This window comes from Hetaerina americana, unplaced genomic scaffold (genome assembly GCF_022747635.1).
Source record: "Hetaerina americana unplaced genomic scaffold, ioHetAmer1.1.p SCAF_7, whole genome shotgun sequence".
NCBI classification, from domain to species: Eukaryota; Metazoa; Arthropoda; class Insecta; order Odonata; family Calopterygidae; genus Hetaerina; species Hetaerina americana.
Genome location: NW_027287316.1, coordinates 71765409 through 72050997, shown reverse-complemented (window position 1 = coordinate 72050997; position 285589 = coordinate 71765409). Strand labels below are relative to the sequence as shown.

The 285589-nt window shown below is 39.8% G+C and overlaps 2 protein-coding genes and 1 long non-coding RNA gene across 3 annotated transcripts; all 3 read right to left on the bottom strand.

Annotated features, from left to right (window-relative positions):
- Positions 1-2798: 2798 nt before the first annotated feature.
- RhoGEF64C (Rho guanine nucleotide exchange factor at 64C) lies at positions 2799-27513 on the bottom strand. The gene is made up of 11 exons (XM_071595755.1): positions 26037-27513; positions 20576-22404; positions 18815-19296; positions 17186-17552; positions 15443-15565; positions 14503-14640; positions 12824-12937; positions 12034-12186; positions 7905-8027; positions 5847-5948; positions 2799-3755 (listed from the first exon to the last, which is right to left on the bottom strand). Exons 1-11 carry the CDS (start codon positions 27400-27402, stop codon positions 3627-3629), a joined length of 4926 nt encoding a protein of 1641 aa, XP_071451856.1. The 5' UTR covers positions 27403-27513; the 3' UTR covers positions 2799-3626.
- Positions 27514-27574: 61 nt separating this feature from the next.
- On the bottom strand, positions 27575-52301 carry LOC139696874 (uncharacterized). The gene is made up of 4 exons (XM_071595754.1): positions 52211-52301; positions 35787-35950; positions 27658-28024; positions 27575-27601 (listed from the first exon to the last, which is right to left on the bottom strand). The coding sequence occupies exons 1-4, from the start codon at positions 52274-52276 to the stop codon at positions 27575-27577; spliced, it is 624 nt and encodes a 207-aa protein (XP_071451855.1). The 5' UTR covers positions 52277-52301.
- Positions 52302-127812: 75511 nt separating this feature from the next.
- On the bottom strand, positions 127813-285295 carry LOC139696754 (uncharacterized). Its single transcript, XR_011702652.1, has 3 exons — positions 284683-285295; positions 182497-182528; positions 127813-127885 (listed from the first exon to the last, which is right to left on the bottom strand). It is a non-coding gene; the product is annotated as an uncharacterized lncRNA (long non-coding RNA).
- Between the last annotated feature and the right edge of the window lie 294 nt (positions 285296-285589).

The window sequence follows — 285589 nt, the reverse complement described above, 5'->3', positions numbered from 1 at the left end:
GCGAAAGGTAATTAATTGCTCATTCAAACAGCTCATAAGGAGGTGAAAGATGGTTCACCAAGACCTGACTTTTGATTTTACCATGCTGTTTAATGACACAAACGAATTAGCCATTAGTACTTGGTTTTATGAGATCTCTTAGGATGCCATTTCTTAAATTTCAGCATTCATTTTTGATCATGTAGAACCTTTGATTTAAATTTAAATAGTGTCATGAATTATATTAAATGATGGATGAAATACATCATTAAAACCGTAAAAGTGTGCAATGATACTGATGAAGGTGCATTAAATTTTGTTGTTGATAGTTTTGGATTTGTATAATGGTGTTATTCCTGTGCACTGAAAAATACCTGGGGCAGTTTTATCGACTACAGAAATCTAGGAAGACAAATGTGGAAGTAGAAGGGAATTTCCTTCCTCAGTACTGCCTTACTAAATTCTCATGTCCTCATGCTATGTTGATTTTCAAATTTAATTAAATGGCTTATGATGTCTTGGGTTTACTTGAACACCATAAATTTGTAGTGGTACTATCTACTGAACTTCACACTTGTAATTGTGTTTTTAAACCATTCCATTGATAGTGGTGCACTTGAAAATTCACAATCAAAAGGGCAATCTATGCTAATAACCAAAAATATGATAGATTCAGCTTTAGTGATAATTGAGTAGCAGGTGTTGGGAGAAGAAAAAATATAATAGAAGATAATATAGGCGTGTACTTTTGAGTATCAGTTTGTAGGAAAATTGTTTTTTACCATTATTAAATAATGAAATGTAAGTATTGGATTAATGAAAAAAATCAATTTGCACAGCTGAGTAATAAGTTTCTTGCTCCTGCTATTTAACTGGCTGGCTGACATAGGTGAGTTACACATCTGCTAATTCAAAGGTCGTGGGTTAGAGTCCTGCCTTATGTATGGGTGTTGCATCAAATCAGGTGGTTAGTATCCTGGGACACCTGATGAACCAAAAGTGTGTGGGATTCCAAGGGGCTTGTGGTTCGTCACAGGTGAGGAAATGTCCTAAATATTTATACCTCCACACTTATTATCTGTGTCATTTTACGGTGTATTCTTTACCTTAATAGATTTTTATGTTTCAATTAATAACTTATATCATTTTCCCAGTCGGAACTGCTTTACTCAAGTCATATCTTTTTCCAACCATAGAATTTTTGACTGTATCAAAACATAGGTTAGAGTCAATTGAAATTTTGGCTTACCAAAATGAGAAGCTATTTAGACTTGACTTCATATGTTGTTACAAGGATTATTATGTTAAGTATAAGTAAATAAACTGGCTTTGTTAATCGATTGTGCATTACACTTTTACCTCTGTAGCCATAGTATATGTACTAGAGTTTGAAACAGCACAAAATAGACTTTATTGTTACTATCACTTAAAAATCCATGAAAGAGGTCAAATAACATGGGCTTTTACAGCAGTTCATAGGTGCCATTGTGACCTCTGAAAGTGGCTAATTGAATGGAGTAATTTCTGTGCCGTTGTTTCTCTTATGTTACTCCAAGAATCTTCTGGAGCAAAGCAGACTTCACTCCTGAAGATGTTCACAGTATATGAGAGAAACAAACATTAATCCAAAAAAATGCTCCCCCAGCATCAAACCTCAAAAGCCACTGCAACATGGAGATTGTTTAATATGAAAATTTGGATAGCTTGCTGTATGCATTTAAAGAATGTTCATGGATCTTCATTGCTACTCACCTTGTATTTTAATCTAAGAGCAATAATATTGATATTTCCTTATTGATCTCTTACGTTGTGTATCAATAGAAATTCAGAGGAATCAAATGGTTGGAAATATATAATAATAATACGTATATCTGTGCAAACATGAAATATGTTGAGGAATCACATGAGTATAATGTGGATGAGTCCTAATTTCAATGAATATATGGAAATGGATTAACTTAAAAAAGGATCAACTGCATTCTTCAGAAAAAAACATGAATTTACTCTTACCAACAGTAAACATAGTGCCAGTGATTTAGCAAAATGTCCTGTTTATGTGTGCATAGCTTTTAATTAGTTGTTAAATGAGACTTTACTGCAGTTTATGTCTCTTGGGTGGAAATATCATGGTGGTATTGAGTAGGGTGATTGTTTGATGTGACATGTGCATGTTGGTGTGGATGGGCATTGTCATGATGCAAAAACACTCCTTTGGTGAGACACCTTGTAACCGAGGACCTCCGATGCAATATTCTACACGGAGAAGTAGCCACTCACTTCATTAAGGCCTTCCTTTATCTCATGAAGGATAATTCTCTGGTTATTGCGCTCCATCTCATCAATTGGAGCCTCTGTTGATTCCGGCAAACTCGGCCGCCCTGACCACTGCTCATCGTGGACGTTTTCCTGGCCAACAAAAAAACTCCCTGCACCACTTCCGTAGGTTTTTGATGTCCACAACACTTCTTACCATACACTTCAAGTAAATGGCGATGAATTTATATCGGAGAAGCAGTCGTCAGTTGGCTTCGCGATGAGGCGGGAGGAAGGTACGCCACTGGTATTAAAAAGCTGCTTACAAGGATGCAAAAAGGGATAGGTCATCAAGGCGACTCTGTAGAAAAATAGCTAAATACTCAACCTTTCCAACAATGTACGCAAACTTGAGAATAAATTTGATTTTTCATGAAAAAAAATAGGGGATCTTACTTTTTGAATCACCCTTGTATGATAGTTAAATAATATCCAGAATTTTAACAAATATATTATTTTTATTTAACATAGCATGATATCAAATTTTAACATATTGTCTACAAAGAAAGATGCAAAGAGCAAACTGTATTGTTGTCATTCTCGAAATGTATACAGATTTTGAAGCTTCAAAAGTGATAGTTATATTACTTTTGTTTCCATGATGAAGACTGTAAGCAAAACACTATTTAAAAAAATTAATATGGTACAACTATACACAGTTTTATAATATGTATTAATAGGAAGATTACACTAACAAGTATCACAGAATGAAAGATTTTGGATACACAGCTTAAGAGACATAAATCCAAAATCAAAATGTTAAAACACTATAAGGCCTAATAGTTATTCCCATTTCCATTCAACACAAAGTGTATCAAATATTCAGTCTTCTAAGCAGCTGCTCCGTCATAATATACAATCTGAACAGATTTCTGCTATTTGCATCAGTTGGTTTTATCTTCATTTAACTTGTGTGGCTAAACTTAGTCTAGCACAAGAATCATTTCAAACCATCATAATGTAATATCCCAATGTTAACATTAGGCATAACAAAAAGCTAATTCATAACTCTTGTCGCCCTGAAACCTTTTTTAATATTTACCCTGTCTGGGCTGGAGAAAGCAACCTGAAAGACTAAAACAATTCTGATGCTTTCACTTGTGAATTGTTCTCTTCAAGAGTTCTTTTCAGGAAGAAAATAAATATTTATATTTTGGAGTCTTACCCTTGGGATATGGGATTATTTAAATGTATATTCTAGAAGTAGCATTCATCCATGAACACTCCCAAGCTCACATGAATCATAGGAATAAGTATGTAGGCATTTTATAAGCTGTTGGACAGCATGATCAATACTTGATGAACAACAGTACAAACTATCATCTTTAATTTCTTCAACTACGTGCCATACTATTGATCATTATATTGGCTAGAGCATTGCGTCTCTTCCTCCAAGGACCAAGACCAAGGGCATGATATTGAAGTTCCTGATACCACTGGCGTGTTACTTCCATACTTTCTCCCTGAAAGTGAAAAAAAAATCGCAATTAGGGTGTTGAGTTCCTAGCTATTTTTAGACATTTTTTCATAGCTGTTTCATCAGTCAGTAAATACCAAAAAATTACAAAGAAACTGCGGGAGATGCCGCAACAGTAACTTTTAACAGAGTCATCCGCTAATGTGCATTTCAATGCAACAATTTCAGAGCGTAAAAATCATTCACCTTGACTGGGACTCGAACCCAGATCCCTCAATATCCAGTCGAGTGCTTTAGCCACTTAAGCTACCGAGGCGTCCTCTTAAACTCGGAAATTTTGGGGCTTTTAAAGGAACTAGATGTTATGACGAAATACCGTACATACAATGTCACATGCATTCATAGTCGTGTGCGAGGCGCCACTGTCCACGAGGTTAAAGCCAACTTTAAACACGTATGGTGTTTTCCCTTTGGAATTTGTCAAAGGGAAAACACCATACGTGTTTAAAGTTGGCTTTAACCTCGTGGACAGTGGCGCCTCGCACACGACTATGAATGCATGTGACATTGTATGTACGGTATTTCGTCATAACATCTAGTTCCTTTAAAAGCCCCAAAATTTCCGAGTTTAAGAGGACGCCTCGGTAGCTTAAGTGGCTAAAGCACTCGACCGGATATTGAGGGATCTGGGTTCGAGTCCCAGTCAAGGCGAATGATTTTTACGCTCTGAAATTGTTGCACCAAAAAATTATTTTGGATCATCTTGTACTCCTGTTGTAAAACACTTTCAGTCCTTAAGTTTTACCAGTTCATATATATATTTGCGATATAAATCCTGGTATTTTTGCAATATGATCTTTGGGCAAATAAAATGAATTATTATTTGTTAGGAAAATCAAATTGTATACTATGGTGAGCATAAACAACTATGAAAATATTGAAATAGAAAATGATGTTGTCAATTTGGAACTTACCATGGAAAAACTGAAAATTTCTGAATGTTACTTAGTTGTTAACTTCCAAAAGGGTAATAAAAAAAGTTTTTCTTAATTATCATAAATTCTTATATTAAGCTTATAGGTATATACCTTGAGAGGATTATTGTAGTAATGCTACTCTTAACTTTGAACATGGATATAATCTTATGCTATTATTCTTGTTTACCCTTTAGTAGAGAAAGAGTAAAAAATGTGTATTGCCAATTCCTGAACCCAAGAGTTCCTGATTTAGAGTAATCCAAAAGTACTCAATAAAAATTGACAAGAAGATGCCTGTCTACTGTTTTGTGGCTTGCTCAGTAACCATTACGTGCACTGCAAACCTCAAATTTAAGGTTTTGAAATTACCAGCAAACAAATATGCATAGCTGAGGTTGGAGTGAAAGATACAGTATATTGCCTATTTTCATGTTTTATAAATGAGATATCTCTCTGTATTATAATTAAAAAAATAAGTCATTTACTATAGATGTAAATTAAAAAAAGCCCAACAGACATGAGAAATATGATTTCAAGACTCATGTAGCAACATTTCCAATGTTGCTGAATTAGGCTTGGTTTTTACTCATAGAAGAATTTCCAAATTCTACTTCATTGCCAATTTTTTATTTTCCTTTGACCCTGTCAAGGCAATACCAAAATAAAATAGTATGTAATGAAGATCAGTCAATAGCTGTGTTGCTACTTCAGGTGATTATAAACCTCACCCCTCCCCATCTAAAAAACAAATTCATCACATTTTAATCAGTTCAGCTTTCTTCGACACCTATTCCAATGATCATTCAAAACTTGGTGAACATACACATTAATGGCTAATTGCTTTGCAAAAACTAATTTTCATGGATCTACACTCAAAAAAGTGTACAATTCTGAAATAAACCTGAGAAAAAATATGATAAAACTGTACTTATCATCTACAAGGGACAAAAAGATTTTATGTAAACGCCACATTAAAGATATAAATTTGATGTTTTGATTGCTTAGAGTTAAGATATACTTATGTTTGTCCACGCAGTAAAGTCAGGGTACCTCAATTTGAAAGTTCACTGCTTCCATAATTATTACCTTGGTAGAAGGTTTTCACAAGGGGAGACTTGTTTATAGGAACATGCTAGTAAAAAAAAGGCATTATTCCTTACCTTAAATATATAGGTGTCTTTAGTTGAAAGCTCTTGCACTTCGAAGCAGTCATCCCAATCCATTTCTTTACAAATTATACACCTATCCAAAAACAATGGTTCCTGTAAATGGGAAGGAAAGAGAATAACTTAATAGTGAACCACAATTCAATTCTTTTGGTAATCTTATTGGGCATAATGCTAATTTCCTTTACATTAATCGGGGATTTTTTAAAAACTTAATTGTTTAACTATCTACACCATCAATCAAACAGTGGCACCCAATGCAGAAGTATGCACTACACTCCTTAATGTGCTATAGCAGCATAAGCATATCACAAGAGATTACTGCCCAGATCCCCTGACTGTTTGTTGTAGCAATGGAGAATTGCTAAAAATTACTGATATGTTAACTATTTTATTTTAAGTTTTTGAATTATTAGGCTGTAGCTGTTCCAAATAAATAAATATTGAAAGCAAGCAAGCAAGCCCTTCTCTTGGTTTTTACTCAATGATCTGATCTGATTAATTAAGTGGTACTCTTAGGCTACAAATCCTCCTCTCCTATCTTGGAAAATATTGAAAAATTAGCATTTCAGTGGTGCAGTTTTTGTGATGGTGAGTGAAAACAATTCTTACCTCTCCCCCTCTGTTAATAACATAAATTCATTTAGCAGTTCGTATCATAGTGCCTGGCCCAACTAAAATAAGTATGATAGAGTTGACAATGTGGAAAGAACTTTGATTTTATAATCTTGAGCTTTTAATCATTATTTCTTCACTTTTCCTGACTTCTCCTGCACTTCGTCATATCCTTACATTACATAATTGAGATGCTGATTTGCATGTATATAGACGTAAGCTATATGGAACCTGTGTGTGTGACAAGAAGCCCTATATGCTATATATGCATGCTCTGATGAGCAAAAAATAGGAGTGGCTAATGAATATTTTTAGTTATTTTGTAGATTAATTCAGCTGATATTCACTTCCAAAATGATTGAAGAAATTTTAGGTTATTATTCTGTATCCATTAAAATACTTTTGACTCATGTTAAGATTTTTTTACATTAGGTCTGTGCGCTCTTTTTGCAGTTTAGGTTAATCTTACAGGAAGATGAGTTTCTTTCAAAGATGATCAGTACACATGAAACAACATAATTTTGATTCTGATAGCAAATAGCTAAGCTATGCATGGAAGTCTCTGAGAACACCAGAAAAGCCAAAGTGCTGGGAAAGCTGTAGTCCTATTCTTTTTTATTTATGCATTGAAGGAGTTGTATCAGCATGTTATACCAGCATACGCATCTGCAAATTGGAGTATACTATATGGTTATGCTGAAAATTCTCTATGGCCATTTGAATCACAAAGGCCACCTTTCGAAGCAACAGGCTGAATGCAGTACCATGATAATGCATTATCATACATTGCAAATGTTGTTGCTGAATATCTCATAAAAACAATATAAAGCGTGTTCCTTATCCTCCCTCAAGTCCAATTCTAGCTCTCATGTAACTTTTTTTATGGTCCCCAAAGTGCAGAAACACCTTGGAAAACATTTTTCATCACCAGAAGGAAGTGTAGGCCAACTGAATATGTTTTAAATTGCAACACCTGCCACTGACACAAGTCTGGAGTCAAATGAAACTTTCACTTCATAAATTGCACCTTAAGCTAACAAAATATCATAAAAATAAAATTTTTTACTATAAATGATATGAGTAGAAATGTGTGATTACTCTTTATTAAACAGTCTCTGTTTATGCAAATCAATATGGCAAATGTATTAAGAAGGAAATGGCAAATGTATTAAGATTTTCATGCTGCCTCTATGAACGATTAGACTTGAATTGCTCCCTAAAATGGATGTATTGACCTCAAAATGACTAGTACAATGGAAATACTTATAAAGATAGGCTTTATGTATGATTAGGCAGAATGATGGAAATACACTGATAATATATGTTGCAATTCATAATGATATACAGTGCCTAATAAATATTTCATTTTGTTATAGAAAAAATTTACATGCATAGGGGCATGTGGACTCCAATGTACGTGGAGCATGAAGTACTTACTCTTAGTAATGAATATCTATTGCATTTTTCCTTGACAAGCAATAGGGCTGCTTCTTTGATTCCGGTATCCCTGGGAAACATCAGCGTTGGTTCCGGTATTTCTCCACTGCAGTCCACCTTAAGCTGTTAAAATACATGAAGAGTTGAAAATAGTAATAATATATGAAAGGAAGGGTCGTGGTAGTTCAGGGGTAGGGCATTGGACTACTGACTGGAGGGCTCAGGTTCAATTCCTGAGCACACCTCTCTGGACACCATCAGCTTCATACAAGCTTTGTGATTTTTTGGGTGCCAGATTTTCCTGGGAACCGGCAAAGGGAAAGGAACTGGCCCCCCTACCCAGATATGTGAATTTCACATGGCTTTGAGCTTAGTGCTGGGTGAACTCTATCATCACCTATCAAACTGACCTTCAGGTTGATTACTATGTTCGTTATTACCATTATTTGAAAGTAAGAAATTATATCTATGAATAATTGACATTTAGAAACTGAAAATGGAGCATTGTGGTATATAGTCATAGAAAACCAAATGTACATTTCCTTATTATGTAACATATATCACACCTTCTTCAAACAGCATTGGAGAAGGAGATAAACGTGGAAGATGTTGGGGGACAGGGAAAGATATTAAAGTTACTACATCCTTGTTAGAACAAGTTAAAAAATGCAAGAGCTAGCCCGACTCAGATATTAGTAGCAATCACAACTGGTCATGGACCGCCAATTGCAATGCGAGAAGATGAAAGTGACATAGGAATCCAGATGAAAACCATAGATCCTGGCAGAAAAGCCAGCATGAAAAAAGTTAACTGCAATAATCAATAGAAAAATAGAAAGGAAGAATAGAAGGATGATAGAAGGAAATAAATAATATCATAACCTAAGTAGCAGATGAACAACTCATCAGCAAGGCAGCAAGATCTAGGCAGCTGTGGATAACAGCTCAAGTAAGAGGGTTAGAAGAAAATGAAAGAATCAATGAAATGAAACTCTGGAAACCCTTCTTAAAAAGTAGTGGAACCAAGTAAAACTAAGAACCAAGGGCAAGAAAGCCAAGGAAGAAGTGGATAGAAAGACGTTTGAGGAAATCAATGGCAATACAAAGAAAGGATAACAGTGAAACAGCCTATAAACTGGTAAATAGACAATACAAATAAAGAAAAACAAAATCCCTTATCATCCAAGATGCTAATTAGAAAGATATTTATAGAAGATGATTCATGGAGATGAGATTGAAGGGACACATTGAAGGACTCTACCAATGGTCCAAAAGACTTGAAGATGGCTTAATTAAAGAAGAAATCTTGTTAAAAGACAAATTGGGCCCGGTTGACACAACCATTAGAGGAATAATTAAGGCACTTGGGGTAAAAGCAAAGGGTACCTTCTTTGGAATTATCAAAGATAGCTACAATAGTAAAAAACTACCAGAGAACTTTGAGAAGAGCATGACAATTGCAAAGCCAAATAAACCAAGAACAGAAAACTTCTAAGGATACAGAACATTGTGTCTGACGTCTCATGCATCAAAAATACTTATTCAGAAAATTAGCTGAAAAATAGGTGGAAAGATAGGAGAAAAACTAATGGGAAACGAATTCAGATTCAGAAAAAACTGAAGACCTTGGGAGGCAATACTCAACTTGAGGATACTGGCTGGAAACATTATATATGTATGCAAAAAGGCCATTTTATGTGGCACTAATGGACTCGGAGAAAGCCCTCAACAACATCAAATGAAAGAGATGTTCAAGATACTGGGAGCACTTAGAATTGACTGCATTGACAGAAGAATAATCGATCGTCCACAGGAATCAGGTAACAACCATATAAATGAAAACTCTAAGGGAAATTAAAGTCAAAACAAACAAAGAAGTTAGACAAGGATACAATATATTTCCAGGACTACTCAGTGTATATGTAGAAGAGGCAATAAAGGGAGCACAAGAATTGGGCATCAAAGGTGAAGGTGAATGGGGAAGAATTATCATACTCTGGTTCACAGATGACATTGCAGGAGTTGCAGAAATGTAATAGAATCAGCGATCAACTCTAAATTCTATGGACCAAGTACTGCAAGAGTACAATATGAGCATCAACAAGAAGACAACTAAAATCCATGTGTGTAGAAGAGAGAAGTTGAAGGCAGATACCAAAATCCAAGGAGTGAAGCTAGAGCAAGATGAATCCTCCATCTATCTGAGCAGCGATATAACTTAAGATGGATGAAGTTTGATCAGTATCAAGTGAAGAAAAGCTACAGCTCAGAAGGGAGTCATGAAGAAGGTGGAAACAGCTTTGTTGATAGAACCTAAGGTTGCAAACGAGGAAGCAGTTTGTTTGGAAGCATTCATATGGAGCTTGGTACTATATAGATAAGAAATGAGGAGAATTGGAAAAGTGTACCGGTAGAGAATTGACGATGCTTTGGAAATGAAATGCTGAAGGAAAATATTGAAGATTGAATGACCAGACATAGTAATGACTTTAGAAGTACATAGAAGTGTAGAATAGGAATGACCCTATGGAGAACTCTACAGCAAAGAATTGGATGGATGGGACTGACCGTCAGGCACAATGGATTAGTTAGAAACATGATAAAAGGGAAGTTGAAGTGAGATCCTGCATGAAAGATCAATGGACAAATAGGTAGGAAAAATGAAGAAGAATTTAAATCAGTAAATTTATCATGGGGTGAGGGAATTAAAACTGATTAGAGAAGAATGGAGGGCTGCAGTAAACCAATCTTAGGATTGATATTCTGATGATGATTATCTAGCATGCGAAAGTTGTTTTTTAGTGTATGATACAATGTGTTCCAAGGGACAAGGAATGCATCAATTTGTCTATATCAAAGGAATACATTTATCTGAGAACACATAACTGAGATGGTAGTACATTTATCTGAGAAAACATAACTGAGTTGGTAGTAGGGAGACAATCATGCTGATATGACTTGTTTTCTTTATTAACATTGAAATTGGAAAAATAATGAGCTATTCAAAAAAGCAAGAAGCACAGGAATAACTGTGTTAGTAACCAGTGAGAAGCAGCCGATATGTTTTTAATACACTGTTAGTACAGTATGGATGGACTATCTTATGAAATAAATTCATATGCATATTTAGAAAAAACTAGGAAAAATACTGAAGAATGTTATTTCAAAATCTTTTCAGGGAAAAAGCAGTGTTTAATTACATACCTTTCTTATTGGCTGTAAAATATAATCTTTTGCTTTCCTTATAACAATAGGAGAGGCAATGGAAAGCATGATGGAGCCAATGCCCTTTCTCCTCATGCTTTACCTTTATAGATTATTATTGAACTTTCAAGTATAACTAAGTATTGCCTTTGTTTCCAAGTGGTTAATGAGGCTGCTTGGGGACATTTATAATGTACAGAACTAGTTAATCATCAATCAGAAAAAAATATTTCACTGCATATATCGATGAGCGTTGATTACAATTTGATGTTAGATTTTAAACAAGTTACTATATGACTGAATTTTACTGTAGACAAATAAAATGGTGGAAAAAAGAATTAAATGTGTGACATTTGACCATCAAATTCCATTAAATATACCTAGCACGTATTCTACTTTCACTATAAATTTACAGGCTAATTATATTGTAACAAGGTACCATTTCTAGGTGAAGAAAATCAGTAGTTTTAGCAGATTGCACATGTATAAATGCTATTAATTTAAAAATCCCTTTTGTGTAGGCATTCACTCCCCTCTGAAAATTCCTGGTGATGCCCCTGAAATTCATGCTAGGATTCATATTCTAAAATGCATAAGCACTTAGAGAAATCAATCCTAAGGCTGGTTTGATTGGTGAAGGTAGAGCTCACCTATATTTTTCTTAATTTGATTTGTGAAATTCATACAGGATAAGGCCCATATAAGGGATAATGATTTCAGAATAAAAACTAAATCCTCCATATACTCTATCCACTGAACTACCAAGTCCCACATATGTGATTAGGATTTAATAAGTATATTCCTTTGAACCAAGAATTTTTCTGATTTCATTCTTATAGTGAAAATATGGTCTTTATTTAATATCCTCGAGATTCAACAAAAAAAAATTTACTCCAACATTGTCAAGCCAAAGATATTATATTACCTTTCCATGAGTAACAAGAAGGGCATTGACAGCTGCCAGTTTCACTGTCTGCCCCTTCCTCCATTTGCTGTCGGTAGGCTGTGTATAGTGTAGCTTCCCTTCTACTGGGAACCTAACTTCATCTGGATTCCATTCTAGTACATCAAGGGCCATCTGTAATCAGCAGAAACATAATCAGTCATTAGGTATTGGCAAATATATGCATAGGTGATTTGTGGACCTACATTTATGTAATATAACTATATGATTCTTTACATAGCCAAATTTTAGTCAGCAATATTGATGGTTTTAAATAGATAGTTCAATAGAGAACACACTGTTGTATCAGCAGAAGATTTTCAAGATAAATCAGTGAAAGGGGTCAGTTTTCATGATAATTTGATTGCTCATAATGTAAAACAATGAAAAAATTGCATCATCTCTAAAAATTCTCAGGAAACTATTTTGATGCGCTATCATTTATGATGACTTCCAAAATGACAGTTTCTGTTTGGCAATACTTTGGATTGATTTGAAGGCATAAATTATAAATTGAATCTTTTTTAAAATTATATAAAATTTAATGGTATTTAAATAACTACCTACTGAGACAGTTCATCTGTGCCTATGGCCACTTGTATTGTCAATGATCACTGTTTTGATAATAGTACATATGAACACAACTTTATATTTGGAACTTCTGTCTCCACTTTTATTTTCCTGTATTTTGTTTAGTGTGTCAATGTGGTATTACATATGTATGCAGCTTAACATTTCTAACTACTGGCATTAAAAAAGTGCAAAAAATAACCTTCTTCAGTCGTATATTCTGCATATCCATCTCACTGTTGGATCTGCGACCAGGTGTCCCATTTATTATCGATATACGCCTCCACAAACGAATGGCACTCATATCCTTTGTCTCCTGAAAATAAAATTGTATTTGAGTTTAAAAGAAATTAATTAAAAGGTCCTTAATAGTCAATTTATTTGGATGCAACAAAATACATGCACATCTTTCTCTTTAGATATTAAAAGTAAACCATATAAAATTTACAGAAGAAATCTTGTCGAGATTTTGAACTCTTGAGGTGCATTATATTGATGGTATTTTTAAATATTATGGAATAAACTGAAGTAATAGTAATTAAGAAAACCTATTTCTTTGTGATTATTTTTGTTAAAATCATTTTATTAATATATTTAGAAGAGTATGGCTTTATTGTATCAATGATAAGTTCTGAGAGAGCTTTAATTATGAATTTGTAGGATAAATAATGTTTGTCCTTGAAAATAGTCAGAGAAATGCAATCAATTCAATACAAAGACATAACTTTATGACAAAAAGGTACAAATAGCAAATCTCCAAGGCCCAGATTCATATATGTAGTCTTTACATTAGGTGTGGGTATTAATTACCACGGATATAATTATATTTTGTGCCTGAATGAATAGTACTAAGTAAAATCTGAAAACTCTTTGGTCACATTTTTATGCTAATTAGTACGCATCTTTGAGCTTTAATTCAATATCCTGCAGTATTTAACATACCTCAACAGTTTTTGATTGCAATTTCTGGAATTTCCTTCTTAATTATAGCCAAAACCATATATTTCCAATGAATGTAATGAATATTTTCATCCTGGGTGCTAAAATCTCTTGGGATCATCATCATCAGGAGGAGTAGGAAGAACTGGGACAGTGGCAGTGTTAGTTATGGTCTCAGTTTGTGGGATAAAATTGGAGAGAGTTGGGGAGGATCAAGCGAAGGGAAAGGATTGGGACAATGTCTGGGGTGTTGTATCCCATTATAGGCATAGACTAGTATTGTTTAGATTCACCCTCTAATTTTGACTAGAATAAAATTGGTACATAAGTGTCTCATGAAAATAACTAAATTTAAGTTAAGTGTTAATTATTAGGGAAGGTGACTAACAGATTAAGGTTATTTGTGGCATTAGGGACAGGTAAGTCATTTGGTATGAGTAGGATTTTCAGGGAATAGAGGTAGGGCAGAAAGAAATCTGAGTTGACATTAGCCTACTCTTAATGATAGGCACCAAGAGGTCAACATTTTAACATCCCATCCAGCAGATGGTACTCACTTATGGTGGTCTCCACAAAGCACCCCAAAGAGGAATTAGGATACTGCTGAAAAATCCTACCACCCCCAGGATTTGAATCCAGGCCCGTGGGATAGGAAGGCAGTACATTAGTTGCCTCACCATCCCAATCCTCAATCAAATTCAAGATCTCATATTTAACCAAAAGGGGAGTTACGTGCAAAGTGCACTCTATAAATAATATGTTGCACTCTCTGTGGTCAGTTAGTTTCACTCTTATAGAGAATATATGTGTGAAGAATGAGAGCAAAGGATAAATTATTGACCAATGAATGAATGATTGCATTAGGTACCAAGAAGCCTAATATGTATGTAGGAGCTTTAAAAGAACTTGTGATAGTTTGTTTGGCTTTTGGTTCATACGTACAGCATTCATGTGTTCCAGGTGGAGTTCAATTTTCCTTTGTGCTTGGCGAAGTAAGTCTCTCCCTTCTGCATGGTGTGGAGTGACTTTGAATAGACGGCCGAGTAGCAGTGGATACTTGGTCACTCTTTGGACAGGAACCTGTTAAAGTTATTACAAGTTTTGGTTTTTCATCACAGTTCAGAGGAGAATGCAACATCAAATGAGAACAGCTTATCACTCAGGTACAGTTTAATTCATTTAAGTTCTGAGACTTTTTTCTTCTTTTCTAGCCAAATCTTCCAATGCTATCCATTGCTTAAAATCAGTAATGGCACGATTAATAAAAAGATAATTGGATTTAATTGGTGGATTGTTCATAAACTTTTTATTGATTACAAGTATTAATAACTTTTTGAGACTTTATTTGAACTTCAATGACAGGTGAATTACTTTTTCTCCAGATGTTGTAGGGGTAAAACCAAAAAAACCTGTTTCTTCACCTCCTTAAAAATAAGTTACATCTGAATATTATGCATGATTCAATTTGGTACTCTTTTGAATGCTCAAAATTAAAACATGACCTGAGTCACGGATCTAAGAAAGACTGAAACAATAGTTATTTTACTAATTTAAGGGCAAAATACCAATATTGTGTGAAACTTAATGATCAGAGTTGAGAACTTCACATAGCATATTTAATAATCAGCATGCAAAAGTATTAATTTTTTAATGATTTTCTCTACATTCGTGTAAAAGAGAGATGACATTTATAGGAGTCATAACCAAAAAATATGACACAGATATGAGAGTGAAGGGATATTTATTATTATTGTTATTGAATGGTAAATGATCATAGTCCCTAAACCAAGCAAGGAACTCAAGACTTTCTTTTATCTTGAAGAAGTAAAGATTAAGTTGGTTTTGATTAGCATGCTGATATCCTCCATATAATTTCAATTACCATGAGGAAAGAGTTGAGGTTCATCCTCCGGAGCACTGCATTTTCCATCTGTGAAGCTCTAAGGAATACCCTGAGCAACTCTTTCTCCTTTTCGAGATTAGAGAGTAGGAGTGAGGCAGCACCCTATAAGATTCAATAGAAAAGCACATACTCATTGAACATTTTCTGATATCACATAGCAGTGGTACAACTTGATTGCATGCCCAAGTAGCCTTCAGATTAATATCAGCATTGTGGTTATTACAATTGCAGATTTTGAGTTAATTTTACAATATCTTGAGTGGAGTAACCAATTTCTCATGGTTGTGTGGGTGCCATCACTCATTTGGGTCTTAGGGTGTCTTACCACTGTTACATGTATCAACACTTCTTCATATTTGAGATTTGTACCTTTAAAATAGATAACTACCGTCATTGTATTGGTTTTATGTTTCAAATGTGTGGTAGGTGTAATAAAAGTTAACTTAAAGGCTTAGGGAATGTATGCATGGACCAATGGTATCTGGGTCACTGTACTTAAATATCATGAACCGATTTTGAGTGTGTCACCGGTATAAGGCAAAGCATTGACTGATTATGGCAAATACTATGTTAATAAATTGCCCTTAGGTAGGTTACATGACCAAAATTTGAATTTGTCTCTGAATAGGTAAAGATTTTGCATGTAATTGTTTTTTATGAATTAAACTGCTTAAAGGAGGTTAAATGTATGTATGTGCTACAATAGAAGATAAGTAGGAAGGTAGTTCCCTCAATTAATGCATTGCATGGGTACGCTTCAGAATGGCTAATTGTATGTAGCTCTTTACTATTCTGTTTATTATTTTTTTACTCTACGATCAAAATTAATAAATATTAATTACTTTGAAATATAGTTGATTGCAATTAAAATTAAAATATGGCATTGCTATTTCAATTTTCTGCTTACAATGACTTGGAAATCTTACTTTATTTTCTTTATCTATTTGACTTTAAGAGTATAATCATTCTTTACATTTCAGTAATTAAATTATGTTATTTTGAAGTCCAATGAATGTATGAATCAAATGGACAACAATAATTTCTAGGCGTATATATATATATATATATATATATATATATATATATATATATATATATATATATATATATATATATATATAATATATAATATATAATATAAATATATATATATATATATTTTTTAATTTTCTGCTCCATAATGAGCCTACTTAAAAAATGTTGAGACTTAGTTTAAAAAGAAATATTTTTCAAAAATCTGACTGTACCTAAAATGCAGAGCAGGAAATTCCAAAAACATAATATGATGAAAATACTGATTTCTGTGAAAACCTTCAGTTAATGCAATTATTACTTGGAACTTGTAATTATTATTGAATGGAATTAGTACTCGCTGTGTTTATGGATAAAATCAGTTTTAAAAAGCGCATTAAATTTCGACTTACATTTAAATTGATTTCTTTTCCAAACTAATGACTGCATTTTAAAATACAAGTAAAGTAATCGGTATCAGTAGATCCATTACTTTCCCACAGCTACCGTATTTCACTAAAAACATTAATATCATGAAAAGTTTTCGGTTGCCTGTGCAATTGGTTATCGATTAATATTTTTGATGAACTTAATGAAACATTTTATAAATACAAACAGTAATCAATTAACTGAAGGAATACTAAAAATTGAACGAGATTCGTTTAGCGATGGATAATCAACTTAGAAGTGTTTAAAATGCAAGAAACTCACCTGGCGCGTGCAATATGACTGGAATGCGTGGAGCATGGTCGGTCCAGCATCGAGAAAAACCTTCCCCACATTGACAGTAAGGAGGTCCTCGTCTCCGTTCTCCACGGCAATTTCCAGAGCATCCTTAAGTCTCGCGACCAGCACGGAACTCGCCGTCGCCAGCTCCTCCGTGTTGAGGAATATGCCGGCCAGCTGGTCGGCAGAGAGTAAGCCGGCCACCCTCATTGGTCTCTCGAACTCCTCCAAGAGGATTCGCAGGTCTCGACCGTACTTCGCCTCCGTCTCCACGATCTCGGCAATAATCTCTCGCCTCTCGGACCTCCTCTTTCCGCACTTCCGGCACACCAGTGGTGCGAACATGAGGCCCCTGGTGAAGCGAAAGGGGAGAGAGTTTTGGCTTCGCGTGAAGTGATGCGGGGAAGATTCAGAAACAGGCAAATTAAAGAAAGACCGGTTTTGGTCTCTGTCAGGTCAAGACAAATCAAAATCGACCAATCGACCGACTGGGGTAACGCGTTAAGCGTAAATCCGCTGGGTTAAATAGTTAAATTTTCGAGGAATTCTTTATCAACTCGTCAATATTTATATAAAGTCTGCTTCAGTGTCCACAGCGAGATTGACATAATATATAACCAAAGGAGAAAAAATTATTCATTTTTAACACATTTTGGTAAAAGTTTTTGTGAAATTTTTAGTCTGTAAATGGCACTACTACACTCATTCTCGCAAAAACTATAATTGGCAGAAATCCGATGATTAGCATAATAAATTAATGGAAAGATTTTCAGGAGCATTCAAGTTCCATGGGCCTACATATTTGGATTCATTTCCTCGTAGTTGTTCTCTTAATAGGTATTAACTATAAACTTTTACCACAAAGTTGGAGTGATAAAATACTGACTTGGGTTTTTGGCGGGTTCGTCTGGAAAGGATTCTAACGTCCTCTCTGACCGTAATATCGTCTCCAAAGTCCATTTTACTTTTCAAAGCGGAAGAATAGTTTCTGCCATTTAAAAGAGACCAAATCACAATCCTTGACTCGAATATATGTTTAATGGGCGAGGGTTGAATTTTTCCTGATACCGACTGGTAAGCTATGTTTTCATTCGCTCAGGGTATGGATGCTAAGTTCTGTTCCATCTCCTACCTTATTCTTACGTTTTACTTTGGGTTGTACGGATGTCACCTGCACTCCGACGAGAAGCCGGACGCACTAGGTACACGTAATCAGTTGGATAATTACTATGCCGCTCTATATCGTGTTGATCATAAATATAACACGTTGTAATGGGGGAGTGATTTTCATTCTTATGCTCTAAAAAGATTCCTAGAGTGTAATGCGACAGGGAATTGTTTCTCCAGTCTATTATGTTACGCATAATGATTGATACCGACATGACGATGAATTTATGTAATCATCAATTCTCAGTAAGATCTCCCTGATATGAGCCGGAAACCGCTAACTCCATTGGTTCAGCAATGGAGTGGGTGGTATTGGAAAACTATTTGTTAATTTACCAACCCAAATGGTATTTAAAAGCTTAAGGCCAATTTGCACGGGGACGTGGGTGCCTCTTGCGGACGACCACCTCAACACTTGCGGTCTGTCGTCGTGCTGGGATCACTCACCCGTCCGTGACTTGCGTCTCCACCGGCTGGTCGCAGTCCTCACATAAGTGCCTCTCCGCCCCGTTGGTCCCTCCGGTGACCTCCTCGTCCGCGGGAGACAGGCGGCCGCCCCTCTCCCCCGAACCCTTGCCCGCGTCCTCCTCCTCCTCCACCGCCAGGACCACGGCCCTTCCCGCGGTCCTGCCCCCTCGCCCGACCACTCCATTGCCGCCACCGCCACCAGAAGACGAGCACGAGGAATGGGTGGAAGCGGCGGAGGAGGACGAAGACGAGAGGGTGGAGGCAGAGGAGGAGGCATCCAAAGAGGTAGTCGGACCCCCAGGGGCTACCGCGACGCTGACTCCGAACGTGCCCCCCACTCCACCTGCCCCCTTCGGCTGTTGCTTGTGGTGCTGTTGCTGCTGCCACCTGCTGCGGCTCGACTTGCTCGTCTCAGAACCAACCCCGGAATCGTTTCGCTCTATTTCGGCCGAGCTCCGCCTCTGGAAAAGACAAAAGACGCGCGTTCGTTCGCGGTAGATTGATTTCGCAATAAAAGTCGTAGTTTTAGCCTCGGGTATGAACCTTGCTAACGTCTAGTTCCGCTTAAGCTTTCGATAGGACTTGTCGATTCACTTAACCCGCGAGGCAGTTTGTTTTCTAGGGCGAGTGACGATGATTAATGCTGGAAAAGATTAAACCGACGATAACAGTGAACTCAACGAGCTCTGCAAACAACGTCCCAGAAATCCTGAAGGTTATGGTAATCCCTGGAGAAAGACCTTTTCCTCTGTTGTTAAGAAATAAGGATCCTATTACGGAGGGCTCCTTGAAATGTTTATTGGAATGGGAAAAGTAAGCACAACCATGATGCAGTTTTCAGTATGTATTTATGTGGACCAAAATTGTGGGGTGAAAATAGCATCGAAACTTCTATTCGCAAGTTGTCTGAGAATTCGACTAATGGATGTGACTCAAATATTTTCGTTGCTAATCAATATTGAAATGCTGACTTTAAAATTATGCTAGGTAAATTACCTCAGAATTTTTCTTTGAAACATGGAATACGTTAATAAGAACGACAATGCTATTTTAGAGGGCTGATGAATCGCACTATTTTATTTTCACCCGAGAAATAAAAGATATTTTTCGTAAATATTCTACTTTAGAATTAAATTACTTCTTTATAATAATAATAATAATGATCATTTGAGCAAGCAAATTGAGAAGAGCCGTTTAAATATTTAGGTGTGCCATCAGATGAATTATTTACTCTTCAAAATCTAATTTGAAAATCATATTTTTACATAGTCACATATGTAAAAAAAATAATAATCCATTTCAGATGTGTCCAATAGTTCGTATCATATTTTTTTCAGGCATTTATTCATTACTTTTTTACATAACTATTTTTTACTGACATTGTTTATTATATCCATCCATTTTCATGGATTCTGTGGCTATCCTAAACGTTACCACCAATTTCTTCATTCCTATTCTGTCTATTGCCTTATACTCAATCATGTATTCTCTAAGGCATATTTAGTTTTAATTTGACGATAAATCTTCAAAAATATCTCCATTTCTTAGTGATTGCTTTCTTAGTCCAAAATATATTAATTGGCACTGAAATCTTAGGCGCTTACAGAAGTGAGAAAATATGGAATGCAAATTAGGAAGAATCTCACTCGAGGAGTTGGAAAATTAATTGCTTGCCACCAGGGCTTATTTAGCATTAATAATTAACTTTTGACCGCAGTCTCAATTGCAATTCAAACTCACCTTGTCCTGCGGCGTAGCGGAATGCAAAGACGCGAGGGGTGATGGGGTTGCCCTGCTGTCCTCGCTCGAATCGCTCAAGTGTGACGCCCTGCAGCCGACGTTCCGCAACGACAGAGGGATGACAAGATCCTCTTCGTCATCTTCCTCTTCCTCCTCGAAGTCGTCCTCGAGCAGGTCCTCTTCCAAACCTAGGGAATCGAACTCCGAATCGAGAGGGATCCCACGGGCCCTGGCCCCGACCAAATAGCTCAGGATGTCATACTTGGACGCCCCCTCGAAGATGGATTTCTCCTCGCCCTTGTCCCCGCCGATTTCTTCGTAGATGGGCTCGCTGACCGATTCGTAGTGGTCATCCTCCTCGTCGTCCTCAACGTCGTCGTCTGCCGCCTCGTCTTCGTCGCCCGTTGCAATCTCTCGCGCGTTCGCCAGCTCTTGTGGCTTTGTCGTCGCACTCTTCTGCGACGACGCGGAAGCTTCTGCCCCCTCCTCGATGCGAGCATCGTCCTTTCCGTAGGGCACAGTGGGCAGCATTCGCAATCCGTCGTCGACCAGTAAGACAGTGTCCGGGGCGATTTCCTCCTCGGGTGCGTCCTTCTCCTGGCCGCTCCCAGGCCTGCACCCGCTGTCATCGTCGTCTTTCCCGCACACGTGCGGAACCAGGTTCCTCCGCACCGCTTCGACGGGGTCCACCATGAGGCACTCCTGGTTGGAGGGTATAGGGGGAAGAGCTGGGAGGGAATTCCTCTCCTGCAAAACCTCCATCTCCCCTCCCTCAGGCTTCTGCTCCTCATCCCCACCAAAGGGAATCTCGTATATACCTTCATCCTCCCGTGCTACATAAACGTCGCAAGAGGGTACCACCCCCCCGGCAACACTAATGGTCAGTGTGTTATCGTCCCTCCGGTTTATGACCTGTGGCTGTTCCATTCCGATCATTATCGAGGTCTTTCTGGGGATCTGCTCCACGCGGACCCTCAACTTAAGATCATCATCCGGGGTTTTGGGTGAAGGAGGGGAGCTGTCTCCGGCTTCCTGGCACGCACCAAGAGTCACCACGGTGCGGCTTACCTTTCTCGTCCTAACACCTTCCTTCTCGCTCTCATGCCCACCCTCATTCTCCGTCTCCTTCTGCTCCGCGGGTGGCGTGGTCTCCCGGGAGACCACGGTAACGGCGATGGCATCCTCACGCCCGGAAGGCGGAGACCACGAGAGGGGCCTGGAAATTTTGCGGTCCGCCTCGGTCGGGGAGGGCTGCCTGTGACGGCCCTGACCCCCGGGCAGGCGACCGCTCCACCTCCGGCCCTCGCCGTTGATCCTCTTGATCTCGTCCGGCGTGAAGGGGAATATTTGCCGCGGTGGAGCGAGGGGCCGCGGGGGCCTTTGGGCCCGGGGTTCGTCGTAGTTCGGAGGCGGAGGGGACTCCTCGTCTTCCGCGGCCTCCCCCTCTGCCCGGGGGGGCGCCACCGGGGGAGACGGAGGGGAGGAGGGAATGGAAGGAGGGGATGTCGGTGGAGGAGGGGATGTTGGTGGAGGAGGGGGAGGCGGTGGCTCCCGGGGTCTCGGGGGTGGGCTCAGCATGCGCGTACGGATCTGTTGAGACGGCTGCTTTTGGGCGGCGAGGGGGTGGTTAGGAGGGAATGCCCTCCTCGCCTCCGGACGGTGTACTTTCAATCTCAGCCGCATGGTGTCGTTGAACAGCGAGGCGCCTGCTCTGGCGGTTCCTCCGCCATCCTCTCCCGCCCCTCCGCCACCGATGCCTTCCCGTGACCTTCCCGGATCGGGTCGCTCGTCCAGGCTGTGCCGGAGGGCATTGGTCCTGCAGAGGTCTACTGCTGGAACGAGGGAGATGGTTGGATGCTATGAGTGAAAAAGTCCTCCGGCCGACCGCAATAAAAATACCGTAAAAGTTCTTTATTGTGCTTATAGCGAGCGAGGTGGGATTGGCAAATGGAGGGACGGAGATGATAAAATCTAACGTAGTACCTCGATTTAGTGTAGTCATGTCTCTAAATCTTCGGTTTATCTTCCGCCAGACATTTTTCGACCTAGCGAAATGAATTTTGTTAAATGTGGCCATCTTTCTTTCCGATTGTAAAGTAAGAAGTCTGGCTTCACAAACAGTGTGCTAAATTTGTGACTTAAGCGCACTTAGAGGGTAATTCTGACTAATATGATGAATACACTAAAACATTCTATGGTAAACTTGAGTTAATTGATGTTTGAAAAAAAGATTTCATCGACCACAAGAAAAAATTGTCCATAGTTGAGTACATGAATATTACCAGTAGCACCAGTTGTAGTTTAATTTTTTTTCTCGTATTACCAGCATGGATTTCACAATTATTAAAGTCTTTTTTAGGATCCATCGTGCTGTCCAAGTGGCATCGCTGCGGGAATTATATTTAATAATTTTCTCATGTGTAGAATCCGTCGATGGTATATTTTCTTTAGAGATACTTAATATGCATATAAAAGTGCTAAATAATGTAGGGTCTGTGTAAAGAGAAAAATGCATAACGTGCGATTGTACTTTCTTGAAAGTAGTGTCGTGCTCAGCAAGGCCTATTATTTTAGTCCGTTGATTCATAAAAAAAACTACGTTGCAACTACTACAATATTAAACATACACTCAAAGAGTCATAGTTAGAGTCGTAATTATTGTTATAGGTACATGATAATATGCGTATCCTACCAAGGATGAGAGATAGATATGTCGTTGGTACCTGAATACCATATTATAATGTCGCGGTCTTTCTAATAACCCATGCCATCTTTAAAGTTCTGTAAATAAATAAAATTACGCAGCGCTAATTTATTTTACTAATTCTTATTTTTCCTCTCATTATGCCATCAAAAATACCCATTCCCCCCCCCCCCCTTACATCGCTTAACTATCATCCTCCCTCTATTATGACGGGATGTCCCAAGTATTTCCTCAATCCACTTTTTGCCGTCTTCAAATTATCTTAATTACACATGTGCAATAAAACCGCAAATTACATCAAAGATTTATATAAAATTATTTTCTCACTCAAAGTCGCGGTAGTATATTTTTAATCATTTCATATGTAAAAGTCGGTGAGAGTCCATATTTCTATCCTAACATTTCCCATTGCTTAAATACGAACAAAATAGGAGTTTCTTAAATGAAAATATCTATCAAATGATCTTCAAAAAACTTTTTGATCAATGCTTGATATGTCAAAGATTCTTCTAAATTTAAGGAATTAAAATCAAACTTTTCTAAAACTAATGCTGAATATGAAGAGGATTTTCACAATTGTATTTTTAATTTAATCAGATTCATTTTTAATCAGCTAAATTTTATTATTACAAGTAATACTTCTCGGTGAAGTCTACTGATATTTGACGGAGAAATAATTTTTGAAATCTAGAGACATGGTTATGACAACATTCCTCCAAAACGTGAGGCGAAAACAGGCTATGAGACTTTCGAAAACATTGAAAAATGAGCTACATAATCATAGATTGCGTATTTTATGTAATATATCGTTATAACTCGTTGGATCCTGCATCCTCATAAACTTGTGAAGGAGTCGAAGCTGAGGATTCTATGCCCATAGCCGTGTTAACTGGAGCGTTTTAGCAGACCCCTACATCACGTGACGACCTCAAATCTCTCACCCCGTAATTTACTCAACGAGGGCCTTCACACGCCCTCCCAAGAAACATGAGTCCCTTGCCTGAGGCGGTTTTGGTGCCCTTAACCGTGAGAATGTATCCATTTCTATAAGGGGCCTTTCCGTTGAAACGAAAAACTTATCCTATTTTATTATAGGGCCCATAATTGCAAAGGGATTTAGCCAGTCCATATTTTGTTACCTTTCTGTTCTTAAGTTTACACTAGGGTGTGCTTATCCAAGGAAAATTTTTAAAGATTTGACGAAACCGGTGCGTTTCCAAATGTATCTTCAATATCCCTATGTTATTATTTATATATCGGGAGCATACAGGTTATAAAATATGAATTTAATGAAATGTGGATAATATTTTAAATGGAAAAATTGAAAAAATAACGAAAAGTATGAAAGGTCTGTTACCTAAGGTAAAAAAGGCCTAAATACTAACTAAATTAAAGTATAAGGCTTGTAGTCCAAGAATTAGCAGTATTAGTGATGCCCAATATATTTGTTAAATTAAGGCAGTATATTGCTAAGTTTCCTTCATCTACCTGGGCAGCATCATAACTTGGGATGGAAGAAGCTCGACCGACATCAAGCGAAGAATAGCCCAAGCTAAGAACGCATTCATGAAGAAGAGACAATTACTATGTTCAAAGAACCTAAGACTGGAAACAAGGAAGCAATTCGTCAATACTTTCGTGTGGAGCATGACGCTCTATGGTTCTGAGACTTGGAACATTGGAAAAGTGGACCAGCGAAGAATAGAAGCCTTTGAAACATGGTGCTGGAGGAGAATGCTGAAGATTAAATGGTCAGAAAAAGTAACGAACGAGGAAGTATATAGAAGAGCAGAACAGAATAGGACCATATGGAGAACAACTACGACAAAGAAGAAATAGATGATTGGACACACATTCAGGCACAATCGATTGATTAGGAATATGATAGAAGGAAAAATAGAAGGGAAGATTCCACGAGGAAGACCAAGAGACATGTACATAGGACAAATTAAGAAGGGCGTAAAACAGAGAGGGCATCAAGGATTGAGGGCATTGATATTGAATAGAGTAGAATGGAGGGCTGCAGTAAACCAATCCTAGGATTGAAATACTGATGATACTGATTGCCAAGTTAAGGTGTTATTGCAAAATTTCGGTCTATTGACCATAGATCGTTTCCTTGATTTTTAGAAGAGATGTTTAAAAAAAATATTTTTTACCGTCAAGGCACTTAGCGTAAAGTTCAGCTCAGCGTAGCTCACTACATGATGCTTTATCTCCTACAAATATTAAAGGGTTATGAAAAATGAACATTTATTCATGAAATGTCTCATGCGGTTATTGAAGTTATTTATAATAGTAATTGGATTCGTTATGCACGATTTTCGAAAAAAAGAAAGGAAAAAGGACATGACGATACATTTTGGGCGTCTTTAAAATGGAAAGTGATTTACAGATAGAGTAAAGGAGCATTAAGGTGCTAGTTTACTTGGTGGAGTAAAACACTGAAAAGTATAGCATATGCTATGTTCTTGTTAATGGAATTTCATTAATTTCAGCCAGTCACCGTGAGTTATGAGCATGTTAATCGTTAAGGAAATCAATGGATCAAATGTAAAAGCTAGAAATTGTAAAGACATTCAATTAATATAGATAACATTTTCAATATCTGCAATTATAAACAAAATAGTTCTTACGTTTTGAAGATATAATTCCCAATGAAATACTTTTATTATACTGTGATGAAATGTATCTCTTATAAAGGCTCTGCATAGAATCTAATGCTCTAGGACACTGTAAACATTTAGGAAAACTTACCGTTGATATTATCTTCAGGTATTTTTATATCCAGTTTGGGAAGCGACGAAAATTTAGGAGTCGCGTACCCGTTGTCGCTACCCTCTTCATCGGTCGTTGAAATCACTTCGTTGAAGTCACGTTTGGGCGTGGGCGGTCTGTCAAAGCTGGACGTCGGCACGGCAGGCGCATCCTCCCTCGCTGCCTCTGAGTGTTTCCCCAGTGGGAGAAGGGAGACCACCTCGTAGGCCAAGTCGTTGCCCGCGTTTCCCGGCTCTTCGATGCTCTCGCATTCGCTCCCTGACTTCTCTCCGGCGTCGTTCGAGGTCGTATCTTCCTCCTCCGACTTCTCCGAGTCTTCAGCTGCAAACCGCACGCCTTCTTCTACCACACTCATGGGCAACGACTTGGGCTCAGTATCACAACCCTCCTCCGCGCCTTCCTCCTCCAACAGCAGCGTCATCACGTCGTGGGTTGCTTTGAACTGTACCTGCTTTTTGTTTGTCTCCTTTCTTACCTTTCGATATTCTTCGTAGGTCGGGAACCTTGGGGTTTGTGAAGGCTGGGACTCGATTGTTCCGGAGGACGTGGAGGAGCTCTGGTAGTCAGATCCGGAGCAACTTCCAGTCGCGTTGGTCGCGATAGTGGTCTTCTTCAGAATGGACTTAATGGCGGACGGGGGCATGAGAGCCGGAGATCTATTTGGCGGCGGAGGCGGAGGCATAGGGGGTGGGGGTGGTGGAGGCGGTGAATGCAGGGGTGGGCAGTGGGAATGCCTATCACGGGCAGGAGCCCTCGACCTTCTAGGTGGTCTAGTGGGCCTCACCTCCTCTCCCTCACTTCCGTATCCTTCTGGTCCTTTCCTCTTTTCGTTCACCCTGACACCAGAAACGTTCTGATCCCTGCTAGACTTGATTGCCTTTTCGCTCCCGGGATTGGTCGACACTTTACCAACCCTGGCCACCGAAAACTTGTTCGTATCGTCCTCCAGAGCGTTGTCGCTCAGTTCGTCACTCAGTTCGTCCATGGACAACACATCATCAGCACCCTCGGGTATGGGGGCGACCCTCTTGACCTGCTCTTTGGTCGGCTCCCCGCCCTTCTTCAGGTACTTAGTTAACAGTTCGTACGCGCTGACCTCGCACTCGAGGATGGACTTCCGGCCAGCACCCCTTTCCGAACCGCCATCTTCCTCATCGTCTTCCCACCGAGAGAGGGCGTCCTCGCCGCTCTCCTCGTCCTCCTCGCCCTCGGACGGCCACTCCCTGGTTCCGCCCCACAGTCGCCTCCTCCGGTTGTTCCTCAGGCCGCGGTTGGGGGAGCTGCTCTTGGACCGCATCCTGGATGAGGTTGGCTCCGGGGGTCTCACCAACCTCGTCCGCCTCATCACGTCGTACGGGTCAAGGTTCGCCTTCGCGACCGGGGCGGTGACGGGTCCCCTCTCGAAGGACGCTCGCGGCGTGTGCACTGTCGCGGCGCCGGCGGCTGACGCAGCGAAGAGTCCTTCGAGGGAGGGACGCTTCGGGGATTCTCCGGGGAACTGCAGGGTGCCCCCAGATTTATGGTTCGCGACCGATGGAGGGCCCCTGGAGGCCACCGTGCCGCCGCCCTCCCTGGGGACGTTCCTGGTGGGCAGGCGCACCGTGCCACCCCCTCCGCAGAGCGCGCAGCCCTTGTTCCGCTGCGCGCCCTTTTTCCCTCTCCGAGTTCCCCCGCTGCTCTTTCCACTCCCCGTCTTCTCCGGCACCCCTCCGCCGCAGGGGCAAAGGACCCGGGGGCCGAACGGTGCAACCGGAGGGCCGATAGGGGAAGAGCGGAGAACCTCCTCCTCGCCGAGGGCCCTGAAGGCGCCATGCCTGCTCGGGGGCTGGTGCACGAGGAGATGAGGGTGGGGGTGGGGCCTCATGGCCACCGAGCCGTAGTTTGACCAGTGGTTGGAGAACCTCATGGGGCCAGGTGCTCCCTCTTGTAGAATAGTGGCGGCAGTTGCCGGAGTGACGGAGCCGTACCTGGAAAGCGAAGGAATATTACAGGTCAGGATTGTTGGGCCTCTTGTCCAAATCGAAAGAGTGATTTGGTCAAAAAGCGTAGCGCTTAGAAAATCTGAAACATGGATCTCCGTAGGTAAACATAATTTTATAAGGAACTAACATTCATTAAACATGTGGGTTGGAGGCGTTTTGTTCACTCTGTATTTGAAATGGCCTCTAAATCATAATACCAAATAATTATTACCTTGTGGAAATATAATTATTATGCAATATACATATTGCTAGGGTTCATGTTCATGTGAAATCTCACTACATAGTTATTCGACCAATACTGACGATGCATAAAAAAGTATTCGGGATAAAGCGAGGAACTGGAAAAACCTGATGTGGCCAAGGCATCAATTTCTCCATATTTTAGATGAATTATTTGCAATATTTTGCTTATGTATATTTTTTTAAAAAATTTATTTATTTCTTACGGTTGTAAAATTGGCTCTATTATAAAACATTTCTGGCAATGCACCGGTACTTAAAGGGTTAAGATTGAATGAGTTATTCGATGAGTAAATTTTGTTTTTTTCCTATCATATCTGACTGATTTGCAATATAATTAATCCAAGTCGGTGTCATTGGATGAGTTCACCAAAAAAATTTTCGAAAGCTGTCATTACGGAAGAATAACTTGTTGTAAAAACTTGTTGTAAACAGTTTTAAACTCATTTAGGGCTGTTGTTATACTACGTTGCATTGAAATGGGGATCTGGATTCGGTAAGTGTGGATAACTACGTGGGAAGAGTTTTATTGAGATCTTTCTGGTCTTACTGGTATTGCCCTTCTGGATGAATGAGCTGTGACAGGCACGAATTATACCAGTCTACTGAGTCATTTTCGCTCTTGAGTATGTGAAAAAAACTCATTCTCCTTGGCAGTAAACACTGCCGATTCGAATTTGGAAAACTAATTTAAGTGGGATGAAATAACTTGCTTTTTATTATAATCGGGAGAATTAAAAACTTTCAAAGACTTAGCGCGTAGGAAGAGGAAAATTTATCAAGAGTCAAATGTATGGCGTGATGCATGGACAGATTGCAATCGACACTGAAAAGCTTATTTTCTACTGGTATTCTGTGAATCACAGACCATGGCTTTGGATCGCGATGGGTGCCTGCGAGAGCCAAAGGGCTTCGTGGCATCTAAATCCTCCATTTTGATCCAATGAATTTCATCCCTAAAATGGAGCACCATTAAGCTTAGTCTTATCTGGAAACGAGAACATGGTTTCCCATCAGCTATTAAGCAAAATAGTGATGAATTCCAGTCATTGCTCCTATTGTTTGAAGTTTTATCTGATTATTGCAATTTATAGATCTTCGATGTAGCCGATAAACCTAAGTTATAAAGTATGTGCACTATACATTTAATAAGAAATAATTTTCATGTCACGAATCACTTAACATTTCGCCATCGTTGAGTGATCTTTAATACGAGATATTTATCTCCTATTTTGATTTGATGTGTTTTATTTGCATGAATACTCCGTAATGTTTATTTTATTTTAACTCTGGCTCTGATATTTCGTTGGCATTACGATTTATTATGCTGACGATTTATCTTTATGTGAATACTTCATTCAGTATCTTTTTTTTCAGGTTTTACGCTTAATATAGTTGAAGTGTGGTTTCCAACAAATAATAAAGAATCCATTCGCTTTTAATGCACTTTCTTTGTTGATAATAGAACGAAGGGTGCGACGGAGGTAGGCTCAGTTTCTTATTTATATAATTAAATCCATGAGCATCAAGAGAAAAATTGTCTCCGGCGATTGCATAGGTTTTACATCGTATTGTAAGAAGTATAGAGGAAAGCCGTCCTGGTCTTGCAAAAATAATACCGCGGAAGTCACTAAATCTGGGATTGGAGCCACTATGCCAAATTAAACTCACAAAGGTATCCACCGTGCCATTTTACGTACGACATAGGGGAAGTAATGCAACACCCTCACTGAATCGGCGAGTCAGACAATGGTAAAAAATGAGACTGCCGAAAGGGTGAATTCAAGGTCTACTATAATATTCCCCTTGCAATATTCGCGAACACGCTGCAAGATGAAGGGAACACATTGGTATCTCCCTTGCAGACTTCTCTTTTCCCTTCTCTCTCTGGCCAGCCGTGCGACCGGTGTCATATGCCAGTGTCAGTGAATTTTGACGCAAGTTTATGAGACGCCCCTCCAAGAGATGATGCGTTTGGATTTGTGTGCGTGTGTGTAATGCGACTGAATTATGAGGACGTGTCTCCTTTCGGAAGAAAAACGGACGGACACTCTGGGGGGAGGGCAGTATGGCGGAGGGGGGCGGGGCGCGGAACTGGGGCAAAGGTGTTACACTCGAAGGGACACAATCGAGGGAAACCCATTTCGAGCCATCCGGCGACGAGGAACCGTGATGGACCAAATGGAAATAAGTGGCCGTCCCGGGTGGAATGAAAGGCCCTTTGGGCACCGCGAAGGCGCGTTCCCTTTGCATATTTAACCCCTCAGAGTAGGGTAAGAGGCACGGGGGAAGTTTTATCGGGATACGGGCTTTGGATCTAGGTTTTTACGGACATCTGGTGTCAGGAGTGGTGGCCAGGCTTTCGGGTCGGGTCAATGTCGCAAGGAAGATTGCCCCGGCAGTGCTCAAGCGACGCGATGTGGCCACATACCATCATCGCCATTACAGGCTCTAATTGAAAACAATATCAAATTCGTGTTGTATTATACCTGCACAAATTAATGCCGAATCAATTTCCGTGCATAGTAAAACTAGAAAAATAGGTTAGAGGAGGAGAATAACAAAGAAAAAGTAGGTTCGAGTCACACGTACATGTATGCTATTTTATTGGTCTAATTTCACGCTACAGATTAATATAATACAGAGCAAGATCCTCTGATATGATTGATTGCTAGCAGTAGTATACTGTGTTAGGATGAGTTTCTATGGACCTCGGAAATACTAAGCTCTGAATAACACGGTAGATATCCTTATGTATATTTGAGGAGCAAGATTTATGCTTGAAGTACTATGAAGAATTATTTATATTTTCCAGGAAATTATCAACAAATTATTCAGAAACTTCAATTCCAAATTTGATGTGAAGTTTTCTGCATTGAAAGACTATAATTTGAAGATAAATATTTAGAGGATTTGTATATTGTTTTTGTCTAATTTCCCTTGCAATATATTTTAATTGATTTTTCTCCGGAATATAAATGAGATAAATATAATAATAATAAAACATAATTAGTAAAGCTAACCTCGCATCCCGGAGCTATTTTTGAAATTACGATAATAATTTTAATATAAGAATTTGTACATTTTTTCTGGTTGATAATTATCAGTGCGAATCGTTTGACAGGCCAAAAATATCTTTTGTGAGGACCTCCTCCACAGTGAATAAATAAAATCTACGCCTCTTATTAAGAAAGGTAATCTTGTAGTCAGGGGTCGTAGCTCTTTTATTATTGTTTATTTATTGTTTTGCAAACCGATCAAACGCCTATTCTCCCACGGGTCGTGGATCGCCTGCTCAAACCAAGGCGCCAACGTAAACACTTCCAGTTCTCTCATTCTCACGATCAGTTATGCATTATGGTCATCACCGAAAATGAGGCCACGAACCATCTAAGGAAAACAAGTCCGCAACGTTTGAAATTACGTGCAAAACTATCGAGGATTCCGGCAGTTTGAAACTTGGCGAAAAATTCAAGCCAGGTGAATCTTTTTTCATCTCTCCTGAAAATCACTCGAGTGTTGTTTATTACTCCGACAACCCCTCATTGAACTTTGTAGAAATCAGCCAAATAACACTGGCGTGACCGAATCGAGGAACGTTAATTACCCTCATTTAGTATGCAATACTCAATTTTTACAACTAGGGCAGCCATAAAAATGTAGGGGGTAACATTTCTGGATACTTTCGGGTTTTCCAGACCAAAATTTGTCGTTTTTCCAGGTTGATTTTTTTTCGAAACTCATTCTATATCTTAGCTCATGGAATCTTAATAAATACGTTGGATTAAAAAAAATATATAATATTGGTTCTTCTAAGAACTACTGTCTTCATAAAATGAATTATAATACTTATTGTAAATAGGGAAATGTTACCTTACCACGTGCGAAACATTTGTGAGGTAAAAAAAGTTGAGGCAAGTGAACTGCAGGTAACTGTGAAGACTTTGAACATCGTCGAAGCCTTATTTAAACACACATAGAGTGGGAAATATGGCATAGAATGCATTCAGCATTAGAACTGCATTCACTGCTGATTTGCGGGAAAATAAACTACTGCGCGTCGTTGTCACGATCGCACAAAAATTGCAGGGCATTTCTGAAAATTTCCCGGGCGTTTCCAGGCTTTTAAACATTGAAAAACTGGAAGTTTCCAGGCTTTCAAAATCCTAGACACTTCAAGTTTTTCAATGTTTTCCAATTGCGTGACCATCATGGAAACGAAGGCTTGGGCGCCATCCCGTCAGTGTACTCGTAAGTACCTCGGTGAATCGCTTGAATTTCCTAGTGAAGGACAAAAATGGCACCTAGAAGGTCACGCTGCATAATTCCTATCGTGAAAGAGGCCGGGTCGTTTCCCCGTGACTTGAGGACCTTTTCCGACGTAAAATGTCTTTACGAAGGCGTTGCTGCGCGACGGCGAACTTTCGAAATGCCAAGCCGGCAATCACGCTTTGGGTTTGGATGAGGCGAGCCGCTCACTCCCCGTCACCCAGTGGGAATTTTCGCTCCGAAATGGCGTGGGAGCATTCCTTTGAGAGCCTAGGCCCATACTTCGTCAAAATGTCCTCCCACGCTTCTCGATAATTGAGGCTTTGAAGTGTAAATATAGGACTTCCCCATCCGTAAAATGGTCCGTCACTGCAAATATTGGGGTTAACCTAAAATACAAAAAGATTAGGATTGGTTTTATGTGATTACTGGGTCGTCTATATGATAAACCTTTTATTTTACATGCATCGTCGTGGTGGTTAGAGCGCGGATTCTGAATTATTGAAAAGGCGGTGTCTCACGAAGCTGTGTTAAGGGGATTTTATGTATTGTGAAAATAAATTATTCGGTAAGATTGGCAAGAGTCATAAATTTTATCCAGGACGACCGTTTTCAATCCAAAGATACGTAATTCGTCTGTTGGTATGATGATATGATGGATCATGTGCGGAATTGTTACCTTGTCAAGTAAATCGGTTAGAAAAAATAAAATGCTGAAACTTACCAATAAAATTCAGATTTTCGTAGATTTGATATTCCAATATTGATATTATCCCCAGTTTTTCCCTCTATAATTGTATTGAAATATTGGACAGTCTTTGCTACGATTTGCGGATGGGGGGGGGGGAGGAGTGAGTACATTAGAACTCCCTTAACTAGGAACAATCATCGGATTGATGAGGTAAAGATAGTATTGTATTTTGACGCGGAAGACTCAAATTCGAAGCGGTGATGGATTTTTCAACAGCAGTCCGATTTGGAACTGCACTCTAGGTGAAACGGGTGCAATATTCCCTCTATTGGATGGAAACTGAGCTTTATCTATGACCACTTTGGCGCCTTCCCCTGCGGGTAGTCTAATATTTATACCATGTTTCTCTTCATCTTCCTTCGCTCCCAAATATCTCTCTTGCCACCAAACAACCCGTCCTTCTGAAATGGCAAAAATTAACCCAGCCTTCCCTAAGAAATACGTATTACCTGCTTATTTCCTTAAGCCGCTTACCGTTATTGGAGTTTATAAAGCTCATTGTGAAGCAAACTTTGATGTAGGGGCCATTATATTCGTTCAATACTGTCACATTTGTTTTGCTCGGTAGTGCAATCTGGGCATATTTTTGCTACGATAACATCCGTTTCAAAACTAAGCTGTCTGTTTTCTATTTATAAAGTCCATACTTTAAGTTTGCAAGAATTTACATTTCTGGAAGTCTTACAATATCAGTGTACGATAAAGGAAATACATGTATGAAAAACGTCAGATTTATTATGCAATACTTTGAATAGTCACCTAAATTGTAATTAGAGTCACTTAAGTCATGTGCCCTCACATGTTGTGTGTTTGGAAGCGATCTTGTGCGAAAGATTTTTAACACCATCCAAAGTCAGATCAAGCTCATTTTATTTTTGCTCTGGAAAATGAGTTCGCGAAGGTTTTGGATTTTATAGCTCGTTAATGCCCGTAAAGTTTCGTAAGTGGGCCACTGAAAGGGGAGTGAGCGTTCCCTCACCTCTTGTCGCACCGACTGAGCAACACTCCTCCCTCACGTCCTTTAATTAACTCAATTTTTGATCGATTAAAAACAATTCCGTCAAATCAATACTGGGGCAATAAATATTTAAGGAGAGTCATTTAGATCACCCTACTTGGGACGGACCTCAAACATTAATGAGTGTTCCGTTAATTTTTTAAATTTTGAAATTGGGATTTTATCAACGTTGCTTGAAGGCCTGGGATGGAAATTGTAAGAGAAAGAATATTTAACAGAACGTAAATTGAAGTTATAAAAGCAGATTGGTTAACTTGATGCAAATTTCTTAGCCCAACTTACATTTATATTTTTACAGCGGAGAAAAATTACAGCATTAACTTGAAGTTTCCCATTTCTACTCCAATCTATGGAACCCCTTATCCCATTCAGACACCCTTTCCATTGGTGCTTACATTCGCTAACATTGGTTACAATATTAGCACAGCTTGAATTTTCAAGCAGAAAATAGTGATCGGTCGTAATCGTATAAGAAATACTTCTGAGATTTAGATTGTTGGAGTTTCCCGCGGAGAGTTGGACGAATGTGAAAAGTTGCAAAAATGAGATTTTATTTACGATAACCGCGGGAAACTTATGTTAAAAATAAATAGCTTGGGTTTCGAGCTGTTTAAAGACATAGCTCGAGTTAGATGTGAAAAAAACCAGTTTTAGAAGTAAAGTAGTATAATGAGAGGCGATCGAAATATTTTCATTTAATATTTAGCCTTCGGGAATGAAAAATTTCGTCTTGAACCAGGACTTGATGTGCGATGCAGCAATTGAAAATACTTGACACTATTAATGCACGGAACAGGAAACTTTCACTTATATTTCACTATATTCCATTTTGGCGATGTAATGAATCAGCTTACATGTATCCTCGTCTGTTATCGTTATATTTTTCAAATTCTAAGTACTCAATATTAATGCGGAAAGTAGTAAGGAGGTAGAGAGGACTTTCTTGCGAACGTTCCAGTACCTAATGGAGATGTTGGGCCTCTGTATGGTGTTATGGTTAATTGAATGGACTTTGATTTCGCTCGTTTGTCGTTCTGGACAAAGTTTAGTTATATGCATTCGTATCATTCCCGTAACCGTGATCGATGGTATTACAGGATGGTGATGTTAATTTATGCTGGAGAAAAGTTCGTAAGGAAAATAAACCTTGACTTTCTGAAAGAACCACGTTTAGCCAACCTTTACGAGAGAACGCCCATTTAACAGTGGTCTACTATGTACATAGATGGCGTAGAAGTTAGGATTGAATATAAATATTAAAACTAAAAGGAAGGCATTTTCAAGAGACTCCTCCCAAGAGCAACTGGGTTGATTAGCGAAGAGAGTAGAATGAAAAATCAGAGGAAACGAAGGAACCTCTTTCCTAAATTATTTGTAATGTCAATGTTTGACAACAATTTGAAAGACACTCTACTACTTATATACAGATGTATGTATAAGAACGCAGTATGTAGCCATTTCTCTCTTACCTGTCCCTGTACTCCTGAAGGTAGAACTTGCTCTGTAACAAATCCACCGCCATCTCTCGTTCCCTCAGTTTTCGCTCCTCCTTCGAAGGCGTCACACCACCACCTCCAAGACGCAGCCTCTCTCCCCAGCTTTTCTTCGCCTTCTTGGCCTCAGCGGAGTCCACCTGAAACGTGGAGAGGTAAACCGAAGGTCGATTAAATGACATTTCCTCGGAAAACCGTGGAGTCGTCTTAATTCCCGTAGCGACCTTACGAATGCTACATTCAACGGTGGTGGTCGTCTCTTCGCCAATCATGAAAGGACATGTGGAAGTGTGGATAAGTAATGTCAGGTCTTGGTTGCTTAAATTGCCATGTGAGACCAAGTCGTGCCCATAGGCTTGCGAACTGCCTGCCAGTTATGCAAATTCAATTATGGCAGCAAGGGAATAATCCAAATCTCGAACAATTACAGGAGGATGAATTGTAAATCATTGAAAATTTACTTGTCAAACTATCATATGGATTTTACATTTTTTCCACAAACTGCGAAGATGACAAGAGAAAACAATTGAATTAAAAATCAAATTCGACGAGCAGCAACAACAGGGACCTTTAAATTTTAATTATTTTTCATTTCTGTATAATATGCACCAGTTTGTTCTTATTTAATTTTCATGCCATTACCACGACTTCTTTTTGGTTGGTCCACACCACAACCTGCATGCTAAGTCGGGTGCCTGTCAGTATTTTATTGACAGTGGTTCACTCTTTTATTTTGTAAGAGATTTGAACAAATATGAATATATGGTCGGAGAACACAACAATTACATGCCCAATCTGAATGATGAGTACCAAAATTAATGCTATATCATTAAAGAGATTTGCAGTTTTTAAGTGGATTAGTTCTTCAAGGAACGGCGGTTAAGAAACATTACGCTAGGTAAATAGTAGAAATGAAACACTTGATTTGCTGGCTATTGTGTTTACTGGAAATTAAAAAAAAACCACCATCTATGAAGTCACTTCACAATCATGTGAAATAAAATAAACCTTAAGTAGGTATTTAAGATCGCGATGAGATTAGAATATAATTTTTACCGACTTTTTATAATCTGTAACCCCAGCTTCAGCAAGTCAAAAGCTCGCATAAATACATTTGAAATTTTCAGACGCGTAGATGCTGAAACTATATCGAGTTTTGCTACTTTGATACCATGCATGCATGCAGTTTGAATTGGCTTAACCGCATCCAACGTGGCCAGGAAGGTGGTTACTTCAACGTATAGTGCTCACGAAACATACGAAACATCCAAAGCCTTGCCTAGTGTATATATATATATATGTATATATATATGTATATATATATATATAGATAAATATATAAATATATATAAACATAAACACAGTAATCAACCCGAAGGTCGGTTTGGTAGGTGATGGCAGAGTTCACCCAGTACTAAGCCCGACGGCGTGTGAAATTCACACATCGGGGAAGGGGGGCCAGTTCCTTTCCCTGTATATATATATATATATAATACGCCTCAGATGAATATAACAGGGTATCCTAGGTACATTTTCTAGGTACGTTTTGAAAGAGTTGGGAGTTGGAGAAAGAGGCGAGAGATGGAGAATTCTCCCGAAAAGAAGAGACGGATTTTTAATTTGTACGCTTGGTAAGAAAAATTACGGATTAAATTAAGACCCATAAGGTTTTAGCAGATTTTAAATACCGTAAAAATGTATTTGACCTTGTCCTAAGTATTGGACAAATGATATATGTAGATGATTTAAACTTCGTGGTCGCGCGCCATACAAAATGTCAGGGTCCTTAAACATCCTCGACTCCCTCCTCGAGAGAATCTTTACCTTGATAATCTATTTGTTTTCGCGTCGACCTCTTGTTCGCGCGGGTAACTCCATCGTCTTGGAGACATTAAAGAACGATACACCATTTCATCTCCATCATGAGAGGATACGTTTATCAAATGGTTCTCAATGAGTAAGTCAAAGTTGAACCCTGCGGCATGTAACCTCTATTGAACGCATTCAACTTGCTATCCGCTAAGATCTTCCGGAGAACTCTTGTCTTTATATCCCTTAATAAGCATTTTTGTTAAAAGCCTGAGCAATCAATTTCAATCAACGTTTTCTTCTATGAAACATTTGTTTCTGAAAGGCCGATTGACTTGTCAGACTGGCGTTGACAATTGAGAACTTATTTGTCATCGAAGGAAATGTTTTAAAATTATTTAGTGCAGTATTCAGAAAACAGTGACATTTTAGTAGTTATGCTTATGTACCTTGCTTAAAGATTCACAGCTACATAGGCAATTAAATATAGAAGCTTGAAGCACTTTGAGTTACATTGATTAATTTCTCAGTTTACATAATGTTCTTCTGTTTGCCAAAAATTGTAAATGTACCATTCATGTTTGTACCTACTTCACTCGGCCACAAAATCAATGTTACACTTGGTAAAAAATTAATTTTATGCATAAACTCTGAAAGATGATGTGTACTGAATGATTGTCTTATCATTAGCATTGCCCATGTCTAAAGTCTGTATTTGAGATAATAGAAATCACTTGCATTAGCCTACTTCCATATCCCAGATCCCTTGGTACACTGAGTAGTTCATAAGGCATAATTATATCGAATTTTATTCCCTAAAAAAAGGATTTTGATACATAAGCATAAAAATAAATATTAATTAGGAACTTCATCAAAATATATGCGATGCGTCATACCAATTGAGATTGCAATCCTTACGACACCGTATGATACTTCAGGCACTGAGTTTGGCTCATGATTAGGTTTATTGATTAACTTACATATTTATAGTGTTTACGATTAATCGGTGGAATTTGCAATGAATGGATCTCACTTGAAATAGCTATGGCTGTTAGTCGACTTTATATGCACTAATGTTTTGGATTGTACTGCTCTTTTCGTTCTACATGGAACGCAACGTAGGACATGTCAAATTTAAGAAAAGTTCTTGTATATTTAGTAAAGAGAAATAAGTAAATCATGTGCTTTAAAGCGGAAGTTTCTTCCCACCATTTGGATGGGTTGCATCGTTAATTGAATTCATAACCGATTACTTTTTGTAGCCTTCGCGAGTCGCGACTTGCTATCACGAATGAGGGTCGAAGTCGAATTAATTCTTATGAATAATTAGCTACATACTTAATCGCGTTAACCTTCACAATTAATTTGATTAGATATATTGCTATCATAATTTTTATCATGGTATTATTTTCCATTTCCGTCAGATCCAATTAGAAAAAAAGAGGTTACCCTTGTGATGCCATTTGCAGATTCTTTTAGTTATAAGTAATTGTCCTCGATAGATTTTTCTATCTGAGATATTAAATGCATATGTAGCAGGTACTTGCTATTTAACAAAGTCATTCTTTTATTTATTTTGCCTTGCATGTACATGATGAATCCTTGGTGTCCGTCGTAACTCTTTATTTTTCCTTCAACCCTAAACGCGGCCAAGGTATGATTCGTTAAGTACTAGTCACACCTTTCGTCTTTGCGCAATTTTTTCAGGTCTTCAATTTAAAAGTGGTGTATAATCATGCCTATACTTCCTATTTTTGACCTCGTCGTCCTAAGCATCACTCCAGTTTGCTTTATTCTATTCTCAGTGTAATTTTCGATCGTAAAAATCCCCCAAATCGAGGTCAAAATCATAGTTACGACCAGCCGAATGAAGACTTGAATCGAATAGAACGAAATCAGGGAAAGGACGTGTCGAGGTTAGGCTCAAGTTCTCGCCACCCGCACGAATTGTATTCAGGAATTCCGGAAACGGGTTGTAATTGTTACAGCTTCGATAGCTATCTCGACCGGGTTCAATCGGTCTGGATTTTCATTTGTGATTCCGACGCAGCTAGACTAAGTGCCACGTCGTTTCGACTCATTCACGTGAAAAACATTTCGACGATCGAGGGCGATTGCTTATGTCTGTGGGAACTCAAGATTGGTCACCCTGAACTTGGCATGAATAAAAAATAACTGAACTCAAGTATGTCGACAGTCTGAATAAAAATTACTTGAGGTCTCAGCGATGAGGGAGTGAGTCGCGGTGATATAAAAGTTTTTCTTGCCCCGGAATCTGGCGAAAGGCGAATCGTAAAACCATTGAACATTTTTACAGCGGAGAGTATCATTCCTGCAAAGGTAGTTTCCATATCATTTCCCTTTCCATTTCCCATAGTGTCGGATTTCAGGAGTTATTCGGAGGCAAAGAAATGTATCGTTGTTCAGTCTTTGCCTATCCAAAATCTAGCCTACCTTAAACGGCAGAATGCCCATCTGTCAATATCGTATTTTGTTTTTGTATTATTTGAAGAACTTTTTCCCTCTTAATATCAACTCCTCCAATTTGAATATTTATTTAGGAAAACAGGTGTTTAGGGAAATATTTATTGAGGATTCAAAATGAGACGTGAACTACGAATTGCTTCTATAATGATACCAGGAAAAAATACATCAACCTTTATTCAATTTCAAGCGGAATGATTTAGAAATTGCTGGATCTCCACGATAATAAATCTCGGAATAATAATTGGTTAGGGCTATGAGTAAAAGAAACAAGATAGGCTGCAGGACCGCTTATCATCTGCCGTAATTGGATGTGTCACAGGTTGAAAACTCACACCACTTAAGTCCCTACGGATGCTCGGATCATTTAAGCCCCTTAATCTGGCACAGTATACAAACCTCTCTCGATGAGATATTTATTATGGTTTTAACGTTTCGAAACGCTAGATTTCTCTAATTTAATTTCTTGCGCGGTATATAAAAGTTTGCGAGTTTTTCATAAAATTGTTTACTAAATATCATTCCTATATTTGAAATACTTATGCTGTGGGCGTATCAAGCAACAAAACGTACTTGGTGCAGGCATGATGTTGATATCACCTTCCGGTCTTCTTTGTTCTCACAGAGTGCAATCTGTTACTTCTGCATGTTACCCACAGAACTTTTTGTGAATGTTTTTTTCAAATGACCCATCGCATGATTGAGGTCTCATTCTCCTGACCAATGCCATTTCCGGCGGCAGGAATCACGTGGTGTCGTCGGAAGTTAGACATGGTGGGCAAGTGCTGATAATGCGCGCATTGAATTGGAACGCGGTCTCACAATTACGACGCTGGAATTTCCCATTTGCATGTTGATCGACCGGAATCATTTCGACTCCCCGTGGTCGATGCATCGAGCATTGGGAGGGGGAGCTTTAGGAAGGCCAAATGGGAAATGTATGCATGGGGGTCCGAAATGATACAGCAATGGGCGGAGCGTCGATCCCAGCACAAGATAATCTCCCGTCCTCCGCTGGCTCCCAGGTTCTAGCCGCTTTCCTGATCACGCGAAGCAATGGTAATTATGCCTTGGGAACCTCGACGCTTTGGGTCGGGGGGGGGGGGGGGTTCGAAAGCATGACAAGATATGCTAATAACTCACTCTCTTGGGGATTAATTTATTGGGAGTGGACCCTAAATCATGACCGTTGAAGATTTCAGTCTCATTCGTTGCGCTGACTTCATCGTCCATGATCCTCCGCTGTTATTGTCACAATGTGAGCGCGCATAATTTATCTTTGATAACTCACGTAATTGCTCGATTATCATTTATTTTTCGTATTTCGACATGCGATAATTTTATGTGAACGTATCTGCTCATATCGGTCAAGTTCTCTGTTTTGTCTAATTCTAGGGTTTTATGAACTTAACTGTGTTTAGATTCGCCTCTATGGTGAACAGCCTATTTATTAACTTTTGAATAAAACAATATCATTTTGACATAACACTTAATCAAATATGAAGATAAAACAGGATACGTCGAAAATCAGATTTAGATATGGCTAACTATTTTCCCTTTTGGTTAATTAGTTAATCTTCCTGTCAACCTCAGTAAAAGTATAATTGACGATTATACTCAGTCGAATATTTGATCTGTTGCATCATTATTTCAATAAGTGCTCTTTAATCATTAATGTCCTTTTGATTTTCGACAAACTAAGGAGTGAAATCAGTAGGCTGAAGGAAATATTTTATTAATGAAGCCAATATATATTCAGGAAAGGTAGTGAGAATACGTAAAAGGGCTTGATGATAAAGTTATGAAGACTACCCTTATATCTGAAAAGCAGATGCAACAAATGGAAGAATGACATTTGCCCAGGAATGCTAATTAGAAAATGAATGATAGGAAACCTACGGATTGGAATGAATATTTATGTAGATTTACCGAAGTGTTCAAGAAATAATGAAATAAAGACTTCATATAGGCTTATTCATATTATTTATTAGGATTTAGATATCTCTTCATGAATTTGTGCGGTAAATATTACTCCCCATTCTGAAAACAAGAAATCAGAAGTGCATGAGGACTTTTGAACTTTCAGATAAATTTCGTCCGTGGAAGTAGTTCTCAGAATCGTCCACAGAAGTTTGGAGAAGCGGGCAAACAAATGTTTTGCTGAGGGTCATTTTGAATTTAGAAAGGGGAAGAAGGGTCCATAATGGTTCCTTTATTTTGTATCTTTCCGCATTTCCTTCCCTGTTTCTTATTAAAAAAATCACTTATGCACACGAATAAAATGTTATGTTGAAATATCCTTGTGCCCATTTATGGTTAACGTTTGTTTATAAAAAATGTATAAAATGGTTTCAATATCGTACCGTCATCATCCCGCATAATCATGCCCTCAGGGCTGGATAATCGCAGTTGATGTTGGTTACAAGACTGCTGAAATCGTTTTCATTTTTGTGATATTAAAATTTTCAATTGTGTATGATTTTTCTTGCTGATTTCGCCAATGAACTTTTGCATAGTGGTTAATTTAATATTTATTGTTTTTAATTGTGTTCTTCTTTCCCCTTTTTTGATTTTTCATTATTTTTCTACTTAATACCAAAGTTTTTCGCACATGCTAAATATATACGTATGTTCATTCGCCAAGGAATTAGTTTTTAAATAAGTATATGTTGGAGCTAGAGTGTCATATTTATTGGATTACCGACGTCTGAGTCGGAGCCAAACATTTATTTTACGAATCCATAACTGCAACGTGGGAAAAATCATCACTTTCACCTCTCCCTTACCGCATAACGCTAAGATATTATCGAACGGCAAACCGTTTCTTAAAACCGGAAGTGTAGTAATGGATATCATACTGATTTACGTAATTCGTTAATTGGGTCAGCAATTCCCAAGTACCTACACACACACTGAAAGTATTTAGGATTATTTTTATGATTATAGAGTAATAAAAATAGTTTTCGAAAATGCCATCAACTCGTTCAACTGCGCAAACCTGACATAGTATTTATCAGTAAAATTAGCAAATGTCGAATTATTTGCAGATGGAGGATTAACATCTTGAAATGGGGTTACAAATAGAAGCTAGATTGGAAAAGTGGACACTGTTTAGTTATTCTAAAAGAAAGTAGCCGGGGTATTACGAAAAATACTGTGTCCCCATTCGCGTAAAATTTACTGGTGGGTAATATTTAAATTAATTTTATTTAGCAGATATTGTTAGAAGTTATTTAAAGGCTAGGGAAGGTTTTCATTTTGCTCTTGACAGCCGTATTTATAACGTGGGGGTCCGGTAGAGTAAGTTTTCATTCGCGCGAGCGATATACTGCCACTATTTGGTGAAAAGTAATACGAATTATGCAGATCCAGATTGGGTTTCATCGGACAAAGGACGTTTAACGCTGAATTATTGAAGCTATTGAGAAATTTAGAGCGAAGATTTACCTCTGAAATCCGATAATTTTTGTACTATTTAGCTTTATGTCAGCCATGAGAGCCACAAATATGAAATTAGGTGCATAGATTTCATGTGTAATTTATTAAGGGACTCTTTTTGCATATGTTTTCGCAACAGCGTAAGGAGTGCTTTGAAATAATATATTCATATGCTAAAGACTACTAATGACTTTCAGTGATTTTAGGCTTATTAAAGTCCAGTTTATGCTATTGATTTTATCTTGTTGGTCTTATTTGGGAGTACCTGTATTATACTGAATACAATGTTAAACTTGAGTTTCTTATTTTAGTCGGGTAAAATTATTATGAATGCAGCAGTTGGCACTATTTTGACGAATTTTTTATCTATAAATATTAAGTATTTATGAGGCAGTTTGAATCATTTTGACGTGTCTTAAAATGTATCCTTATATTTGATTTGATATTAAAATTGTATTCGTATTTATTTAAAAGCAATACCTTGGTGACCCATTGCTTGAGACTCGTTTGAAAACTGGAAGTTTGCTTTCAACTCTAACACCCATGTTGTCGGTGTAACATAATGTCGGTGACCTATTCGGAAAAAAATTATATAGTGTGCCTTGACATCTAAATCGGTTAAATTAACTTTTGAACGACATTAATTGGGCTAATTTTTGGGTAAAAGATATATATGAACGGTATTCATAGCCACCCCATTGCAAAAATGCGAGTTTGGGAAGGTTGCGAAATTCCAACATTTTCAAACATAAAGAGATTTGTTAAATTCTCGGTGACAGTATTTTTCATTATTCGGTGAGATATCGCAGTCAATAATGTATGTTTGATTAAGAGGAAGCTGAATGAAATAGAAGCATATCCTTTAAAGTTTCCACTACAATTCCATAAATCTAATTTCCATTTTCAACTCCTTTCAATTAGTACTTGCCCTACTCCCTGCCATACATCTCAGTTGGTCTTCAGTATATACGTTCCGATGTGGGGAACGCTTAATGGAAAAAAATGCTAAATTTGGAAATGGGCACTAAAATATTTCCAGCGAGCATTAGGAAAGGCATAAAATCTCCTCCTGCGTTTGGTGATGATATCCCTCCCGGTCCGGGCGATTTTTACGATAGAGCGAAGCTTGGGTAGAAACTCCTTCGGCGTCTGGCATCGGAGCAGCGCTACGGTGGGTGCAATTTCGTTCCCCTCACCACGCACCCCTTGAAGAGAAGAGACACATTTCGAGGAAAAGCGTCTCGCAGAAGAAAAACGATTTTGGGGAGAGGAGTTCGTCCACAGGCCCGGGCGTTTATGCCACCGCGGCCCTGTCAAAGTCGCCTCGCCCGTTTTCGCTTGCCTTTCCTTTTCACCTCCTCTCCCTCCTTCTCATTCCTTTCATCCCTCCTTCCCTCGTGGCATTTGTTGCGACAATGTCCTCCGACACCCCCGCACCTGCCAGGTCTCCATTCTCCTCTTTCCCTCCCCCAAAGCCCCCCCCCCCTCGGCCGCCAATAGCTTTAGCTTTCACGTGTTTCTCTCTCCGCCTCGTGAGCTATGTGCACTCTCCTCTCTTACCCCTCCCCCCCTTCCAAACATCACACAGAAACTACCCCTCCCCCCCTCCGCCAGATCGCGTGTGCTCCGGGCACGCAACCATCCTCAGCTTCTCGCTATCTCCGCATCAGTGTTGCCGATTGAACGATTTCCATCCATCGATGGAATTAGCCACCACTTTCCTTTTCGTCCGGCAACACTATTCGCTGCTCAACATGATGTAAACGCCGTGCCGAATGTGGCAAACACGTCAACGGAACCGTGGTGATGGTGCGATATAACCAGTTTGCGGCTTTCTTATCCAACATCGATTGGATCCGTTTTGGGGTCTTGGGAGTGCTTAGTCGATGGGTGCAAAATGTGCTTGTAAGGAATTAGTCTTGGTCGTTGAAAAGCATATAGAAATACCCCTAAATTTCTCTTAAAAATCACTTCTGCAACCGGTGACATAAATTAGTTTTGTCATCATCAAGTTTTTGGAATGGTCGGCGGGTCCGTTGAGGAAAGATTGGCTGGAAGGGTTCCTCGATGGTTTTTCCAGGAAGGACAAGTGTCTTATGGCCGCCGCTAAATTAGCTTTTGGTTGGGTTTTATTGCTCTTCGAAAAAAAACCACTTAGAATACATATAGACACGAAAGATTCAAGCGGGCTCAAATTATGGGTATATAGCTCCTTGATTGCGGAGACGGAACCGTGACAGATTTGCCATTAGTCATTGGAATTTTAAAAAGCATCCAAAGATACAGGCGGTTTACAAAAATAAACCGTTGTGTCTTTTTTACCCTATGAAACCCTTGATATTTTTTTCACGTTCAGCGAACTACATTCTGACATGATGAATTACACGAAACTATTTGCCTTAAGCTACGTTCCAACTCTGAATCGTACGGAACTATTGAATTGTACATATGCCTTGCATCTGTTGGTAGGTACGAATTTGCCGGACTGATTTCACTCTCTAGGCACTTCTCAAAGAGAACGGCAGCCATTTCCATGCACATGTTCCCATGATTTGTGCACGAGCCCTCATCCCTATATGGCATTCTCAGTCCGAGAAGATGAGGGTCGTTTACATATTCTAATGCGATGGAAGGGAGTTTCATGAGTTAATTGCCCTCCACCTCCTTTGAGGTGGAATGGCCGCAATTAGCCATAAATAAAATGGGCAGTTGATTTGCATAACATGACCAATTTTATGGAGAAACTTTTGAATTATTCGCTTTCCTAATCCCAAGATTTTCTTGAATCAAGTTATGAAGATTGAGGTGATTCGGCAATCAACACCCAAATGGACCTAGATAAGATATATGATGGTATCACTTTCATGCGCTCCTTTTCCCTATGAGATTCTGTTTCATTTTCGAAACGATTTATTCACACACTTTATAAGAGCAGGGCAAAAAAAATAGTAAATAAAATATTTCTCTTTAACGGATGAGATGTTATCATATGATACATGCGGTGTTATAAAGCTTTGTCAGAAAACACCCGTACAGGGAAGAAGCAAAAGGAATTGGTTCTACTTTCACCATAGTCCTATTTTCGGACGAACTAATGAATAGTATAACCTGGAATTATCAATAAACTTAGGGGAGTAAGTGGTGACCTAATTCGTTCATTTAACTTTTATTGGGTGTGGCATCATGATGATTGACTATGGACGCATTTTCGCATATTGTAATAAGACCATGACTTTAAGGCAAACGGGTGGCTTTTCACAATATGTGGACTCCCTATCGACGAGATATGCCAATGTGAGCGCATTAAATTAAGCACCTCAATACTTTAAAACATGAATTTTTAATGAAAAGTCTAAAATTCAAAATTTTATCGATTTTCAGTGTCATGTTTCTTGTATAAGTGTCTCTTATAAGTACTGAAGTATTCACCCCCAAAACCCGAGTTGTTTGAATTGTTGCATAGAGTAACCACATTCTCCAGCATGAGGTTAAATGTATCGTAAGTTGAGGAGAGATAAATTACGTCTTTCATGTCATGGAACCATTTTAAACAAGAAAACTATTGCAGCAACTTCCAGTATCATACCATTTTTTTAAATAGGTAAATTCTTCCTCTCAATTCATTATCGAACTCATTGAGTTTGTCGCGAACAAACGACTTCCTAAACCATTAGTGATATTTAATATTTGTTTATTTCGAAACAAAAGCACTAAAAGCTAATTAGTTAGCGCCCAGTTTACTATAATAAAGATTATAGTAAACTGGGCAGAAAAAAGTGTGGTTTAGTATCTTGATAAAACGCAAGTTCTTTGAAAAACGACGTAACTGCGAGAAGGCCTAGTTGTACAATGTCTCCTTCAATTCAATTGAATATTACCGACAAATCCAATGTCATGAACAAATAAGATTGCTCATTAATGAATGTGAAGATTTTAACCATGGTAGCGTCGTCCGTCAGTTATTGAGATCTTTGACGGCAGGTTTTGGACTTACAAAGAGGTCATAAAACTGAATTTTGGCCTTAACCGGTGGTTAAATTAAACCTTCAGTTCAACCAGACATTAAAAAACCTGACTTAAGACTATAAATTACCAAATATTAATTTGCAACACCCAGGAATTTAGACATACATGGAAAATTCGTAGAGAAACCAAAACTATTATTTATTATTAAAATTAGTGAAGTACAAAGGAGGTAGACATTTTTTCATTCCACGATCACAATTTATTTAGACGGCCGAGGTTTTGCTGCACGGCGTAACAGTTCTACAAGTGATGCCGCACGGTAGCGAAACCTTGGAATTCTGAATATTTTGTGAATGTGAAATCGCAAAGTTCTTTTGATCTCCTGTTCTTCACGATGGGAACATTCCACCGAGAAATAATTTTCTTAATTAAAAAAAAAGTTTCAGTGGCCGTGATGAAGAAGATTTTCCAGCTCATTTGCCGGATTAGAAGGCGTGCCGACCTTCCGGTAATCTTAGGTAGTCTGGGTCCTTAGACAGTTTTGCGCTCGTTGAGGATTGAGACAAGCCGCCCAAGGATTCCGCGACGAAATACAAGCGTAATTAATCGCCGGAGAGCGTGAAAAATCGTGATTATCGTGTAGCTTCAGTCGTCGGGGTTTAATCGGAGAAGGGGACTTTGGGAAACACCTAAATAGTGTGTGTGAGACTGTTTTCATTCCTCCCATTATCGAGAGTTTGCCTTCGGCCGTTGGGGTCCGGAAACGCCCAGTCGCCTCGGGTGCGCGCCTCCGGACTATTCCCTCGTTTATTTCTCTGAAAGTCGCTCATGCAGGAAGCGGCAACAACAACAATGGTCCCACACATACACACTCGAGCGAATAAGCATCCGCACTGTCCTCCCCTGTCCTATTAATTTGGGGCATCCGCGAGCATATGCGAGAAAAACTAATGAACCTTAATGTCTTCATTTTTTTTTTTTAAGCTTCCCGAAATGTTTCCTCTTCGCCTCACTTCCCACGGCCCTCTTTTATTTTTTTCTTGGTCACTCCTCTCCAAATATATGATTCTCTCTCCTCGAGCTTTCCATTCGCGATCAGCTCGAGCGACTTGGGTGAGTGGATAGGGAACTAAACGGGTTGTTGTTTCTCGCAGATGTTGTTGTGGGTGGCGCCCGAGCGAATGGGGTCGCCTTTTCAGCAGTCAGACGAAGGTGGAGGAGTGGGATTCGGCGTGGGGAGGGGGGGGAGGAGGAGGTGGTGGAGGTGGTGGTGGAGGAGAAGTGGGTGGAGAGAAAGGGTGGAATGGAAAGGGAGGGTTCCACTCCGAGGGTGGGGAAGAAGTATTGTTGCAAAACGAGAGCGTTAAAGGGGTCTCGGAGAGGAAAAGTAGAGAGATGCTGGGGAAAGATCAAGAGGGCATGCGGGAGGAGGAGGAGGGGAGGGGGGTGTGGATGAGGTCGGTGCGAGTATGAGTTTTGACGGCTTGGAAGGAGGAGGGTCCTAAGGGAAAGGGTAGGTGGGTAAACAAGAGTTTGGGATTTGGGTTTCACAGTGCGTGCCGTCGTCTCCTATACCGAGCATACGGGGGATCTCCCCTTCAGTTCACTTGGCCCACAAAAGAAAAAGAAGGTGGAAATGACGATCTTACGGCGCAGAATTTCCGTGTCCTCCCATTCTTCATCTCTACTCTCTCATCTCCCGTCTGGAACGTTCCCTGAGGGATATATTTTCCCACCCTTTGTTTCTATTCCAATATATCTCTCCTCCGCGCTCATCTTTTCCTTGTTTTTCTCTTGGTGAAGGAACGTACTCCCCCTCTTATTATTGTTTTGACGGAGAACTTTCCCTGGACGAGTTTTATTCGGTCTACTTTTCAACACGGTCGACGAAGTCTTGCCTTTGCACTGGGGGAGGAGAACTGGAAAGAGGCATGCTCGTCGATATTTTACAATAGTTTATCAACATGCTAACGGTATATACTGGTATTTTTCGATGGTCCCCAAAAATGTCTTCATCTAAATTTCAACCTCCAAGCCTCCACAAGGGTATGGGGCTGAAGTTTAATTCCTTAATCGCCAGGTATCAGAGTAGTTGTCGATTGATTTTTTGTGGAAGGTGATATTATTACACTAGTCATGGGGTGGGTTAGAAATGTAGGAAGGAAAAATTCTTCTTGATATCGATCACTTCTGCACTCAATTTCCTTTAACTTATTCAATCTATTCATGACTACTAATATAAAGTGAATCTAGGATTATTCTTTCTATGTAGGGTTTAAAATTCAATGTTTATACTTTTATTAAAATTTATTTCGCCCCTGTAATCTTCGTCTGCCCAATGTCTCCCTAGAAAGTATATTCAATAATAATGTGACGCTCTCTGCTCGTTCGTGTATATAACGTAGGCTGATTGAGAATAATTATTCACACAGTATTTTGGAGTTGAAAAAAATCAAGTCCAATGTTTTGCACAGCGTTGGTTTTAACGGCATATTATTTTTACTTACATAATTACATTTAGTGAATTATATTGTAATTAATGTTATTAATTAATTATAATTAAATTGTTGCGAAAAACTGTTTTTAATGTTGAGTTAAGGTGAGTAGTATTTTTGCAAAAAGCCTATACTGAAATGGGGACAGCCTACTCCTAATTCCTTCAATTAATATCGGATCCACCTAGTTACCCCTAAGTATTTGCTTTTTGGGATAATTTCTGTGCTGTAGACATTATTTTAAGTGTCACAGGTAGTAGAAGTTAAATTGTACCACATGTAGGTGCACTGCCCTATGAGGTATCGATAGTTATCGGTAGAGCTATCGAAAGGTCTCCGCCACTGGTATGCATCCTTACTCCCCAATTCCACAGGAATTGGAGAAGCTTATTCAGCAATTTTCAGAATAAGTGGTCATTAATATAAAGACAGTATTTCGGCAGCCTATTTATCGTTTCTGCAGCTACAAGTCAAGTCATATGAGGACGGTTATTTCAGTCTTTAATTATTAAAACAATTTTAATTGACGCTCATACAACTAAAGATTGTGCATAACTAAAAATTGGTTAAAAACTTGATGGAAAAAATGGAAAATAATTTTTCTACGTTTTCTACGATTTGGAATTCATGATTTCCTAGCTCAGTGGAAGGTGATATTACTGCAATGTTCTTTATTTATCTTGCATTCACTTCGCTGATTTTCAGTGCTTCAATGTTAGAGGTAATTTTGAACGCCAGTTATCCATAAACCTCCATATCTATGACCATAATGCCCTTGGCGAGATACGTACCGCACACCTCTGGATTGATTGGAGATTGCGCAATGTACTATTCTAAGGCGGTCGGCTATTGTATTATCCTCTTAATTGCCAGGATAGATCTTATATTTCGATTGGCCTCCGCAAGTGAGAGCAGAGAAAGTTCAGAGAGTGGTTCGAAGAACCTTATCTGGAGATCAAAGTATTTAGGCGAAACAATGACATAGGAAAAACGGGAACTCAAAAGGAATGAAATTGGAATTATTAGTGAATTCAACCACACATTTCAAAATGAATTTTATCCTTTACTTCAAATGTAATATCTTTGTTTTATTTGGCTAAAAGTTTCAAACTAAGGAAAATTATTTAGAAAATTCAAGTTGAAAACGATATTTGTTGGGCGTATACAAAATTTGTATTTTTTCGTGATCTAATTTTCCTGTTTAGATTCTTCTGTTGATCATAACAGTGTTTGTATTCTTAAGAAGCGTTTTATATTTTGAATTTCACTGCAGCTTCTATGATCAGGACACTAGATAGGCCGGACTTCTACTTATAAAAGAGCACGCTTTGAAACAGTATATTTTTTTTACGAACAAAGAACAGCGCCAACCACAAGAGTGTGGTGTAAGATCTTATGCGCACGCTTTCATTTAGGTGGTCTCGATCATACTTTCGCTAATTCAAAGCAACCATTTCCCAAGGACTAAAGCTCATATAGAGCAAAAATTGCAGATTTACTTACGCAAATTGCACCCAAATCTATTCAAATATAATGGTTTAACTCCACAGCTATTTCTCGCGATATCGTTCAAACAATTCGAGCCTAGGGCTATGCACCCGATAGCTAAACTTTGTTTTATTTGATTGCGAAAGTGCATTTATATATACCTTGAAAAATCCTCAATGAAATTGAAGTTAAAGCTAATAATTTCCGCGAAGACACCTGCACTCTCGACCTATATCGTTCTAAGGACCTGATTATATTTTTTTTCGCGATGCACTTACCTTATCTTAATCTGACTGATCTTGAAATGCAGTTGTTCTAGATTATGTATCAAAATCTCGCGAAAATAGTTGGAGAGGTATGTAATAGACGCATTTAGATATTTTGTAGTCTTTAGATAAAAATTAGCGGATGTAATGCATAGGAGTGTTCGAATTAATATGGTGTGTGCATTTAGTTGTGTTCTGGTTGAAAATGGCTTCATTGTCCTTGTATATTTAATGAATCATGGATTATGATATGAAATATTTCTCGAAATAATGAATGCGCAGCAAATACATATTTGGAATATAGATTTAAACAAAACCAAGTAATTCCAAAAGTTAATTCTGATTAATTCCCAAGGATTTTGTCGGCATTTAGGCATCTCTTCTCCAGTTACCACACACACACACTCTCACACTGTGCAACAGGTCGGCGGCGGGGACCGACCGCATTACTCACCCAAGAGCCTTGCAAATGAGACTCCGCAGCGTAGGGGCCGGCTTCGAAGTACGGCGCTCTGTGCATGGCTGCTCGCGCCGCACCCCCTCTACCGTCGCCGCCGCCGCCACCCCCGCTTATCGCCGCTCGGAGGCCGACGGGGACGTGGTGGTGTGGCGGTGGCGCTCCAGGGTCTGTGTGGCGTGGTTATTAGGGGGGGCAGCAGGTCGGGCGTGTAGCCCGCGCGAGGGCCGGGCAAGAGGAACGGATCAGAGGCGGCGAGAGACGGCGTCGACGGGCGCGGGGGATTCCACCTGCTGCCCCAGCCGTTGACATCATGGGGCCTAGCCACCTGGCGGGCGAGGGGAGAAAGAGCACGGTTAGCAAAAAAGTCACGAAGCGAAAGCACATGCACTTTGTATTATATTTATTCGCTGGTAATTTATGCCGAATGTTGATCGACTTCAAACCTTCATTCTTACCAGGGCTCAACTAATTCCTTCATCGTAGGAGATCACCTTTCTCATTTTACACCCTATTTGGGTTTCGTTATTGCCCTTGGTGTTCCTCGTGGGATTTCTTCTTGAACTATACTCTTAACAATTCGATTAGATGTCAACGCTTATGTCTACGTACGATTATATGCGTGTCCTTAAAACTAAAGTAGTGGTATACGAAAATGAAATCATTTACTAGGAATGATGAGTAGCCAATGGAACAGGAAACGATTGTATTGGAGCATAAGGGTACTGAAGTGAGCAATTGATATTTTGAATGCACTTGTTTTGATTAAAATTTTTGGTCCCCAAGAGATTTTGTCAGACAATGCCTTTGGACTGTGATTATATGCAGGGTTCGCGGAATGAGAGCGATTTAAATTACCTTATTAGTGCCCTGTTCATCTGATTTTAAGTTTCCCTTTCAGTCCCTCGTCCCTCTCCGCGGGGGCAAATTCCTGCTACCTGCAACGTTCAACGTTGGGTCGCATTCCCTGCCTTTTAGAGACTCTTTGGGGGTAGAGTGTTTCGTGGTGCATTTTCATGTGGTGTTTCAATTTCTTGCTTGTTGTGTCCTGGCTTCCGTGTTGTAGGATGGCTTTCGTGCTGCATCATGGGGTGCAGTTTTTTAGTTGTTTTGCGGTATATGTGTTTGCATGAGTATTGGATGAAGGGATTTTTGCATGAGTGTGTGCGCTACTGTGGGTGTAATTTTCCGTGTTGTTTTTTTTTTTGGCATGTGGTATTTTTCCTTTTTACGGTTGGTGACCTAACACCCTCCGCCACACGCCCTTGCGGCGGCTTGCGGGGTATTATGTAGATGTAGATGTAAATCTATATGAGTTTCTACAAATATATTTCCACTTTTATGTCCGTGATCGGCAAAAATAAATTTGGATATGGAAGCGACTTGGAATTATAACTCATATGTTATACACATAATTTGATTCTTTATGTTTTTACTTGATGTGTTCATGTGCACAATACCGTCATGCGCTCTTAAAATCAAAAGAATACCCATTGCTTGTATTTATAAAAGTTTAATCCTAATTCCATTCTTCACACCATTTCAAGATATCACATGGCTCAATCGTTAATAAATCCTGAGAGTTTATATTTCTTTGGTTATAATTATACATTAAGGATGCATGATCAATGTTCGTGGCATGCCATAATGGAGAATGTCTGAAAACCTATGGTCACTAACCTGTATGGTTGTATGTACATATATAGGAGAGCACCAGATTGAGCCATATTTTATAGCTGTTATAATGATTTTTTATGCCGTGAACTTATATTACGATTGGGCAGTAGTACTAAAACATAAGGCAAGGCTACGTTTAAATGTTAGCAATTGAAGACTTAAAAATTACTATAAATTGACTTTCGTTTAAGAATGGAGGTCGTCCAATGTAGATTGAAATATGCTAATATTATTTATATTCATAAATTAATTACAATTTTACCCTTAAGGAATGACGCTAAGCCATATTATACCAGTTGGGAAAACGGAAAGATAATCATGAGCATTAAATGCGTTAGTTATACAGAAAAATACGATCTCAGTAAAAATAGCTATCTTTAACTCATCGCTGTGTTGTATCAGATATTTTATCATTTTTTTCCGTAGTTGTCCCCGGACGGCTACAAAACGCACGACTGAGAGGACTTGTGGATTTGATGATATCAATGCTAATTAAGTATACGCAACGGTGATGATAATCTTTCGTCCAATCGGCTTTTGTAACAATAGGTAACAGTAGATGTGCGAGTCACGAACTCCAGAGAATAAGTGTAAAGGTCGATGATTTCTTAAAAATAAATTGAAGCTTAAAAAATAATTGCCGCTCTTCTTATCCTCCCCAATATCCTTAAATGAATCACATCTTGTTTTAGTGGCCTGTAGTATACTATTCAGAAACTGTAATTTTAGGATAATCCACCTTCAAAGATGTTTGTATTTGAGTAATTGTCGTGAAGTTGAAAACCCCTGCCACCTTTACAAATAAAGCCTGGCTCTCAATGTCGCCATATTTTACGTCCTTCTATATTTGAAATCATGCGTATAATCTATGCATAAATTGCCTATTGATGTTAAAAAATAGTATTACTTTCATCAAATATAGGAGTGATTCACAGAAGAAGCGAATGGTAGCCTTCGTCTTCAGAAGTTTTTCCAACCAGTCCGCACGACTGTAAAGGTCGCACGCTGCTTGGAATGCGAACAGCTATTCTCTTTAATCTTGATGAAATGTGCACATTAGAAATATTTCAACAGTTTGCTATGGAAAAATACAGTTATTGTTACCAGGGGAAGGTGAGTTCGGGAAACACTTAATTTACTTCTGTGTCGGCGTAGAAATACCCGAGGACTCCGCATTTGGGGAGAATTAGGAGCGTTCCGAGACCTGCGGCGTCTCACGAGTTTATTCTGCGGGACTCTAAGGGGCGGGGGTCTCCGTGGAAAAGGCAGTCCGTGTCTCTCGTTCCCATTTTCGAAAGGGCGACATCACATCTATTACAAAATCTAGCCCTCGATCCTCGGAGAGATGCGTATCGACGGTGCGATGGGAGACGTAAAACGCACTCGGGGAACACGGTGCGAAAGGGAATCTCGCAAAGGAGAAACGCTTTCCAATGGCGAAACGTCGTGATACTTCGTCGAGATCGTGTTTTACCTCCGGGATGTGGTGTGGGGTCGGTTTTTGTGGGTGGTGCCCTCGAAGAGAGCGAGGGAGCGGGGTCGCAGGCTCGAAGGAGAAGGGGACTGGAAGGGCGGGGGCAATAAAGAAGGGAAGCGCAGGGGTCAGTTTCGTATAGTGTAAGTGCCGTGTGGTGGCAGGACCGGTCCGAGGTTTATCTCGACTTCCTTAGGCCATTTTCTGAATGCTACAAGTAAATTTAGTGCCCTCTTGAAAGTCGTGGATGCAAACCAAATATTTCGAAACACTTTCTGTTAAACGTTATATGTGATTGGTGTCTAAGAGAATCGCCCTCTTTAAAAGGATCTGTTAAAAAAAACTGCAAGGGTTTGTAAATTGGATTTTAGGTCCTAGAAACGTGCCCCTGGTGCTTTCGTGCTCCCATTACTCCCCCCCCCTCCTAGGAGTATTGATGGCCATTTCTGTGCCGTAATTAATAAGACTCTTTGTAGCGTCAATCTTCAGTGATAGAGTTCTAAATTTGGTGCCCAAATCACCTTCCCGAGAACAGACTATTCGGCTATCTCCTTCACACTTACGGCAAAGCCTATCTTTTTGGGACAATTCATAACTTTATTTCCTTGAAATTTTGCCTGTAACGGTACTTTATACCACTTGTAACCCTCAAGTCCAAGTAAAAGACGTGCTGAAAATATGATGGTAGTAATAATATTAATCAGCTATCATGCCAGTAAAGGGATTAGAACCTGTACCTTTTGACGGTTGAATTTACACAAAAATTGAAACATCACCAAAATGAATAAATGCGCTATGAAACGGTTTTTTCTCCGGGGGTGTATTACCTAGTGTAATAGGTGTATTACCTAGTTTGTTGTTTATTTTCAGTGACAAATTTGATACTGAAATCTTTATGACTTTTTGATGATTTCATATTCTTTCAAATGATAACGAAAGTGCAGGCCTCATTTTCAATGTACAAATTTGGGACATCAGAACGATGGCGTAATTCTTTCCCGAGACAGTCAGTGATATATTTTATATTGAGTACAAGCTATCATTATAAAACATGATGGAAAGTTTTCGATCAATCCAGAGAAAATAAAATTACGCAATGTTCCAATATGCATGTTTCTGGGAAGCTTTAAGAAAAACCTACTTTCATTACGCGCTGAATAGATACAGCAATGCGTTCTCAAACACGCAAGAATTTGATTTTCCATTATTCATCCTTCAGTAGCCCGGCTTGGGAATGAAGTCGACTTATTTAGGTCGTGTCCGCGATTTCAATTATAACAAGGCGGGCTGGAAACATTTTCACCCACGCTTTTCTCATTTCTCTGAGGCGTGCGATTTTTTTTTCGAATTCTCCTTGAAAAATTCCGAACGCTGTGACAACCACCTTCTCAGCGGGTCCAAATTCAAGCCATGCAGCTGATCAAGATTTCCCTCCGCAAGATATGTTTTTTATGTAATTGGAGAAACTTGATTTCTATGAGCTTAAGTAACAAACAAGAGAAACTGACGTCGGTTGATTTGCATAAATATTTTTTGCAGAATAAATTCGCTTTTTTTTACTTGTGCAGGCGTTATAAATCCTCAAGAGAAAAAGATTTGCAATCATAGGACCTGGACGTCATCAAGTGAAAGAGCCTCTCACATTCCATCCAGCAAAGGATCCAGTCCTTCAGAGAAAAATGCGGATTGCGAAAGATGCACTCCCCGTCTTTCATAACGAATGTTTGCAACGGTGGTTTGACAGTGAGATGCAGCGACTGCTCCTCTTACCTATCGGTCCACATTCCCATTGATCTTGAAGACCAATTCGTATTCCTACGAGCTCACGGGCATAACAGTGAATGGAGAATAAAACGACAATCGTCATTCTACGTTTTTGATTCACGGGTAATTTATTGTAGTTACACGCGTATCTTAGGGATGTTTACATACAAGTTTCTAGCTGCATAGTTCATTTAGTTAATCTTGGAAGGGAAGGGATTGCTCAAGGATAATTTACGCTCAATTTATCGCTAGCTCTCGATCAGAATCTACTGTGTGCTTTCCAAATGTATCATCATTTTTAGAATCATTTTACGATACAGTTTAGGTGAATCAGAGGTGTGCGTTTGGAATTAAGAGGTTAGTCTCAATTCCAAGAATGGCAAAAGAAAATAGCTCTCCTTAAAAATATTCCTCGCAATATGTACTCGTGAAAATAGGGTATAATAAGAACGACTCCTTAATAGGTGTGATGAATTATATCATGCTGATCACTCTTTCGGATGAAAAGTTGCCCAACAAAAAGTATTCTTTTTAGTCCATTAAGCTGGCGTAATACGAAAATTCCGATAATAAGGACTGCTCTATGAAAGCTGTCATAAAATGTCAGAATTTTCAAAATCCAGAGAAATATAAGAAAATATCGTATTTTCTTCCAAATTGGAATGTGGGCCTCGTTAAAGACATTTACTTCCTACCTTGCAAACCGCTATAGCGGCGTGTAATATTCGCTAATCCCCTGCACCATACCTCACGTTTTGTCGTATGTGGTTAGTTTAGTAGCTAGTATACTGGCATCTCATCCGAGGACCCGGTTGCGAATCCTGAAGTTGGCAGAATTTTTCTATGGTATCCCAATCTCTAATTGGGGTTGAGAACACTTCAAGTTGAGTACGCAATGCATCGGATGGGACGCTGAATTTTGGGCATTGAAGTTTCGTTAAGGAAAATTAGGGGATCGGGAAGGTGCGTTGGCTAAAATGCTGCCTTTCCACTCTGGGGGCTCGGTTTCGAATCTCGGATTTTGCAGATTTTTTTATGGGTATAGCGATCCCCACTTGGGGTTCTTTTTGGAGAGTTTGGAGAGAGCTATTAGTGAAATACGTTGTTCGTTTGATGGGACGTTGAACTGTGGAGCCCCTGGCTTCTTTTGTTGGCTAATGCCGACGCCGAGTTTCTCTCCAGCCTTCCTTCATTCCCTAAATACCCTAAAATTACCAAAATCCTCACCTATCCCAGCTGTCGTTCGCCTCCCCCATTAATTCCTACTCCTTTGATACAGGGTTCGAAGTATTCATTCAGGTCTATTTGAAAATAGTGACAGTGAATCATTCCAGGGAAGGGGGACAAGGGGGATTGAGGGGTGAGTATAGTGTGGATCGGTCTGCATGACGTCCCACGGAACCAGTCGCAACGTGATACCGTCAGGCGAGGGTTGAACGCGGGGGAGGCGTCGTATCTCTGGTCTCGGGAGTTAAGCATGGAGGACGGGAGGAGCGATGCGGACGGGGTTGAGGGCTGCAAGGGAATGCGACGACGAGGAGTATGGGGTTAGAGGGGTTTAATGGGAGTTGTGGGGGGGATGAGGGTTCCATCCAGATGAGGACCGCTCTGTGGCTGTCCTTGGAATGAAGTATCGTGTTTTTAAGCTCTCCCTAACTCCCTCCGTCTCTCTCTACTCTTTTCAGTCTACGCGCACGAGGGCGGTGAGGAATTCGTACGGTTTCAGGATATCCGGCCGATAACCTGAAAGGTCAGGTGCTGAGGTGCTGTGTCGGTGTAACAACGCGACACTTCGGTCCCGGACGTAGGATCCAAAGGGAGTTGACCCTGTGCTCGTGGCAAATTTTGAGCCGTAATGCATGTTGCACGCACGCAATGGCGGTGGATGAAGACACTCGAGCCCGTCAGGTGGGAAATTTGCGACGGCACTGTTGATGTTTTGGGAGCCCGTTAAGATTTCTCCTTGACTAAGACATACTGGCAATCCCAATGGAGCATCCAAGGGAACATTAATCGCGTGAGACATTTGGGGACAAGTATTCAATCCCTCCCCATCAAGTAGGGTCACGAAAATGTTCCGTGACATTTTCGTAACCCTCTCCTCTTATCACACGCTAAGTTTGCCTTTTCGTTATTTTTTTAGGTAACATTTGTCCGCATACATCGAAAGGCCGGCCTCTTGAGGTTTTTCCGCTTGCTTGGATTTAGAGTAAGAGGTCTTCGGCATTCCGTCACCACCGAAGACCTCTCTGCTGTGGTAATGGACTATTGTTATCAATTCGATCCTGAAATTCAAGCAAACATATCCATCTAATAATTTCATCGAATTTTATTTAAAGGAAAAGAACATACTTTATAACGAATATAAAAGTCCTGTACTTAAAGGAATAACCCTAAGCAATTCAATACAACTCCAGAACAGATACTATCCTTCTCCAAATGTAAATGTTGTAAATCGGTGTCTCATTTTGTAGAGAAGGAAAGTATGTCATCGTAGCACGTAGCCAAGGATATTCATAAGCGTTTAGCAGTAAGAAACTAGTTTATGATTCCGTCTTACTTCATCACCTACTCATAACGCAGAGATTGGAGAAATATCCAAAATGAAAATATACTCTAAAGGTACTACAGCAAGGATAACAAGGGCTCTCACCGTACGCATGCCCTTCGGAATTTCATAACTTTGACTTAATTTTACTCGTCCTCAATCAAGTTTGGTAGATTGTTAAATATGCTACTCCAAATCGTATGGAATAGTAATTACCGATATCCATCAGCAAATTTTTCGAGATATAAATCATGATTTTCAACTACAATCATCTTTCTATTTGTCTAAGTTATCCATAATTCCCGGTATGTTGTTTTTTATAAATAAATATCAGAGCCAAAATTTGACTCTAATAGGAAATATCTAATGTAAACCAAAGAAAATATGATTTTGAAATTTATTTTATGCATTCATTTATATATAAACCAAATGCTATTTTCTTTCCGACTTATATTACTCTCGCTTAAAACGTGGCCCACGGGTCCCAGAGCCCCAGGCCTCTCTGCAGCCCTGATTTTAGAACTTAATAGTTAAAAGGACGACGTGTGTAGAAAGATAGCAAATTGTCTTCTTTACCATGTGCTTTCTCCTCTCCTAATGTATTGTAATATTAGTCAATTTCATATCCTCACGGATGGAATGCATCGAAAAGATATATATTAGACTTTTCTCTTAGTACAGTGGGGGGAGGTAGGGAGAAGTTATGCCCTTGACGCGAGAAACTCGATGGCGAGGTCGCCAACTTGCTCGTAGTCGTGGGTGATTTCAACGCTCGAAGCCTGTGGCACAGAAACGCGTTGGCAAGCACTGCGGCACGTTTGCCGTTTCGATATCGGCCAGTTGACCACGGAAAATGGCTGTAGGTCTTCCACAAGCAGTTTGGGTTCCCGTGGCCTGGGATCTGTTTCGTCCGCAGTCATGTCCGAGGCAGCATTCATTCCACTCCAATTAGGACTTAACCGGAAGTAGTTCCGATCGGAAGTGGGACGAATTTAAGGCGGCCCGATATGGGATAAAGATCCTCGAAACATATCTACTCTAGATTTTCATCTTATCATTCTATGCTGCAATTTACTGTACGCAGTAAACGTACGTAAGGGAAGACATGTATTTTACTACGTCCGGGCAGTGATTTTTTTTACGAAGAGTTATCCTCCTAATGCGTTTATTAAGAAAAGATTAACGGCATGCTGGCCTTTTTGGGCGAATCGGAAAGACCCGATGTCAAAATCGCGGATTTATAAATCCCCACTCCTTTGGTTCTCCCTGTTACAGTTCTTCTTATGTGCTATTAATGGAAATACGCGATGGTATTTAGTAATTATCCGTGTGAGATTACCACCAATATTAATGCTGTAAAGAATTATTAGAGATTCAGTAGGCAGCGATTTTTATCCCTCTGTAGGTGGCAACAGTGAGGCGGATCCGGGCGTGATTTTTCTTCAGTGCACGGAGCATTCCAACGTTCAAAAGACCAGTCGCATCTCTTATCGTGACTCATGTTCGGTGACGTCATGCTTCTTGAGACCACTCGCCTGCCTGCAATACCCATGACCTTTTGGCAGAGCACGGCCTTAAGAGGAAACTCTTTTGAAAATGCTCATTTGCGGCTGTGGCTTCATATACTCAACAGTATCACTCGGGAAATGTTCCTAAGCATAAAATTTAGGCCATTCACTCATATTTATGTTAAGATTTTAATCGTGAAGTTTTTAAAGAAGAAATCATTATGAATGTCAACATTGTCGACATTAATTCATGTTTAAATGAATCGAACTTTTATTTTTAACGGAACACGTTTATGAGCAATAAGGCATTGCAATTTTTTTAATGTGGTCGTCTAGAGTGAAAGAAATTAAGTTCTAAGTTTTCATCCACTATTTTCTTTTAGTTTGAGCGAGGGTATACATAACAACCAAATGTTTTTAGGAGACTATAAAAGATATTAGATTCCTGGTTCCCCTGGCTAAAATACAAAGTTTTCAAAAGAAAGTATTTATGAAATGTCTCTATTTATTTCAGCATCATGTCCAGATTGAGTTTATCTTTAAGAATTAACGTCGCGATAAAACCTTTCAAGGAATTCTCCTTTCATGGCGCCATGGGTAAATTATGGCGAAAAATCATTAATCTGCTATTGTTGCACTTTAAAATGAAATGAGCCCATTAAATATTGGGTTTATATTATCTTTTTAGAACTATATCCTTAAGCTGCAGAACTTCTCTCGATGAAATATTTCACCTTAACTTCTGCAGCAAGTTGACCGAAAAACGTTATATTGATTTCACCATTCCGCAAGCATTCGCGGTTATTTTTCTCCCTTAGATTCTCGAACTGATTTTATTATGATCTCGAAACAGACGTCTGCATCTTGTTTCATGGTTTCGATTCATATTTCAGACTTTCCATCTTTTTCGTTTAGAAGGCGAACAGCCTTAAGCGATGAAGAGGAGTCCCATTACGCTACACCAACGCGGTGATCTGTGGTGAGTTTTCTACGAACGCGGTGGAGAGTAAGGGGTGTTATATAGGATAATTTGCTGAAAAGGAGCGATGCTGGGAAATGAATGGGCGCACGCCGATCCGCAAACGAAACGATCCCATGTAGGAGTGTAGTAGCCTGCTCGTTAGGCGTGATCATGTGCCCCGAAGTGTTCGGAGAAAGCACAGAGAGGATTAAAAACGTTAAAGTTCACGAGGAAGGCATTCAACGGTAATGTCCTTGGGAGAAAGATATTCCAAGTCGAGGGCATTATAGCAAAGGGATATACGGTGAGAGTGGAAGGAATCTGCTGGAAACGCTTTGATGTTTTATGCTAAAGGTGGTGGTAAAGCCATAATTATACTCTGGGAGTTAGTAGACCTCATTGAGTCCATTAAGGACGCGGCCAAGAGAAAGGAAAAGGTGTTATTTCACGATTTGAAATTATAATCTTTTCTTCATTTTCTTCAACGTTCTCATCTTGCCTCGTAGCTGACTCCGGTGCCCATTTGTCTAAATCACCTGCTATACTCTACTTGCAAATATCAATCAGCGTGGCAGCAAGAGAGAATGGGAGTTTTGTAAATTAATTTTTAAATAAAAAAATAATACCCCAGATTGAAATTAAATTTGCAACTTAAGATATGGAGTTTTACTGTTTTGTCGCTTTTTGAAAATTATAAATCGGTAATTTTTGAAAACATTGAAAGTGACGAAGGATATTTATTTTTTCTCCACTATTAATTGTCATTCATAATTTATAGCTGTATATTTCCACGATATTTACAATAAGGCTGCCAAGCTTCAAATTAATGTGTGAATGTGTAACTTTTGATCGATAGTTATTGGTGATGGTAATATGAGAAAAACATAGCAGTTCGTTGTACTTATGAATCAACGATATCATACATAGATATCACGGTAAACATCGATATGAATATCAGTATTAATTATAAGTCATTTTTAATACGTGTAGATAGTAATATGTGTAGATAGATCAATGAAAAAATGAGCGTAAGACGGAGGAACTATCATAAGATAGGGGAATTAGTCTTGGATAAGGAAATATGTGGTGTTGTATCAACATTCAATTTCAAGTACAAATGAAAGAATTAAAACGGTTCGATATGTTGGGTCCGTGAGAATGTTTGACACGGTCATTCTACTACTTAATTTATGTATTTTGATACGCATGGTAGATTTTAATAATTCTACCAATACAAACTTAATATTTCACTTTCTTAAATGTTTACTCAAAACCTAATAGAAAATTTATAACGACGTCATATTACTGCATCAGTACTAAATGTCAAAGTTCTTGTGTTTTTTCTGTTGAATTTGTTAATGTTATTGAACACAGGATCAGACTACCCTATTTTTCCTATGATGATGATATCATATCTACAAGGCACCAACTGGATTCAAGTGATTATAAAATCGGGCGCCAAAGGATCAGAAAGAATGAAGTCTTGCTTTGGTGCGACTTATGTAAGTGACTAATAAATTAAACAAGCAGTAACCATAAATTATACCAGCTGATTACGATTTTATGAGAAAGAAGTTCAGGTTATCAACAAGCCAGTTTGACCGAGAGACATTTTTTTTCCTTATTTTGAAAAGACCACTCTAACTCGTGCTATCTTGCGACCGCTTCTGCTCAGTTGGCATTTATTTATAGCAAAGCTGTGTATTGACTGCCTTGGAATGTCATTGAAGCTATTTATGTCAACAGTTGGCTTGATTAAAACAGCTCCTGGGATGGGGGAGTAATATTCACTAATTCAGGGATAGAACACTGCTACCAGCGGATACTTATTTTAAAAAAAATTTCTTCATTCATTCTTTGATATTTTTCAAATGAAGACAGAGAGGAAAAGTGTAATATGCCATAATTTAGAGTCTGCCCCGCAGTGATTGTAGTAATCTTCAAGCACTATATTCGCTCCAGCTCCTATAATCAAGAGTTATCGAGGTGTACAGAAATTTTCGAACTTTCTCATCTCATTCTTTGGCAATGCAGAGAGAAAGCAGGGGTATTACTGTCGAATAAGGCAAAACGTGCTAGAAAAATATATAGGAAAATATAGTTCAGACGAGTCTCAGAATGAGAAAGGACTCGTTGAGAAGATCTGGTGGAAGAATGGTTGGGAGCGTCGTGTTAGAGCCAAGCGGTTTTAGTCCCCGCTCATCAAAGAGGTTAGACTATTGGAATCTTCGACGTTGGCGATTCTCTGTGCAGGCACTGTGTCTGCTTGCGAGACTTGGTTTGCGAGAGCGGCTTCGTGTTTGATAAGGCGAGGACTGTTTTTTCCCTTCTCGAAGCATATTATCGCATTATAGTTATTTTCCATTTATAATTTCGTATATTACGTTTTAATATGTGTTTAACATTGGTTGATTCAATTCTCTCAAATAATGTTACTCCAAGGTACCGCTCCAAGGCATTAAATGTCAAAATCATATCCTTCTTGAAATATGGATAAATAAGACAATAGAATGGCAGTTGTCCAAGTTAAGCGTGCTATTTCTTAGTCCACGGGATTATTTCGAATGCCTTTTTGATTTACCACACACAGTCCGACTTTCCAGTCACATGGTGTTTTCAATGCAGCCAACTGCAGCGTCCGTTGCTACAAAGAGATGGAAGATTGACAGTGGATGAATTTTTATCACTCATTGGTAAAAAAACAGCATGCACTTTCACAAAATGCCCCGCGAATTGAATTAAGGGGCATCTCGACTTTTAAATCATTCATAGCATCACTTGTTCTTAGAAAGGGATAGTCAAGAGACAAAAGCGTGTCACACATCTTCTTTTCTTGTAACTTGTTTTCTTATATTCATGTATTCTCAAATAGAATAGGACCTGACCTGGGAGACATTAGAGAAGGTTATTTGAGACCTCAACTTATACGGCTTATATTATCAATATATTTATTTTCCTTTCGGCCGTTTGAGATAGTCCGTGATCCTCATAAAGACACTGACGGTTTGTCGTCAGTTTTCCCTTGGTCGGTACCACCAATTTCCACATATCCCAGATAGGACCATCATCTGCGAATTTTGGGTTAGTGGGATACCCGCAAAGTTCACCGACAACTGATAAGTAACGACTATCGTTTAAACATCAACATGTGATCTTGGAAATTATTATAAGGTTCATGAAGGACAAGAGACTAACTCGTAGGCCAAGTAAAGAGAGACGGAAGATCCTTTGGAGCGCAAGGGATTAAGAAAGAAAGAATTCGAGGGTTGTCAACCAATCTTCAGGTTGAAATGCTGATGGTTAAAGCGGCAATAGTGCAGTTAACTTCTACGTTTCAACTGATTATCCATAGGTTAGTTGTCACAAAATTACGATTTTTAGCTGGAGAAAGTGATACTTACGCGAATCTTAAGACGGTGCAAGGCGATTATTTTCTTCGTTTATCATATTTTTTGTAACCATAACTGTAGCTTAACGGGATGGAGGGACCATCACCCTCTGGATCTCTCGAATCTCCGTCAATGAATTAACAAATTATTTCAAAACGCTAAAAATAAGAGAATTATCTTAATTAATTTCAGAGACTGTAAACATTAATTCTTCGAGAAGGGATCCAGGCGCTTCGATATGTCTCGTGACAAAAAACTATTCTATATAGTATTATAGAATTCGGCAAACTCTTAAGGATATTTTGGGAGAAGTATTTTAGTCCCCAGGTAGTATATTTAACGTTTGACCTCTACTCGAATGACCCCTATAATCCATGCTTGCTCCAACCGTCGATTCACATAGATTTTAAAATCGTTCTCATGAGAAACTCCTGTGCTTGAAAATATGAACAGAATTCAAATGACCTGTGGGCAAAAAAAAATTTTTCCTCCCGACGGTTGCTAAAAGCCCTATCGTTTTCAGGCCAAGGTTCGCACGAAGTTACGTCGGTGATTTACGGGAGTCGTAATACTTCATTACGAAAGGCTGAACGGAGTGAGTAATCTTCTCGGATTATGCCACATTTTCCCGAACTTAATGCACTTGAGAGGCATGAATTTTTGTGTAAATACCATGCAGTTGTGTTACAATTTATTTTGTTGATTTTAAGATACCATAGCGACCGACATGACAAGTTATTTCTTACGTTGCACATTGCCCTGGATCCCACAGAGGCGGTGATTCTTGATAGATTTTGTTTATTGTATTACGATAGGTAATAGGTTAGTGTCTCAAATATCTTTTATTGATGTGTGCACAATTTTTCGCAATAACGCAAAGTACCAATTCAGAGAAAAAGCAGCTAGCATGGAGAAGTGAAAAATTCGCATTTGTTTTATTCACAGTACAATATGTCTATACGTACCTAAGTGAATTTTTACATGCGTGTATATAAGATTGGCATTGTGTATCGTTTAAAGATGGAATAATGAAAATAAATATCATAATTATTTTTTCAAATAACTATTGAAAACTTAAATACAATAATTGTAACATAAAACAAGTTCAAGTTTTAAACAAATGTGTCAAACAGAATCATAGGCAGTACACTTAAATACTGAAAATTTTCGTAGGAACAGAAATTTTAAATAAATAACCTCTACGATTTACACTTTTTCAAGCCACTATAGCTGAAAATGTACATTGCTAACTTGAGTTTTAGGAGGGTTTTCCATATTATCTGATATTTCAAACGATTAGGTTGCTGCATATGAACTTCACTGTCGATTCCATGGAAAATTAACCGCTATCTCTTCAAGTATTTTGAATGCATTCACTCATTCCTCTCACTATGTAAGCAGTGAAGCGGTGAAAGGATTACACCCGTGGAAATTTTCCAAGATGCCAATCCTGGATTCTCAAGCTCACGTATCATACCCCTTGAATATGACTAGAATATTTCAATATTACCTAACTTTTTTCGACAGTGGATGCCATAATAATGGATGGCGGGCTAAGTTAAACCCATTTAGGTGTTTTTGCACGTTAATGCTCGGAGGAAATGAGTTCAATTTCATGGAACTCTGTGAACCGGAACTACCGGATTGCTCGCACGCGGAGACTTTTTGCTGATTACTTTTGAGACCGCTACATTTATGGGAAACGCTTAAAAGTTGGGCGACTATTCTCTTTTAAGTTTGTGGAGCATTCATTTATTTTAGCCAAGACGACTTTTTGAGAGCATTAATGATAATATTAACTGACTGGATTTTTTTAGGATTTAATAGTTATTTTTAATTCCCTGGTACTCATTTTGAACATTAAAAAGACATGTAATGCGTTCATGCACTGTATTGTAAGGGATAAGTGAATTGTTTCGAAGGAAGCAGTTAAAATGACAATTCTTTGAATAACTAATTTGATTTTCATTATTTAAATATAGAAATTATTTTGCGTAAATCAACCAGTTTTGACATACGTATGGTGTGTTTTATTAATTAAAAAACAAGGTCTGGGGATGTTTGTTTTTGTTCAGGCAACGGAATACAAAATTATTATTTTTTAGACATTCCAAGCTCTTTCGGAATGGATTGTCTCATTTTTAGCTTATGTAACGTTTCATATTTCCTTTCATACAGTTTGACCAGCGTTGGATTGGACAGCAATACCAAGTTATGCGTTAGGAAATTATTTAGAGAGTCATTTCATATTCAAACTCAGCGGATGAAGATCGACGCCATGCTAAGCATGGGTTGGATAAGATTGGGCAGCGGACAGACGGCCTGGGCTATATCCGAAATTAAGGGCAACACTGACCTAGAAATCATGGAATTAATTTTGGGTCGATCTTTGACCGTGGTTTTCCAATTTCAGTGGGAAGGTGGATGGGAAAACTGGCTTTGCCACAATCCACGCAAATTAATTCATGCCTTTACGTTGGATCAGTATATTACGATTTCGTTTACTCCCAAACTGGTTTGAGCCAGTGCACTTACATGATCGCAATGCCAGTTCACGCACTGAACAGTGCTTCTTATCGTCGATTTAGGGGTGAACCACGCATAGACTAAAGTCGGTGTTATCAATGCCTTTTTATCCACCCTATTTTTATATTCACACTCCAACAAATTTATAATGCACGAGGGACGTTTAAATCTTCATTAGTGAAAAACATTTGCATCCTGAAGCGTTCACCAACATTCACCGAATGTTTTTATCGTCGCCATTGCAATATGATGATTCCACATCTTTGCATTCCCCATAACAATGTAATTTGGACATGGTAGGACCTTCAGCTGTCCGAGGAAATGCACCTAATCTCTAAGCCCATGTACGCATTAGCTTTGTTCTAATTTTTACAATATTAGGTAGCTTTTTAGGCTACCGATTGGCGCATTTGAAGGAAAAATGCATGTTCAGTTGTTCAATTACCGAACAAATGGCTTATCTGGGAAAATTAATCATGAGAAAATACGCCCATGTGATGATTATAAAACTTGAAAAATAACTCTAAGGAAATTGATATTACTCCCTGTATTGATTGACTTTTAATAATAATATTTTTATTTAGCCTGAAATATTTCGGGAATATTAGTCTAGTGGGTAAAGCGCTGGAAAAATGACCGGAGGATTCGATTCCCGGGGACGCCTCTAGGCACCCTCATCTTCATCCGAGCTGTATGATTTTTCGATTACCAGATCTCTTTGGGTGCGGCACAGGGAAAGGAATTCCCCCTGTACCCTAATGTAGACGTTTGTCATGACGTCGGGTAGAGTACTAGGTGAGATCTACTCTAATTTACGAAACCAACCTTCGGTTTGAGAACTGTGATGCGATTTCACAAAAAAGCATTTTATAAAAATATTTAGAATCTCAGTAAGCTCTACTAGAACTTTTAAAATTAACAATAAAAATATGAAAGATCAGCGTTATTATTCACTCTATGAAGTTTTAAAAAAGTTCATGAATTATAACTATTTTAATGTATTTTCATATGGTAATGGGAATAAATGAATAATAATGAATATGAAATCATTAAATTCTATTGAACGGCATTTTTTGTGTAAAGGGTGCCATTGGATTTCCAAGTTGTGTAGAAACGACTCAAGACTCAATCATAACTTCAGAGAAACGGCATGTACTCGTATGTAATCCTTCAGATTGAAAGTAACTCACGTCCAGGTAAAATACTGGCATGATAAATATTTGTGCAGGTACATGTGGTCGACCCCAAATTTCTGTGCGGTTGGATACTGATAAATGGATAAGACTGAAAATACTCACGACAAGAAATATGTGTATTAGGAAATTAAGAACTCTGTTATAACGGGAATAGTACCAGTCCGTCACTTAACAGAATTTACATCCACCGACACTTCCCTCTACAAGTCTATTAACTAGCCTTGTACAAGTAAATCAGACTCAAGTGGAAAGGGACTCCAGGAACGCCTAAGCTATCTGGTCACATAGCGTTTTCGATCTCAGCCCGTATGTTTATCTCATGGTTTATTTGAGAATAAACTAAACCCGTTTTCGCCCATGTTACCATAAATTTTGGGGCAAGAGTGTTCTTTTCTCACTTGTCCGCTCATATGCTTGCCATTACATGCGTGTAGATATACATCTAAGGGTCCGCAAGATACCAGCTTGGGATCATTAGCGTCGTCCCAAATGCATTGTCTATATAACAGTTACTTTAACACGGTTAACACCGCCCATTCTCTTAATAGAAATTCTGTGTTCTTACGTCGATGGCTTGCCGCCATAACGGATATCCGCAGGCTTCAGCGTTCTCCATTGCTAAGGGATAAAACATTTTTGTGCGTATCGCGTAATGAAGAAACCGAAAATCAGTGTCACCGGACTTCTTTTAAGATTCCGCCCGCGTAATGAACTTTTGAGAGTGGTCCACCTTATTGAGGTTTGGGTGGTCTCGGAGGAGGAAGCGACAGGGGACACAAAGCAGGCGCTCCCCCACCCATTGTTCCATCGGAAGGCGACAATGACAATGATTTCTCTCCCGGCAAGAACAAGGGACGATCGCGACGCGAATGCCGAACAAGGCTGATCGCGAAGAAAATGCGACCGAGTGCCGCTATTCATCTGTTCGCGGACGCGCTTCCCACTGACCGAAATATAACGGGTGTTGGTCGCCGCCCAATAAAGAGGCGAAGGAGGAAAGAAACATTTGAGTGGTGGCAAGCGCGCGGGTATGACTTTACAGTTACGACGTTCGTGGGGTGAGGACTGGTATAGGAGAAGGGGAAGAGGGCCATGAGGGAGTGGGAGAAAGAATCGCTTGGGATAACGACGAGGCGAGGCAAACGATCCGGATAGAACAATGCGGAGGTAAAAATCTCTTTCGATTCGATGAGCACCATGTTTTGCCGTTAATGTTCGGGAACCATTTAATTTCCTCATCGACCGGGGATGTTCATTATTAATTTGAAGTATTGAAAGTAATAACTTATATGATCCCTCTACCTCATAACCGAGTCTAACGTGGCTTATCTCCTTCTTAAATAATACTGTTTGCAAAAAAATATTTTTGCGGGTAAGGCTAAAAAATACATAATGACAGTAGTATGCTGATGCTACTTAATTATTCTCCACTTCCCTGCATAGGGTTCCAATAAGAAGCAAAATACAATCGAACGCTATGCTTTTGGATTGACTACTTTTGAAGATTAATTTACAATACTTACTTCTATAACTTGATGAAGCATCATCGTTTGTGGCTTTCAAGCTCAAAAGTTCAATTTAACTCCGTTTGTGTAATTGCTGTGTAAAGAGCCTTTGTACTCTCTCAAACACAACGCTTTCGATTGAAGTCGTGATGGAACGCAACGTGATCAGTAGTTCATGGTGATTTCAACGCTCGAGTAGTTAGAGATTTCAACGCACTTCTATCGAATTGCTCGTCAAAGTGTATCATATTTCAGCATTTTTCTGACGTTTTTTCTCATTAATAATAATAAGAGAGCATTGTCTTGCAATTCAAGAAGGTTCGGATACCATACCATCGTTTATAAAAGTAGTTCTTTGATTTCATTATCATTAAGGATGGTTCCGGTGGTTTTTTACCACTAATTCATACAATCTGACTGAGGTAGCTGCAACCGTTGGGTACATCTCTTGTCTAGAGACAGACCTTACTTTATCAGCTAATAGATGTTGAATGTTCCATGTCTTGGCTTAAAAGTTGCTCAATTGCCATTAGTGGCAATTTTTCATTACTATTCAGTGTGCGGGCGAAAATATTCTAAACTAAATGCAATCGCGGATTTTCTTGAATTTAAAACGCATATGCCCCACGTAGCTCTGCGGTCATTTGAAATCGTAGGCATAGCCATTTACAAGCTTTCAAAGGATTTGAGAATGCAATATTATATTCTGTTCCTTTATTCATCGTATTCCATGGCTGCTAGGTTAAAATATTTTTGACAGTACCTCTACGCGATTTGAAAGTAAAAATGGAGTGTGCGAATTATTTCATTTATTTTTCCTTTTAGTTTTCTCTATCATGAACATGCACAATAAAACCAAGTCGAAATGTGCATACAGTTATGTATGATACCAAAAATTGAAATGAATCGGGGATTTATTAGGGATTATTAGATATTCATTATGTGGTTGTATTTCTCTCAATTACTTCTTGATTATTTTTCTGAACATACTACGTAATGAATGGCGTAGATATACCTAAGTGATTTGAGTCCTTTATTTTAATGTAGTATGAAGTTGTGCCTTGTTCGGCAAGACTAAGAAATACAGACGTGTTTAGTCTGTGTCCATCCAAAACCTGCCTTCAACGGTGGACTTCCAAATATATTAAAAAAATATTTTAGAATTGTAAATGTGGCGATCTAACTAATATTAGTCAGCTCGTCACATATAAAGCTTGAAGCATTGCATTTATCAAGCGTTCACCTTAAAAAGTTACGCTGATTTACAGCGTATGCGTCACATGAACAAATAAGGAGGTCGAAAATGGCGCGGTTGCTAATGTGTGAGTTACACCCCTGAGGGCATGAGTTCGTATACCAGAGAGTGTAGGATATTTTTCAGTGGTATCCCGTTCCCTACTCGGGATGCTGGGTGGAGAGTACTTCAAGTGGAGTCCGTCTGGACCCCTTGGCGCCTTTCATTATTAAAGTAGGCTATTTCTAACGTCGGATTTCTCTCTATCTTTTATCTATCCCTCGAAAATCCTTCCTCTATCCAATGACCCACCTAACGGCGTAAATGACCTTAGAAAACGATGTTCAAATTTACCCATCGGGTTGCGATGTTAGCTGACTATCACGAAAATGCATCACGCGAAATCTTTGAATACATGGTCAACTCTCTGGTTTTCAGACATCCAGCCAGCGAATGTGTAAAATAGTAGTTTTGCAGCTGCATTTACAAGCAAGTGCGTAAATATAACTACAAAAATTCATAAGTTATATTTGTCAAGGTTTCGTGCAAATCTAGGAATGAATCATTCGATATTTCCCTCATAAGCCAAGAGAAAACTACCGATTGATGTTACGGATAATATTCAATTTAAAGAAAATAAATGATGTTTAAGACGATTAATATAACTACGTGGATTACACTATTTACCTGACAGGCTCGAATACATGTGATTCGCTCGATAGTCGTGGATGTGAACACAGGCAGTCGATATTCTTATCACAAATGGATGATACGGCCAAAACGTGAGCTTAAACTGCAAGGTAAGGAATACTAGGAGTTTAGAATACCATCTAGTTTTGGCCCATATTGTTATCATGAACTTCAATCTACATAGAATTGACGTTCACGTCCTGAATTTGACGCTCTCTCCGGATACATGGGAACTAAGACGTCTCACGGGCGAGTTCGGTTTTCTATTATTTAACCGTCTGGCTACACAAGAATAAATATGTATTCATAGTGGCATATATATTGTATGGAAATAGATTTTGAGCATATCTTACGTTTCAGATACGTTTTTTTATTCTTGGCCGGTCGAATAAGCGAATGGGTCTTTGTTCTTCCATTGTTTGCATCTCAGGTTCTTCGTCAGAGTCCGGAGGAGGGAAGAGCATAACAATCGGATTGCTTAAAGAGGACGCCTCCTTTAGTTTCCTAAGAGCTTGACTGTTTCAGGTCATAGAAAAAAGCCTATGCTCGTCTAAATGCATCCAAGGGGGGTTACTTGCGGCCAAAAATGGCGCTGAAAGCTCAAACAACATCGTAGTTTTCAAAGGACCAATCGACTTACAGGTGTATGAGAACCAAAAGAGATCGGGTAAAAGACTTTTCTAGTGACGGTGATTGGTATTAGTTTTTATCGCTCTTTTTGTTTCTCCTCCCATGAATATTCTAGTCCGCCACAACTAATAGCATTAACCAGAATATGTGAATTGCTAGAGAATTTTAAAATAAATAAATTGACTTTTTTGATATCTAATCTGCTATCCTCCCGGCGCAATGTTGTCGCCTGAAAAGCGTGCATATTGTACGAGGGTCATCCGGAAAGTAGTACCCGTTCGTGAAATAAAGACACAAAAGTAAATATTAACAAACATAAAAAATTTTATTTGAAAGAGGATACTTTAAACTACTTCTCAACATAATCTCCAAGCAAATTAAGGCATTTGTCATAACGTGTGACAAGTTTCTGTATTCCTGCTGCATAGTCCTTCGCCGCCAGCTCATTGAGATACGCGAGGGACCCATCTTGCACAAATTTTTGCATAATGCAGATGGTGTTTAACAATTTCATGAACAATTGTTCGAGAAACATTGGGAAAATGCTCACAGATGTCATCAATTGTGACGCGCCGATCGTTCCTCACGAATTCGTCAACTGAGCTCACCAGTTGGTCTGTAATGACAGACGGTCTCCCCGAACGCTCATCGTCGTGTGTGTTCCCCCTCCCCATGTTGAAGTTGCGACACCACCGCCGAACAGACGACTCGTCCATTACATTGTCTCCATACACCTCCTTTAATTGGCGATGAATATCACATGGGCGAACGTTTCTTGCATTGAGGAATTTAATCACTGCCCTCACTTCACAACTGGCGGCGTTCTCAATTTTTTTAAACATTGTAAACAATCACAGAAACAACACAGGCAATGCTAGCGTCACGCAACTTGGCTCAGAGAAGGCAGACAAGCCACTGAAGCTATCTGACCTCGTCCAGCGGCTACTCGCGTCGTCAGCACTTCATGCGGCACGAACGGGTACTACTTTCCGGATGACCCTCGTATGAATCATAATAATTATCATTCCATTCCAATTTGATGAAATATCAGACCAATAAATGCTTTCTTATCGGAATTTATAGAAAAAATAACACACATATATATATATATATATATATATATATATATATATATATATACATATATATATATATATATATATATATATATATATATATATATACTATATATGATGCGTTAAGACAAGTTTTTAATTTTTCGACATTCTTTAAAGAATTTAACTCTTACTAGAGGATTTGATATTAAATGGCACAATACTCCATTATAAGCATGGAAGATACAGGTCAAAATTTGCACTTTATTTTCGGAGTCAAAATATCAATAAATCTCGATTTAGGTCTGAATTATCTTTTTGTGCCTACATTCGGGTCACTCATGATAAGGGTGACGGTTATCGTTATTTCTGACTCGGGATGCAAAAATTACTGGGAGACATAGCGTGTTGGTTGGTGGCTTGTATATCGTTTCCCTTTTTAGTGTCGCTGTAGCTCTCTCGTTGAATGTATAGGCCTTTGAACAGACTTGCTTTCTCTGTTGGAATGGATAACTTAAATCAATATCACATAGTTTTGGTCGTATCAAGTAACCCTTTTCGTTTGATGCCTCTCGTCCAAAAGCAATGATTGCATCGATATAAGTACTAAAATTTATGGGCCCACGCACATACACCCGGGAAACGCTTTCGATGATTTTTCAAATTCGTAAAATCCCAAAGATGAGTTTTCGAGAGCGTAGAAGTGGCAACACCGTCTCAGCCGGTGCATCACCCGGCCAAGAATTCCCTCGTCACCGATAGTTCCAATTCCGTTGCCTTCATTAATTATTCATTCCACAGCACGCTTAAAATGTTTTTACATATTGGGAAATTCATAAGGGAGAATTCCTCACGCTGCGGGCATGACACGATTGAAAGGGACGAGTCGTCAGATTATAGCAACTGCTTGGAATTGGCGCTGGTCTTTCGACTTTAAAGTGCACGAACTCAGCGGAGTAACTAACGTGTGGCACATTTAAACGGATTCTAAGGTGCAATGGGAGGCACGCCGCGGTAAATGTGAACTAAAGGTCAGGGGAGATTTTTTATCGCGGTCCAATGTTTGTCATAGGGGTCGAAAATTCGTTAAACCTCAATACTGCTCACTCGCGAATAAAACTTGGGTATATATTCTACTGTTTCAGGCTTAACTTCGTGGAATTATTTAACATCCATACTAAAAAGATTTTGTACTTTTTCACAGATTTTGTAGATCCAAAGCGTGTGTAGGTCCTTGAAGGAAATTCCCAGGTGAATTATGTCATGTGTCCAATTGCGGAAAGAGAGCCGTTAGTGACGAAAGATGGACAAGAATAACTTCAAATTATGGCATAATTAGGTATGACCCTCGCAGTTATATACACCCGTTGGTAGTAATATCAATATCTTACACCGATTTGGATGATTTCTTGGGACCATTTCTCCCTCTAAGCAAATAACACGACACAGCAAAGCGTTATCCTCGATCGAAATCGACTCCACGGCGAATATTTTTCAGGATAGGGGTCATCAAAACTTCAGCTGCCTTACGTGGATCTATTGTTAGCTTATCACATAGCCATCACATTTAATGGAGAGCAATAAAAAACCTCTCACACAGGTGCGAGAACAAAAACCAGGTGTAGCTTCGGGACTCACCAGTTCATCTGAAGTTGAGCTGTTGCTAATTATTTCATGAGCCAACGTGACTTAACAGTGCCTGTGGGCCGTTAATTCACGATTTTTAAAATCTGGCATTCTTGAGTTTGAAGGGCAAAAAAGATTTTTAAAATAGCGGAAGTAAATCCAATCATTTATCACTTAGTGGTATTTTTTTAAATTCCAGTTCTTCCATAAATACCTCTGATAGATAAGAACTTAAGCTAGTAGTCCGATACGATAAAAAATTTATTTGCGAATCAAAAGAGTTTTTGTGATATCACACCATAAACTATTAAAGAGATCTGTTAGATCTTATTTCGGACATTGCCTGGGAAATATAAGTGTTTTTTACTCTCGGAGAAAAGTAAGCAATGTAAATATTAGTTTATTTACTTTTCCCCAATTTTGCGCAATCAAAGTGATAATATGTGTGAAATAAAAATGTAGACTGAAATAATTACAGTGTATCCATTTTAATATGGGTGCACAAACTCATAACATGTTATTTCGAACGTTTTCATGCCTCTACCTTGTATCGGAACATTAAGTTTACATATTAAAAAAATCATTTTTTATTTCAAGATTCACCAAACGTTAAAAGTGGGAGACAGAATATTGTATAACCGGTTTCACGTCAGGTTTTTTCACGGAACCATATTCTTTCTCCCTGGTGAACGAAGGGTGCGTCATGGCCTGGGCCTTGTTCTCAAGAGCGAAAGTGATCCAGATAGGAAAAACTGCTATTGGAAATAATATTTATTCATACAAAAATGATATGCAAGACTTAATGGAACTAAGACAAATCCCTATACAGTAAGCTTGAGTGCATTATGAGTCAGAATTACGTAATTATCAGCTTTGGTGATTTTAGTAAATAAAATATTAATTGGGCAAGTCATGAGTACTGTGGTTTGTACAATGTCCACTTCCGTTTAATAAAGCCTGTCCAGCATAGTTTTTAGTTATTTGATCACAGCATAAACGATTGCAAACGTGCAGTATTATTTCTTATTCATAGCTCTATTCATAATTGAAGTCGAAGTTATATTTTCATAATCTTCTATAGAATATATTCTAATTAGAGCGAGAGAAACTATCTTAAGTGTTTGCTGCGTAGCACTTGAATGAATGCACCTTATTAGCGCCATTTCCTTACATATTTGATACTCTTACCGCAGACATGCGAATTAAATCTCCTTTTATTCAGCTTCAAGGATGGGTCCGGCCGCAAGAAGATCGTAAGGTACTAATGATGTGCCTCTGTAAAGAAGTCAGTGGAGTGGGAATATAGGAATAAGACTTCCTCTATGGGGTTTAAATTTTTTCATAATTTTAGGAATTGATTTCCAATCACGGCGAACGGCATTTTCAATAAATATTTCGAACACAAAGATTTTATTAAATGCCCGAAATTAAAACAGAATTTAATTCATAAAATTTCGAAATAAATTACCCATCAAATCCATTATGATATTTTTCCCATCGTGCGAGGCTGGAAAGTGCTGCATAGACTACCGAAAATGTTTTAGGTACAGAATTTTTGGACGGTTTCGTCTTTGAAAGTTCAATACAAAACTTTCAAGAGTGCAATTTCATCGTCGTATTTATCATAAAGAGAAACTACCTAAAATATTTGCAGCTTTACCTCGTGAAAATTTGTTCTGATCGTACAACAAAAAGAATAATGGCATGCGACGGTTTTGATTTTTAAGGTCCAGGTTATTTAAATAACTCGTGTGTGCTATTTTTCGAAGCTTTAGTTATAATCAAGAACACTTTTGCAGGAAATAAAAAAAATAGCGAGATAAACTTAAAAATATATTTTTAGGCCTTCTTCCTCTTGAGGAGGCGATACGGAGGTCTCAAGAAGTTATGACATGATTAAAACAGTGATAGAACCTTAGGGGTGGGTTTTTATACCTACTGTAGTCGCGACTTCCCTCCTAGTCAAAAAGTGTCACTAAACACACGCTATGTAAGGCTCGACTATGCTCTTGTTGCGACCGTCCTAAAACCCCTATGAAAAAAATGTTCAATTTAAAATATGAGTTATTGATCCTCAGGCTTATTTTGCAAACTAATGGCATTCATGGAGTTATTTTCAGATAATCCATCCAGTCTGATTCTCTTAAATCATAGGGAGAAAATTTTCTTGTTTTAATTGGAGGTCGTCCTTCAATTGGGTAGACTGATATGTCGGGTATATCCAATATAAATCATTGGCCATCGGATGGTTTAGAAATATGATATAGATAACTTCCCTCATGTAGGAGCAATGAGATCTTTCTCCGCACATTTTTTACTATCTGGGATGAATGATTTTGAAACTAAAAGTTATATTCCTGAAGTATGATCTGGTGCTGGTGTTATATTACTACTCCCTAGTTGAAGCAAATTTTTGCTTTTGATTTTTATTTATATTGGACTTAGTTAAACTCCTTTAAACGTGGCCATGTCATACTTTTTGTTTGTTTTTTTGAAAATGTAATTGCAACATAACTGACGTTACTCTGGTTTGAGGCGCTATAGAATTCAACTAATTAATGCAGTATAGCATGGATATGCGCTTTAGGACTGACGAATTGCATTGTGCCAATATCGGTGATATATGCCATCGTTTCCAGGTATTCCAGCCATTCTCGGTTGGGAGGAATTTGCGGAATTCGCGCTGTCGCCCTCGGGTAGCTGGACTCCGCGAAGGGAATAAGCGCTGAATGTGAAGAGAAAGTGAAATAATGGAGCTATCTTGTACCATTGGGACTACTTGTTGAAAATGCTTAGACTATTTGGGACCGTTTTTGCCTTCGAGGTACCCAATAGCTACCGCTATAGAAACTTGGAATGCGAATGGCGAGTGAATTATTTACAAATCACTCCGAAAGTGAATCACTTACCCACATCACGTTGAAATATTGGTGCTGCGGATACCTACTTAGGAATTTTCTTCCCTTTGCCTTTTAAGGGAAGACTGAATTGATTTAATTTTTAAGGAATTCATTCACATTTCGATTAGATACACTGCAGTGGACACCGCTACACATCCGTGAGCTACCAGACTATCATCATAGTTATGACTAAAATAATAATGCTCATATATTGAAACAATACGGAATGGCAGTAGTGTTAAGTTTCGAGGAATGCTTTCCCAGATATCTTCACATCATTCATGAGACAAGTTTTTTCCTCTCGAATCGATTCCTATTTATAGAATATGAAGTTGAGATATGTCCTCGTGCCAGGTTGCTTTCTGACGACTATCCAAAAGAGGATTAAAGTTTTCAACTTCATTTTTTTCCGCTGCCCGAATACCATAGTGTTATACGTGCATGGGGTTTTTGGTTGCAATGGACACATTCGCTCAGTATCAACACAGATATCGGTGTACTTTGCGTGAAATTTTATCTCACTCAAGGAATCTATATTCATAAAATTAGAATAAAGCTTCATAAATTAATTTACCCCGTATCTTAGCTTTTACACGAAACATTTCATCATGTTATTTTTAGAACGTTTGTGGGTAAATTTCTTTTTCGCTATCGAATGCACACTTCCAAAGACAGCCTGTGTTGTTTTTGGCTTAGTTCTGAACGCCCTTGTCTTTAAAATTCTGGCTGGGAAATAAACCTGCGATGACAGATCGGTAGAGCGAGTGACAGCTTCAAGCCTTGAAGTGGAAACATTTTTCACCTCAAGGTTGGCGGCAGCGGTCATTTCCAAAAGATGATCTTTCACTAGCATATTCTCTTAAGATAGTATTCGGCTGCGCTTCTTACTTTAAACATCCAAGTGAAGCAATTCGGCATCATATTCACCGAACATGGGGGTGCGATAGACATTGGAAATTTACACAATGCACAGAATTGAATACCTAAAATGGATACGTATATAGAGATTGGCTCTCTCGAGCAAGAGCGATAAAAATGGCTGTAGTGATGAAGTCAGTGTGAGAAAAGACTGCGTCAGCTGTGGTTCACGGTGATACTAAGTCCGGAACTAAATGTACAAGACCAGTTTATTTGTTTTTTACGCCTTTACGGCCATAGTAAATGGGAGAGTAAGAAGATGTTTTAATTAGCCGTTATAAAGTTGACGAATGATAATTTTGATCCAACACACAGTAGTCTAGGTGCTATCAGTTTGAAACGTCGATGACTACTGTTATGGTGCTCCGATTTCAGACGCCATTTTTTAAAGTATTATGTGCCACATTCGTGATTGTGTTATGATAAGACACTCATGATCGAAACGCGGCTATTCCCGCAAATACAGGTCCAAGTGACGTCTGCCTGCGTCATCCACTGGGCTATGGTGCGTAAATAGTATGTATGGGAGCTCTCCACTGGGCCAAGTCGACAGCCAAGGTTGTTATCCTCTCGCCCACTGAATATAAATGAATCCATGTCGTCTCGAATCCATTCACCTATCCTACTCGTTCGCTAACGTTCATTTACGAGGTCGTTAAAGTTTACTTTAGTACATTTAGCTGAAAGACGAATGCGAAAGAATTTGATCTAAAAATGAGCTTATGAATGGTGATATACAGTCTCTTTTAATGGCTGGTGATTCGTTTGGAAATATGATCAGTTTTGATTTAGACTGGAATGGTCTTCTTGTGATGCATTTTTAAACGGATACGCATGTTTTTCGATCCAGAACATTTCAGTCCACTTCGCCTCTTTCACTTTTGGTCCGCGAGCTCAAAGAGGGTTCACCACGGGTACCAAAAAAGGGCATTATTTATGCCACCGATACGATGTTGTGCATTTTGACTTTGCAAAACCTAGGATGCGGAGGATTGGGAGTCCGCTCTGACGAAATCTCACCCATGCCACATATATTTCATGGGGATATGGGATTGGGTTGGGTCTTCCCATTCCGATGGAGGGAGGGGGGCGGGGAGGAAAAGGGAGGAGTTTAGACGCGCACGTTCCATCAGGAGAGGGTGTGTTTTTTGGGCTGTGCTCGCGTGGCAGTTAAGTCACGTGGAACGGTCGGGAAATGTTATTTTTCTTGGCGAGAGTTCCGATCAATCTGATCGCGTGAAAGTGTGGGCGTTTGTCGGGAGGTGACGTCGGAAGGAGAGGGCGAAAGAAAAAAAGCCTTCGGTCCGTGGATGGATTATTTTTTATTACTTTTCCCCGGCCCTCTAGGGCTGAGAGGCAGAGAGAAAGAAGAAGGATAGGGCGTGCTTTTCGCGTCCCAGAGGGAGTGAGCTGGGTTGGCCAGTTCCGCCAGTTGGGCAGTCTCCGTGCACGGAGGGCCCGTCTTTAAAACCCGCACCGCAGCCTCGACGCGACCGATTTTTCGTCGGCAGACTTAGCGAACTTTCCCCTGGAATCCGCGAGATTATTATTAATCGTTTGGATGCGATGCATGAATGGAAATTCGTGCCAAAGGCTTGGAAGAGAGGGAGGGGCGAGGTGGAGTGGGAGAGAATCGAACGGCTCGGTCGTATTTTGCAGCGCGCGTGGCAATGGTGAGCCGCGTCGATAAAAATACTCGGGGGAGAATTTACGATGGAATGACTCCGTGCTGGGACAAGATATTCCCCATTTTCCCTCCCCCCTGCCCAGAATTCAATGCGTGCTTCTCGGGGAAAACTCATTTGCGCTCTCGATAAGTAATTATCTGTTGAGGGGAGCGCGTGCATTTTAGTCATCGAGTTATACCCACACGGAGAGCGGAGTTTGCGCCCGGATATCATTATGTTGGAATATTGCTGCTCCCTCACTATCTCAATGACGTCTTCAAGAGGCCTTCCAAATGATCCACAATCTAATTTCCGTTTTGATAGTTTAATTCCGTCCAGGGTAGATCTGCTAAGGCTCTCCAGCGTGCAAGCTGGCATAGCCGAAGATTAATTCTTCAAATCCCACTTCCGACGTCGGCGTTGTGGTTGTAGTTTGGTGGCCATATTTGACTTTTAATTTGTACCGGAAGGAGATAATGGCTTTGAAGATGCGAAAATATGATTGAGAGTATCTTGAAAATCATATGCGCCGTCGGCCTCGATGGCGCCAGTGTGGGGCTTGGGGTCCGTTAATCCGGAGTTATGCCTTTCAATCCTGCCTAGGCGTGTACCACCACGTACTGCAAGGGTGTGTGTGGTACTCTTTTGTTTCTTTATGTATCCTTCTTCTTTCTTCCCCCGTTCGTTCAGCTTGCTCTTTGTTTTACTCTTTACATGCCCACTGTACACATCTTCCTCGCTATCCCCACACTCTCCTTTTCCCTATTGTAACATTATCTCTGCATACATTTACTGTTCTGTTATTGCCCATCCAATGCACATGTCAAATGCATTCCTATCGTCTGTTTAATACTCAATCTCCTGCCGTTTCGATTTTATTCCTGCCTCATTTTTACACTCATCACTCACGATAAAAGTAATGGATTAATTATATCGAATTTTAAAGGATCACCTGTGTGTAAAGTTGAAAAATATTACTATTGTCAAAACACTGGGCAGCTGCATTATTTTAATGTATGTGCACTTGCGGTGATGATGTTGACCAATTTATTATTTTGTTCTGACGAAAAATATATTTGCACAGTTTTATAGAACGCAATGTCGTGTCGCAATTTCAAAAATTCATTTAGAGGAAACTCTCAAGGCTTGTGCAAAACCCCTTGGACACTCGGTTTGCTGAACATGAAGTTTATTGGCTGGCGCAATCCCACCAAAATCTCAAAAGCAGCATGCTCTGATGGGCAAATAATAGCTATTTTAATGATGTATTAAGGCTTAAATAAATATCAGAGTGCTGGCAGTGACTGATTGGGCAACGTTTCCGTTTTTTCAATAAGAATATTATTAAATTATTTCTTATGGATGATTTCGAACCAAGCCTTCATGAGACGAATTGCCGCGATGAAGTAGTTGGTTATTTAGAGGAGCACAGTCACAGTACATGTTATAAGATGCGAGAGCCCAATGTAAGGTTTTGCCAAAGGCTCCCGCTCAGTCTTTACGAAAACGATACACGACAAAAAACAAAACGCTGCCACTCCCATCTCGTCAATACGGTTTGCATTCCAATTGCTTCTACTCATTAAATCCAAGCCAATTTCGAACGGACGATGAATCACGTTGCTCTGGTAAAGCTTAAATGGAAAGTTAAGATCTATATTTTATTCAGAGTTAGTAATACTGAGTTTACTAAAATCATTAAATACCACCGGTTCTTCGGTTCGAAGAATCCATTTTCCTTCACGAAATATAAGAGAGAGTAATTATTCGAACTGGGAATTCATCTGAGCGTATATACATATACGAGTACATGTCATCACTAAGTTTATTCACATGTAGATACTTTGCCATAATAGCCAAATTCGATTTAATGAAAAGGTTAAAATGATCAGCGTTCGGGGGTTATTATGACGACAAATTCGAATTTTTATAATGGAAACAAACACTACTACACTATCGATACCCAATTATTTATTCTTAATCATTTGTGTTTGTTTTTTATTTATAGTTATGGCATAGAAATTATTTATTCACGGCATTAAACGATGATTTTTCTTAACTAGATTAAATTTTTCAATTGAATATTCTTCTGCTAGTCTGAAACTCGAGCGATTGCAACGAAAGGAAATGAATAAAATAGATTTAAGTGTGTCGTTGTGGAAAATGCACAGAGTAAAAAATGGCCTGACTAAGTGACGTATGAAGTCCTTTGAATAGGTGAGGAGAGTAGGTAATTTATTGAAGGCATACACAAAAAGAAGAAAACCAATGCGACTTATTCCTAGCACTACAATTTGATAGATACATAGTTCGTCTTAAGGTCGACGCGATTCCAGAATACTCGAAGGAGAAGAATTCGAATCCCACTGAAAACATATATTTCAAGATATTTTCGTGAGAGGGCTATTTGGTGTGCTTTAACCTGTGAAACGTTTTGAAACTCAAAATCTCGAAACGCAATTACTGTTATGACAAATTACTAACACCCTCAATGGAAGGGGAAAACTGAATAGGAAGACTTGAGGCGAAATAATATATATTGATTGCAAATTGAGTGCAGGTAGACACAGCGATCTGGTGGCACCTTGTTAAAACATAGCATTAGATAAACCATTATTATCAACCGAAGGCTGTTTTTGATATGTGTGGGTAGAACTCATATAGTATGTAGCATTAAGACCAGTGGCTAAAGTACACGCATTAGGGCAGTAAGGGGGACCAGTTTCTTTCCCTGTGCTGCCTCTGGTTCCCCACGAAGATCTGGTACCCGAAAATTCACACAACTTGGGTGAAGCTTAGAGGTGCCCATAGATATCCCCGGGAATCAAACTCCGGTCCTTAGCCCACCCCTTTACGGTGACATAAAAATACAATAGCGTGTTAAGAACGAAGTGAATTTTAGAACTAAAAGAGACAAGTAAATGCCCACTCGCATAAAAATAGGCATGAAAGTACCATAAAACATGTAATAATTACACAGAATTGGTGTTTAACCACCGTATTATATCTATTCTTTAAAAAAAAACATTCCAGCTTGGGAAAGCGCTAAAATAGCCCAGCAGTAGCTCCGGCAGCTCGTTCCATTCCCCAATATATGTTAAGAAATGATAATTTTTTTATACCGTTTTTTTCCCAATTTTATTTGAAAGAGCGGCCATTTCCTTTGAATTTGGGTTCCTCTACTCCCTTGCGTAGCTCACACCAAAAGTTTTCATTCTTTATTACTCAGTATATCCACCAAGCTTTCTTTTCCACTTGGGCTATTTCTTTTTCTCCTACTTCTCAAGCTCTTCCAACCAAAGACACCCAAAATATCCGTCACGCTATCTGTCCCCTTATGCCTACTCAAACAGTATCTCGCCGCCTTTTTTTGGACATTTTCCATCTTCTAATATGGCCATCCTCATGTCGATCCCATACTATCGCTGCATATTTAAGTATTAAGCGTTCGAGTTCTTTTTAAGCTTTTTTCTATATGACCGCGTTAGTTCCTTTCGAATATCTCATTGCCTAGTGCAACCCTTTTAAAGTCTTCCTTGTCACGCGTTCCACCTTAATTCTCCATCGAAGATCCTCAATCAAGTACGCTCCTAGATATTTAAAATTATTACTACTTGGAATTGGGTCTTCCAAAAATATATTGGGCGTATTTTTTCAGTTTTCTTATTTGAGAAAGTAATGAGTGACCTCTTGCTTATATCAATAGCCATTTTATTATTGCTGACTTTCTCAGAGAGCTTGTCTATATAATATTCGGAGGATGATACGGTCAACACCATTTCTCAATTCACCTCTGCAAACAACCGCAAAAAGTCTTACTTCGGAATTAAATTTTTCAGGAAAGTCGTTCACGTACATTAGGAAAAGTAAAGGCCCCAGAATGCTGTCATGGGGAGCCCCCATGCGTCCTTTGCCTCCTGTGAATGCACTTCCCCTCTTTTTATTCTTTGAGTTCGACCGGTGAGAAAATTGTTCATCCATAGTTTTACCCTTCTATCGAATGGTAAAGACAGTAGTACATCATTTAGGCACTCTGAAAAAGGTATCGAAAAATCAATGATTACTTCATGGACTTCTATCCATTCGTCATGAAGGGAAGAGAGGCATAAATTCGAAAAAGCTGTTGTGCGGGGATGAATTGCAGTGACCAGAATAGGAGGAGGAGCTTCTGCGGACTTCTTTCCTGGTTGTTTACATATGATCACGATTTATTTTTAATTCGGACGTCATTCTCTTCCCGTCGATGCTCTTGAACCAATCCGTTACTCTGACTCACATCTCGGCATGTCCGATTAGAAGTGGACCTTTCTGTGTGCGCCCATCACACGTGCATCAACAAGGGGGAGGTCAAGAGAGGTCGCCACCCTGAGCATCTAGTTGCCAAATAGAAAGGGTGAAACGGGCCTCGCACGGGTTGTTTGCTCCGTGGACTGCGCTCGCTTTCATCGTCCCTTCCGCTGCGTATGATTTCACCAATCCTTGAAATCACGAGGCCCCGTTAACATTTTCATTCCTTCCCGACCTCAACCACTCGTGTGTGTAGTTCGTATATGGGCGTCGCAAAGCGATGTAAATTAAATATCGGAAAGGGGTCTACGGACATATAGACACTATAATGCTAATGGATTGAATCACCTTATTTAGCAATGTTGCGTGCAAATCGCGATGGGTTTAACGCAATGTCTACATCATTGTTGCACTCCCACGACGTCACATGGACATCGCATGAGTCATTGACACGTCGCAGATGTCTCTCCGAAAGACACTAATGTTAAAATAATGAAAACTTCGTTGCAATTTTCCACAGTTAAACTTTTAACTTTGGAAAATTGCAACGAAGTTTTCATTATGTCTCGATTCCACAATATCACGCCTGACTCTTCACTTTTCGACACTAATGTTGTTTTCATACTTGCTGAAAAGAACTAACCCCCCCCCTCCCCTTCCACTCCCCGAGTCGGAATCTTCCCACGGGGTTTGCTTGTAATGGCGATTTATCGGCGACGAAAGACATGTTCCACTTTGAGGTTAAGAAACCTCAAAGTGGAACGGAAAATTAAATCGTGGAGCTCATCTTGTAGAGAACTTTAATTAAGCGAACACTTCTGTAAAGTGAAGGCAATTGAGATTAATTATTAAAAACAAGGAAAATAGCAATTACGAGGCAAACATATATTGGCGCACATAATTACTACTATAGATAAATTTGCTAGGAAGGAACGATGAGTTCTACGCAAGACGAAACCAATTTCAAAGAACAAATAAATTTCCTCGTAATTTTATGTTTTTAACTTAATAGTTCTGTCAATTTCCAATATGCATTTTATGCCTCATAGGTTAAGATAGAATCTAACGTTGAAGAGAAATTTTCAAATTTTTTTATCAAAATCTTTTACAGTGAGGTATAGTTTCACGTACCGTATGTTATTACCTGACGAAAAGTAATACAATGTATTGACCAACATGAAATAGCGCATTACAAAAATGAAGGTCAATTAGACATTGCAATTTATAGAATAATGTATTGTATAGAATAGTATATTAAGTTGGGACTCTAGAACACATGTTCAATTTAGTCATAGGCTCTGATGACTTTTTTCCTGAACCCTTTCAAATTTTTCCTGCAAATATTACCTTGATTCGAACTTGTAGCCACCGAAGTGGGCCAAGGGATCGGTATTTTAGGCATGAAAAATAATTAATGGCCCATCTGCAACAAGACCGAAACATACGCATTTTGATGTTTGGAACCTATAATATTTTGTCTTTTGGCGAAGTGACAGGTGAAATTAGATTCCTCACGGTCCGGAAGAGGAGAGACATTGGGGATAATTGCCCGATGTGAAATGCTTCATATTCAGAGTCTGATGGCATTGATTTGCCATTTACCATTTCTTAATATACCTTTTAAGCGTATTTATTTAACCATTAAGTCAATCCATGCAACTCCTCACTGATTCCTCGGGTCGATAAGTTTCTTCCAATTAACGATAAAATGCAATTTACTCGGTGGAAACTCTCGAGGGTTGGAGTGGTTTTTTTAATCACGAATATTTCACACATGAACTTACCTGGGAAATACCTTTTAGTGACCAAGGAGACAAATTTGACTCGAGGCTAAGCGAGTTCGAAATGAAGGTTACCTTCTTCTGAGTTTCACCGCGGAGTTCCGTTTTCCGTGTTTAAAGATCCCAGTTTTGGTGTCGAATTAATTGCGTTGCCTGATATATTCCCAAAGGGAAGATGCTCGCGGACTCGTTTTGGCGACGTGATAAAGGCGATGGAAGACAAGTTTCAGCTTCCTTAGGGAGAGAAAGAGGTATCTAAAGGCTCCTTGCTAATTAGATGCAAAAGGGCGGGGGAGAGGAGCACGCGAATCGATCGCTCTCTCATCCGAAGGTGGGAAGAGTTTTCACTCTCCGCAACACATTCGTATATTGACTCAAAAGCTTTCCTCGTTTTCCAACAACTTCTCTCGCCTGAGTTTTAGAGATTTTTGGATCCCTTTGGGCGACAGATTTCCGTTTGCACTTTCCCAGATATTTAAATACCGTATATATACGCGTAGTTTTAATGGTCGCCTTGTGCGCATTGTTATTTAGTTATGTTGGCTCTAAGATAGCAAAGAATTGAATTTCTCCAAATATTATTTTGAGGCAGGAACAAAAAGAGATGGAGCATTCTTCTTCTTGCTGTAGTGGAATTTTTGTTATACCGTTCGTAAAATGTTTTTTTTTCAACTCTGTCGCTTGATATTTACAGCGAAAAAATACCAGACATTAAGAAGAATTCCCCCCTCCCCCCCGATATAGGAAAGTTTATATTCATACACTTAGTTGGCTATGTTGAATTTAACTTAAGACTAAATTTCATATCCGCTATTCATAGTGAGTTATAATGATGGTTTCAAACACGGTTAGTGAAAATTTCAAGAAAGATTGCACTTTACCACTCAAGGGTACAATTTATTGATAAGTTATCGTTTAACGGGAATAAAAACATGATGTCATGCTCTAAAAAATTTAAACGTTCCACGACATATTATGGCAAACATCATTTTGATTTCATATTTGGCTTCAATTGAATAAAATAACGACCGTCCGTGGTCTCAAACTGTTAGCGATTGTTGCCGTTCTCTGTCGAACTTATTAGGAAGCGGGAGATTTGACAGGCGAGTTTAGAACTCAAATCGTACTGACCTGAAAGTCGGGTGAAAATGTCACATGCAGAATAAAAGTCCCAGTTTCTTTCACTTGGCCAACAGTGGATTTGCGGTATCTTCTGGGTTACTTCCCAGGAGATGACAGAGTTAGGTTTCAGCTAAGAGTGGCGACAGCAATTTAGAATCAAACATTTTGGTGGCAATAACTGTGTCGGTAAAATTCAGCGTTTCCTACGCTATTTTTCATAATGCGAAATTTTGTTTGTGCAATAATACAAGTATTGTAAAGAATAAAATATAAAGCAGTTGAAGCAATTTGAAAGTTACAGTACCAGAACTACCTGGGGAACCGCATATGAAACATTGAAAAGTACCTGCCTTGCCCTAATCTGATATGCGAGTTTCACACTTATTCTGGGTTTAGGTGAGCTGTACTCTCACCTGTCAAACCACCATTTTGGTTAAATACTGTGGTTACACTCACCTATCGTACCGACCTCCGAGTTGATAACTGTTTATTTAATCGAGCATATAATTATTCACCAATTTACCCGCGCTTTTTTAATGACAAGAACTGCTCAAATAACGTGAATAATGTATCACGTAATAGAATCACCAAATTGTGTGCATAATTTGGATTAAATTAAACACATCTTTAAGAAGCCATGGAACGAAAAGGTGAGGTTATTTGTGCGGGTGACTTCATAGCGGAGGCCTTGAGGTTACTACCTGATGATGATGCAAAGAAAGGTGAGTATGAAAAATCCATAATGATAAAGTTTTGCGCAAAAGATTCCACGAAATTCAAATATTTGTGACACAGGCTTTGCGAAGGTGGGCATAGAAAAGGTGCATATCCAGAATTTATTGTAGTGAAAGTTCAGAGAGAGAAAGATGGGCAGGCCTTTCATCGCCCACATAGCTAAGTGATTTTTAAATTGCCAATTTGAGTATTATTTGCATTCCATTGCAATTTGACCTCATGCCTTAAACGTGAGTATGAATACCATTTACCAACCAGCTTGGGTGGGCTCTTTGCATTGAAACAATTGTAGCAATCATTATTAATCAACAAAATCATTTTTCGGTGAGACAGTGTTACCTATCCCGACATTATTAAACAAACAAAAAAATTGAGGAAATGAATAATTGGCACAATCGTCCAAAGCATATTACATGTGCTATTGGACGCTGAAACATGAACCAAGACACTGTGAGGTGGAAGAAGATTAGTTGCGGTAGAGGTTGACTGCATGAGAAGTAGCTGACTAAACCACAACGAAAACTTTTGTAGAAATAAGATGAATAATGTATTTTGAGAAAGACAGTATGTAATTGTCGAGCTTAGATAGCATGATTATTTCAGAAGAATGGGACTGGAACGTTGACCATTTACTTGTATGTTTGAGAATGACGATCACAATATGGGAACCGAAGAGGGTAGGCCGAAATAAGAATGGACGACGCAAGTAAGACAAGAATGATATAAAAATAGAGAACTTCAAGATCTATGACAAACTGATAATTAAATAATTATACTTATATATACATAATTATATATATACATATATATATGTATATATATGAATATAAATAAATAAATAAATAAATATATATATACACACACACACACACACACACGAGGGTCATCCGGAAAGTAGTACCCGTTCGTGCCGCATGAAGTGCTGACGACGCGAGTAGCCGCTGGACGAGGTCAGATAGCTTCAGTGGCTTGTCTGCCTTCTCTGAGCCAAGTTGCGTGACGCTAGCATTGCCTGTGTTGTTTCTGTGATTGTTTACAATGTTTAAAAAAATTGAGAACGCCGCCAGTTGTGAAGTGAGGGCAGTGATTAAATTCCTCAATGCAAGAAACGTTCGCCCATGTGATATTCATCGCCAATTAAAGGAGGTGTATGGAGACAATGTAATGGACGAGTCGTCTGTTCGGCGGTGGTGTCGCAACTTCAACATGGGGAGGGGGAACACACACGACGATGAGCGTTCGGGGAGACCGTCTGTCATTACAGACCAACTGGTGAGCTCAGTTGACGAATTCGTGAGGAACGATCGGCGCGTCACAATTGATGACATCTGTGAGCATTTTCCCAATGTTTCTCGAACAATTGTTCATGAAATTGTTAAACACCATCTGCATTATGCAAAAATTTGTGCAAGATGGGTCCCTCGCGTATCTCAATGAGCTGGCGGCGAAGGACTATGCAGCAGGAATACAGAAACTTGTCACACGTTATGACAAATGCCTTAATTTGCTTGGAGATTATGTTGAGAAGTAGTTTAAAGTATCCTCTTTCAAATAAAATTTTTTATGTTTGTTAATATTTACTTTTGTGTCTTTATTTCACGAACGGGTACTACTTTCCGGATGACCCTCGTGTGTGTGTGTGTGTGTGTATATATATATATATATATATACAGATATGTATCTATTTATATGACATTTGTCCTATATACTTGCCCCTTGGTCTTCCTCGCGGAACCTTCTTTTCAAATTTTCCTTCTTTTATGTTTTTAACTTAATAGAAGGAAATAGATCAGCCGATAGACGGATCGGCCGTCGAAACGTCAAATCTATATATATCAATGTTCTTTCTTTCTGCGTTAAGTGTTTTAATCAATGTTTTTATATATTTGTGTCGTTACCGGAGGGCGTTCTGCGTCGAAGGTATTTATACGCATGTGTTTTACATGCGCACATATTTATGCATATATATATATATATATATATATATATATATATATATATATATATATATATTAAACATACACACAATCAAATGCATAAATATATATTCACACACATGAAAATCCACCCATCATCCAAACAACGACTATTTCCTTTGCGAATTGCTCTTGCTTTCCTGTTTGTCACCTCGTAGTGATAATTATCTATTTCTGGGAAGCTGAAAGAAGTTGCTGGGGATCCTTGTTGGCAATGATCTCTGCAAGCAAAGTTCCAAGATATGATGTTTCCGCGAATAACATAAAAAAGTGTAATCACAGAGCATTTGGTTTTTAATGGGATCGAAAACTTCCCGGAGCACGCCTCGCGGTTCCCTGGCATTCACCGCGCGCAGAGGGCTTTGGTTCGGCCATTATTTTTGACGACTCGTTCCGCCCTCGTGACTCACGCGCCGACCTTCTGAAATCGACAAAAGCGACGCGCCTCTGCTAATCTAATTCCTTCTAAATGTGGATCCACTCGGGTTCAGGGCCGTCCTCGCCTACTGGGTGCTAACTTCACGGTCAGCTTGGCACGGGCCATTCCCCTTTCCTCCCGTCATGTTGGTCTCCAGAATGTGTGCGAAGAATGGCGAGATTAGAAGAAAGATTAAAGAAAAATAGACTGTCCATCTCGCTTCACGCAGCAACGTAATTGACCCTAGATTACAAAGGCACTCCTGCCATGCCACTGGTAGAGTCAATATTTTAAGAGAGGCACTAGTGGTGTTGTTGCTCTTACCACTGAGAAACGTCGTTACGTAGTGGAAGAGGAAGGACTTATAAGGGCTGAGAAATATTTGCGTTGTAGGTTGCATAGGATACTGATCCTATTGCTAAATAATAGAAGTTATGTGTATAGTAGCACATACAATTATTGTAGATTGGATTTTTAAACCGCATTCGAATTTTCCATAATCCAGTGACGTTTACCTGTCTTTAGCATTAAAACATAATTACCAAGTGGTTTGGTGCAGTCATTATGGAGACTGCGTTGTTCTTTTTACTATGGTGTCTTAGAAGCTGGTTTTCATGTCTTCATGGATCTCAGTCATTAAGTTGATTTTCTTTTGAGGTTTTCTAGAAGGTCTTCATTGGAAATGGATGGTTTTGTAAAAGAATGAAATTGTTACATGAATAAAAATAAGAATATAATATTCACTTCTTATTTCAATATACGCATTTCATAATTTATGAAAATACGTTTTATTATGTGCCGAACTTGTCTCTTCTGATGGCATTTTTAAATTTACGATGTTAATTCACGCCTGTCAATAAAATCACGTTTTATTTGTCGGCAGTGTTTCGTTCAGTATGCTAAAATCGAACATGGGAAACGCCACTTATATTCTTCATGATACGGTCGCGGTACTTGAATTAATAAGAAAAATACCCCTTTGTTCATGATCACCCACACCTGCTCAATGGGATCCGGTTCGGGGGTTGTAGTTAGCCGAACCCAAATGTAATTTTCGAAATTGTGATTTCCCGGTGTTTTCTTTCCGTGTGGTGTCTCATGCTATGCTCTTTCCTCTTGAAAGCCGAGTTTTCCTTAACCAAGTGGGCTGGATTTCCGTAAATGGAATCGAGAGATCTGCGTACTGGGATAAAACCAATTGTAATTTTCCTTTTTCACGACCGTCGCCGATGCCTTTCCTTGTCCTCGCCTAAAACGGAATTGACGGAAGAAGATTTGAAGGACTCTCCCTTTCCGAACACTTCAGGGTCTTCGACCATCCGTTGATCATAGTATGATCGAATTTCCTTCTTAGTTAATCGCTTGTCTCTAACGAGCCGTGTTTTTCCTTCCTCTCCCTTGTTTAGCGAGGAATCTCATAAAAAAACATTTTCTGGTGTTGCACTTATTCATGGTTGTTGAAATTTTATCTTCGAACACACTTCAAGAGCGTGGTCGTCCAGTGGGTAGAGCGCTGGGCTATCGACCGAAGGATCCGGGTTCGATTTAGGCTGACGCCTCTGGGCACCGTCACATCTTCACTTATGTTTTGTGATTTTTTTGGTACCAGTACTTCCTAGGAAACCGTGAGCACAGGAATGGGAATTGGCACCCTACCCTGGGTGTGGGAATTATATTCATTGTTTGGCTGATTGTTATTATTACTTCGTGTGATATGTCCTCACCAATTACCAAGAAGTGTAGTAGTATTTGCCCTAAAGATATAATTAAATGCAAATATCACCCTTTATGATGAAGAATTATTTTCAGTTGGCCTAACGAGGTATTATTTCGGACACGAATTGAAAACATCACGTGTCTTTAAGGAAATTTGTGATATTTTGGATTGAGGCCCAATAAATCAATTTCGTAACGTTCAGAATGTATCATTGGTGAAGATTTATAGTTTTAATGTTCTTGTAATTTCCAGGCAGTTTCACTAAGCTGGCAACCGACGTCCTTGGAAACGTGTGATAGTAGCTGGAAGAGATTTTGAGCTCTATGAGGTAAATCAACTGTATTCGTTTTAGGATATCTACATTCATTAAGATGATAGAAAAAAATCTCACGTATTGGCATTTTTTCCTGAACATCAAGTATTTTTTCTTCACTACTCGAGTTGAATCGAGTATATACGAGTATAGTCAATACACATAAGTCAAAAGACAAGACCTTTTAATAAAATGTCTTTCGGTTTCATAATGGAAGTGCTGCATATTATGCTTCTATAATCATTGCTCAATTTTTTGACAGTAAGATATTTCGATGCTCGTGAAAAAAATGTCTATGTATCGATGATTGCCTGATATATCAGTGAATTTAGGAAAATATTTTCCACAGCATCTTTGTTTCTGACTGAAGTGGCTGCGTAAATACATTCCTTAGTCCAAAACAGTGAAGAGATGTTAACAACATTTTGCCACCGATGCATGGGCAAGTTTAAACTTAGCGGGAGTTGAAAAAAATGTAATTTTAGACACTTCTTCCACAAGGTCTAATAGTTTTGTTACACTTATACATTTTTCCCCATTCCTTTTAATTTTCATCCCATTACCCCTTCCCTTATCCTCCCTTACCCTCCCCTATATCCCCCTTTATTTGACCTCCCCATATCCACTCCCTCTTCTAATAGGTGCTTCAGCACCGTTGAGAAGGCGTAGTATTAGTTTTCATAGGTTCGTCGTAACTAAAAGAATTTTTCTTCCATCCGTACCGCCCATTTCCTGCTGTGATTGAGCCCTGGTTTATTGACTCAGTCAAAGACCTGTATCCAGAGAACGGATTTGAGTAACGATTTAATTCTTTTTTTTATTTCAAAGAAAATTTTAAGAACTTTCTTATTATGCTTTTCCGATTTGCAAAACCTGTTTCCCGCGGTTTTATTGGGCTGTAAAAGGGTTAAAAAAAACCTTTTTAAAATGTCTCAAATTCGAGAATTTTTTCTTCGTGGGGAATTAACAATCTTCCTTCCATTTTATTTATTTCTACGCTACACGTGCTGAAGTTGTTGCTGGAAAAAATTACCAGTTACTCAAAGTCCTTCACTGTACATTTTGTCTTTTTTTGTACAAAAAATGACAACTCCTGGATATACATTTGAACAGTGAATAAGATATACTATAGCCTAGAATAATATCCACGTTAAATTTAATTGTTCCCAAGTTTACATTTTAACCTTTTCGTTGATCTCTTCTTGTCCTCCATTCTAAATATTACTAAACTAAAAGAACTTATCGGAAATTGTCTGAAATTACGGTTTTTCCCCAAATCAATGCGGCAGTTTTTCCCTGCATAAATAAAACCGTTCTCAACTGAGAAAGACAGACATTATTCACATACCAAATTTCATCATCATCAAGATGGTGATGCAATTACAATTTTTTTGAATTATCATCGGAATGATAATGATGGATTTGAAATTGTACTCTTGGATTTGCCTATTGTTTTTAATTTGATATTCTCCTTAACGAAAATACAACTGTAAGAAAGGTATTGCAGCCTCTTATAGCTTATTGTTGCATGCTGAATACTCTCTTGACCAATTAAATATTACAGGGATAGAAAGCGTGCTTAAAATAGCTCTTATGTTTATATCATAATCATCTTAGGTAAAAGATTAGGTATTCATTGTAGTTGTGTTCGCGTGCCTCACTATTAGTGCCTACCTGCGTCCTTCTTGGCACAAATAAATAATAAACCATCGATTTCTAAATTTCCGCGAATTGTTTATTGATGTTTAATTAGCTAGTCTTTCTTGCTCAATTTTTGTCATTAGCTAACTCTTAAACCCACGAGATAAATGCTTCAAGATTATTTAATTAACGTGAATTATCGCATGCAGAAGTATTGCATTCTTTAATGAAGCTAGATTGTCACTTGCGGCTTATTTTGCGGAGCTTAATCGATTTTTTCCTTTTCGGAGACATAATAGTTTATTTCACCGTGAAGCGGAGATTGTCTACCTTCTCTTCCAGCGAATAGAAATCAGTCACTACATAAATAATGGAGCTGTGTTAAGGATATGCCCGTAAACGCCATTCACCGTGATTTTGATTTATGAAACCCGTGTGCGTCGGCATATATTTCTGGGGAAGTCCGCAGTGGAGTGAAATAGGGACGGGCTCACCCCTCTCTCCTTTTGAATGGGTGCCAGATACAGGACGTCGCCACCCCGTAAATCTCAACGCGTTCCGACTCGCCAAATGTAAGTATGGGTATGTATGGCTGACGTGCGTTTCCCGAGGATTCGGCCGGGCCGTGAAACAGTGGCGTAACTTCAATCTGGAGTCTCTCCTCGAAAATGTGGTAGAGTCCAGCTCACATTCAGACGGATATTGTCCTCTTTGGAACCGACTCCGAATCCCCTCTCCCCCGAAATCACTTCCTGTGCAAACAGGCGGCCAGGTGAACCACGCCCTTTCCTTACTCGAAGCTCGGGTCAACTCTGTATTATTTTCCCTCCGTTCTTCTTTATTCTGCTCGAAATAGAACGTTAGTCATATGTTTTAAGTAGGAAAGCAAAAAAGCGGTGTTCCGAAGTCATATATTTTTATTTGAGATCGATTTCAATTCAGAGTAACATCTTTTGGTATATTTTTAATTTAAAAATTTTATCCTAATTAATGCACATGAGTGAGATAACGGCCGGGGCAAAGTTGTACAAATCTTATAGGAGATCTTATAAGATGTATCGAAATCGGTATTAAGTAAACTAAATATTTGGTGGAAAATTAAAGTTTTGTTTTCTTCCTTGGTATCATAAAGGAGTTCCGCCAAGTTCCGCCTCACCAACTGCGTCAGTTATGGTATCATGGTTTAGTCAAGCATAATACGTAAAGGTCCGAGATCCACGAGTGTTAAATTGTATAACCACTTTCAAGTTAGTATAACAATGAAAATAGATTTACTGTTATTTTCCATGTCGTTTAAGAGTGTTTCTAGATCGTTAACGAATATTATGCAACGATTCCTGATTTGTTATTCCAAATTTAAAATAACAATTCTTCTTGACGTGTACCTTGCCTCTGCCATATTTATTCTATTGTGTATTGTACCTAACTGACTAATAAATGCATCTGTACCAAAGTGAAGGGGTTTTCAACAATCGCTCGCTCTAATAGATATAGTAGGTGGGCTGATACGGAAGTGCGAGTAATATTGGGCGTTTGGGACTAGCCCTAGGTAATGTGAGATGGGTGACTTCACTCGAGGCTTCCAATCGAAGTGGTGGAAGTTGGGCATGACTTGAATCAGAGCCAACCCCTTAGCATGACTAATTAAAATTAATCGATGGAAAAGTTCAATCGCGCTGAACTACAGAATAGGATTTCGCTACTTGTTTCAACCATACATGTTTAACTGGGGATTGCATCAGTGTGAAATGCTTCAGCACATTAAGCTCCCCTCTCAACTGAACGAGTTATTACTTGAGGAAAGCAAATTATCCCATTAGAATGCGAAATCAGTAATAATGAATAAAATGATTTATTAGCATTGAACTGGCATACTATATTTTCGTATCACGGCGCAAAATACTACCTTGATCAAAAATTTCCCGGAATTTATTCAGAAAATTAAAAATACAAGTTTATTCATCTAAATCTATATTGTCCCCTTCAAAGTAATCCCCATCGACTGCAACACACTTATGCCAGCGCTTGATCCAATCCTCGAAACATTTTTTATACTACCTCGATCAAAACGTTCCCGGAATAACCACCGTGTGGCGCTCCCATCGTTCCGATTTGAGTTCTGTTTTTTTTGTTAAATTGGTACATCTGTTGTTGATATTCCCTTTAAATCTTAGTGTCATAACTTGACATTTGCAAAAGTTACGTAGCCAAGAGTACATCTATCTCTGTGTGTGTTGGCGATTTTTTACAATTTCAGAAATGGATTTAAATTTGCAACAACGAACTTGTATTAAATTTTGCGTAAAAAACGGATTTAGTGGCGCACGGACGTTGGAAATGTTGGAAAAGTGTTTCGGCAACGATTCTCTAAAAAGAACGGTCGTTTACCAGTGGCACGAGCGGTTCAGAAGTGGTCGTGAGTCAATCGAAGATGATGAACGCAGTGGCAGACCATCGACATCGAAAGTCGGTGAAAAAATTGATAAAGTAAAAGAAATGTTGGTCAATAACCGCAAATTAACCATCAGAGAAATAGCGGAGGACTTGAACATTGCCTATGGATCCGCCCAAGACATTGTGGTTAATGATTTGGGTTTCCGTCGTGTAGCAGCAAAGTTAGTGCCAAAAGACCTCAATTTCATGCAAAAAAGAGACCGTGTTGACGTCGCAAAAGACATGATTTGCGAGGCTGAATCCGATCCCACGCATGGAAAAATCACAGGAAGCACTGATGGACATACCGAAAACCGAATATAAAAAATGTTTCGAGGATTGGATCAAGCGCTGGCATAAGTGTGTTGCAGTCGATGGGGATTACTTTGAAGGGGACAATATAGATTTAGATGAATAAACTTGTATTTCTAATTTTCTGAATAAATTCCGGGAAATTTTTGATCAAGGTAGTATTCGGTTTTCGGTATGTCCATCAGTGCTTCCTGCGATTTTTCCATTACTTCCTCTCGGCTGCTAAAACGCGTTCCCCGTAATGGTTTTTTAACTCGATTGAACAGAAAGAAGTCACAGGGAGCCAAATCAGGTGAATTCGGTGGCTGTTGGATGGTATTTGTTGCATTTTTCGTCAAAAAATTACGAATAATGATAGCACTGTGCGACGGTGCGTTATCATGGTGCAAAATCCACGAGTTTTCTGCCCACATTTCTGGTCTCTTTCGGCGAATTGCTTCACGCAAACGTCTCATAACGCCCAAATAATACTCTTTGTTTACTGTCTGGCCTTCTGGCAAAAATTCATGATGCACTACACCGTTGTAATCCATGAAAACCGTCAGCATTGCCTTCTTTTTTGACTGAAAACGACGTGGTTTTTTTGGTCTCGGCTCATTTGGTGAACGCCATTCACTTGCCTGATGTCTGGATTGCGTGTCGTACTCATAAACCCACGTCTCGTCTCCAGTAATGATCCTTTTGATGAATGTGGGATCGGATTCAGCCTCGCAAATCATGTCTTTTGCGACGTCAACACGGTCTCTTTTTTGCATGAAATTGAGGTCTTTTGGCACCAACTTTGCTGCTACACGACGGAAACCCAAATCATTAACCACAATGTCTTGGGCGGATCCATAGGCAATGTTCAAGTCCTCCGCTATTTCTCTGATGGTTAATTTGCGGTTATTGACCAACATTTCTTTTACTTTATCAATTTTTTCACCGACTTTCGATGTCGATGGTCTGCCACTGCGTTCATCATCTTCGATTGACTCACGACCACTTCTGAACCGCTCGTGCCACTGGTAAACGACCGTTCTTTTTAGAGAATCGTTGCCGAAACACTTTTCCAACATTTCCAACGTCCGTGCGCCACTAAATCCGTTTTTTACGCAAAATTTAATACAAGTTCGTTGTTGCAAATTTAAATCCATTTCTGAAATTGTAAAAAATCGCCAACACACACAGAGATAGATGTACTCTTGGCTACGTAACTTTTGCAAATGTCAAGTTATGACACTAAGATTTAAAGGGAATATCAACAACAGATGTACCAATTTAACAAAAAAAACAGAACTCAAATCGGAACGATGGGAGCGCCACACGGTGGTTATTCCGGGAAATTTTTGATCAAGGTAGTAGTTCTCATCCCCTGCCTACAGCTCCTTGAAATGCTGCCTTGTATCGAAAACCGATCAAAAAAGGGTCATTCTACGTACCTTTAATTTTGGGATAAGTGCATCAAACAATTTTAAAGAAATGACTAGGCATATGATTTGTTTCTGCTTAATTCAGAATTATTACCGCAGTAGTCCAGTGGATAGAGCACTTCACTAATCATTGGAGGGTCAGAGTTTGATTCCAGGTGATGCCCAACCCACCATTCTTAAATTTCTTCCTGGTAAACTACATTTGACACTGGGAAAGGGAATGGGCTCACTTCTACCCTGATGTATAAATTTCACTCGCCGCTGGGTTAATATTAGTATTATATAAGCTCTATTCTCACTTATCAATCCAACCGGAGTTGATTGTGGTGATTTAATTTCGGATTGAGAATCAGATATAGTTTGATCAGATGAAACTATATTTCACCATTTTTGGGAACTGTGAATTCATCTAGCTGGTGGGAATCGATTCCCGTCACTTGGGAAACAATCCAACCCGTAGGAACGCCTTGTGATTTTATACATGAAATCTTATGTCCATACAAATCTTAGGAGGAGGACTTACTGCACGACTCGAAAGTGCTATTTTTCATCCCTGGCAGCTATTCAACTGAACCGACTTTGTGACAATGATAATGTTTTTAACGGGAATGATTATGTATCCCTTACTGTTCCTTTATTGCCTTCGTTTCTTCCTTGCGTACGACCGTGATCCTGGATGATAGCAAACCACCCGATGTTTCAAACGTAGCCATTCTAAAGGACCACCCCTTCCGACATGAGGGGTATCAAGAAAGAAATGATACATTATTTATTTCCAGGTACTTGGTAGCGGAATACCTAATTGAACTAAATAATAATTACAACTAATGAATCGTAGCACTCACTACCCTTAATCTGGCAATTCTGACGGCGGGCCTTGAGTTTAAATAGATTGATAACGAAAGGTTTTTGGTTTTGATTTTTGAATAAAAGAAAATTTTAATTAGGTTTACCAACCTCCTGGCGCTGTCTCCTTCTGTAATTCTGATGCTTAATATAAATAATCTAAATTCTGATGCGAAAGTATACCCTTTATTTCGAGCGGGAGCTCCCGAGAGATCAGGATGAAGGCTAAAGAAAAAAGCCAAGGCTTTAACGGGTTGCCCCCTCCCAGTAAATCATAGCGGTAGATCATAGATAAAAAAGACAGCCAAAGCGCAACGTGGAACTTCATCGGGCACGGGAGCTACCTTTCTCTTTTCATAAATGCATAAATTAACACCGTTAGTCCCTAAGCTAATAAAAAAATATTTCATGTCGTATAGTGCGGTGCTTCAAGGGTAGAGTCTAACTGGCGAGTCAAGTCAAGCCACCACCTGTTGTATATAATTCATTGGAGTTTTTCAGAGATGACCACGTTATTAAAATATTATCGACCTTTTTACTTCCAGATTCTACATAGTACTCATCCATATTTATAATGGACTAATAAATTACGACGGACACTTGTTAAATGATATGTTTTTTTCTTTGCATCTGGGAAATTGAGGGAATTTAAATTATATTTCCCCACCCGCGGCATAGACGTATCTCCGGTCACTCCTGTCTGTATGGCTTGGGGGGTAAAAGGTCCGTGCGTTTCTAGATGCGAGTGATCTTTAAGTCCAATCTCGTACCCTTGGGTGAGGTGTGAATGACAAATACCTAGGGAATCTCTGAGGAGCATATACCTTCGCGTAAGCATTCAGAGCATTGAACGCAAGGGTGATTTGCCGTTAAAAGTTCGTGCTTGATGGTTAATTCCCTCGCCGTGATAAATGAGGTTGTTGGCACGCCGTTCCGAATCTGTGATGGAAGTTTTGAGATACTCCTATGGTGGGTGAAGACGAAAACGTCACATCGTCGCCACAGTGGCAGTAGCTACGCTGTAAATTTTTAATTTCCTGTCGTGGCAAGAGGAAAGGTTAACATTCGATTTCTCTGCCTTCCAATAATTAGGTATGCCGTATGCCAATCCCACAATCGAAACCACTAGGATGATTCGGCCTACCAGCTGCTCCTCGCATTCAACAAATGGAATGTTCACAAAATTAAACTCTTGGTTAATTTTATTTTTGCTCCAAATTTAGAGACGTAATGCAGTCCAACAAAAAGGCTCGACGAAAACTTAATAATTCTTTATGGCTGAACAAGTTTATACTCTTTACTTGAGGATTCACTCAAGTTGGATTGGGGGTGGGTGCGGTGAAAATTGAAACATAATCCCATCCCATTGAGACATCATTTTTCATTGTTATTACCTTCCGCGCCTTCTCGTGTGCTGTAGGTCCAGGTGTGGTATAATGTCCGTATCTGGTGAGTTAAAATGTTGACCTCTGTCTTTAATGGACCATTTCAGATGCCGGGTCTCTCATCTCTCTAATCTCCGCCCATCAATCGCTGTCTGGCGTAAATGACTCAGAGGTCGTGCGCGACCCACAGCATCTACATCTACATGTAAATTAACTTTAGCCTGCCTTCATGCGTTTAGATGGTGTTCGAATTCAAAATTAACTCACCTTAATGTAAACTGATATGTGGAATTGGAATGAGTACATGCATTTAATGCTTATGCGGTATCAGAGTTTTAAGTAGCCTCTTTTACAACTTTATAATCCTAGAAATCACAATCCCGTGGTCATGGGCAGCCGACTGCTATACAAGAAGATGAAGAAAATGACAAAGGAACTACTATGAAACGCAAAGATACTGGAGGAAAAGCATGCAAGAGAAAGGTCCGCCGCGACCATTGACAGAAAAATGTGAAGAATAAATGAGACGGGCATAAAAAGACGATGGAAGGAAACAAAGCGTAATGACCCAAGTAGCAGATGAGCAACTGGTAAGTGAAGAGACACAATCTAAGCGGCTATGGATGATAGCTTAAAAAAGAAAATACAAGAATTCAATAAATGAAGGGGAAAAACTATTATTAAAAGTTGCATAACCATCGAAGTGAATAACACCATCTTTGGGATAATAAAAGAAAGCTACGACAGTGAAAAACGAAAAGTGGACTTCAAAAAAATGTGTGATGATTGAAATACTGAAGAAACCAAGAACGGATCAATGCGAAGAACGCAGACATTGAGCCTGTCCCATTCATAGAAAATATATGGATAATTAGCTAAAGAATAGGGGGAGAGACAGGAGGAAGCCTCACGGAAAATCACTCTGGATTCAGGAAAAACTGAGGAGCAAATGAGGCTATAGTGGGGTTGAAGGTATTGGCCGAAAAATGATACACATAGACAAGCAATTATATGTGGCGTTGGTGGACTTGGAGAAAGCCTTCGGTAACGTCAAATGGAAAAATATGTTCAATATACTAGAGGCGTTCGGACCACAAGGATAGAAGAAACTGTTCAAATCCATCCATCCAGAATTCATCACCACTATAAGAAACAGGTAACCATACAAATTAAAAACGGAAGGAAAACTGAAGTCAAAATCAGCAAAGGAGTGAGACAAAAATACAACCTCTCGACAGCCCTGCTCAACTTATATTCAGAAGAGGCAAGAAAATAAACGCAAGAATTGGGCATCAAAGGAGTAAAGGTGAAGAGGGAAGAAATTAACGTGCAACGGTTCGTAGATGGCATCGTAGTAGTGGCAAAAGTGCGAGAGGACCTGCAGGCAAATCTTACATACTAGGGACTAAGTTTCTCGGAAATATAATTGAAATATCAACGAGAAGAAAGCTAAAATCCTTGTGTGTGGAAGAGAGGAACTGATGATAGATATCACAATCCATGTAGTGAAATTAGAACAAGGTGAATCCTTCATCTACCTCGGAAGCAGATTAACTTGGTATGGAACAAATATTAAACATTGCAAAAGTGGACTAGCGAAGAATAGACACCTTTAAAATACGATGCTGCAAGAGAATACTGAAGATTAAAATGGACAAAATGAGGATCGAGGAAGTATATGTATATAGTAGAAGTGTTGATGAGGGCAGGACCATATGGGTAATCCCACGATAAAGAAGAAATAGATGCATTGGACACGCCTTGAAGCACAAAGGATTGGTTGGGAACACAATGAAAGGGAAGAGCCCATCGAGGAGGACCAAGAGACATAGGGCAAATTAAGAAGAACGTAAAACAGAAAATCCATGAGGGTAAGGGAATTAATAATGAACAAGGAGGAATAGAGGGCCGCAGTAAACCTAGTCTGAGGTTTGAAAAATTGAAGATAATGAACCCTAGAAATCGTATCGCTAGAGAGGATGACAAAATAATTTATGGCTAACAGGCCGAGCTATCTCAAGTTTTGCATCTCTCCGATAAAATCAACAGTTTGGCGGGGACACCCCGTTCTTTTTATTTATTGGTTTCCTCCCGACGGTGAAAGGTCAGGAGATCGCCCGCATGTGGGTGTGTGCGCGTTGCGGAGAGCTTCAGTTTTCGCCCGCACTGCGACCATTGGCGCCACCTCCGCACTTCCGTTTCCTTTTTCGTCGCACCCCGATGCGTTTTAAGATGCAAATGGAGTCGTCCACGTCTTCTTCCCACCGCTCGCTCTCCCGCCCGCCCGCCCTCGCGCGAGTTGCCTAGCCGCGCGCAGTGCCAGGGCGTTGAACTCGGGTGTGCGGGCGGGGCGGGGTGGTGGGAGAGGGCTCGATGGCCGTAGCAAGTCGCCGGCGTAGTGCACCACAGCCGCCGCAGCAGGCGAGGTGGGGGGGGCTGTGGTGGTCTCCCCCCCCCTTCCCCCTCCAATCGCTGGCCAAAAAGGATCGCGGACCCTTCTGTTAATTTTTTTACAACCACGTGACCCATATGTGACTCATGAAGCGCGTCCGAAAATGGATTCCTGGCAAAAACAACCGTGACAACTTCCGGGAGACGGACTTTTGCAGGTCCCCTCTGGAAATTTATTTGTGACCACGCGACAGAAAAGTGAAACCTCAGGTGGTGGTGGTGGTGGTGAAATAAGGTACTTTCGCGTACTGTAAATAGATATTGTTTTGAGGTTCAGCTTCCCTAACCGAAATGAATCGCTTACTGGGTTTTTTCCGCTAACGCATTCGCACATAGCTGGTGTATACTTGGGCCATTTTTCCGCCCCCAGTTATGCATTTACGTGTTCAATTATATCGGGACTAGTATCTTAATAGCTATACTATACGTCAGTCTGAAATATGAGTATCGTTTAGCATTCGAAAAAGTTCGTTTGGTATTCGAAAAAATATCAGCGAGTAATGTTCAGAAAACTTCCAAGCTTTAAAATAATTTCTTTGTTCAGCCATTGCTTAAATTTGTTCGCGTGTCTTTCGGAATTATAAAATGAAATACCAATCACAGTTTATATACAATTATCGTCCTCACCTTACTTTATGACTTAGTGGAATTCAAGCAATAAAATCACCATCACAAAAAATTACTATGCGATTTTAAGGGCGATTGTGATTTTATCACATAATGTGATGATTGACTTATTTCTACTTCATATATCTCCTCCTTATTTTTAGACTTTCAGCCTGTTTTTTTCTTTCGTCTTGTCATTCTTGTCTTTCCATCTCTTACTCGGCTTTCCTACTTTTATTTTCTCTCGCGGATTATAATTTGCACTTATCAAAACTTTTCTGTTATTGTTCATTCGGTCTGTGTCTATTCCATTCTCTTCTATAGTTTAATACCCACTCTCCTTCTGCTTCGATTCTACATTCATTGTCTTATCATCATTTCTTTGTTTCTCTATGTTATCTCTCCGAGTTCTCTCAAACTTCTATCTCTGCAGCCTCCATTTGTTGTTTTGCCGTTGTTCCAGATTCTGTTTCTGCTGCATACGTTCAATATATTGTTTGCCTGTGGTGCCATGGGTGGATGGAGTAGCTCGGAACACCACTGCCGGTAAGAACACCTGGCAAAGGAAGGGAAAGGGTTGGTCGTGAAGTTAGTAGTATGCTATCGTGAAAGCTAAAATTGTTCACAGTGTCTAAGATATACTTCTGCGTTTGTTGTAGGAAAACAATCGCCTATCATTTGCAGTTAAGAAATAATATATTGTAATAATGTCGGTTGGTAAAAGAAGTCCCGATGCGGTGTGGCGTTCAAAGTCGTGAGGCATCAAAAGGAAAGAAAAGTGAAAATTCATCGATGAGGCGTGTCTGAGGTAAGAGCTCGACCTTTAAAGTTAATGGCGTCGCGACGTCGATTAGGTTTCCTCCTATGCACGAATCGGTAGTTACGCCTCTAGACTGGAAATCTCACCGTTCGACTAGGAATGGTCGCTTCATTTCGTAGCCCTCGATGGCGATGGATTCGTGAACTGTGGAATAATATTTTCCGTGCCGTAACAGTGATTGTCACGGAATATTTTGAACCTTTCAGCCAGCCCAGTAGTAGAAGGCCACCAGATGTGAAGGGCCGAATGGCTAAAACGTACACGGAGCGTCGGCATTCCCTCAAAAAATCACTGGTATTGAATTTCGATTATGCTGGTAATATATATTAGCCAATTAAGTATATATTTTTTTATTTAAACAAATTATCTCCCATCGGCACAGTGGTTTACGTCATTTTTGGACAATTCTCCATTCATTGTTTAACTGCTAGTAAGGATATTTAATCCCCAAATATTAAATTCACGAGCGATATGCATTCTTAGAGAAAATATTCGCGGAATATTTATAATTAAGAGAGTTGGATGTGGAAAGATTGATGATGATGGCTCTTCAGTAAAAGTATTTCATTCCGAAATAAATAAAGAATCTGTCGATAGAATGGTAATTAAAAAGCCAATTGCATTGAGATTACTTGCAAGTGGCCGAAAAACTAGAGATATAATTTCACCTAATTAATTAGATTTGAGACATTCTGCCAATAACCGAGTTCACTTCAATCATACTTTCAGTTCCTATTTTAAACTTAATGAATTTTAAGAGATTTTTATGCATAGGCCAAAATAATGGAGACCTCTACTTCTAAGTTAAAGACTTATTGCTTAATTAGGCCAGGGTTACCGGCATTAAAATTTTGGAGTGGAAGAAAAAAACAATATGCGTCCATAGTCTTGTTGAAGACTCGCAAAGCACGTTGATGATGCCATGATATTGTGTGCAAGTATGCAGAATGTTCTACAGTAAAGTAAAAAGATGTGGGGAAGTATAGTTTTGTGCTGTTTAATGCTTATGTACCGTGGCATTGTAGAGTATTGCTATTCTAGCCCAGAAAAGTAATAAGAAGGAAAAAAGCCACCACATATAAGAGAACTGCGGGAATGCAAACCAAGAAAACCGTTTCGGTTTTGGTCAATCACATTTGATGCGTTCCATTTAACTCTTCGAGGCGTTGAGGTATTAGGCCTCCGAAACCGTTGCGGTCCACAACCGACCTTGTATATACAAACGGCCATTTTCCTTCTGTCCTCAAATTTCTGCTCAAGTAGTTCCTAGTTCAAGCCGTGAAAACAGGAAACTTCATTTTTCCTAATGGTACAACACGATTAACAACAATCATAATTAACTATCCAAAACTGCCACCAGGACCACAATCATCTTGCAGGATTTCAAATTAATCCAGATTTCCTTTTGGATCACAACGATAATTGTTGGGTCGCATTCCCTGCCTTTTAGAGACTCTTTGGGGGTAGAGTGTTTCGTGGTGCATTTTCATGTGGTAGTGATGTTTCAATTTCTTGCTTGTTGTGTCCTGGCTTCCGTGTTGTAGGATGGCTTTCGTGCTGCATCATGGGGTGCAGTTTTTTAGTTGTTTTGCGGTATATGTGTTTGCATGAGTATTGGATGAAGGGATTTTTGCATGAGTGTGTGCGCTGCTGTGGGTGTAATTTTCCGTGTTGTTTTTTTGCATGTGGTATTTTTCTTTTTTACGGTTGGTGACCTAACACCCCCCGCCACACGCCCTTGCGGCGGCTTGCGGGGTATTATGTAGATGTAGATGTAGATAATTTAATTGTCCAGCTCGCATTGCAATAAATAACGTACGGCATGGAATTTACTCTAAATTTGGTGGGTAATGGTTACTTTACCTTGTCCTAGACGTAAAATATACTGATTATGCGCTGGGAATAAATTTTTCTGCATTGAGGTTCTTACCGCATTTGAGAAATACATATTAAAGGTACACATTGAGAGTTCCCCTATACGAATTTTGAATTTTTGTGGCTTTCCGTTGACAGAAAATCTAGAATTTTAATCTCCTTTGCTCTATCTTTATCCTACATGCATTGGGAAGATCCTGGGAACTATATTTGCCTTAGGCGGACTTCCTGTCTTTTTCATCCTTATGCTATTAAGATCCCATGCTTTCTAACTCTACCATATGACTTCAAAATTTCTCTTTCATTCCTTCCTTTTCATCTCCTCACTTAAAAAACGAATGTCTAGAATTTCAGGGACATTTATTTTGAAAATAAAGTTACAAAACCCTTCTCGAAAGGGATTGTATCCAATTTCCCTAATCGGATTCTCGCGGGAGAAATATCCTCCGACTTTTCATGGAGGATGCGCAGGAGCGCGTGGGTCTTCCGGATAAGTTTACGAGATAAAAATTGTGAGTATTATTGATAAGCATAGTCCTGCGTAGCCAATTGACAATACAGTTAATCCTTAAGAACGTCGCTGTCGTCGCAAAGGTTAGACCTCAACGCTTGCCTTATGTTAAACGCTCATGTTTCAATATACGGTTGGAATCCGCTACTTTCTCCTCCTAGACCATTTCTCAAAACTGAAAGGACTTCTTATTCCTTCTATGTTGTTGAAAATGACTGAATTAAGAGATTTTTGGTGTGTATGAAATTAATCTGATGCTTTAAAGCAGCTAACTGTAAATATGAAACCCAGGACGATTACAGAGTAAACGTACCAGCATGACAGCTTCCGTTATCCTTTACCACCTCGAGCGTCCTTTCACGGAAATTCATTTTTTTCACTCAGGTAGAATAATTTTTGATCGCGTGCAATGGACTTCGTAAAAACATAAGTGAGTATTCTTTTAAGGTGTATAATCCACTGATATTATTCTGAATATACACCGCAGGAAATGTTTAATAATGGAAAACAGTAATAAAACATGTACTCGAATTTAGAGAATGTTCTCTGTATCCCTTCACGAAGCTTGATATGGTTGAACTTAACTGCAGCTTTAAGGCCAAAGATCGATAGACGTTCGTTAATGTAAAGGTGGGTATGCGGAAAAAATATTGCTTCGAAAAATTCACTTTTTACTCATGACCATATTCCACATACGTAGTAACAAGTCACATGGTGGCGCAGTAATAAATAAAAAAAATATTTGTTATAATTAAAAATGGGATTTTTTTACTCTGGTTAAAGAAAAATGCCGAATTTCACCAATTCTAGCCTGTCGTTTAATACCTGAATGTAAATAATGTGTTGACTCCCATTAGCACTAAGCTGCCAAAGAATTGAGATGTTCTAGGGAGATAGAAAGAGAGAGGATGTGAATAAAGAGAAAGTCGCGATTAATTTGTGCGCTTAAAGACTAGAATATTTTATTCACGGTACGTTTAATCCGCCGGAAAAATGCCATACCTTTCCCTTTCTTCTTGAAATGCAGAATTAGCACTTAAAATTCATATGTGCAGAAGCGTTTCATCCGGAAGAGGCTCAGTATGTGTGTCTTGAAAACTAACATCTAGCGAATATTCTGTGGTGCACAGCTCCTAATAGAGTTGCCGTTTAAAGATCACAATATTGACAGCCAGCTTAAAAATAATTAATTTGGAGGCATTGGAAACGATTTTAATTAGAAAAAAGTGTGTAATTTGTTGGTCATTTAGTGCTAGCGATCATTATTCGAAATGAGTCCTGAGATGTGTGGGATTATCTATTGAAAAATTTATATCATCAGATCAGCCTTCCAAGCAGAACTAACCCTGAAACACTATGGTCCCATTTGCAAGATGTAGCATTTTTTCAGTTTTTAATTCTGTACAATTGTAGTTCACTAACAACTCAAAAAAAAAGTATCGCAATTTTAACTTGACACATCCTTTATTCACACTTGAAATGTTGGAAGACATCATTCTGCTTACAAATAAGGTAACAGAGTTGTTACTCCAAATGAATCGGAGCAGAGCAAGCACTTGGAAATTTTAGGGTGCGGCCTTCCCTCAAAAGTTACTCGAAACAATTACGCACACCTCTCAACTTGTCAGTCCCCTCTGGGCAAGGCTGGAGTTTGGCACGCCCGGTCTTCATGGCCATGAATGGTCAGACTCCGACTCTTTCCTGACCTCTATAAGCAAATTTGCAATTGGGAGTTGCATTTAAATGAAAAATATACAAAACCATCAACGTCCACCGACTATCGTTTTGATTTTTTTCGTGTCTGATTTTGTGGTGTTTTTATTTGAGTGGTGCGATCATTAAATTCAACAATTTAATTATGAATTTTCATCCTTTAAATATTAAATTGAGGAAATTATGAAGCTTCATCCAGCAATAGATGGAGGACAACAGATGGTGCCACGGACTTCGGAGAAAAGTTTTGCAACGCGCATAATCTATTGAACTGGGCACGCGCACATCAAAATAGGCGGCGCGGCGCTCGCCTATTTTCGGGCTGGACCGCGTTTTTAAAATTAGTTACGGAACCAGCCAAGTCTATCAGCTTTATGCTATTCCTCTGGGAAACTTCCCGAGTCCCTTTACCCATTTTCCTAGTATCAGCATTTGGCAACGCTAGGTGGAGTTAATTTTATTTCCACCGCACCCGTTTTAATGAAAGGTAGGCAAAGAAAGGCGTAGCTAAGGGATGGGCGATGTTGAGCGGGGAAAAAATTACGAGATAGAACTACAAATGTCTGATCGAGCGAAGATCCGTGTAGAGATAGCTCCTTCCTCCACGCGAAACCAATAAGGGCGATGTTTATTCTTTCGTAAAACGGCAATAAATTAGATACACATACACATGGTTTAAAAAAAAAGATTTAATTTACACTTCGAGACATCAATTCGAAATAAAAGTTATTAGTTCTACTAATCATCATTTGTATGCGTGCTCCTGTACGCATTATAGCACGTGTTGGAAAGTTAGTAAAACATTTTTGCGGTATTGTGAGGTGTATTGTGTCGGAATAAAATTTGCGAAAGAAACGAATGAGTTATTAAAGTGTACTGATTTTATGCAGAGATAGATATCTCGGTCTCAGTCCGTCACTTTCCCCTATTTCTTGGGCGAGTCGACCGCCTCAGTTCATCATAGAATGCTGTAATCATCACGTTTGTTTGTGGCGACATCTTATATTATTATTCCATGACTCCCTGCCTTGCGGTGTTAACTCTCTCTTCCAAAATCTCTGTCATCCATAATATTTATTTATGACCTTTAAGAATATATTTGTGGCTGTGGTGTTGCGTGTTGGTAATAGTGGCTGGATAAAATCAATTGTCGAGGTAGATCCTGGTTGCGGGTCGGAGTTTAGCCACCAGTGATTTCTGTGTTAATCGGTTTTGATCTGTTTCAAGACCTACTATTTCTGTTATTTCAAGGGCTGCCTTTCTTATTAACCAATGGTGACACAAGGTTGAGTAAGAATAGATCTTAATGAAAACGTCAAGTTGCAGTTATCCTAACGATATCATCTGGGATGACTGATACTATTTACAGTCTCTCTGTCTTTTCAAGGAGCCAATTATTTTTTTAGCTAATGCAGATTGTTCATCGAAGTGTTACTACTATATTGAAGGTCGTCAAATACACGGTAACTGAAAAAAATCAAGAAAGTATCGAGTCACGCTGTAGCATACTCTCCGTCATATTTATTGTCAGCGTCAAATAATTCTGGGCTAAACTGTCAACACAGGAGCGCAAGAAACTCAAACGTTACTCATTATGTCATCAATTCAAGCATAAAGTTAGTTTTCGATTGTAAATTATTCTCTATGACGTGTGCATTTTTCGAGTTTTGCTCATTGAAAGCGTAGTGTGTCTTCGAGGTTAACTTTTACCTCAAAATAAATATTCTCGTAAGGTCACCGGTCTAGTGCGCTCGAGTTGAGAGATTTCGAAATAAGAGTGACCTCAGGAAAAGATGAAGTCCTTCGTGTGAAACATCTCTTTTGAAGCTTGGAAACATGCTCGTGTAGTTATTTATCCAGGAACACGGTTAAGTATAAAAGTCAACCTTTTTATCGCCGCCGGAAATATTTCATTTTTGGAAGAGATTTTGATGAAAGGACGGGATATGTAAATGACATCCATATTACGGAATAGTATTGCATTCCCCTCCGCTTTGTTCCGTTAGCTGCGGGCACGCTTTTGGACCTCGGACAAGACATTAAAACTGTATTTTCAAGTTAATGCATACACTCCGGAAGGCTACTTTCTCTAACTAGACGCGAGAATGCGGGATTTGAAATGACGTTCTTTGAATGCATTACGTCGCTAGACGTGAGAGACGGAATTTAAAAACGTGTAAATAATCGCACATAAAATTGCTGACATTCATAAAGAATGCTAAGGGCTCGATCTTGTTTTGCAGTGTCGGGGATGTTTTTTCATGGAGGTTTTGGCGAGGGCTGAAATACCCTCTGGGGATTTAAGGCCACGCAAACCACACCACTAAAAACTTGATTAGGGATATAATATTTGTCACATCTAAAACCTTAATAATATAAATATTACCCCAAAATACCTTTTTCAGGATTGTCAAGACGGGCTGCATGTAGATAACCCAAGATGTCTCGTGAAAGTTGGGTGTAACTAAGGACCCGTCGCGACTCCAGTGAACAATTTGTTCATTTTTCAGATAGGTTTTCATGCGGTGATCGCATGCCGAGAGATTTCAACCTTCATATTGCCAAGGCATTAAGACTAAGTAAGTTTTTTCTATAGCATCCGAATCGTCCTTGAAGTGGATTGGAATTCTTTTCACGCGAGGCCTTGATACTGGTTATTTGCATTACAGATATGCCATACTCTCCAGATACCAATTTGCAAGAATTTCGAAATAAATTCGCAATCACACCGCAGTAAAATTTTATAACTTTTACATTCAGGAAAACCTTGGATATTTCTTTGTCCATTTTTAGTACTATAGTTTTTATTCCACATTTTGCAGCCAGGGATATCTTTTAGGTAACAGGCAAAAGAACAGACACTAACCTTAGATGAGGAAATGTAACAGAAAAAGGAGTAGTGGAGAATGATAGGTTTTATAAATCAAAACTTTACCAAATTTTTATCGGAATTATCCGTTAAATATTTAAAGTTTAAGAGGACGCCTCGATATCTTAACTGGCTGAAGCACTCGGTCGGACATCGATGGATCCGGGTTCTAATCCCGGTCAAGGCGAATGATTTTTGCACTTTGAAATTGTTACATTGAAATATTTAGCTGATATTTTTTGAAAAATGAATACCTTAACTACATATTTGGATAAAAGACGCGTTAAATATTATGCTATAGAAAATGGGTTTGAATGAATGTGAAATAGATTGTGTTGATAAGAGTTTTCTTCCTTCCATTGCGAAAGGTGTCGAGCCACCGAAATATTCAAAAACGAAAACTGTGTGTCTCTTTATTTTGTGTTGCTAAGTTTTATATACCATCGCCACGCTTGTAAATGACTATATATATATATATATATATATATATATATATATATATATATATATATATATATATATAAATATATATATATATTCATTTACAAGCGTGAATTTTTCATCCAAAATTCCTCTTACCGTGTTCGAAATGATACGTTATTGTAGCCATGCGAGGCTCAAATAGTCCTTGACTAATAAAAAATTATAGGGATGAATATTTCGCAATCCATTCTTCCTTTAGCTAATTCTAGAAGCTATGTATAACTTCACTTAAAACCACAATGCATGAATTTTCAATGGTAAAAGACAGCAGTGCTGGAATGTAGAAAATCAAATTCAACACGAGATAGAATACTTGACAATCTGGCAAATCACATGCCAATTAAGAGCTTTTTTTTCAATTTCATAGCCACCTCAATGCACCTTCCCTATTAATCTTAGAAATTCCACAGACAATTATTTTATTATTTTCCAGTCATACATACTCATTTTCTCTTTCTTGCTATACTCTAACTTTATGTTCCCAGAGATTGCGAGCATAATTTGTCTCTTACATAAAATCTTTCAATGAGTATTTTGATTATCGCCCAGCACGAGAAAGATACCAACATTCTTTTAACCCTACGTCGTAATTTTACATCTACGCGAGTAAATCAAAGACATCATAATATGTGAATGATATATGTATGGAACTACGAAAGGACTCAGTCCGAAATCCACTTGGTATTAAACATTATAATTTATCAGCAAATAAATTAAGTTAGTGCGATAATATAGTTGAATTTATCTTTTCTCAGAATTTTAGGAAGAGATAGAAACTGTAAAAACCCAAAATTGCTCTTCTGGGATTAATGACTAAAATTATGGGTTACTTTCATTTTCTATAATGTGATTAACTCTGTTGTTACATTAAGAATGTAATGCCATTTGAAGAACAATTAATATATTTAAATCGATGAGTGTCTCTGGTATCATGATATAACAAATGTAACATCATAAATTATTCAGGAAAAATGATGCGCGTTGCAATGTCTGTTTAGCACAGCATGACGATTCTGACAGCAATAGTGCTATTTACTTCCATACAACACCGCAAGTTCAATATCTATATATATTCACTTCAGCTATATTTCAAATGTATTCCTCCTGACTGCAGAGGAAGAATCGAAATGAGTGAAACCAATTGGATTATGTTATCTAAACAACATGAATGATCAAGAAAAAAGATATTGTATTTATTGTCTCTTTGGAAGCGATGGCTGATCCAGTAAGTTTTACTACCACGCACGACTGTTTCATGTCGAAATCTGAGAAAATTTCGATCGCATGTGCCGTAGAACCCAGCTGTAAATACAGTTGATTTTCTTTAAGCATCTGCAAGAGAATAACAAAAAATTGAATATTTTTATTAGATATTCGCAAAATCGAGGTAAAAAAGTGATTACCGATATTGTTTCTTAGCAAAACAGCGTGATAAACTTTGTACTTCATTAGGAAGGTCACCGGGGTGCAATACATGTTACATCTTGTATCTTGACAGCATTTATTTAGCTGCTTCATCTCAATATACAGGTAGACCAACTGTAAAATGAGTCAAAGTAAAAGTGGTCGGTGAATATTTAAATAAAATAATTTAGGGACGTGCAGTTAGTTATTCAATAATGCCCATTCCTCATTTCCGCAAGATCCAACCAGACAACATTACGTTCCCTACTATAATTGTACTTTGTTTAAAGATATAAATCTTATGTATATTAATTGAGAAATTCCACTAGTGCTTAAGAATATATCATTAGTATTTGTCTTTATAATCCAAACATTTAAAGTTCTCGATATCCAGGAGTGTTAGCCAACCCAATGCCTTAGCAAATAAGCTGGTTAAATTGACTAATTTTTGCTTCCTCATGGAGGTTACACATCGGGATGATTGCACCTGACGGCCATTTCGACACATTAGAAAGATCCGTTTTGGTCATTCTCGAGGAATTTTCGACTTGTTATTTTCGGATTTTCGAGCATTTTTCTCGACATGGTCTTTCGCCCGTTGAAGTCACCTGCCTCGGACGCCCCTCGCTCCCGCCGGAGCGTGAGGTGTACGGGTAGTTGTTCCCCTATATTCCCTTGCCACTCATCGGAATGCACATAGATTCCAATCGCCCTTTACATAATTCATTCACCCCACCGCTCACCCTCCTCGGCACCCTCCCTCCACTACTCTTCCTCCTCCGATCCTTTTCCCTCCCCCTTCACCTTCCGGTACATAGGACTTCCCCTCCCGCGGAGCCCTTGGTCGAAAGATGAAACCGTTAAGGCGTAGTGATGGCGAGAGGGGGGAAGGGAGGTAGAGGGGGAGATGGTGAGTGAGTGGGAGGAGAGGGAGGAAGGAGGCGATCGTCGGGACGAGTGCTCGCGCGCGTGACTCACGGGTCCACGAGCACTGTTCACCCTCCCGCCGCAGGAGAATTGAGTGGGCGGGAGGGTGAGGTGGGTCGGCAGATGTCGCCCCACCGATTGCTGCAGCCACAGCAGGTAGGTCGGCGCTGCGCGGGTGAAAAAATTCGGTAATCGGAACATTTTTGAGGTTGGAATACCACGGGGGCTAATTTTAGACGGGCCAGACGGTACCAACTCACCTGAAGGCCGGTCTGAATTCTTGCGCAACTTCTCTTTTGCTTTTTTTTCCCTCCGAAGACGTTCGTCTCGAAGAAGATCCACGCTTTTTCGCGAAGTTGGGTGTGGTTCTGGCGAGGACTGGTCGATGGGTGAAGGTAAACACTGAGGTCCGAAAGTAAAGTTCAAATGTCTAGAGGAAATAAAAGTTCTTTGACTTGTTGTAAAACACAAACATTTTCGAGTTTGGCAACATAAGGTTGAAAGGAGTCTCTTCTCTTTCTCTATAGAAATTACTGGTCTTTCGGATGTTTTGTAGCTATTCAGTCTCCTGAAATTTTCATTTTATAATCGATTGAGTTTTTTGTTTGCAATTTCTTCAATTGCCATCTTTGTAACGAAAGTTAGTAATGTGATGCCGGAATACTCTCGCATATTAGCCTAACTCTGATAATTAATAGTAAAAACTGAAACCTAGGAAATGAATTTAATTTTGAAATTTTTTTTAACTTGTAGAGTTATTTTCCATATTTTGGGTGATGTTGAAATTAGGTTTTCCGATTTGGATGCGTCGTAATTTTTCGGAGCGTTTTGAATAACAGGAAGATTTAATCCGTATAAGGCCAAATGAATGGGTATTTTTGGGTGGGAGGGTGCAAATATTTGGTCAGATTATCTCCAGCAGGCCCGGTATTTTGCCCAATATTTAAAGTTCACACATATCGGATACAGAGATATTTTTTGCAAATGAAGTGTTGCAACTGCACACCTTGGCCTTGGATCATCTTGCGCTAACCTTAAGTGGGTCCTGTCACAATAACCTTCTCATATATTCTACTGTCTCAGGCTTCACTTTGTGGAAGTATTTCATATCCATACTAAAAAGACTGTACTTTTCCACAGATTTTTATTATAAGGTACAACGCGTTTCAACGCCGCAAGTCATAAAAATCTGAGGAGAAGTACAATGTCTTTTTAGTATGGATAACCTTCTCATATTAATTTTATAATTTACTACGATTCACTACCATTGCACTGAGGATTCCACAACATCCACTCATTACACGCAGTCGGCAAGTCAATACAAGGCAGTGTGATAGGAGCACAGGCCATTACGTATGCTTGCAATTTGACCTAGAAATTGAAGCCAAGTTAAGTATTGTTTCATTTTCAAGTACTTAGTTGGAATCGTATCGCCTACTATTTTTTACTATTCCGATCACGAATTGTACGTTTAAATAACATGCTGATTTCTGCCGCATTTGCTTTCTATCTACTTTTAATTGTGGCATGACCTACTCCTATATTGTAATCAGAATTATTTCCCTCCTCTTCCTTATTGTCGCTATTTTAAACATTACCCATTTGTATTTGAGTGATCACGTTAAGTCTTCTGCTAAATTTTCGTGCCTATAGCAGCTCCCATTCTAATTCTATCAATAAACTTGTGATAATTCCTGTTTTTTAATAACATTCTTAACTGAAACCGAAGTCTTTTCTTTACATTTTGCTGAATTCAGCAAAAAAGCATTTTTGCGAGTAAAATGCTCGAGGCAAATTCAAACTGAGGTCTAACGCAAAATACGCCTCTCCTTAACCTTTTCTTTAGAAAAAAAGTCGTGGGTTATTAAATAAATTGATCTTTCCCCGTTACAAGTAACCGTCAAAGACCACTTTTGGAGTGAAGGAAAGCGTTTGAGGAAGAAGTGAAGGTTTACCTTACCGTTTGCTCTTACTGCAACCGCAAAGGGTTGGGGAAGGCTACCAAAGAGTTTTGGACAACTCTTTTTTGCGAGGTTGTTGCCTATATTGTCCATAACTATCGTGCTACTTGATGAGAGAAAGGGAGGTCAGAGTGAAAGCAACAACGAACTCTCAGAGCTATAAGCACTGATGAAGAAAAGCCATTAAAATGCGTGTCCGTCGAAGCTATCGGATGGTTTTAAGTGATTTTGTGAATTACAATCTATTCAAAGGTCACTAATTTCACTTCCGGAAGTCTTCTTGCTTTGCTATTGGTGAATGTTTTGACTTCGCTTCCATTTCTCTTTTTTTCCATCGATTGTAACTGGCAGCAAAATCCATTCACCTTCAATTGAATTAGAATCTTACTACTTGTTCACAATGTACGGAAATTTAGGACGGCCGGGAATGATATCGCGTTCATGCTTTCAGTTCATCCTACGAAGTTCCAAGTTAAAATTAGAATTATGGAGAGCTTAAAAGAAAGGCATTATGATTTTCCCCATATTAACGTGCCTATCAAATTTTGAATCGAATTATATATAAATATACTAGATTAATATTTGAAGTTGCAAATTTTTTCTCAGTGCAAACAATTGCACGATAGCTTACTAAAAACCACAAATGAAGGTAACACATAGAGTAAGAATTCTAGAGGAAAGCAGATATTGAACCATCACAAGCAAATAATGGAAAATGTCGGGCTATTAGAGAATGGATAAATTGTTAGGAAACAAAATCGTGGTAAAAAGAACTTCTAATTATTTAAAATAAAAGGTTTTTGGGATAAAATAGTGTTTAACGTTTCAATTACTGATGAAAACATTCTTAATCGTTATTAATGAAATCGTATCCATTTTAACATTTCTTTGGAAACGGTTCAATCAATAATGGTATCCTGGCAGGAGAATAAAGACGCTCCAAAACTAAAGAAAAATCTCTTCCTTTCTTGATAAGTGAATGGATTCATTTATTTGAAATAGGTAATTCTGATTGATGTTGAAGAGTCCTGTCCTTGAGTAAACTTGTCTTCTTTGTACTACTCCATCACACAGTGTACCCATCATCCTATCACCGTTAAGAAAAAAATAAATGATACATCAATTGACAATCGCGTGTCCATCTAAATACGTGGCATCCCCAATGATTCGAATTATAGAGAATAATTTTTGTATAAGTTGTTGAACGTAGCAAAAACATATTTTGATACAGCTAAAGGACACGCTTTGCATCTCCAATCTGGGACAAACTTTCAAGTCGTAGTTACTACGTATTTATTTATGTCGCAATCTGGAATCCCCCTGTCCCAAACAATCAGTTCTTCATTGACAAAGGTAAAAGAAACATTTGATCTTGCACTATGAGATTTTCACTTCGACATTGAAAACTTATTTCATTCCTACTCCAGTGACCTCATCTTTTAAGTGAGATATTAGCTGTATCCACTGTGTTCTGGGAAGAAGAGTTGAGATTTACCGCTTCAAGAATCTTCGAAAAGTTGTTGGGCAAAGTTAAACGAGTAATAATTGTTTCCTAATAAATAGCGGTGACACGTCTATGTGTTTTCCTTTTTCTACATTGTGTTAATAATTGAAAAATTGCTTTCTCTTCCGCTTAAAATATCCATTTCTTTCATTCCTACAGGCTAGTCAACTACCAGCCCGTAATAATATTAACAAATGAAATAAATGATGCCGAATATATTGATAAGTTGCATGCCGAAATATACACAGGATTTAGATTGGATTGATAAACAAATGTCTGTATACCGGCTCTACATGTGCAAGAAAAAAAACTGGATCGGCAACCTACACAAAATTACACCCAGGATTCACACCCACTGAGGCAAGGGGATAAAGCTAAGTTCGAAAACAAATCTTCATCAAATTTTATTTCTTTACCGATATTTATAGTGGACCTCCCTCTCTCTTCAGCGATCTTCTCCCTCTCTCTCTCACCACTTCACCCTCCTTTAATGGCACCCCTTTCAAGTCCACCCTTTCCCTCTTGCGCAACCGCCACGGAATCCTTTTGCGGTTGAGGTTCGAATTACGCAACGACATCTGGAGTCTGCGGCTTGCTTTCGAGGTTGGGTAAGACGGCGCATGCGCAGGAAGTGGCAGAAGGATGCTCCCCCTTGCGTTCGTGCGAGCGGGGGTGAATGGGCCAGTCGTGTTGCCAGGAGGAATTAATGAAAATTCCTCGACTGCGTAGAACTATTGTCAAGAAAAAAATGCTTGAGGACATCGCGGCCAACTTCTCTGAATAGACTGTTTCGTGCCTTTTTGTCGAAAAATCTCGATGTGAGGGTGCAAAGAGGGGTGGGGAATGTGATGCGGGAGGCCATCAATGCAAATATAAATAGATCGAGCGAATGGGCTTAGAGAACGGGCCGTTATGCTGCTAACAGAAAAGTGGTAACCCTATCCTTTAGAGAAGAATACTTATGTTTGCCTATCGTATACACAAGCAATGGAAAAATGTTCACTCAAATGTAGATTCAATATTTAAATATGCTCCAGTCAGAATATTATTGATTCTTAAATCCCTTCATCACCTTTGGAATTTAATTTAGAAACACTTTTATACATTAAGGATGTTTCTAAATTAGAGAAAACTAAAGTGGACCCCTTGGAGAGACATGTAAGGGGAACAAACGGAACTAAACAATAATATTTTTGTCTGTGATGCCAAATAGGGGAATGTCTGTATGGAAAACATTCCGGCTTCTAATTTGCGATTTAGATAGAAAAAACGTAATTCCTTTTATTCATAGCAAACACAGGGGGTGAAGCATCCCACGCCATTTGGTCGAGTTACGCAAGGCAATGAAATAACTACACAATGCGGAAAATTGCCCTCCCTGAGTTGTCTTGGGGAAGAGCACAAAATACACGATTTATTGTCTATATCGTAGCTATTGTCATGATGCATGGCACCTTGTCGTATCGCCGATTAGAACTGCAGAACTCAGTCGGATTCGTGCAAAATCGAGACTATTATGGATTTCCAATTAACCCCGTTCTAAGGGGGCACCAGATAGTCAGTATATCTCTTTATTAAGGCCTTCACCTATTTCTACCTTCTCAGAAGTTTCAAGAACTGCCTGATTTTAGGTTCTTCTAGATATAGATTACTGGTTACATGCCGTGCAATATTAATTAGAAAATTAAAACATTGGGTAAAATTTACTCCTATCCTGATGTTGTTAATACTATCTGAAAGAATCGCTGAAATTGATTACTCTTCAAAAATTATGAAGAATTAGATTTTATTTACTGATTGAATCTTCAGTCTCATCTGTATTATTAACCTAAATCCAACTGACCGTCCGTTGAAGTCTTATGCCTCTTATCATCCGAACGGTGTCTCATGAAGTGAGCGATAAATAAGGCTGTTTGTATCGACTTATTTGGTTGTCTATCTCATGTTTTCCCCATGTTTAGTACGTACTTTCCCCCAATCTCGCTGGCATGACCCCGTGACTATCTGCAGTGTTTTCTCGAAGTAGGAGCAGTCGCATGTAACATTTTGGACTCGGGATTTCACTTTTTATTCCTCCAATCTTTTTCGTTTGGTTCTGTCTCTGGGAGAAAATGTACCGTGTCACAGTCATCGATTACTAGAGTTGTTTGGATTGAACAGGCTCACGCCCCCAAATGGATATTAGATTGGACGAACGTTTTAGGGTATCTCTACATAAATTTGAATGTACTCAAGCTGTGGCACACCAGTATTTATTTGTCCGGTAACTCCCGAAACAACTTGGGAGTTATATTTCAGATATAATATTGTGCGAGATATAGCAGAGAGGACACCACGCCCTGGGCAATGCGAGAGGGGGAGTAAGAACAGTCTTGGCCACGGGTAACTCACGTCATTTCATCTTGAAAAAAAGGAAAAAGAATAATATCGCTGGTTACACAAGGGTCGGATCACTATAGTTTTACTACGTATTCGCGGGCGAGATGGGGTTCAAACACGCTGCATTTGGGTTCCAAGGCGGGCACGTCACCCCAAGACGAACCCGGCCGACTCTTATTTGTCAATTGTTCGATTTCTAGGAACTGTCATGTAGGTAATTTCATTCAAACTGAGATTTTAATGAGGCATTGAAATTAGACCATGAATTACTTTTTTTGTGAGGACTAAAATAATGGGTTAGAGTTAATGCCCTTCAAAATAAGCGGCTTGCTCCAACATATGATTCCATCCTCGAACAAAGGTAAAGACTACAAAGGTAGAAACAATGGTAAAAAACTTGCATGCATAATAAATGTCGAATATTCAGCAGGATATTACTGAACAAAATAAAATAATTCTTTAATGCACGGTGTGAACCAAATTATCCTAAATCTTAAATGATATAATGCATATGAGAATCATCGAGACATAATACCTATTAGTAAAATATCCGCGTATCTTTGGAAATGTGTTTAAATCCGAAAAATCTATGTCATCGTTGTTTCGTAATTTGCCTTGTACCTAGCGCTGTTACTTTAATGAGCAATTTTTTAATTGTTTGAAATTGTGTAACAGTTGTTCATGTTGCGTGCTAATTGCATCAATGGTTGAGATTTTACAAGAGTATCTTCTGCGGAAAAAAGATGAATGCTTGTGTTGTTCACGGAATTCACATTAAAAAGAGCACTCACAAGTCCATATTCCTGCTGTGCATCGAGATTGAACAGATTTTTCCCACCGAGTGAGTTTCTGCTCGACAGTGATGTTGATTAGAGATATGTGGGCACTTAGGTGAAATTAGTAGCCATATCCATGAATGTAATTAAATACTTCTCTCGGTTAATATCTTTACTTACTCTTTTTACCTATTTGTCCTCCTGTCATCATTCTTTCAATGTTTCTCGAATTACTGAAACTTTTCTCAATTATGTATGAATAAGGAATTTTTAATATTTATAGCATTGCTTTTCAGATAAAATGGAAAAATCTCATTATTTGGTTTTTCCATTCTTTTGCAATACAATTTAATGTGTTTTTGGCACTAACGTTCATACATTTTGTACGTAATAACGTTGTTACTAACAACTAAGTTAAACGATACGGTCGTACTAGTCATTCTCTTACTTGCTAGGCTCATACGTATTGCTTCATTTACTGTAGCATGGAATGCGTGTACCTACCAGTAGTCTCTATGTTTAGGGATAACTGAACAAAAATAAACTAAGCTTCGAAAGTTTTTATTTAACCGAGAATAATAATAAATAAAAATACAGTTGAGAGTTCCACCTATTCATTTTAAGTATGTGCGGTAAACTAAAGTCTTGCATAACTTGATAATGAATTCGAATTGGGTTAAAGTCTGTGCAACCTTTTTTTCATGCAGTAATACATAAAAAGTGTTCCTAAAGCTTATTTGGGACACTTCATGAAACGGCCCCTATATAAAGATTTTAAATTGCGTGTAAATGCAAATTTTTATCGTCGATAGGACCGTAAAGACGATATCACTTTTTTACGATTGACGCTTTGAACTGCTGAGCACACGAAGCATTGTTTATTACCAAAATGCATTGTATTCATAAAACACTTTTTGAATCCAAATATATTTGGAGAAAGCAAAGTATGTATTTCGGTCAGAGCGAAAAGGAAGTTTTTATCCGAATCCTCATGCCCTGTGAAATAATGCCATTTTGGGTGATTATTGTTATGGGGATGAAATTAGTTGACGAATATTTATTGAATTTTAAAAGTGCATGCACCTGGTTTATTACGGCTATTCTTTTTGTGGAATGGGTCAGACCCTGCTCTCCTCCCACCATTCTACATACCAAGTCTTCCGCATTAAAACACGGCCCACCCGAAGCACTTCGGTAGCGGATTCCACGACTCTTAAAACGCCTTCATTGTCATTAGGGCGGGCGAATCCATTCGTGCGTCCCCGAAACCGAAAACAATTTTCCCACACGCTGCCCTTCGACCCCTCTCCCTCACCCCTCCTTCCCGCAAACGCTCCATTGACTCAAAAACATTCAACACGCGGCGGGTGAGCATGAGCCAAAGTGTGGAACCGAGTCGGAAATGGAAGAGGGTGCGAGGGGGAAGAGGAGGAAATCGACGGAAACAAAAGAACGGAGGCGACGGTGGTAAGAGGACGAGACTAGAAGGGTCGTGGAGGGTGAGGTGTGGGTGAGGAAGGGGGAGGGGGAGGTTGGGAGAGAGAGGGGATGGTGTCGGGTGGACTGGCGTTCGTGGCTAAAGTTCGCTCGCGTGAGATCCTCGCGCAAAGGTCATCTATCCCGACGAAGTGGAGGTCACACGAATGTGTTTTCCCTTTCGGTCTCATTGTTTTGCCTTCCCGCGCTCGCAACTTCTAGTCCCTACCCCCTTCTGACTCGATTGCGAGGCACAGGCGCAACGAAATGGATCTGAATCCACGTGGAAAAGGAGTAGCCACGCCTTTCGGGCAGTGCCCATGCCTTACGTGCTCAGGGTTTACATTTCTTAGCGGATTTTTCATAAAAAAAACTCTGAAAGAAGTGGTGTGGGGAATTCAGGCATAAGGATAGCATTGTGACATTTATATGCAATAGTGTTCTATGGAGTGAACCTCTGAGAGCCAAAAGGATAAATACATAATATCGGATAATAGTATATATTAGGATATATACGTCCCGATAAACAACAATATTGTCTTAGTTTTTTCAGGGTTTTGTTTAACATGAAATCATTGTTAACTCCTTGCACCGAAATTATTAGGAGAGACGAATGATAATAATCTTGAAAGTTTTTCATTATTTTTCTATCCCTATTACCATCAGTATTTGTTTGAAAATAGTTGATTATGAGGCTTTTGGATCGTTCCGCAGCATATTTACCTTAAAGACCACACCTCAAACACTTGTTAAATCCGTTACTTGTGCTGTTAACAGTAGTTGAGCATCCACGCACGTTGGAACTGCATTTTCTTGACTTGATATCCATTCGCACTGTTGATACGAACCCGCAGTCTCGAGTAGTAGTAGTAGTTTTGAGGGGAGGCGACCGACAACTGAGGTCATTTGCGCCATAGGGGATGGACAGGAAAGGATGAAGGGTGGAGAGAAACCCGGCGTCGGCATTAGCCTACTCTTTACGAAAGGCGCCAAGGGGTCCGCAGTTTCACGTCCCATCCGACGGACGGCGTACTTACTCAAAGTGCCCTCCACAAAGCACCTCAAGTAGGGATCGAGATACCTCTGAAAAATATTCAACACCGCCGGGATTTGAACCCACACCCTCAGGGTGGGAAGCCAGTATGTTAGCCCCCACACCATCTCGATCCCCTCGCAGTCTCGAGTAAAGATAATCGACAAATATGTCATCCATTGACCCTTTTGACTTATTGAAGAATAAATTCTTTGAGGTCCATGTTTGATTGATATCTCCGTTTGAGTGTATGTGGCTCACAGTGTCAAGGGCCAACGATGCTCCTTTTGTATTCATTTCCCATTCGTGCATTTATGAGTTCTCCTGGAATTTGTTTTATGAAAATTTCTGCGAAGAATGCTTTCCCACGAAGGCCCCATCGTCATTTTATATCATAAATTCCCCATCTTATTGCTAAACAATATTCTGGGAAATTCGAGACCTCAAAAAATTCTCAATTCTTCAGTTCGAGAAGGTAGAATTTAATTCCAAGGGACTCGAGCGAATATGGACTTCAGGCACGCAAAAAAATATTTATTAAAAAATGTATTTCTCTGCAATTAATATGCGCCGAGAAAGACCTCCTGTATAGATCGTAGAAAATTGCACATACACAATTTTGAGGGTTTTATCTTGAGTACAAGTACAATGGTGCATATGGAAATAATTGGACCTCTGAGTAAAATGCTGTCCTCTTTTGACATTCAGCAAGGAGTAGGTGCCCTTGCAAGCTTGACATATATTAAAGCGTGTCTTAGTTCTATACCATTTGCTCTTACTGGTTTCTATTTAAAAAAGGCAGGGCCTCCAGGTCTATTAAAACATGAGCTACTGAAACAATTCATCGTTATTTTCTTCAAAAAAGTATTTCTTATTATATATATAATATATAAAATATATATATTATATATATATATATATATATATATTTAATTTCGCGTTGTGATATACATGTTTATCAATAATTTCATACATAGCTCTTGTCCAAATATGTAGCAAAGGGATATGTATATGTAGCACGTGGGATATTACTTTCCATCTGTTCATCGGCTAGCAAGGTGTTATTTTCCCTCAATTCCATGAATAGTAAGAACAACCTGATAACCCACAGTGGACAATCGTAATCTAATAATATGGGAAATAATTCTTGATAGATGTAGATGCTATCTAATAGACGTCTCCGAAAGGAAGAAATAGTTGCACTTCGATTTATTGGCTTAAAAAGAGAACACTTTGCTCCCAAGATTATGCGATTTGACTGTCATGAATTACCAAGTAAAGAAGTGTATACTGTTATGATGAGATGCAACTGTACACTGGACAGATGTACGTTATCTTCGCGAGTCGCCAGTATGTCAAGTTACAGCTGCCGACGGAAGCGTCTGCCGTGATTTCTGATTACCTGACCTGACGGAAAACCCAGAAAGATCTCAAGGATATCATTCCGAAGCAAAGCACTTATAAAGCCTTCTGAAGAATTTTTCCTTCAAGACCTATCAAGGAAAATGACGAATGAATGTTAAATGTTAAAAAAATATTTTATTAACCTTGCTTGCTCTCTCACCTCCCAGTCTGATCGATTGGAGCCATCACCGGAAGGGTTATTATCTAATATTTTTCCCAAGTTGGCAGCGTCTGAGTTCTCGGGAAGATGTCAAACAAGTATATACCTCAGCAACCATAACCATATTTGAATAAATATAATTCATAAGCAAAAATTTCAAACGAGCTATCGCACCCTATGTGCGATAGGTTGTTTGTACAGTTGCACTGTAACAGCCCAATTCACCGCGTCCCTCTCGATCTCGAAAAGGATTCCTTCCAGTACCCCTAGTTTAATTCATATGGTATTGGTAGGAGTAATTAAAACCATTTGACATGAGCACTAAGAAATATGGGATTAGTCATTAGTATGAAGTAGCATTTCGCCGTATTGAAGTAGATTTATAATCAATAATACCAGAAATTTCAAATAACAGAATTTTAGGAAAATCTCTCTTAATAAACTTCTATTAACTGCACTAATGAGCAAATAGCGACCCAGCTATGGGGCCGGATGGACTGGAAAACGGAATTTCATTGTCTAGAAGCACAATAACTTTTGGCGATTGGGCACAAAGACAATTGCGGTTGCGTGTAAGATGAAAGAGAGGGAGAGAGGAAGGAAATGTAACTTGGTATTTGGCACAAAATGAGACTCACAGGTAAGAGTTTCTAAATCCTCTCAAAGAGGAGGTCCACGTCCCTGACTTCCACGAACGGCAAAGAAAAAGTCTCTCTTTTCTGCTTGCACACTTCCTGTGCCAGTTGCCAAGTGTGCCCGGAGAGACTTCAACGACCGCCTGACCATCCGAGCGCAAACGGTTAATTCAAGAAACCGGCCCGCTATCCATCCAGCCATATTGTCGTGAACTGGGACCGGTGAAGGACAAATTTGATGGTGTACTCTGGCCAGAGGAAGAAAGTTGCGACAAGCGAGTCATGACGTGCTTAATTGCTTTAACGCTGATTTGCTTTATGGCGATTCCTCATGGAACTATATATAAACTGGGAAGACACTAAGCAAAAAACGCAAATATTTCGTATTTCTATGAAAGACAATTTACCACAGTTAATAATAGAAAGACATAATTGTCAGGGAAGGACAATAAAACTGTGGTGGAACAATAGATCGATGACAAGAATCCGGAGGCAATTTAAATGCACGTTATAAATTCCTTGAAATGTCTGTACAGTATAGTATGTGAGACCAGCGTTGATTCCAGATTTATTAAATAATAATTTTTATCTGTGTAGTTAAGCGAGTTTATCTGAAATTGTTTCGCAATAATCTGGTTTATAGAGTTGGCAACAGAAGATACGAGAAAACAATGTACAAGTAAGTGCCTCTGTACTTAGGTATGTGGATTGTGGAATTAAGTTATATTAATCCTGAAAAATAAATTCAAAAACATTCCTGAAAGATTATTATCACTCACTCAGGCATACATAACATATATCTGAGTCTAGTCAAGGATGAGAGTTTGTGTCTATTGAGTTATTAACATGGACACCTATAATCGACATCGTTTGACCTAATTACTTGGTTGAGGTACTGTCCATAAATTTGATCCCATGAAGTATTTTACAGTAATGCTGTTAAGTTTTGTCGTCCCATGTAAACTTACCGATCTCCTTCAATCTTGTGCACAAACTGCAGTAGGTAATGTACAGCATCCAGGACCGTTTGCTGCAACGTCTGTAAAAAGCGAAAGAATTTCTTCAGATAGGAGAATAAATTGAACTATGCCTAAAGAACTAATTAAAAACTATGGGAATTGAATGTTATTCGCTTTATGCCAATACTTATATGAGTAAATATTTGCTAAAATTCATTTTTGAACGTGTTTTTACGGAATTAATATTGAAAATTCGTGTAACATTGTACACTAACATATTCACGTCCCATAACTTTGCGATTGTCTTCAAATTAGATTTCTTGGAGTGATGCATCGCACTACCAGCTACTTTTATAATTGAACGGCGAAATCACCACGAGACACCATACAGGTACTGTGGATTGGAGAATTTTAATTAGGTGACGGCTGTACACGGGGGAAGGCTGTATCACGAAGAGGCAGTAAAATCATTTAAAAAAGAAACAAGAAATATTTAGGGACAGGTGCAATAAAGCATGTACATTTTCCACCTCCACACTCTCTCTCTCTCTTCAAGTGAATAAGCGTTTCAGGTTCTACCTACGTAACGCATTTTGAATCTACACTCCAAAACAAAATAAGCATTGCGTCAGAAAATTTCAAAAGATATTGGGTCGTAACACGTCGAAATAAAATGTTTAAGAAATTAAAATAAAATGTTTCTGAATAGTGATGTAATTTCATATTATATAATAACATAATTTCCATCAATAAATATTTGGTATCAACTAAATGAATTTTAATCTAGCTAGATTTGAACATGAATATTAATTTTTAACATAATAAGAATACTCATAGGATTTAATGGTTTTACTTTTCATACAGAATCAAGAACTCAACTTTTGAAATTCCTTCACGCAACACTCTTGAACTGTGGATTTTAAAATTTCTCCTCAAAAGCCTAGGAGCATTTTTTTTGGTAGTGAAAGTGAGATGACAAAAATGCACCGTTACGTCGATGTATATCGTCTATGCATGTGATTAGATGAGACATTTTCGATTGCTCAGCCTTTGAAAAAAATGAACGGTACTTTTTGCTGGAAATCGGAAAAAACGAATCGATACGGTAACCATGCCAAAACTTTTCGGATGTAGAGAAAATTTCGTGGTTATGCAGGATTCCTTTACTTTTTCAGACGTTCTCTAGTGTTTTACACTCAGAAATTTGGCAAAGAATATTTTCATTCAATCCCGGCGGTGTTGAATATTTTTCAGAGGTATCTCGATCCCTACTTGAGGTGCTTTGTGGAGGGCACTTTGAGTGAGTACGCCGTCCGTCGGATGGGACGTTAAACTGCGGACCCCTTGGCGCCTTTCGTAAAGAGTAGGCTAATGCCGACGCCGGGTTTCTCTCCACCCTTCATCCTTTCCTATCCATCCCCTATGGCGCAAATGACCTTAGCTGTCGGTCGCCTCCCCTCAAAACTACTACTACTACTATATTTTCATTAATTTTATAAGGTATATTTTAACTATTTTTGGCTTGAAACCATCCATTTATTTTCTATATTCCAAATGTTCTGCATGTACCCTATATGAGATGCTGATTTTTCTTTCGTACTTTGATCATATGCTGGTTTTTGTTTCTTTGTCTAATTGAAGAAATCATCCTGTTGCTGTAGTCGATTAGGTCTATAGAAAGCACATTTTTTGGCGAATTAATTTTCCGATCGCTTCGATTAAGCTCCCTAAGAAGCGTTCTGGCACGTTCCAGCAGGGTGAGCTAAAATTGTGTTCAAAGCTGTTCGATGATAAGATCTCTTCCGCCGCATTTTTACTCTGAAACCAAGAAGAAAGCGAAATCCAAGAGGAGGCAAAACCATTAGACACGCCCACCTTGGGCATGAAGCGTCGAGCTTCAACGCCCACCGTGGTGGTCGATGGGAAAGGTCTCCGATCCATCACCTTGGAAAGCGGGTTTTAAAATCTTAGTGAGAGCTCAAAAAATGCGGACTCAAAAAGGACACCAACTACACTCTTGCTTTCGCTAAGGGATGAGTCTATTGTTTTTGCTAAGGAACAGGGACCGAGTTGTTGTATTCGTTTCTCGTAATGGGCCTGTTGTCTGGTAATCAACGCGATAGTGTATTCTGTCTCGTTAACTCGAATCCAAAATTTAGTGTGCCGTTATATAATTGGTGACTCAACTTTAAATGGACTCTTTGCTATATTTTAAGTTTTATAACTATTACGGATTGAGAATTTTAGTGGACTCAGAAATTTCGGGAAAGAAAGTTAGATGTAGTGCTTCCTCCTGATGCTCTCCTATCCGGAATATCTTTGAAATAAACTTTGCTTTTGACGCGTAAAAAAATCTCAAATGAAATCATCACAATATTACCGCATCATAAGAGTACAATATAACGAACGCTTCCTTCAGTTTTAAAAATTTTGATCTCTGTTGTGATGTAGTACGTATGAGCACAGGATGACCCAAGGTCTTCTCCACTTTCTTTGGCGAAGAAGAGAAATTTTAACTGGAAGTGACGGCAGGCACCCTTCTAAAACGATAAAATTCCCAAGTATTTAAGTTATATGAATGACTTTAATGATTTGGAATGGTCAATTTTAAGAACTCAAGTAGGGTCATTAATTGAGTTTCTCTCTTGAAGCATTGCGAAATTTGGTTGAATTACTCTCGACTTACTCTGCTTCTGGTGTAAGAATTGACGTATTTTTAGCTTTGGATCAGCTTATGCAGAATGCTCTCTTTAGTTGAGATCATAATTATGTGAATATCATTGCCTTCATCAAAGCCAATTGAATTGCAACGATAAATTATAGTTTATGTCCATTAAACCCTACTTAGCGCACACTTTCAAGCGAAAATTATTTTTAGTTCCAGCTACCATAGTAACGTCTATCGACAGCGTACCGCTATAGAAATTAGGTGGGTTCAGCGTAATGCGAACTTTGCGTATAACTGACTGTTGCATGTTCTGCTCCGCTTCGTCCCTGAGGAATGACCCGAAGCGGTTCGTGAAGCAACGTCTAGCGGCAAGTTAAGTGTCGGGCCCAATTCCCTTGATTGACAATAAGAGGAACTCCAAAGAAACCACAAAGACTGGAGTTTTCTTGAACGATGAAAAAAGAACGCCTTGTCCCTCACCCGCAAAAATGCTACCCATTATCAAATGTAATGTTTTATGCCCGGAAGACTTGTGGCTTATACAAAATTCTATTCCGACCGCGACCTTGTGCGATCGACACATTTAAGACAAGCCGTCGGCGACAGTCGATCGGACCCGGTGATGAATTGAGATTTGAATGGAAATCTCCCATTATTTCCATTCCGATTCTCATCCCGACTCTTGCACATTTCACCGGCGGGGTAACAGAGGGGGGGAGGATCAGGTAAGCCGGCCACCCTCGGGTTTCGCTCCCGATCACTTTGGCCCAATTCTGAAAATCCGTACATCTCGAAGGGTGGGCCTGCCTGATTTATTTCCCAACTCGGAGAGAACGTCCGCAATCATCTTCGACGGCCTCCGGGTCGGGTAAGGGGTGGAGGGAGGTCGGTGGAGAGGCAGGTTAATCCGCGCCGCGATTTTTTTCCATTCGTTCCGGGTACGTTGGGAGGGCGGGGGAGTGGAGGGCGTGGAGGAGAGTTTGAGATCGCGTCTATGGCAGCCGTTGCATGGGTGCGCAGCGGTAAAAGGACCCCGGCCGATTTTGAAGGTTATCGGGGAAGGTGGGTGAGTGAAGAAGTGAAAGGGAGCATTGAGAGATATAACGGCCGTCTGGAATGGGGGGGGGGGCACACGTCGCGTGGGTGAAATGGCCCCATCGGCGCGGCCTAAAAAGAAGAAGAGGGGGGAAAATACCTGCGAGAAGGCGGATGGAATAGGAAGGGAAGGGGAAAAACCAGAGGAAGACAAACGTGCACATAAGAGGTGGGATGGGGTAGAGGTCCTCTCTCTTCCACTCTCCATACCCTTTCACGAGCGCTTCGGAAAAAAAAGTTCGACCTTTACACAATAATAGGAACCTTTTTTGACTAAGGAGAAAGGGAAGGGAGGTTGGAAGAACTATTACCGGCATTCCAATGCTTCGAAAAAAGAAACAGATGAGTTTTTGAGTTTAATTTAAGTTCATACGTGTTCAGCGTCCTTCAAAGTCTCGGAGGCGTTTGGCGGACCACGACGTCGGGAATGAAAGAGAAAAGGGGTTGACGGAGACTTCGCCTTAGCTTATCCTGTATCTGGCTTGTGTACTTTCTAATATTTTTCTCTTCAGACGAAGAGTCGCCTCATATAGAATGGTGCCTATTGGTTTTTTTTTTTAATTGAACCGTAGTTAAATGTGGAAGAAACGCCCAGGGTTTTAATGGGTGACCTAGAATTTTTTTAAGCTTTCGTGCCGTAGGTTTTAAGAAATAATAATATTTTCGGGATATAAAGATCAACTAGATGGATCGGATGACTACAGATGGGTAGTTAATCTGTGTGGGGTCGATGAGGTTTCACTTAGAGAATGAGTAGAAAGAGGCATAATGAAATCTTTGAAAGGTAGAAGGACCCAGGTGTTGTTAGGTGCCTCGAAAATCGCTGTTGGGGTATACTTTACCGTGTGTTTTCCATATTTTACGGGGGAGAAAGAGTTTTCAGTTTTTTCCATACTGAAGTGTGTATTTATTATTTTAATAGGGAGTTTTAATCCACCGATAGAGCATAGAGCCCTAATTAATCCCTCGAGTCACAAGTAAATTCAAGTATCCTGTGTCATTGTGAAATTCTTTATCTCGCATGTTTCCTCCATGTTTTTAGGGACTCCTATCCTAATTTTCCCAATGACCCCGTCAGGTGTTCTTTATTTTTGCACGAATATTTGATGATTTTAGTTAATATCATTTGAACTTAGCCTGATTGCTTCGTTAATAGTTAGACCTTGTTCCAAGTATGAAGTTTGAGGCGATTATCGATTGCCGATATTTAAATTTTCTTCACTATTTTACTAGATGTACGTGTACCGTTTTAAATGTACCGAGAAAAAAATTGTGCTTATGAAATAAAATAATTTCAATAGGGTAATAAAAACAATTTTTACGGGAACACATGAATCGGGGCTGCAGGATGTTGTTCACTTATTCCCACCATTTCATTCTCATAGATTTGTACAGACGGAAAAAAATACGGGTGAAGTGAAACCAGGGCACTGCCCTATTGGCTGGAGAATCTGGCAACGTCGCATAGAGATTACCCCGCGCATTGTCCCTTCCTTGGATCACTTGTAAGGCGATTGTCCTGGTTGTGCCCGTTCCATTGCTGATTTGCCCGGTGGAATTGTTTCCATGAAATTGCTCTGCTCTTCTTCATCGAACCATTGCCCACGAAGACAAGTCGAGTCGCACTTCGTAAAAAAATGTATCACAGTAACTTTTTATATTTGTTCCTTTCACGTATTTGTCTTGTAGTATGTTGCCGCGCAAGTGTGAGCGTTGGGCAGCACGGCGTCGAGAGGCTTGGAGAGACGACGTCACCCGCTTGTGTTTTTTTCAGATTCCGGCTGCGGGGGTATTAAGGGTGAAGCTTGCAAGGTCTCTGTTCCGTAGCATTTTGAAAGGTACCTAGGTTTCTGGCGAAGGTAGAGGGCTATTTTTTTCCTACCTTAAACGACGACCTCCTTGCTTATTATGCGACCTCGATGGTTGACGTGATAAAAATGCCATTTTTTTATACCAAACTCTTCGGTTGACAAGTTTTTGTTTTCGGAGACTCCTAATAACTTTCAGCGCCGCATCGTTAACCGAGAAGCGAAGGAGTGGATCAAAAGAACGAAGTGAAAAGCAAACGTTATACACAGACAATTGGACATGCGCAAAGTACCTCCATCAGTACGGTTTCATCCCTCTATTCCATGTAGAATATGATATTCGAAAGTGGGTATTTGCTGGTGAACCAATTATTTAAATATGGTATGTCCTAATGATTTTGTAGTCTATCTCTCTAATTTTTACTTCCATTCTAGGACTACAAAAGAGTAATGTCATTATCAAGGTGTATTATGTATTAAATTCTGGTCAGGAAACAAAAATTAAAACAATTAAAAATCAAAAAGTCGCAGTTTCATTTTTAGATTATTGTCCATTCAGTTTCGCCAGATTCTATTGACTATATTATAGAAAAGTTATCCCTGGAAAAGATTTTGTTCACCCAAAGGTCAATTCTCTGCCTTTGGGTGTGATTTATTACAGTCAGTCACCTCTTAACTTTCTGGGACAGATGTGGTCAAACTTTTAAACAGACAGCGTGACTCATTGAGCGTACTCGAAACGAAAGGCGACGTCTCTCCCTGAGTGAGTTTAGCTACGCGTTCACGTTCCTGCTGTAAAGGACGTGTCGTAGGTGATTGAATATTGATAACACTCAGGGAATCGACAAGTGGAGAGGGCGCTGCCCTTATCCCCGTGACTAAGAGGACCACCTTTATACCTCGCATTTGTTTCGTAGAGCATTCTCTCAAAGTGGCGTTCATCCTCTATAAATTTAACGAAGCAAGTATTTTCAGAATGATTTCTTGGGCTGCCACAGGACAAACGAATGTAAAATGACCACCACTTAATTGTTTTCGAATTACGCTGGTCTTAATCACAAAGTATTACAGTACTAGCCAGACTTTACTTTAGTAACGCTGGATAGTTGCGCCCTTTATCTCTGGTGACTCTGATATATTCAACTTTTGAGGGTATACGTAACCTTCATCGAATGGTGCCTCGTCGTAAACGTAGATTAAGCGAAGGTTTTCCTTCAAAGTTCACCAACACGTCATTTCAGCCCGTAACTCATCGAGTATTGATCACTGTTCGTTATTATTTTGAATATAACTTTTCTAAATGTAGAGTTAAACAATTATTGAAAATTCTGAAGAAAATGGAAGATTTCTCATTAAATCTCAGCCATAAAAATGAAATATACTATGTGTGAGTTTGTCATTTGATACGAGATGAAATCGAAAACTTAAGACTGCATTATAGGAAGGTAACCGCTTGATTTTCTGAATATCTTTTGTGAAGAATTGCTGAAAAAAAAAGTTTACAGTGTTTGTACCAAAATCTGTGGCTTCAATGGCTTCAATTATAGTATAATGCTGTATTACACAGTGCTTGAAAATTTTAATATCGATTGCGGTATTATTGTTAAAGAATGCTGAATTATAGACTGCCATGGGCAAGAACTTCCGTGACGTAAGATACAACTCAGCATTTCTCATTTAATGTCACATGCAAGAGAAAACAAAGTGATCGGTCCTTTAGGTTTCGAGTGTTGAAACACTGCTGAAATTTGGGTAGCGAAGCAGAGAAAAAATTAATTACCTCTAAGATTTTCATACCATGACTAACTTACTGCTACAGACCATTCATGTCGGAACTTTCTAATCACAGAAAAAAAACGCACTGATACAAATGGGAAGTTTTAAAGACGCAGAAATCCGAAGCATTGATGTCATTAGCGTTCATCTGGAAAACGTTTGTTTCCAAACGTGACTTCAGCTTTGAAATGGGTTTTAACGTTCACTGTAGAAAGAATAGCTGTGATACACTGACTTGTCTGCATTTAAAACGCATTCTGCTAATCTCAGAAAGGTCTTTTTCAGAAAATCTTGAGGCAAGCGTAAAGTATGAAAGAAGATATACTCTGTTTCGTACCTTACGCTTGCTCGAGGGAACTATAAATATAAACTTTCAATTCGCAAATGTTATGAGTATTACTTATAAATGCTCAAACTTATAAATACTCACTCTTTATTAACCATTCGGCATCTAAAAATGATTATCAATGGTATTTTATACGGCAAGCCTTGTACTGCAATACTGCGGTTGCATTAGGATGCTATACTAAGATGATTGAAATTCAAAGTCAAACTCGGGTTTTTCCTGGAGTAAGAGAATAATGAGTTTTTGCGAAATATTTTTTGCTCGAGTTTACGAAGTCAGCTAGTAAAAGTCACAGTTTTTATTGTACTACTAAATTCGCTCCAATTACTTTGGTTTTCTTAACTGATCCATGACATAAATCGTCTTTCTACTTGACTTTTACCAGGCCTTCTCTTGCATGAAGGCCGATAAAGCCGATCAGGGAACATTAACTTTAATTATGGGTATGCGTATTAATCACAGATTACCGTCAGTCCGATAAACCTATTGACATTTGAAAGTATTTCGATTGGAAAATTTCCCTCCAGGTGCTGGTCTAAAAATGTTTATCTCTTCGTTTACCCCTTCTCATCTCCTTCAAAATTCTGTGCCCAGCATGACCTTAACTGTCACCGCGATTCTGAACAATACCGCACCGCTGCCAAAATGTCGTAACATCTGCTTTCGGACCTTGGTTAAGGCCTTCAATTATTACGTCATGGTGTTAGGGGTGGAGCGAGGTCCTCTAATGATTTGGCAGCCTGTGAAATTTGGGCGAATCAGACGAGCAATTACTACTTAATTTCGTACTAAAAGAAACCCTTCAAGCTTGCTGAATTATTTGTTACTCGCACAAGAATATACACTTGCTTTCTTGGCCTTGTCATTTTGAAAGCAAAATGTACATTCTTAAAGGAAACAATGACATTTACAAATGCCAGCGTTCGCTCAATAGTTAATTCTATTTAGTTATTATTATTTTTGGTAATTTTTTAAATGACTTCGACAAATATTTTAATCAAGTATTTTAATCAAGGGAAATAGAATGATATGTATTCAGATTACTGAAATGGAAAGAAATGCATTTAATTTTGATGGCGAAACATTAACCATTGGATAAGAAAAAGTACGTCTCTCGATGTATTTTGAATCTCAAGAACAGAAATACATGTACATATATGAAACTACGTATGAATATGACAAAGGTGACAGAGGTGCAAAAAGATGGCATGGAAAGGAATAAATCAGAAAAGGAAATTTCCAGTAATGACATAAAAATCACGACTTTTTTACTTCGACTGCCTCACGAAGGAACAGCGGGTTTACACGTAAAACAGTCATTTCAAACTCGCGACCCTGAGCTCTATTTATTGCGGCCCGCTTCCCCTTTAAACACTTTTTCAGGTTCAGTCTCAGCACGATCCATAGCAACGAAATAAATCAAAAAAGTGTCATGAGTGAAGCTCGTGGTTTTCTTAATACATTGAAATATTTAAATAACATATGTGTTTCAAATTCTATAAAAGAATCGACAGCACGAAACGTTTTGACAGTTTAACGTAGTGCCTCTAATGTATACCCTCAATAAACTGCCAACCTCTTATGATCTCCGTAAGTTATTACCAATGGTAATCTGCCAGTTAAGGTAGCTTTTACTTACCAGCATCAACTGACTCGCTGCAACGTGACACCCTACACTACTATTAAGCCTTCTACAATTCCGTATACTTTCTATCTCCTTCCATTATGCCCGAAATCCTTATTATTTTCCTTCTCCTACCTCTATTGCATCACCTATATTGCAGTCTTCAACATTCCATCGCGAAACAAAATGACTTGCATCTACTTTTGATGCCTCCTTCGAATTTCTCCCAACACCCCTCTCTCCCATAAGTGGTCCTATACAATGCACGAATATGATATACATACACTATTTACCTTGCCAGGTTCTCTTTCACTCTTTTATTTAATGATTGAATGCATATTGATACATCATCCATGTATTTGCATTTGAATCGAGGTGAACTGGGACTTTCGCGTAATGTGTAGGATTGATGGCTCTGTCCGCCGAAATATATGTACTCCGGACCACATTCTCTCGAATTTTTCTCACGCGATAATCATATCCCTCCCGACGGAAAAAGGAATTTTCTAAACGAATCGCTTGACCCCTAAATAGGAACGTTTCACAAAACGGAAATACTTTTTTTATTGTATGTTGAAAGAATGGTCGGCGGCTAAGAGGCGTGCCATAATCGTGAAAGGAATCCTGATTTCCTCGGAGGCGGAGCGTAGAGATATGCATCAGCGTTTAGTCATCATCTGAAAGTGGTTAAGTCTAGTCCTCCCTCGCCAGAATTGAAAGCTCTGAAATAGATTCTGTCCTTCAAAGAAGGGCCAAGGATGCTGGGGTGAATGTGGTGAAAATGGCCGGGTTCTGTAACTTAGGGAGGGGGTTTAATTGTGATCTAGTCTCATTTCTCATGGTTTATAAATGGAGAAACTACAGTTCCGGGCGGGACGTATCCGGGCGAAATGTGTCTCTGATCTTCGAAGGTGACATGAAATGATCCGCTTGGCGAAATGTACTTTCACTGGCCCTACCGCCTGCATCTCCCGCAGTACACCGGAAATGGACATGGATGGACTCGTGGTCAATGAGCCCAAAAATTATCTTAACCCTTGCCATTGTGTATTTTAAGACAGAATTAAGAATTTTTCATGGCTGCACAAAGCAGTGAAATTCTCTAACTGGGCTTATTCGAGATCCAATTCAATTCAATTTATTTTTAGACTTTCGGTCTCTGAACTGCCTTCTACGGGAGTTGTCGGCTTTAGAGGAAAATCTGATGCTGATATATTAACTTTGCTCTGCAGTTTTCTAACGTGAAACTTAATTTTTGTATAGTTTAGCCAGAAAAATTATTCAGATTCACTGCTTCGGGCTTGACGCTGTAGAATTTCTCCAAAGGGAGTAAAAATAAATACGTTTTAAAAAAACGTTTGTGAACTCCACTCAAAAATAAAAAGTTACCATTACGCGGCGCGGATTTCAACATGTCTTGTGCACCCTTCAGAACTTAATATGTTGAAATCGGGTGGCGCAATAGAAGGTTTTCCTTGTTGAATTTACATAGCGTTTAAAAAAACGTTCTACAGAAACACTACGCTTTAGACTGGCGAGCAGCATATCACTTTGAAAAAAACACAACAGAAAACATTCGCGTGGTCAGGTAATTGTGCATCGATTATAATAGTATTTTGAGTATTACGATAAACAATGCATAATTATTGTGTTGTTTCATTTGTTTATTCTTAAATCATGCCGTAAAGTTAAGGATAAATCGTCAATATAATCATTTTACAACGATTCAGAAGTATTTTGAACTTTCTTATTGAATCTTTGAATTTCTGATATTCTTTGGAACTCTAATATCCTATCCACGTGTCACATACACCAAATCCATGCATAGGATTTTAGGATGTTTTTTCATCTCTCCATTACACGAGTAAAACGTTTAAATCCTATTACTTGCACATACCAATACATTAAAGAAGACTTTCACTCCTAATGGAGTCGAGCAATCTCGACATCAAAGTTTGAAAAACCAACCTTCATGGTTGGACAACTGAAGCTTTCCATCACCCCCGACTACTTTCCGGCAAAATACGAAATTTTAGAAATGATTGGCTCGGACTACTATTATTATTTCCTAAATCGATAAAACCTTTTCCCTTTCCGCATCGTCAGTTTCCACTGGTTGACAATATATGTCATCTCGTGCAAGCGCGCCTCAAAGATTGTTCGTCTTGATAAAACTTCGGAAAGGCTTGCATAAATTGTAGCAGTCTGAAATATGGATATCCCATTGAATCGCGAGCCAAGTCAGCATCACTCGGTGAAATTTCTTCGGGTCGTCACTCAAATGGACGTGATGGGCCGCAGCGCAGCGTGCACTTTCACCACGGCGAACGCGCGCTCAAAACTTGCTCCAGCACTAGTTACCGCGGGGGAAGATGCCGAGATTAAGCTACTCCTACACCCTCTTAATTTTTCTGGATCGATATCGGTGATTTCTATTCCTGGCCGAAACTGTAGCGGGGCTTGTGGCCGAGAAATAATGTCCGAAGGCCAAGATTGATCCGTGCGGTTCGTGGACCAGCTTTTGTTTCTCTTTTTCTCCCCGATCCATGGACCATCGGCAGCGTAGCACCGAGGAAGATTTTAATCTCGCAGTTATCTGCCCGAGGAAAGTCGCGAGATGTCATTAAGGGTGCATGGGATCTTTAGTGTTGGATAGGGGGAGGAGTGTGTATCCAACTTTTGATCATTTCTCGTGACTTGGATGTGAAAACATGGTGAATTCTTTGCCGAATTCGTGTCCAGCAGCGTCCTAAGATCACGTTTAATCTCACGGTCGCTGGCTTCCTTGAAGTACAAAACTCCCTTTCCCTCATATTTCTTCATCCATCGTGGTTTTTTTCTCTTCCGTTAAGATTTCGTTTCTTTGCTACTCCTATAATTTCTTTCCTCCATTTGTGCCTGATACCGCGGTTTATTTGTCTGTTGTCGGCTCACGGTAGTTTTGATTCTCGAAAGTGCATTTGTGTCCAAATTCAGGAAGGAGTTCAGTCCAGCACGATTACAAATTTAGCATGATGTGAAATTCAGACCAGCGGTGATTTTTCGCATTAGTGAGTTATCTGTTAGACGTAAATTAACTCACAACCGATTCCCTTTCAGTACTTGCTGACCTACACATCCCCAGGTACTCATTCACTCGTAAAAAGAGCTATTTAGACTATCAGAAAAAATTATTTTTTTCTATTTGTACAACGTAGATACATAATATTAGACATTCGAAGTGTCTCTTACTTTTTATGCTAAACCGATAGAATTCCTCATGAAATCTGAATGGTATAGATAAACACTAGTGGGGACGCGGATTTTTCTATAAAAATAGTGCATTTAAGTACGTTTAAAAATTCTAAAGCCTCCTACAAGATTCAAAATAGCGGATTAAATCACTTGTGCGCAGAAGTTTCAATGAAGTGACATGTGTGCAACCAAATTCTTGATTAGTCATTAATGCATTCAGAGTCTGATAAATCAAGGCATCTGCGCAACGCTTTCATTAAAAAGGAATTTGTTGGGCAACCGCGAATTTTTCATGCCTCTTCCTACGTTGATTTTTCACCCACGAAGCTTCATCAATCAATTATAATTCCATTATAGTAGCTGCCTGCCTACGAGTTAATAAATGAAAGTAACACAGCTTTCACATATTCACTTTAAAGCCTCTCCTTGATGGAGATCAAGGAATTCATGATTATCTCCGAGACTACCTGTTAAACTCCTTTGATTACCTATGATATCTTTGATTCATACAAAACAATGAAGAGAATGTAGCTCTCTTTAGATTGAATGCATCTCTCTTTAAAAATGCAATCAGTTCTCAATTGAACAAAATATTTCTATAGCTATACTGCTTATTCAATTAATTTACATGTCTCGTAAACACATGTGTCATTAAATTTTAAACATACGAGTATTTCTAATGGGAATCACACCTTTTCCCCTTCTGTTCGCCGTTAAATCTCATTTTTTATAATTTTGGGAGGGGAGTAAGTGTCATGTCCATTGCGGTATTGATATATTTTATTATATTTGAGAGTTAGATCTTAGATTAGTTCAGGTTTCATTTATAATCTCGAGCGATAATATTATCAATCTTGTGTAATATTTTAAATAACAACACAATTTTAATGTTGATTCATTTTATGCTAAATTTTGCCATTCAAATTGTCCTTGGCGTGGATTTCTAGCTATTAGTCATTTCGTCCTGGCTTAGCTGGTTTATTATTGTTTTTTAAACGTATAATGATTTCTTCTTCAAATATTTATCTCTTCAGAAAGAAGACTATGTTAACTTGATTTTATACGACAGCACTTGCTTCTGTATCCTCTTTAATCTGTCTATAACGGCGACTGATGTGGTTTTCTCAGTTAAATTTTCTGAATTCAGGTATGGTTATCTGTATGTTCAGCATTTTAGAAGATCTTATGATCTCGAATGTGACTGCTGCCGCACCCCAGTCGGGATCTCACTCTCGTGAGAGTTGTCGGCATAGCAAACATTTTCATATCTCGCTTGCTAATCTTTCGTATTCATCCACTAAGGATTTATTCAGTGAGCGGGACAGAAAGACCTCCATGCGTTCGTTATATTTGGCAGATGCTTACGCCGTCGAGGGGCGTCCCCCTTCCTCCGAGCGTGGTGACCGCGGGATTTCGGGGACGTGACCCTGGGCGTTGAGCGGATGCGAGTTGCGGATTGCAATGCAAATAGCGGTGTCGTAACCGGGACGTGGGAGAGGGGCGGTGATCTCACGGAGGCGATGGTCTCTCTTGCGACTTCGGAGCGGATGCCACCGCCCACGCGCACCGCCTCGTCTTCCCGTGGGCGAGAACGACAGAAGGACTCTCGGGTGATTGATAGTAGCCCGATGGCCGTAATTACGCCAGCCTTCATACTCGAATGTTTTTAATTTGCGAAACTGCATTTTGAGGAAAGTAGATATTGTGCAAGTTGTTTGGTTCGTTCAGAATTTTATTTACCGGCCTGGAAATTGGCTAACCTTTAGATACCACGTAATATGCAATAATTTCGGTTCCGAATTTGAGAATGCCTCTGAGTTTGGAAGCGCGGTATGTCTAATACTATATTTCCGCCTTTGTTTTACTAAATACTGATTTCTTGCACAATTTGTTTATTCGTGAAATGTTTAGAATGGTGTTTTTGGGTGTAAAGACGATGGAATGATACAAGTAGCATTCTTATCCAACAATTCCGAATTTTAAAAACCATTCGGCTTGAACGGGAGTCGTATCATTCGGTCGATACTTTTCATATTAGACGCAATTTCAAGTCGCATCAATTTCTGCCGCTGTTCGACTAATTTACATCTTGTTGCCAATATTGATTGCCCCCATGTTAATTATTATTTAAATTAACAGGTTATTTTAAATTGATGGAGAGCTTAAAGTTTAAGCTAATTGATCGTCATAAAATAATTGGCTTTCAAACAGACAGCGTTTAGGAAGCACTTCGTTCGACGTATCCTTGTCTCTAATGATCCGACCGGATCATTTTAGTGGCTAAAGCACACACCTGGACCCAAAGGACGCGGGTTCAAGCCTCTCCTCGGGGTGAATGACACCCATTGGGTGCTTTACTAACTCGGGCAGGTCGGATTTTATGGTAACAAATCAGTTGTAATCTATTATATTGCAAATTTATAAATAAAATAGCGTGCGAATTAGGAGTGAACCCTTATTTTTCTGTATATCAGATTGAGTAATATTATTGCAGTAATAAACTTCAAGACTTCAGCTTCAAGTGACTTTGGTGATCAATTTTGATGGACAAATCAGTGATGTGTTCGTTCGAGTACTTAAAACTCCCCGCGAAGAATGAATTCCGACGAGAAAAATGTTGGAAAGTAGCTGAAGTGGAGCATGTATAAGAATTTATTGAGTATTTAACTTAAATCTTCGTTATCTGTAAGAAACGCATAATAAATTAATTTGTAATATAGTATCACACAAAGACGAGTTTTTGTAAATGTTCCCGTTCTCAGCAAGCAAACTTTCCAAGTTTCACCGCAAGAAGTAGGAAATTATACACACTGACGGAACGAACAATTGGATAAGCCAAGAATCACACAAATCTCCTCACTCGATCGCGTAAATAGTAAAATTTTAATTATATGCCTGAAGGATTTATATTAGAGTACTATTCCCGGGAAATGCTGCTGCAGGGAATCCTTGACCACGCAATTTGTTCGCATGCGATCCAATGATAATGTGAAACATACGAATGCTATCTAAATTAGCCAAAGGTTTGTTTTGCGACCGCACCGTTTCCTGCCGCTACGCATGAATGAGAAGAGCTAGGCGTGGCTCGCGTTCTATTAAAAAGCACTCACTTCCTGTCCGTAGAAATCATTTGAGAGAAATTTCCCCTTTCAATTACTTAATGCTTTCCACTATCTCGCGCGGACGTTGACGAGGATGAATAACTGGGTCGACAAGCTGAAGGAAACGGTGTCAGGGTAAGAAGGGTAAATAAGGAGGGAGACGACAGACCCAAGCACTCATGACGCACTGTCACTTCAGGTCGGAAAGCACGCGAGGCGATCGGAAACGGAATCCAGGTTGCTTCCAGCGTTTCCTCACAGTGAACTATCAAAGGTCACCACCTTGAATCGGGGAACTATTTGGGAAAGCTGCCCTGTCTGAAAAAGCGTCCAAATTTTTTTTAGTAAGGGTCAAATTCGCAAGTTATTTATTCCGGGAGTTTAGTGGATATGTGCAAATGGACGGATCAAATGCCTTTTTGACGAAAGAGTTTCCTCTGTAAAGTGTATAAAAAGAAGAAGGAATGAACACAATTGTCGAAGGAAAGGCGAAGGGGAGAAGGTACGAAGGAGCAGACCGGATGAGGAATGTACTAGGAACTAAAATAATGACCGAAGTTAAATAAGAATACATGAACTACATTAATAGGTCAACCGATTGGAAAACCGAGTGAATAGCTAAGTCTAATCTCTCTTAGGATTGATGACCCATAGTGATGATGATGATGTGGAAAAACCTGAATATTAAGCATATCTACCCCGATCAATCCCGCCTCAAAGTCGGTCGCTTACGTGTATATTCCGCGTTTTCACGGAATCAGGAGTAGATATGTGTGCCCGCTAAGAGGGCTTTCTTATTTTGACTCCTTTATGATGTATTTCTGTAAACTGAAATGGTCTTGATGCTGGTGTCCCATTTACCAAAGACCGACTGGAGTGCTTCTCACGAATAATGCCTAACGCGTGGACAATGATTTCATGGAACGTGCCCAAATAAATTCTAAAAATGTCAAAACAGAGCCATTCGCATTTATAAGCACACGGGTGCAAATGTATACACAATTGTGTGGAAATTCGCAGCGAAACGAAACATCTGACACATTCGGAATCCGACCAGGAGCTCTTATTCGTGTCGGGTATATTACAAATCAACCCAATAAGAGGTATTTCGTGCTTCTTAGTGACATCTAATTAGCCAGTAAACTAGTTTTCCAAGGAAGTCTTTTCCCTTAACTCAGCGTTTCTCGACTTTTATTTCATTTAGCCGTTAATTTTACAACAAATCAGAATGTAACCTTCCCTAGGGAAACCCTCGTAAAAAAATCCTAGCCTTGGACAGTTTTAGCAATTTAAAATATTAAACGTAAATTGATTAAATTAAAGTTAACGGAAATTAAATTTGATATGCGATTTTGTATTATTTTGATTAGGTGAGATGTACAGGTCTTAACAGTGATCTGTAATGGCTTTGTGATCAAAAGGCCCATCCGGAACCGAATCCGAGGACCTCCATTTGCGAGGAGATTCATACTCCAGGAGATCACGGCGAATTTTTAAGAGCGTAATCATTTTGTCGGCGATATCAATACCTTTATTTAGTTTATGGAACTAATGCTTACATGGAAAATGAATGGGAAAAGTAATTGAAAAAAATAAATCGATTTATTGGGATGTGGGTAAACAAAAGTTAAAATGACACCGTCAATTCTTTGAGATGACTACGAAAGTTTAAACCCGATTATTCTGCCTTTTAGGTTTCTAGCACCGTTGATGGATAGCTTCTTTGAAATTTACAATGATATACGCTTTTTTAGTCATTTAACAGAAATTTCGATCGAAAATCATGAGTTGCGACTAAAATATTCTTCCATATTCTGCTGCAAATCATTTTTGCGTATGATTAAGAAAGTTCACCTGATAATGAAATTCATTTCAGTTAATTGATCACAATAATTAATTATTTAACCATTATTTTTGACCCACTGATTTTTAAATTGATAATGCTTTAAGCCGTCACAGATACCTAAATGTCGGAGCGAGCTGGATAACACATTTTTTTAATGTAAAGTGACTCAGAGGGTTCCGAAATTCTCACGACGAAGTGTTTGCGTCGGCGTGCTAAATTTCGGCCACCCAATCAAGCGAACCAAATATTCGGAGTTCCTCTAAGTGGGGAAACAAGAGTTTCCTGTGGTGCCCGTCGCTCTAGTGAAGACGAGTGAATTATCTTGTGCTTGCAAAGTGAAGATCCCGTGCGTGTGACGGCCCCGTTCCCTTATTTTTTTTCAATCGTCGAACACAAGACGCACTTACAAATAAAAAAAAGGATTCATCGCTTCTAGCTTGAAACTTTCTTTGACCAAGCTTTCATTCATTCATTAGGGTTTGGTATAGGGGACTAACACTGTTTCCCAGCTTTCATTTTATAGAAAAGGGAAGCACTTAACCTCATTGTCTTTTGCGTGGATGGATTACTAACCAGTTTCAAATATCCGTTTTTCCTCGATGGATCTCACGACCTCACGGGGAGTGGGTGTTAGTGAGTAGACATTGTGGCAAGAGCTTAACAGCTGAGGTCTTAGTGGTTAGTGAGTTCAAATTAGAGCAAGGAGTTACTGAAGGGTGGAGAGAAACATGTTCACATTTTTGGCTACTATTGACGGTATATTTGAAAGCTTTTGATTTAAAATAAAACATATTACCTCAGTTTGTTCATTATATTCAAGTGGGTACGAAATTCCGATCGTAAGACAAATTTTCCTCGAAAATGAAAATAAAATACACGTATATTTTATATGGAAATTCAGAGTCACCTTTCGAATTGGACACATACACTCACATGTGTCCTCTATAGATATTGGAAGCGTTTGCGGTTTTCTCATTATAACGTCACAGGATTACTGAATTCAATCATAGTTTTCAGACGAATTAAAATCAAACTTAAGTAGTTGGAGTGAGCTATTGGAATCCCAGCGCTTAAAGTAAACCCAGTACGATAAACTAACGGGTTCCGAACCCTGCCTCTCGTATTTCGAAGCAAAAGCGGAATGGAGTTCATAGATCCAAGCTTGCATGTAGGTGTGGTTGTGTAAAGTTTCCGTTTTATCCCAAAAACGAAATGAAGGACGCGTTGTATGAATATAACATGCGCAGAAACGTGCTTACCAAAATTATTGATCTCTGTGAAGTTTTTAGTATTCTCCCAAAGTTTGATGGATATCAACTCTTCCTATTTCAATAAAACAATAACCATCTTAGTGAGTGCGCCACAGGTTTTCATGGTATCATGCATGCACTCTAAGGAAGTTTAAGACAGCAGCTGCGGGCAGACCCTCGAATTCACCCAAAGCATCATGACGGAGGAAATCTGCACGCGTGTCTAACAGAATTTTGTAATTTTACGAGAAGTCAACCGCTTTCTTTATTCGTGTTAAGCATTTGAGTCGCGATCAGAAAAAGTGAGTTCAATTTGGAAGTTACCCAACAAATGAATAGCTAAAATCGCCTAGTCTTAACATTTTCGTTGATTCTTCACCAATTAAGTTCAACTTATCGAAGTTTATAGATTGAAAGTTGATTCCGTCCCACCCTGCCTGCCAACTGGCCCGCGTATCACTTGTACACTTGATAGCAACTACGTGATGATCACTGAAAACAACGCGTTCACAAACAAATTGGCAGTCACTCGTATCCCAGCGTCTCTGAAACACCATTTGCCCATAAGACTTTGGCAGCGATATCTTCCAGGAATCGCGTGCCAATCCTTCCGTCTCCACAACAAAATACAGTGTTTTTTTCTGTTGAGCTAGGTGACACTTTGTGACATCACATTAAGTTTCTTGATGATGTAACGGAAAATGTGAGCCGGCGCTAGTACGCAATGCGGAAATATCAGTAATAGTTACGCCATCATCATCATCAGCAATGAATATTTCTTAGTGTTGGTACGTAGGCTGCAGCTCTCCGTTCAAACCTCCTGTACGCAAACTTATAATTTATCTGTAAAGGTAGGCGTATGCTTTCTTGCCTTCGAATCATCCCTCTAAGATCGTTACGCGTTTAAAAGCGGTATAGTTAATTTATTCTCAAATAAAAACGAGATGCTAATAACGAAGCAAGCAGCATTTTAAACGTTACTGTTCACTGCATAACTCTAATTGACTGCACGTCTCCTGGAGTGTGCAGTGTTCTGATATTTTTTTTGGGTTACCCACACACATATAATAGACTACAAGTAGTATAATAAGCTGAGCGTGCCTATTAATTTTCTAGTCACTTGCTCTCAGTATGGCGATGCGCTCTCAGGTTGGCATATTGAGTGTTTTTTTAAACTGGTTTCATTTGACTGCTGTCTTAGTTTGATCAAATTGCTTTTTATCACTGTTACGGTATATAGTCTTCTCGAGAGAAAATTCAAGGGCAATTAACGAGGTGCCACCATGGTTACGTCATCAATTAGTTTTGATTCGATTTGAGTAAATTTAATGAGAAATCAAAGTCGAAGAATGCGTAGAACAGAGAAGCAAAGTGAAAATACGACAGTTATATGAATTTAGGACTATCCCTACATATTTTGGAGCGAATATATGACAAGCGCACTTGGGATCTGAAGGGTGAGTGAAAATACTCTTCTTGCTGTTATAGAATAAGAAAATATCCAATTAATATTTAAGAATGAACTTAAAATGAGCGAAGTTGCGTCACATCGCGTAACTTTGTGCTTTCTAGAAACACAATAACAAGGTTCGAATGAAGTAAGATACGGCGGCCGTCTATAAAAATTGTTTCCAGATTTATTCACCGAAGCTAAGATTTGTAATCGTAAGATTTGCGGTCTCAAAACGCTTCTCTCCACTTGTGTATATTCGGGCGAGATATTGTAAAACTGGGACACAATGAATGACCAGATGATTGAAATTTTCCGCTAAAAATGTATTTACTACGACGTACGATGAACATATTAGAGTCATCTGCAGGTAGAGATGATTCCTCTTCCTGCTATGAAGATGAATAAAGAGGGAGATAGCGGGCAGAATATCACAAGTGAAGAACGCTCTCTGCAATTGGAAAACGGAAAATAAACTTTCACTGGGAGACCGCAATAGAACTTTCCATGGACGCAAAGGAATACTGCAAACTATGAGTTAATTACGAAAAGCAAATTATGGCCATGAGGAACTCGGATGGAATGAAGCACTCTTTAAGAACAGCAGGATAAAAATGGAATATAATGAAAAACCATAGCATTCACAAACTACAATTATGACGATGATCTGAATACAAATTTTAGTCTGGAAAGAATATTACTACCAAAATTAAACAATTAACTCCGGAAAAATATGAAAAAATTGTATTTAAATAGATCTGTTTTTCACTCCTGCTCAAATACGAGAAAACTTTCGATGATCCTGAACATCGCCTTTGCCTTATTCAAGTCTGCTCTTCCGCAGTATTTTTCTTTGCGTCTTCTAAAACTTCTCCTTGTGAGAATACACAGCGCTCGGTCTTCCCTTGGCTCTCGTGCTGGTTTAAACTCCATCGAATCGTGGACGTCATCCGTAGATCGCAAAGTGAATTTCAGCGTGTCCCGTATTAAGAGCTTCAAGACGGAATCACCTTTATTCCGTGCGCGTAGCGTGTTTCCTCTTCTCCCACTCATCGCCGATCCCCTCTCCTTTCTCCCACCCCCCACCTCCCGACAAAATCGATTGCAGCGACTGTGGCTTTGTCCTTTAAAGATCGCACGTAACCCGTTCTTTCTGGGAAGCCCCGAGGCGTTCCCCTCCCTCTCCTCCTTTGAAGACTTCGAATCCCATTCGATCAGGTGTCTTCCTCGCATCTCCGTTTCAATTTCTCTTTCCCCGCCTCCTCCCGGCCCCTCCCCGCCCCATCTCACCTCTCTCCTCTCCCCAACCCTTTCTCTTCCATCCCCCACCCCGCCCCCGGGACCTCCCGGTGTCATCCCGGGACCATAAACAAGTCAGCACGCGGAGCGTAGCCAATGGGAGGAGGAGAGGGAGGGGATTTTTATAAAGAAACAGGAGTTCCACCGATACTAATTACCTTTCGTGGAGGAGCTGCGGAGTGAAGAGGAGAGCGAGCGGTGGGCTGTCTTAAGTTGGCTCTTGCACGCCCCCCCCCTCGCTCGCTTTCTTTGCTTTTCTCGTCCGACGCCGAAGGAAAGCGAACGGGTGAAAAGACGACGTAGAGGTATATCTATCTACTCGTGGAGAAGCCGCTCTCGCTTCCTCTCGTCCCGATCTTGAAAGAAGAGTGACCCTCCTTGCGAGACAGACGGTTTCCTCTTCCACCAATACCATCTTCCCCTAAACTCCATCCTCGGCCTCTCGTCTGCCAGGGCACGTCCCCTTACCAACCCTTCAGACATCCCCGTATCGGAGGTTCCATTTCCGTGGAGCGAGTCCCGGATCCGTCCGCTTCTTTCCATTTTTTTCCCCTTGAACTTTCGATCAAGCACGCTTATTTTGTGTTCGATGACCCTTCCAAAGCCAACCTTACTCTGCCGGCCGATTACTCGAGTCATCCTCTCTGAGGTTCTCTGGTTTTGACCGCTTCGTAGTTTTTTCCTTTAGTGTCACGAAAGAAATCCAAGGCTTCGTTCATGTTGGAAGATAAAGAATATGCCATTTCCTTTTCATCCGAGTATTTTCTGTGTACTCTAAAACTCTCCATTTCAAATGCCAGGGAATTCTCATATAGCCAAAGTAACGTGTCTTCCAGTTAAGCTAATGGTTTTGTTGCAAGTTTTTTATACTTGTACAATAACTTTTTTAAATAAGTTAATGATCTAGCTTAATTACATATATTGAAGCTTAGGAGTTAGTGTCGTCTTTGATTGGGCTGATAGAAATGAAATTAATTATTTTTGCCCTCGCACAGATTCTTTTACGATATAATTATCACTTAGCATATCCGCACTCCAAGAAAGTATGTTATTACTTTTTTCTTAGATTTAATTGGGTTTTGAGTAAGTGAAAATAAAATATGCAGGAATCCCATAATTTACTAGTGTTTCGTTCTTATTAGAAATGAAATAGAGTTGCCTCAAAGTTCTGCTTTATGACTGATCTATTCGTTCTTTTCAAAGCGCCACATTTGAACTTACAAATATCTATTCTGTTCAAAATCATTTTCTTTCTTGCGATAATGATTAACTACCTTTTAAATTTTTATTCACAAAAATTACCCTTTCCATATCGAGTTCTAGTGAGAACTTCTTAATTATTACTTTAAACTCAGAAATGAACACACAGAAATACATATCGGCGTCCAAATTTACTTGGAAGGAATTCATACTGTCAGAATTATCTATGGGTGCTTTATATTGATTATTATTGTGTGTTATTTGTTTGTTCCTAGTGCCTTTTCGTGAACGTTAACGTCGTTTCTGAACAAAAAATACCACGCGAGGGTAGTTTGAAAGGTTCATGCAAAATCAGAATTGGCAACACTGGTGCGTAACGAAGTTATTTTCAGTTGGTAAGCTCATTTCTATAAGGAACACACACCAAGTCTCAAACAGATCGGTCTATTAACCTTTTTTTAGCCTTCGTTCTAATCAATAAAGTAGAGTGATTTCCAAAAAAAATGAACGAAAGAGTATGTTGTTTGTTGATAAAACATTTGATGCTGAGAAATCGCCAAAGTAGGCTAAATAGAAACTATATAATAAAAATTAGAGTGAATATTGAACTGGGATTAGAATGGCTTATAAGCGGTTTAAAAATTTTCGAATTAGTCAGGTAACCAAGTGACGCTGAACGTTCTGGATACCCTTTTGAGGTCACTACTCCAGAAATCCATGACAAAATTCACAGTATGGTGATGGATAATAGAAGAGTACAGATTCATGATAATTTAATAGGAATCTCAAGGGCACGGATGCTTAATGTTTTGCATCAGCATGCCATGAGAAAGCTTTTTACCGGTTGGGTGTCGCAATTTCTTTCATTTGGCCAAAAAGGGCTCGTGTGGTATGTCTCACGGCCGTTTTTTTACCTTTTTCGGCGAAAGCTGCTGGAATTTAGGGGTATTTTCTTTGCCCTGGATAAAATATGGGAGCATCGCTAGATATCTAATACCAAGGAACAGTCCAAGCAATAGATAGCAAGCAGAAAATTTGTTCCATAGAAGGCAAATGCCATTTCTTCAGTAGAAAATTAAGTAGTTTTAATATTTACAAAGACTTTTCAAAACCCTCTCATACTAAAGCGCAAAGAAACAAGCGAATGCCAAACAGGAGGAATTTTGTTCGTGATTGTTCGAGGCTTTGACGTAGCGAGAGAGTTTCTTTCGGCAGGCAGCAGGAATATTTCCCCTAACGGAAATAATATCGACGTTTCGTCAAAACGGATGCCTCTGACAACAAAAGGCTCGGGAATTCCCCGAGAAAACAAAAGAAACTGCTGAGAAACCGAAAAAGGGAAGACGTAGAGATTTCGCGAAACATTCCGACTTATTTCGGAAAGGAAAAGACGATCATCGGTAGGAGGCGAGACGGGATTCGGGAGGAGCGGTGGATTCCGAAAGCGTCGCTCTCGCGGGAGGGCGTGGGGGACGCCGTCAGCGTGAAGAAGGTCCAGTCGCCATGCCCTTAAGCGGTCCCCACAGCGGGGCTACTCCCATCACGATATTAATGCCGTCCCCTATCTGACTTCCCTCCTTCCGTCTTCGAGGACGAGGGAGGGAGAGGGGAAAAAACCAAAGGTACCGCGTTCGCCGGCGTTCACTCGCTCGCATAGTTCCACCGATACGAGGTTCCATTTAGACAGGGACTCATGGGCGGAATGCGAATGAAATAGCGAAAACTAGTTCCCGACGCTGCGGCCGTAGAGGGTTATCCCACCCCCGCCTCCCCCTTGGATATTCAACTTGTGTAGTTCCGAGTGCTCGCCCGGAATTGGAAAGAGATCCTGTCACCGTCCGTTTCGTGACATCTTGTGGTTCGGCTCGCGGGGCGTATGGTGTGAGGGACGAGCGGTTCGTGCGGGAGGTTCGCGGGAAGGGGAAAAGAGGCGGCGAGATGCTCGGGGTCACAGGAAGCGGAGACGGGATGGCACTGGACCGTACTAGCGGTGCGCGCTAGGAGTGGCCCGCCACTTGATCGCACAGTTAAGAGAGGAGCGGGAGGATGTTGACGTATTTAAGGCGACAAGATCGGGATGTTGCGTCGAGGTTTAGTGAAATACCAATTCGGAAAGCGTTTCCGGGTGTCTTAACACACGCAAAACCCCAGAGTGAGTATTTGGCGTAGAATACTATATCAATATTGTAAAACTTTAAGTAGCCCAAGTATTTTAATGAATAGAAAGGTGATATTCTATTTTCTACGGGAATCCGTAAAAAAGTTAAATTTATGATAAATAAATGAGTAGCGGAAAGCGTAACATTATCATCGAAAAGAATTAAATTTTTTAACCTTGGTTGCATTTTTGAGTTAATCAACAATAAATATTTTTTCTCCATGATTTAAAACACGATATTTTATATCCACTTGGATTTATTGAGGTGGCAGTACGTATTTTACGCAGGAAAGAGAAGAAAAAAGAATTATAAAAATTTATCACTCCGTCGAATTATATTTCTTTACTTCCCAGGAAATTGATGGTGATATTGTATAATTAAGCGTCAAATCAGTTACAACATCCAAAAATATATGTTCTATGCCTCGGAAAATCTTAAATCCTAAGTTGGTTAAGAATTTTTAATTTGAGAAGCGTAACAGGCATCAAGGGATGAGGGAGAGGTGACGGAGGCGTCCAGAAAAATAAACTCCCCCCTATTGTACTTTATAAGCGACTGTGGGGGGCAGTGGGGGGGGAATGCGGCTTTGAGGTGGGTAGGTGCCGTATATTTCATAAAGAGAACGCGAGTGGAGGAAATAATAATTGTTCCTGATGATGGGACAGATGTTGTGAAGGCAAGAACCGTGACAATATTGATTACACAGTAGTTACGGGAAACCAATCCTGGCGAAATATCAAAGCATTCAGAAGAATTCATCTGGATAAACAATTTTTTATTTCACGAGGTGCTATCTTCACATTCTCCTTCGTCAAGGCATTGTTAGAAACTGATGTCGTTTCGTTTCCATAAAAACATCTGTGCGATGGGAGGTAAAGCGTCGTTGGGCAATTGACATCTTGATCTGAAAAAATAGGTGAAGTTAGTCGACATGGAAATGAAGGCTTTCATGCCATGGCTATATAAGAAGCCATTTTGCAAACCGTCATCTCTCAATGAGTTTCAGGCAATCTTATACCGTAGGAAAATTAATAATGCACCTTGCAGTTGAGATGACTCTACACTTTGTATGCTAAAAACCGCTCGATTTAGTCAATGACTATCAACATGGGGATGGCGATCGAGTTAGGTGATGCTTCTCAGGTAACCGATTGCTATCGACGATAGGTTGGTTGCACTTACAGCCTTTGAGTAAGTCGAAGTGAGCGAGAAATAACATGCTTCAGCGTTGCGGTACTAAGTGATCTTCATGGATCTCCATAACCGAGCGAAATTTTAAAATTCCCATCCCAGTTCCTTGCTTCTCGGAAAATAAATCCTTAATTTATGGATAGCTCAGCATTAAAGACCGCCACCATTAATGACTGCTCACAAGTCATCACCGCCGGGGCCATGGGCCATAGAAAGCTCCGCGTTGAAAGTTTTACCCTCTGGAATAATAGAATGCTGCACGTAGGCAACGATTTATGAGGAACTATCCGAAAGATTCCGTATATTATATCTCCCAATTGAATCATAATGAACGAGGATGTGTTTCAGGAGCTATCCGTTAGAGTGCTAAGACGTGATTCATTTTTTTCCGAGGGAACGGAGATTGAAGTCCTAGTTTCGAAGTGCCAGGCGCAATCTTCCGAGTTGGAATGACTTTTTTTTAAAATCAGTGGTCATGATTTCTTTCTGTAGAGAAAGCGTCTGGGATTTGACAGTGACGCGTGAACTTCTCTTTGTGAGGTCTCGACCTTCAATGACTGCGCGTGCTAGGGTTATGGCCGCCGGAGAGAGTTCAATCAAATACGTCTTCGTAAACTTTCCGGCAAGGATTTTTTTCTATCTCTCGTTCATTATGATTGAGTGTGACAGTCAAAGAAAGTTGGTAATTTAACCGCCGAAACTTCTTGATGTGTTTTCGTGAGGAAAAAACGTTACTTTGTCGACAGCCAACAAACCAATGAGTTAATTTATGATTGCTTCTGACGGGTCCTGGTTTAATGGTTTATGATAAACTAGGAAATTCATGGAGGGTTTTTGTAACCCCACGCTTCTTTTTGTAACCCCAGAAGAAGTCGGTATTGTAAAAGCTCCCTACAGTAAAACTATATCATTTATTTGGTGGAATATAAGATAGTATACATTTAAAAAGATACTTAATTTTCTCAGATTAAATGCCAAATCAACTAAAATTGAGTTATTATTCTTTTAGAGGCAAAGATATTCGATAGTAAGACTCTTGTAGACTGTGAATATGAGGTTTCCCGCGTGTGGTCTCCCGCTGTCGATTTCGTTCGTTCTTTGGGGGTTGGTTTATAATAAGTAGTACTAAATCTAAATGGCCAGTTCATATCTCTCACGTCTTTGTTTATAATAAATAGCATAATATTCAATTGGTCTTCGTACATCTAATTCTAAAATCATTTCTGTCCGGGAGACCCCAGACCTATTAGGAAAGGTTTCTTCAAGGAAACATTGATAGATGATGCAAATCGCGAGAAATTCATATAAATTTTCTCCTAATTTCCTCAAACATATATAAGCACCTACGGGATATTTCTTAATTTGCAAATTTGTAATAAGTACCTAATAAAAAGACACTTAAACGATCAAGAGAAAACACGAGGCAGAACTTCCGACTTATTAATAGTCTTCATGTGTATATGATTTAAAATGTTCAACCGTACCATATTGATATTTTTATAGTGAATTAAATGAGTTATAAAACTCTTTTAATTCACTATGGTATTTATCTAAAGTTGAGACTGGATATTTTACAAATGCGTGCGGTTAGGTGAAAACATTGCATATTCACCCTTTGGGTTCGAATTATCTTTCACGTTATAACTTCTGCCGTGTTTACATACGTTTGCACCCTGGAGCTAATTTAATTGCCGTCATGTTGACACGAACTCCACCTCAAAATTTTCGAATAGCTGAAATTTAACTCGGTAATAATATACTTCAGATGGAAGTTACCTTGAAATTTACATATATCACCGATTTAAATTGGCAAACTTTCTTTCCTTTAAGGTATACACGTAAATTAATGAGGCCGTCATTATTCAAGCTCTTTTACTTGCTATTAATGCCGAATACCCTTATCCATAAGTCACCCGGGGCACTTAAATTATAAATGACATTCATTTTCAACTTTCACTTAGAATACATCTTGTCTCTACGTATTCTGGCTCGTAGAGCTAACAGTTTCAGGCTTAACTTTGTGGAATTCTTTCACCCTCACCGTAGTAAGTAATATTATCCATCAAAATAAATATGCAGTGATAATCAAGTATCCTGAATAAGGCGTACTCATAAAAGTATGTAGTTTCTAGTCTTATTGCATGACATATGCAAAGCAAGAAGTAAAGAACAAGAAGGGGGATCGAGATGGTGCGGGGGCTTGGCTTCCCACCATGAGGGCGCGGGTTCAAATCCCGGCGGTGTTGAATATTTTTCAGAGGTATCTCGATCCCTACTTGAAGTGCTTTGAGGAGGGCACTTTGAGTGAGTACACCGTCCGTCGGATGGGACGTTAAACTGCGGACCCCTTGGCGCCTTTCGTAAAGAGTAGGCTAATGCCGACGCCGGGTTTCTCTCCACCCTTCATCCTTTCCTGTCCATCCCCTATGGCGCAAATGACCTTAGCTGTCGGTCGCCTCCCCTAAAAACTACTACTACCAACAGACAAGAAATCTATACTATTGATGCCTGATGAGAGTAGCTCTTCAGTAGTGATTCTTATTCAATAATTGAGTTCGCCTGCAATAATTGAACTTGGTTAAAAATCGAAATAGAAAAAAATCATTACCATAACATAATTTATTCCTTGAATACCGAATTTACCCGATGGAAAAGAGTTGCTCAGTAGCTCGTCACACGTTTTCTTCCCGTTTGGTTGGAAAAAGCAAAACCATGAGCTTTATTGCAGTTCTGGAATTTCGAGATATATGCAATTTTATAAAATTAGCAAATAAATATGTGGTAAAATGAATTCGTACTTCGGAAATATAAATGAGCAAATCTATTGTGAACTCTAGAATATTGCAAAATAAAATGCGTGCGTTACTCATAGTCGGGAAACTATTGTGCAAGATGACAGGACTTCCTTTGTACCGCAAGTGGTTCCTGTAAAATTCTTTGAAACGAGAATATTTGTTTATCGTACATTAATGTCGAATTCAAGTTATTATCCGCCCTGTCTCTTCACCCTTACGAATTAATACCCCGAATTAAAGTCTAATAAATGCACCACTTTCCCCATCTGCAAGAGCAAGTTATCCCACAAATCTGCGGCAACACTCTGGAACTTAAAATATTCCAAGTGAAATAATTTACGCGTTCAGCAACGTGAATTATGCGACCGTGACTAAGCAAGTCTTCCATTCTCGATCCAGGCATTCTTTGGTTTTGAAAAAGAAAAAAAAACATCGACGGAGCATCTATAAAGTTTCAACTCCGTAACAGTGCAACGTAAACAATCGCCCTTCACTCGTTCCATTAGCAATGCGGACTTCCTAACCGAGATCGAGTATCGCTGAACTCAATGTCAAGAGGAAAACGTTGAAACAGGCCGCGAGGGAAAATATGCGCGGATGACAAGTGTCTCAGCGCACGAACCGGTGTCCCCCACCCGACCGCAAGGATATTGTGTTCAGTGAAGGGTATATATGCCGGGGACGCCCCCGTGAGGAATGTGGATTTATTATGACGAGTGCAGGCTGTTAACGCCAAAGACGGTTATCATTACGGGTAGCTACGCGGAAACTCGACCATGGTGGGGGAGGAACTTCTCGGGCGAAGCAACTGTCCTTCTATTGAGATCCTCTCCGACGGGACAGTTATGATAATACGTCCTTCGTGAGGGACTGAAATTGTCGGGTGACACGCACGCCCAGTCGCGTTTGATGGGTTCTAGGTGGTTTGTACGCGTGGCGAACACATGCTGCCGATATCCATCCACTGTGAGGTCGAGGGGTATCGTCGTAGCAAACGCAAGTTCCAGGTGATGTCAGTGCCCTTACTCGAAGAAGTTGTCTATCGAAGGTTTCGCTGTTTTTTTCTTGTGAAACGAGGTCCGTTTAACTTAGTAGTATGACGGTTATCATAACAATGTTATACTCTGCTTTAAGCCAGACAGCATTAACGAAAATATTTTAATCCATTCGAAGAAAGATAAAAAAAAATTGGATAAGGAAACTATCGCTTTTATTATTTATTTCTCAGTTATATATGTGTTTATATTAACCCTTTAATATGTAATTAGAAAACAAGTTCAGGCTAACACTGTTCTTAGCTGATATAAAATTCTTTGGTTACATGAAATAATTCAATGTATATTTTAAATTTAAGACAGTGAAAGCAGCTTCGTGGAAAAAATGGTAATTTATAGTTTAAATTCCAATTACCTTTTCATAATTTAAATGATAACAATACAGCTTTTTATCCCAAAATGTAGTCATGATCATATTATTTTACCATTTTATTAGTAACCTTTGACATTTTTCTATTTCTAACTTTGAGTATTCTATTTTAAATTCAAAAAGTTTGTTTTCCTTAATCAGTTTTGAGGAATGTTTGATAATGTTTCATGCCAGTTATTACATTCAACTGGATACATTCAATGACTTTTATAACTGGGTTGGATAATCATTATATGAATCTTGAGAGTAATTATTCACGATTTTTTACCATTTGACTGAGGAATTAAAGGTTACCTTTTTGTATTGACCTCATCTTTGTGCCTGCCCATATGCAAACAGAATTCAGTCAGCAAATATGATCTCTTCGTATTAGTTGTCAGCTTTCCGGAATCCTTAATGCTACTTAAGGCAATGATGATACGCTAATTACAATGAATGTGTGAAGTATGAAAGCAGTCAGGACCTGAAATTCGGTAAATATTCACGAGCGTAATGGCATATATACTCAAGAAAATATAAAATATCATAAATTAGGTGCTACGATTGCTATTCGCAATTATCGGAAAAAACACGTATGCTCCACGATTTGCTTTGGCAGAAACGGGGACACTCAGTCGGCAAGATTTTGGATATCATTAGGCTGTTGTCGTTCAGCGGAGGAGTGTTTTTGCTTTTTGCAGGACCAAAACATTTTCTGAGCGTAGAATTAGAATTTCGGACCGCGTGGGAGCACCCTTCACCCACGCATAGGATATTTTTTTCCCTCGGCCTCTTTCCCCGTCTCCTCTCCCTCCCTCCCTCTGCGTGTCTCTCGCACAAAACCCAACACACGCTACGCCTCCCCCGGCGCCCACTTTCCACCGCCCGAGAGCCCCTCCCACGGCCTCCGCACCGCATCAATCCTTCCCCACCCGCCCGCCCGGCCACGCTACCCTTTCTCCTTCTGAGCTTTCACCGTCGTCCTCCTATCCGACGCGCGCACTCTTTCATCTGCCCGGTCGACTAACGTCACCAAGGGGGGAGGAGAACACACAGGCCCCCCCCCAATCCCCGTTTGTGCTCCCCGGGTCCTCCCGCCTTCCTCCGCCGTCTCCTCGGATGGGACGCGCCTTTTTTTCACCGCCACTTCATCCCCCCCTTTGTGGCTCCGCGACGAGGATGCCCGTCCTCATCATCACCAAACCTCCCCCCCCCATCCCCCCTGCCCGTGCGCGGTGTGTTACCGCGGAAACGGGAGCGTGAGCATCGTGGGAAAGGGGAGTGGGAGAAATTAACGCTTGAGTTTCGCTTTGCCATTCACGCGCTTCTCCCTCTCCTCCTCCTTCGGGGCCGTTCATTTAGATGTTCCCAGGCGTCTGCCGATTGTGGTCCACGAAAGGGAGCGCTAAGTAGGGGGCGCAAGGGGGAATCACGACGGTAACGCGACTCTCTCATCACCCCCCCCCCCCTACCAAACGTGCCTTCGAACCGAGGTTTTGTTTGTTTTCCGTTTTCTTCTTACTGCGTATCAGATTAAGACAATGAGCAAGCCCTTACAAATTGATAAGATGTTCGTTCACCTGAATGTAAAAAATTACAGAATATACGCCCGGATATTTTTAACGATGATTTTGGCTCCTCGTTAATCATACCGTCTGGCTCTCTAAAATTATTTCAAAATTAAACTTTATGCTACCAAGAATCGGTATTTGTTGTGCACTTCTTACCGCCGCCACCGCCTCTTGTGGGGGTGCTAGCTTTTCTTAATAAATGTTTTGAAATGACGATAAGTACGAGGGTCATCCGGAAAGTAGTACCCGTTCGTGCCGCATGAAGTGCTGACGACGCGAGTAGCCGCTGGACGAGGTCAGATAGCTTCAGTGGCTTGTCTGCCTTCTCTGAGCCAAGTTGCGTGACGCTAGCATTGCCTGTGTTGTTTCTGTGATTGTTTACAATGTTTAAAAAAATTGAGAACGCCGCCAGTTGTGAAGTGAGGGCAGTGATTAAATTCCTCAATGCAAGAAACGTTCGCCCATGTGATATTCATCGCCAATTAAAGGAGGTGTATGGAGACAATGTAATGGACGAGTCGTCTGTTCGGCGGTGGTGTCGCAACTTCAACATGGGGAGGGGGAACACACACGACGATGAGCGTTCGGGGAGACCGTCTGTCATTACAAACCAACTGGTGAGCTCAGTTGACGAATTCGTGAGGAACGATCGGCGCGTCACAATTGATGACATCTGTGAGCATTTTCCCAATGTTTCTCGAACAATTGTTCATGAAATTGTTAAACACCATCTGCATTATGCAAAAATTTGTGCAAGATGGGTCCCTCGCAAGCTTACAGATGAGCACAAAACCAAGCGTATGGCTGCAGCACTGACGTTTTTGGGACGTTATTCTGATGAAGGAGACTCTTTCTTGACTCGCATAATTACTGGTGACGAAACATGGGTTTGTTATGCATCACCTGAGAGTAAACGACAGTCAATGGAGTGGCATCATGCTCATTCACCAAACAAACCAAAAAAATTCAAGACAGTTCTGTCCACCAGGAAACTCATGGCAACCATTTTCTGGGATCGACGGGGTGTATTGCTTATTGATTTTATGGCCCGTGGAGACACTATTAATGCCAATGCGTATTGTGAAACATTAAAGAAATTACGGCGGGCAATACAAATTCGGCGGCGAGGTCTATTGTCTACTGGTGTCATTCTCGTTCATGACAATGCCAGGCCTCATGCAGCTGGGATAACACAAAAACTTTTGCAGCAATTCAAATGGGAAACTTTCGACCATCCACCGTATAGCCCGGACTTGGCCCCTTCAGATTTTCATCTCTTTACAAAGCTTAAAGACTTTTTGGCAGGAAAAAGATTTGACAGCGATGAAGAACTTAAAGAAGGAGTGACCCTGTATCTCAATGAGCTGGCGGCGAAGGACTATGCAGCAGGAATACAGAAACTTGTCACACGTTATGACAAATGCCTTAATTTGCTTGGAGATTATGTTGAGAAGTAGTTTAAAGTATCCTCTTTCAAATAAAATTTTTTATGTTTGTTAATATTTACTTTTGTGTCTTTATTTCACGAACGGGTACTACTTTCCGGATGACCCTCGTATCATATTAGAAATTTAACTTCCTATTTTAATATATAGAACTAAATTAACCGAAATACAATTGTAGATGAATATGGGCTCATATTACATGTCGCTGCGTTATTAATTTCCAATATTTAAAAAATTCCTATAGACAAAATATCTTCATTCTTGAATGTTAGAAATATCTGTTCATTAAATAAAAAAACTCCTGCGAATCTAGTATGATTACCTTCCTAAAAGATTCCCTGAAAACACATCGCACGCCGAATTCTAAGACTTTTCCAATTGTATATACATATATTTATAGAGGAACTGTATAATTTCATTTGGATTCTCAGAAAAAAGTGCTAGTTAATGGAAAAAATATTGTGTTTTGCTTCAGTATTAGGCATTGGCAAGTCTTTTCTTCGCAAATATTTGTAGTTGCTTAATCGCTTGCCTTCCGTTCAACTTTTTACGAAACGCTAATTGATGTACATGTATTAAGGGTGATTCGGATTTTCTTTGAAATAATGAAATTCCGGAACTAAGGGAAATGAGTAAAGTTCTTTGTTTTTCGGTTCAAGTGAACTTTTTTCACTGGCAATCTAATTTGTATTCCCTTTTTGGTTAACACTCCTACTCTGCTTGCGATGGTATATTTTTTGCAAAAATCCTGAAACGTTTCCTAGGACGGAGAAATATATTTAAACATTAGGCCTGAGCATACTTTGATCAATGCTGTTATTTCCGTAATAATTTTGTCGATTTATTTAGAAAATGCTACGTTATCTTCATCCTAATTACTTATACATTATACGAGCAGTCCTCCCTGGTAGCTATTAATGGATCGTCTCATTAGTGAGTTCGGAAGGAATAAGGTTTTTTTATCGTCGTGAAAAATGCTTTACGTCAACATTTAAATTAAATTGGAGATTAAAGGAAATATCTTCATACGTGCTGAATTATTAAGTTCTTATAACAGGTTAGCAAATTCCAACTTTATCCGTGGAAGTAAAATTCTCCCGCTAATCTATGAAGGGAATGATGTATTGGAGTTGCTCACTTAATGAGGTGACGTTCTGAGAATTTTCCTTCATGCATAAGCTTCGAAGAGCTATTTATGATCAATCATCTGAAAAAATTGTTGCAGCGTGCTTAAAAACAATTAGAATGCCTAGAATTGTTGCCTATGTCGATCAAATTGGACTGGCAGACAGTTAAGTATTTATTGCATTAATATCTCTAGTAATTTTTTCCAAAAGATTTTTCATTCGAGAAAAATACATATTTGGATTGCCCTATTCTTATATTATCGTAACTTTATAAAATCGATAATGAGAAATAGAAATTCATCGCTCATTTGGTGCCGTAAGCAATTTTAATTATCATTAATCATGACTTTACTGTAATTCCCATCTCAACATAGTGCAAATCAATTCCTTTATGATTCAAATAGGAAATGAAGACAAATTTTTCTGGCATTTAACCATATAGCCTAAGGCGAAAAAGATAAATCAGTAACAGTGCAAATGCGAACATTATAACAAATACTTGTGATTCCATCGTTTATGCATTTTATTGCATTGGAATTAATGCACAGTTATCGTGAGTCATAGTTAAAATTCCTGTACCGATATTTATAATGCATTTTTCTTGTCCTTCCTTTTTTCCGTTATCTAATAAAGTAATTTGCCTTTCAAATGTTTCCTCATCAGGAATACGTTTTGTTGTCATTTTACCTCATTAAGCGCACAGCGTGAATCACCATACTTCATATATGGTCTTTCCGATACTGTAATGTTTGAAACTTTTCCTCTAAGCATATGAATTCTTCACGATTACTCTTCATGCTTATGTTGAAGCACATTATCATATTTAAGTGTTCTGAGGGCCTCGTGAGCGAACGCACATACCTTTCCAACCCCTGAGAAAGTTACGTGAAGGGAAGGGTCACTACATTACTGCCCCTTTGGAATTCGAAACCTCCTCCAATGAATATTTACCCTTGCTACCCAGAACGTTACTTTTCCGAACCTCTTTCTACATTTTAGGCGTCCCCAAGAGGTTAACAGGGTGATTATAAATAGCTGCACTTTTGATGACTTGGCTCTTATTCCGGAACTCACTCGTTGCGCTAGGGAATTTTTTTAAATGTCATAAGTGTACAAGTAAATTGTAAATTAAGTTGTGTTTGGCGACGCATTATAAAAGGCCGTAGATGAAATATTTCAATTGCTCTTATAAATAATAGAATAAAAGTTGAAATTTATTGACAAGTCAGGCGGCAGCTGACAGGACAATAGAAATATGAGATAGGATTTGGAATGGTTATAGGATGTAGGCAAGGGCAAAAAAATATCCCTACCGTCAAATTTATTTTATACCTTTTCGCAAAGCGAAAATCGAACATTTATTTCTTTAGAAATCACGGTTAAACGATTAGGTCATGCGTGGATGCACACAAGTCAATCTCGTGTCCGATCAAGGGAAGGGAAGAAGGGTTTTATATTCCCGAGGCTTTGATTGACGGAGTAAGTGGAGAGGTTCCAAGTTTGATACGCGGCGCACATATTATACGGGCTCGCACTAAGCCCAAGAGAAAGAGAGAAACGAAACCGATCTCCTTCAATTAGGCCGAAGAGGAATATTCATGAGTTCTAAGTGATTAGGAGAGCAATTCAATGTGCAATCATTTAACGTCGTCAGGGTTCGAGCTGTGAGTCGATACTTTGATCGATTCATCGATGCGCATTGATACTCCGCGGGAGAAAAGAGCGAGACCTAGCGGGCAAAAATGGAGCACCACTCTCTCTCTCTCTCTTTCCGCCGCCTCGTTCCGAAGTTGTTGGGGGGGGGGAGGAGGGGGGAATCCGAAAAGACAATTCGCCCGGGGGCGGCAGAGGAAAGTGGGACACACACTTCCAGCGCCCAAGGTCAGGTCAAGCAACGACTGAACGGACGGTCGCACCCTCAGCCCATGGCTCGCTTAGCTCCCCTCCCCCCCTTCCCCCCGCGTCCTCCCCGCACCAAGAGTCGTCGTTGGCGGAAGGTGTGGTGAGCGGTGGCGAGGAGAGAGAGGAAATTGTGATTCCTCACTCTCTCCGGTATATCATCGATGATGGCAGCGGATGATCGGTTGTTAAGTCTGCCCTTCAAAACTTCGGGACCGGTCCAGGATGCCCACGTTTGATTTTTCCTTCCTCATCCGTCCCGTGACATTCGCTTGGAGAGAGACAGAGAGGCGTCGCCACGCGTTATTTTGAGCGGAAAACCGAGGAATTGCATTTTCCACCGGATGACATATCCTTGTTTCCAAGTTGTTGCTTCGCTTCAAACTTGCGTTACTCTGGTGGTTCATACATTTTTTTTGCTCATCCTGGCTGGCCTTGGGGAACTTTAGAGAATGACTTGCGGGTTGTTATCCCAATTGCCTGAGAGACTATCTTTATCGGACGCCCTACTATGTGTCGGGGTGAGACTGACCGGGAAGTCAAAGAGATCCTAGCGAGCCTTAGGTACCAAATCCTATTTAATTACCTTAACTGTTTTCAAGGTCCTAGCGGGCCTGAGAGAGAGAGAGAGAGAGTGTACGGAGGCGGCTTTTTTAACCTGGTGTTTGAAGCCGACATGTTTCATTTTACAGGTCACGTGGATTTTCCTAAAAAGAAAATAAAATCTCGTTCAGTCTAGTACATTATCAAGAAATTTTACGAGAAATGCATTCGCAAACGGACACATCATAACTATTATTTAAATCGTTATTTATAATATGGTTTGATAAGATTGTATGCCACTTTTTGTAAAAGAGAAACGACCAATGGAACACATGGTTTAATTTTATTTTCTAGGCGAATGTATCGTAAAAGACCGAACGAGATTTCAAAGGTTTCTATAATCATAGGTATCATCGTAGTCCTTACTCTCGTTAAAGGACCAGATACGGCTTTCATATTGATGGGAGAATTGGACACCTATCCATAATGTGTGTAATGAGATCAAACTCGTCACCACTCACGAGTAAGAGAAAAGCCTAAGATTTAAAATGTTTCTAATTTTAAATCGAAATTGAATTCATAATTCACATCTAAAGATGTTTGGAGTTATGCTGAATAAATATATGGATACACGAAAAGAGAATTAATGTTGGTTAAGGGGCGGTGAATATCAGAGATCACTTGAAGTGATTCACGTATATATCCAGTCACAAATAATTAAAAGATGATCAGTGACTGAAATTCATATTACTGAAGATAGATGTGTGTCTATTTTCAATGTTGCCATTCAGATAAGAAGGATCTGCAAGAATATCGTTGTTCCAACGAGGTTGGGATGCATTTCGGAATTCTTAAAAGTTTGTCTCCTGGAAGAAACTGTGCAGGGCTTTATTCCCGGACTTGAACAATGATACACTAGTTATATATTGGGGTATGTATGTATATATATAAGTTCACAATATTCAAGTTTATTGAGATCGTTCAGGTTGAACTTTTGTGGCCTAGAATGGTTTAAGGATGTATTTTCCGGATTTCTATGAAACAGCGGTATCATAAAGCTTTGTGCGGAGGGAAGTGCACAAACTTAGAAACTTTGCACAAAAAAGTTCTAGAATGGAGAGAGGTGTGAAGTGAACTAATGTGTTCCACTTTCCTCAGGGAGGGAATAAAAACGAAAGGACCTCAAGAGCTGCCTAAAGGAAACGAGAATGGCCTCTCGTCCGCGAGTCGGTGTAACAAGCGTTTGTATCGAGGACTCAGAACTTTCTTCTTTTCCTCCATCGTTCTTTTGCCTTTTACGTTGGGCTTCCACTGTTTTAATAATGACCGTAAAGTTTTTCGACTCGAGTGTTCGCGTATTTTTTCCTGCAGAGTCAGAACTCTAGTATGTATATTGATTCTTGTTCAAATGAAATTAAAAATCGGCCTTTTTCTGTCGGCATGCAATCACAAACGTCTCGGGGGGTCAAGCATTCATTGGAAAAGCAAAAACGCTCCGTGTCTCCGGAACATCATGGTTATTATCACGAATTTACATGTATAAGTTCAAGAAAAATATACCTTTTTGAAAAATAACCGTTCAACGATTCTCTACTTCCCTCTTTTTTTGCCAGCATATTTATCTTATGAACTTTGACTTTTCGCTCATATGTGAGATTCACGGGTTCCGTAATAATCTGGCTCTTAAAATATAAGATTCAGGGTCGGAGATTATAACTTTGATATCGCGGCTTGCTGCAGAAAATTATCCAATCAACCGCGGCCTCGCAGGGAACCTTGAATATTCGTGACTCTAAAATCGTGGTTTTCCAAAGAGAGCGCACAATTTATAGCGTCATGAACTGATTCCTTTCCCTTGAAAAATCACGCTAGTGGAGGAACTTCATACTATTTATCAATCACTCTCGCCAAGTTTCGGGGCCGTCACTTGGAACTTTTGAAATTCAAGCCATTTGATCTATATCTGGCAGCAAATAGCTGGCAATTTTTCAAATATACTGAAAAAAAAACCCTAGCTCGTTTTGCAATTATGCATTGTTTGGCATTAGTCCCACATTGACAGAGTGAAATTCAAATGACGCTGGATTTTAGCGAGAGCAAGTTCGAAAAATTACTGGCTAGTTGATAGAATGATGTATAATCGCCGTCATATGACATCGAAGTAAGAAAAATTTTTTCTTATGATAAATAGAATACCCTTCTACGGAAGGACTGTTACCAAGTGATAGATTAGCACCGTGGTTCAGAGGTTTTTCACAACATTTTCTTTATTCTATTTTAATCAATTGTATTTTTGATACTGTATTTGGCTCTGTTCACCCGATCCTAGCATTGTTTTCTGTGTCGTATTCCCTTTGTTAATTAGAGAATGGTTGGATGATACTTCATAAAGAATAGCTGGCTCTATTCTTCTAATTTAGTTTAGCTCACCAATTTCCACCAGCCCACCGGATCAAACCAGGAAGTGAAATCGCTAGGCCGAAGATTTTTAATCTTCCTAGTCCATGTCATGAAATGATAGGCACTAAGGTATTACCCATGATTATTCCTATAGGCCTAGTGAAACGTTCCAAGTCAAGCTTTTATTTTCTTTATTCTCAAACTATTCTCACTTGCCTATGTTCACGCTTTCACTAGCCAATATGACCGGTGACCGCCTGTAAATAAGTCTTAGCTTTGGTCGTAAAGAGGCAAGGTAAATTTTCTTCGCAATATCATTTGAGGAAATAGCATTTTGCCGACCCCTTCATTTCAGAGCTGGCGCGTCATTTTAAAGACTATGAGTCCTACTGTTTGTATAATGGTGTGCAAACATCGTTACTGCCGTCGAAGGTAGAAATGTATCCCTGTAAGATTGCCAGTTCCTTTTGCAACCAAGAAGATGTTATGCAGAGCTCATCTTTACACACCCTAATGAGTTCTAAGCTAAATAAATGGGTATGCGAGTGAATGAGGAATTTGCGGGGCTTGTTATTTCCCAACGGTAGCCACGAGGCCCACCTTCTTTGTTCTCTATTCCGTCCGACATTATTTGGCGCGTGACGGGCATTGGATAGTTTTCTCCAGGTCGTATAATTCGAGCGTTCTGCCTGGAGGAAAGAAATCCTCATTCTAGTGGACCACGTAAGAAAATAGAGCCAGGGGAGATGAGGAATCCCTGCTGTGAAATATGCTGATAACGGTTGAGAATTCTGAGAGGCAGTTTGCATCAAAAGTAGGTGAAATGTGATGTCTAATGGGATCATTAACTTTCTTGAGCCCTTTGAAGCGATGAGAAAAGTTAAACTGTTTCTTGAGGAGTGAGATTTCCTTCGCCGAATCATATGCAGACGAAATGAGATAGACTCCAATTTCTTTGCCGTGACTTAGGAGGTCATGTGATGTTCTTCTTTAACTCATTGTGTCCCCGCGCCATTGAAGGTAAGTTTCTAAATTCTGAAAGGAGAATTATTTTAATCATTCTAGAGTTTTGTCCTAGAGTTCTTATTTTCCAATATCCATCGCTCGCCAGTCCCCATTACGCTTAATATCGGGTTTCGGTTCCAAAAGTCTGCAATACTCACCGATTACTTTCATTTTTTCCTTCTCGAGGCTTCGCTATTATTATTGGAGCGCACCCGTTGTTCGTTCGTACCCTCTTAACACTCTAGGTTTTTCAGCAAGCAGCCCCTTCAAGAAACCCGCAGGTTTCGAGAGACATCCACTTGCGTTCAAGTTTCACTGGTTCACTCCCTCGGATGGCTGCATGTACCCAGGTACATATATTTTCCCTCGAGAGTGACTGGGTCGGGTGTTGTAGCCCCCGAGCCTCGGGATGAGCCGGTATGTGATCACGCTGCGCGGGCCGTTTCTGGAGATTTCCAGCCCGGGCGGTTAAAACCCGGACGGGTAACATTTTCTAACAGGGGGAGGGGGGGACAAGATATGGCTGGACCCTTCCCTTCCACCCCCAACTACCATCACCACCCGAGACACTCTCTCCTAATCCTGTTTCGACTTCATTTCCTCCTATTCCATCCTCTTCCTCCACCACCCACTCACAATCCCTTTCCCTCTCTCCGCGCGAATGAGTAACGGACTTCAGCATGCATATTAGCTGGCCGAAGTCAAAAGTGACGTAAGTTGTATCACCGTTTTCTAGAAACGCACTAAATAAAAATCTTTCTTTTGCTAATTATAAGCATTTGCTAAGCAAAACTAACGCGTTGATTTTCGCAGAATAATTTTCTACTGATCGCGAATATTTATTCAATAGGCCCCTTCAACTAAGACTTAATCACCAAAATCTCGTTTTGTGGAGAAATTTAAAAACTTATTCATTAAAAAAAAGATATATATATATATATATATATATATATATATATATATATATATATATATATATATATAAAATATCTTCGAAATGGAACGCTCTTCGGCGACACACAAATATATAAAAACACAGATGTAGATTTTTAGAATATAGAGACACAAAGAAAGGACACTCACAATTTGTTATTTTACGTTTCGACAGCACGGCTGTCGAATGGTGATTTCTGAAGACGACAGCCGTGCTGTCGAAACGTAAAATAACAAATTGTGAGTGTCCTTTCTTTGTGTCTCTATATTCTAAAAATCTACATCTGTGTTTTTATATATTTATATATATATATATACACATATATATCTACATACATATCTACATATACACACCTATATGTATGTATGTATGTATTCATTTAAATATATATAGAGAAAAAAAAGATGTTGAAGACTGTAATAGAGGGGAGAATGTTAGGTAAACGAGGAAAGGGAAGGAACAGGATAGGGATGTTGTACGGGATGAAGGGAGGAAGAAAGTACTCAGAGATGAAGAGGGACCTGATAGAGTAGGATACTGGATTTTGTACTTTGTTAGGAAGCGCAAAATATTTATTTAATGGCTGGGTCCATCAAAAAACCTACCTTTACCGGTAGATTACCTAATAATAAAATAATAATAATAATAATAAAATAATAAATAATCACTTATGTTTTATCACATAGCGAATCTACGAGCATACTCGTACAATGAGCAAAACACTGCCATGACCCCTTTTAAAAATTCAAAACCAATAGAAGCTATCTTTTAGAAAACATGATCCAAGCACGTAACTTCATGATATGCGGATTGTCACTTGAATAAAAACTGCCATAGAAGCATTCAGATATTATCAAAGGACTTGTAATTGTTAATTCAAACAAATAATTCCAGTTTTTACCTATCAGAGTATTATTTGGTTGAAATTCTAGCGCTTCATTCAAGTATTAAATAAAATTTACAATCCGTCCGTAATGATCCACGCACTATCTTTGACCAAATCTCAGCTCGTCATTCATAAGTCAAATTTTTTATTATTTTTCCCATTTTTTTGTTAATTGGTTACCGTTGTGTGGCGTGTTTAGACAAAATTTACACGTTATCAGCAAGCCTACAAGTAATATTTAAATATCCTCCAAAATTACGCATTTCGGCATGTAGCGGTTGCAGATTTAGAAAGCGATATAATGCGTCTTTTAAGCATCGCTTCTAGATTCTACACCGTTCGTTCGTACTTCGTGCCCTTCCTTCTCTATCCCGTCCTTAACGTTCGTCCCTCCTTGCCTCGTCTATCCTCTCCCTTTCCTCCGACGGTAAAATCGCTCCCTTATCGCAACCACCTGTTCGTCGTCACTTTCGAATGTCAATGCGACCTAGTTCTTTTAATTTCCATAACCCACATTCACGTGAAGGAGGAGAGGATAGGGAGCCGAGGCACGCAGAGGCCGATGTATCCAACCGGGCTCGTCTCTCTCTCTCCCTCCCTCCATCCCCCCATATCCCCTCCCTTACCGTCTCGCCCACCTCCCCCCCCGCACACAAATGCAGTCTCACTTTTTCGAAATCCTCCCCGCGCGTGCCGAAAAAATCATCTCCCGAATGCGCCTGCTCGGCCACAAAATCGTGTTAGTTCGAACACCATCATCAGAGCCGTTCCACGGGACGTAGATGCGTAGAGAAAATGACTGTAAAACGATTTCCCCATATGTGTGTGTGTTTTGGAAGGGGGTGAAATCACAGTGTCCCACTCCCACTTGATTTTCGTGCACCTATATGTTGATGGAATCAGTATGCATTTAGTCGAAATTGTGTGGGTCTGGAGAAGAGTTTCAAAACATGAATGTGGACTGTAAGGAAAATGAACGGAGATAGGCGAGGCATGGTTATTGCTGGATGTAGTCTACCGCGTAAGAGTAAGATTTTAGGCATTACACACAGCTGTGTACGCAATTCCCTACTCCCATGACACAAAAGTATCCTTAAACCCCTTACTGCCTATGAAATAAACTCATTATTTATCTCTTAATACTTTTTATTTCCCTTAATTCCATTCAAAATTCCATTTCTTCTTCTCCTCCTTTTACCTCCCTGTCCCAGCATCCTCCCCTCTATTAACGACCTCAGCATCCCATTTCCTCTCAGTACTACAGCAACCACTTGCCCTGCCTTCTCGAATATATCCCAATGGCTTCTTCTCTTCACCCTCCATTACTAGAACTCCATTATTTTTTCATTTTCATCCATTTTAATTTCTCTACTCTTCTCCACAGCCACATCTTAAAAGCCTACACTTTATGATTATCCTGTTGCTTCAATCAAATCAAGTTTCCGAACCGTACGAAGTTTTCACCGGTCTTTGCTTTACGTCTTCATTTAAGGTGCTCGTCATCAACTCCCAAATTTTTGTGAGCGCAACCCTTCTTTTTATGTCCCCACGACCCTATCCTCTCCAGGCACTTCCTAAATAACATAACTGTATAACCTGCTCTAGATTTTGTCCCCACCCCCCAACGTTGATGTTTATCATATCCTTCCCACTTCTTGATAAACCCTTTATCTTTGTTTAATTATGATTAATTTTCACTCCATAAGTATCACATTAATTCTTCAATACGGTAAACAATGATTGTCTAGGCATGGAAGAGAGCAAGTTTTTGGAGGAAATTGAAAGGAGACAGGAAAAATGGAAGTAGGGAATTGAGAGCAATGAGGTAGATAGATGGATGAGTTATTTTACGACCCATCAATATATGAGTTATTTGCTGTCTCTAGTTAATTATAGTGCCTTCTCCTTTGTTTTATTTTCTGCAGGAGTTTTTAAGAGTGACTATAATAATATAAATCTAGGAGAAAATGTCCCATTTTTAACTTTAGCAAACCTAGTTTTACAAATAAATTTCCTCATTGGCCACTCATTTATTAATATCCTTTAAAATGTTTTAGAGGGGCAATGGTATATGACATATCGTGATAGAGGGGAGAATGTTGAGTGAGCGAGACCGAGAGAGATTATGATTAGGCATTTTGGATGCCGTGAAGTTAAGAAAATACGTTGAGCTGAAGAATGGAGCAATGTAATGCAGGTTACTAGAGTGTTTACAGCAGTACAGCAATAAGCTGGATTTAGGACTCAAAGAGTACTTAGTACTTGGCCATGGCCTATATTGACTGATAGGCTACTGTTAATCATAGATAAAAGTGTTTTATTTACGAGGAGATAGAGGGAAAAAAACTTCGTAGGTTTCACGAACACCTCAATACGGTATGACTGGTTTTATTACATAGGTTAGATCTTTAGGTATAATCTATGTATCTTTAATATTAGATTTCACAGTGTTTAACCTGAAAAGATTGAATTTATCGCGAGCGATTGATTTGTCCTTCCCTCAGGACTTAGTAATCTTCCATAAACGTAAGAAACACAAGATGTAGAAGGAAAGTGGAAGCTTGAAGAAAGGAAGGAAACATAGCTGCTGATTCAGGCCGATTTCTTTTTCTCTAGTCTCAAGTCCATTGTTACTGCAATTAATTTCACTCCCCCCTATTTTCCCTTCTTGGTGGTGTATTCATACAGGAAGTCAGAAGACACGCCTATAGCTCAACCAGAAGAATGCTTCACGTTGAAGGAAAATTTTTAATTAGAAAAGAAATATTTATAATTGAGAAAGAACATTGTTTGATGCTTGGGTCTCCGGAAGCTTTTTATATTATATAGTCTGTAAATTCGATAGGCCAAGACGAATGAATGGCGGTTTTAGTAGAGAACAACTAATGCGTTAAAAACTCGAAATTTAAATTTGTTTACTTTTTATCAGAAGATGTAAAAAGAGCAGGATTTTAGGAAATTTTTATTTTTTTCAGCGAAAATCTGTGATTTGAACCAAATCTGCAAAAAAGAGGGTATCTAAAAATGGCTGCCATTAGATAGAAATTCGGCTATAATGTTATTTACGTTTTCACTGTGCTCTGCAAATTTTTCTCTGAAATAATTCCTTTCTATATTGGTTACGCTATGATTGATTATCAATTATTTGGCCATTAGGATTATTAGGAATTTGTACTTTGGTAAATACGACTAACCATAGTTCAGTAAGTCTGATAAAATATTACGAAAAAATGGCACTCAGTATTATTGCCACCAAATAAACATCTAGAGAGATGTAAAAAAATTAAACCAAAACATTAATGATTTTCAAAAGTGTAATAATAGCTTCGATGCTGTTCGAAAAGGCATTGTGAATGCGAATGTACTCAACACTGAATGCATCAGGAAGTTGGGCATAATTTGAACTAGCCTACGAAGACAATATAATGCCGACCATTAATTCTTTTCGACCGTTGAATCTGAAGCGAAAAAACCACTGGAGCTCAAAGTAAACACAAACAAAAAAGTCACCCGATAAGAGAGATTTCCACCAATGGCCTTCGAAAATCGCTGTCTTCCGGGGTAATAATATGCGGTTGATGAAACGCATTTCTATTGTTCGCTGCACCCCATTTAGTCTCCAAGCGGTTCTGCCTACGCGGACTTGCATCGAGTGTAACGATGAATCGTAAACTTTTTCTGTATTTTCCATGCTTTAAATAATTTTTTCACTCGTGCTTCTCTTTGCTAAAATAACACAATACTCAATGAAGATGATGAGCAATTCAAAATCTTTCTCCTACATCTCTTTGAAAGGATTTCCCATCCTTGACCTGGGCGTAAGAAGAACTCGAGACTGATAATGAATTGTAATAAAAGGCACGATTCCAATGCTACCAGGTGGGTTTAACTTTGACGTGGTAATTTTAGACTTCGAAGAGAGAGCATTTCGTGGAGTCAGAGGACTTAAAACACCCGGATACGAAATCTTTTTTTGACCAGCACTACCTCCTCCAGTCACTCTCCTGAATAATCATCAAATTTTGAAACGAGATAAAGACCGAATTTTTTTTGCCTGCTATCAATCTCGTCGATTATCACGACTTTGGATCTTAGAGCTCCATGGACGAATACTTGAAAGGCACAAACCCGTGAAAGCTTAGCAGGCTCGGCAAACTGCATGACCCAATGAGCAAATGCCCAGAAAATCATTTATTCACTAGAATTTCACCGTTTAGTTTTGTGAAAATTGGTGAAACTCGTAAATTGGAAAGTAAAACACTACTTTGATGAGTTGTGAGGCCCCTCGGTGCTCCTAGAGGTTTTGATGCCTAGTCGATGTACGTACGCGTCACGATTTTTCTTTGAGAGTGACCACGTTTGAAAAAGCGTGATTTCCGGGCCGTAGGATGACCTCCGTGACCTGCTCGTCTCGTGCACTGAGTTAGTGAGTCCAGGAGAACCGATTTTTTTGTTGTGAAAAAGCAGAATATGAACTTCATTACGGGCTATCCATTTCAGCTTAATGGATTGTGTTAATAAAAAAGTTAAAGAATTCATAATTTTTTGCGGATTACAGTTTTTTTTCTTGGCACTTCTTAAAAATCAAAGCAGTTGAAATGATGAGAAAGTAACGTATTTACATGACTTTTGACTTAACTAACTAGTATATATCAATCACACGTCAAGTTAAATCGATTAAGGAGATGTATTCAAATGTACTGACAGGACCATTGTGCAATATATGTTAACTCGTATAATTACATAAAATTGGTGCTATACAGTATATTAGTTCATGAATGTTAAGATCGCCCTTAAGGATGGCGAATTCCACCTTTCCACAGCTGCTACCGATCGTTTCAGGCTTCCTCGTTTGTTCTCCTCAGAACTGTATGCATAGTAGGTGCTCTCTTATGGTTATCTTGTTATCAAATATACCGAAAGGTTTTAATTCGAGGAATAATATTTGCAGCAATAATACTAACGAGACACGAGAAAGTGTCCACGTCCATAAATTCGCCCATGGTATTATACTAGACGCAGAAGTTAACAAAAATCAGAAGAAAATTATTAATTTTTTTAAGAGTAACAGTATATTAAAAAGTAAAAGATTATTTTCAATTCAAATTGGTTCATTATCTTTATCATTACAGTATATTCAGTGTATCAGCATTCACCTTTAACAAAGAGAAATATTCTGATGCAACTCACTAGTTTCAATTTTCAGCGATAATTTTTACTGACTACGATAGTTAATAATAATATTTCGAATGTTCATAGGAAATTCAGAGCCATATCGTGACAGATAAATGCGACATGTACTTGAGTGAATCCGACGCTGATACTTTTCATAACCCGGCACAATTCGGTGGTTTTTCTGGGTTCGAAATACTAGTTGGACTTTCTCTTCGTATTGATATGTTAAAGTTTTGTTGGGAGTTAGAAATAGGGCCCCGGAGGACCCCTATTCCTAATATGGATTAAACCAATGTCAAATGTTACATGAGTCGTCCATTTATTCATTCGAAATCTTCCTTCCAACTTTTACGGCTCCCTTAAACTGGCACACGGTTGTACAGACACGAGTTAGATAGCACCACGATCCATAAGAGCTTTCACACAATACGAACCCGCGTCGGTTAAAAAGTTTTCGGTGCACCAGCAGCGCTTACTCGGGAAAACCTTGTCCTTTGGTCGCCGTCAAATCCACTCCCACTTGTACAATATGACACTACCTAACCCTTTTTTTACCTTCACAGAGAGCAACCGAAAACGTCTTCACCGGTTCCCCACCCACGAAAATTTTCTAAGACGGTGCTCGGAGCGACCGTTCTTTCACGCGACGAGAAGCATTCAGCTGTGCTGCGGGATAGACGCCCAAGTCTCGCTCTCCTCTCTGCGGGACGGCACACGCGTGCGGCGGAGATCATACCGAAATTTTAATGATTTGCCGCACGAGTCCGTAACCTTACCGGAGAAGCATGCCGACGAGGAGATCGGTAGGCTGAGTTTTTCCTCTACCGTAACCTCAACTCCTGGCGGTGTGATGGACGACGAATTTTCCATAATGAACAACAGCGAAGAGGGGCAGAAGGGTCGATGGTCAATCCAGGTGATTTTGCGCATTTTCGCGCGACGCTCATTTAGCACGACAAAAACTTTAATTATCGTCAAATAAGTATTTCAATTTTGAAAATATTCATTGAGGTTAAGGCTAATTTCTGAAAATGCCGACTGCTCTCATATTTTAGCTTGAAAAAGTAATATTGATCGCAACATTCTCACCATAGGTTATTCGAAAGTAAAATATTTTATAATGGCGTATTAATAATAAAATAAGTGAACTTTGACCTCTGACTTCTAGTGAAGTCACAAAACCACTCTATGGTTCCGAGATATTCCTCACCCTTGTGTCATAATTGTCATTACGGATATGTAGCATATAGATAATTGTAGTAGACCTCTACAGCCTTTGATGCATTGGTAAGTACAAATATGGTATATTTATAGTTGTTGCTATTTTATTTTTGACTAGTAGTTATTAGGATATCAGCGTAGCATCTCCAATTATTTACATTGTATTACGCCCCTAGTATGATTTTCGCCAACCGACAATTCTCATTCCATTTCCTCTTGTTTCTCCGACTGCGACATTCAACGGTCGAAGCTTGCGTTTTAAAAAGTGATCGCGTATCCGAACTGGTCATGAACGAACATTCATTTTCCGCCTTTATGAATTTCCATTCGAAGCATGATTTTCGATATAAGGTAATAATTACAATGTGAAAGCCGGCTTTTCATCTTGTTTCTGTAAAGGAGATTGGCTCTTATTATCACTCATGCCGTCCCTTCTCCATTTATCTTAAGGTGACCCGGCGTCTCAGTTTCACTGGATTGGTTCCAGACTTTTCCACGGAGTCATTAATGTAGTGAGGTTGAAATTTCCATTTTGCGCTGACTTTTTATCCAAAGAAAAATATCCTTCCACTGAAATATATTCTAAAATAATAGCAATTTTTAACGATATTAGAACTGGACTTCTAATAGGCTTGTACGTTTTTCGTACCTAAGTATTAAAATTATAAAAAATTGAACAAGGTTTAATGAATGCAAAAAAACGATTTATGGGTATATTTATTCCAAATAGGTTCCCTTTTACTAATCATCTAATCATTTATGGAATAATTAGTATTTATAAATATTCGTTTCCGGTATATTTAGATATTATTTTGCCAGAATGGCCTTTTCTACATGCATATTCTTTAGAGAAGAACATTCCGCTTGGTTTTTCTAAAAGATTTTTCAGTGCCTTCCTTTCCGAACTCGTATCATCTCCATATTTCATCCATCCGAAATAAACAGACCTCGTATGTGAACGGATTAGGAATATTTTGGAATATTTACAACAGTATTATATTTACAGCTAAAGTAATTAATGCATAATGGCATATCTTTAGAAAAAAGCCACCTAAGTAGGTAGGCACGTGCAGTTTTCAATCGTTCAAATCATTACCATCGTCGATCTCAGCCAGCTACGTGCTAAAACCTCTGGGTAAATCCAGTGCAGTCTAAAAAGACCCATCCCTAAGGGCACAGGTTCATCGGTTACAAATACGTTCACTGTTCTGACGAGATACTAATGACGGAGCGAGAAAGAGAATGCTTGTGAACGTATTAGCGTGGGGAGTGGGGCGGACGTAGAAATGTGACCCCCACCTTCTCCTTCCCCAGTCTCGTCTCACTTTTATAGCCGCCCCATCCCGAAGACGTGGAAAATGTGGGTCGTCGTCTTCTCCGGCTCTACGTTTAAGCGTTTCAAGCACCGGCGGAATCCGCTCCTTAAAGTTTCGGCGTCTACTGAGGCCGGGAAGGCGAAAGTTGGGGCGGAGGCTCTTGAAGGAGGGGCGGAGGCTCTTGAAGGAGGGTCGAAGCTGCGGGAAAGCATCCTCGGATACAAGGGCAAGGGTGGCCCGCGGCCGCCTTCTTGCCCCGGGCGACGGCGTAAAAGCGGCGCCCTACTGCGGCCCGGAAAGTTTTGAGGAAGTTCAAGTTGATTTATGGTCCTTATCGCCTGCGTTGTCCTCCGTTTCTTCCGCTACCCATCGGATAAAATATAACAATGACACGGTTTATTTTATTTCAGTGATTCGTAATGCATTGATATTTACTATGGAAGGTGTGCGATGGTAGAATTTATCTGCTGCTCCTACTGTGATAATTTAAATAATTGTTGCCCGACAGTGGAAGATCCCATAGCTGAGAGGGAAGAGGAAATTTCCTCCTTGTTAGGGACTATTATTGATAGAATTGAGCTCTTACGGCTAGTAATATTGAATGAATGTAAAACTCCAATAGCCGTAAACAGTTTACCAAACAAAGTACAAATGAGCTCACTTCGACTTGTGTTGTTGTGAAGTTTACCCTTCAGTATGCTGAAGAAGGCTACTTTGTGGCCGAAATACGCGTATTCGTATTCACCTTTCTTATCCCTTTCCTTTTTACCTTTTACCCCATCCTTGACTTGTGGCGTTAGCCAACTAATTTCATTTGTACTTTGTTTAGAAAGGTAAACTGTTTACGGATATTGGAGTTTTACATTCATTCAATTGTTAAGAACTGTCGCCTATTCTTCGGCACTTGAAAAAAACATTTGAGATTGTAAAAATTACTGTTGTCATTTTCCTAGCAATGAATCGAAAGGTACTCCGTTTGAACTTAACAAAATTCATTCTGTTATGTTCCGGTCGCTTCATGTAATGCTTTCATCCTTCTGATTGGGATCGTATTGATTGAGCGTCGTGATAGTTAAAAAATAAATATACATAATTGATATTTTTAGCACCACAGTCTTTGCTGTTCCTTAAAGCTGGCGTCCCATTTCCTACGTATACAGGTTCACATTTTAAACCTTTATCCAAGGATACAAGACTTATGATATGCATTCATTCGTTCTTATATAAATTATAATATTTCAAGAAACACACGGCTATAGAGACTTTTGCAGTTTTCGGGAAGTAGTTGGCCTCACCAAGAAACTCTTTGGAAAAATGCATTATTTTAATCTCTTATTTACTCCTGGTTCAGTGCTGCAGAATGTCCACAACCATTTGATACGATATTGTCTGATATTGGGAACTAAATATTTCATTATATTTTGTGGAACACATTACGTACGATATATTGAATCGATGATTTTATAAATTTTTCGATCCTACGAGATACGAGATCCTACAACACATTATATATTATTACTAAGTTAGATTAAATTCATACATGTACGTTAGAGAACAGGCCATCACAAATATCAATAATAATTAATGGTATTTAATTCTATTCTATTGCTTGTTAATGACATAAAAATGATATCTTGAAACCACAACAATTCAACCACGGATCAAACCTAAGTTGAAAGAGTTATAGATGGTAATTCTAAGATTCTTTTCGATGGTTTCTAAGCAGAAATAGTCGCTTCCGAATCGATCTGATGAGTTATGTCAATTTTTTTTCTTTTCCCAGATGGCTTTTGTCGACTACCGTCGCCAAAACGTTTCAACCGTTAATGCCGCTAGTCCACACAGACCGTGAGATCATTCTGCGACCCTATTTTCCCGCCAAATACGGATGAAGTCAGGACTATTTCTGTGGTAAACAGCAAGTTTTGTTTGTTTATCGTACTCAGCCATTTGCTTTCTATGAATATTTTTCTCGCCGTGCTTTCGAAGAAATTGATTTTTTTGTTTCCTGCGTACGTTGACGACGTGGCACGATACATGAGGAATATACGTGCACCTTGTGGTGATCAGGTTTTTTTATTTGTAATTTATTATATATTCTACACACATATAAGATAAAAAAAAGACGAGGGTCGCCGATCAAGCTCCTTAATTTGCAACCATCCACCCGTCCGGACCTCCCCGCGGTACATACCCTCGGCTGCCTAGATGGACGGCCAAAGTCCTTGTTTTTACGCTAATTGCTAATCATTTAAACAAATGGTCTTCTCTAAGATTGTGATATAATGTCCGTAATTTATATTCGTCATTCTTAATTCACACACAAAACCCAAAGTCTATATTAGTAGTTTTCGTGGAAAAATTTTCATTGATCATGGAATACAATACATTTTCAGAGCCGTAAACTCTAGCACGTTTCACATCAAACAGAAAATATTGCAACAGCTGTATTTGGAATAAGCTTACTCATAAAGAGGCAAGTAAAATAAATAACTTAATTGAAAGCCCTTGCAGTTTATCAAATAGCAGCTGATATCGCATACAAGGACATTAAATATGTCAAATTTTCGTGGAAAATTCACTGCATTGATTTTTGGAAAATGATCGCGGTTATTACTTGTATGAGAAAGAAGTTTTTAATCCCTATCAATGTTTTTAATTTGTCAACCTAGGGTTATAAATATAAATCGTAAATTATAGTACTGTTCCATCGGAAGAAATTTCTTTACTCTGGCATCAATCTCTTCGTTGAATTTGCTCAGACCGATGCCTGATGAAGCAACCACATTCCGTGGTAAAAGTCACGCTCTGCTGAAATTTGTTTTTTTGAGCATGCAAGAGCTGAGGTAACTCCATGCTTCGGGACCTAATGGGTCCAATGTCGCGATACAGCAAAGTGATATGCGGGAAGTTACATCATTAGACATTTATGACGATATTGTCCTAGTTTCAACAAAGCAAAACGTAGTAATTTCTACCAGCATTTATCTTTCCACTGTTCATTGAACGCGTTTGGAAATTGTCTTGGATAATCAACTTAAGTTCAGGAAAAGTCCATTTAGATTTTTAATTAAATATTAATTGGCTGCTAAAAATTTATTAGTTGCGCAACTGCCACTGCTTTAATTTGAGTTGGAATTGTTGACGAGACGACTAAGATAATGAAATATCATTACTATCCAGATGTTACATTTTCCATACTGAATTTGAAAAGCTCAAGCCACAAGAGTGGGTCAGAAATGTCCAAAGTGCTTTTGAAACATCTCAATTCAATTTTGATCTTCCCCTCAGCATTGAATCCACATGTGAATGCTTCTGAAATTGGCAATCAAATACACTCTTTATGGTCCAGTCAGTATATCCTGATCAGCACTTTTTGCAGAACTGTATTTTTTAAATGATGCTCGTAAATTGTATAGGAATTATATTTTTGTTATTATTATTATCATATTTTCACCAGAGTGAATGCGCAGTTATGAAAGGATGTGATTTTATGCAATTATGAATTTCAAATTGTCTTCCTAATACAACCTTGGTGTAGAAGCTTCTGTACCAGTTGTTCTCAAATAAATGCGATCATGGCTCTCTTATTTAAATACGAAAGTACGTGGAAGTAACCTTGAAATATAGAACACTTTCAATTATTATTTTTATTTTCTTATGTAGGGCATACATAACACGGTTAGTGTTGCCTGCATTTTGCTATCGCCGCAGTATTGTCATTCATATTACGCTGCGGGTGTGGCGTGGCATATTGAGGTCATGATTCACATGCAACGACGACTTTGAATTTCTTTCTTACTCTATCCTGAAATCGAAAGTTCTCTTATTCGTCCAGATCGATAAATTTGTAAGGTGTGTTGCTTATAAAAATGTAAACTATGTACATATAACGTCATCGGCTCCTTCCTGATTGGGTAGCGGTTTTTTTCTATATCATAACAATAGTACAGTTATTCAAGGTAAAATACACGATGCTGATCGTGTAGGTTGTGTCCGTTTTAATGTTTCTGTGCATATATAAACGCATTATTTTGAAACGGTGCATAAAAATATAATTATATGGAAAGTGTTGTTCCATGTTCCTTTGACAAATATATATATATATATATATATATATATATATATATATATATATATATATATATATATACACATATACACACATATATAGAAATAAGCCTTAATTAATTATCTCAGTTTGAAACTATACCTACTATGATTCCTGTGGTTCTTAAAAACAATTAAATACGCCGTGGAAATATTGTACTCCACGATACTTAAGAGCCTATTCTCAATGAAATTGTTACTTACCCGAAAGAAAATGTATGTATGATGTTAAAATATCGAGGGAAAAACTACGTGGATATTGTTATAAATACTTTTATACATTTTAATATAAACGCATCAAATTTTACGTTTAAATCTTCATTTATGTATCTATGTACCAGTAGTTATGCGCAGAAAAATACGAAGTTAATTATTAGTTAATTCCGTTGCGCTTGGTTAGTACCCGTGAACACTAACATCATTGGATCTAAGCCATACTATGTTCACTAGGTATTTTGATGAGAGGAGGCCTGCTGTAATGCTACATTTACATTAGTAAGGGTGTATTTTATCTTTCAATACCTAACTACCATGCCGATAAAGGAGGGGTCCGGTGCAGGATATAAGTGGCCACCATTAGCTGTAGCCACCACTATATAGGTCGTAAAACTTAAGCTATGAAAACAAAATTTGGCCAACGGACTCTGCAGTAAGTTAAGGTACTAGCAAAGTGGTAGTCTGGATGGCTCACCATTTTCAACCGTGGGTGTACGTTCCTTACCGAGCACAAGAGATACGTACAAAATAATGTCGCGGCTTGACGTTTCACATTCACCCATCTCCTGTGACATTTAGAATTTCCCCATCACTTACCCTGCGGGAGGAATTGCTTCCTTGACGGAGACCTGAAAAGAGAGAAAAAAAAGGTTTATTCTCTCTGGAGAATTCCAGCGGGTGTAGGGAGATAGAGAAAGAAAAGGGATGGGAGGGGGACGGAGAGATTGTGAAATGATACGCCTAAATCGATTTCTCACGATTTTACTCAGTGTCTCCCACGCGGTTCATCACGCGACAAGGCAACGGTGATGACGGCGATGACAGGGAAAGGAAAACTGGGAGATGAAAGCGTGAAACTCGCGAAAAGGGAATGCATGCGCATGGGCAGGTACTGAGTACGAGGGAGGCAACGCTGAGGAAGGACTTTGGGATAGGTCGCCATCGCTTGACTCGAAAATTCACACAGATCCGGTGGTTGAAGTAGTGTTTGTTTTATTGTGATATGTATTGGAATTACTTATTTAAACACACCTATGCACGTTTTACGAGAAAAAATTAGTTTTCGAGAGCATTGCATTCTTCCTGATTTTGATGCTCCAATTTAAGAAACAGAAGTGAACAATAAATAATCAAGTAATACATTGAACGAAAAATTTTGCATTGCTTAAGACGATCAGAATGAATTAGACTATTTTGTCCGTAATACGAGGTACGTCGTACTCGGCGTGCAGTATTGATATTTTGCAAAACGAATATCAAATCAATACACTCAAAGACAAATTTTCTCCCGTGACTCTTTTCGCTGGCTAAATCCAATCAGAATTTTCATGGCAAAGTTTCCTGTCGATGATTATCTTTAGTTTATTCAGGAAATAGTCATACGTACATTTCATCATACATTTAGTTTTAGTAATAGTTAGTTCTTTTAGTTATGCATCTTTCCTTTGACTTTAGAGATAAATTGGAAACCAAATATCGTTATATGTAAGCGTCATTATTTATTTCCATTACATTTCTCCCATTAACCAATGAGTTCACACGACAATTGTATCTGTTTGCCCCTAAATTAATCCGAATCAAAATTCCTGAGTATTTTATATATGTATGTACATACTACAATACTAAATGTATATTATATAATTGCACAATAATAAAGTTAGTAAAATTAATCGAATTAAAACGGAAAATAGGTAAGGTGATTTAATTAAAGTTTTTCTGGAGCCATAGCGGAATTGTAGAGGAGACAGAGTAAAGAAATTACTGGGTTCAAAGACCTCTCATCCGATACCCTGCAGTTAAAAGCAAACGGTATTTTTAGGAATCACAGTGCATGCTTACATACAAATATTAAATATAATTGTACGGTATTAGAGCTAATCTTTTCATGGTCATCAGGGCAGACGGCTCAGTTAATACAAGGAAATCCAACGCAGTCATTTCCATGATAACGGTAAATGAAACGTTCGGAGGGTATCTACGGAGAAAGATGAAAACTCCGGACGCCAAGGTCAGAAAAGAAGCTCGCACTGGAAAAATTGGAGTCTTTTCATCCTTCCTCATATTTAATAGCCGATTATATCTACAGAAAGTTTTTAAAATGCACACGCGTGTATTGTGACATTCCGGGATGGATGAAACAATGTACATATAACGGCAGTCCGTTCTTATTTCGGGTGAACTCAGAGATTCAATGGCTCCAGTGAAAAATGTCAGTGGCCGGGAACATTTGGTACTTACAATCCTAATGCCGTAGCAGTTCTGACAAGCCTAAACATAGATGCTCATGAGTTTGATAAATAGGAGTGGCCAGCCAGTGAAGGCGAGGACCGGGAGAAGCTGACGCACGCGGGTTGTCGAAGAGACTTGGCCAGACGAACGAAAGAAAGCAAACAAACCACTCGCAGCATCTCCACATCGGGTGCACACAAACAAGGGAAACTCTCCCTTAAGCCCTCAAGGCAGGGAGCGAGGCGAGCGAAAAGGAGACGGGAGGATGGAAAGGGAGATGGATAGAGAACGAAGCCTCGCGGAACACGTTCCACGGTCGACTCTCTGGGGGAGAGATGAGAGGAGAGACGGGAGGCCTCACAACTCTCCCTCTTCCATCTCGAAAGGTGTCCTCAATTGCTCTCTACCCCACCCCTCCTTGTGGGGGAGGGCAGAGCGGCAGCTCTCCTGTAGAGAGGCGAGGAGGGTGCGCGAGGAGTGGGTGGTGGGGGAGTGCCAGAGAAATCGGAGTCATTACCATACACTTTTTCTTTCCCTCACATCTTCCTCCTTCATATTTCCATCCTATCAGATGGCAGTTGCACTAGGCCTGCACACGGGTGCGTGCCGCCGCCACCCTCGCATTCATCATCCGCTCCCATACCTTTCACCTTCCGTCCTCCCCGCCCCGTGGGAAGCCGCGCGTCTCTAGGAAGAATCCTCCTCGTCCCTCCCTCCCACCCACTCCACTCCTTTTGGCAAGCATGAATCCGCCATTCTCTTTATGCATACTTAGGCTTCCCTCTCTCTTTCGTGCTATGCGCCGCCGGGATCTCCCGTTATAATCTCTCGTTAAAAATCCAGCCACCCCTTCCCTCGCCTGTTGAAGTCTCCGGGTGAATTCGTCCGTTGAAGTCCCCGGGTGAACTCGCCCGTGGAGGTTTCTTATTGCGTCCAGTTTCGTGAAATCGGTGGCTCTCCCCACTACAATCGCTCTTGCGATTTTAATCGATCGCTTTCGGTTTTTTGCGGCGTCGCTGTATTTTTATTTTGTCGGCGCAGAAGAACTGGAATACAGCTTTCAGTTCCTCGACCTACGGTTTCCTTCTGTCTCGTCTTCCCAGGAATTGTGACGAAATTTCGCATGAGAATGTTTCCACAGAGACCAAATTTAGATAAGCTTTCATATTCTGGGCAAATAAATATAGTTTCCAGGAATACATTGCTCATTTGTGGAAATAAGGAATAGCAAACATTTTCTGACGAAATTATCGGCAATAGTTAAGGTCTAAGGAGCTGGATGATCAATGTGCATTACAGGGCATGTATAAAAGTTATCTTTATATGACATTTTATAGGAAGGAATAAAATTATATTTTTAGTTACTCTGCGTAGAGCTACTCTTAATACCGTCACTGTCTGCTATGCTAAAGCATGGAGAGAACAAGTATGGCGTTTTTCACGACCACAGCTTACTAGAGAGGTCGATACTCTTCTCCGTAAATTATTTAATTTTATTTTATAAAGAATATTTCTTCCATGAACGAAAAATAAAAGCTTCTTAATTTGAAAAGGAATATTACTTGAATAAAACATAAGGGCTGAAGATAGACTATAGTTTTCACAACGGTATGACGATAAATTTTTAGGCGTATTGAGTGGAGGATTAGAGATTACTTAAATATGCAACTCTTCTCTCTTGCTTTAACCAAAAGCTGTCATTGAATTAAATAATAGTTGTAGAAACAGATTGAACACAAACAGAAGAAATTAATAAATGATGAGAATACGGTTTAACTATGCTGTGTCAATGTTTTGTATACAATTACGTGATGTGATTTGAATAAGTTACAATGCATCTTTTAGAAGTCGCATATACGTTCACTAACTATTCCAAATTAATCTTGTCATTGACTTCTTGATTTTCTCCTCAATATTCATAATAGCTTCGACATATGAGATTTCCATCTAAAATATCCCTTTATTATTGGTAATTTATCATGAAAGTCTTCAGCTCTCCTACTTACCTATTTTTGAAATGGGAAAATTATCGTGCCAGAGAATTCATTTAGTTACTATTTGAATGGTTCAACTCTTTGGAGGAATCACTGGTGCATAAATATTGTGTATTTGAGATAAGACCATCAAAGTTTCTTATTTTTGTTAACGTTTTATGATTCAACTTTTCCTTTGTTTTAGTGATTGGACCCTTTCTGTATTTATTCCAATTCGATCAAATCGGGGGACTATATTATTTCCAGTGTTTTGCAGGAAAAAACACATGATACCAAAGCTCATATACTGACATGGGTTTTTAATGTTTTCACGTCCATTACTTTATAACTTTAGCAAATCACTAGAATTTTAAATATATTCCGATGGCTAAATGGTGGTTTTCGATGACCGCTGGTCGGACTATGGCCGTCTTTGGGAATGAAAATATCAGCAAAAAAATTGGTTTGTAACCACACTGACATACATATCCATTCATGAATGCCTTGCCGGCCTTGTGCAAAAAGAGACGTTAAGACGAACAAAAGCAAGCAAAAAGGGGTTATAAAATAAGGATCCACTGAAAGATCTCAGTCGGCCACTCGGGAAAACTCGATTAAACCGTTACTGGAAAAGAGGATGAGGGAGGAGATCAACCGAAGCATATCATGAAGCGAAATCCGAGCGATTTCCTCGTCTGTACGGCCACTTTTGCTTTCCTTATTCGATGAATTTCGAAGCAAAATGCTCGTATGTGATAAAGAGATACATAGGTAAGGATATTCTGCCATTTGAATGCATAGCCTCGGAATAAGAGGAGCAGGAGAATTGGTTTGAGGCCTTTAATCGATCAGTAAGCTTCATTCACTCAATTCACTTCTGGTTTTTGAACGCGGATCGGTTGTACTCTGATTTCCGCCAGCGTATCATATTAGAAAGAAGAAATATGAGTTTTGACAGAACTACCGTCTTCTTCAAATTCATGGCCATCGAAATAGACTATGCAAACTCTAGGGAACATGCTTATTGTTCCTGAAATGTACGATCAAGCAGGAAAAATATACCTATTTCTGGCATTCCGGTTAGTTGATTCCCCACCATAGTTCGTGATCAGTCAATAGTTATTAATAATTACAAGATATCAATTAGAAAGGATTAATCCTAATACTGACATCCTTTCAATCTCTGATATTTATCGCATTTTAAAATTTTGCATCACACCTATTTGAATTCATTGCTATCCATTGGTAAATTTTTTATCATTGGTACTGATATGGTAATGGGGATTGAAAAATATTTAATTTAATCACTATCCTAAATACAGCACGTATTTATATCATTTCATTATTACGTTCCGTAGAAAAAAAGATGCAACATGCATTCATACAAAACACTGGATCAAGTCTCTCCGCACGCTAAATTATTTGTTTATAATTTGCGCCCTTATGATACTGGTTCAGGCCCGAAGAGTTGACCAATCCGCCATAAAAAGGAAATATTCGTCATTAAAGGGCATAGAATATTAATTTATCAGAAGTGTAAATAGAATTTTTAGTGTATTTCACCACTGAACGAATTTTTAAAATTGCGGTACAAACTAGTAGGTACTATTTCATTAATTTATGATCGGGTATGATGGGTGGAGGATATTTATGTTGGGTAATGTTTTATAGTCGATGTGAGAGCACAAGGGAAATATGACGAAATTTCCATTAAGAAATAGAGTCTTGAATATGTAAGGGAGACATGCTCGTTTCAAAGTCAAGAACATGCGAATTCGGCGAGCTGGGAAGAGATTTGCCCTCCCCCCACTCTTTGTTTCACGTGATCTCGCGGGACGTAAAGTAACGCGGGACAAATGAATAGAGATTTGCCAGGATGGATTTCCAGGATGGACGGCACGTTTTACGTATTATTCCTACCTTGACGGACGGCTTTCGATCAACTGTCCGGAGAGCGGTAACGACGGTCGAGCCTTTCTCAAGGAGAGGGAAGGCGGAGGGCAAGAACATCTTCGCAACGTGGGAACAAGGTGGACCTCATTCGTCCATTCATGAGCGAAGCCATAAATTGAGAGTGGTTGCGTGGTGAGGAAGGGAGCGAGGGAGGGAGCCGGCGGGCGGGAATCGGGAGAGAGAGAGAGAGGGAAAGGAAGAGAGAGCGCTCGCGGAGTACACACGAAGGCCCCTCTCGGGACAGTGTGCTGGTTTGGGGAGGAAGAGAGGGTTAAAGGGGAGAGAGCTTCACAAGGAGGAGAGCGAGGAGAAATTCGTCTTCTCATCTTCCAACAGGATTGAGATCTTTCGCTCCCCTTTCTCCTAGTCGTATGTACGTGACGGAAAATAATTAAAGCCCTGAGAACAAATACGTGTCCGGCAAAGGCGCCCATTTCCAAATTACCTTTTGGCCAATTTTCGCATCCTTTTCCGCCCCTCCCCCGCGGAGGGAACCAGCCCTGCGCCGCGCGAGTCATGGACCTGAAAGAAGATGTAGCCAACAATTTTTTCAAGGGCAAAGGATCCTTCCTCCTCACGCTGGACCTAACCTTAGGGGTCGGCAACCTATGGCCGAGTATTGCCTCTCCGATCCACCCCTTGACTCCCCTCCCGTCCGTCTTGCCGTCGAAGAAAACGGTGAGGAATGGGGAATAATGCACTAGGGAACTCGCGGAGATACGGAATAATGGTCAGCCACGAAGTCGTTCATTACTGCGAGGGGGGAGGGGAGATATTTTGAAAAATTACACATTTTGCCTTAGCCTTGACAGTGAGAGCGATCTTCGCAGGCAAAGAATCACCTAGGGTCACATTAACGTTTTGATTCGCCACGAAATAGGGAAAGAGGACTCGTCTCATTTTATCAAGTTGTCGACCTCTAGAATAATGCAGTACGACTCCGAAAACTGGTTTCTCTCATAATGGAAATGAAATTTTTGATAAATTACACGTTTTCAATCCCACCGCTTGATTGCGTTCCTCTTTCTCGTGCCGTGTCATTAAAATGCAAAATATACCGAATGCTTTTCCCGGGGACAGAAAAGAATATGCATCGGGATGTTTTGGAGGAAAATTGCCTTTCATGCCGTGGCAGTTGAATGCGTCACGAACATTCTTAGGACGTAATAGAATCCTGGTCTTGTGGACGAATATCTGATTTGAATAATGTAACTAAATCAGCTCTGATTTAGCGGTTGGCGAGTTTTATCTAATCCGAGAAGGCGAGGGCATAATTAGGTTGAAAGATTTTCGTGCTTAAAGGGAGGAGGCCTCTTGAGTATACCCTTGAACCGGGTCGCCACTCAATCGGGTTCCGAGTTTTTTTCTCAGCTAATACCAGCACGGCATGACTGTTAGTTGGCCGCCAAAAGATTATCCAATGAATTCCCATGAAATCCTGATAGTCATTTGTTGTCATCACTTGATACATAAATGGCTCTGGCCAAATTATGCATGCAAAGTAGCCATTGGTCACAATGTATAATTTCGGATCCATCAACATGGTAAAATACTTCTTAAGAGATATACTTGGCTTTTTTTTTAAGCACCCACGCATTAAACTCTTTAATTAGAGAGTAGTTGAAATAGAGCAAGTTATTCATTAATTTATTGGCCTTCAAGGCACAAGGGGAGAGGGAAAAGAGAATGGAAGAGAAGGGGCACCCGATAGATTGCCTTGTGTGGAAATGTCAGCTGTCACGAATCAAAATTACGAGAACAATAATTGGAGCTTGTTTCATTTCGGTCTGGGAACTATCTAAAAGTTAGAATCTCGAAAAACGTTAATTTTGGTAATTAATACATCATAGTCGTGTATCTGTCGCTCATTTTCTTTCGTGAACTCGGTGGGTTGATCCCAGGAAATTGCATTGTTATTCTCATTTTCTTTATGTAATTCTGAGATTTCCATGTGCAAGTGGCCATGAAACGCTATATTTTCACTTGGTCACTCTTGTGGCTGATAAATTCTCATGATCTAATCGTATGAAAGCCGTGCTGTTTATACTCTACCTCCAAAACCCTACTCCTATTGTCTGTTATGATTTCCATGTATTCTCAGTTGTAAATTTTCTCAGTATAAATCAGTATTTCAGTATATTTTGACCATAGTGAGATCTTCAACGAAACTGCGGGAAATATGCCACAGTAGTTTTAGCGAAGTCAGCCTCTGGCTCTATCACTCGATAGTAAGCCGAAGGATTTGGATTCTGATCTAAGAAGATGATTTTTACACGGTAAAATTTTGGAATTATTGGTCAAAGAACATCGATGGAAACTTACGGCATTGCTAAGGTTCTTCACTTCATAATCGAAGACATATTATCCGAACGCAACAAATAGTCTCCTATGGACACACTACTTCCTGTTTCCTCCTCGAGCTCTTAATTAAAGGTTTGAATCATCGCCTAAAAGACTTAATGCCTACAGTCAGGGAATTTATTTAGCACCAGACGTCGTGGGCCACTCAGTACAACTCTCCGGGTGGAAAGAAAAAACGGTCCTCATCCGCCAAATTATGAGTACAACTCACCGCGAAATATTAGTCACGGTCAACCCTCTTTCCTACCGTTTCGGTGTACTGATTGCACTGATTTCACGGACCCTCATCGCATGCCTGCTAATTGCCAGCCACACAATGAGAGATTAGCGCTGACAAGATGAGAAGACGTCATGGGACCACTCTGGATTGTCCGATGGAAGTTGTGATATTTTTTAGCGGAGAGAATTTCGATAAAGTGGTCTTCGTTTTTCTTCGGCAGAGAAATCCTTGTGTCGTTCATTTCCAACTAGTGTAGCTTATTTCCACAGCACGCTCCCGTCATTACATAGTCGTAATCAGGGTTCATTAGGGTGTAAATATAAATAAAAAGTGAGTCGTGAAAATGAAGCCTACATACTAGGGGAAATGAATGGCACGAAGTAATTTCTCTAGGTAAATAATTTCCACAAACTTCTTTCCTGTAGAATTTGTTCTCGTTGTAATTTTTCGCCAAAGATCCTTTTAGTATTTTGTTGAACGAAACCTCTTAGCTCTGTGTGAATAAATCAAAATGCAATTTTCCTCAACGAATTCCTTAGGAAGTGTGTAATCGGTATTTTTACTTTTTCCCGTAGACCACCCCTTTGCTGATTAGTTTCTTTATTTCCGTCCGTAAAGTAACTGACGTCACAAACTCTGTCTTCACCTCTTTAGCATTAGTTCACTTGAAAAATATCCTGTGATTTTTTACGTCATCCCTTCCCCGACCATCCAATCCACCGTTCTTTGCCCCGGGTCAAAAATCTTTTTGCTTCAAATTACTCGTACACCGGCGATTAGCATCCGTACGGAAAGACGCAAGCGATCTTTGTACATGCTGCCGTCATTGTACGTCTTGTATATTCCATGCTCGAATACTGGCGTGAGTCCAAGTCTTATCGGGATGCAGCAATGATGACGACGGCGAGACCGTTTCAATTCATTCAGTTGCTCTTCCGAGGTAAGGAAGAAGATCCACCGTGGCTCCTGGGAAGATGGCCAAATTCGGGAGCTCTCCGTCGCGTTCCTACCACACTCACGAAGGGTTTTGCAACTCGCCCGCATTTCGGTGACCGAAATGAAAATAAAAGGCGGAGGTGAGATGTGGAAGTTGCGGGGAAAGAAAAAATCGAGAAACCATTTTATGAGATCTCTAGAGATGGCCACCCGCGCGTGCGCTCTGCGTTGGCGGTTACGCAAGCGATATAAAGAGCTTGCGAGCGAATTGCCTCAGATCCTCTGCCCCTCCCCCTCCCATCCTTCGAAGTAGCTACAGGAGAAGAGTTATAAGAGGGTAGTAGTGGTGGTAGGGGGTGGGAGAGCTGGAGATGGCTCCGTGAGATCTTTTGTAATAACGCGATCGCGAGATTTCTGGCCGGAGGCATTTCTTTCTTCCCCCCCGTCCGTTCCGGGGAACGATTTTTGCGTTCACGTTCCGTATTTCGTAATGATGAAACTCCGGACCGTGCTTCTCTCCTATATGTATGATTTTTTTTCGGAAAAGAATAAAAATTTGGTGCGAGATGGTGGAAGTAGGGGGGGGGGGGGAGAGTCTCCGTTGTTCGCAGCGGTGATGGGCTGAGAGCACACCGTGCCAACTGACCGATTTAATCAAGGTTCACCCATCCCAAAAGATTACCTCCCTTCGCTCCCGTCCTCCCAAGCGGTTTCAGCACATTAGGGAACGATTTCCCTAAGCCTTCCCTCTTCCTTCCCTCTGTGGGGATATTTCACCGCGTGTGAAAAAGTCACTATAGATTTTTTTCCCTTTCGAAGAGGCCCCCCATGGCTGAGGGCGTTGTTATCGGAGAGAAAACCGTTGCGATGACATTTTATGAGCAACTCAGCCGAACAGCTGAAATTTGTTTTCGTGGGTGGAAGAAAATAAATCTTACTTTAACACTTTCCTCGATGGATTTCAAAATCCAGCAGGGATTTGAAATTCTGAGTGGCTAGCAAACTTTATTGTAGGATGGTCTCTCCTCCATAAACTTATTTTACTCACCCGGTGATCTGTCTGCTAACGTAATTGGGTTCACTTGGTGGGCAACGCACGCGCCAGGTAACCAAAAGGTCATGTGCTTCAATCGCGAAAAAGGGGGTCATGTGTAATTTTTTTATCGACTAACCTTTTATAATGTAATTGAACCACTGTGATCGAAAAATTTGATGCGTTTATTTGCAATCTGGAGGGATTGAAAGAGCGAATTCTTTCGTTTGCAATACAGGAATATTCTTTTTGAGAAATGTATAGTAGAATTAGACACACACTGTATTCATTGTGTTGAGTTTGATAACTGCCATGCGAATATCACAGAGCATATTTAACTATGGATTTCTCATAATTAATTTTACATATATTTTCATGAACACCCTATCTAACGGTCGGCATTGGTGATGGGACTGGATGCGTTATAAGATAATGCTATCGTTTGTATTTGTTCGGAGGCCCTCCCGGTGATTCCTGTAGTCTGCATGATTATAGTGTATTGGCAGTGTTCATTATCTCAAAGAAATAAATCTATTTAGATTTACTTGCGCAACTCAATATGTTTCGCAGAATTGATTTCACACATTTATGTCGCTTGTGTCAACAGTACTTTTCCGAAAAACAACAAATTTTATGACACTTTGAAATTATAAATATTATATACAAATAATTAACTTTTGTTATTTTTTCCTCACATAATACATTGGCAAAAATATAACTCAGGCTAAAGGATGCGATGAATAACTCGAATCTATAATATTAATACACTTTCACTCAGTTTAAATAAAAGTTTTGAAATATAGAAGTCCACTCAATGAGTCTCCAGAACCATAATTATAAACCAGCAAGGGTTCGTTCGTGGGGGATATAGGAGTCATTTTCAAAATTCTCTCTCTATTCCTGTGTTTGTGACAAGTCTACTTAGATGTAAATATATCAATATGAAGCTCATCAAACAACAGCTCTGTCCGTTAGATTCTGAGGTTGCGTAGTTTAAGCGTAGATAGCCATGTATTCTAAGGGGAGGAGGGTTAATTTGTGGATATACCCCATCCTTTTCACCATCTAAAACGAAACTTTCAAACCATCTCGTTGATAGGCATGAGATCCATTCCCTTTGATGGAAAAAATGTTTTCGGCACGCAGGAACCCCCGCTGTTGCGCTCTCGCGAAAGTCCAGCGAGCCCGCGTAAGTATAGAAAATGCCCCGTCACTGATGCAACGCCCGTAATTTTTCATTTCCTTATCGGACGCGATTATTTCCCCGACTCTCGAAGGGAAGAGAAAACGGCATATATAAACTTACATGAAGATGGGAATGAATGGGGGGGGACGTTCGGAGGGAGGCGGGGTGGGATAGGGAGTGTGGTGGTAGTGGTAACATTGGCACACTTTTTAAGCTCATAAGCTTTCCGCCACTCGCAATTAATTTCTCCGTCCCCTTCCTACACACTCCGTTGACACACATCTTTCCTTTCTAGCGGAGTGCGGTGAAAAGCACACTTCCTTCCTCACCGAAACCCTTGCCCTCTCACCCCACGAGGGACTGATTAACCAGTTGCATCTCCGGCGCATAACAGTCGGAGGGGTTATTTCTTCATTCGACGGAGAAGTGAAATTGTCTCCAGGAAGGAGACAAGTGCGTTCTTGAGCCTATGCTTCCTTCAGAACGGAATCACTGTTTTGCGTAAAATTTAATGACATGGTTTAATAAGGATAAAAAAATAGATTTTTGGAAATCATCGTAATTATCGCAGTACATACCTACTGAGAAGCTAAATTACCATATCCAAATGGCAATCTTTTGAGAGATTTTGTTTACTGCAGTGATATTCTCGAGGAAATTTTTAATTCCTCAGTTCTAGCACAATCCTTTTCCTACATTTCTTTGAGTTATCACGTACTCCATAAAACAAAATGCTTGATTTAATATCCTAAATTTACTGAAGAACCTATGCTAATCTACAACTGCACTGAAAACTATTATTCGCTGAACGAAGAACATTATACATATACTGGAATCAATATAGCACTTTCAGATTCACTATACCATAACCATAAACACAGTAATCAATGATAGAGTTCACCCAGTACTAAGCCCGACGGAGTGTGAAATTCACACATCAGGGTAGGGGGGCCAGTTCCTTTACCTGTACCGGTTATGGTATCCTAGAAAGGTCTGCACTCGAAAAATCGCAAAGTTCAGGTGAAGCTGAGGCTGCCCAGAGAGGCTTGCCCGGAAAATCGAACCAGGGTCCGGGTCAGTAGTCTGACACCCTAACCCTGGAATACCGCGACCCATTCACTATACATATATTAAAATCTGAATATAGACTATGAACTGCAAACAACGAAAAATATAAAATATCTGCAAGATTCCCATAATTAAACTTTAATTAGACAAAAATGGATCTAAAGGAATACTCTTTGTAATTCCAATGCCATAAGGTTTTAAATGGATGTCATCAGTAACCAAATTTCCTACCCTAGAGCCGTGAATTTCATTTTTATTATTTTCAAAGTAACCAAAAGGTAATTATGAATTCCATGTCGACGGTTACAGTTATGTGAAGCAAAGCAGTACATGAGATACTATCGAAATAATTATACGGTTACTTTAGTCTTCTTCATTTCCACTATTGTGAAAAATCCGTCTTGAGAAGTAAGTGGTTTAATTAATCTTGAACAAAAAGAGTTTTCCTTGTTTATGCTGAAATTCACATATTGAATTTTTCCTCTGTCTATTATGTAATTTAAGTTTATAATGAACCTATGCCATAATTGTGTCACAAAAAAATAATGCAGCCCAGGCCTGGATTTTCAAAGCCTGTCACATTCATTACATACCGTTTCATGGCTCTGGAGGAATCTATGGCAATGTAATTCTATATTTCGTGAACTAATCATTATGTCATCGGCAATTTTAGCTTTGTAACATACGCGAGGATGCGATTGAGTGTGGGCGTAATGCAAGGAAGGAAGTAATAAAACATTCATGATGAGAGAGACGCTCCAAATAGTGGAACTATGAACCTTGATGAATTATTTCCTGTCCTTCTGTGGATTGGTGGCCAACCGCGTCAAGGATAAACATTTTTTTGTATCTCCAACTTTCATGTAATTTCGCAAATACATACTTATCTATAACCCCACTGCCTATTTCCATCGAACGGTCTCAAACAAAAAAATGGGATCCTGCAAGATTTTTTTTACGCTTTCCGACATCTCTATTTACTTTTATTTTGTATGTTTCACCCCAAACTAAGCAGTCCATGACAATTTCAGCAAAAAAAAGGTTTCCGTCTACGAATGAACAGGTTATTCCAGTCCACTAATTTCCATGGAAATAGACGAGAGATTTTTTTTCTCATTCAATACGAGGCACGATGTTTTCATGAGCCCAAAAGCTAATTTGAAGGTTAAGGGAATCCGTTATTAAATTATCCGAATATTGCGAAGATAGGTAAATCACACACGGCTGACCTAAAAACTCTTTAGTCGATAGCAATAATCTTGAGGAAAGTGTACATTTCCAAAACAACTTAAATGAAAACGAAAAAATGTTGTTTTACTTTTCAGATGAGAAACTGTATGCTATCTGTAAGGCATAAAATGATATCAGTTTTTTTGATTCGTAACGCAATCACATTATTGTGTGAATTTGAAATTACATTCATTGTTTTTTTGAAGTCCCATAAAACACATACTGATTTTTAAGGCGTAGATCCAACTTGTAAATATAAACATAATTTAGCATTTCTTTGATATTTCTCTTCGTTATAAATATGAAGACTTTCCTGATAAATGGATAAGTTATGTGAGAAGGCAAAAATTTCCCTGGTGGTTGAATTAGGAAATAGTTCATCAGAGATACTTCTGCTTTTACTTACAATAATTACTGTGTATTATTGTTTGTGGAGGGGGTCTGTTGATAGATGGCACATGAAAGTATTACTATGAATAATTAATTAGCTTTAATTCCACGACAATTCAAATCTCAAGTCATAGTTTTAACGTGAAACTGCTAAAGCAGATGGATTTTACATGTAACTGCAATAAGAACTATTGCAAGACAAATAAAATAATTATTGCATTATTTTATTGAGCGCAGTTATTTAATAACCAGTAATAAATACAAATAGTTATGCATTAGAAAATGCTAAAGCTAGAAATAAGGGAGTATTGCTAGTCTATGGAAAGGATACTGAATTTTCATTCCATGGCACGAGGGAACTCATTCCATCTTTTAGCACTTCACTGGCATGATTTTGCTAATTATTCTTTAAGGTAATGTTGTCGTTGGTGCCAAGGAGATTTTCATTTACGTAATCGCCTATTTTATCGCAATTCATGTTCCACGTACTCCGGCTACGACTGGGATAGGAGTCACTTCCCCAGCAACTTTCTCGAGTTAACTCAAAAATGGCGGGCTGCGTGAGAGCCCACTCGAGGGATACCTAAAATGCCCCCAGACGACGACTCTTCGGAGGATCGGAAAAAAAATGACCCGCATTGACTCGGGTGTTTTGTGATCTCATTAGAAAGGTCAATAATAGAGCTACATACATTCCATGAAGTAGATAAATCATCATCTCTTTTTTTACTTGACTCTAGATTGTACTAAGGGAGAGCTGCGTGAAGTCTTATAGCGTAATTAAAATTTTTCATCACGGGTTTACCATAAACATATATGTAGTTTCGAATGAGAGAATTGTAAGCATGAAAATGTTGAGATTATAAATCGATTGAAATACGTATATGCTTGTAACTGAGCATAGCCAAAACCATATTTTAGCTATTATTTTCAAGACGATTCAACACATAAATATGTAATGAAATAAATTGAAATTAAGATTTGATTCATATTTTCGCGTTTCTTTACTTGCTTAATATAAATTATGCATTATTTTATCGTATTTTCCTCGTTAAAAAGCACGTTGTACATATGATCTTGTGAGTTGAACCTTGGTCTTCCATTTTCACTTGGGTACGTTATCATTTTTCTCATCTACCTTTAAGCTTAAAACCTTTGGTCTTGTACAGGTTATCCATAGCTGTGTTTAAAACGACTATTATTCACGTCAAGGCATTCAGAAAACTGGCCAATTCCAAAGTTACGTTTTAACAGACGCAAAAGCAGGTGTCTTAGAAAAAAAATAGACTGTTAGTCACTCCTAGAACGACATATTTTCCTGGGAAAAAACTAAGGTTTTTCATTGCACACGGAATTTAAACTCGATGAGTTCGATAAAATTGCTATTTGAAAATCTTTCGTCAACAAACTCCCGGGGAATTTTTTGTGAAATTAAAACAAGATATATCAATCTATTTGCCGTATAGTCTATTTCCGCGAATATAATGACCATTATATATTTTAATAAAAGAGAATGATTGCAAATAATTCTTTTATAGTCGTATTTTTAGTTAAATTAATGTTATAACAAAAACTTTATTGGAAAAATAAAGTATGATGACGTAGTCGATTGAGAGTCTAGTATTCATCTACACTTTCATAATAATTCCCGGCTGTAAAAAGCATCATTTTATTCGTATTCAACAGTGCTTAATGTTTTATTGATGATGGGACATTCCATTACCGCACAATATTGAAAAGACGTCACCTTTGGTGATACCAAGCGAAACTCTGGAGCAGTCAGTTAGAAAATTAATGCAAAGGGTGGATAATCACCTGATGAACCTATGGTACCAAAATCGTAAGAAATTGCAGCGACCGCTGGAACCTGGGCTAAAATGTTTTATTGATTATCACTTTATCTTGATCAATCATCTACCAATTACGACTAAGTCCATTAGAGAGTGCCAAAAAACCTGTTTCGCCGATATATTTTTTGGTTACATTTTTGGCTTCCACAATTCAATTTATCTTTTTTCTTAATCAAATTCTTGCGGTAAACACATCGGTATCACGGCAAGGGAAAATTAAAATAAAAAGTAATTATCGAGGTTTTGGTTTGCCTACGAGAAAGGTTCGTGCGATAGCCTCGACATCCTGATTTCGCCCGATACATAAGAATGTTTGCGGAAAGAGGTCAGAGGAAGCGTGAAATTACGGCGTCGATAGAAAATTAAACCCCATCCGGATAAATGGGCGGAATCAGTCATCATCGCATTTCAAGGTCTCAGCCACGAGTTCTCCGCGGTAGTGATTGGTTTTCCTTGGTGAATTTTGTCCTTAATTTTGTTTTAATGAGTTGTAAATACATTATGTTGATCCAATTCCGTTGTTCAATCGTTTCTTCCACGGGGTAGTTCTGCCTTCGATTTCGGGTTCGGCGTGTTTAAACGAATCGATCGAAATCAAAGCCAGTCTTATGCAATCTCGCCTGCAAGTTCAAAGCCGGATCGAAATAGAGAAATAATCATAAATCAAGCGTTAAAAATTGTCAAATACACACGCGTATATCATATTAGCAAACAAAAATATTGCGCTGATTAATAAAAAATTATAGTCCTCACTCAAGGCTCATGTTTCAGTGGTCCCAACTACCTCCATCAGAGCAAGAGGCTATACATAAAAATATATAATATATATGTGTATATATATATATATATATATAATTAATGGATATCAAGAACTGAGGAGTTCCATCCTTCTCTCGCTTGAAAAGGGTGTCTCTGGACCACCGAAAATTCGGAAACGTGTTTCTTTTTTGTGTATTTCTGTGTTTTTGTTTTTGTTCGCTGCTGCTATTTTGATGTACATTATTATTCACATCTGTGAGACGTTCACATAAATTATATATATATATATATATGTAATGCATAGATATACATTTGCACACATATATATATATATATATATATATATATATATATATATATATATATATATATATAATGGAGAAGGTGAAATGGACAGAGAAAAAAACAAACGAGGAATTACTTGGTATGGTAGGCGATGAGAGGGGTTTGTTGGGAGCAATCCTATGGAGGAAGGAAACGTGGATGAAGGGGGTATTGACCGGCATGGGGATGCTGAAGACTGTAATAGAGGGGAGAATGTTAGGTAAACGAGGAAAGGGAAGGAACATGATAGGGATGTTGGACGGGATGAAGTGAGGAAGAAAGTACTCAGAGCTGAAGAGGGACCTGATGTAGAGTAGGAGGTTGTGTTTTGCTTGGGGCCACAAATTATTTAATTAGTAATTACGTCCATCCAAAAACCTACCTTAACCGATAGATTACCTAATGATATATATATGTATGTATTTCACACCATAAAATACATTAAAATAATCAGAGACTGGTATTCCGAATTAAAAATCTCTCCATAACCATGCGGACGCATATCCATGAGAGTCACTTTTATTTTAGTAACATATTGACAAAGTAAATAAAAACTTTATGAATATAGTGCTTTAACAGATGTATTTTAATTATACCTCTCTTTACTTGTTTCGCTTATCCGATATGACTACCCTTTAACTTCCATCTCTTTAGGTAAAAGTTTCCATTAGTAATTAGATTAAATTGAACAGGCGAAATCTAAACATATTTTGTTGCAATGTAAGTCGTGAAAGGATGGCGAAAAGGAGGACGAATGAATCCCGGAATCTAAGACCTTAACGGAACCACTCATGTCATCTAAGAGTTTCCTAATCCCCATCCACCCGCGAAGATTTCGAATCTACAAGTATTGCGATTGTAATTTGGAATTATTGGAGCGAGAAGATGGAGTGAATTCTTTCCTCCCGCATCGACCAATATGCCGAATGAAAACGTCCAATGGAACACGTCCAATGTCTGCGAACAGATCTCATCGTGATCCGTTCCGCCAATAAAACTGGAGCCCAAGAGACCGTGGCAAACGGATCAACTGCTTAAGAGATGCCTGCGTTACAGACTCAAACTCGATTGCATACCTGTCGCTGGAAGCGCGCGTAACCGCGGTGCAGCCAACATTGCACATCGAAAAACGGTAATGGTTCGATTTTAAAATCAAAATCAATTCGCCGAAGGTTTAAGTATCTTCGCTCCGGATTCGAATTGGCTTGACGGTGAAATGAAACTGCGATGCTTCCTAATGATATTCAATTCACCTCGGTCGAAAAAATCGTAACGCCGTTTAGTGTTTATAATAGATTCTGCCTTATTCCATTTAACTAATTGCATTAACTCTTTTAGCTCTTCTAGCCATAATTTCCCTAAGCAAGATATCGCACGAGTTAAATCGATCAACTTCATTTAATAGATTCATTTGATGCAAAACTTACATATTCCTTAAATATTCACTATTATGCACGATACAAAAAGTTTGTCAGACTTCCGTACCAATAGCTTCATCATCTAATTATCATATTTTTTTTCTTTTCAACAAGAGCCATTGAATGCGAATTGCGAACGTTCCAATTGAGTTAAAAGAGAATTGTGTTTCTGAAAGAAAACATTTTTCGCACCAATGAATCTTATATAAAAAGATAATTCTAGGTCTACTGCCAATAGCGCAATAAATATGAACAGTATCATATAAGGATGATTAGGATTTTAAATCTTATTCATGTTTTTGAAAGAGGCGACTAAAATATCATGAGGTAGGAAAATAGTTTTTATTTCTTTCCTGCTTATATCAAGTTTAAAGAAGATGCAAGCCTTTAAATCCGTCGTGCCTAGAACAATAAAAACCGTCATCGAAAAATAAGTATATTTGGTGAATACAATACATTTTATTTCATTTAATTCACATTACATGGATTGAGAGATCTAACATCGCGTTTGATGGCAATATTTTCATAATAGGCCTATTCCATTGCTTAATATGTTGTTGCTTGTTGATTCCAAAGAGTGCCGGGGGGCCACCAATATGAGGCAGGAGATAGCACGTCACGTGCTTGGGGCCGTGCGGCTTCCCTGAATTAGTTCTTTCAAAACGAAGGCTTGGATTAAATTGACGAGCACGTCATGATTAGCCATAAGCAACGCAGCTGAGGATGGAAAATGATTGCACCTATTCGTGCGTGAGCCTCGCATCTCTGCCGGGAAAAACTCAACTCAACTCAAGTTTTTCGCTCCAGGAAGTTCCTTGCAAGTGGAACTCCCCCTTTTAATTTACAATGTCTCGCCAGTGCCCAAATTGTGTTCTCCCATCTTCGGGATCTCCATCGCCCTTAGGGGTTCAAAAGGGGAGGTTCCGAAGCGTAGAGCCATGGAGTAAAGGACGCCAATCCATTAGAAAGAAGAACGAAAAAATAACTAGAATAAAATCTCTCCCCCTCCCCACCCCCTACTCTCTCTCTCTCTCCAGAGATTGCTAACACCCGGAGGAATCCGAGACTCCGGGTGGCTTGCACAATTGGATGAATGCCCCTTGGGGTCTAAGCTCGTGCATTTTTTTATTCTTCATTTCGGCCGACGGCAGGTGACGAGTCGAGACGGGAGAGAAAGAGCGCGGATAAGGGATGACTCGAGGGAAAGGCCGAATTAAAGCGAGCGCATTTTTTTTCCTCCCTCCTTATCGCCCGCTAGCTTCCTGCGGGTCACGGCGCTCTCCGTGAGCTATTCGGAGTGAAGGAGCATTAATGCGGGCAGCGGCGTCCGTGGTTGAGTCCCCGTCGAGGGGGTGTGAAGGGAAGCAGGAGGGAGCGGAGGGAGGGCCGTGGGAGAGGGAAGAGCCGGAGGGCATCGGGCCGAGGATGCATTGCCCTTTGGGAGCGGGGAGGAGAAGACCGCGGAGCGCGGCGGTTTAAGTGTATAACCGCGCCTTCCTCCCGCCCTGAATACATCCACTCTAGTCCAGTTGAAGAAGGCAGGTGGCGTTCCGACCTTATTAGCGTTGTGTGTGTGTCGCCTGGTGATCCTGAAGTTCGCGGGTTCGCGCGACCGCCGTTGGCAGGCATGAGCGTTGCGTTGCCAAGTGAATTACATGGAGATTTATGGTCCGATATGGCCTCACCCGTTGGTGAACCGTAAAGGCACGTCAACATGACACGCCCTCGAGTCGCATCAGTTTCGTACGGCAGAAAGTGCTAAAACAGCTGCCTCTTTACTTTAATTTCCCCATTATAATCACGCATTGCACACAATCCTTCAATAGGTCCGTATCTGCAGTTAATGTTTGCAATCGGAACTGTCTGGAATTCCATCTGGGAAAGAAAAATGAATAATTTTTCGTACGCAAAAATATGTAAATTTATTACAAATACTATCGTCACTCTATAGCCACAATATACTATAGAGTATCTTAAATTTATCCGTGAGTGAAAATCTGAAGTATTTATTTTCCTGTCAGGATGGTTTGCGTTTTTCGTCAGAAAGCATCCGAATAATTTTACGAACCGCTGGTGGTGGAGTTGAATTCTTTAAGTAGCCATGTAAATATTCATAGGCATAAAATAACTAAATTCTAAGTTACAATTCAATATATAAGGTTGCGTAAGAAATAATTGTACTGCTATTTTTTCAGTGACTGAAACCACAATTCAACTGTATTTCTGAGAAAAATAGTAGTGATATTATGCTCCAAATTTAGGAAGTATTGTCACTCAGAGGGAATGAGATTCTTACAGCTTGATCGTACATAAATGAATTGAATGAATTTATGTACCGAAATTTATTGTTTTGGTGAAAGCTCATATTGCATAATTAAATGGAGAATGTCCGTGGCCGTTAAAATAAATACGAAAAGTGGATTACCCCCTCAGGCCGTACATACTCTTTGTGGGCACGGCTGGGAAGGAGAAGGCATTTAACAACGATAGACAACAATATAATGTACAAAGAAAATTAAATTTAAATAAAATATTACTTATTACTTTTTGTCTTTTTATTGTTGCATTTGTGTTGATTTTTCGGCAAACATATTTAATTAATAAAATATCTACTAATATTACTACTGCATTTGCTTACTACATATATATATATATATATATATATATATATATATATATATATAATATTGTATTGCTTCAAAATGGTTGCCTCATAAAATGAAAGTTTGGATGTCAAAACTGATTATATAGCCTTAAGGGGGAGACAGTTCAATTTTCGCCACTTGAGTACTTGTTGAATTACGTTTACCCACGGTGAGTGTGTGGTGTATAGCACGTTTTAATAAAGATGCCGCAGGTGTAGACGAAACGAGGGTTCACATTCCCTCAACGCTTTCTCCCGAGCTGTCAAGTGTTTCTTAGCAGTTGCTTCAGGCTTTAGCGTTCGCTTCATCTCCACTGCTGACCTCCTTATGGAGAAGTGATAACAAAAGTCTGCATCGGTCTAAACCACTTAAAGGATTTCCCAGCATTTTTTGAGTCTCGCTTTGAAAACGACGACATTTTCTGTCATTTTATAAAATTCCTCTTTTTAAATTCCCGCATTGTGTCGTCGCATATTATCTATAATAAAAATTCTGAGGTCTATCCTTTTTGAAAGCACATCAAAGCAAAATAATCTTCTATTCATTCTGCTATAACCGTCATTATCGTATCGGAATTCGGCAGAAAAATGATTATCCTTGATACACTAGCTCCACGAATTATTTATAACTCGGGATAATATGTAAATATCCACGCAACGGCTCATTCATTTTTCATATGAAACGACACAAATAGGAAGAAATAAAACAGGATTAATCTCATATCTTAACATATACTACGCCATAGTATCTTGTAGATTTGGCATTAAGACGTAAAGACGTATTCCTTTAGTGGATGGGTTCCTTATGAACCGAGGAAAGGTATGCATTAAATAATCGGGATATCGGTGGTTATTATTATTGTAATTATAAGAAGAGGTGGATGAAATAATGTTTTCGTTGCATCACCACTGGAGGGTGAGCTGATTACCACGGAGTTTTATATGTTTTCATGTATAATACATTCGCTCATCCATTCAGATCTCACGTTTGCACTGTCAGGATGTGTTTACCAATCTCACGTTACTTTTAGAGCTTAAATTTAACCCCTTATCCCCTAACCCATTCAACGCTCCACGTGTCTCGACTCCCCATTCTTCCTCTAACTCCCCTCCGTATTTCCCATTTTCAGTTTTTCGGCTAAATGCGGCCACGGGCCCCGCGGTCAGGTGAAGTTCTTCTGCACTTTATTTGATCATGTGACATTTAAATTTTGCGTCATGTCGCCTTAAGTGGGAAGACATATGATGCACGTGATTTGTGCAGCGTTGATTTTATTGGTCGGGTCTCCATGATGTGTCCTCCCTTCCCATATGCGATTCTGCTCTCTATTCTATTGGGTCCCCCCCTTCCATTCAGATGGAATCGCGATGCTAATGGACCCCCACTTTTAAGCAAAAGGATCGATCGGCATCTCAACCTAATCTCAGCAATTGTCTGAAAGAAGGGGGAGGTGGGAGAGAGGTAATTAGGGTGATTATTGGTGTGATGCAGCCCGAGGCTCAAATATGATTTGGTGTTCCAAATGCTGAGAGCGGACTTCGTTAGGGTGGTTTGATTCTTAAATGTGGAATGTGGTCTACGTTCATCGTTTGACAACGAAAAAATTCGATTGTGGAAGGTGAGAATGAAAAAAAAATCTCAGAATTCTTCGAACCATCGATGCCCACGAGCCATTCGGATGTTCAAACGAGCGGAATCACTTCGCCATCGAATTCGCCAATTCCTTCGAGATCGGAATTCGATTAAATGGACCGCAGAGTAGACCGTGATACGATTTCATCCACACCATCTTGTATGGCCCTCCTTAGCACACACGGAATTTGTTCGTATGCGCACAACACTATTTGTCTTCGCAAGAATCGCCGGAATGAAATGAAAAACATTGGCATCTTCCGGAATTCCTTAAAAAGGAACGTACGGGTGCAGGTTGCGGAATATATGGGATAAGGCTTATGTGTGTGCTCGGAGATGAGGAGACTATGTGATCGAAGAGCCGATGTAAAATTTTGCAACGGGCGCGAACCAATCAAGAGACACCAAAAGAAAAAGAAAAATTTTTAGGGTGAGGAGGGATTGATTATGCTCAGGCGTTGATTCTTGTGACAAAGTGAGAAGGTTAAAGGTGGGGGGGAAATATCAGAAATATTCCTTTGTGCAATTGCGATGAAGACTGACGACCCCACGTTGGGGGTGCAGCGTGGCACGGTCTGGCTCCAATTTCCGGGCGTCGGGGGTGGGAGCGGTGGGGCAGGATAGGTGGGGATAGGGCGGGAATATTTAAAGCGAGGCGACGTGGACATCCGAGGTCGGCGTGCTCGCGCGACTGCGGCGATATGGACTTCCGCTACCGCCGCCGCTCGGAACGAAGAGAAGAGAGAGAAAGAGAGACCGTTATGATAGCAACCTCTCCTCTCATGCCCATCCTTCGCCCGCCCACCTTTCCCCTCCCATGCCTCCGAGCCAACTTCCGATCGTTCTCCTTCAGGCGGAAAGGGAGGAGAGAAAATAATGAGAGAGAGAGGAGGGGGAGGGAAGAGAGACGGCAGTCGATCGCCTCCTATTAAACCTCTGTGGTTCGACCTCGGTGGTTCGTGAGTGCGTCCACATCAACTGGCGTTAAAAGTGGAAAGGAGCGCCTTACGTCTCACCCTGCCAGCGGCTCGCAGGACGCTAAGACGCATAGCAGGAGATACCAGGGGCAATAAATTATGAGATGGGTTCAGTGGCTCATGTATATGCTGGGAGAGATTTTAAACTTCGCAATCTTATCGAAAGACAAGACCACCCGGATAAAATATGATAAATAGACTCATGTTGGCCGAGCAAATAGTATGCATCAACTCAATAGCCCTTACACAAATCGCTGGCACTGCAAAAAATGTTAAATAGTCCAATATGTAACGCGTAGATCGCGTGCACTCACTGACTCGCAAATCCTTTCCCTGAGTCTTTTAAAGTGAATGTTTCACTGTGTACAGTATCATAATCCCTGGAGGCTTAACCTAATGTTTAGGTGCCGCCGTAACAACTGGAATGATATGATGACATTTTAGTTCTGCTGACCTCTCATCCCGGAAGAGGATATCGGATTCGATTCTTGAAGTTATAAATATTTTTCATTGGTTTCTCGGTCCAGAAATTTTTTTTGTCAACATGATTTAATGTATAGTGAACCGTTGGCTGCTCGGGAAGTTGGACTAATCCCTCTCAGAATTTTTCCGTTGTCAGTCAATGACCTCATGTCAGGTATGAAGTATTTCCGCTCTTTTCTTTCGAATTCCCTCAAGTTTCGTGTTTTTTGACGAGTCCAAGTGACTCAAGTGACCCTATTAGTCAGTCACAGATAGACAATCAGACAGATTCCCCTTCAAAATAGGAATATTTTTCTGTAACAGACAGTACTGGAGTCTAGAGGCACCTCGGAACACATTTTTGGTCAGAGAATTCCAGCGTAAATCGCATGCCAACAACTACCGTGGTCGGATGTTAACTGACGTAGCAATTTAATTTTGTTACGGAAAAAAGGGCTTTTTCCCATTTTACCCAGGGAATCGGAATTTTTCGTCAAGACGAGATTCCTCCGCCCAAGAATTCATTTATCCCCCTATTTCTCGCCGGCGTTCCCAAGGAAATAGATACCTAATGTCATATTTCTACGGCTCAAGCGAAGTGGTAAATTTCAGAGCCTTTTTTTCGGAGTCGCTAACCGCGAATGAAAAAGAAGATTCCGTTTCTAGAAGTATTCTTAAAAATGGTCTTACATTTCACGGTATCTATCTGACAGTGGGTTTACCGATGGAATCATTGCACTAATAAATTCACCTTACGAGAGTTGGCGCAAGGCTATGTGACACAAGAGAACGCTCTCCCCTTCAGCAAACTTAAATGTTTTACAATGCGGCCTTTGAGTGTGGCTGCCCATGCTCCATAAGAAGCGGCAATGTGGTCCACTTAAGAATAATGAAATCGCTGCAAAAGCAAACGATATTACGTCTTTAGAAATTTTGTTGGTGTTGATCTTATCTTGTAACACTCGCCATTTCAGCTTGGTAGATACAGGATGGGAAAATAAATAATTAGCATATCATGTCATTCTTCTTTCAATGTATATATATCTATATATATATATATATATATATATATATATATATATATATATATATATATATATATATATATATATATACATTTATGTGCTTTGCTATTAAATCTAATAATGCACACCGAAAGGTTAGGCGACAATACTGTCACACATTTCCTCTATTAAGTCACTGAATTTAATTTCTGACTAATCTATTTGAGTACTCCTAATTAGTTTAGTTAAAATATAATCTATTATCTTAACCTACACTTTTTACGTTAAATTGACCCTACTGACACATCCAAATGACATAATTATTATCATAATCATACTCGTGCTTCATCCAGCAGATAATCGGGAGTATTCAATGGATTATTATAAATGCTGCAAAAAACATTGTTTTCTGATTATGACTTCACGCACAGTGGGAAAATTATTGTCTTTATTTTGTGAAAACAAAATAGTGGTAATATCTTGACGGATGATGCTAACTGCGTCGGAGATTCCGTTCCTTTCATTCGACTTTGATTGATATAATTTTTCCTCGCAGCAACATAAAACTTTTTTCTCCCCATTGTGTCATTCAATCGGATACAATTGAAATCTATTGCTTGGGATATTACACCACATTTCTTTTATTTCGGACTAACCTGCCTACGCAACGTCGCTCGGCCTCTTTAAACGACTCGCTCTTCGAATTCCTTCTCACCTTTTTCCCCCTCTTCCTAGCGTCCTGATACTTTTCTCTGTATCTATCATGCAGTTAAAAAGTCGTTGTCTCCTCCCTGGACGTTGTGTAACGCCGTAAAAAGAGTGTTCGCGGACGCGTGACTTTATTTCACGGATTGATTCGCGACCGGCGCCGTCAGCGGCGACCGCTGTTAAAACCCCGTCGCAGTCATTCGGCTTTAATTCCATCGCATCAGCGCCGTCGGTGCGTGTCTGAGACGAAACCCTACCGCCGCCGTCCCATCCCACCCTCCCTCCTCCACTCCGCTTCCCACCGCGACCCGACCGAATCGCCTCAACCACGCATCTATGGCTACACCTATAATCTCCTAGTCTTCCGATCCACGGCGCGGTGGTTGAATTTCACGTTCATTCCCGGCGTGCACGAGATGTCATGTAACTCATTCCTGGTGACCCTTTTAGAAGTCATTCCATTCACGTTTTTTTATTAAAAAAATCCGCCACTGCGAAACCTCGAGAGTGATAAAGAAAGAGATAGGGAGAGATTGAGCAGAAGCGGGGAATATAACAAAATTCTCCCCCCCCCCCCCCCCCCGAAGCTCAATGACGTCAGTTCAACTCAAAAAAGTGCTCCGAGATGAACGATCAAATAGGGCGGGTTGGTTATGATCTCCCTTGCCACGTCTCTATCGCAATGCTTCAAGCGCACGTTTCCATTTAACAAAATGTTATTAAAGTACTCTAGAAATCATCTAGTCCAATAAAATGGTTACATATACAAATCTGGGGACCGCAGATCAGAGGTGACCGGGTACAAATCCTTTTGGGGCCTCTGGGCATTCCCGATGTGACTCAAGTGGTGATTTTATTCGGGTATCAGGTCACCCTGGGAAACCACGGACGGAACGAGACAAGGAGCTCTTCTACCGTGAAGTGTGACTCTACACCATAATATGAGCATACTACGAGGTGAGTTCTACCCTAGCGTATCAAACCAATCTTTGGATTGCTTGCCGGAGGTAATACTTAAAATCTAATAATACTTAAGGACCATTTAAAAATTTCATGAAGTAGAGAATTTTGCTTCAATCAATGTGAATGTAATTTTAAAGAATAATCCTTTGTCAATGGAAGCCATCAAGAACAACATGGCATCTTATATGAAGGCAAAACTCTGTATCATAGTGAAAATAGCGTATGGTTGAATCGATTTGAGAAGAATCGAAAGATTAAGTGTGGAACAGTCGAATTCCTCGTCATATCTCTCAATCGTCTAAGCGTAAAAGACATATTTTGATACATGAAATTGTTATAAGAACGATAGAGGAAGAGTATCTGGACGGAAGATCGACTGAGAGTGACCCCGAATGAAGGCCAGTGAAATGTATTAAAGATGAGGAAACGAAAAACACTATAGAATTAGGTAGTTGAATAAATGAAGTCATTAGCTACGTCGAGATTAGTAATAAGAATTATGCTGATAATTTCTTAACTATACGAAGGTTTTTCCTGTAATTTATATATTTATTAGCTACAATACGGGAAAGTTTTCACTTTATAATGGGCACTCATTGAGTATAATACAGGTGAAACAAGGGTCCGGGGTGACTTTCAATTAATGAAATTAATAAATTTTATGTATATGTGTGTGTATATACTACCTTGATCAAAAAGTTCCGGGAATAACCACCGTGTGGCGCTCCCATCGTTCCGATTTGAGTTCTGTTTTTTTTGTTAAATTGGTACATCTGTTGTTGATATTCCCTTTAAATCTTAGTGTCATAACTTGACATTTGCAAAAGTTACGTAGCCAAGAGTACATCTATCTCTGTGTGTGTTGGCGATTTTTTACAATTTCAGAAATGGATTTAAATTTGCAACAACGAACTTGTATTAAATTTTGCGTAAAAAACGGATTTAGTGGCGCACGGACGGGATTGAATATTTTTCAGAGGTATCTCGATCCCTACTTGAGGTGCTTTGTGGAGGGCACTTTGAGTGAGTACGGCGTCCGTCGGATGGGACGTTAAGCTGCGGACCCCTTGGCGCCTTTCGTAAAGAGTAGGCTAATGCCGACGCCGAGTTTCTCTCCACCCTTCATCCTTTCCTGTCCATCCCCTATGGCGCAAATGACCTTAGCTGTCGGTCGCCTCCCCTAAAAACTACTACGGACGTTGGAAATGTTGGAAAAGTGTTTCGGCAACGATTCTCTAAAAAGAACGGTCGTTTACCAGTGGCACGAGCGGTTCAGAAGTGGTCGTGAGTCAATCGAAGATGATGAACGCAGTGGCAGACCATCGACATCGAAAGTCGGTGAAAAAATTGATAAAGTAAAAGAAATGTTGGTCAATAACCGCAAATTAACCATCAGAGAAATAGCGGAGGACTTGAACATTGCCTATGGATCCGCCCAAGACATTGTGGTTAATGATTTGGGTTTCCGTCGTGTAGCAGCAAAGTTGGTTCCAAAAGACCTCAATTTCATGCAAAAAAGAGACCGTGTTGACGTCGCAAAAGACATGATTTGCGAGGCTGAATCCGATCCCACATTCATCAAAAGGATCATTACTGGAGACGAGACGTGGGTTTATGAGTACGACACGCAATCCAGACATCAGGCAAGTGAATGGCGTTCACCAAATGAGCCGAGACCAAAAAAACCACGTCGTTTTCAGTCAAAAAAGAAGGCAATGCTGACGGTTTTCATGGATTACAACGGTGTAGTGCATCATGAATTTTTGCCAGAAGGCCAGACAGTAAACAAAGAGTATTATTTGGGCGTTATGAGACGAAGCCTTTCTGTCTGAAGAACCGTGTGACCTTTGTTTTACTTAATTTATTCTGATCCCATACTTAAAGCACTGACATTCCAATTCACCTAAAAGAGTTTGCAACCCCTTGACTGATTGGCAAATTAATATACGTGTATAAATACTTATAAATATATACATAAACCATATACACAGTAATCAACCCGAAGGTCCGTTTGTTAGGTGATGGTAGAGTTCACCCAGTATTAAGCCCGACGGAGTGTGAAATTCACAAATCAGGGTAGGGGGGCCAGTTCCTTTCCCTGTGACGGTATGGTTTCCCAGGAATATATATATTGCAGTGTTAGGAAGAGGTGTAAGGCAGGGTTGCCCATTATCACCATTGCTGATCAACCTGTATGCAGAGGAAATGATTAAAGAGGCATGGGAAGAACTGGATGTAGGGATGAAAGTGGGCGGGGAATTCGTAAAGTCAGTTAGGTTTGCTGATGACTAAGCTTTAGTTTGTCAGTCAGCCAAGGGGTTTCAAGCATTGCTGAGTGAATTGGAAATTCAGTGCGATAGGTATGGGATGAGAATCAATATTAATAAAACAAAGGTTATGCGATTTTCTAGAAAGAAAAAGGCTAAGCTAAACATTAAAATAGGAGGGCAAAAACTAGAGCAGGTAGAACAGTTTACGTATCTCGGTAGTGTTTTGGACCAACACGGTCAAAGTAGTAGGGACGTAAGGAGAAGAATTGCGCTAGGCAAAGAGGCATTCACAAGGAGGAGGGAGTTGATGAGAGGGACGTTGAGTAAGGATGTTAAGAAAAGACTCGTAAAAACTTTGATATGGAGCGTAGCTCTGTACGGCGCGGAAACGTGGTCATTGAAGCAGGAGGATAGACGTAGACTGGAGGCTTTTGAAATGTGGGTGTGGAGAAGAATGGAGAAGGTAAAATGGACAGAGAAGAAAACAAATGAGGAAGTACTTGGTATGGTGGGCGAAGAGAGGGGTTTGTTGCGAGAAATCCTATGGAGGCAGGAAAAATGGATGAGGGGCGTATTGGTTGGCAGTGGAATGTTGAAGACTGTAATAGAGGGGAGAATGTAAGGCAAACGAGGAAAGGGAAGGAACAGGATAGGGATGTTGGACGGGATGAAGGGAGGAAGAAAGTACTTGGAGATGAAGAGGGACCTGATGTAGAGTAGGATGCTGGATTTTGTGTTTTGTTAGGAGACACAAAATGTTTTATTTAGTAGCGGTGTCCATCCAAAAACCTACCTTAGCCGATAAATTACCTAATAATAATAATATATATTAGTTGTCACCATTCACTCGTGATTTACCAGCTTCAGGGTTACGACTGAACGATTAGATAATATCTGTTAAGGATTAATTAATAATTAATGAAATTTCCGGATTAAACTATGTACAGGTACCTGTGTATTGAGCATCACCTGGAGCAGTAACACGCACAACACTTCCCCTACTTCACCTAGATCTCGTCTTGTGTTGGACCTGCCCTACACTGGTTGGAATGGAGGCATCGTTATACCACAAGCGAATCATCAACTGCGTGCTGCGGTCGCGACGGCGCACAAAAAGAGAGTCGTTGCTATTCTCTTCTCCATGCCCGACATTTGGGAATGAGGGAGGGGGCAAAAAACTTAAGGTTGCGTCGCATAAACGGTTCATCGTATTCCACAAATTTATTTGCCTTCACGCCGACGAGTGTTCAAGTTTTTGTCCACCAAAGAGGAGCAAAATAAGGTAGACCTCCATGTTTACGTTCCGTTCGGTAGCGATGAACCATTTTCACCCTTGCAAGAAGTAACGCCGCTTCATGATAGATCCGTTTTGAGTTCTCTCAAAACTTATTGATTTTTCCGGCCATAATTTGCTAGACTTGGTTTAACTTCGCTGCATATTTGGGCTGTCAACTCTAGTGTCTTAGCGAGTGATTCGGATAATACCACTGCCGATGTCAGTGTGCGAACTGTTGTAGAAAAAGGGAATTTCTGGTACGAATGGAATTAGTCGATTTTAGAATATGTGTATTGTGAATTGAATCTCTAAAATTTTTTTGTATCGATATGGCAACATGAATTAATGTCATCATACATATACTATTGATTTATATTGTGAATCTGCACCATCCTGTGTTCATCTTCATATTTTCCTAATTATCGTACGTAGTCGTAGTGCAAACTGTTCTAAGCTTTTAACTTCAGTCTTCAACAATGAGCACCTTTAATATTCCCTTTCATTTAAAATGTATTTTTTCACGAGACTCTAAGAATTTGGTGTTCCGATATCATAGGGTCATCTATTGCGTGAATGTGCAGTCGTCATTGCGGTTCTTTCAATCAATTTCGTGTATCTAGTTGTTTTTATCTGATAGATTTAGAACGATAACGAAATCTAGATGAGATTCATCGTTTGTCCTTCACGATTATTAAATCATTTTCGAAACAGCTATGTGGCCAGGATAAAATGAAATTCAGAGAAAGAGATTACGTGTATAATTTTCTGCTACTGACTTCGCCTCGTCTATTTTGACTCTAATACCGTTTATCCTAGTCATCTGAATTGTGAGATCGCTATAACCGCTTGGTATTGATCTTCATGAAAATCAGATGAAGATGTTTTTTAATTCTTCGTGTGATCTTAGTCTATTTGGTAGAGGTCATAGTAGACTTTGAGAGTACAAATCATGCGTAGAAATAGCATCCCCGGAAGAAATCAGTGTTTCGTAGATTGCTTGAAATCTAATATTGTGCAGGATTTCCCATTACTCGTGAGTCGTAGCTTCCGCGAAAGGTATATTTGGAGGGCTCAATTCTAACGCACGAGCGTATGGATTACCAGTCACGCTTTAATCCGCACGGATTCGGTAAATCTTTGTCTTCCTCACGAGAGGAGAGAAAGGAGGAAGTGGTGGTGAAGAAAGGGAAAGGAAATGAGATTCATGCTTCCCTCGTTGATCTGGGAGTTGGTTGATGGACGTGGGTCCTGCTTGGAGAGTGCAGGTGAGGGCGTGCGGGAAAAGCGGCAAATTAGTCAAAAGGCAACGAGTAAATAATGATGGGCTCGCGCGAGAAACGACTTCGCGACTCGTATATATCTACTAGATGATTTTCACCCAGTGCTCTTCTAGCATCCATTAGGGCCGTGCCATATTTAATGTTTTTTTTCTGCGGCCACCCTCAAGGCCTTTGCGAAATAGTTAGGTACCTCGTTCACAATGACTATGGAATGGAGAATTAGGGAATCGGTTAAGTGGTTTAAGATTCACATTAGGGATGGGTGGAGGGGGGGTGACGGGCGGGAAAGTTGAAGTTTTGAGTTCCTCGCGTTTTTGAAAAGCATGTGGATGCCGAAAGTTAGCTGTCATTAAGGGAGGAAACCTGAGAGCTGCGGTCATTTGCACCATTGGGAATAGTTGGATAATGTGAGGGGGGTGGGCAGAATTTTAGGACGGGACGAGGAGAAACCCGGCGAAGTGAAATACGGCGACGGCATTAACTGAACGGACGAAGGGCTCCAAGGGCGTCTATACTTGGCGACGGTCGGCATACTTGCCCTTGTGGTGAACATGATGACCTGACCAACTCACGCATCGGTTCGATCCACGCCCTAGAAGCCCGAGTGCCGCCTTCCGCTGCATTGTGACGGGCAGCTCGGAGATTTTTTTCTTTCGCCGAAAAATAACGATTCTAACCACGCTCCGTCTGAAGGTGAGAGAGAGGTATACCCTTACAGCGGCAGTTATACCCGCGCGAAACCCGAAAATGACACGGCGAGAAACCCGCGGGCTATGTTCCAGATAGTAACTCCGCATTTGGGGCCGAGAAAATTTCCGTGGCCACTGGAGTGCACTCGAGTGAGAAGCACTCACTATTCCGTAAGGCAGCTTAAAGATAATGGCACCAGCTGCCTTCGTCATGATTCGCTCGTTTCACATAGTTTTCCTCTTCCCACCTGGCATTAAAAAAAATTAAAATTAATGGAATCCAATCCGGTGGATGGGCCGGAAGGAAACCGGAAAAAAATCCATCGGAAACCGTTATTTTATAGGTTACTGTACTTTTCGGACCATGTTCAAGGATAGGGTTGTCCACCTACTGGCCCAGGGATTGCGTGAGAGATTGCGCCTGCCAAGGTGGGACATGAATGGAATCCTACACTAAGCAAGGTGTAAGATGATGGCGAATAAATCACTGAGGAACGAGGATGTTTGAAGAAAAAACGAAACGAAAAATACATTTGGACCGCTAACGTCGCACGACCCAGTTTCCCGATGCTGCAAACCCATAAAAATCAGTCGTGAAATTTAATTAAAAAATTTTCCGAAAATATTCTGCTTATCTGTAGTCACAAGCAAATGAAGCACGCGAGAAGTGATGTATTTATTTGCGTTCGAGTATTGTGTAAGAGAAGATTTGCATATTAACTTTTAGCTTTTAGAGTCAGACGTCGAGACTCGTTTGCCGTCCTGGCGTATGATAATTCTCGTATTGCGATCATCTCAATGTGACAGAGGCATACAGGAAAGATGTACAGTAGTTAAAGTTATTGGTGGAGGCGACCAAGTGCTGAGGTCATTTGCGCCATTAGGGGAGGGTGGGTAATTTGGTGGGGGTAGGATTTTCAAAGGGGTGAATGTAGAACGGAGATGGAGAGAAACACGGTGTCGGCATCGGCTCACTATTGACGAAAACCTCCAGGGGGTCCACACTTTAACGTCCCATCCGTTGGATGGTATACTCCACTTGCAGTATTGCACATGACACCCCTAGATCGGTGATATGATTGACAAATTATATCTCCTCCAAGATTTGGAGAGATTTAGGGTGTGAAGTTTGGGGATGGATATGTAAGTAATATCCATATTAACCTTAACCAACGGAATCCTAATCAGTCGAATTAGTCCCCCTAAAATTTTCAGCTTGACGCTATTCGTTCAACCAACCAGTAAATCATCCTTGCTACGATATATACTGTGTTGATAGTTGATATCGTGAAAGCTGTTTCAATAACCAAGTAAATATTTTAGGTAAACATTATCGGCGATACTGGAATTCAAAAATGGGGATTTACCGATAGCTTGTTACGAACGACCGTTTCGTCAAGTTTGCGGAAGTATACGCCTGCCACGCATGTGCAGAGATTTTGAATCGCATAACTCAGCTCGATCTCGGTCGACCCTACTTCGTCAGTTGGGCAGCTTCTTGGCTCTAGAGATGCATTGGAAATCATTCAGTTTACCGTAATGTCCAAGGAAACCGCTCCACCCTTGTGCGCCGAATAAACCGGGCCAACGGTGTGGCCCATTTGAGGTAAGGCAAGGAAGAGGTAAGTGCATTATGCAAATATTCCACCCCCGAGGCCGGTGCAATGGATGCCCTTCTACTTTTTTGCTCTCGGAGCAAGTCGGTGATGAAGGAGGGTTTCAGTATTTTGCAAGATGACGTCTTTTGCGAAGGCCTTTTGGTTCGGTGTCCTTGATTTCACATAGTAAATCAACCCATCCCGAAACCAACACCCTTCCGCTTAAGCGCTTACTTAGATGTTCGGCGAAAGAAAAGTCCTGCTGGTGAGAAAATGGACTTCTCCAATCTGAGGGAAGGATGACACGTCTGTATTCGAAGAACTTCCGTACAATTAAACTGATGGCTTTATGAACTTATTAGCCAGATTTATTTAGATGGTGCATTCTTGTCCTCAAAGCTATCCTGACTTTATACAGAGATTGGAGCAATTACACCTCATTTTTAAGGTCATAATAAAAACTCAAGTATTTTTCTAGAGTATGTTCCTCAGGTGTGAAACTTAACGTGGGCTTTGATTTTTGCCGTAGCACCTAAAGCATAAGCAAGGGTTGAATTTCTGATTGACTAAATCTGTCACTTTCCTCTCGCTCTTTCCCCCATTCCTCATTTTCCTGATAAACATAGCAAGGGTTATCTGACTTCTGCCAAAGGTAGTAAACGGTTGATTAATGGAGGCTTCTTACATGCATTCTTGTCAGAGTATAGTCTGGTCATTTCTATTATGCTTAGGGAAATTAGAAATTGTTTCTGATAGATCTCTCCTCCAAAAACATAACCAAATTCAACGCCGGAAAATGAGTTTCAGCTATAATTGTACTGAACTAATTACCAGCAATTGAATGAAAAAGAAGAAATGGGACAACGCAAACCTTCAGATTTTTTAAATTTATTTGTAACATCGTATGCGATGCGGTAAATATTTATAATTGTTTTGAGATTTTTGTAACATTTTGTAAGTGAGTTATCTTTCGTTAACTACGGAAGAATCGATCCGAGTAATAAACACCACGATCTGAGAAACATGTACTTTATTGCAAGGGGATGAGAAACTGTGTGATCATCGCCTCCAGAATTGATTATTTCACTATGCTTATGCTATCATTTAGACAGTGCACTTCACTGCAAATGGGAACGGTCCGGGAATCTTGTTTTTTCTCTATTCGCCTAGTACGCGTCAACAGTTCCGAAAATGGTGGAAGCTGCAAGGGGAACCACAGGCAGCACTCACTATGGGTCAGCAAGAAACGAATAACTAGATTTCTTTACCTATTTCGGTCGCATATTCTAGATCCACGATACCTAGAATCTATCCCGAATAGGCTCGATCTGCTCCCTCAGGAAGCTTGTCCAGGCTATGCCGATTTCCCACAATGCCACGATCATTCCTACCCGAATTCCCCTTTGCCTTGCTTAGACTGGTCCACATGCGGTTATGCGGTCAGCGCGGTAAAAACACGAGAAAGCGACTCGGGTGCCTTTCTAAAGTTCTAAAGCTTTTAGATGTGTTGGGTTGTGGTTTGCCGTGCATTGTGTGTAGATTGAGTCTCTTTCTATGCACACTATAATGCCTTTACTATTAAGTTCGGCCATGTCTAATCTTTGCGGTTTCCCTTGAATGCTACCGAGGAAAGTATGCACCGATGAAATCATGTACTGCCCAATGAGAATTTCTCATGCCAGGGTGCACGGAGTTGAAAGCAGATGTTCATATAAAGACAAAGGCGGATTTAACCCGATTATTTATACATATATTGACTAGAATTCAGGAGAATATAGAATCGATTACGTGTTGGTGAGATTGCTGTCTGAGCATCTGAGAAATCAATCCATTGTTATGAAAACACACGAGTTGTTGCTCAGTTCAACGTGGTTAAAAGCATAGTGAATTCTTTATTCTTTGTTTTCTCAATATTTTATTTAATTTTCATTCTTTTATTGCTCTTTCTCTAGTTTCTGAACCAAGTAATAATTGAATTAAATATTTTCGTCTTCATTGCAGAAATCTCTTCTGCTATTTACATTTGTACTATACCGAAGGTTAGGAATAAATGGCTTTGTATTTACTTTTTCCCCAGGATTCCGCACGATATTTCCTTCTTTGAGTTTATATTCATCCTGAAGTTTTCATGAAAGGAAACATTCCTTCAAGGTAAGCGATTGAACATACCCAGTATAATAATATAACTATAATTATTTAAAGGTTAAAAATTCTATTAAAATTTAATTTTATGGGCAACTCTTTGTTGGAGTAAGATCACAACAAGAATTCACCTGAATGAGGCCGAGATTCGTTTGCATTACATTCCCCGTCGTTCGATTTGGCAAGGACGGCATCTCTACGACTTGAGTCCACCAAGGTTCCCGATACCACCCACCCTCCCCAATTTACATTCTCCGTGAATAATCAACTCTGTTGTACATGGATACTCTCTGATACACTAGCCGAAGCTTTGAGTGCTTTGACGTTGTGCATCGGTCTATTGCGAACTACCGACAAATCAATTTGTTTACTCTTTAAGTTTTAATGGTCAATTTTTAGTCAAGATAGGGTAATTAAAATTAAAAATTTATCATTAAATAATAGGTATTTTTTTCTTTTAATTCTTCCTTTACGTCTTCTGATGGTCAATCATTTCTCTTTGCCCCTGGTAACAGGGAGAGTAACCTTGGAAAATGCATCTTCTTTTACTTCTTTTCCCCGACATTCCATTCTTAAACTCTTAATAATGCTGTCAGACCATTACAGATACTATAATTAGAGAATAACTTGCAACGTTAATAATATAAGCACATTATTTAATGTTGGTCAATTGTATTTCGAGTTGGATCGAAAACTTATTTTAGTATAAATGGAATGCAATGCCTCAAATAAAATTGAATACTGTTCTAGTGGTGAAAATTTCCATAAATACATGCATAGCCTTCAAGCTCTTCCCTTTTGATATAGTTAAACTCTAGATTTTAAATTACGCATTTCAGTAAACCTACTTCCTTTCACTAATTTCTTCCATACTACCTTATCCTTGCTCATTTTGTCTCCACCATCTCCATATATTAATTATCTGTTATATTTTGACAACAGTAGTTATCGGTTGGCACTCATCTTGTTAAAACTTCCTTTAATTGTCTAATACGTTATCTGGAAATGTATTTCCGCATTATCTTTAATCTTCATCAAGTTAAAAATAAACCATAGACAACACTGGCGAAGGCTCATTTGTTGGTGAGACAGATTTCCAACGTGAGTGTCTCCGGGAAGAAGAGCTAGAGGAACCCTTAAGTCTTCAAACCGAATCCGGGGGATTGAAAATATCCGGCGGGGCCTTGCCCTCGCAGGCCCCGCCCTCCTGTCCACTCGCCTGTGCAGACGACGGGAGAGGTCGGTTGCAGGCGACGGCCATGGATCAGAAGGGCGATATCCGCATTATTCGGGACGGATGGGGTGGTCGGTCGGTTGCCAGCAGCGGTGGCCTTCACGCGCTTGGGCGAACGGATCGAGGCTCGAGTTCACTTCTTTTTATCTAGTTTTATTTCTTCGCGGGCTTGTATTCCCGAGAAGAGACGGGGGTGTTATTTCCCTAGACCATTCCCTCATTCCTCCTCCCACCCCCCTCCCCATTATATGGTGCCAACATTCTTCAGGGAGGAGTGCTCCAGTGGTCCGTGAATTTATCATCGTGGCGAGGGTGGCGAGTTGGAGCCCTACGAATATCGTGAAGGCCTCGATGGATCGAATACGGTCGAAATGACATTTCACACGGAGAAAAACATTCTCATCCCAACTTTGCAATCATATTTTCATCTGGACTGTGTACCTCGATCTGGCGATTTGTTTTTTGATGGTAGGTACATCGTTTTGTACTGCCCTCCTCTCTTTGCAGACGATCAAATTTAGAGTGTAAATAATCTCCTCGACATAACCGAGCATGTCGGTGTCACGTCGGCATTTTTATATGGGAGTCCGATAATTGAAATAATATATCGAATTTCACATTTTTACATGGTAATTGAATGAAAATTTCAGGTTGGCTCTTACATATGAATCTACTTTGTTCTCTGAAAACCTTCACCAGGGTGTGTAGCAGGAGCTGTTACGATACCACCCTTTTTCATGTAATTTCAGATGAATCTTATGTAGTAAAGGACGAAGAGCAGCAATGTTCACTAGATAAGATGTATTGAACGATCGGGCTTCGATGTATTACATCGAAATCCTGTCCCTGAATATTATGTAATGCATCGAAACCCGGTCGTAATATAAATCTTATCTAGTGGAAAATTGCTACTCTCCGTTATTTATTCTGTTCGAATTCCACCACATCACGCCTTAAACTACTCAAGTTGTGAATTCTATGTGTTCGCAATAGGAATTACAGATAACAATTACCTTTTGGGTGCACAGTTGTTGAAATTCCTTGATCCAGTTATGATAGGGAATTGTGTAAGCGATGAAAGAGTATGTTAAATTCGTTTAAGCCGCAGTCCTTTTTAATATCTAATTCGGATGATCTGAAATACCGATGCCACACGGGATGCTATTAATTTCATCGTTGATGAATGTAAACTCAAAAGACCTGTACCATTCCAACTCGCGTGATCTCTCCTTGCTAAGTGAATATTGGTTTTACTTGTACTCAGAGACTATGCATCGGAATGCAACATTTCATGACAATCCAGCGTCACCTCTCGAAATATCGTTATAACGGCTGCAGAAATTGGTGGGTGAGGATGGGGCGGAGTATGAATTTGGGTCTCGGTCAGTACTGATTTTTTTACGATTCATTATTCATCATCGTCGATGCGTCGAGATATCGCGCAGTTAAACTGCAGGTGCGGGTGTGTGGATCGCTCGTGAGGGCTGTGATGGACAGAGGGAGAAGAGAAGATCGATGCTTGCGTGACTCTCACGTGGGAAATCGTGTCGGAATGGAGGTTTCCTCCAGTCTCCCCCCCCACCCATCTTCTTCGGCGGGGTGCACTTTGTTCAAAATCGGCCGTATCCTCCTCCACGAGGCCATATCTCACCTGCAACATTGCGGAAGGCATGTCAAAGGGATTCGAAAGCGGTGGACGCGCGCGGTCTCAGATGGGTGAACCGTGGGAGAAGAAAGTTTAAAAGGGACGGGATCGGGAAAAGTCAGGATGATGGTCTCTCGCCTATGATACCTTTCGTCATTAGAACCTAAAGTTGGAAAAACATTCTGCGAGTCTGCATGGTAAGTATTTGTGTAACGTCATTTTGTATGCAATCTGAAAGCATTAGTTTACTCAACAAAAGTCGCTCCATCAGATGTAATTGGCGAGAAAGAGAAATCGAGGCAGTACACAAGTGGTACCACAAACTACACTCAATGATGTTACCGCAGGATGAATTTTAATAAGACCTGCCAGTTTCACCCGTTCTGGGAGGTGTCTGGTTCGTGAGAAATATTTTAAGGTGACATTTGTTGGAAATGCTCTAATTAATAAGGTAATGGCAGTCGGTACCGAAACCATGATCGGCTAAATAAATGAGGATGAGAGAAATTTACTTAAAGAATTTAATTTACCACAATGATATTTCAGGTACCCATTTGGAAGAACATAAAGTGCACGTCTTGTAATACATCAGGTACAAAATGCATTGCCTAAAGTGCTTCTACATATTAGAAGGGCATCAGGTACTTGCGTGTATATCAATGAATACGTGTAGCCAATAATGTCCCAACGGATAAGACCGGTGTCGGATTTCATTAAAAATATTTCAGGTAAAGGCGTTATCAAGTATATTTATTTTGTGACTCCATTTTACTTCATTTCACATCTACATCCACGTAATACCTCGTGAGCCGCCGCAAGGGCGTGTGGCGGGGGTCTATGAGTTTGCTGATCACATAATACCCGATGAATTTTGAGGGCAATCCGTAAGGTCTATTTCATTCTACAGTTCTGAGCACGTACATTTAGTAGTAAATTCAAGATTCAATCTCATTTAATAGAGACAAAAGTTTTCATTAATTTTACAGATGGAAAAAGCACTCTTTTCACATACATCCTTGTGTGATACATCCTTGTAAAATCTTACCATTTTAGTCTGATATTTTTGTCCCAACTCTTTTTTTTTTCGTTGTGCCCTATTAAAAGAACATAATTTCAGTCAGTATTCACTCAGTGAAAATATTTCATCCCAAAAAACATGAACGAATGCATACTTCGCGACATCACCCTTGTATGATATTACTTACCACGACAATTGTCACGATGACGGAACAGTTAATAACACATTTAAAGTGCAAGTGTTAAATTTGCAATTTCTGGTTATTTTTAAAAAATTTTCAAGATTTCCTCTTTTTATTAAAAAACGCAAACATTGTGAATTAGGGTTCTGTGAAGTTAAAAGAATTCAAACTTAAAATTAACAAAATATACTGATCCATAGTGAATACAATCCACGTGACGATATTCAATATAATGATAATCCATGTGACGATAATCCACTTAAAATAGCTTACATACATATGTAAGGCATTTGGAGTTTGGAACCCAAAAAACGAGCTCTCAACGATGTCGTGGCTTTCTTTTTAGTACATAGTCATTCATTATGAAGTTCTTACCTTTATAGTTATCGTTATATTATTTTAGTAGCATCGAATGAGGTATAATAATAAGCCTAAGCAGCAAAGGGTTTTTGCAGAAAGTTACTGCTAATAATCTGCCGTTATTTCTACGGGATCGCATTGGAAGGAGCGACGTGGTAAATTCAGTTCCCATTATGATTTCCTACGACCCGTTTTCAGCCTCCTCCTTTAAGTTGATCCAGTATACGGGATAATGCCTCTGCTTCCAAGAATGGACGTGAAAAAGGACGAGCGTGCCAAAAGATAAAAGAGGTCAGCGTCACGATTTTTGGATTCTGGAATTCGGGACCTAACAGATTCGGGCTTTCCTCGCGTGTACGTGTTCCATGATAAGTTTTTGGATTTTCGAAATTATTTTGACTGAATCGAATCAAACCTTGCTCTGAAAGACAACCCCACTCCGTAATCATCAGCTTCTGTTCTCGAATATAGCCGCTCTCTAGAAGCTAAAGCGCTGCACATTTTGCCAATTGCTCGCAAGAAAGTCGTCATCTGCATATGAATTGTCCCCCGTAAGGAAACCTAAAATTTCATGAAGAGATTCAGAATATTACTTTTCTTCGAGTAAAAAGGGTAATATTTCTGTGTCACGCAATATGTCACAATTTGGTAACTGCTAAAAAAAATGCGCAACTGAAATGGGCTTGGTTTCCATTTCCTTTCTATTTTGAACGTGTGTATGCAGCCACTTTCACTTTCATGGCCAACTTATATTGGCTCCCACATCTTTGAGTTTATTGTTTTGGTAGCTTGGAATGACAAACCTGGAGGCGAAATATTCTGAGTGTATTTACAAAGAGACTGCGGGTCGCACTGATGGATAAACAGAAATTTTTATGAACAGAATAGCACTAATTCTTCTCTAATAAATGACAATGCAATAATGGGAGTATTGGCTTGGTTTGTCTTTATTTTTCGCAGTATGTTGCGAGATGATTCAAGAATACGTTAATAATGCATTTGTATTCGGAAAATCTCTCAAAATAATGAAATATAATGTTATTTTAACTCCTCCTTGTTTCCTAAAAAATGCAATGGTATGCTTAATTATTACTAGGACTGCGCGAGATCTCTTTCGAATTACCTAACAGGTCATGCGGACGTGCGGATGTGCTAAGTGTAGGTACGCCTTATGGCCTACGTACACGTCGCGCAAAGAAATATCATCACACGTGCAGGCGTCCAGGTGTCACCGGGTAAGGTCCTTTCCTCCAGGCGAAAAGCCTGAATGTACACTCCGCTACCACCAAGTTGTAATTAGCAAAGGAAGGGCTAAAAACAGAAGGAAGGTTAACCGGTTGACGGTCGAGACGGCTGTCTAACAGCGAGATACGCGCTCGATTTCGTACCACCGGAAGTTTAGCTTCGCGCACCTTGAGGCTAACAGCTGTGTTACCCAACGCATCAAACCATAACCGTTTTTCGAAGAAAAGTACACGCATGTCAGTAACGGGCAAAGGGAGAGGCATAGACGTTCGGGAGATTCGTGTTTCAGGAAAGAGTTAAGGGCTCGACTTTTCCGAGTGAACGCCAAGAGCGGTCTCATAGTGGCTTCAAAGAGAACCTCCGGTGAAGAATGTTGGTGTCAACGCTAACGTTTAGGTCAGTCAACGTGTAAGGGACTCTGGTCTCCCTTTTTCAACTGGCCAAACCGCGTGCCAACCACTTAAACTGAAGAATATTACCCGGAATTGCAAAATTTGATGATTATTACATTCTTTGTCAACATTCTGGAAGACGATTAGTGTTCTCATGGTGTGGGAACAATTAACGGGGTGTATAGTAGTTTTCAAATTAATATTGTTCCTAACTTACTGCTAGCACCATCGCCTGAGGATACACAAGATTCAATTTGTAGTGAGTAGTTTTTGTTGTCTATTTCATAGAAATTTTCAAAGAGACCTTGCTGGGCTAACGACGCTGACTAAGTGGCTATATCATATTCATGTACGTATTATTTTCGTTGCCGATAGGCAGGTACGTTTCATTTTGCATTAAAGGAGAAATATAATCTTGTCTATTACGGCAAACACGGCTGCTGTAAAGTAGTAGTCACCCGCCAAATCATAAAATCATGTTTTATGAGTAATCTATAAGTCGAACTGCAAAGAATTTTCATCTTAAAATGTTGTATCCCTAGTATTTTTATATACCTACAAACATCAGAAGGCATCCTGTATATTCCCAAGGATCTTCGAACAACTGATATGAGAAACAATGTATCATATCATTTCTGATGATATCGAGTACATTTTTACAAATTTTTGACGACCACCCGAAATTAAAAATTATATTTCTAACTTAAATGCAATTTTATTATCACGGGCAATAATGCCAGGCATGTTGGGGACAGCATCTTAAAAGAGTAATACATAAAGAAGTAAAGATGGGGAAGAAGAAGAATGAAAGTTATATTTTCGCCATACCAATCTTTAAATATCTTAAACTCCCAACTTTCCAAAACCTGATGTTTCCATTTAATTTATGAAGTTACTTTAACATACCGCGTTTTAAGATAATTTCTTTAGACTTTTCTCATCAAAGCCTGAATTTCCGGTCACATCACCATCCGTAAATTAAACCGAAAAGTCAAGTCCATTAACACCCAGCAGAAACCAAAACGGTCATCACATATGCCTGCGACTATAGGAGAGAAATTTCTAACATATGTCCAATCACTCATAAAATGTCTCGCTTAACTTTGAAATTGATTTATGGTACTTTTAATTGCTCGAGGAACAAAACATTAGCTGCGATAAATTTGTCTTCATCTCAAATTTATTACAAATTGTTCCTTTATTACTTCCTAGTCTCCGAACCATACAGAAAATTGAAAATTGCCCGCTGTATGCTAGTTTTTGGAAGTCAGGAGCCATTGATACGCCACATATTTAAACGAGCCACAGGATTATTAGAGTAAATTACAAATTGCAAGTTTAGCATATAGTGTGATTCAGCAAACCGTAGTCTTTCGGAGATGTGTGTAACAGTTGCTTCATTTCGGCCCTTCCCTCTCTCCGGGCACTCCCAGAAATACCCATTCCAGTATTTCCTCGAAAAGAACTGGTCTTACGCCGCACTGTCTTGTAAATGACTCTGGCAAGCATACATACTTACCCTACGAAACTAATGGTCAACTGCCAGCGTACCGCTATAAAACAGGTGAACTCTTTTAATGTTTTGCGGAATGCGCTCGCTGCATGTTACTTCATTCCTAAATATTTTCTGAACGAGATTCAACATTCCGGATTCCTCAGTAGTTGGACTGACTTAAAAATCAAATGAGGAAGGATCCCACAGTACTGGTACTAATCATCCATCATAGTCTCCATACACGAAACAGTTCACATTTTAATAATGATTTAATAAGATGAGATATAAACTCGTATTAAATTATATTAGTAACGATTGCATATGATGAAATGCATGCAATTAGAGCAATGCACAGGGTATTCTTCATAAATTATTCCTAGGTAATAAATATGGGAGGCCTAGTGTGTCTGCTGGCAAAAACATTGGCTCAGGAGTAACAAAAGAATATGCAATATATTTAATATAATAATGCTATGTTTCTGCTAAAACTCATGTTTCTAAAAAAATATCCTATTTTACACCCCGCTTCTATAACGTGTCTGGAAAAACTCATCGTGAAGCCGATTGAGTGTACATAGACACTTGCCACAGGAGAGGAAAAGTGGCCTAATCCAGGGGATGGAGCCGCAAATTGCTGATTTTAAAATGTTTCCGGATCCTCGTGCAAAACAATGGAACCGATTTGAGCGAGAGGAAGGAAGAGTATACTCGCAGATTGGGGAAGGCACAACACAGCGAACAGTGAAAACGGTTTGGCTGATGGATGTTTTAAATGCGGAGTAGTTTGTCGCCCAGATGACAAGAGGAGCCCCGCAGGAAGGCAGGCGGACCGTGTCGGGCGATCGACATCCAGAATTTCTCGCGAGCAACGGCTTTCTAAGGGGCTGCGAGCCAAGTGTCCAATTGGAAAGCAGTGGCGAGAGTGAGGGGTGGTCACCAGAGAGAGGATGTGACGGTCCCAGGTCCTCGAAGGAACGATCGCGAAAGAATTCACCGCCGAAAAATTCTTTTGTTCGACGCTTTTCCCGGAAGAGATTGACGACAACAATGGTTTTCCCAATACTGTCAGGTGTGGAGCAACTTCGGTCCATAACATACGGCGTGTTTGCAGTGATGCCATTGTGGTAAGAAAATTTGTAATGAGCTCGACGATTGTTCGGTAGGAAAAATATGAAACCTCGCGGAAATCCTCAGGAAAAGTATAGATTGGGAACTTGATGGATCTCCGGAACGGAACTTCAATTTCATACTTCTTGGAAACTCTTTGGTTTCCTGTTTCACTTTTCTTGATTTTAATTGTATAATGCTAACGTGGATAAAGAAAAGAGGGGTTACGTTTCCTCAGGAATCTCAGTTGAAAGATTTTAAACTCTTATCCATTGCATTAACTTTGATATTTATCTTTCCATGGCATGTGGTCGTGGTTGCTACTCCGATAAGAGGTTCTCCCCGTTCTGGTTATTTTGAATGATTTTGCTGCCACTGTAAATATAAAAAATAAGTTTTGCGTATTACTCACGAACTTTATCAAAATATCCGAAAAATTAAACTGGAATAATCACAGAGTAGCGGTGCAGATTAGAAAATAAGCATGTAATCAAATCATGACTTCGGAGAAATATGACATATGAAGAGATTCTAAAGAATCTATTGAATAACTGCTTCATTGAAAATAAACAGCAAAACTCCTTCCTCTTTTTGCGATTTAAAATCAAAGATAAGAAGCTTCAAATACTGACTGGAAAATGGTACAATTCAAATGGAAAATTTTTTACAATATCTTGAAATATTAATACTAAAATCGCAGTTATTTGTGTTTCCGCTTAATTTTCCCGAACACGCGCATACATGTATAAGTTAGTATATCCATTTGTTTAAGTATAATTTTGTGGCATCCGCGGCTGACAGCAAAACCTACTGCTTGTACAAGTTACGGTTGCGTATAATGACAGAGAGCTATTTTCATTACAGAGGAAAGCATGAGCAAGGGTAAACTAATTTTTGACTCCCGTTTGATTTTACCATTAAAAATTTATGGCTGATGATTTCTTTGTGTCATTTATTGTCGTTATTCTCTAAAAGTTGGGTAGAAGTGCATCAAGAATCGGTCGAACGATTATTGATTAACATCTCCATACAAGGAGGTTATGTATAGTCATGTGATGGGTGAATATGCATGACTTTCCACTTTTTTTCTTCATTTATATGCATTCGTGTATTTTATGTCTGATATGACGTTATCACAATTTAAATTTGCAGTGTAACGGAGTTTTCAAAGGCATTAAGCCATCTCATGTCATCTCCAACGTGATACGGAAAATGAGAGATTCAATTTAGAGCGATTCTGGTGTGCCTCGGCCATAGGATAATCGACTATTGTAAATTGATTAGTCTGCATGAGGCGATGGAGTCTTATGAATTGCAAATACACAATATTATTTTTCGTTTAATCTTGTGCTGATGTTCTTGGTAATTTAATTGTCATTTTATACCGCGGGGGATAAGCTAGCAACTTTCTTGGCATGCTTAGCATAAAAGGTTTTCCCCGGAGGTTATTCTTAAAATTTGACATGTGCTTTCAACTTCCACAAGTAAAAGGTTTCCTTGTTGCCAAGCCTACCGTAATCGTGTTGTTATTTTTGGATTCACGCGTTTCTGCGTTTCTCAAGTACGAAGGAGGGATTATTGAGGCAAGAAAGCGACAGATGCTGGTGATCGCGAGTCACATATGCATGCATACCTACTCTTAAATGTCAAGGTTACTTACGCAAACACTCAGAAACCCGTTAAGTTGGCAACTTTGGTTTTTAACCTGCCTCTCGCTCAGGTCCACTTAGATATTCTTAAAACTATACTTATAATATTCATGTTAAGGTTTCTATTTGTGATAGCATAAAGGACGAATGGTAAGGACAAAATAAGTAACGAAAACTTCCTTAGGGGCCTTTGATAGAAACTTGATGCTAAAGAAATCTTTGCGACTGTAAGCGGGGAAATGGTTGGCTCCATTTCTAATAGGAGTGTGTTAGTTATATCATTCGTAATATATGCAAACGAGATAGATAAGTTTCATTAGACCTATTTTGAGCTACATTTTTTCAGATGGATGAAATTTTGATTGAGTAAAATTCGTGATTTATATCCTGTTACCGTGGTTTCTCCGAAAAAATGAGCATCTAATTATATTTTCTGAAATGAAAATAAATTATAAAAATCGGTGTCGCTCAAATTATCACATTAAATTTATTTAATCAAATGAATTTTAGCCGTAATTTTGAATGTGAGTATTCCTTCGTCAAACCTAGATTCCCTCGTACACTGTGATTCTTTTTGTCTGTACTTGGAAATTAATTAGTCGTAATTAGTTAGGAGATAAGAGTGGTTTAAATGGACAACATTTGGAAAATGGAAACTTTAACCTTACAATCCATTCTCGATCTGGAGTCACGTAACTTATGTTTCCATTGTGATTTTGAATCTATTTTGTTTTAAGAACAACCTGAAATTAGTGGTGTAACTGGAAGAAATAATGGGTGTCATTGGAAGAAATAAAATAAAGTTTATCCGAACCGTCGGGCCACTTCTTTCGATGGTCAAGCGCCATGTGGATCTCACGAGGAAATTCCGACCGTATGATATTATAGTTCTACTCCACGCACTCTCGACCCTTCGGAGACGGCGCAGATATCGTGTAAATGTTACCCTCAGATGCTCCCCCTTTGCGTTACGCGTAAGAGAATGCCGACGCTGGATTACTTTATTTTTAAGTTGCTTGTTTTTGAGTGGGCGCGTCTGATCTCGCAACTTATGGGAGTCACGCGCTGTGTCTAGCGGCCACTACTACTATGATCTTTCCCGTTTGGTGCCAAGGGCATACATTTGCCATGCATGACACGTGTTAGCTTCGTAAATGTACCCAGTGTAATTGGCTTTTTCGCCCAGAGCAAATAATTGGAAACGGACTGCCTCGAAGTATCGTTCATAAAATATAACCGTTTGACGTGCTTATTCATAAAAACCATGTATTCAACAGAAGTGAGTTTTATGACTAATCAAGTTTCTCATTTAAAATGGGTTGTGTAAAGTATATGCTACATTTTATATGAGTAATAACTCTCGTTGATTGCCCTCAAAAGCAATACTCAATACATAATTTTTTTGTTTGGATTTTGTTTCTATATTTTTCTTGAACCAAAAATCATGAAAACCATAGTGATAAACTCGGAGGTTAGTTTGATGGTGAGGGTAGAACTCACCTAATACTAAGCCCATCCGCTTGTGAAATTCACGAATCAGGGAATAGGGACCAGTTCGTTTCCCTGTGCCCCCTGCGGGTATTTATGAAGACCTTGTAACCAAAAAATCCGCGTTCGGGTGAAACTGAGGATGTCCAGAGATATAGGGACCGAACCGGGCCCTTTGGTTAGTAGCCCAGCGCTCCATCCGCTGGGCTGCCACGTCCCCAAAAGTCATATATGTAGAAAAAACTTTTAAAAATTCTCTTTAATACTACCAAATCAGATCAGCTTTGTAGATTTTTTAGTTTCCTCTCACATACCTTCAAATTAGTCCCTGGTCGATTTATCCGGGCGTAGAATAGAGAATATTAATAAACTTCCTGTGACGATATTCTGTTGTAATATTAGAAGTATGGCGAGTCTAGGTAAACTTAGGTCACCCTTGGAGGACTGGTTCGTTGCTAGTTAGAGCCATTACATGTGATTGCAGTGGATGCCATTGGATCGGACGCGGGCACGTAGGCAGCGGACAAACCGAGAGCGCTCCATATAGGCTCACCTGTCTTATTCCACCGTCGAGATCACCGCCGTCGACTCCTACCAAAAGAGGCGAAAGAAACCACTCCCTCTTTCCATCGGTCCATTTCACTTATTCTCTCTCTTTCTCCCTCTCTCGCTCTTAAGTCGCAAGTACTTGCACCCCAACCATTGCCCCGCTCCCCTTCAAGCATGCAGATGGACACCTGCCACATCGAGTCCGCCACCAGGTCCGTTGCGAAGCCGTTATGCCGCAGAGCAAGGTGCGGTCACTGATGAAATCCCTTGTGCGCATGCCTCTTGGAATATTCACGAGTTATGGATGCACGAGTTATTTTTGGCCAATTGTCGAGGTTCTGGTATGAATGAAGGAGAACCTCGAGCGAACTTCGTTCTGATGGTGGGCAATTAAACCGATGAATGAGGTAATTCGAGTGAAGGAGGTCGGAAAAATGCGAGATGATCCCCCTCAGTATTCTATTTCCTTCATACCCGGGATATCGACCCTGTCCCTCAAGCTCTTCAGTGCATTGGCCAAAGTGCTAATAATATAATCATCATATCAATAATCCTGAGATTAAATCATAGGATATTATTCTGATAATTTTCGGGCTCAAATACTAAACAAACTGTTCTGCGAAGTGTAAGTGAAGGAAATCTATTACCATTTAAACTCAGAAGAAAAAATATATAATCTTATCTGATATATTTTGATTTACGCTGGCCTGATGGATATAGTCAGAGGAAAAGTTAAACGGGAAGAACTAGAGAGGAGACCACGGATGAGACATTGTACATTTAACTACGTAATGACGGGCATCAAAAGACAACTGGAAATTGGAAGGGCATAGAAGATAGAATGAAGAGGTGCGTTAAGCCAATCTTAGGACTGATGACCAGTGACGGTTATGTTAATTTTGGAATAGGACGTAATTTTACTAATACCGAAATACGTATATTTGATCTTCTGAGAAAAAACCGATCTCGTTGGACGAAATCTACTGCCTTTCTCGCTTGTGAAGCTGAAGTTGGTTAAAGGGAGTGAATCTACTAGAATTTTGAGTTTTACCTTTCGCTCGCTCGCCGCAGATTCGGGTTAGTAACCGGGAGTGAACGTAGCTTGGGGGTGTTGCGATTAATCTCACGTACTTAAAGAATAATACGGTGCTATCCCGAGACCAAAAAAAGGAAATCGACATTCTAGAACATTCTTAGAGTATTAGGAGCGACGCGTGATGTTAAGGCTGCGCCTTGCGGTGCTCCGGGCTTATGGATTCTCGTTAGCACTCCTGATTAAACTTGGGTCAAAGAGAGTGGGATCGAGTAATTACGTACTACATGAGCACACGAGCGGACGTATGATACACCACTGTGGCCTAATTTCGCCCACAATCGCCCGTTGGCGACTCACGCCAATGAATAAGATCAATTTACTAGTGAAGATGCTTTTGCAATTACTTTTATCTTGTGTTGGAGTGGCTCTGATACTGATGCATTTTTATTGTGCCGTTTTATCCCAGACAACGTACTATATATAAGAAAAGTATTAGTCCGTTGGATAAGGAAAATTCTTAATTATTCTCGGTAATTCTCGATATCCTACACGCTGTACACTGACCAAAGTAGCGTAGTCATCGTTATTAGCTTAATTAATGTCTAAGTGCTGTCTTTTATCGAATAATAAGACTCATCACCGTAATTTTCCATTGAGACGGTGACAGGAAACGTAAGCACAGTACTTGCATTGTCACGTTATCTTGTAACTTGAATTACCTAAGTCAAGGAACCTGAGAGCACGACACTCAAAGAAAATTGAAACCTGAGTACGACATCATTATCAGTGGGCTATTGAACGATCATTATGACAAATTGACAAATGTCAGATGTAAACTTTTCTCAAAGCGGGATTTGATGAAGGAGATGAAAATCAGTAGCAACATAAAATTTACTATCATTGGATTGATACTTATTTTTACAATTGATTGCCCAAAACATTTAGATTGACGAATAATTTAAAAATTTTCAAAACTAAAAAAGTATCAACATTAATTTTCATTTTCAAGGAACGTGTGCCTGAGGGCTGAGTATTTTGGTCTTTAATAATTGGCCCTCGGCATGTGTACAAAGGACCCTCGGCAAAATCTTCACATTAGTTTATAATATTTTAGAGTACGAATCATTAGTGATTCTTGATTTATTTACTAATAACTCGATCAGTTTAAACCTTCTCAGTTTTTCTTTTCCATTGTTCGCGAAAATTCGAATGCCCCGTGAATTTGATGAAACTATTTCACACCAAAAGTAGTCCTCATCCACAGGTGGCCAGCTCATAATCAGGTAAAAAAAGAGCCCAAACTGTCAGGTGATATGATTGAGTACGCCGGGTTCACACATATTTGGAACGTAGTCATATATTATCAACGTAAAGCAAAGTTCATCTTTTTATTTTGGAATGGGAAAGACAATCGATAGTCAAAGTCAAATAAAAAGTCGCCCCTCGCTGATAGACGGTCCATATCGAGAAGGAAAGTAGGTCCTCACTCAATACGGCCCGAATGTTCACATCCCACGCGGATCGCGTCGATTTTTTTGTCGCCAATCCAACCCGATCAGAAGAGAGTGTGGAGTCCACTCGCGGGAAAAGTTGAGCCGTCAATCGCAGGGGACCGACGGAAGCTGCTCGGGACGAACTCAGGCCGGTTTCCCTCGAGTCGCCAACTCAAGCGTTCTCGTCGCCGTCGATAAGGAATTGCAGTCAATTTTTTTTCATCTCTCTCTCACTCCCTTGGTTCGACACCGCGTTACGCATGCGCAGCTCCCTTTCTCCACCCGCTCCCCCTCCCTCTCCCCCTCCATGGTGTACGACCCAGAGGACGGTGCCACGCCCATGGCATGCGATAACGTTCGGGCACGAACGACTTTCGCCCATGTCTCTCTCCCTCCTCCCCCCACACCCACTCCCCCCTACACTCCGTCAGGTGATTAGGTCGGAGGCAAATTCCTCCCCTGCATCGGTCGCGATTGACAAAAGGTTATGCGCGTGTGAGGCCCGACAAGCCAAAGCTCCGTGAGGCGCGGTTCCCGAGGCATCTCGGGTATTTTCCAAGACTTTTGACGGGTGAACGCGAGGGGAATTCTTGAGGGGTGCAGTTGAAGGAAACATTTGAGAGGTGACGACGGGGAATACAAGAGACACGCGCGTTGGAGGACTAAAGAGGGAGGAAAAAGTAGGCATTGAAAGTCTGAAGGAACTGGGATGGAGCGTGTCAGGATGGATGGATTTAGCTACCCATTTTCGTGGTGAATAATAATATTGATTATGGCCATCTTCAGAATCGTCGACAGCAATGGTATTTCACTGCTAAACAGAGGAACTATTGAGTATGTTGTAAACCGTTAAAAACTCCACTGAGAGGGAAATACTCGATTATTGGTTCGTTTTAGGTTTCATATTATTTTTTTGTGGTTCTTAAAAATAACCGATGATTTTCAGCAATCTTATTCCCTAGGAAAAAAAACTTCGAGAATCATCATTCAGTACCATGACAACTTTTCCCCTCCAGCACTGGGAGCTGCTGTTTTTACTTTTTGGCACCACGGCCCCAAGAATTTCACTTGGTTCCTTTCGCTCTCCGAATGAATTGCCAACTCACCATTTGGGATCGTAGCTGTACCGTTACTGTACATATTTAAATATTTCAATCTCTTATTTGGGTCAGTTCAACGGTAATTTTTTATTCATTTAAGTTGCCTTCCCTAATTTTATGCCTAATTCCTTAATTAGGGGCGCAATTCCACTAGAGTCGTGTCATAGGATGATTCGAGGAGGAGGGTGAATGTTGTCTGGATGCCTACATTCAAGTGTGACAAACTTAGCTTACCACCGATATTCCATCGTTTTATGTCATTAGGCGCAGTTCATTTCTTAAGACTTTGCCCGTTAATTCAAACTTTTTTCATGCGATCTGAAATGATAAAAAATTCCTGCTAAACATCGGGATCCTTATGAGAGATGTTATATTCCCCATTTGGAAATGCCGTCGCTCAAGTAAGTATCCTGCTACTCTAAATGGGACTTTAAAAATACACTGCAACAGAAAAGGCAAGTAGTTTTAATGGCGTTTTTAACATTTCAACCATCCATTGCGCTATTGCATAAGGTTGTTTTTCGGTGGGTTCGACAGAATGTAACGGGATGCTATTTTGCAGAGTTGGTCTCCAAAAACTGATTCACCACCACAACTTGCGTAATTTACGGGAGAAATAAGTCTGGTTTTCACGTCTAAACCATAGATTTTTTTATTGGAAAATCTACGTGTGTAAGTTCACCCGTCAGATTGTTCGGATATTAAAAAAAGGTAAACTTTCAAAAATTCTTGCGAGCTGAAAGAAATACGATGTTGGGTATTTGGGGTGAAGAATATTTGGTACTAGGGGTAAATTATTGTGTTTATTCTTTTGATGTTTTCGAAAAATATACGATAGATTCATCGGATTTCATTGCGCCGGAAGTGCGTTCGTGGAGATCGAAATTTATTCATGTCCATAAAGTTGCTCAATTTCATCCTTTCGAGTCATCAGCAATTTCGACGTGACGGATTTTCAATCAGAAAACTTTCGATTCATTCCCGATTTCAATAAAGGAAACCGAATGAAATTTGGAGAGCCAGGATCGTGCCTAAGCCCACGGGCGGAAAGGTGGGGCTCGGTTGAGCTTGTTGCGGGCCAAAGTTCACTTTATGGGAAATAATTCCATTCATTTCAGAACAGCCGCGGGGTTTTGAAATGCCTTTGGCTTATTTTCATCAATATAGTCGTGATGAAATATATTTTCCTCTTTACTTACGATATCAGGGGATTTTTTTTCTTCAGATTTTGCCTTGTAATAGTCTTTCGCTTTTTCGAACTCATTAAGGCAGAAGCGAAGAAATGATCTTTACTTACTATGGTCGGGTTTTTTTCCAGACTTTGCCTCGTAATAATCTTTCAGTGTTTCAAACCCGTTGAGGTATGAGGGAGGAAAAAACCATTCATTCCACTCAGCACTGTATGCAAAGGCATCATAAAACAATCATCCGACTGGAGGAAAATACATTTGCAGGTCCCCAAAGTACATACTTCACGCAATACGACTATGCGATTGGTGTCGATTTGTAGACATGGAAACTCAGATGTATTGATCTCGACCGCCATATTGACCACTTACCGACGCTACTATATTTTGAAGTTGATTCATTATGATGTCAAATGAATAACCTGGCTTTAATGTCAATTAAATGAACATTACATAATTGTTTAAAATTTTGCACTTTTTTGAGGTTGTTTTCCGTTTAAGGCAGGTATTGGATGGACACAAACAAACTGCCGTTACGTTTCTAAGCCTCGCCTAACAAGACAGCACCCAACACTACAAGAAACTATTGTTCAATTACACATACATTCTAATTCCCTTCATTCCGTCCAACATGTCTATTCTTTTCCTCTCCCTACCTGTCCTGCCTAACGTTCTCCCTCCTATTACAATCTTCGACATTCCATCTATAGTCTCATTTGATCTACGGTCGAAATCTCTTTTGTTTTTTCACTCAATAAGTGAATTCCACATCGGTATTCCACATTAATCACCGACCCAGTTATCTTCGTGGAACCTTCGTCGTCGGCTTACGTAACCAGGAGGTGGCGGGTTCGAAACCTATGAGGATCTGAATGCTCTGTTATAAAGCCCGGCTGTGTTCCTTTGTAATATTTTGGTCGAATCGCCTTTTTACAAAAACAGCATTACTGTTACAAATAACGAAAATTATCGCTGCCGACAGTAACGCTGTGGGTCATCTGAAGTACTATATGTTCAAGCCTTTGGGAAAGTGTAGTCCGTTGCTGGATGGGTTTCTCTGAATAGCGATTCCATCGTCTTTCCGAGAGTTTTCCTCGTCGGAGATGCTCTGTGTGTTCTCCCTCCGCGGAGATGCCATAACCCGACGAAGGATGACGCATGAGTCCCATGGGTCGGACGAGCGGTCCAATTCGTACCGTCGCGTCGCTCAGCACTCGTCCGCCGGCTTTGAAGCTTCGCTCGCATGTCTTCGCTGCCCGATCCGTCACCCGATCATCTAAATTTACCGCACGGCGTCACTCACGTGCCACCCTGGCTCACTTTCCGGCCATCAACTTCCTCTTATGATGGGATCCACACGTGATCTCACTTTACCGCCCCAGTAGGTAGGCCTGGTCTACACGAAATTTGAGATATGATCTACATTGCGAGCTCTGAAGCCCTAGATGCGTGCTTTTCGCTGTTGCAATTTTACAGCGGTGATGTAGTGTAAAGATAGAGAGCGATAAAATTAATATGCATTTCCAAATTCCCACAGTGGAAATTGAAGCCTAGAACTTTCCAATGCCAAAATTACACCATAATCGTTAAATTTTTGATCATTCAAAATTGAGTTTTCAGCACAAATAATTCAAACGCTAAAGCATCGAAAAAAGTACCGTGGTAAGCTATTTGGTGATTTTTTCACAAGAATGAATTTTATTCAATCAATTCTTTTGAAGCAATATCGCTACATAAAAGCTACAGCATTTAACTTTATATTATAGATGGTAGTTATTAATGAAAGCTGTAATTGAGGGTTGAGGGTCTGTTTTTAGCAGGGAAAATTTGATGTGATTTGTTATAGTTTTACCTATAAACATTTCTTAAGTCTGAAAGCAAGTCTGCACTTGAGTGTTATGCTAGGGCTAACACATTCAATAGAATCTTGGCGCGATGTAAATCAGAGAATTTATACTAATCCGTGTACTTCAAGGAGCTAGGAAGCGAACGATAAAGTATGATGAAATCCAGACTTCTCCAGATTGGAAAGGTAATGAATATATCATTATGTCGTCGTGTGTTTTCGGATGAACACAGACTAACCATCGCTATATTTCTAATCCTCGTCTACCACGACGAAAAGGAACATCCTGCACTACAATAAGTCCTTCTTCAATTCCTCATACTTTCTTTCTCGTTTCATTTTGACCCACATGCCTATTGATTGACTCCCTCTACATCACCTGCCTAGCGTTCTCCCCCTCTATCACAGTCTTCAACATTCCATCACCTATATATATACATATATATATATATATATATATATATATATATATATATATATATATATATATATATAATTATATATAAATAATTTCCACAAAGATAAAATATATTTCCTACCGCTTTTACCGCGGTGAACTAAAGGCCAGGAGGATCGCGGGATAGGGTTAACTGGTATTCTCGATGTTATATAAAGAACTAGCAATGACAACAAGGCAAGGGGTCCATGCCTAGGCGCTCTTCGGGTGCCCAGTCGTCCAATCTCTTGAGACGATCTCCCCAACCTCTCCTCCACTCTCTCTCTCTCTCGCACTCCCTCCCCCTTTTCCCGCCCCCCCACCCACCACGATACGCAGACGGGGACAGAGCCGGCCAGCGGTGCCGGCTTTCCACCAAGGCTATCCGGATTCTACTCCCGGGGGGAAAGTGGAACGCTTTTGCCGCCACCCTGCCCGCCCCCTCTCTCGCCTCTCGAGCGCTGCAAGGATGCAGGGGTGGTGGGAAAGAAGAGGACGGGGTGGGAGTGGAGAAGGAGAGAGTGTACAAGAGGGGCGGCGGTGCGGAATGAGCATGAAACGGGACGGACGGACAGACAGACGGGACGGTTTTATTGGGTCAATATCGATCTCGCCACTGTCTCCGGCCGCGCGAGAATCACTGCCAAAAAGACAAGACGCACTAAAAGTGAAGGCAAACAAAGCATGCGTTGAGGAACGATGTTTTTAATTACTCAATTAATTGTGCCGTAAAATGTATGGAAAATCGTTCAATTGAGTCTAGAAAAAATATTGCATTGAGAAATGTACCTACTGCAGAAAAATGTTTACACCGCTTACCAACCTCGGGTTGTAAAGCGAAAAATAATTCCCTGCGAAGTATTTCTTACGCAAATAATGGATAGGTAACTTTGCCCCCTTAGGATTTGGCCTGTATCGAGAAATGAATTTCGCATATTTAAATCCGCAATTAGCTGAAGCTTGCTGAAAGTATCATAATCGCTTATGTGTGTAAATGAGATTCTGCATAACTTGTCTTAGATGGTAATCGCGAGGGTCTCATTATCATAAAACGTTGCATGTGACAATATGACAGCAGAGCTGAAAGTTATTTTTTTATATATTTTAATTGCTGTAGTGATTACTAACTCAAATGAGATTTTTCAATTTTTAAGCGAGTAAAATGAGTACTCTTGAAGAGAGGAAACTTGTACAAGGACTCTATCCTACGTGGTTAAACCTTAAATCAGGTTTGACGAGTGCAACGAAACCCACGCAAGAAAACGCCCATCAAGCGAAGGCAAATGCGGGAGAATCTATGGAAACCTTTATAACCGAATGTAAAAGTTGCGCAATTCCCCGAAATGAACACGTGACTGAGGATTTTACAGAGCATTGGGTTCAAATTTAGGATGCTCTTACATTAAAACACTTCGTAGATTTGTCTGTACACAAAATACTTAGGGAAGAGCAAGCCAGAGAATGAGAAGGTGCTAGGGTAAAAAAATAGTCCATTTAGTATAAATTGACTGCTGGACGAAAGGAAATTAGTGAACGGTTTTAACGACATGCATACTCATACACCGTCCATCCATATCTATACCATTTGGAAGGCGTATCAGCAAATACCTCCAGTGGAAGTTAGGAAATGTTGATTTCAGCGTCTACGTGCCTGATAAATTCTCTCTAATGTGCGGGCATTAGTTTGGTTTATCAAGTATTCCATAGAGAAAAGACCCGAAGAATAATTTTCGAACACCTCACATTGTAAGCACAGCGCCCCACGGCGAAGTATGGAATTCCCACATTCATAATAGTGTGACCAGTTCGTTTCCTCGGATCACACGGAGTTTGCCACAAATTTATGATGAAAAATGATTAAGTCTGGATATAAGTTTGTGATCGAGAGGCATATTGACCGGACTTTGCCCACCGGTCCTCTATCCCAGAGGTCGAATGCTCTACCAAACCAAGTAGGTTTTAAGACTTTGTCCATTCTAATGATGCCGCAAGAGTAATTATAAAAGTGTAGGGATCTTTGTATTTCACCGATATAAAAGCACCATGACATTAGTTGTTGGCACCACTGGTATGGGTCAGCCCCGACATAGCGACAGCGATGAATGGAATGAAGGTTTTAGAGAGAGAGGTTACGCGTGGATATTAATGGATTAGGGAAGTGGTTTGGCCACTTAGGGAGGGGATATTTTTCCTTGTCGTTTTAATAGGGACGCATAAACGCTGCCGCCTGTTGCGGTACCATTTCCCAGTCGTGATCGACGCACTATCGTTCAATCTCAGGTCGAGAAGAGCGAACCTCAGATTTAGTGTTGCTAACGACCTTTTTAGCGCAGTTTTCGCGCGAATGAGAGCCAATGATCGGAAATCATAATAGCTTAACCAGAAGGCATACTAAAAAAGATAATTATCATATCGTTGCATACATTTTAAATAAATGAAGCAGGATACAAATTAATCATCACCGGTTTATTCCGATGCACTGTCGCGATAATCTAGAGGTGACTGGTTTGAATCCTTCCTATTGCATGAACGCAATATTATACGTGTCTCCTTGTCTTACGTGATGGTGATCCTCGGAGAGAAAAACTAAATAATTACCATTTGGAGCACTTAAAACTAATGAATGACGTTAAGACGAAGACGGTTAACGTCACCTCATGTAAATGAGTCCTAGTGCTGAAATATATCACTTAATCCAATTAGTTGCTTTGCGTGTTTTTACTAATTAGACATTACTTCCAATTATACTATGGGGTCGCGCTAGTCCAAGGGTGAAGCGTTGGACTACTGACTGGAGGGCCCGGGAATCGAACCCAGTAGTCAGCACCCTCAACTCCACCCAATCTGTGTGATTTTTCGGGTACCAGGTCTTCCTGGGAAACCATAACCGGCACAGGGAAAGGTACTGCCCCCCCTACCCTGATTATGAATTACTCACGCCTTATAGGGCTTAGTACTGGGTGAACTCTATCATCACATACCAAACCGACCTTTGGGTTGACTTCTGTGTTTTACCACTATGCTCTTCCTGTGATGATTCGGGGACTTGTTGTTAGGAGATCCATGTGACATACTTTTCATCAGGTTTCTGAAGCCGAATCAGAACAGTCTTGCCTTATTAAATGGGCTATTTATTAGGTACTTACGATGGAGTTCATAGCGTCAAAATATTATACGTATGCACAAATACGTCATGTATTTCCCACCGTCTAGTGGTGCAACTCATCACAGTAGTATCAGGACCAAAGATTCGGTTGAGGAGAATTTTCCATATTTACCACGCAAAAATAAACTCAAATCAGTATAATTCAAACAAAAATGACTCGGCTATTCGGAAAAATGATGCTCCAGCATAACTCAATGAAAAAATTATGTGGAACGTCTATATTTTTCTGTAAATGTATACGAGGTATAAATTATAGTTGAAATTTATCACCGCAGTGGATCCTAGATTACTTCAGTAATTAATATAGCCCACTGCCCTTGTGTATCGTTCTCTTCTTTTATTTGATTTATTTATTTCAGGTAAGCAATGGTTCTCTTTTTTTTCAATTTGATATATACTGAAAACTCTGGATGACCTCGGCTGCACGATAAAACCATCGCCCGATAATTTTCCGGTGGAAATTTAAGTTTTTCCACCGGAAGTCTTTCCGTGATCGAGAATTAATTTTTGTAGAAGTTTCTCCGCAAGCGTGAGCCGTTAAAAGAGTGCATCGCTTCCAAAAGAGAGCGGGAGGATGACGATGGGGGTCGAGTCGGTCGCAGGTCGACATTGGGAAAAAGGTGGAAGGAAGGCCGTCTTCATTTCGGAGCCGATTTCCGTCGAATCCGTACTGTGCGTGATGGGAAGGTAAGAATTCGGACGCTCAAATTCTTTTCGTTTTTTTTTTCATTTGGCGTCTTGGTGAGGATCGGAATAAGCACGCCAGAAAGCGGAGCGCCGATCTCACATCTCTTCCCGTCGGTCTCCCTTCCCATTTCCTCCCTCTGGAGAGAAATACCCCTCCCCCGAACACCACCCCCGCCTCGTCCCTTTTTGTTTCGTTCCTCTCGCATTTCGCTCGGAAATCGTGATATCGAACCGGGGAAGAAACTTTTCCAAAACAAAAAAAAAGAATATGGGAAAAATTTTGGAAAGGACCCGCCCGGGGGACGCGGAATTTCTCGTTGAAGCTATCGTTACCACGGCTATCCTTCCGATCGGAACCGTTGGTCGCGACCACCTTACTCCCCCCCCCTTCTCCCCTTCATTCCATCTCTCCTCCGGGGAAATAAAGGAAGGCCGGCGGAAAAAAGGAAGGAACGCCGTTTCTGCATCCTCCCGCGCCCCTGTTAAGTGGCGCCATTAGTGCGTTCGGAATCGAGAGTCACGAATCGTATCATTCTTCCGTATCACTGGGTCGTCCGTTCCATTAAAATGGCGAAGTGGGATGCGGAGGGGGATGAGGGATGCGGGGAGTTGGGGTTTGCGTGAGTGATTAAGAAGGGGTGTGTTGGGTTCTTCCCGTTCGATCGTGGCGGATGGACAAAGGGGTTGCGAGATGGCGAGGGGAGGAACGCGCCGCTGTAGCCGAACCCATGGATTTATTTCGCGATAGGGAGGAGTTTGATTGACCCGATTCGCATCTCAATCTACCCCCCAATCGGTAGTCATCCATCGGCGGATGGATGCTGTCCGCCGGTAACTTGATACGCAGGCTGTCAAACTATTTTAATCGGGTTAAGGCTGGTAATTAGGTTTTTGGGGTGCCTTGAGGGCTGAGGTCATAAAGCACAGTGAACTTTGCTTGGGGAAACCGAACACGACACAAGAGCATAGCCGCTATACCTGAAATTTGATTCTAACATGCGACCTAGTCGTGGTGTAATTTGATCTTATATACACATATATATATACTATTTTATATATATATACTATTATATATATATGCACTCTTGAAATATTTCGCCACCAGCTGGTAATGGCAATATATTTTGCATTCAAATTTTAAAACAGAAGCTGGCAAATTTTGACTGAAAAGACTTCCTAAACCGGTAGATTACTCAATAATAATAATATATATGTTTCTATATAATAAATGTTATCTCACAAATATGCAATTTTCTACCAGCTTAAAAATGTGCTAGACCATTGATAATTTTAAAATAAAAATATTTGAGGCCGTTTCGCCAAAAAAAGTAGGAGTTGTATAAAATACTAATCTCACAGAATGATAATGATATTATCGAACTAGGTTAGTTATAGTTAATTGTGCATATAATTTTGATTTCTGTTTCTTTTTTTTGTTTGTTACCTTACCCTATTTTATGCACTAAGAATGAAATGTGACGTATTTATATGTATTTTATGTCGATTGCTTGACAATAAACGATTATCACCATATCATATGATGCCGATCGTAAATTAACATCCATCGTGATCTACCAAATCGATTGTGTGATATCATTTATACAAGCTCAGGTGTCATTAATATCAAATATATTATTTTAATGTTAACATTTAGGAAGTGAACGAAAATGGAATGTTCACATAGTCAGGCAAAAGCCACCTTACACATTGTGGTGGGAGTAGCGAGGGTGGTGAAAACAATGGATAAATTACAAGGAAGAATTTTTTATATTAAGCGAGCGGAAAAAATACCATTGAATAAAACCTACGAAGAAGATGGTAAGAAATAATTCTCTTGAGAAAACTGCTGCAAATGGAAGGCAAACTGTCTGGGGATTTTATAATTTTCAACATTAATTAAGGCGGAGAGTGGGTTTGAAGAGTTACAGTTGGAGGCAAAGAAACAAGATTCAACACACCAAGATATGTATTACCTAAAGCTACGAGGAAATGACTCTGGTAGCAAGGAGAACTCTGTTGAGAGTTGCGGCGAAGTAATCTATGACGATAATTATGAACGGCAGTGATCAGCAGATACATTTCCATCTTGAATTATCTTCGTAAAGTTGCCAGATGAAGTGAATGGCACACTTACGGTCGGTTGAAATGCAGAGGAGAAGTAAGAAATACAGTAAATGCGAACTCAAATCCGTGATTACGCTACTCTCAGCCAAAGGCGCCGCGATTCCGCATGTCCTAATCTCCGATTGGAGGTGCGATGTACTCCAGAGTAAGCGCTCTCCACGTGGCATTGAGTGTGGATTACATTCTCTTCGAAATACCCTTCGGCCCTCTCTAAGTGACCGGATAGCGATGATGTTCCAATTTTCACCCGTCCATTTCTGGCCCTCTTCATACCGGTTTATTCAATTTTACGCCTAAATCTTCCGCTTTTTAGCGTGGTGCAATCTGGTAGACAGATGCTGATATGAGGATGCAAAGTGTTGACAGCTATTAAGTGTAAAAATTCCGTTTTTGTGGTTCATTTTCAATGTCGGTGGCATCAGATAATTAATCGCCTCCGAAAGTGAAAAAATCGCAATACCTACGAATACTAAATTCGAGTTTTTCTGCACAATGATATGTAGTGTTCGCAGTCTATTTAGGGAGGAAAGATAAGATCACGGAAAGCATTACCTTGCTCCACATGTCTTGATTCCGTCCGAGGCAAAGGCTAGAACATTGTCCTGTCCGGCATGTAAATATAAAACCGACAACTTAATTGACCGCTGAGCTGGAACGAGGTGTGCGTAAATTAAGCAGGACAATAGCCAATGCAGCGGCATTTGGTCTCATTACTATACTGTTAACTGTCCCCGATATGTAACACCAGGGCACGGCGTGGGAAGAATGATGACTGGTCACCTTCTTAACCGTTTTGGCTTGTTTGCCGTGCACATAGGCATCGTCTTGCTAACCGTGAGGCAATTTGAGGCAGATCCGGCTGAACGAACTAGAATCGCTTTCAAGAGGAGGCTTGAGTTTCATCACTCACCAAAACCAGTTCCCCACCTTTATTTTCCATCAAGACGAACATTTGATATCCGCTGAGTATAGAAAGATTTCCCGATAAGAGCGTGATACAATCGTGGGTGGGAGCTTGCCTGAGTGCGTACGGTACCTGGGCAAGCTACGACATGCATGATGGACTCTCTGGAAAATTTGAAGTAATCTTCAGAAACAGTTTTGATGCTTAGCATCTCAGAACTGTCGATCATGACAAATTTTATCAATCAGCAAAAGTATTGTTCAAGTTATTCGGCTAAATATCTATTCGTCTACTGCATCTAATCTCCATATTTCCTCGCACTCCAATTCTTTCTAATTAAAGTAATTTACGTCAGCATTCTATCGGGAAATCCTGTTATTACTATAAGTAATTAAACTGTTTGAAGATTATTGTAAAAGTATTGCTATAAAGTAACGATAAAATGATAGATACCGTAGAATCAATTGTAGTCATTGTGACGCGATGGAATTCATTCATGTTGATTGAAATACACCTACTTATTGTACGCATTACTTGACCTTTTTAGTACGAATCGCATGACTTGACCTTTTATAATGTATCGTATTTTTTACCTTTTTAGACGTTTTCGCAGGGTTTTAAAAAGTACAATATAAACTGTTTGATCCCATCTGAAGCGTATCTAAGCCAACATCAAGACCTCTTTACGTAACTTTCATTGCTAAATTTTTAAGCTCCTGATCTCCAGTTTATCTCTGCAATGTGTATAGGGACGAGTAAAAGTTTTTAACTTGAAAAAATTTAAATATGAGGAAAATGACGGAAGAATTGTATTCATATTTAGTGAGCACAATTGAAAACTTTAACTCTGAGGATCTTTTGTTACATTTCTACGATTCGATGATCTTCATAGTTGTTATTTCTATTGATTATTCATTCATTACTTTTACACTTTACTTTTTGTATGTTTCTTTCTCACTCTTTGCACTTAACTGTGGTTATTTAGTTTGCTGTTTGTTTCCGACGAAGCGGCGTGCCCCAGCATGAAACTGCCTATTTTTTCTTTGCCTTTAAATAATTTTGCGCTGACATTCTCTCTCTTGCTGTTCGTGGTTAGCTCCGTCCAGTCGTTCACCCGTCATTCTTCTGCGACGTCGGATATTTACCGATGCCAATCTCCTCTTAACAGTTACTGCAACCTCCCGCACATCATTTCCATGCAAGGGAATACTCCATATTCTCACTACCCTATGTTTTACCACTCTGCAGTTAAAAAAAACAACCTCATCAAATGAGCTGATATGTATCTATCTCATGAACGCCTTTACAGTACGTCCGTTTCCTCTTTGTACTTTTGTTCCAATTTGAGAATTTCTCCGAGATTTTATCGCGGGAGAAGCGAAGGCTTAGAAAGAAGCTGCGTGGAGTTCCTAAAAATAATATGCTAAAAACATTAGAGTTTACGGGTAAAAGTTAATTTTTGCTGTGGTCCTTCATTATACTCTATATTCGTTCTATGTTGGTGGCGGATCCGGTTGGAAAGAATACTCGGAAAATTCCTTTCTCCTGAAATCCCACACAACGTACTTCAGATGTAGAGACTAGTGGCAGTGGTCATTAGGAAAGGCGAGCTATAGCTGAGCTCATTTTCGCCGTTAGGGGTAGGTGGGTAATTTGGTGGAGGCAGGATTTTCAGGGAATGGGGGAAGATGGGTGAAGGAAAAGCAGGCATTAGACTACTCTGTAAACGGAAGACGCCAAGGAGTCAAACAGTTAGAGCGTATGTACTCCACTTTAAGTGCCCTCCACAAGTAGCATCCAAGTAGGGATCGGATTACTTCTGAAAAATTCTGCCACCTCCGAGCCCTCGGGGTGGTAAGCCAACACGCCAGCCACCGCATCAAACCGATCTCCCCGTGGGAGAGCGGTTTGCTTCGGGGAATTTCCAAAGGGGGTTGATAATTGGGTAATATATTCCCACCCACGTGATGAGTATCGCTAATATATTTCGCATATGAGGAAACCGTACTTCTCTATTTTTTATAAATCGGAGACACGAACACTGTGTCCGGTGTGGGGGGAGGGGGGCTCTTGGAGTCCCCTTTCGACTCAACCTCCGCTCCCGTACGATAAATACAGGGGAGTCGGAATGAGTGGAGGCATAAGTGGATAATTTTCTCGCCTTGTCAGCTATGGACGTCACATATCATCGGGTGCAGCCAATTTGTAAGGTATGTCTTTCCTTGCGGAATCTGTGATTTTTTTTCATACTCTTTTCCTTGGGTGTGTCCGTAAGTAGCTCGTAGGAGTGGCGGTAATTTGAGCTTTTTGCCGCTTCGACGGCTGAGGTCATTCCGTACAGAAATTACTCTTCAATTTGCCGCACCAGATCCCAATCACAACACCCCAGCCCGCGGCATGATTTGAACCAACGACCTTTAATATAGCCTGAGCTACCAACCGCGTCACTGCACAAGCCGGCCAGGAATAGCTCGGCTAAATATAAATGTCCCCTTCCCTCACATTCATTATCACCGCGGATGTATATAATCGAGACGTCACTAGGCTACAAACAATCATTTAATTTTTACAGCTCCTTCTCCCCAACATGGGGGAGGTTTTAATTTGTATTGCATCTACTTACATGCAACATACAACATGCAAGATACATCTAGGCATCTACTGCCACGAAAGAATCTCGTAGAGTTTTATAACGGTATTAAACTTAAAAATATCTCACTTAAAAGTATTCTCAACCTCTTCTGCTTGTTTTTCTATGACGGATGCTTTGTAAACCAATCAAATATTTTATTAAGAAGCTGTTTTGGAGCATTTTTATAGTACATGCGGAAAGGACTACGAAAACGCTTACCACACAAATCTAAATCGGTTGCATTTCCGACAGTTCCATTGGGCTGCAAAAAACAATGCAATAAATTCAATTGGAGTCATTCCAAGATTAGACAATCGCAAATGTGGAATTTTACTAGGAACAAAAATGGTAGTAATTTTGAGCCCCATTCTGTTTTAAGGTTAACTGAGGACTAATGCGTTAGCAATTTCGCATGATAAACCTATGCGGAGTGTTACGGTGACATTTTCATATTACGATGGATGACTTCATTTCTTAAAATATAAATGAGAGAGGAAAATTTTCCTGGTTTAGATGAGGGTAAATAAGTTTTTATATACCAGAATATTACTCACTCGGTTATAATTCTTCGTCCTTCCTTCATGATTAGGTGGGTACACCCGCCCCCTTTCTGCTCGCAATTTTAATATGTATATATCGCGAGCAGAAAGGGGGCGTGTATATATATAGAATCAGATATATATATATATATATATATATATATATATATATATATATATATATATATATATATATATATATATATATATATATATATATCCTCTCTGATTTGAAAGAATCAGGAAGAAAAAAGTTTAAAATATGCTCTTTATTTTCCATTTTTGAAATAACCACTCTATTTAGTCAAACTCTGGATGAGTGTGAATTAACTCTGTGACTGTGAATTTTGGCTAACCCCGCTAAAAACCCATGGTAGTTTTGAAAGGCGAGCGTTGAGCTCACCCAGTCCTAAAAATCGTGAATTTCACGCATTTCAGAAAAAAGGCAGTTTGGATTTCAGATGGGGTTATCCAAAGGCATAGATTTGAAATTCGGGGCCCTCGGTAAGCAGCGTAACGCTCTACCCAATGAATTTCATGTAAAATTTACACTTATTTTTAAAAAATTTAAAACAAGCGAGGGAGGCGTGAGAGGACATTATGTTCCCACTCGACTTTTGCTTCTCGGCAACGATACATTGGGTCCAGAGAACCACCCCACTCGTCTCTTACGACTTTGTGTGGGCTCACCGTAATTGGCACTTTAAATATTTTCTTGAATGCCACCGCCTTCGAATCCTGTAATTTCGTTCGCGGATCAGGAGACGATTTGATGAATGGAACCCGCTCCGGGGAACGAAATCCCGCATTCGCGCTAACGTCATCTGGACCTCATACACTTGTGAAGCATATAACACGTGTCTTGTGCCACTTTCGCACGGCTGTGGAAGGGGATCTTTTTCGCACACGAACGTTCTTTTTTCCCCTACGTGTACATACAACATCACGAGCGGACGAGTTGCCTCCAGGAGACGGTTGTGGAAGTTCTTTCCTAAGCCATCCGATTAAAATCCTATTTGAGTGTGTTTAGGGAGCTAGGCAAAATCATGCTCATTGGGTCAAGGTCCTAATAATTTCGAAATTATGAATATTCGCTTTTCTCTCCGGGCGGAAGGTCAGTAATTAGCCAAAGGAGACAGTGGACTCGTGTGAAATTTCCACCGCGCTTTTTTTTCTCTGATGCGTTAATTACGGCATTCGAGACCAAATCCTTCGCTGCGAGAAGGATGAAGCTCAAATCCTTTCTGATTTGATTAACGGCGACGAGTTTAGGAGATATTTCCCCGGATGTCAGCAGTAACGTGCCTACTCCACGTCTTTAGAATTGACCGACGAAATCACCGGCTCTCATCGTCACACTTGGACGGGCACACTTGGAAATTGCGCGTATCAAATAGCGAATCTTTTGCAGGTGGTGTTCTTTCATGGCTCAGTTTACCTTCCGCGTATCCAACCGCATTCAGTCATACTCATCCCTCTCGTTCTCCCAATAGATCTCCGCATGGCGCTCACCGTCTTCATCTTTTCTACCAAATTAGATTTAGAAGGTTGAGGTAAAAATCGCGGGGTAATTAAAATTTTTCCGAACATAACGAGCGCGGGTGTTTACAAAGTTATGGCGGAAAGTATACTACTCCTACAATTTGCTACACATTTCGTTCTATATGATAGAGACGTCCTTTTAATATGAATAAAATCTTGCCCGAAGTGTAAACATAAATGAAGGCCAGCATTTATTTGAAAAAAAAACATCTGAATTATGCATCTTTAGTAGGGTTAACCTTTAAGAAACATAATTTTGCACCGTGTATCATTTGTCTTAACCAGAAACAATCAAGATTGATGGACATAGTTCATAAAGTCATATGCCTAATGTCTAATTAATCCAAACTTCATTAAAACGATTCATTATAAAATTACTATCTTAATTTATGAATCACTTTTCTTCCCACGCCGTTGCGTTGGGCCACTAATTAAAACAACTAATTTTTGGTAATGATCAGTTGTTTAATTTGGACTTTTGATGAAACCATTAAGAATGTCTGTACTTATTAATTCTATTCCAAAGTCTTCCTGTGAAATGATTAAATGGGCATTTTGTTAAAATTTGCCCCCCAACTCTTATAAATTGGAAAGACGTCTCTTTAGCAATGATGTTGAAAATATAATACGAGTATAAATCTTATCGCACTACGTTAGGAGACATCATATCAATAAAATTCGAGAGATTAAGTGCAGAACGGATAATTCAAGATGTCATTTTTTCCATGGACCATAAAGGATCAGAATAAAACAACGTTTGTCCCACCGTACTAGGAGGGAAATTTGTTTTACGTAAATGGTAGTCTATTGCATAATCACCTCCTGTCGCACACACTAGCGGTGGACTACAGGGTACCAAAAAAACTAAAAAACAAGGAGCCTTCAGGTAGATATAAAATATATTTTCAACAAACCTTTTGTTCAAATTCCTACTCTACTTTTTACACATTAGATCTTTACAACAATAACGTGTTCAAAATCCTTATTTGGTCTTGTCAGGAGAGCTGTAAGAAAAATACAGAATTCTTCTGGTCCTCAGCGTTGACTCAACTTGTCAAGTGCGTCGAAGTGTTCGGACTCTGGACGGCATTTTCTCCCTCTCTCAAGTGAGCACTCCATTCATCTAGATCGTTCCAAAAATCATAACTCCAGTCCACAGCTTACTTCCTGGAATGATTTTTCGGTTTTTCCATTGTTTCCTACGAAGGAGTCACGATGAAATCGCAAAGTTGCTCCTAAAAAAAAAACTTGCAACGCCCGTTGAAGCGACCCCTTTCTTTTGTATGGGCTTCTTCACGTTTTACGTATGTACGAGGGTCATCCGGAAAGTAGTACCCGTTCGTGCCGCATGAAGTGCTGACGACGCGAGTAGCCGCTGGACGAGGTCAGATAGCTTCAGTGGCTTGTCTGCCTTCTCTGAGCCAAGTTGCGTGACGCTAGCATTGCCTGTGTTGTTTCTGTGATTGTTTACAATGTTTAAAAAAATTGAGAACGCCGCCAGTTGTGAAGTGAGGGCAGTGATTAAATTCCTCAATGCAAGAAACGTTCGCCCATGTGATATTCATCGCCAATTAAAGGAGGTGTATGGAGACAATGTAATGGACGAGTCGTCTGTTCGGCGGTGGTGTCGCAACTTCAACATGGGGAGGGGGAACACACACGACGATGAGCGTTCGGAGAGACCGTCTGTCATTACAGACCAACTGGTGAGCTCAGTTGACGAATTCGTGAGGAACGATCGGCGCGTCACAATTGATGACATCTGTGAGCATTTTCCCAATGTTTCTCGAACAATTGTTCATGAAATTGTTAAACACCATCTGCATTATGCAAAAATTTGTGCAAGATGGGTCCCTCGCGTATCTCAATGAGCTGGCGGCGAAGGACTATGCAGCAGGAATACAGAAACTTGTCACACGTTATGACAAATGCCTTAATTTGCTTGGAGATTATGTTGAGAAGTAGTTTAAAGTATCCTCTTTCAAATAAAATTTTTTATGTTTGTTAATATTTACTTTTGTGTCTTTATTTCACGAACGGGTACTACTTTCCGGATGACCCTCGTATTAGCTTTGAGGGTACGCCAGGTAGCTTAAGCTTTTGAGTTGCTCCTGTGTGTGTGGGAAAGATAACAAATGCCTCCACTCTTGACGCTTGCATGCTTCCGCTAGTCCGGAGTCTGTTTTTATTTCTTAACACCCTCGTCGGATCCGTGATCTAGAAAGCTCAAGCAAAAACGAACGCCCGCTGCAAACCTCTTGATTTTCATCGAGCTCTATATAAGTGTTTTTTTTTCGAGTGGAAATGAAAGTTCACTCCCAGTTCCACATCCACGTTTCCGTCCGGAATCGAGGGTCTCACCGATAAACTGTTCTTATTTGCCGCCTGGTTGGCGCAACCACAGAGTTAGATATCCATGTACCGCACTCACTGCAGGGGCTCTCCTAGGACGAACGATCATTTTTCACCGAGCAATCTGCAGCCAAAAATCTGTATCTAACGTTATTGGCAGCACGCCTGTTGAATCTACTTCTTTTTTGATTCAGCGTAACTTTTTCGATAAATTACTGATACTCAGATACTAGATTTGTAATGATACCTTTTACAAGCAAGATATAATTACAACCGGTACGGTTGTCTCGTTGTACGGATATCTTGCTTGTAGCTAAAATTTGGTACTGGTCATTTTTCCCGACATAGCTTGTGCTGATTGTTCGATCTCCTTTTGTGAGCTTCTGTTTCATAATTTCTATGGATATTATTGCAGATATTTTCCTTTTCTTTTAAGTTAAAATATGTGAGAAACTGGAAACAGCCTACCGATTAAGTTGGAAATAAGAGAAATGTTAAGGGGAAACTTGTGCAAGAAGTAATTGAGACAACTATACTATCCTCTTTTGGTTAACTAGTTGTTAATCCGACGAAAATTGGAATGATAATCTTCTGGAGATTATAAATAAGACCATAGGCTCTGAGACAACATTTTTCTTTTAATCTTCGCGTCCCTGTGAACTAGATTTAATTACTGACTTTTTATGTACCCAAATCCCATTTCATTTATTCCTCACCGAAAGATAAAATATTAAGTGCTAATTGGGTGCTGCAAAATTAAAATCTTGTAGAAACATCTCTCGGTTATTTAATATGTCGTCTTATCTTGCCTAAAAGGTACTTTATGCTCGATAACTTAATCAATACCGCAGTACATGACCGTAAACTACCAAGGTATTTTATAGATTGGAGTAGAATAACCGTACCTACATTTTCTTTTGCAGATAGTATCGTTAAGTTACCTAAATATCGATTTCTGAGTGCCTACCGCCTGTCATAAACCCAAGGGCAACCAAAAATTGCCAAGCAAAGGAAAATTTATGTGGGAAATGCGATCTCAACGAGGGTAATAATATTTCTCTTCGAGTACAGTTAAACCCTGCATCACCTCTCCGAGGCTCCTTCGATTCCTTATTATCAGTCAATTACATTTCATGAAGGAATAACGGCCAAGAAGAACTCAGCTTTCGGCTACCGAATCCCCGGTAACCACGAACGTGACTCGTCCGGCACGGCCAAGGCGTAAATTGCTAGCCTAATTTCCGTATGGTAACGGAACATCACCGCAGCGGCTCGATAAAACAACTGCTGTTGAATTTAATTATATGTGGCTCGGCTGAATCTACATAATAGAGATAATGAAACGCAGTGCGGAAACGGTTGCCAGCTTTTATTTTAAAGCCAGTGTGAAAACCTAACTATGGGATCTTATTCTACAAATATGGACGAGAAACATTTTCAAAAAGTTGTGCTTCGTATTCTCTCGCATAATACTGTTTACGTTAGGACCAATCTTCTTTGATTCAAGAAGTCCCGAAATAATTTGCAATGGCAAACATTAAGTATTAGAGAAGGCACTGGCTGTTGAGGAAATATTAAACGTAATGTTTTTCTCAAAGATAATAACCATATTATGCGTAACTAACATATTTAAAAACTCTTTTAATTAGAACTAGATTTAATGCTATAATAGTTGACTGAAAGCATGTTTATTTTCACGTAAACAATTTTGAATAACACTACTAGATCGTGGAGTACGTGAATAATTACGTAGTCTCTGTTTCCTCCTTTATCTAAAAAAGATTTAGAACTTGAAAGCCTATTTTGGTCGACCATTCTCAGGCATAATGCGAGTACATGAATGCTTGTTGCCATCGAACAATCACGCTAAACCTTGAACGAATGTCAAACTGTTGAACTTACATCAAGTGGAGAAGGAAAGGAACAAGAAACTTCACTTGGTCTGCTTGCCAAAAACTTCCTCTGCCTGTAGTCATCACGGTCGTTTGTAGCGAGCAGGAAACGTGTTGAAGGTCGCTTCTTAGTGACGAGGGCCGTATAGTCGCCGGAACGAATTGACAGAAGCTGCTCGATCTGCTCTGGAGAGTGTTTGAATAGCTGCCTCATTACGAAATACGACGACGGACCGTCTTCATGAGCAAACATCTCAAACTTAGAAATAAAGAACAGATATTTCCTTTCTATTGGTGTTGAATCGTTATGACATGCATTGATTCTTTCCAGTTAGAAGGTCTACTCTGGTTTGCCTAAAGGCCAGGAATAACTTCAAATTTGTGTGCGCTGTATTGTACATGACCTCAGTACCAATTACATCCTCGTATCTTTTTTTACATGAATGTAGCAAATACTTATCGCAATTTTCTTGCATACGCATAAGAATTAGTTCCATATTATTTTGGTTTAATTTGTACATCACTTTTAAATAATCCTCGACAGTTTTAAATTATATGTAGTCCAATTATATTTTTTTTGTCATATGCTCAATTGGATCGTTTTCTTCTTCTCCGTCTATTTCTCTTTTAAGGAGGGCCTAAGATATCTTATGCTTAGTTAGCGCATGACACCTATCAAGCCTAAGAAAATCGTGACTGTGAATACCTGAACGACGGATTTTCAATAAAGCTCTCACTCCGGATAAGCCACACAATTTAAGTTTCTATTAAATTTAATGTATCCCATCAATAAAATTCAAGTGCTTAAAATTCGCAACTTCAAAACAAAATGCGTACAATTTGAACTTTCAGCTGCAGTAAAAGTTATCGTATATCGCGAGAAATATATTTTTTCTCCGAGAAATAAATATCATCAATAAACATGAAGAAATGTATTATCTCATTTAAATTATAACGCGGATATAGTGTCTTATGTCCGAGGAATTTAGTGAAAAGGATTAAAATTTAATTTTTCAACGTTATTCAATTTGTTTTTCATCGAGATTCTATTGATTTCACAACTATTTTCAGGTTCACTTAATTTTTTAAAGCGATAAAATTAATGGTTTGTAGAAGGTATATTGTATCCGATGGAATTGTTTCCATTAGATTTGCTTTACATGAACGCAGGTCGTTACCAGCACTTCACCGACTCGTGCATGAGCGTGCAATTAATATTAATAATTCGTGCACAAGCAGGCGTCAAAAGATCACTGGTGATACTTTACACCAAAGGTGAGTTGAAACACTGCGCTATTTTATTGTCCCGATAGTGAAATGCTCGAGTCGTGGTCTGTACCGAATGCCGGTCTCTGCCCTCACCTCCCTCGAAGCAGCGACTCGGGAATAATGGCAAATGTGGATGTAGTAAAGTTCTTTCTGGCGCAGCAGATAGCATTTCCCAGCACGAGCTTATGTTCGCGATAGGACGTGGCATTCTGCGTGCGAAATCCACATCCGGAAGAGGTAAACAACTCACAGGCTTTTTACTGCCGGCGAGAAACACCCGGCAACGCCCGACTCCAGGTGCTCCGCTCTGCCCCGACGGAGTCGCCCATGGAGTGGAGTGCAATGGAGTATTTTTAAAAGTTTGAGAACCCGCTCACAGTCACAATTTATAGTAAATTATCCTTTTCATATCATTGATTTATGCATGCAAATTTACTTCTCATACCCTCTCCCCCCCCTTACGGAATATTCTCGCCTTTTGTCCTCCAGAGAGGGACTAAAAGTATTCAACAGAACAATTATCTAATGTATGTGTCTTTCGGTACCTAAATTAAGTATTCGGTGTCTAAGTTCTTAATTCGGCGTCTTAATTCTAAAATACTCCGATTAATTTCCAAGTTAAAAGATTTTCAGTGCTATCTGTAGAAAAATGTATGCGATTATATTTGTTCATAATCGAAAATGCTCCCTTAATATTTTCTAAATCATCCACCGAGATTTGTATTCATGAACTATGGTTCTAGTTACCCTTATATATATATATATATATATATATATATATATATATATATATATATATATATATATATATATATATATTGTACATACTGTGCCTTTAAGGCGTTCACTAATTCTTGATTTTCACGCATTTAATTGTAGAAAAAAATACAAAAATTAACAAAAACGACTGTTTTTATTTGTTTAATCTTTTGATGTTTGTCTATAATTAAATGCGTATGCATCAACATTGACAAATATATTTATACCCTAAAAAGCACCGAAACAATTTTAGTTATTTTAGCTAAAATCTTAAAATATTTAGTTAAAAATCTTTTTTAAATGTGCAAACTTCTGTACTATCACGGAAAAAATCCTTATATTTAAGTCCTTCCAAGTCTTCGTTAAGACTCTCCAACAAGTATGGCATAGCATTGTATAGATTGTGCAATTCAACAAGTGTGGAGAATGCGTACAGTAGTTCACTGGAACATCCGCGTGTCGAGTGCCGGTGTCCCCTTGAGAGAGAGAGAAATAGAGAGAGTGAACGAGAGAGAGAGAGAAAAGTGCGCTATGCAAATACATCAACGACACGGATAGGCATTAGCACTCTCGCAAGTTAAAAAGAGTCGAAGCCTCTTCTGTTTCTTTTTCTGCCGCGAAAAACAAATGGCTCGCCGCGTGAGTCAGCTGAAGGGATTTCTCGTTGCTCATTAAACGTGTCATCGCAGCCGTAACTTGACAATTTATATTGATCTGAGTCTTTTGAATGTGAGCTATTCTAGGGAAGAAAAGTCGTGCACTATCCATCCACATCCAGGGTTGGATCTCTGAGTCCAGCAGTAAAAGAACACCTACGCGACTGCGTGAATCCGAGATATTTCTCGTGGATGGCAGTGACCTTAAAACCCGTCTTGGAAGATCTAGTGCTCGGAAATAGTTCTAATTAGAATGACCCATAGAAAAGATGTCGAACCTACTTTAGTTCCATGCTGACTTGTGGGACGAATTTGAAGCAGAGAACTGTCCCAATGCGAAGAGATATTCAGTTACGTTTTAACGACCGACTGTCATTCTAATCACACTCATTTCTGACGCAAGGGTGCTCGAGGGTGTACGATAGTGACCACTAGGCTTCGTCACCTGAGAACAGCGATGTCAGTCACAATTATAGCTGCGAAAAATGACGTCCTATACTATTCACATTTCTATTAGAATTCTATTGATTTGATATTCAAGCTTGGAATGTAATTTCCAGCAGAAGCTCCGAACTTATTGCTGGACGATGGACAGCATATCTTACTTTGTAATACTCAAATTCTACAACTGTATCTCAACTGTATCTACGACTCTATATTAGACTACCTCTGTGCGACCGCATTATACGACTGTTTTTCGCTGAGTTAGCAATCCTTTCTCTAAGCCTAATATTAATATTCACATTTTATTTCTTGATTTCATTTGTTATACCATAAAATATCGCAGTTGAGATTGATTAGAATAATGTAGGACTACAGAAGGCTAAGGATGAATTACAAGAAGGAAGCGATTGAAAGCACCACTGCGAGGAAACGTAAAGAAACGGAGATATTGGTGATAAACAGGAGATCTGGAGGGAGTGGATAGCCGTTGCAACAAACCAATTCTGGGATAGATAATACGTGAATATTACTGATAGATGGAGGACAGAAGGTGGGACTTCGTCATAAAGCTGAACATTTTCTAGCAGGTGAAGATATGACTGAGGAAGTTTCCCTTACCATTGATGTTGGAGACAGCAATCATTTTTTGCATTTGATTTCAATTTGTGTCAAAGGGGTTTAAAGTAGTAGAACGGTAAATATTAATATTACCCACCAAGTTGCATCCGGCACCAGACTGCAATCAATATTTGCGCACTACCATCGTATTCGGTAGAATGTTCATACGCCACCTGGCGAATTTTGGTTACCAAACGATTCGCCCACCGCTTATGGCGCCCATGCTTAGCGACTCTTGCGAAACATTCTCGCATCACAGAGATTCAAATGTCGAAAAAAATTATGAGACCTCACTTTGACCTCCGTGAACCTCCACTCAGTCGATTTGAGGTCCTGGAATTAATGCATAAATGATACCGTCCGTGCGTTTCGTAACGAATAATGGCGCTAATTTCGATGAAGGCCGGAGGAAGCGGGGTAGTATTCGCGTGACTCGGGCGACCCGCGCAGGACGAAATACTAACTTATGCCAACTCTTAATGGGTGCATCACGACTCGGGTCCGCAGTAGAGTCACGATTAGTGTGAGCGTAATAGCGATCGAATAAATTCATAAATTGACATGAGGGGACTGCCAAAAAAAATGCGGGGAAGAGTGATGTCGATGATATCACACGGGTCGCATCTACGAATACTTCCTACTCCTGCTGGCATCATGCTGCATAAGATATGGGAGGATTTATCCTCGTGGAATAGCTGTTCTGTGTTCGTGAATTTAATCATTATTCAACTTCCTGTTAGGTCCCCTACATTGATGTCTTCTGATTTTTTTCAAATATCTAGTATGGTGATATAACAATTGAGAAGATACTCGATGACCGGTCGCGATCCTTGGAACTGCATTCATTAATCGCTAATTTCCATCAAATTTTCCTAGAATGTTGTGGATTCACCAATTGGGTACTAATGAAAAAATTCATAGCACCATTGATACAACATTTTAGTTTCGCTGAGCTGTAGATGGTTTGCGTGCATTGAAAAAAATCTATTTTGGTCTTTTTTAAGTTTTCCCAGGGAATTTAAATTCTTATGCGGTGCATTCTCCACTATGAAATGACTCGACGTGGACTGCCATGACACATGTTAATTATAAATAGCTTAGAGCAAAATCCAAAGACAAAAATAAAGTGTCGCAAGTGAAAAATGTATAGAAGGTTGCAGAAAAATAAACTGTAAAGCATTTAGCGGTCGTCTTTTGGGTTTTATTTAATTTTTTCTCCCAATTATCGAACATTTGCCGCTACAAGAATTCGAGAGAACGAGAAAAATTCCATTTGCCATTTGCAAACTCGCCATTTTCCGCAAATGGCGAGTTTTTCAAATCCATTCCTTTTTTTATAAAGCTATGGACCGTATAGCGCAATGCCATGAATACGACGTCCTGACGTTTTCATGTATGATTGCCTGGATCCCCAGTTTGCTGACGATTTCAATGGCACCATGTATTAATGAGATACGGCTCAAATTCCGTGTGATGGGCGTAACGGTCTTTCAAAGTTGCGAACGGAGGTTACCCTTAAGCGTTTGGTCCCGTAAATCAAATTCGCCAGCTTTCATTCACCAGCGAGGTTCAGGCGATCATGTCATTTCATTCTCTTGTTCTCATTCGGTGGCCTGCTTTGCTTAACTTGAAGTGAAATTGGCAGATAAATTTTTGACCAACGAACTTGGAAGTTTAACTTTCGAACCGCATTTTGGAAAACACCGGAGTGGTCGAAGAAAGTTATTTTGGAAGAACGTGAAGTGTAGCAGTGGGATCTATGCTCTAAATAGCAACACTCTCTTGCGCCTTTGCTTAATTTGTTATTTCATTAGAGGCTATAATTTATGGAAGTTACTAATAAATAATAAAATTTCACTCGAGGCAAATATTTTACGAGTAACAGTCTCGATTTTTAATGCAGAGTCAACACTTGTATATTTCAATTCCAGATTTTTGACCGAGAAAGTATATGATTGTAAAAAGCAAAGAAATGCAATTGCGATTTTTCGGAATATTTTTTCGACTTTCCTGCCTCGCGATATGCCTATGATATCCAAATTGTACAGACGAAGGAATTTCTATGTACTTCCATATCCTAATACCAAAATGGTCTATTTCAAAAAGCTACCAGTCAGGCACAACATTTATTCCTTGCCTGTATTACAACGTGCGAATTGAAAAGTTAAACCATTTATTGAATGTTTTTTGGGAGTTGTAAATCGACTTGGAGCTTCGAGAAACGGGCCATGGTCGTCGGAATTCAAATTATGACTCTCTTTGGCGCCTTTGTTTTCAAACGGACGCCAAACCTAGAGTTCACTCTTTTCCATCCTGCCAGACTGCATTCTTCCATCCTAAGCCCGCATACCTGTCACGGAAAGACAAATTACTTCGCCTCCTGAGAGTTGTAAAAGTTAAAACAGAAACTCTCATGCATTCCAAAAGTGATTGGAAGCTTTTGTTAGCGACTTCAACCGACAAAATCACCAACGAGGTTTATCGGCTGATTTAAAATATTTTCATCGGATACTTGACCTTATTAGCATATTTACAATTGAGTGAGACTCAATTTTGAAAAATTACCATCAGGAGAATCTTAAACCATTTCCTTTACGTCTACATCTACATAACACCCCGCAAAACATCGCAAGGGCGTGTGGCGGGGGTGTTAGGTCACCAGTCGTACATTAATAATAATCACATTTACATCTACACAGATATTATCTCGATCATGTAATTGATCAAAATTATTCACCACGAAAGAAGTCACTTGCATAAAACTTCAGCTGATTCTCAAAGAGTGCATATATTGTATAAGTCAATTATGTATTGGTGCCCTAATTTATAATACTAGAGGTATGCTACGTATGTACTTGTAATTTGTTGTTAGAGAATGGATGCCATTATTTGGTAAATATTGTGTGGCAAACAGGGAAAAATATTTCATACGAATTCTTTGAACCATCGAGACATTCACGTCATCTTTCACAGCATGCCTACTCTACACGTGTAAGTTATGTTTCATTCCGTGTTGTCTTATAAAATAGAATTAAGAAGTAATTCATAGGGTTCGCACCGCTTTTCAAATGAAAAACCATTGTTATCATCATTTAATTCTTTTACCGGGAATTCTTAATAGTTCGCAAATGAGCCCGATGGTAATATAAGTTGTTACTAAAATACGGCGTTAATATTTTTTTGAGTTGAAACTGAATTGGAAGGCTTCTGAGGTCACAGTAGATACCTATTTTGAGTAGATTTGGCAAATTGATTGCGGGAATTCGAGCATATAAGTATTATTTGCCTTTGGAATTAATTCCAGCATGCATAAACGAGAAAATGTATTTTCTACACTCATTTTGTTTCGAAGAATAAAGCAAATGGATGAAATTTTCAACAACATACCTAATTTTTTTCATTAAGTTTCTCAATATGGTCCACGGTCTCCCGAAAGCCGCATACTTCTGTGTTCGGCCATTTAAGACCCTGATTACCTAAAAATAAATACCTGGTAGCTAATTATCCAATAAATTGGTGTAGTAATGCATCGGTGCTTGTGTCCTCCACCCATAAAATCTTCCATTTTTATTAAGTAATAAATAACTTGATCGCGAGATAAACCTAACGTGGCTGCCGTGGAGCTCTTTACAGTTCAACAAGCCGAGGGGTCATTCCCAGATAACCCTTCCCAGATCTCGCCCCCACGGGTGCTTGAACTTTGGTATTACGCGAGTAATCTTGGGAATGAAGAGCGAAGAAGTGGAGAGAAAATCGCCCTTGAACGTGTGTTTTCGAAGGACCACGAACGAGAAAACTTGCCGAAGACACGCTTCCAATCGGCTATCACATGATTACGAGAAGTCATAAAAATGCCACAAGGGGTGCGCTCACACCGACATGAAGACGAGAACAAAGCCGTAGGAATTTATGTACTCCCTAGGAGTCGTAAGGTCATTGCCTCCTCCTTTGCTTCCTTGTTTCTAGGTCTGGAAATCCTTGGAGCCCTTGCCCCTGTATGCTTCGTCCCGACATTCGAGATCTTTGAAACGTTGAAGTAAGTATGGGTCTCAAGAGGTTCGCAAAGCAAACACTCTAGCCTTTCTCTACTTAAAAATTTAAAAAAACACGATATATATTTTCGAGAATATAATGTCGTTACCATGACACGCATGAATAATAAATTCCCCACTGCTCGAATAATCGAATTCATCTCCCATTTTCGCAACCAGTAGTTGATCCTGTGGCAAGTGATGACGACTTTATGGAGCTTTTAACGATTTTAATCCTTCATATCACCATTTCTACTTTGATTTACCCTGCAAATATTTCTCTTTTCTTTGTTAGGGTTTTCCACTATATTCTGAAATGGATGGAGGTCTTGGATATCATTCACTCCTCCCTGAGGACGTTTCTGATTGAAGTAACTCCGCATTACATGCATAGCGCGAACGAGACAGTATGAACACTAAAAGTTTTTTTTGGAGTGAAAATTTTCGTTTTAATTTCGTATAAAATCTTGCTGGGTCATTTCCTGGAGTCACAACCTGCAATCAACGTCAATGTTAATTGAAATATGCGACTTAATGCCCTTTCATTCTCCGATGGAAACAGTTCGTAGATTTCCCGGGGATCGCGACCTTAGGGTAGAGGGTTCCTTGCGATGAGATAACTCAAAATTTCAGTTGGAACACGAAGACGAGATTTCTCTGATTGGAAACCAGATTGTCATTCTTGAGGTCCGCAGGCTGGCTGTACACCAACTATGTGAACGTTCATGTCCAGTACAACCATAATCTTCCATTAGATAGATATAAACGACCCCGATTTTATGAAATGGAACCTTGGTATCAACAATATTTCGACTTGTGTAACTCAAGATGTTGTATATTATACGTCGACATGAGCCGCAATAACTTAAGGAAGATGACAATATTGACGGATTTCGAAGTCTATATGGACGCGTCTGTATCGTCATATCGATAATCCCTAAGAAGCACCCCCGCACTAGTTATTGAGTTTTATAGAATTGAATTCCAAATAATCCGACTTAGAAGTTGGAGCATGTTTTCACATTAAAAACTATCATCATTGTATGTAAGTACAGTGGTGGTGGCATCGCTGAAACATTCTTACACGATAAAATCAAACATGAATAAAAAACTAATCAATTAATTATATCGTGTTCGAGACGAAACAATGAATTAAATATGCGCTCTTTACTAGCTCTGTTGAAAAAGGATTTAGTTTAAATAATCAAAGGAGCTCGGATTCTGACTATTGCGGCGACTACAGCATCCTGGTATTGAACTCGGCCGCGGTCCATTGTGAACCGCGATAGAAGCGGGTATGTGATACTCGTAAAAGTCGACCTTCCACGTGAACTAAAATACGAATCAACTCCTGTACGCATTCTCCGTCTTAATTTGGCATTGCATTCACTATTGACGCCGATTACGATATGCTGTGTAGCCCCTAATCTTAACCCGTCCGCGGCGGAAATAATAAAAAAGACCAGCTTCCATTCCTTGAACCGAGTGAGCGAGAGGGAGATAGGGAGAGTAAGAGAGGGGCGGGAATCGGAATAGGCGGAAGGAGGAGCAGCCGAGGAGGGCGAACGCCTTTTCGTCTCTCGCTCCCCACGTCCTCCTTCACCTGCGTACGAGTGGAGCGGGGGGGGGGGGGTCTGAGGGAGGGAGTGTGAGAGGAAGAAAAGGGGGTATCAACCGAAACGCCCCTTATACCTGGCCAGACAGACAGAAGGAGGAAAGAGGGGGATGGGGAGGCGGGGGGGGGACGGAGCAATAGGGAGGCCACCTGGCGGCCGAGGTGCAAACGACATAACGGATATCGTATCGGTGCGGGGGGTTGGGGTCGGATGGGAGGTGGGGCGGGATGGGAGGTGGGCGGTCAGGCGCCGGGGGAGCGCGCAGCCAGCCAGCAGACCGGATAGGGAGAGGCGGCAGGCCTTCGCCGCAGAGGGATATGCCTGCTCGCTCCGAGAGACTGGAGGAGGCGTGCGGAGGAGGTGTAGGAGGTGGAGGTGGGGGAGGGTGGAGGTTGGCGGTCGTGGAATAGGGAAAAGGGTAGGGAGGTTGGTCCGAATCACCGACACCAACACGCTCTTGAACTTTTGATGGATCGCCCTCTCGGACGCCTACGCAAGCCCCGCGATTTTTTCCATAAACGGTTCTCTGAGACGCGAAACTTATGCATTTTTTTCTTCCTCCTGTCGTGCGGAGATTTTAACGTGTGGCCCTCGGCTCAACCGCAAACCCACACCCACGACTTCGTTGAGGCTCCCATTTCAGGATGCTCATGCGTGTGTGCGTACGTATATGTGTGTGTGTATACATATATACATACGCATACACACTCACACACACAAACATCGTATTCTTATTTTAAATATCACTAATATTATTAATATTTGACAGGCTATCCTTAGGGTTTATCAAAATTGAATTATTGAGGGTCAAAGTATTAATAATTAAACGTTTAACTTTATTATCTTTGTAACAGTTGTATTCAAGCCATGTCCTGTGGATAGTCCATATTAAAATGCCAAAATTTTAATCATACACATTGTATTAATTTTGTCATAAAGTGCCATTTTTCCAGGCTTCCTTCCATTTTCTCGTTTCTATGTTTGCGGAAAATAAAAAAAAATTGGTGCATTCTTAATGGACATTGAACTCTTTCACGAAAAATTCTTCTATCACTCCATTAATTTTATTTGCGGGAATGAACGAAAATTATGAAATAAACTCGCAAATTCACATCTCAGAATATTTAATAAATATTATATAGAATAGAAACGAACTATCAAGAATTAAACTAAGTGAGTAGAAGCTGATGAAATTGCGAAAAATATGCTTTGCATAACATATCGTCATTTTATTATAAAAAATAAAGTGGCAGTTTGAGTCTTCTTATTTGTTAATTGTATTATGCTCTACCATAAGCCGCAGCACTTTCGTTGAAATTGCATGTTTCATTCAAATCATGATTCGATCGAAAGTCCGATTATCAGTCAGGGAAGTCGGAAGCGGTCGACTGCACGAGGCGGATTTTCCTTGCATTTGGAGTGTGAGCCGTCGATGCATTTGCTGGCGTCTCGAGAAAAATCAATTAGGTGCCCCATTTGCCGAAATACACTTGCACTCAACCCCCGAAAGTACGTACTTATTGTGTATGTCGCCTATTTCTGCCAAAGCTTCATGCATGCCTTGACCTGTTCTTCGTGTCCAGAAGTTTTCCTACCGCTGATCTCTTTAACCTTAATTCGTAAGGTCACCTGTGTGCTCAAAGATTCACAGGAATATTTCATATCCCCGGAGATAATTTATACATGCGATCTGATCCTTGTAATTCTTTTCAAGTTACGGCAATGCTTCATTGAAGTTTAGTCATAGGCATAAACTAATTTTAGTTAATGAAATATTTTAGGCATTGAAAAAAAATTAATTCTTTCCAGTCAACTGTGGAGTGAGCCGTTATATGTAAAGGAAATTGGTTAGGTGAGAGCAGATTACAATGTCTCTATTGGTACGCGAATATCTTATGAGAACTGCGCCGCGAGCGCCCACCTTCGGACGATGAATCTTGAAACTCTTTAATGGAAAGGGTGGACGTCGTAAAACATGTGGGAAACGACGGGAAGACTACGGTTCCGTCAGCCTTACCACCCGGAAGCCTTCTCCGCCAGGTTACCTCCACGCGAATGGAAATTGCGGATGACGTCCTGAGCGTAAGCCGATCTATTGAGTTCTAAAGAACACATCACATAATACGCAGCAGCCACCAGAAAGTCTTGGTGAGTTATTTCTGCTCCCTGGTCGGTTGCTTTGCATGCCTCTCCGCGTACGAATTAAGACATGCATTAGTGGCCGTGGATAAATGTAAGCTCATTCCTTGAAAGACCATCTTAATTCCTAGAGTTTGCCCACTTGACCTGATTTTGGGGGAAAACCCACCCGATCCATAAGTATAATTTTGATTCCGGCGTGTTAGAGTGGTCTGTGTTTGTCAAAGATCTACTTTCTCGTGCTTTACGTGAACCGGCTCTGCTAAAAGGTGAGGATGAACTTGCCCACGCAGCAGGAATTTTTAACCTTTTCAAAATCATAATTCATTTAGTTTTTTTTATTTCTACTTGCATGCTGACTCTCCCCGAAACCTGCAGGTGGATTTTCCCTCTATAAATTTCAAAATCATGTCCGAGAATTACTCATGAGAAACAAAGAAAGCTTTAGCCATCCACCTTATGTTCTCAGAATATAATACATGATTCGTTTCTTTGAATAAATGTGAACTTTGAGCAGGATCTTTATATTCGTGAAATAAAACCTTACGTATAACATTATAAATAATGGCCAGAACTTCAAGCGAAATTTTGAATACCGATCAAATATAAATGATAGACCGTCGACTTTTATGGATGTCACTAATTTCCTATGCATTCTATTCCAGCATCGTATCTCAATATTTCCCTGCATGAACTATAGGAAAAAGTTTGCATTCACTCCGCGTTTCGCCCTGTTGGTTACGTTGTAGGAAATGGTGCTGTGGTAACATAGCTGCTGGGAAACACTGCATTTGCGAGCGCAAATTAGATGATTTAAAAAAATAAATTTAATATAATGAGGTGCCACTATCACAAAAAAATGCCTGAAAAAATATACGTGAGCACACTCACTAAGAGACCTCTGCTGAAGTGCGTGTGTCTTTCCTGTGCTTTCTCAGCGGTAGTCGAGAAGTAAAGAGAATTGAAGCCTTTCCCCCGACGATTAAAAACCTTCCCGCGTACCTACAATCTCTTTTGAGTCGAACTCAATTATTTTTAACGAATCCTACGACACTTTAATTATTTTCCTATTTTTTTACGCGAGTATTTACATCTTTTAAGATTAATTTAAATGGCGGTGGCACGCTAGGAAATGCAAATTCCAGTGTGCAGCTTCTCCATGGTACGATGATGGAGATGTTTTTTTTTCCTCCGTTGTGGCCAAATCGTCGAGTCACGATGTTCATTTGCGGTCTCCGGGGTGAGAGGAGCGCTCTTTGTCAACCCGTATGCAAAGCGGCGTCACTGGCGATCAAAATGGAATACCGTCTAACGAATGGAGAATTCGGCTTCGTCATCGCTCTTCTTTTCCGGGACCATATTTTTTTATACCTTCTCGCAAAGGCCTTCGGAAAAAAAATATTCGTTCAAACTGTGGCATTTCGCCTGAGTCCTCTTCGTTTCGGACCGTCTAAAGTTTAGTCCCGATTAATGGAAGGAGGTACGCGTTAGCAAGTAACCGAATTAGGAATTGAAAGAGAAAAACAAAATGGTCGAGGACGAACTGTTATGGAATATGGGTGATGATGTGGAAGGATTTGATTCCGGAGGCATTTAAGGCAAACGGTTTTCCACTTTAAAGCTCGGTGACGGAATTGGTACGGTGGCTAGCATGCTGGCTGGCCGAGCGAATGTCACAAAGGTTGCAATTCCGGCGGTGGTGAATTTTTAAGTGGTGTTCCGATACGAACTTGAATGCTGTGTGTAGAGCACTTCGAGGACGACACCACGTTCGTTGGATGTATCGTTAAACCCGGAGGGCTCCTCGGAGCCTCACTCGTACATGAGGCCGAAGGGCATCGCCGGGTTCCTCTCCAACCTCCTACCGCTCCTCCTTAAAAATCTCCCCTACGGCCAAATTACTTGAATATCCATAATGGTCCAATTTACATCAGCTGTCGGCCGTCATCCTTATTTCTACAAGGAAAATCGTGAACCGTCCCGGACATTGGAAAATGGAAAGACCAGTTCGAAAAGCGTCGACTAATTATACTCGTAATGCAACAATTTCAAAGAGCAAAAATAATTTACCTTGACCGGGATCCCGGTCAAGGTGAATGATTTTTACGCCATGAAACTATTGCATTATAATGTGCATTTAGCGGTTGGCTCCGTTAAAAATTATTGTCGCGGCATTTCCAGCAATTTCTTAGTATGCGTCGACTAATATTTAATTACGTATATACCTCGCAAAAAATATAGCCACCAGTCGAACCTGAAATCCTCCAAAACGTGTACACCTTACAGAGGCAATAATTTTGTGTGAATCGCGATCACGATAGCATTTTTGTTTTCCCGTTCAATCAGAGATCGATTCAATAATCATTAATAAATAGCGATAACGTGATTTTTGCATCTGTAGTGCCTTACATCGAATATGTTTCACTCTGTTTCCAACGGAAAGGGATTCCCATCGTGACAGCGGAAAAATACCTCCCAGTCTTACTATCACGACTCGTTCCCAAAAGGTGTTATTTCTTCTATTTATAATTCAGTTGTTTATTTGGCACGTGATTTTTAGTCGTAAAATTTATATCTCATCGTGGCAGGGAACCTCACACCTGAGGGTGTGAACTCACCTTTATGAAGATACCACTGTTCTAACATCACGGAAAGGTGTCGTTATGCAAGATCTGAGGAATTTTCGCGCAACAAACTATTGTATTATTGTATTTTCTGGAAGCGCTCAAGAGCACCTTCTCATATGCGCTATAGATGGCCATCCGTTGTTCCGGATTGGTCAATAATAATGAGACTATTCAATGGGAAAATAAAATAAATGTAGGCAACGTACACTAAGATTTACTTATGTTTAACTAGAGGCTTTAAGGGTGCTTCAGTTTAATGTTACAACCTTCAGAAGTTCTTCATTATTTTTTACGACCCCCGAACGGAGACTTCTCCCCCTGAAAGTCTAACACAAATATATTTTGTGGCATTACTGCAACTATGCGGTTGCAAATTTCAATATTGCTTAGGATTTTTGATTTTGATGACATTCTCGAGCCTGCTCGCTAATGAAACATTGTTTGGCTTAACGTTTCTTCCGCACTTTGGTGTCCGCCTTCAAGTGATAAGTAATGCTTCCTGGATCCCTTGCTATCTTACACATCTTATATTACGGCTATTTATCTTTTTCACTCTTGAAACTCACCGGCCGTTGCTATTTTTTTCTCGAGCCAAATGCGAAAAAGCTTCCGGTTATATCAATTAACAGGTAGGATTTCCTGCAGTTTACGATTGGCTTTGAGTTGTTCGTTCGAGGTCCTCAACGGAACGTACGCGGTCTTCAATGTGACCGAAAATCAACCATGCTATTGGTAATGCTCTGATTTTGGCATGCCGAATCTGTTCAAATATGTTTCTGTCGCTCGTAAGCTATCCTAAGTGAAGTAAGAGTCTCCGGAGGAATCGAAGTTTTGTTGGTGAATATAATGTGTGGAAACGTTAAACAATGTTGAATACAATTTTTTCTAGACCATCAGTCTTTCCTTAAGAAGTAAATTACGAGGTAATACATACGTACTGTACAAGACAACCTGTACATAATGTAGCCCCTCCGGCATCGTCGAATACGTTCAACGTCCCGCAGCGGTGTTCTATTGCTATGCAACAGGCGCGCCTCAATGCCTCGATTTATAAGAGCCGTATGACGTCCGATTTGCGGTTCGCCTAGCACGTGATGGAGTCACGTGATAGATGATGCAGCCGATGATAAATACCTGTAGTCAAGAAGTTGGAAACTTGGCGTCGGATCGAGGAAAGAAGAAACACGTGTCTCTCTGTTTGTTTTGTGATCTGCCAGCCAAGGCATTTAAAATCTTCCAGCAGCTGAGTCGGCCCTAAGGGTTATGAGCTCGCCTGCTGGTCCGGAAGCCGCGGGAGCGAGTCCCGCCCGGGCACTGCGTCAACTCGGCCGCTGGAAAACCCGAAGCAAACGATAACCATCCGAAGACCCCCCGAACCCAGGGGCACGGGGGGTCTTCGGAAGGGTGGCTAGGTGAACGATCTCGAGTGAGGAAGCCGGAGAATCTCAGAAGTTAGATGTGCTGCGTTTTCTCGAGAGATAAAGGATGGAAGGGCTCAGCAGAGGTTCCCTTCAGAGGCGAGAAGCAGACGCGAGCGGCGGGCCTCGTGCGGAGGGTGGAGGTTGGGGGGGGGGAGAAGATGCTGGCGCTGCTGCTGCATCGGGTGGGCTACTTTCGTGGCGGAAAAGGAGGAGCAGTCGGTCGGGTCGGCTGCCCACGCGCCCACCCGGAGCCCCTCTCCTTTCCCGCGGCGACAAACGCGACGGCGAGCCATCGGGGTCGGGCGGGCAAAAACGCGGAATGTAGATGGGGGCCGGGCCCGACCCGCGGGCGCCTCGGGCGGGGCAATCGGCGGCTGGCCTTGCCAGCTCGCCTCCGAAAATAAACGGGTCCCCGGGATGAGCGACTGAAATTTTGAGCAAATGGACCAATTTTTTTTCGAATTTCGACTGGTCTCTCAGATGAGGATTTTGGCGTTTGAATCGGCTTTTTTTTCGTAAAAAGAACCCGCTCAGTCTTATTTCTTCGATGCCACCACGGTTGTGAGTTGTCTCTTAAGCTTCCCATGTAGGAAGCTTGGCTTCATTAAACGGGGTATGGTTGATGAAACTGTGCCGGAAAGATATTATTTCAAGTCGGTTTGGCCGTATTCAAAACACGCAGGAAGAATTTTGGACCTATCTGATATAGTGTCTATAGAGGAATTAGTTAAATTACAGAGACCACGTAACTCTGTCAAAAATAGTCAATTCAAAAAAGAATGATGAAGGAGGTTATTAGAGAAATGAGCATCGGATACATTTCTGTAATATAATAGAATAATTTAGATTAGTTATTTGTAAAACTACGGGATATGCGAGTTGAATTCTAGCAACGAAGGCAATATAAAAGCTATGCCTCATCGTAAGAGCAGACCTTTCCAACAAAAGAAGAAAATAGATTGAAATATTCGTTTTACACGAACACAGTTTGACAAATAACAACAAGAAAACAAAGATATTGTGGTGATCGTGGAAAAGAACCACATTTCATAAGAAATAATCGTGTTGGTGTGTCTCTCCTCTAAACAATTTTAAATTCTCCACCATTGCATAATCAAACGTCAGCGACCTTAATGCCTCTTTACACACTGCTTTACCGTCAGAAGATTTAAATATCTTTATTTCATGCTTATACGTAGCTGGTAATTAGTTTATTATACCCTCTATTTAATGTAGGTGCTGCGGAACAATTGCTCACGTTTCGACAACTCACGATTCTTAGTCACTGACCACTGCTTTTGAGAAGATAATTATTAAATGGTCATTCGACTTGCAGTGGCATTTGAAAATAACACAGAGCATAATTATATTTCTGATTTAATACTTTCTTATTTCATGGAATCTATTTTATATGATTTAAGAAAGACCATAATCCTTCACTATGGAACGGTTATCCGTCATGAATGAGCACCATAGAGAATCCGAAGTAACATTATCCTCAGTGAAGAAAGAGGGAAAAATATTCTGTCTCTAGACTTCACGAGTCTGCTCATGCGAAGGGTAAATGAAGAACGCCTACCGCTATGATCTCTACCTGAGAGATTCCGTTTTCTTTCAGGATCAAAAGGCCGTCGCTGTATTGAAGGTACTCGAGAAATAATTTATCAAATCTCAGCCTTCGTTTTTCCCGTGGGTCTTTGTTCAAGGTTGCACGTGATCTATTCCAAAGAAAGCCTTTCAACATTGAGAGAGAAGCGGCGATTGCGCTTCTCCTTGGGCTTCACTCGCGAAGCCATCCGTTACCTTTCTCGCAAATATCACGAGAGGAATTCCTTGATAACCCAAGGGAAATACACGGAGGGAGAGAAAGGCTGGTGTTGATGTTCAAGGAGAGGAGGCTATCGAAAGGTTAAAAAATATAAATACGATAAAGGATAAGGGGGCTGCTACGGGAAGGTGTGATCAACTTCACGTTTTGCATCGAGGAAATGTTTGGTAGATTCATGTATTTTCGCGGCGGTGATGATTTATTTGGGAAAGAACTATCTAACTAGTCAGCCGAATGTCTTTCTAAGATAAGAGGGGCTTGAGGAAGGCTGAAGGGGGGTTAAAACTATTAAATTACATCAGCATAACTGGCGTGGGAAAAGGGAAATATGTTGGGCATATTGACATTTCCAATCGTTGCCAATTCATTTATGGGAATGGGAACATGAGCATTCATTTCCATTACAGACCGATCCATAACAATTAATTCTGAAGACATTAAGTCTGTTTAATCTCATGATTGTATTAATCGGTAAATGAAACGGTATCATCATTAATTCAAGAATCAAGAGCAGTTACATTAATTATCACTAATAGAGATTTTTTAATTGACTCGTGGACAATGTTGAGAAAAATGCAAATATGCTAAAAAATATTATCTGAATCAAATGCAAGATCTATCTTTGACTTAACTATGTGCTAAGATATAATTTTTTTCATTGATACGAGCTATATGAAATTATTTTTATTTTAAAGTCAGTTTTCAGTCCTTGCTAGTCCGGGATATATACTGTAAATCTTAATTTGCAGTAATTAGACTGCCAACTGCCACTAGTCCTGCTCCTAATCCCTCGGTGTTCAATTGGTTAAGCAGCTACATACGGACTAACATTTATCAAAGTTTTGTACGAAACCGAATTGAGAAACATTGCGTACCCACATTACCTGAATTCCCGTTTCGTGAGAATAAAAAAAGCCGCAGGTTCAAGAATCAGGGAATAAATTAATGCTATATCCCGCATGAACCTGATATTTCAATTCCATAGGAAAAATCTTAGACACCACACTTAATCCGACTTCCGCTAGATGATTGATTGCCTGTTGGAGCGGCGAATCAGCCATAATCTCCAGTGGGTCATTACGTAACTCCCAATTACGTACGTTGTACACTTATGCACACACACACTTAAAGCATTCCTACGCCTCTAAGAGACCTCTGCGGACGCCATGGGCAACCCATTCAGGCGCCATTACTCCCACCGGGCATCGCGTCCGGAGTACCGGCTCCGAAGTAATCATCGTTGCCAGTTGACAACAGGGCGGAAACCCGCAGTGCCTATCTATACTTGCCCGGGAGTCGTGACGAAGGCTCGGGCTTTATTTCCGGGCAACCGGTTGCGGGTGAGATGGAGAGACTTCGCATTCCAATGCATGGATGTAGAGTCACGCGTGAACCCCCCCCCCATCATGCCCACCGCCCCCCGTGCACATGACGTGCACGCATCCTCTCTGTCAAGAGGCCGCAGATTGGGTGTCCCCATGGACCAGAGCGCACGTGATGGATTATCACCATGCGTTGAGCGATCAGGAGTGCGTAATCCCACCGCCGCCGTCGGTCTTAAGGAGAATTAGAAAAGAAGGTGGATAGCAGAAAGAGATCGCGAATCATTGATATTAAATTGTGTCCGCATCGTGATCTCCAACTCAAAGTGGGTGAGCATTTTCATCATCCAGCAAAAGAATGAAAAAAATGCATTGTATGACCCATCTACTTGAGGACTCGCCATTTCCCTGGATCTTAGGTACACGGCTGTAACCCTACTACTTAATATTAAAGCCTAGTTTTTCGTGGGTAAATTAGTTCCATGATCTCGTAGTACGTAGGGTCCTCCCTTATTTTGGCACTCGGACGCTTCTTATTAGCAGATTTCCTAAGACTTAAATCACTAGAACTAGCACAGGTCGTAGCCCTAGGATTTGAACCCACGATCTACTGGTTAATAGGCGGAAACGTGACTCCCCTAACTAACCCGCCCTTCGATTCTTGAATTTTTATCCTCGTATTCCTCTTTTCCTCCCCCTGCTCCCCTGGGAGCATTTTTCATCATCTCTGGTATTCATTACGTAATCCGGATTGGATATTTCTCCATTAAAATATTTAACTCGTATATCATGCTTGTAAAATTGAAAACAAGAGTCATTGCTAGGTTATTTTTTGGGAATGTCTTTTAGAAAGAAATTAATCTTTCGATTTAAATACCGATGTTGATCGTCATCTTTTTAATTAACTGATATAATATTCCATCTCGGAAGAATGCATACAAGAATTTAGTGTCGAAACGAGAAGAGTATAGTTTTGGGAATCGAATGATCTAGCTTTGTCCTTCTGTTCCTTTTCTTATTTCATACGTACTGCATATGCATTAGTGCATCGGTGCAATCGACCAACGAAATAAAAAAATCTCCATTTTATCATGATGGAGGTCATGATTTCGAATTTAATTAATCTTTTCATCTTTTTTGGCCCGAGTTTTGTTCGGCGGGAAAAGTTTAAATTTGAAAAAAAGTAAATATTTAAACACCTCTACAAATTTTCCTCACGGACAGAAAACTAATCATTATTGTCATATACTAAAATAAGTATCTTGTCCCCAGCATGTTCTGTGTTTAAGTTGTCATGCGTTTTATGGACGCAAATTCATTTAACCTGCTTTTAACAGCATTTTCCTTTAGCAATCACAGTACCGAAAGACATAGGAGGGAAGATCCTTCGTGACTCTCTTACCTCTGTGCTCCTTTGACCATGGCGTCGTAAACGTCTCCTGTTCGCTCTCTCGGTGAAGGCACTTCTAGAAAACCTATACCGGCCCGTACATAATCGTAAAAGAGTCAACAATCCCAATTTCAGCTTAGTCACTGGTAATTCTGCCTCCGTTAAGGCTTTCATGCTCAAATTTAATCGCCGTGGCTTATTTCTCTCTCCTTCGCGTGACTCTCTCTAACCACGCGAGTGATGCTTTAACTTATCCCTTTCAGCATTCAAAACTTTTGTTCGAGGTCTTCTTATGTTGGAAATAAAACTTGTATTTCTGTCTCTCTGGATGAAAACACAAGTGCAAACCGTTAATAAATTCCCACAAAGTCCCAGAAAATGAGTGATTCCTTGAAATTTTACAATAGGCAAGTCCAGCGTGAGCTTCAAGATGGGAATTTTAATTGCATGGCACTGGAAGTGATCCTAACCGAGATTCAGTCAGTTAGAGGCTGGAATGCTACTAAAGTATACCCTGTGGTACAAAATAGGAAATAATGCCGCACATGTTTATGCTACATCAAAATGAATATTACTCTCATGACCCGTCAGGGTAAAGTTACAACTTGAGCTCTCCTCGTGGGATGCAGTGACCATTCAAATGGATCTGCCTGGAAGGAGGAATGGAGAGAGGTGAGATATAGGAATGAGAGACCATTCTCGCCGTCGGTCGATGGTGATGGGCGCCTGAGATAGGGCCATCCACCCTTGGCGCTTGGGGACAGAGGCAAGTGCAGATGAATGTTAATTTGTTCCTTAATAGAGGTAGGAGTGATTGTAACAGTATAAACTATAAATGAGGCGCTTTAGTTAAAATTAAAGGACCTTAATTTTGTTCGGTGGTTCCAAGGAACATGTCTGGAGAACTTGAAATGCCATTTTTTGTGCCGTGAACTAAAATTTTGCATACATAAATCTAGTATCCAAGAATGGTTTCTTTCTGAAATAATCATCAAAGTTTTTTAAAACAATGTGATATTTTACTTCAACTGCCATCTCCTAATATGATAATTTAACTCTCTTTCTAATTGAAGTATCACTAATAATTAGCTCACGAATCGAGAAAGCTCTGTTTTTTTGCCAAGTGTCAAGGGAGAAAGAGGTAGGCAGGATCCTTTTGGTTGATGCATTTCCATTTTAGGGAGGGTAATTTAAAAAGGGACCCGCAACGTCTTCGCCGTTCTCCGGGGCTACTTCAGATCCTTCTTCCTTCGTATCAGCTTGAATTTTATCTTTTCAATGCACGTATATCCTTTAACCAAGCTAGACAGTGGCGCGCATGGGTAATGAACAAGGGCTTAAACACATTTTTTTCTTCCCTAAGATGGAAGACGTGATTTGAGATTCCAAATGTAATCTCAAATCAAGTCTTTTTTTGTAGTCTTGTATTAAAGTATTTTGATAATCAACTTTGTTAATGAATTGATACGCGTTCAGATTGATGTATCGCTGGCATTCTACCATGCATGCACATACTACTTCGCATGATGGGAAATAGGATAAGACTCTGCCATCAATTCCTGGTGGTGAGATGCGTTTTTAGTAGTATACATGTACAATTGATTGTCGCGTGGAGAACACTTCTGTCGGCTGTGGCTGCCCACCGAATCATATGCCAAGACCGCCATACACCCTACTGTAACAATAGCACCCATAAATGGAAGTAACAGAGCGACAAAGTCGAAAGGAACAATGGATTATTACTGAATCCTTCCTAGTTCGTTACGGTGATAAGACCATTTCGAAATTCATTCAACTTAACAGCCACTTCGGGGATTTGACAAATTAAATGCCACAGTAAACTGAATCCATTGCTACCAACAGGCTTAAGGACAGGAAGAAGAGAGATTATTTCATCCTGAAGTTGATATGATATTAAGTTGATATGAGATTTTGATTAACACTCGAGATCAAAATCATGAACGAAGACCTCCCATGGTAACTCCGGATCAATCTACAACGCAAAATTTAAGCACGCCCCCGTTGATTCTTAAATAATACCTAGCGTTCCCCGCCGAGATTTTGCTCTAAGTGTAATATCATTTCATCAAAAATCCGATGGGGAAGATATGTGTGTCCATGCACTTATTCTATCGCCGCACCCTCGCCTCTAAATGGTCCCCAACTGGAACTCAACGGGCAACAGGACTCCTCCCGTTTTCAAACCCTCTTCCCCCCCCCCTCGGCTCGAGGACTCGGGAATTGCTCCCCGAACAGAACGAACCGATGACGTTAATTTCAATTTAAATTCACCGCAAAGCCCCTCCCCCTCCACCCCGTGGTCCTTCGACGCCCCGGAGACCGACGAGAGTCGACGGTCGTGTGGGAGGGATTAGAAAGGGAGGTAGGATCTCGCGTCTCGACTGTGGCCTTGGAAAAATTACGGGTTTTGGGCGTGCCCGAAATTTCTGTCACTGGGTCCAGCCGAAATCTGAACTTGCAGTACTCGAGCCGTATCCAGGACTCCATTTCGGCCCCATCCAGAGATCGAAATCTCGGACGCACGCATAAATCCACGCGTTTGTCCATTACGTACGATCTCCGGATGGTATAGTGTTATTCAACGCACTGCCATTTATCGCTCCACTCATTTCACTGCCTAGCGCTCGCCACGAGCATCGTAAATACGGAATGGACTCATAAGTTTACATTCAATGGTCTATTGTCCCGGAAAGCTCTGTCGGGATCATGGTCATGTCGTATTTTCGTTCGGTGCCGTCGTAAAACAAGCGTGGGGTGCCTATGTTGGAATCTGCTTCGAGTTTTCCCATGCGTATAAATATCTTCCGACGTATGTGTTATCTCCGGGGGCGGCAGATCAACCGTTTGCAAGGGGAAACAAAGTCATCCACCTAGCGGAAATTAGAATCCCACGGAATCTTTTGTTGAATCAATGACCGAAGTACCCAAATAAATTTGCCGTCATTTATCTCGGTGAAAAACGGGAGCTGTTATCTCATCAATAAAATTCATGAGGATGGTTATCGACGCCACAAAATAATTTGATTTGTTAATGAGGCGTTAACAGGAGTAACAAAGTCTAAACACATTTGCATTACGTATTGAAAATGGTGATGTGGGTAAGAGACTTGAGGAACTAGTTAAGAACCAAATATTATTCAGAAGTCCATATTTTATACTACGAGAGCTAATTAATGAAAATAATTGGCAGTTAGAGCAATATTTGTGATGCATTAAAACTCAAAATCCTGAGTTATGAATGTCTGCTGAAGTATTACTTTACAAAAAGAAACGGAAAAAAATATGGATAGAGAACTAAGGATGGAGTTAACTTAATTCCAATATCAAAGTGGATTTCTTAAAATAGTACTTCAAAATTCAAAAAAAATGTTTGGGTACATTTTCCCTCGAAAAGATAAAATCAGAGGAAGTATGCACGTTGTTTAAGTTGCGAAACGCTGTGGCAAGCGAATAGTCCAAAATTTCACGCAACCTGCTACTTAAATAAAACTACTCGTCCCTTTAAATTATTTATCATCATTTGTGTTCTGCAATATAGGCACGTTTTGCAAATTTTGGTAAACTTCACGCTTGTAAAAACAAAGGTTTGACGTTAATCACTCCTTGGAAAAAAACCCTTAGCTCACAGTCTGAAAAGTACGAGGGTCATCCGGAAAGTAGTACCCGTTCGTGCCGCATGAAGTGCTGACGACGCGAGTAGCCGCTGGACGAGGTCAGATAGCTTCAGTGGCTTGTCTGCCTTCTCTGAGCCAAGTTGCGTGACGCTAGCATTGCCTGTGTTGTTTCTGTGATTGTTTACAATGTTTAAAAAAATTGAGAACGCCGCCAGTTGTGAAGTGAGGGCAGTGATTAAATTCCTCAATGCAAGAAACGTTCGCCCATGTGATATTCATCGCCAATTAAAGGAGGTGTATGGAGACAATGTAATGGACGAGTCGTCTGTTCGGCGGTGGTGTCGCAACTTCAACATGGGGAGGGGGAACACACACGACGATGAGCGTTCGGAGAGACCGTCTGTCATTACAGACCAACTGGTGAGCTCAGTTGACGAATTCGTGAGGAACGATCGGCGCGTCACAATTGATGACATCTGTGAGCATTTTCCCAATGTTTCTCGAACAATTGTTCATGAAATTGTTAAACACCATCTGCATTATGCAAAAATTTGTGCAAGACGGGTCCCTCGCGTATCTCAATGAGCTGGCGGCGAAGGACTATGCAGCAGGAATACAGAAACTTGTCACACGTTATGACAAATGCCTTAATTTGCTTGGAGATTATGTTGAGAAGTAGTTTAAAGTATCCTCTTTCAAATAAAATTTTTTATGTTTGTTAATATTTACTTTTGTGTATTTATTTCACGAACGGGTACTACTTTCCGGATGACCCTCGTATTTCATTCCAAATCATTAACTGTGATCCGTTACTGATCATCGTACTTATTTCTCTAAGATAATTAGTTCACTGAATTACGTTGCGGAATTCTCTCCTCTCTAAAATATCCGTTGACGTACCTTATGCTTGGTGTTTCATTGACTTCGTGTTTATACATTTTTAGGTTTGTAAAATTAAGTAATTGGAAATATAAATGTCTGTACAGCCATTTTCTTTTACGGCATATATTCACGCTTGAGTTCGAAAACACGGGTATATTTAATTATGGTATGTGCCATTCCTTGAAATCATCTCAAAGAGGGATAAGATCGCTGTGCGGTGGAGGGGTGATGGTTTTGCTCTTTCGCTGAGTTACTCTCTCATGAAGTTCGACTTCGCTTCGTTTTATCGAATTCTGAGGTGAAACGAAAGCGGTTGGAAGCGGCTCGGTTGTCAATCTCCACTCGTGAATCGCAATTTCTAGAACTCGGCGCCAGGTTATTAACGGGGAGAATTAGCACTCAAACGCCAAGCGAGTTGTAGCATTATAAGCTCCCAAAGATTGCCCCCGTGAGTGAGTAATTGTCGACCTGCCACGTGATTACGAGGTAAGCATATAGAACTAGTGGGACGAGGAAACTGGGAAGGCGAACAACATATGCTAATCGGGGGACTTAGTTTCGTCATGCGACCGACCGCCACTAAGAAATCGCTTCCGTTTAGCGAGTCATAGAAGGTTGGAACTTAGTAGAGGGTCGAAAAAATACGACGTAACAACCTAAATTAAAGAAAAGGGTTCGTCGGGGTAAAATGAGCTTAAGTAAGAAATAATGAGTTCGTTCATCGTCCTTTTCATCCCACCAATCAAAAACTCATGGATCGATGACCAATGGCAAATTGAGCATGAAGAAAAATTTTTAAATAAAATTTTTGATTTTGCAAAATAACTCAATATCATTGATTGAAATCATTTCTATTTAACAATTGAGAAATCTGTTTTTACTTTTAATTGTTCTCTGCTATTGACGAAGGCGAAATAACTGCATATATACGTTTATGGCACTGTCCTCATTTTACGTGTTATGTATTGCAAAGTGGTATCACATTATGTATTACACACACACACACACACATATATATATATATATATATATATATATATATATGTGTGTGTGTGTGTGTGTGTGTGTGTGTGTGTGTGTGTGTAATACATATATATATATATACATATATATATATCCACACAAAATATATATATGTGTGTGTTTATGAGTCTATGTATGTGTATATATATAAATATATAGATTAATACACACACATGTATATATATATATATATATACATACATATGTGTGTATGTATATATATATATATATATATATATATATATATATATATATAAAATATACACACACAAACATATATTAAAGAAGTACCAGAACCGCTAGCATGTGTGATTTAACAAAAATTAAAATAATAAGTGATTAATTAACTGTTTGCACTTCACAAATTTCTAATTTTTGCAAGCCTTCTCATAAAGTCACGGTCCCAATTTCTCCATATTTCGCGAGAACGATAAACCAATTGCTCTCATGAGAGCGTACAAAGATTTTCGAAACAGGCATTTTCGCTCGATTTCCGATTTGGCGATCGATTTACCTCCTTCAAGTTAACTCCAAAATATTATTGAATTTCGTCAGTCAGCGAGGAAGAGAGAGAGAGAGAAAAAGGAGTCGGACTGAACACAAGAGGTGCCGACAAAGTTAGTAAAAGCAGAAGGAATGAGTTATCGCCCATAGGGCGTCAGTCGAAATCGCTCCGAAAGGTGAGCACATCAGACGCGGATTAATTAAGGGAAAGGAAGCGTTCCATTTCGTGAATTCCAAAAGCTCTTCCTGCCGAAGATCTTTCGCCGAGATAAACTCTCCGACCATTGTGTTTCTTAATCTTCCTCGTCGGTGAAAAAAATGAAGTCGTTACAGGGATGAGAAATCATGACGAAACTTAAGCATAAAATCATCGCGGGCCCCAATCATTTCATAAACACGTCTCTGCTCCCTTGCCGCCCTTCCGAGAAACCTCGTTATGAATTGTTTACCCAGTCCAACGTTTCCGGGGTGCCTTGTTCTCTCACGGTCGTGGTGCTTGCCTTCAGTGACTGAGTTACTTTTCTCTGGTGAAATCGATAATCGAAAGGGTGGTCCGACGTTACAAAACAACGTTTCACAAGCAAACGTTTCCATGCATGAGAGACGAAAATCAATTTATTTTTGTTGGCCCTCAGAGGGTACCGCGGGCCCATTGTTGCTTAACAATGAATGGGGAAAGGTACTAACCAGTAGTCTGAATCAAATTAAGCGCGAAACATTAGGGAAAATATTAAATAGGATTCACTCGAGTGACTTTTCCACAACTTTATCCACACAAGGACCCGCAGGGGCGTGTGGCGGGGGATGTTAAGACACCTTTAGAAACAAAATTGATGTTGATTCAACACGAAATAATGGAAGATATTTTTAACCAAGGTTCTCGGTGAAACAATATTGAAATACATGCTTCCAGTGTTTAGAAATTTAATTTTGCATGTAAATGGTGACTGGAATATGTTAACATGTTAACTCTGACAAAAAATTTAATAATAAAATTTATGATATTTGAAAAACAGCTCAAGTGATAATAGGAGGAAAATAGGATGCTTATATTTCCAAAATGTGTGTTTTTGCTGGCTGAATTAATTAGCCAGTTAAATGTTCAGGAATTTCCATGAAGAATGATGATGCATGAAGAAGAGCTTTATAGATGAGTACCAATACCGCTTTTATACCTCCAAAATGCTTTCTAAATAAATTTAATACCAATATGTGTCGTTCCTGGATATTTTTACTAAAATACACTTAGGTGATTTATCAATTAATCAGATCATGTAGGTAGTATTGTATTCAATTTGAAGTTAGTGTAAATTATTTTTGGCGAGTTTTAACAATTTTTCCTCTAAACATTTGTGCATAATTACAATTCTATGCAGTTTTGCAATCATACGGAATCACCAGTGCATGAAGTGTATCATTTTAAAAATGAATATTATCTTTTAGGATCAGGTCTTATGCACACTCATAAAATGTTCACGGAAGTCAAAACTTATTACCATGGTGAGCAGTGAAGTGGGGGAATCTGTTGAGATATGAATTTTCACTGCGTGGCGGGCAGCAGCCCTCATGACAAATTCGTGAATTAGTTTGCCATTCCAGTAGAGAAGCAAGTGACATCGACGAATGAAATCCGCTCACAACTGTTGTTTCCCATGGCTAATTTCCGGTGAGCCTCTTCCCTATTTTTTTTAACTTCACCGTCTTTCGTCCAATCGCATCGTCTGATGGAGAATCGATGGAACGTGATCAGCCCAGATTCTTTCTTTTTTTCAAACGTCCCAGCCTCTACCGTTACATGTCCTTAAGACTCTTCCGTCGGGAACCGAGCTTATTTGTATCGATTCGTGACATCCTTTTTGACTTCTTAAATTATCTAATCCTTATGATAAACTGTGAAACCCTTGCCATTTTGTGGGGGGAAATACTTTTCGAAACAACATTGGCAGCTCACTTTCTCAGAATAATGTCAAGGATAACTAAAAAACAACCGGAATATAGTGGAAATGTGCGAATCAACTGTAAGCACTTAAAAATTTTGTGCATGAAAGTCATAAAATAATTGACTCCACCGCAAAACCCTGAACGTGATGAATAACTTTAACTTGACATTACTATGCGAAACAGCTCCTGATGCAAGATTGAAATACTGTAATGACTGACAGATATTATCTAAGTTATTCAATAACTAAGGTTTCATTTTTTCGAGCGTCAAACATGAAACTTGACGAGTTATACTATTTGAGCCCTGTAATTTTTTTTTTTAAGTTTGACAGTTGGTGTATGAAATTTACCAGCTTCATTTAAATCTTGAAGGACGACAAAGAGTAAAAAAACCTAACAATCTTCCAGAAAAAGGAGTAGGAGAAAGCGGAATTATAAACGGTTGACTCGTTCGAGTGCTTACAGTTTCAAAATCAGTGTTCGCAATTCAATTTGGATAGGTAATCTGTTGCTATTTCAAATAAAAGTATGCCCTTGGACTGCATTCACATCATAGCAAAATTTTTACGAAAGTTACTCTGTGTGATGCATGCGCATGTGATGGTATTCCCTGCAGAAACAAATTTTCTAATGGTGTTTTTCGATTAAACAATAATAAAACATTCCGGATATTCGTTGCATTTGCTGAGATATGTGATAATTATCTTGCTTCAGGTTAGTTATTCCGTGGTGGACTGGTTGGTTCAGTGGTATTGGCAAAATGAAGCAAATGGGAAACAAGTGAATTGCTATTTCTAGCCTCAAGATAGCCTGAGCACATTTAATTTATTATTTTTTCGGCGCTCCTACATCCTTGGCTAGCAACCCCCTGATGGGCGCCACAACACTACTTACCTCCGTCAAGATGGATAAGCGCGAAATAAATGGCAGTTGCGCGCAGTTTTAAGAGCCTCGAGAGAAATCTGGCTCCGTACGAATTAGAAAGTTGTAATTCCAGTCGGGAAGATGCAAGTTACGTTTAATATTGGCTTTTGGGGGAATAGTCTTTCGCGTCGGGGTTAATTCGCTTCTGTTCCCAGCCGATCACGATTAGTATTGTTCGATCCCAACTAATTAATTTCGATACCACCGTAGGGATCTCACGCCTGCTTACGCGTGTTTTTTTCATGGTACATTTCAGTCTAAAGCTTGGGCTTTCCCCGCCGGAATATGACCGCACGAACCGCGTTGGTGTTAGGAATACTCAATTTTCATTAGATACGGATTCGCGGTGAGTGTAACGAGCGATTCACCAAGGTACACGCGTACATGCTCCCTGAATGGTGATGTTCCAAGGTGGTTTCCCTTCCTCCCGGTCTTGGGAACTAACTGACCGTGGGAAAGGGCAACTGTGGCCAATTTAAATGTACTGGCAGCGCAAAAAAATGCGGAGGATTATGCACGGCCGTAGACCTCGAGGGTGGAAAGATCCTCGCCCTGTCTTGATGGGAAATCGATTGGGAAGAAAAGTAAGAGTCATCCTAGAGCTGGCGGAATGAATTTTAATTCCAATTCAATTGCACTCCTGTATTCATGGACGTACGGACCATTATGAAGGAAGGTTGTGCGAAATATTGTCAAAATTCTCTCCCTGATGGACTTTGGACTTAATTCTCCACTGGACAACCTCGTTCTCGCTTTCGAAGTGTAAATAATCTTATAACATGTGTAAGACCGTGATTCTTTGCCACCAATACCCAGTTCGCCTTACATAAATTCATGATTCGTTTTGCTGGATATGTGAACAACAATTCTCCCGCAGGATCTCTATTTAAATGACTATAATTGAGTTACTAAAACGGCAAAACCCTATTTTAAGATTAGGTAAAAATTAATCTTCATACCTGATTAAATTATGCGAAAAAAAATATCACTAACCTTTCTTTCGTGTGTAGTAACCCTTCGCAAAATAATGATTAGATGTGATAAATGAGCTTGTCCTTGCTTAGTTCAAATGAATATTAATTAGACCTAGTTAATACTGCCGATTGTATCAGGTAACTTTTCCAGGTATAAATTTTCTCAATTTTTGCCCCTGAGTTGTACTTAGTTTGTTCACAGTTCATCTTTAATCAAATGATAATAATTATAACTGTCAAAGATATGACAATTAAAGGTTAAACAAAGAAATTTTAGTAGGGTTAAATGAACATCACAACTTTCATCTAACTGAAAAGAGCGGTCCTGAATTGTGCTTTTATGCATTGCATATTATATATTGATTCAAATAACTCAGTACATCATCAAGTATTCTTTATGTCATATTATTGCTAGCTAGCTCTAATAATATTTTACTAGTGGGTGCAGTTGATTCTGAAAGGAATAGTTTACCTACTTCTAAAAATCAAATACAAGGACTTAGCGCGCCTGATTTTTTTTCCTAGTTATTCACAAGAAGAAGATGTGAAGATGACTATGTATTATTACTGTGCGTGTGTAGATTATATATATATATATATATATATATATATATATATATATATATATATATATATATATATATATATATATATATATATAGTCAAGGAGAATTTCATGGATAAATAAAGCCAAGAAGTTCAACGATTGACTGTGAAGAGGGTCATTCAGAAATATCAGTGTTTTCACTCAATCCAAATGAACTGAATTCGTTGAGTAGCGCGTCTTATACATGCATTGTTTGATGGCAAAGAAATTTTGAGACTTTCCTCAAGTGTCCGCATTACAACTGTAGACAAAAACCTCCGAATAAAAAATTTCAAGAATCGCCATTTTGGGCTCTTACCTCTGTAAGGTAGGTCACCGTATACAACACTCCACGAGTGCTGTCTTTCGTTCCCCTTCACCAGGTCACATTCTACAATCCAAAGTGATCCCGTTTCCCAGATGCTGACTGGGCTCCTCCGAGCAGCAGCTCGGCTCCAGCAGTTTTTAAAAATCTCTCCGTGGGACCGCGCGCCTCGGCGAGGAGGAAGCGGAGGCCCCAGCAGGCCGCCGGTGGACGTTAAAAACGAAAAAATATAATAAACCGAACTCGATCGTTGAAATCACCGAATTCACACTCCGTTCCAATTGCACACTGGTTAGATTGCTCTCCTTTATAATCCTTTGGATTCCACACCACCATCACCACCCACCGGGCAGTTAAGCATCCGGACGGGAAAAATAATCCTTCCTAGGTATTTTTCCACGGATCGGTCGTAGGGCCGACCATGCACAGCACGTTAACATGTATTAATTCTCCGTCAACGAAGGATCCTTTCCGGTGACGATGTCCGCACACCCGCGAAATCCTCTTCCCGTCTAGGGCAGCACCAAGTCGTGACACAAAAATAGGAGAAAAGTCTCGGTGGAGTAGAAGCCCTCTCAATGTAGCTCCCACGACCCGTGAGCCAAAGGAATTCCGTGCTCACCCGTCGGGCAACTTCCTACGACTGAAGCCTCGCCGAAGAACCCCAGGTGCGAGAGGAGGGGAGGGAGTATGGTAGTTATGGGGAGAGGACGTTGGCGAGTTGGGGAGGGGAGAGGGAGGGACGGGCGGGGAGGGGGCCGAGGGAAAGGCAAGAGGCGCTCCGCCGTGCAGACGATCTCGCGGTCATTGTTGGAGGAAGCGTCGCGTCGAGGGAAATTTTCTCAAAAGAAAAAAAATTTCTCTACGAGGAAGATAATGTTTTATAGTATCCTAGGGTTTG

Coding starts and splice junctions, on each gene's coding strand:
- RhoGEF64C (XM_071595755.1), bottom strand. CDS start 27,402: ATGAGGCGGACGAGGTTGGTGAGACCCCCGGAGCCAACCTCATCCAGG. Junction 19,297..20,575: donor CCGCTACGCCGCAGGACAAG/GTGAGTTTGAAT, acceptor TGTCTTTTCCAG/AGGCGGAGCTCGGCCGAAAT. Junction 8,028..12,033: donor TTCTTGTTACTCATGGAAAG/GTAATATAATAT, acceptor GTATTTTAACAG/CTTAAGGTGGACTGCAGTGG.
- LOC139696874 (XM_071595754.1), bottom strand. CDS start 52,276: ATGCACAGAGCGCCGTACTTCGAAGCCGGCCCCTACGCTGCGGAGTCT. Junction 28,025..35,786: donor CTTCAGGAGTACAGGGACAG/GTAAGAGAGAAA, acceptor TTCGCTTTCCAG/GTACGGCTCCGTCACTCCGG. Junction 27,602..27,657: donor TCTGCGGAGGGGGTGGCACG/GTGCGCCTGCCC, acceptor GGTGGCCTCCAG/GGGCCCTCCATCGGTCGCGA.